The 260,275-nt window shown below is 41.2% G+C and overlaps 5 protein-coding genes across 10 annotated transcripts in view; 3 read left to right on the top strand and 2 right to left on the bottom strand.

The window, feature by feature from the left end:
- The window catches only part of AMACR (alpha-methylacyl-CoA racemase), an 18,518-nt gene extending 16,556 nt beyond the window's left edge, over positions 1-1,962 (top strand). For both annotated transcript variants that reach the window (XM_067316160.1, XM_067316161.1), the window contains exon 5: positions 1,132-1,962. In XM_067316160.1, the coding sequence (XP_067172261.1) occupies positions 1,132-1,541 (410 nt within the window). In that variant the 3' untranslated portion in view covers positions 1,542-1,962. The remainder of the gene's footprint in view (positions 1-1,131) is intronic.
- A 1,734-nt stretch (positions 1,963-3,696) lies between these two features.
- SLC45A2 (solute carrier family 45 member 2) lies at positions 3,697-17,876 on the top strand. Its single transcript, XM_013961026.2, has 7 exons — positions 3,697-4,135; positions 5,239-5,415; positions 7,733-8,055; positions 11,959-12,102; positions 13,227-13,350; positions 14,292-14,497; positions 17,652-17,876. Exons 1-7 carry the CDS (start codon positions 3,697-3,699, stop codon positions 17,874-17,876), a joined length of 1,638 nt encoding a protein of 545 aa, XP_013816480.2.
- Positions 17,877-27,433: 9,557 nt separating this feature from the next.
- On the bottom strand, positions 27,434-30,991 carry RXFP3 (relaxin family peptide receptor 3). Its single transcript, XM_013961093.2, has one exon. The coding sequence runs from the start codon at positions 30,989-30,991 to the stop codon at positions 29,654-29,656; it is 1,338 nt and encodes a 445-aa protein (XP_013816547.2). The 3' UTR covers positions 27,434-29,653.
- Positions 30,992-37,329: 6,338 nt separating this feature from the next.
- On the top strand, positions 37,330-208,300 carry ADAMTS12 (ADAM metallopeptidase with thrombospondin type 1 motif 12). Of its 4 annotated transcripts, none has more exons than XM_067315167.1 (23): positions 37,330-37,456; positions 42,788-43,149; positions 104,517-104,691; positions 134,501-134,697; positions 136,798-136,881; positions 138,596-138,720; positions 140,913-141,062; positions 144,357-144,500; positions 145,449-145,593; positions 149,113-149,205; positions 149,399-149,544; positions 150,421-150,590; positions 158,754-158,887; positions 167,302-167,422; positions 172,896-173,140; positions 174,526-174,667; positions 182,302-182,428; positions 190,013-190,223; positions 193,277-194,431; positions 198,817-198,990; positions 200,669-200,833; positions 202,653-202,806; positions 205,260-208,300. In XM_067315167.1, the coding sequence occupies exons 1-23, from the start codon at positions 37,330-37,332 to the stop codon at positions 205,493-205,495; spliced, it is 4,782 nt and encodes a 1,593-aa protein (XP_067171268.1). In that variant the 3' UTR covers positions 205,496-208,300. The 4 variants fall into 4 exon arrangements, with proteins under 4 accessions (XP_067171268.1, XP_067171269.1, XP_067171270.1 ...); XM_067315168.1 differs by having other exon boundaries at positions 200,669-200,815; XM_067315169.1 differs by lacking the exon at positions 200,669-200,833.
- A 17,695-nt stretch (positions 208,301-225,995) lies between these two features.
- TARS1 (threonyl-tRNA synthetase 1) lies at positions 225,996-242,259 on the bottom strand. 2 transcript variants are annotated; one of them, XM_067315305.1, is made up of 19 exons: positions 242,159-242,259; positions 241,654-241,734; positions 240,179-240,369; positions 239,004-239,127; positions 237,815-237,936; positions 237,469-237,586; positions 236,796-236,860; positions 236,637-236,715; positions 235,854-236,000; positions 234,751-234,849; positions 233,834-234,000; positions 233,264-233,426; positions 233,038-233,175; positions 232,176-232,253; positions 229,375-229,475; positions 229,140-229,244; positions 228,396-228,468; positions 227,484-227,598; positions 225,996-226,470 (listed from the first exon to the last, which is right to left on the bottom strand). In XM_067315305.1, the coding sequence occupies exons 1-19, from the start codon at positions 242,177-242,179 to the stop codon at positions 226,322-226,324; spliced, it is 2,136 nt and encodes a 711-aa protein (XP_067171406.1). In that variant the 5' UTR covers positions 242,180-242,259; the 3' UTR covers positions 225,996-226,321. The 2 variants fall into 2 exon arrangements, with proteins under 2 accessions (XP_067171406.1, XP_067171407.1); XM_067315306.1 differs by lacking the exon at positions 242,159-242,259 and adding an exon at positions 241,878-241,895.
- Positions 242,260-260,275: the final 18,016 nt, after the last annotated feature.

Raw genomic sequence — 260,275 nt, forward strand, 5'->3', positions numbered from 1 at the left:
ACAAGAAATGTTAACAATTCTTGCATCTCCTAGATGTCTGTGTTAGGGTCCAGAATTGTTATCATCTCCTAGATAGCTGGCTGGAGTTGTTGTGGGACCTACAAGATGCCCATTTTCTAAGCCTGCGCTCCCTGAGTAGGCAACTAAGCAAATGTTTGTGCATGGTGGAGGTCCTGGACAGAGTGCTAAAATAGTCCCTGGCAAAGGGAGCTGAAGACTGTAAAAGAGCAGTTCTGTTTGCAAACATAGGAGAAATTAAAGTAGGAGATTGGAGGAGTTCAGAGAACAGAACCCATGAGAAGGGAACAGAAGCAGAACTGGGAAACTGGCCTCACAGGAGCAAGGTAACTCCAGAGGCGGAGAAGAGGTGTACTGTGTACCTGGTGGTCCATAAGACTGATCTGGGAAGCGTGGTTCTTAAGCGGTCAGTGAGTGTAAGGGCTAGGAGTGTCAGTCGTCCCAAAGAGGAGCAGGAGGAGAGTTTGAGCCAGGCAGTGTGCTGCAACATGAGAGCAGCAGTCTCTGGGCAGCGGGACTTAGCCTGCAGGCAGCTGCAGCCACGCTACCTCATTCACATCTGGCCTGAGTATGTCCACGCTGTCTTCTCCTCTCTAGCATGGAAATACCTGATTGCATTGGGCTCCAAATACGGTAGCTTGCTGAATATCCAAGTAGGGCAGATTTACTGACTTCCGTGACTGAAGTATGTTGCAGTAGCCCTGGACCTGTTCAATGGATGGTTGCAGCAGCTGCTGCTGAGTGTGTTGCTACTGCCAGATAGATGACACAATACCTATTATAGAAAATGTTCTCAGGACAAAATGTTCTTTCTAGGCAGCTGCTGCTCTTATAAGACATTTATGCGAACAAGTGTTTATTATATGTACTTAGTTAAAAGGCCATAGCTGATGCAGTTCAGTTTAAGAGCAAATGATAGAACATGGCATTCTTCTTGTCTCTCTCCCTGTCCAATCATAGATATTGTAATGAAGTTTGAAGTGACTCTTAGTGTGTTGTGCAGCACTGGACTGCCTACAAAATACTGGTTTCTTGAGAAACATATTTAGTTATAGGCAGCTATTTAGTTTGTCTAAGCTATGCTATTGTTAAATTTTGCTTTTCTCTTTTCAGGTCTTGGGCTAGATTCAAATAAACTTCCTAGTCAGCTGAGTTTCTCTGACTGGCCCAAAATGAAGAAAATGTTTGCATCCATATTTGCACAGAAGACACAAACTGAATGGTGCAGTATATTTGATAGTACCGATGCCTGTGTGACCCCAGTTTTATCCTTTGATGATGCTGCCTCGCATCAGCATAACAAACAAAGAGGTTCTTTTATCAAAAATGATCAGGAAGAGATAAGTCCTAGACCTGCTCCTCTTCTTTCACGGACCCCTGCCGTTCCGTCTTTTAAAAGAGATCCTTTTATAGGAGAACACACAGAAGAGATACTTCTAGAATATGGATTTACTAAGCAAGAGATTGCTAAGCTTCATTCTGATAAAGTAATAGAATTCAGTAAACCAAAAGCTAATTTATGATCTCTGACTATGCAAATCAGAAGAATTTCAGGCTGATGCAGTAAGATTTTATGCATTAAAATTGAATTATATCACAAATAAATGTTTGTATGGTACTGCTTTTAAATGAATGTTTTAAATGAATGAAGTTTTAAATTTAATTGAAAACAGTGGGAGTTAAGTACCTGCGTACCTGGGTGGCTTGCATGGGAGTACACAAACTGTGTTCCTAGTAAGTCTAGAATGTCACTGAAATTGTGTTCTGAAGATCTACACTGTTTGTTTACTAAGCAGATGTAAATTCTCATAATGTTTCTTTAAATAGCATATCCTGTGAAATGTTTGTTTCTTTTAATTCTTCGTTACACTGTTGCTTTGTAATATATTTTGTAATTACCTGAAGGTAATACTTTTCATAAAATATAGTTATATGCCTCATAAATGGGTGATTGTGTTGTTTACTCATAGATTTGAAAGGATTTTTAACTCTATCATGCTGATTCGTTTGCATTATCATGCTGAAACAATGGTTCATATAATGCTGTTTCCTTACGCTCTGCTATAGAGTTGTTATGACGGTTCTATTTAAGAGCCTGACTACATTTTCTTAATGCAGTCCCATGATTATATTACATTTGGAATTTCAATTTGCCTGGAAATTGGTTCAGGATGAAATTTGTTGTTTTAAAATAGCTGCCAAGAATTAATCCTTTCCTCTCTTTTTGGAAAAATGGTAAGGAAGCTTAGCTGCACAAGTTTTAAACAATGGTTATTCCATGCTGGTTGTCATTTCCTTCAAAATTAAAAGTTATTTGAAATGACCTTTGTTCCTTCAACTCAAAAATAATTACGTTTTTAGAAAGAGTTAACTATATGGCCTTAATACAGTTTTCTTTAGTTAGGCAAGTCAGGAATTATGTTATGAGGGGTTGCTTAATTTTTGTTTTGTAGTGTTTACCTTGCTAAACATTAGTTTGTTACTTACAAAATCTTCCAAAGCTGAGATATGTACATTGACGTATGTCATGCCAAAGTGTCAGCCTTATTACTACAACAAAACCCTTTTACATTTTATTACGTGAATGCGTGCATGGGAGCAAGAATTATCTAGTAGGTCCTGAAAAATTAGATAAACAATTAGCAAAAGGCATTTAAGTTTCCAGCTGAAAACAACTCTAATGAATTACTGAATGTTATACACCCTTGCAATAAGATTTGACATTTTTTTTCTATCCCAGATATATCTGATTACATCAGAGAACAGTAAACATTGTCAAGTGTAATCTACAGTGCATCTAGGTTTTGACCCAACACCACTGAAGCCAATTTAAAACCTTCTGTTAACTTCAGTATAGACTGGATTAGCTGCCTTGCTCGGGTGGCTGACCTGAAAGGTATGGTTTTGATATGTCGCTACAGATTTCTGTTAAAGCCTTCAGTTCTCTTGCCAAAAATACTCCTTTTTATGTGGCAGGTAAGACTGTTTAAAAAAAATTAGGTGATCCCGATACCCTTCGTTTTTTCAGAAACCGAGAAAATAATCAATTGCATTGAGGGTGGCACACAACCAACACAAAAGAAATACTCACCAGTTGCTTTTTGACAGACTTTTGTCAAGCTTTTTTATCTGTCACTAACACTCTAGAGCAATAGGTGGGTTAACTTACTTATCTTCCTAAAGTGCATTGAAATTTTTTGCTGAATATATGATTATAGTCTTGTGGGGGTTTTTTCCCCTCCTTTCTAATCACCAGGCAATCGGCATGCCGTCTGGTGCTCAGGCTGCTTGCTGAACGGAGGGAGGGCTCTAGATTCTGGGTATCATCGTTGTCTTACAGAAACCAGCGGAATAGCTTGTGTCCAGCTAATCCTGCGCCTCACGCACGTGATGTGTAGGTACCCCATATATGCATGTTTCGCACTTTAAGAATTGGTATTGAGTCATGGGTGGCGGGGAGCTGTGCAGACACCCAAGAGGGCACATCTGCGAATGCTAACACATGCTTCCCTGCCCCCTTCCTTTCATAACTTGTGATCGCAGAGCCATGAAAGTATGCGAGTCCCTCCCCCAGCACAGACCAATTTCCCCTGGCGTATGATCTGGGCTCCATGTCAGCCTAGCAGGCAGCGCTGACTTCCCCACCGGCCGCCCGGCGTGCTGGACTTAGCCAGAGCGATGACCTTAACAAAAGAGACTTTCTATGGATCTCTTCCACCCCCTTCTGAGGTGGCCAAGGCCAATGTGGACAACAGCAGGGAGGAGGAGGGGGCTACGCTGCAGTCCGTGGCGAGAACTGGAATAGCGGAGCCAAGCAAGAAAGGGACAGGAAGGCTGATCATGCATAGCATGGCAATGTTTGGCCGGGAGTTCTGCTATGCCGTGGAGGCCGCCTTCGTCACGCCGGTGCTGCTCACTGTAGGGCTGCCCAAGAGCCTCTACAGCCTGGTGTGGCTCATCAGCCCTATCTTGGGCTTTGTGCTGCAGCCCGTGGTAGGTTCAGCCAGTGATCACTGCACCTCTAGCTGGGGCAAGAGGAGACCTTACGTTCTGGGTCTGGGCATCATAATGCTGTTAGGCATGGCTTTGTACCTCAATGGGGACGTGATGACCTCAGGTGAGTGAGGGGCATATGCTGTGCTGACAGACAAAACTCATTCTAGCCTTTTGAATCAGAAAGATTCAGATTTTTTCCTGTTAAAATTGGGTATTGCATTACTCAGCTGCATCAGAGGAGTTGAGGAACAGTACAGTCTTTATACCAGCTCAGTCCTGATACTGCCTGATATGTACTGACTGTTCTGTAATTTGTGCATGTGATTACTGTATACTGTATGTTGGTGTGATTGCCCACCAGTTCGTAAAAGTCAAACACTGCTTGGGCCCAGAGAGGGTTTTAAGAACTAAAATGTGTCATATTAAATTTAACGACAGATGTTGCCAGTACACATCCAAACTGAATGCGTATTAATCCCTATTTGAGATGTGCTGGCATTCAAAATATATACCTATAATTATTGCAGCACCGACTTGACTCGGGAATGTGTTGTGTTCATGAATAATAAAAATCAGCAACTTCCTGGAAACTGTGTTGCAATAGGAATGTGCAAAACCAAATAGGAGTGACATCCCTAGTTGCTGTTGTATTTCAGTTGCAACTTTCTCAAAGTCTTGATGGAAAGTTGTTGTCATTGTGATTTGCCAGTGAGGGGAGGAGTGGGTCTTTATAGGTTGATTTGTCCTCTGTTCCTGGGTATCACTGATGTTGTATATACTGGTGTTCATGTGTTATAGTCAATTTGTGATTATCTAAAACAATGGAAGGATGGGACAAATAGCATAAAATAAAAAAGTGATACAAAAGGTGATTGAGGCTACTAGAGCAAGCAGTGCAAGTGTAAAGGAAAAAAGAAAGTTAGTGGTGCTCTTGACTGTGGAGCTTGGAGCACCCGGAGCTTGTGCTGACCCAAGGCAGTAAGTCAATGTAGCACAGCTCAGCCCTGCACAAACTCAGCTGTGCTGCTTCTTGGATGTCAGCTGGCACTGGTGAAAACAGCTCTTGTGTCACTGCTCTCCCATAGAAAACTGAGAAATGTTTGTATTTGGATGTACCAGGAAAGATAAAATGTGATTTTTGCAGAACATGGCACTGTTGTGTACAGAAAAATGCTTGTGAAGCACGTGAAAGTTGTCAGAGTGAGGGTTTTTTTCTTTTTGTAGCTTTCATCGCTGAGAGAGACAAGCAGCAGACATGGGCAATTGTCACTACCATGCTCGGAGTAGTGCTTTTTGATTTTGCAGCTGACTTTATTGATGGCCCCATCAAAGCGTATTTATTTGATGTCTGCTCTCATCAGGAAAAAGAGAAAGGTCTGCATTACCATGCCCTCCTTACAGGTACTCCGATCCCTTCTTTTGCTTCCTGCCTCTGGAGGGAGGGGAAGGCAGTTGCATGGATTTTATTCTGACTGTGTTTCTAATCTTGAATGAACTGATCATCTGATCCTGTGCTTCGGTCACGAGTCTTTTGTTGCTGGGTTTTCACTACTCCAAAGAACAGCAACTTGTGATTGCTGCTACAGGGGTTCTGCTGCAGAAGGCTGAATATTTACAGCAACTTACCCATGGTTAAATTAAGAGCAATTAATTGTTTTAGAAAGCAAAGTGGTGTTTATTCAGCTTGTTCTGATTTTTTTTAAGCTTTTGGTGAAGCAAAAATTAAGGAATGCAACTTGTTTCCTTGCCATAGAAGGTTAAAAATAAACAACATTTTGGCTCGATATGTGACACAGAGCAAGCGATACAAAAAGCTGTATAGTTGGTTTCCATTTGTCAGCAATGCTTCAATATATGCTAGGCTCTTGTATAGAGATAGAGGCCCTGTGTAAAATTCATAGCTTCATAACTTTCACAAAACAACGTTGAGGAGTTCAGTCCAGGCTCTTGCTTCATTTGATTGCAGTTATACATGTTCTGAAATGTTGCAGTTCTTGGTCTAGCACCTTGTGCTCTCTATAGCAAGATCATCTGCATCTAAACCCTTCCTGATGGTTAATTGCTCTGTTCTTAAAATCCTCCCGTGATAGAGATTCTCTAGCCCCCATAAGGCAGTCTATTCCAGCACTTCACTGGCCTTGTTGTTAAGACAGTTTTCCCTAAAATTTAACTTTCATATCCATTCCCTATAACTTAGATTCATTGCTCCTTGTACTATCCAGAGTAGACACAGAATGTATCCTTCCTTTTGCCTCTCTTTCCTAGCTTCTGTTTTAGATACTGAGTTATTTCGGCTCCCAGCTTAGTTCCTTCTTTTTACACTAAATATCCCCAAGATTTTGCTCTTCAGTTTGTCTTCATCATTTTTAAGGTCCAAACATGAAACCAGATATTTTGCAGTTAAGGACTTATGATGACTGAGGAAGGAGATACTGCCTATATCCAATGTACAACACTCAGACTGTGCCTTCCAGTATCATGATTACTTTTTTTCAAAACAGTATGTAAAGAAGATCTCAAATATAAAACATTTACCACTGTGCAAAAATGTAGTGTTGTTTTTCGTCAAGAAGATATTACCAGCTTAGCTGCTTTTCATTAAAACAAGCAAGGCCATAATCAGACCCAAAAGGGAAAGAAGTACAGAAATCCCAGAATGAAAGTACAATCACATGGTTGTTAGGTCAGGCAAAGGCCGGTCCTGTTACCTTCGTTTCATTTTTGTTAGACAGACTGGTTCTGCCATACCCTGTTCCAGTTCTCCTAGGCAGAAGAGTAGAAATAATTGCCATTTCTTCAAACTCTTCCATGCTAGTCGACTTTCACATCCTGCAGAACCACCTGGTTAACAAGGTGTCGGGACTGTACGAAGCTGCTTCCAGTACCAAAGCTCCATACTGTACATAACAATGCACATCTTCCTGCGCTACTGAAACTGTGCACTAATAACAAAAGAAGAAATTGTATTAAAAAAAAGCTGAATTTTGATTTTATTAACTTCAGGAGACAAGATAGTATTCTCATTTTATCTTTACTCTGATTTTTTTTGTTTGTTTCTTGAGATGATGAAAACCAGTAAAAGGAAATTCACATTTGTATGTGTTCTTTTTTTCTTTTTCTAGAGCTGAGGTACTTGGATTGTGATGATTACAAATAAATGTTTTTGATTTTATTTCCTTCTTGCAAATTTCACATGGAGGCAGTATTTCTGTTTGTATTCAGCTGTATAAAATATGTTTTATAAGGTCTAAAGTACAGATAGCCTTGATATACTACAAAAATTATATTTAGTCTATTCTGTGAAGTCTTTTATATTCATGGCACACTAAAAACAAATTGCTGTAGGGATTTGTTTTGTATTAGGCACTGTTTAAGAGAGAAGAAAGCCTCAGAGAAATGTTTCTGAATCAGGCTCAGAGAATATTTGCTAGAAAAGGGGTGGAGACCCATGTTGCTATATGTTCAGCCATTTCATGGAGAGCTTTGTCCACCATTGCTGGGGAGATTTTTCAGGATATGTTTGGTAACTGTTCACATGTGTGATTAGCTCAGTGTTCTAATTTCTTGTGATTCTTCCCACATATCCTGATATCCGAAGGGCGATTATTCAGTCATTTCTAGAGGAGATCACATGTTGAGCATATTGCGTATTGTTCATCTATTTCATAAAAACCGATAATTTTTTTTCTCTCTTCCCTCCTTTTTTTTTCCCCTGTAGGTCTGGGAGGAGCCCTAGGTTACCTGACAGGTGCTATGGACTGGAGTCAGACCATACTGGGACATCACTTGGTATCGGAATTCCAGGTGATGTTCTTCTTCGCAGCCTTAGTTTTCCTAGTCTGCCTTACTGTACACTTGTGCAGTATCCCTGAAGTCCCTCTCAGATACGACAGTGAAGAGACCAAGTTCTTGTTGGAAGTGGTTGAACCCTGTCAGTATAACTCCATAGAAGACATCAAGAATGGTTACTTAAAATCAGCATATACTGAAATAAAGGCTGCACCTAAACCAGGGAAATCCTCCAGTCCATCACATACAGAGGTAAGTGCAGAGGTGACTTTGTAACCCATATAACTGCAACCTTGGAGACCACCAATTACCCCTTTTTAATTACCTATTGCTGACTATTTGAAATGGAGCCTTTTCTCAGAAAAAAATCCTCCACCAAGTTATAGAGTCAGCCTCTCTTTGCCGTGCTTTCTATTTCATTATTTATACAGCAGTTTCAACAGAAGGGACAGAGACAGACTGGTCTTGCAGGCTTTGAACATTTTGCAGGGATGAGGGAGAACCAGTTTGGAGTTTCAGCTCTGTGTTGACACACAGCAGAAACTCCTCATATCCTCCTCACGTGTGTTTCCTCAAGAGGATATAATTTGTCCTTTAATCTCTATAGAATTCACAACATATTGTGGACAAGAACTAGATACTATTAATCTTTGGTATAAATCTGTAGCTTCCACTGAAGTCAACAACACCTACATATGTAGTATATATGAAGTGTTCCCTGCTCTGATAAATGTTCCAGTTATGCTGCTGCTCAGCGTTTCAGCAAGTACCTGGCAACACTAATTCAGTTAAAATCACTATTCAGTTTTACAACACTGCCTCCCTTCCAAGGCTTTGGTTTTCTTTTAAACTGTTGTTGTAGCTGTGTCTTTGGGATAACTTTCAGGTGGGAGGGAGTAGTGAGTACTTGCAAATATTTCATCACTGGCATTTTATTCATGCTGCATTTTCATGAGATGTTGCTTCAGTCTAAAGCAATTAGGAAAAGGTGAATCTGTCTGAAAAATATCTGGAGATCACATTTCTAGAATAGTCTTAGGAACAGATAATAGTTTTTACTGTTTTGTTGATGATTTGCAGTGCTAGGAATCCTGACTGCACTTTCATGGTATCCTAGGTAAGCAAAGGCTAATAATATACATGTTTGGTTCCTAGTATAACAATAAGTAACAAAACAGTTGCCCTTTGTCTTAAATTCACTTTTGATCTCTTAGCACTATGTATATCTATCCCTGAAATAAGTCTTGGGAAATCAGCTAAAAAAATACTGAGAATGTGCAGATGGTTAAAAGTTAGAAACCTACATTCATGCTTAGGCTACAAGTAAAAGGGATTTATTATCTTTTACTCTTTATCACTTCCATTCTCGTAGCACTTATTATTCCTATCCAAAATGACGATATTATTACACCGGGTACTACACAAAGGTGGAATAAAAGATGAACGCTGCCTGATGAGAATACCAGCCAAACTCAACAGGGAGGAGGCAGCAAAGCAACAGTTTGCCAGCAGAATATCGCTAGCACGCTGCGGCGCGTCCCCCCTTTCCCCAGCCTAGGCCAGCCACAGCAGGCAGCATCCGTTGCCAGCACTGTTCACTCTGAGCATCCTCATGATTGCCAAAGCTTCTGAATGCCATTGCACTGTCTGGCCAACGTAGGCTCTAAGAGAAAGGAAGTTAAACTAGGAAGAGAGAGCAGATCCAGTGAAAACAAGGGAAGCAGACTATGGAACGGGGTAATCTGTTGCTTTGCAAGAACTAATCCCACTGAATCAGTGACATCTGACACCGCTTGTAAAGCTCTGCCGTCCGCTCTGTTCCAGCTTGTCCATTGCCCTCCCTTCTAAGTGGTCAGCAGGACAGTCTGTCAGAGGCTGAGTGCTTTCATCCATCCAATGTTTCTTTGATGTGCCTGGGCTTGTATAAATTCTAGACACTCTCTCACTGCAGAAATGGTCTGTCTCATGTGGCACATGTTTTCTGAGTTTATTCATTACTGTCATTGCTTCCTTGAAAAAATGGTTTGCTTTCCTGCTTTTCTGTGTCTCTTTTTTTGCTGCAGGCATTAGAGTCCTATTTCTTTTGAATTAGTGCTCTTGCTAATGCTCATAGTCCCCATAGTTTTTTAATGAGATTTGACTTGTTACAGTAGGAATAGACATCCAAAATGATTCTACTTTTGTTCTTTAATTTAGTACCAAATTACTCAGGACCTGCTGCCATAAAACATAAGTCATATTGATTCCCATGTATCCCTATGAAGCTTCCTTAGGCCTTAAGTTACAGTGATTTTATAGAGAAAATGGTTGGGTACTCTGGGCTATTGAAGGGTAAGCCACTTAAATAGAGGCCTGAGCCAAACTTCAACTCTTCATTTAAAAATATTAGTGTGGGATTTGTGTGTTGGTATGTACTGAATATATGCATTTCCACTTTTGAAAATATCTGAATAGAAAACAACTATTTCTGGCTGGTTCTCAACTGATCATTTGTCATTACAATAGTGTCCTCTGTAGTTCTCTGACTCTTTGTTAATACCTTGATTGGAAAGGCTGTTTTAAAGAACTATTTGGAAGAGTTGAACAAATTATATATGCTAGATCAAACAGTAGTAATTATCCTTGAAATAATGAGTTAATTAGGTTTGACTAATGAGTCAATGTGTTTAGTTGGGTTGGTTTTTTTTGTATTACTGTAGTATAATAGAAATCTTACCTTATTTAAAATGCAATTAAAAGTGACAGTGATGCCAAGACAAATTCCAAGGGATTTGGACAATATGCAGCTTAAGGTAAAAGTCAGCAACTTGAATTTTGGCATTCCTATGAGGATTAAAAACCTCTCACTGGAGCAAAATATTTTCCAACCTTTTACGTGGTGATTATTTGTAGAGCATCTAGCAGCATAAACTAGTTCAAAGGACAGCAGAACTGTGGAAAGTAACTAGAACATGGAAGATAAGAGAATATTTCATCAGCTTACAGCAAATTTACAATAAAATTCTGCTTTCCAGTAATGAACATAACTTTTATGGTTCTTCCACATCTAATGACCATATAACTCCCCTTACCATCTCTCCCAACACCGTTGCCTCCAAATGTTACTAGAGAAAACTGGAAATGTTCCATCACTCACAGATAAAACAAGAAATTTTTTTTCTTTAAAAGCAAAGAATCATGCAGGAGCTTTAAAGTAGTAAGATCGGTATGTCACAAATGTGTGACAGCACACCTACTGTGTTAAAAAATGCACATCATACTTAACATACAAGTGATATGATGAATGTAACTGGAAAAGAAGAGAGTCTTTGGGTCCAGGACTGAGACTGAGGAGGAGGGAGATAAGATGGGGTTTTGAAGATGGTAAGAAATTTTATTTTTCCTTCAGTAAAAGTTTGTTAACCAATACCTGTAATGTTTTGATTTTGAAGTGAGTCCTTTTTCCCATGGGATGAGTTGTTCAGGTGCTGGGGCTCACATTCTCTGGGCACTAGGATTTTGGGTGGTGCTGCATCTCCTGTGATGTATCAGTCTCTCCCTGCCTGATGGGGGGTAGATGGTGCATAATGGATCTCATGGTAATGTTGCATCAGAAGAGGTGAAGTTTTTTAGAGAGCTTAATACACAAAAGGGAATGGGAGCAAGGTCTCAGAACTGCAGTATTCTTAATTCTCAAGAAGTATTTTGGTTGTCACTTTTTTTTTCTATGGTAGCTTTAAATTTTCGATGGAAAGCTGATAGTCTTCATGAAGAAAATTTTTTTTTTTTAAATCTCCAGTTTTCCACTGAGAATCTGTTTTGGCAGAAAATTTTCACTTCGTTCTACAAGTAAATAATAATCCTACTGATTGCTTGTAACAGCAGGAAATGTTTTTATCCTTAGTGATGTACCCCAGCTCTCCCAATGTTTCTGTGAATCTTTCAGATGACTTTATTAGGCATTGGCTCTGACAAATAGAAAATATATGGAAGGACTTTCAGTACCCAAGCAACCCTTTCTAGCAAAAACAAATAGGAAACTTAGGAAGTCTGGCATTTAAAAGAGGATGAGGCCTTCTCCATTTGCTGTCAGCTATTTTATTTGCTGTCAGGGCAGTAATACAGTATTATTGTTAAATAGTTTATTGTTAACAACTGTTAAATATTTATGTTTAGACTCAGCAGCAGATGACACTTAAATCACTCTTGAAGACACTTTTAAGCATGCCATCCCACTATCGCAATCTGTGTGTGAGCCACCTCTTGGGATGGACGGCTTTCCTGTCCAACATGCTCTTCTTCACAGATTTCATGGGACAGGTAAAAATATAAAATCCTTTTGCTTTTCTTTACTTGTAGCATTTCATCCTCTATAGAGAAAAAAAAAATGAGAATGCATTAGAACCTTGAAGAAATGACAATGGTGTCAGAGCCAGTTATATCTGGAGTGCCCAAACATGAGTTTTGTAAAATAGCTAATTGCTCTCAGGCCCCGTTCTAAGCTGGCCTCTGTTGGGTATCAGGCTGCCTGCGTTTGCAAGGGTATTCGTACCTATTTCACTGCTCAGCATGAAGCTCTCAGAGCGACTCCAAACACATCTGTTCTCCCCTCTGGCTTCAGGGACGGGCAGGTTTCCTGACTGAAGAAGCACAGATGTTTCTCAGTCCCCGCTTTTGGAGCTGCCCCCCGCCCAGCACCGCCTGCCCATGCAAGGCCGTTCGTCCGAAGGTGGAAGCACGGGAGCCTCGCTGGCCTGAGCCCCTGCAGCTCTTTGCACTCACTGAGCTACTTGGATCTGTAGCCCAAGGCTCTTGTCCCCTTGGTCGGTTTGACTGTCCCTGCCATATCTGTTTAAACCCTTCCCTGGATGAGTCTCTTCTGCCAGCGATTTGCCTTCACGATACTCAAGTCCTCCCTCTACCTGGCTGTTCCCAAGCAGTGAGACTGTATGTCTTTTCCCAGTGATGCTCACTTACCTGATCCTGTCTGCTTCCTTCCTTCCAGCATCCTGGCACCAATCCTGTCACTGCCACTTCCTTTTTGCTCTGGTTTCCACCCAGTACCCCATATTTCCTTGCCTTTTTTTTTTCTCTCTAGGTGAGAGGGAGTTTTTGTTTCCTGCAGTATATATAAACAACTTTAAAGAAAAAAAAATTGTTTGCCTGGATGAGGAACTGAATAAGAGAATGACTCTCAGAGAGACTGGGTGGAAAAATGAGTGTGTGTGGGCAAGCCTGAAAGAGAAAACAAAACAAAACAGAAAAGCAATTGTAGATAAAAAAAAAAAAAAGGAGAGAGAGGCTAAGACAAGAAAGTAGGAGTGGAGCAAGAAGAACAGCCCAAGGATGAGACCCTGTGTTGGGGTGCCATGCAGCCCTAGTAAGGAGATATTATATACATGCAGCACGTTCTTGCCTTCTGTGATCTCTGTGGTCTCTTTCAGATTGTATACCAGGGTAGTCCTTATGCGCCTCGTAACTCCACGCTTTACCATGCCTATGAAAGAGGAGTAGAAGTTGGATGTTGGGGGCTGTGCATTAATGCGATTTCTTCGTCACTCTATTCTTGTAAGTACTCAGGAATGTACTCCAACACCGTACTTCAAAACAGTGTTTAAATGTGTTTGCCATTGTTTAAAAAAACAAAATGATCCCCAATTTACTGCTTTTTCACATTAAAACTTAAAGAAATGTTGCATTCTCATTATTGTTAGAAACCTATCTCTTAACATGAACAATTCCTGACCAGACCTCATGATGTGGGATCACTTTGGGACTAAGGTATTGCTCTATATGTGGACTGACCCTGAGCACTGAAAATCATCCTAAAGTTAAATACTAGAGTAAAATGGATGCCGTAAGCGTCATTCTAAGACGCTCTTTACATAGGAGTCACGTAGCTGTAGGTTCTCAGAAGGTCGCTCTAGTGCTTCTCCCTATCTGCCTTCTTCACAAAATAACTTTTTCACAATGCAGTAGAATTTCTTGCCAAAAACATGAACCTTGCTCTGCAGACTTGCATGTAAACATGCTAGCCCAGTTCCCCAGACAGATCTTACCATAGTTCTTACCCAGGATTAAAAAAATTATCTGCTATCCAAAAAATCAAATTAGTAGCATTTCGGGGGATGAATTGAGCATCTAAAAGAGGCTTGATGGAAATCCTTTCCCCTTTGGATCTTAAATACAGGCATTTGTGTAGCACCCCTCTCAGCTCAGTGAGAGGTTATTGCCAAATGCTTGTGTTATAATCAAACAGCAAATTGTCAGGGTTGCCAGCAAGGGCAGTTCTTACAGAATACCGGTTAACTGATTCTTCTCTGCTCTTGCTTAACTCAGAATAAGAGTATTACCAGAGAGAAGAAAGTCAGGAAGAAGTATCTGCTGCAAGTTTATACTCATAATAATTTGAAGTAACTTCCAAAATCTGTAAGATTTTTCCCTTCATTGTATCTTACAAAAAAAAACCTCTTGTAAGTCTCATCACCATTTTCCCTTTCTTTTCACAGACTTGCAGAAAGCCCTTCTGCCATATATAGGATTAAAGGGACTTTATTTCATTGGATACCTACTTTTTGGGTTAGGTACTGGATTAATTGGCTTGTTTCCCAACATCTATTCAACTCTGGCTCTGTGCTCCCTCTTCGGTGTCATGTCCAGCACGCTGTACACAGTGCCGTTCCACCTCATCGCAGAGTATCACAGGGAAGAAGAGGTGAGTTCAAGGCCTAAGGAAGGGTAAATTTATATCTGGCAAGGTCTGTTTAATCTGTTTGGGGAGAAAACTGGGATAGAACTGGAGGAAAGACTTTAGTAATAATTTCACACTATTTGTGGTGACACAGATGCTATGCAAAGAAAGTTTCTGACAGAGAGAGCTTCAGGACTTTAACTAACCATACTAACATTATAAGCTGGGTTGTAGCTATATACTACTTTTTTGCTAAGGTCCCATTCCAAATTCTCCAAATTCAGTCATGCATTGAAACAAACTATTATTTATCATCGCAATTGAAACAAAGGTGATCCCAGTATGTGTTCAGGCAGTACACAGACAACAGGGCTCTAGTTTGGGCTGTAAGTGCTGCCATCCTGGGAATCAAATCTAAATCACTGCTTTGTACACAGTTGTGTGCATGCATGTCTTTGTTTTTAAAAGCAAAAGGGAGAGCTGAGGCTCAGATTGAATAACTGTGCCAAACTTGGGTTCAGGGAGGCTTAACCTGTTCATATTAGTGGAGAACTTGACTTTTGAGTCCCTGGAGTTAATAACCAAACTGTAAAGGATGACAAAAATTTTAATTGACTACAAAGTGTTACAAAAACTATTTGCTAATAAAAGTATGCAATTCAAGTACAAACAATTTTATGTAGTTTAGTATTAAATTAGATGCCTACAAGAATATGTTTCTTATACTAGAACAGCTGTTTTTAAGAAAATTTACTTGCTTGGAACAGAATATTTGTTTGTCTCAGTTCTGTGGTTTGTGCCTGTGCCTCCAGTGACAGATGCTTTAGAGGAAGGTATAAGAACCACCCCAGCCTAGGGCATGAGGGGACCATCAAGGCCTTTTCTCCTAACCAAGCAGAGGGGAGTTTCTTTCCTATGGCCTCATGCCTCAAAACAAATGTTTGCCCCTTTTCAAACATGTTTCTGTTCCCCATTTTGTAACTGTTCCATGTTTTCATTATCTCTCTAATGTCTGGAGTTGGTTTTTGGTCCTCCCCAGCATGAAATCCTGCTTCCAAAGAAAATCTGGAAGAACTTGCATTCCATATGTCATGTTACTGGGCATGGCAGGATCTTCTTGTCATGTAAGGTGTTGAGCTCCTTACTGGAAAAGTTGTCTGAAGTCTCTTAAGTTGGTGAGAGAGCTGGAAAGAAGAAGGATTGAGGAGAATTTGAGGATTTAGGAAAAGTTCTCATTATATCCCGTGATATTTGAAGAAATGAATAAGGGAAATGCTGAACAGTCGAAATATAAATATATATATACATATATATATATATATATATATATATATATATATATAGCTGAGACTAGCACAGGGCTAGATTAAATCCTTGAGAATACATCCTGCTGTTCTGTACAACTTCTAAGCATCATCATCGTAATGGTGAATACAAGAAAACTCTTTAATTATTCTACTGAATTTTAGGAGGATTTTTCAAGGTAATGAAATATTTCATAGAACTGATTCCTAATTCTTCAGTTATTTCTCTGTTCCTTCCAACAGAGAACAACCATGTTGAAGGATTTAAAAAAGATTTAACAAAGCACAGCGACTGAACCCAATTTAGGGTGAGATCACAGTCCCAACCTTGGGCCAGTCATCTTAGCGAGAGGAAGTAAAAGCCAAATCATAGTCTAGCTCTGTTCCAAGAGAGCAGTGAAATAAAATATGCTGAAGTGAAGTGTGCATGGACTTTAATAGGCTAATATCTTCAAATATTACCTGGAAGGGAGCTGATTGTTTCTTCTTTGATGTGTGGTACTTGCTTTGCCAGATGTTAAATGATATATAATTTTATGTTAGATCTGATATTACCAAAATTAGGTTTATCCCAAACCTTCTGTAATGGACAAGATAGAAAAGATAAAGAGGAAACATCAAGTGCAAGATTGCATTCATTTGCACCTTCATATATTTGTGCTCAGAACTACTGGCACATAGGGACACTGGGCAGAGCCCAGCAAAATAGTTTAAAAAAGTACTGTATTTAAAGTTTGAAATACCTCAGATGAAATGACATTGTTAGACCATATTATTCGCGAACAAAAAGTAGACAGAGTATTTTGCACCAATATGCATTCTACCAAAATCACATGCTGGGTTTTAAAATACTGGCCTTTCGATTCCTTTGTGTGCTGCTGTTCCCTAGGATCCCGATTCAGTTTTGTGTACTGGATTTGGAAGAGAATAACTGTTTTTCTCCAATACTTTTGAACTTTGCATGGTAACATCTCAAATGCAATGTAATAAGGTCTTGGGAAAAGCAAAAAGCATCCTGATGACTGAGAGCATTTGGATACCAGGAGACAGCAGCTCACCTACCATACAGCTTGGAAGCTCTGTCTATTACAACACATTCAATAGCCTATGCAACAAGAACTATAAATATGTAAACTATCAAATAATTTCACAACAAAACCAGAATAATTCTTTCCTTGAAGAGATGCTCATATATAATAAATCAAGCCTGTTGCTCTGCTATGTATATCACTTGAATGTCATTAGTTGATAATGGATTTCTGTAATGTAGAATCCTAGTCTGGGCATTGCTTTCAAATCTTTTTATCGGCAATAAAACCATTATGTTAAGATATTAGTATTGAACTGTTTTTTGAGCTTTGAAGCATGACTTCAGAGCACAGTGCTCCATGAGAAGCATTTCTGATCTGTATTTGTGTGGGATGTGTGTGTATGACTCTTCTTATCTTAACATCCCTTGGCGCTCTCCTTTAAGCACGTGAGAGTTGGAGCTAAAGTATCCTTGACGGGGTATTCTGTACTGTGAAACTCTCACCTTGTGTCAGAGCTCGAATAGACCCAAACTTCAAGGAAAAGCCTATTTTTTCTCACCAAGTTTCTTTTCTTCCCCTGAGAGAAAGGATAGAGGGAAACATGGTTGGTGGGAGAAATGGGACAATTTGAGGGGAGCTTGGAAAGCTCGTTGTTGCTCATAAAGGCTCTGAATGTAACCTCTGAGGGACTGGCAGAAAAACGAAGATGGGACACAGAAACCTACTGGCCCGTCTTGCTGCACCTGAGGGTCGTGACAGGAGCGCTGCCTGTAAGCACTGGCTGAGAGCTACCAGTTAGCAGTGTTCACATTTCACTGGGCTTTGTTTTGTGTTTATTTGCAGAACCTGAAGCTGCAGGATGGAGACCAAGCCAGAGAGCACGGGCGAGGGAAGGGTATTGACTGCGCTGCTCTCACCTGCATGGTCCAGCTGGCCCAGATCATTCTCGGCGTGGGCCTCGGGCTCTTGGTTAGTGTTGCTGGCAGTGCGGTCACTGTGATTTCAGCATCTACTGTGGCGCTGATCGGCTGTTGCTTTGTTGCTTTCTGCGTTCGATATGTGGGGTAGAACAGTATGAAGCAACTGGAAGAAATCACCACAGGCGAGCGTTTTCTTTCTGGTTCAGTAGCACTGGTGCTGTTGCCACACTGAGACTGCTGGCACGTCCTCTTCTTTTACCTCCTTGGAATGGTTGCAATTCCAGAGCATTTCTTCTCCGCAAAGTGGAGACTCTTGGTAAAGCTGGCAGCCTAATGCATCAAATTGAAAGCTTCTCTATTTTGTCTGCTTTATTACCTCCTTCATACTAAGCCCAGTGTATTAACACACTATTACACATTAAGGCTTGTATGCCATGGTATCCTGATACCCTACATGAGTAGTCATTAAGATATTCCTCATTATCAATTTGTGGAAGTTAATAAATGAAGTATGTGATAAATTGAAGAAGTAATAAAAATGGACAGAGTTAGGATGAAAGCTGTTGCTTATCTTATTTTTAAAATATCTTTTAAGATGGGACTATTCCTTTCAGTAGACAAAAGCTGCAAGAGGATCAAACAGGTGTCAAAGGCCATAGTGCTGTGATGTTATGGTTAGCAGTATTGTTAAATGAGATCAGTTACCTCCCAGCTAACATCAGAAGCAGATTTGGGTATGAAAGGCGATTGGGATTTGGAAAGGATTGAAGGCTACTGCTTAAAGCATAACCCATTACAATAAAGCAATTCTTTTATACTGTATTCTGCTGCTTATGTATAAATGAAATGAAAATACCAGCCAAGCTTGTCATAAAAGTCTGCCTAAAGCTACTCTGCAAATCCATGTTTAGGCACCTAAATAATCAGTCTACAGGAAGCAGCTACAATTTCTTCATTCTCAAAAAGTCTGGCCATTTGACCTCAATACTTCAGTTAAAAGAACAATCTAGGCCAAAATAAGAATTTTATGAACGGTTGTAAGCCACTCAAATCTTCATGTTGGATATTACAGTATTTACCTTAATTAATGTAGTATCTCTGTTTTCTCTACATTCCTGCATGTGTCTAGCCTGGAGTGAAATATTTTTTGCTCTCTACAGAATATTGTAAATTAATTCAGTTCTGCAAAGCACTATCATGAATTGTTGTACAGGTATACCTCTAACCAATACAGTAAATCCTGAAGTCAAATTATTTGTATTTAAATGAGTATGGAGCTTCATTCTTATTTTTATGATACTGCCAGAGTTTCAAAGGTCTTGTGTTTGTGAAAGTGAAATGCTCTATTTATGCTGTGCATCCTCCACCCTGGAAATTTTCAAATCCATTTACTGTGTTATGTGCTAAGCCGCATGTAGTCATCTGCTAATACAGTATTATTAATGAACAATGACACAGAGAAAGATTGTTGCCAGATATGTTTCCCTAAATGTTGCACGTAATCAAGGCTGTTCAGTCATCCTAACTGCTGAGCTGATCAGCCACTAGAGTAGCCCTGCATGAACAGACAGCTACACATATAAATTGTTAATTTGAGCATGAGAATGTCTCTGCACAGGTGCACCAACTTCATCCTCTTTTTTTTTTTTTTTTTTGAAGAGTATGGTGAGTCATTTATTCTCAGGAAAAAACAGATCTCCCTTAGAGTAAACTCTTATTAATTATTACAAGCCCATGGAAGGCTCATCTACCTTTCCATGTTGATGATTGTGTCTCCCTGTATGCTCAAAACAGGGCTCAATGCACAGCAGACCTTACTTTTATCCACAGCTCCTTCCTCCCTCCCTGTGAAAAAGCCATGCTGTATGGCTTCTTTCATTTTGTGGCTCTTTGTTAGTCCCTCTCTTGTTGCATCCCTGGAAGTAAAAAGCTTGCAAGAGTGAGCCCCTGGGCTATGCTCAAACCACTTTGTACGTGCTGGGATGGCCTCGAGCACAAGGGCCTCAACTGGGACACACAAGAGAAGGCAAAAAAAATTCAGGACCAACATCGTGATTCAAACATTGCCATCATTAACTCATTAACTCACCTTAACTGAGTAATATCTCACAGGAGGAGGAATTTTTAAGGGAACTGTAGGATAACTAAGGCTAAAGCTCTGATGCCAATGTGAGGCCGTGGGTGGAAAGGAACCTTGAAATGTTTACCTATCTCTTTGTCAATACTTTCTTTAAAGTTTAATGCCATCAAAGCATGAAAATTTGGATGGTCTGCACTCTCTCTCTTCTGTTACACACAGAGAAAGCTGACATTGATCCAGACCTGTGGACTGGCTGTAGATCCGTAGCAACATAACAAGAAGCATGAACCTGTGAAGAGAAGGGAGATGTGAGCATCATTTATCAATGGCTCTATTTAGAAATCTGTTCAGAGGCAGCTGTTCAAGGGATCAGGTTATCATCTTTCCCATGATCCTTCCTTTTAAAATTATTTGCACACTGTAGTATAAGGAACAGAATTGATTTCATTTTTCTTTGGAAGTCTCCCTACAAAAGCTAGCTATATTTGTTTCTAAGATGTCAAAATAATATTCAGCTCAATGGGTCTTTCTCAAAAATAGCAAGCAGCCAGAAAACTAAGCACAATTTAAAAAAAGGTTTAAACAGAAGAATTATGATGGTGCTCATTCTGAGGCCAAAAATGTATTTCAGATGCCAGTGAAAGCTACTTAAAATGTTACAGACTCCTGAGAAGGCAGAAAGTAAATATTTCTAATAGCACTAGAGATATGTTACAGGCATTGAGGAACTACACTGTGGTTCTACTAATTTAAAAAGTTCTGTGTTTTCTGTACTAAATTAATGAGTTTAGACCTTGGATCAAGTTACCAATATGATCAGTTATTGCACTTACTATCAGCTTTTATTAAGATGATGTGAGTGTCAAAGTTAGAAGGACACTGAGTCTGATCTTTCTCATCTTCTTTTGCTTTCTTATACATAGAAGATCTGTGGTGCATTTACGCAAATGAATAAATTTAGTTGAAAAAGAGGAGACATTTTGAGATAATCAAGGCTCCCTCCCTCCCATTTCAACAGAGCTAGTAACAGCTGAAGGAAACAAAGCAGGAAACATGTCAGCTGTCTTATCTTCCTGATACTTTCTTTTTCCTTAGGAATACATATCATTTGTTCCCCTTTAACAAACTGGCCTGCCATACAAGTAAAAGATTTAAGGAAATTTTTGGTCTCTTGTTTAAAGTAATTGCAGTATTAGTAATGTCACAGTTGTTTTTTTCCAGTTTTCATTCTGTTTCTCACAGTGATCTCATTAGGTTTCTTTGACTTCCCTGAAAACAAGCAACTCAAATGGTTTGTGGGAGACATTTCAAGATAAAACTACATTAGTCAAGATGAATCATAAATGTTTCTTGCCTTGGCAGAACTCTCAGTTATAGCATTGGTGCCTGCAAATCATTACGAGTCCCTGCAACGTGTCAAAAGATAGGGAGAAAGTGGTGTAATTAAGAGATGTGCCAATGACAGCGTTTGATATTTCTGAACTGTAGATGGGTTGCTCCATGGAGGAAGAGGGTGGAAGTATCTGCTGTAAAATTTCTTCAAATAATTTTTGTCATTATAAAGCTATAAAAAATATACCTATAAAATAAACCATTTCCCTCTAAGTTTCCAGCATTTGCTTCTCATTTCCTAGTTGCTGCTGCTTTGTTTATTTAAGCAGCAAACACTTGGGGCCACTTGTCAAGACTAAACTGTCAAAAACTCTTCTCAATTCTGGTGCCTTCCACAGTGTACTCAGTTTCATACATTGGTGTTTAGTTATGCAAGGTATATTGTATTTCCATTAAGTTCCCATTTGAAAAATGAATTTATTAGTTTCCCATGTATTAATATTTTACCTCTGTATTAATGATAATGTCTTCACATCACGCAGAGACATCAAACCAGAGTATTGCCTTGTGTGTGCTCCATGTAACTACTTGCGAAGAAGGAAAATAAAAGTTCAGTGCTCTCCACTCCTGATTGCCCGAGAAAAACAGATTCTGCCTGTCACTTTTAAGCAGAAATCTGTTGTCTTTCCTAAAAAATGGGCAGCTTTTTGAAGAGATAGTTACCTAAGACTATGACTGTACTCCAAGGGAGAGAGAGACTGGGACTGCTGTGTTAGCAAGGATGGAGTAATTTCTTCCCTAAAGGCCGGGTGCTTGTTTGCCCCCCAGTGTTCAATGACATTATAGCACTTCTCCAGAGCCTCGTAGCTACTTTTTCTTGCATGGCTTTCTAACCTGAATACTGTCCCTCTCATCTTCTTTGAAGTTTCCTTATAACGATGCTGTGTTGCAGTTCAGTTCTCTCTTGTTCTGTATCTAAACAACAAATCCAAGTTTGCTTGCTGCTACCTCTAACCTAGCTGTGTGATGCTGATGGAGACGCTGCTATCGGGATGTACAGCTGTTGGAGTCCACCGAGGACATGTGTAGTGCCTGACCCTGCTGGCATCTGGCCCCCAAGCCTTCGGCACTAGTGGCAGCCGTGCAAAGTGGATCACGGCTAAGACTGAGATACAAACCTGTGGTGCAACTGCCCCTTGTTTGTTCTGTGCAGGAATTTTTGTTGCTTTGGTTCCCAATGGGTAAGGTGCATCGGGAGGCAAGAGCGGCAGTAGTGAGGAGAGGAGGCAGCATCAACTTCTTGAGCACCTCTGTTTTCAGGTCCTTCTGTCCATTAGTGCTGAGTGGGAAAGGGAAAAATAGTAAGAGTGTGGGGTCTGTGTAGTGGCATGAGAGAAAGCAGAAGGTTGTGGCAGTGATGCCTTTTTTTTAAAAGGCTGGGAGCACTAGCCTGGAGTTGCATGATTGGCAGATTGACATATAAGTGCAAACATATCCCAGACAGTTTGCTTTTCATTTCAATGTTCAGATCCGAAACTTTTAAATACAAGAAGTACCGCCTTGCAATATGATTTGCAAGTTATCAGATTCCAGAGATTTTAGGGGCTGAAGATGTACTTGTTTCTTTGATAAATGCTGAGATTCTAGTGTAACACTTGATCCCAATAGCTAGACCTTTAAGAAATATGAAGTTGAAGTTTCCTGTGTTTCAGTTTGTGCCCATTGCCTCCCATCCTGTCACTGGGCACCCCTGAGAAGTGTCTGGCTCTGTCTTCTTTACTCCCCTCATCAGGTATTTATAGACATTGATGAGGTTCCCCCCGAGCCTTCTCTTCTCCAGGCTAAACAGCCCCAGCTCTCTCAGCCTCTCTTTGTCCATCAGATGCTCCAGTCCCTTAATCATCATTGTGGCCCTTTGCTGGACTTGTGCCAGTAGGTCCATATCTGCCAGCACTGGACCCAACACTTCAGATGTGGCCTCACCAGGGATGAGTAGAGGGGAAGGATCACCTCCCTCAGGCTGCTGGGGATGCTCTTTCTAATGCAGCCCAGGATACCATTGGCCTTCCTTGACACAAGGGCACACTGCTGGGTCATGGTCAAGTTCTTGTCCACCAGGACCCCCAGGTCCTTTTCTGCAAAACTGCTTTCCAGCCAGTTGGTCCCCAGCCTGTACTGGTGCATGGTGCAGGACTTTGCATTTCCCTCTGTTGAACTTCATGAGATTCCTGTTGGCCCATTTCTCCACCTTACTGAGGTCCCTCTGAATGGCAGCACAACCCTCTAGTGTATCAACAGCTACTCCCAATTTTGTATCACCTGCAAACTTGCTGAGGGTGGACTCTGTCCCTCTGTCCAGGTCATTAACGAAGATGTTAAACAGTATTGGCCCCAGGATCGACCCCTGGGGCACATGGCTGGTCACTGGCCTCCAGCTGGACTTCATGCTGCTGATCACAACCCTCTGAGACCAGCAGTTCAGCCAGTTTTCAACCCACCTCACTGTCCACTTATCTAGCCCATGCTTTATCAGTTTATTAATGAGGCTATTATGGGAGACAGTGTCAAAAGTCTCACTAAAGTTGAGATGAATAACATCCACTGCTCTCCCCTCAACTACCAAGTTAGTCATCTCATCATAGAGGGCTATCAAGTTAGTCCAACAAGATTTTCTCATCATGTTAACCCTGGGCTAATTATTGATAACTATAAATTGTTAGCAACTTACTTAATTATCTCAGCTTTAGGATTTAGCCTGAAAAGAAAATTGAAGGTATTTGATTTTCAGATTTCAGATTTCTCAGAGCTCATTCATAAATATATGGAGAAGTCATTTTTCTGCCAGATTCCAATTTTATCTAGCATCAGGTTTGATGTGATTTTGGAACAAGAGCATGGTAAGGTTCATTGAACAGTGAAACTAGAAATTAGTGTTGAATAGCTAATTTGATCATTGTGCAATAAATGTATTCATTCAGTGGGCCTGTGCAAGGAATGACACAGGCTCTCATGGAGAAATAGTGCCTCACTGTCACTAGAAATGGATGTGTAAAGAATATTTGAGTGAGCTATCTTTATTTTATTATTTCCCATGGTGAATAACCTGCATTGGGTCACCTTAACTTTCTGTTAGCACTCCCTACACAGTTAGGTTAAGATTCCAAAAAAAACTTGCACAACTAAATAAATGGTTTCTACCTCCAGCTGGTGTTTTGCCCAATTTGCTCTGGCATCCTGTAAGAGTCTGTATTTTATAGTTAAGTTTTTGGGAATGACTCTGAGGCAGCTCATGAATACAGGCTGAGAAACCTGCATAGATGTGAAAATTCATATGGATCAGAAAGAGCCTATTGTAAGGAAAATAGCTCCTTGCAATTAGGGAACATGTTTATGGCATGTTACCAACTACACTTTGGCAAAGGAATGAGTTAACTGACTGCGCAGCCTTTTCCTGGAGACCTTGTCTCAACAGCTACTGCACTGACTGATGCAGAGAAATGTTACTGGAAGAGCCCCTTATAGCTGAATGATCATAATAAAAAGATATTTTCAATAGCCCCCTCTGAACAGATTAATCAGAATTCTCTTCTGAAGCACAAGAGAAATAACCCTTACTAAAAATTGCAGAGCCAAGCTTCCACTCTAGCTTCCTTGAAATGAACTGCACCCATATATATTCCTGTTCAAGCTCATGGACACCTATTAGATCAGAGTTTTCTGTATAGGCACTCACTTGACTAATCCAAGTATAAAGCAGAAAGTAGTGAAAGGGAATGAAGGGTACTGGACTTTTTCCTGCTAAAGTGAGTGCCAAAATAATTCAAAGAGAAAGTGAAGTAATTGTTCCACTGAAGAGATATTTCAAAGGACAACCTGGAAATGTAACTGGAGGTTGTTATCACATTAAGAGTTTGGTTAGTTATTTTGGAGGTGAATATTTAAAAGTCCTCAGGCACCCAAACTGAAGCCGGTGCCTAATCAGAATATCGCGGCTGTAAAGGTTCCTCCAGGTTGTCACTAGAGGTCAGTCTGCACCGCTGGGTTCCTGTCCTTCCTTCGCAGTTAGGACCTCTCTACCAGCACCCTAAGAGGAATTCCTGACAGAACAAGGCAGGGTTTTGAATATCTCCAAGGGTGGAGACTCCACAACCTCTCTGGGCAACTGTTCCAGTGCTCTGTCACCCTCACAGTGAAGAAGTTTTTCCTCATGTTCAGATGGAACTGCCTGTGTTTCAGTTTGTGCCCGTTGCCTCGCGTCCTGTCGCTGGGCACCACTGAAAAGAGTCTGGCCCCATCCTCTTGACACCCTCGCTTTAGACATCTGTATACATTGACAAGATAAGGTCACGAAAATCCCTTAAGAACTCTGTAAATATTGTTTTCAATCCTTCAGTGGTTTTTATTTTAGTTTGTGAAAAGGTGATGGTTACAAATGAAAGCATGAACACTTGGAGGAAACAGGAGTATTTTTGTAGAGTGTTGTATTAATTACTTAGGACTCCCACCCCACCCCACCCATCCCTGATACCCGCTAGGATTTGTTGCTGTTTATGTGTAACCTCAAAGCTGGAGCTGGGAAGACCTTTGCTCTGGCCGCATGCCAGGTAGGTGTGCACCTGCAGGGAGATGGCCCCGAGCAGGAACACACAGGCTGGTCCCACTGCCTCTGCAACACAGGGCCCAGGTTTCACGCACCACGAGCTGGGACTCACTGCACACTTGAAGCAAAAGCCCCACACTTGCATGATACCTGCACATGCACAGCCAGAGTGGTGCTGGACACACACAGACCAGCTGCACAGCCTCAGCTGCGGGTCAGGCATAAACCAGCATTTGACCAGTTGTGGATGGGTTGTGCCTCTTTCAAAGGGCAGATCCATGACCTTGATCTGGTGGATCAGTGGCTTAAGACAGAGTGGCCCTCTAAGTCCAGATTCCAGCCTCTCTCTACACACGCAGGATATTTCCCTGCCCTTTGGGGTGATTTGCCATATGTAAGGTTTTTATATCTTTAGTGATCAGATATCTGGGGCTTCCTTTGGTCATGGTACGTTGCTGGTGTTCTGAGCTAACCATGGGCTGTTCTGAGTATCATCCATTTTATAGTGTTGTGTTTTCGCTTAAAATTATGTGTAGATTGATATCCACAAAAGGACCTAGATTTTGTTATGCTGAACACTGCAGAGAATATCCTTTAGGCAACTTGCTATCCAGTGAGATTCAGGCTGTGATTTAGATACCTGGAAACTTTCCATGAAATGCACAAGACCATTTAAGCATCTGGGGATAGGAATTAAGTATCCAGCAAGCCAAGCAGAAACTTCAATGATTAAGAGCAAACAATAAGAAACAAATCTGGTCTTAAGATCCATCCCTGCTCCTTAATTTAGGTCTGTCTGGGTTCTGGAGATAGGTGTTCATGGTCTCTTGCTCTTACATGACAACCGTGCAGCTGTCATTTATCTGTTAGCACAAGCATTAGGGCTTTCTCCCAGAACGTATAGGACCCAGATGCATCCCTTGCAAATCCTTTGACACATTAGGCTGCTAGATTTATGGGACTGGAAAGCTCTCAGGCTGTGAAACCCATCTCACATTGCACAGTGTGCAGAAATTTTAACTGAACCAGGGCCTGGGAGCAAGAACAAGTCAGGTGTTTTACAGTCCGGTTATACAGTCAGGTGGTTAATCATTGTCCTTGGAAACAGGAAATCTAGAATCCAGACCTGGATCCAGTTTATGTTTCTGTATTTTATAGCAATTTACTTGTACAAGGAAAAACATCCTAGTACTTTCTCTCTAGGGCTCACACCTTAACCACTAGGCTGCAAAGTAATGTTCAATGGTTTTCTTTCCCTTCCTGATCCAGCAACGGTGAGCAATTCATGCAAAAATGAAAGTTTCGAGCCAGAGGATTTGAGCCAGTCTGCAGTCTGAAAACACATGGGATGTGGAAAGGGGAAAGTTTAATCTCCTGGATTGTGAGCAAGAGCTCAGACCACCGGTGCAGCATTTGAAAAGGGAAGAGAGCACAGGCTGCACATGCGTTGAAGGCAGGACAGCAGAAGAGTAGCTAGACACGGCTGCAAGGGGATTGGGGAGGGGGAATTAACTAAGTTTACAGCCCCTCCTAACAGCAGGGCCTGACAGGGGGTGCTCATGTGTGGGGGTGCAAGGCTGCCTCCCTCACTTGGGGTATACCTGCAACCAGCCCTGCCAGAGGGATCACAGGGAAACACACGCAAGGCAGATGCTACAGACTTAAACAGATTTAGGCATGCTCAGGAGCAGACTTCTAGGCACAAGAAATTTTACTGAAAAAACACACTTTTAAGTACCTACAGATCTCAATCAGCAGCTGCTCAGGATTTAGGAACCTAGAGGGGCAGTTGAACAGTGCTTAGGTCCCCAAGCTCTTCTGTGGATACATCTTCACACAATGATTTCCAGAGTCTTTGCATTTGTACAAATATGTCCATCAGCTGCCAGCTCTCTCCTGAGGTTCTTCTCCAGACACCTTGCAAAACTGCAGCATCTTCCCAGGTAGCAAGCGCCCGAGGCTGTAGTAAAAGTCTCTGCTGCCTTGAAAAAGAAACAGTGGCTTCTCGTTGCAAGCAGCAGAGCCGGCTGCTTCCAACCAAAACCTGAATTCAGTAACAGGAGTTACTGATGTGCAGTAAACCTAAAGGAGTCTGCAAAGCATAATTGCCACTAATGGCAATGCAATATTGCCCAGACAGAAATAGCAAGTTTGCTCTGTATCTGTATTTAGAGGTGACAAACAGCCCTCTGCAGAAATGTTTTTTTTAGCAGAGTTGGACAAATGTTGGAATTTGGCTGCCGGGTGTGTGTGTGTGTGTGTGTGTGTGTGTGTGTGGAATAGAGAGAGGTTACAAATATCGTGTTCTATTCATCCCATATGCAGTTTTGAGGTATTAATGAACTTGCATTTTGGCAGGAAAATAAGAACTGTTCAATTTCTGTATCTTTTAACGGAAGTATTTCTGACCTTTCCATTTAAAATTAATGATGTTAATAATTTAACAATTAATGTTAGCGTCTTACTTTTTAAAAAACATTTTAAAAAGAAATATATAGCCTTGCCATAAGAAGTTTCACAGCTTGAAATGATATTTTTTCATGCCCTTAAAAGCTCACTTCAGATCAACCCCAAATTATTTCCCCATTTTTTAATTTGGAACAGTCAAGGGGATAATCCTCTGTCTCTGCCCTTCTCCTGCATATGAGAGCGGTGACCTGCAGGCTCCGAGGCTGCTCACACCAGAAGGTTTGAACTTGCATTAATTGAAACACCGGCAAGTATCAATGCAGACCCTTTACAAGCATTTTTGCAGAACACAAGCCTTCGTGGCTCAGTTTTAGCTGAGCCCAGAAGTATCCTGGGGCAAATAATTTGAAGTGGCTGCTTTCCCCCACCCCCATCTCCCTTTTTTATTTACAATTGTGCTGATTACCTGGAGTGAGTTACCAGTCTGAAGCACAGCGAGAAGAAACCTGCTGCTTCAGCGCCCCGGGAGAGACACCTGCTTTGCCGCACACGGTTTGGGTGGTGGGTTTCCCCTCTGCAGCCAGGGAGGAGGCTGGGGACCATGATGCCGGGGGGGCTCATACCTTCCCCTCCCAACCCAGGCAAAGCAACACCTCTGCACACAGCTGGAAGTCCCATCCTTGGGTTTCTCCTTGGCTGTCTGGTTTGCTCTGTATCCTGCCAGTGGGGATGGGGGAAGCTGGAAAAGCAGATGGGGAGGACAGGGAGCAGAGCACTCCTTGTCCCCTCTCTTGCTCTGCCCAAGGCCGGCAGCACTTTCTTGGCGCCCTAAGAGAGGGGAAAGGGGCCAAACCTGACCAAGCAGGAGACTCAGACCCGCTCATCCCGGCTGTTCCCATCAGGGCAGGTGTGCAGTGGGACATGGACTGCCCCATCCCTGTCCTCGCTGGAGCCCAGGAAGCAGCCACCACAGCCAGGCTGGCACTGCTTGGTGTGCCGCCCTGCGGCAGCAAGAAAGCACCCAGCTCCCTTCCCTCAAAACACACACGCACCCTGGGGGGGCTGCTGGCCCCCTGCTGCCTGCAGCCCCAGGCTGGAGCGCAGATGGGAGACACAGCTGAGGCTTCCCAGTCTCAGCCCCTTTCTTCCCCATGGTGCCCTGCACATCCTGCATCCTTTCTGGAGCCAGCAGCTTGGGCCCCATCACCCTCCCCGTTCCTCTTCCCCAGGACAGGTACAAGTGCTCAAGATCATCTCCTAGAGACACCCCTATCCCCTGGGCACCACAACCATCTCCTACTCTTGTTCTCTAGACACTTGCAAGAGGACAATTTTCATTAACAAGCCTCCAAGAGCAGACATGATCCCTGAAGAGCATCTCCCACCCAGAAGTCCTCCTTACCCGTGACCCTCCCTCCACTTGTCCCTCCAAGGCACTCAGTGTCCCAGGGCCACATCCTTCACAGACCCCCCTCAGTCCCACCCCCAGTGCCTGCTGCTGCTCTCAGCAGCGCTGTTCAGAGGAGCCGGTGGGCAGCATGTCGTAGCGGCCGCTGTACACCACCACCCCGGGTGGGTAGTAGGCCACCTCGGGCTGGACGGCTGCAGCAGGTGAGGAAGCAGTGATGGGGTGGACAGGCACCAAGGCGTGCAGGGCCTGCTCCTCCTGCTCGGGCTTGGTGGTGTCAGTGAAAGGGCGCATGGTGGTGAGGGAGGGCGAGGTGATCCTCCAGAGGAGGCTCTTCAGAGCCTTGCGAAACTCCCGGCGCATGAGGCAGTAGAGGATGGGGTTGAGGCAGCTGTTGGAGTGAGCCAGGCACACGCTGATGGGGAACAGGTACACTTGGGAGAGGAAGTACTCCGTGCTGAAGTGCACCACGTTGAGTTTGATGAGGACACCCCACAGTGTGAGCGCTTGGTTGGGCAGCCAGCACAAGAAGAAAGACAACACCACGATGGACACTGACTTGGTCACCTTGGAGCGGCGCTTGGTGCTGGGGCCGCTGCAGGTGCTGCCGACATGCTTGTCGCTGATGAAACGCACCAGGAGCAAGTAGCACAGGCTGATGATGGCCAGCGGCACCACGAAGCCCAGCAACACCTTCTGGATGTGGTAGAGCCCCAGCCAGAACTGGGCATTGCTGCCACGGCCCTCGGGGAATTTCAAAAGGCAGAGCACGTCATCAAAGACAGTGGCAGTGGTGGAAAAAATGGCATGGGGCAGGGAAGCCAGGATAGCTGACACCCAGATGAGTGCACAAAGCCACTTGGCAGAGCAGCAGCTGCCCAGCGGGTCACCTCGCCGCTGGTTCTTCAAGGCTGAAGCCACAGAGCGGTAGCGAGCCACACTCATGGCAGTGAGGAAGAAGACGCTGGCGTACATGTTCATGGCCGTCACATAGGAGACGATCTTGCACATGGCCTTGCCAAAGAGCCAGTTGAAGTCCAGTGCGTTCTCCACTGCCCAGAAGGGCAAGGTCAGCACAAACTGGAAGTCAGTCACTGCCAGGCTGGTCACAAAGAGGTTGATGGAGGACTTTCTCCAGCCTTGCTTGCTTTTCATCAGGTAGAGCACGAGCAGGTTGCCCACCAGCCCCAGGGCGCACACCACAGAGTACACCAGAGAGATGACGATCCGCACCACGTCAGAGCTGTCCCCCTGCATCCCATCGGCTCGCTCCAGGTTGATGTTCCTGAGGAGCTGCAGGAAGGACACGTTGCTCCGGTTGCCCGTCGGGGCGCCCTCCAGGAAACTCAGCGACATGTCCCAGAGGTCGCCGTCTGCTCCCCCCTTGGCGCCGGCGGCCGGCGAGCAGGGCCCGGGCTCGCAGGGCTTCGCCATCCCGCGCCGGGGCGGGCGGCGGCTCCGCGGCTCCGCGGCTCCGCGGCTCCGGGCGGCGGCGGCGGCGGCGGCGGCGGCGGCGGCGGCGGCGGCTCCGGCTCCGGCTCCGGCTCCGGCACCGCGCGGCTGGCGTCGAGCCCGGCCCCGCTGCGCGGTTATATCCGCCCCCGCGGGCCGGGGGCCGGCGCGGCGGCGGCGGGGCATGCGCGGCGGCGGCGGCAGCAGCGGCGGGGCGCTCCCGGGCGACCCCGCTCCGCCCCGGCGCCCCGCCACAGCAGCCCTGCCGAGCCGAGCCCCGAAAACCCCGAAAACCCCCACTTTTCCTTCTGAATCGCCAACCCTGAGAAAATCCCGATTTTATTCCTACTGCTCGTTTGCACGCTACTTTGCTCTTCTTGGAAATATATATATAGTCATTTATATGCATTTTTAAATTATATATATATGTCTGTATATACATGTGTGCGTGTATATGCATTTATGTGTGTGCGTATTTATGTGTGTGTGTATGCATGTATATGTATGAACCAATCATCAAGTTGACGTGGGCTCGGTCCAAAACCTGCCCGATCCCAGGCACTGCACTCTCCGAAAAATCCTGGCCAGTGATTCGGGTTACAAAGAAGCCCCCGCCGTGCCCCAGCCGTGCCCGACACGGAGAGGTGCCCGTGGCACCGCGTTTTGCTCGGCTGCAGAGCGAGTCCGAAACGACCTGCTCTTCCCTGGCTGAGAACCGAGCGAGGGACCCGCGCGTTAACCCCGGGAACGTTTCTCCATCACCAAAGCGATGCTCAGGACAGAGGCTCACTGACCGCATCTTTTTCTGCCCTGGGGAAGTCAGAAGATGGTGGCTCTAATTTTAAAAGGAATGCTGCGGCAGCGAAGCAGTAACACCAGCTGCCGGGAACGTGCAGTACTTGCCTGAGGACGAAAGAGGGCAAAAATGCGGCGAAAACGGGCGCAGCGCTGGAAACCGCGGCTGGGTGCGCTGAACACGCTTTCCAACAGACTTGCAACAGGAATCTAAAGCAATTGCTGGGAATAGGAAGCGAGGCTTTCATTCTCCTGTTCTAGTTTTAAATCAGAAGAAATGCACATTTCTAAATCTAAGCGGATTCAAATGTATATCTAAATAAACTATTGTCAGTCAAACATGCGGGGAGCTGAAGGACAGATTTAACACACGAAATATTTCTCCATAGTCTTTAAGCTGATTTACCTCACTGAAATCCCTCTTCGTGTGTGCCATTTGGTTCATTCTTCACTCAGTTTGGTATCTACGATGATCCTGTAAAAGTATCAGCAAGCTAATAAGAGTGCTAAAGGTGAAGAAGAGTAATTGGGTGGTTTTATAGATCATTAGTATTGCTTATAATGAGGGAGAAACTTACTGGAATGGAGCAATATAATACTCTGGGAAGGCTGAGCCTCCAGACTAGTTGCTACAGTAAATAAATCGGTATTAGAATGAAATAAAAATTTGAAATAATGGGCTTCCAAAAGGCTGACTGCAGCAGGTCCTGACAAATGCCCCCCTGATATTTCTCCTCCACCTCCTCCAAATCTTTGAAGTAAGCCATCCTTGCTGTAAAACCCAGCAATGTTGCACAGCAAACTGTGAAGGTACAGGCTAGAAAGCCAAGGATCTTTCCACAACCGTGGTGAAACCTCCTTAAGAAATATAACCAAAGTGAAAGTGCAAAGTTTTAATCAGAGCCACACCACTGCAGATGTTCTGAAAAAAAGTAGAGGATGTGAAGTGATCCCCCTTAGCAGTGCTGGCTGCCTTAGCACCTGTGGTACCCTGTTTCAGTGCTTATCCAAATAAAGGTGATTAAAATACCTGCAAGAAACACAGTTCTTGTTCATTTTTTTCCCTCTACTTAGTTCCAGTATTAGCGCACAAGCAGCAATCATCTGTAATTGAGCCATGTAGAGACAACAACAACAACAACATCACTTGGTAAATGATTAGCAAGGTATACAGTGCAAATCGGGTTTTTCCAAATTGTATTTTTCCATATTCCAATCACATCACCACCTGCAAGTCCAGTTTTAAGTATTTTCCTGGAAAAATTGCAAAAATTGTGTCTTGCATGAAATCACTTTTTCTACCACTTCAATGTTTTCCTGCTTGGCATATCTGGCTGCCACACTGGAGGCTGAACAGTGATGAAGATTCACAACAGGGACATGGAGGGAAACCATGTCTGAAGATATATTGCTTTTCTTTGTGTTAACCGCCCAGATAAAGCAACAGGATATGAACTGAGATGCCTTGTGGGAATACTGATAAGGAATTTTGAACTCAGGGCTGAAAGTATGAAATGCTTTCCAAGGTTTTGTGCTTATATTCTGACCTCCTCAGACAGATTTCTGTTCAGTCTCAGACACTTTGTCTTCTTCTTTCATCATTTTTCACCTCAGAGAAGTTCTGCAGGTAGATAAAGGAACTTGCTAGAGCTAGATGAAAAACAGAAGAAATATTCACTGAAGAATTTATTCATCACATCTTCAGAATATTTACATAGCTGACAAAAATACTACAAAACTTATCAGATTTTGGGCAAAAGTATTGCAAAATTCATCAGAACATTGCTTAATGGTTATTTGCACCTTGTAAGTGCAGCAATGCAGCCAAAGATTTGTTGCTAATGCCTAACTTTCCGGAGTCTTCTCTTCATCAAAGTACCAGTGTAACCAGTATTAACTTTCACATATGTAATTCTGTCTAGTTTGTGTTTATCATCCTGGGTGAAGATCAGATTATGTTTCTAACTTCTTTTCAAAGATTACTGTAACCTGCCTATTACAAAAAGACCGTAGTCCTGCAAAGAAACTCAATATTACATATGTCAGTCTAGTTAACTTTAGAAAAATTGTTCTCATGAAAAAATATCAGCAGAATAGGGGCTTTGTCTAAATCATCCTTGTCCGCTGGCACTTTTGCTGCAAAGTATATTATTGACTCAATCTTTTTGAAAACTTCTATCTTGTTCCTACCTAGATTTCTAAAATAGCCTTTAAAAATGTTTCAAATAAATATGCCAAATAAATGTTTGCTGAAAACGATAATTTTCCTACAATTTACCCTGAAGAATCCCTATTATTTTTCACTTCCTTTACAGATCTCTTTCAAAAATGAAAGATTGATTACAACAGTGACTGAACCAGCTGTATGTGGTTCTACTTTTTTTTTTTTTTTTTTTGGCAAGGGAGATGGGGCTCTGTTTTCAATATGAAAGACATTTTTGTAGCTTAAAGCAGATTTTTTAAATATTAAATACATCATTATTTTAAATACAGAAACATTCCAAACAGGGGACTAACTCCAAACGAATTTTTGTAGCAGCAAAGAATTTTTTATCTTTTTTTTCTTTTTTCTATTCAACATTGAAGAAAAGAATAATAGAAAAGGTCTTGAATGGACTTCACTGAAAAGAGTAATTAATATGTGGTAGCTTAGATGGACTTGACATTATTCTCAAATGCTGCATTTTCTCCATAGAATATTGCTTTGTGAATAATTCTTTTTACGGCATTTTCTTGTCATTAAAGTAATTTGGGGTGGGGTGGGGGAATAAGGAAATAGGAAGAAGGACATTTCCTATTTATTTACTTTCTCCATTCTAATTTCGGAAACCTATATGGTCTCCCCCTGTTTTTTTATGAGCTCATGGCTATGACCTCATGCTTTTAACTGTGCTCAGATAGTAACAGTTAAATTTTACCATTGAAATGGATGTTACAACTCCACTTTCTCTACCCTGAGAGTAGAGGTTCAGTGAGACTTAGTGCATATCCACCTTAGGAATATCTTCACTCCAACTCTTCTCTTTAAGGTGTAGAAGGAAATACAAACAGCTCTTCATTACAAAATCTCACTTAGATAACATAGTCAGCCTACCCTGAGAAAAACATCATTGGTAAACTTCATGGAAAACAGATACATTCTCTAGAAAGTATTACTTGAATACAGATTTAAATTTTAATGAAAAATGCAGTTTAGCCATGTTCACGTCCTCTCTTCATTTACCTTCTAAGTACATCACTGAGAACATATTTTTGTGGCACAAATATTGAAAAGTTAATTTCAAAGTGACCTGTTGCTCCAGAAACATGCTTTAGAATTGTTTGTATGAATGATAAGGCTAGATGGGCTTTACAATTAGATAATCAGAGAACAAAATTAACATTTTCTGGATTAGCTGACCAATTACAAATAATGATCCATATTTGAACGCTGATCAGGAATTAGCAGAAATTGAATGTGAGCCTTCCAAAAATTTCATGTAATGAAATCACTGACCCTTTTAGAGTTGGCTTCATTCTGTTGCTACATGAATCTGCTCACGGACATACCGTAAGTGGAATGTGAGCAAATATTTTTTGCATGAGTAACCTGCAAACACCTTTGAAGAACAGAATTGAAATGGAAAGTGAGAGATCCAGCAGTGTCTCTGTTTCAGCTACCAGAAGTTTTTTTCCCTCTTTCTCTCATGTGATACTGTTGGAAAAGAGATAACAGAGATGGAAATAGGCAGGAGTAACATGTTGAGAGGGGTAGTCCAGAAAGAGAACTCTGTATTCTCACAAGAAGGCAGAAGGAAAAACGAGCCATACTTCATGAGAATTACAGGCAACGGGAATCTACTTTTCCTGCTGAGGAAGGAATCAAGATGGAATCCTGCACAAAATATTACTTGCCTCACACCAGACACAATGCACATCTACCCAAAGAGAGGACAGCAAATTGAAGCAAATAGTCACACGCCTCACTGGGAAGGCCTGTGCTGTTGATGGCCTTCGAGAGGTTTGCCAGACCGGTACTTTGTACACATACGCTCATACCTAGCTAGAACTTTCGCTCCTTCTTTCCAATGCTCCTAGCCTTTTCTGCTCATTTTACTGCCCTTTTCCATTTTATACCATTTGTTGTAGATACTTCCTTATTCTCCAATTTAATTAGCTTAAAATATTCATGGCAATTTGTGTAGCTTGCCGTAAGCAACAACTGTCAAATGTTTTTAAAATGTTAAGTACTGTAGATGTTACATTGATTTCAGGTCACACTTGGCTCTCAATTAATTTTAGGGATGTACCAATAAAGAACTACACAGGTTACAATATCCTATGCCCCAAAACAGTCTAGTGCCAAATATGTGACTAGACTATTCAAAGAATAGTCCTGACGGCAGGGATATCAGGATACTTGTCGCTGTAGCATGCGAGATAACATTATTCGTATGCAAAATATGCAGACAGTTATATCAAAATAAATACCTTGCATGAACAAACCTTCACGAGTGTTACTGGATATCAAATGTTACACAAAATCATCCTTTTTTGTGTCTGTGTCATTCCATCAGCTAGGGAAGAGGCCATTATGCCTCACAAATCAAATATCACTATGCTGTTGTTCTGTTTCCAGAGCTCTATCATGTCCCAAGCCCGAGGGAAGTTACATTTCTATCTTACTGGGAAATCCTGAGATTTTCGAACTCTTCCTTGCAGTTTCATTCTCTGGAGTTTGAAATTCATGTTTCTTGTAGTTAGACCGCTCAGCTGTGAGAGCTCTTTACCTTCGGGAAAGGCTGAACAGAAGAGAGAGGTGCAGTCGAGCACAGATTGCCGTACAACGATGTGAGAAGCGCACGGCGCGGTCAGCTTTAGGCGGAGGGTCTCCCCAACGCAGCGCCGCGGGTGAGCGCGCCTGTGACTACCGAGGGAGCCGAGAGGCCGCGGCGCGACCCAGAGGCAGGCGGCGTCCAACGGCCCGCAGGTGAGAGCGCACAGCGCGCGCTAAAAAATACATGAAGAGCGACAAGACGATCACAGATTTCCCTCCAAAGGGCCCAGGAGGTGAAATTCAGAAGCGATCGCAGAAACACGCAGTTGAACACGCGAGGAGCTCCGGCCCTGGGGATCGGCCAGGGCTCCGGGCTGGGCCGCGCCGCCCCCGCGGCCCCGGGGCTCGGCCTCGGCCTCGCCCGCGGGCGCCGCCCCGCCACGGCCAACGGCGCCGAGAGCACGTGAAGCGCCCGGCGCCTCGCGAGCCTCCGCGGCGCCTGGGGGCCCCGCGCGAAACCCCCCGGCCCGGCCCGGCCCGGGCTGCGCGGAGGCGGCGGGGCGGCGCGGCGCGGCCGGCGGCGTTAACCCCGGCGGCGTTAACCCCGGGGCGGGGAGCGGCGCCCTGCCCCCGGCCCTCCTTCCTCGCCGGCAGAAACCAGACACCGCGCAGCCCGCGCGGGGGAGACGCGCCGCGAGGCCGCCCCGCCATGCCGCGGCCCGGCCGAGGCGGCGGCGGCGTCGCCGTGCCGCCGCCCCGCGCCCGCACCATGCCGCGCGCGGCGCGGAGCTGGGCGGCGGGCGTCTCCCTCTGCCTCCACGTCCTGCACGTCCAGGCGCTGTGCGGCGGCGGCGGCCCTCCGCCGGGCCGCCGGGCCTTCCCCGACGAGCGGCAAGGTCAGTGCCCCCCTTCCCCGCTTCCCCCCGCCGGTGCTCGGCGCGGGGAGCCCGCGGGAGCGGAGCGCGGAGCCGCCGCCGCCCGGCCGCGTCCCCCCGGCGCGGCCGGGCCGGGCTGCCCTGCTGGCGGCTGCCACCGCGCCGCTGCCGGCCGGCCGAGCCCGTGCGCGGAGCGGAGCGGCGGAGCGCTGCTTCCCGCGCCCGCCCGCGCTCCTGCAGGCGGTGCAGTTGCGCTGCGCGGGGACCCGCGTTGCTGCATCCGCGGGTGTCCTCACGCAGGCGTTATCTCTTTATCTTTTTTTGCAGCCACTTCTGACTGCAAAACTGAAGGAGTTTAGCGTCCTGAAAAATGTACTTTTTTCCTTGTTTACCAATAACGCCTGTACTGCAGAAACACAAACTGCGGAAGGGTTGGTGTTACCAGGGTGTAAAATTAACTGCGAGTTGCTCACATGCAGCAGGGGGGGCAAATTAGGACGGAGGCTTCATTTGTAGGAAGAGTCTCCTTCCTGCCAGCCGCTCCCAGCGTAGCGGCTGCTTCCGCGGGTGGCTTAACTTTACTCCATCAGCTGAACATCTAGCTGGGGTGGTGTAATACGCGAATTTAGTACTGCTGCTTATTTAAGGAAAATCAGGAGAGGAAAATTGTGATTAGTTGGAAGGCTCTGCCTAGTAATAGAAAACCTCCAAGCATAGGAGGAAATTTTGCTGAAGACCTTCCCAATCTAATCAGCTGTGGTGCTGTCAAGGAGATGGCTTGAGCACGGAAGAAAAAGCTCCTGTGCACCTCTGAGCTCGTGAGAAGGTAAAGTGGTTAAATAAACTGCCTGAAGAGTGAACAGTTATCCTGAAGTTAGTTTCTAGTGGCTTCACTTAAAGTGAGCAAAAGGAATGATTGCATTTCTGTCGCTGTAAGAGGAACAGGACAGGGATAGCTATGTTAGCAAGTATTCACTGTTTATGTGCCAGGCATCCAGAAGCAGATATAGAAAGAATTTCATTTTCTAGGCATCAAATCTAGGGTTTTCCAAAAGTCTGCAGGAAGCTTTGCGTAAAGGGACAGTTCAAAATTTAGCTCTTTTTTTTTTTTTTGTAACAGTAAGAAAGCAAGTTGAATGTATCAATAAGTATGAAGTGTGCAACAGTCAGGACTAAAACTTGTGCCTTGCATAGCTGAAGTGATTTTTAAATGTGGTGTTCACTCAGCATCTGCAATGAGTGTGGCTGATTGGACAGTTAGGGATACTCTTGCTACATGTTCAAGGCCTTTTGAATGACTGTTCTCTAGGATGGATCTTCTCAGCTCGGGGGTGTTGAGGAGCTGGAAGGCTGGGAACGGAGCCTTCCTCTGTCCCAAGGAATCATTTGAAAAGAAGCCAGAGGGTCTGAGAGGCAGATGTAGGAGACTTGAAGATGAAACAATGGCAAATGATGGTGTCACGCTTTAAAGAAACTTTGTCTACAGAGAAAGCACATTTTCTGTCTAAAAGAAATTGTGCATTTCCTAGTACGTGTGACAGACCATGAATATCTTTCTCTTTATTCTAATTTATTCACTTTGTGTACAGCAATTCTTCAAACAGGCAGTACTCTGTCATTTGTTGGAGTCTGAATCCACGCAGGTGCAGAGCAGGCAGCAGTGGTGTTCAATTTTATCAGATGTCTGTCATGATACAGAATTAGCAGCGTCTGCACGGAAAGTTTTTCAAATGACTTAAGCAATTCTTAGATTCCTCAACTAAGCTCTAAGGGCATGCTCTTTGCTCCTGAACCTTGCTGGTCTTGTGTGCCCAGAAGGGCCAGTGCAAACACTCTTGTTCCAAGGCAGAGTACTGCCCTGAACATGCTCTGCTTAATTCATTGCTTTGGTCCCGCTCACAACGTGGATGCAAGCCAGCGTTCAGGCTGCAGTTGTGGAAAGACAAAGCGTTCCCAAAATGGGCTCTACATAAGTCTCCCAGGAAAGTCTTCTCTTTCCTGACCTACACTAGTAAGCAGTGCCCCTGGAAAGCTCTGCTCAGAACCTCCTTGCACTGGAGAGTGCTGTGAATTGCCAAGGAGAAGAACAGTGCTGCTGCTAGGGACACTTGCATGGGGAGGTCTGGAGGAACAGGTCCTAGCTGCCCTCCGCCCTATCTACTGACTTTAGATCTGAACACCATCTCTGAGTAATAATACTGTTCAGAAGAATAGATAGGTGAGCCAGAGTTGTCAGAGGAGTAGGATAAACTTCAGCCACTTCAGCAAAGAAGTTTCATAGCTCCTCATGGTTGTTTCTGCCTTCTACTCCATCGCTTATCTTCACAGTCTTTCCTTCTTGCATGTGGTTAAGGCCCAACTCCAAGGGAATGCCTACACAACACAAAAGTTGGTGGGCCTTTTCAAAAGGGGCATCTATGATGGCGTTTAAAGATTATATTAAAAGTCTATTTGCAATAGTATTATTATCATTGCTATTCTAATGGCATTGTTCTTAATTCATATCTCCTTTCCATTTGCTGTTCTTATTAGTTTAAGTGCTAATCAGACAGCAATTGCTCCTTTCCAAATACTTACCGATACTGAATTGCCTCCTTATATTGCAAGGATGTACAGCAATGCATGTTATGGTAAACGTGACCTGTCAGCCCTGAGGCCTGTCAAGGGCAGCGGGATAGATTCATCGCATTTAATTTTTACTGGCACACAAAGCATTAAGGGGGTGGGACAGGAGAAATGGTAATTTTTATGGGAACCCCTAGTGTTTGAATATGAACTAGTTACTACTTTAGAAAACTTGAAGGAGTCAGTGTTGAAGACTACTACCCTTGTTGCGCATTGTGGATTGCATGTATTAAATTCTTCTTGCTTCTCCCTTTTAAAGGTTTAATGATTGTTTTTCTTTCCTAGAAGAGCAGTAGGATATCATCCAAATCATGCCTCCTGTCTTTTAGTCTCTCTCTTCTGCAGCTGGAAAGATCAAATTGTGTTAGGCTTAACACAGAGCTTAGTAAGTTGTTTTAATATTGATAGGATTGCCTTGTTAAACTCTGTGCAAGAGTCTGGACATCACTGATGCTGATTACTTGCGGAAATATCTTTAGCCTCATCTTGTTAAACTTTGTTGCATTGTTATCTTATTCCCTCTGGTCTTTCGCAGAGTTTTTAATAATTAATTTCTCTAGTTGTATTACAGTCTATTATATTCCAGCATATTTCCCCTCTCCAGTTACTGGCATTCAGAAATGAGTATTTAAAGTGTGGATGGGAGAAGTTAAAATTCTTTCCTTTTGATAATCCTGTTAACAGCAGATGCTTAGGAAGTTTTTTCTTATAACTGATGATGTCTAACTTGCCTTAACCTCTACATAATAATTAGTGTAGTGGTGAAATAAAAAACTTCCTTGAATAGTTTGAAGTCCAAAACCACAAGTCTTGTGTGGAGCTAATCTGTTAAGCCACAAGAAGTTAAGCTCAAGACATAAAGCAGGATCAAATCATACAGTGACAGCAAACAAAGAAGTTGTCCTTCAGGGTTTTAATTTGAGCGTTGCATGAGTTGTGCTGCGAGACAGGGAGATGGAGGGCCTGGTCTTGCGGGGTTCTTTCTAACCCCATCTTTGCTAGCACAATATGGGATATGGAGGAAAATGCCCAAAGTCTTAGAATTTTAACTGCAGCCATGTTTTTGGGGTATTCCTCCTCTCTTCCCCACTGTTTGCTTCTCTCTAGAGTGTGAGGAGGGTGAGGACCACCCTCTGTGTAGCTCCAGGTACTGAATTGCCAGGCAGCTGGCTATCATCAGGGTCTGTAAACAGCAGGCAGGAAGGTGCCAGCTGAGTTTCCAGTGTCTCAGTCCCCACTGTGCTTGTGTGGGAAGAGGCAGGATACAGCTGTGTCTCTGAATTAGCAGTAGGTGTGGAGGTCTGCTGCAGCTGTGGTGGTCTAAAGGCCCACGGCTGTGGCTTATCCTGTGAAGGCACACAGTCACTGTGGACTGACGGGAAGGTTTGCTTGCAAACCTATCGTATGTGGGTGCAACAAGCTTGCTTCTGGGGTAAAGGTGCCACTGACACAAGGCCAAGTTGCTTATGTAATTTTCTATATGTGCTAGGAAATTTTTTGGATTGGGAATATTTCAGTGCACGTGTCTCAAGTGTCCATGGCCTTAGGAAATATGAGCACCTGCGTCTCACACTGCAGCTAATGGGCACAAAGGAGCTGCGCCTCCTCCCAGAGGGGATGAATTGAGACACGTATCTGTTTGGGTGTGATTTAACCCGTGCGGCTTTGAAGGTGTAGTCAGTGAGGAGTGAAACTTCTCCAGAGGAAGGATTGTTTCGCCAGTCCCAGGGAGGGAGAAAGTGTTCTGGAAGTTCCTGGAGCAGGTTAATTGCTTCGTTAGCCAGCTTACTTAATGAATGAGGTGTAATCACTTCATGGATAAGTGGCTGGGACTTCAGGAAGGAAGAACAGCCTTGGGGAAGGACAGACTGGAATGATACATATCCTCACAATTTTCTTTTGATGAAAAATGTTCAGACTGTGATTTCTTGGGCTGAAGTCAAACATGCCAATTGAAGATCTGGTTCGTAGGGAATGAGCTCTAAGGAAGTGTGATTTATGTGGATTTGTCTTATTTGCTTGGGGCTTTTGAGTTTTACACTGACTTAAAAAAAAAAAATTCAGGAACAGGTGGTTTTTGTTTGGTATCTCAGTAAGAGACGATGCCAGTGATGCTTTCTTCCCTTGCTAGATTCTAATTTCTTCTCCTGCTAGATTCTAATAAGTGATAAGGTATCTGATCTTATCCCAATGGGAGCTCCTTATACAAAATGGTACGGTGACTTCACTCTTCTTGTTCAAATCCTTCCTTAAAATCCTCTCCTCGCTACAATGTCTGCTAAAGCTGGGTGCTACCGATTGTCCTATAGCTATTGCCTGCCGTGCCAACCAGTAATGTTTTTTTCTTTGCTCTCCTATGTGTATTTGTAAGGCTGTTTCCTCCTTCAGGTAGTCAGTTTTTTTGGGATCATCTCCTTGATCAGAGCCTAGCCTGGGGTATTGGGGACCAAAGACGGACAGGGTTTGTAGCAGGGATGGGAATGGAGGGAGGTGAGAGTCAACGCTTTATTTGAAATGTGACAAAATATTTGGGAAGAAGAATGTTTATCTCTTAAAGTGAGTGCTATAATCTATTGTACAGTGGTCTGTGTGCTGCCCCACCGTTGTGCCAGTAGGATGGTGTGATGAATTTTCCTCACTCACGAGTTTCCGTTTAAACCATGTGAACTCTGACAAGGCTAGAACTTACCCCAGCTTTGCTTCTTTTTCCCCCCCCCCTCCTCTCAGAGCACTTTATCAAGACATTGCAAGAATACCACGTGGTTGATCCAGCAAGAGTAGATGCGAGTGGGCATTTTCTTTCTTTTAATTTACGCCATCACATCTCAAACGCAAGGAAGAAGAGAGACCTCAGCAAAAAGGAAAATGTGGTATATTATAAAATTAACCATGAGGAGAAGGATCTGTTTTTTAACTTGACTGTCCACATGGGATTTCTTTCCCGTAACTACATAGTAGAAAGGAGACGTGGCAACCACACTAGTGCGAAGATCGCAACTCGCTCAGGAGTTCCTTGCCATTTCATTGGCACAGTATTGCAGCCAGACTCTGGGAGCGGGACTGCCGCAATCAGCACTTGCAATGGCCTGGTAAGTGACTGTGACCTTTTGCTGGGGTTCTGGGCTAATTTTGGTCTCATTAGAACTGAGCTAAAGCATTTGTACGTGAACGTGTGCATTAAGAAACTCAGTGGGCCTATCTGATATCTTACTAATATAACTCTCTGAAAATATCAGGTTAAGTCTATGGATATAATCTGGATTTTTGGAGGAAGGGATTGGCAGGTCAAAGGAGTTGATGCTGAGGCCTCTTGGGGTTTAATTTTGATTAGGTGGGTTTTTTTGTTTGTTTGTTCTGTGTTTCTTTTTGTGTGTGGCTTTTTGTTTTTTTTTCTGGTGACCTGGACTGAACATCTCTATCATTTGGATGGCTTCAAGCCATCACTTTGATCCTACTAGTAGTTGGCGTACATTTGCTATGCGTCTGGATGGGAGCTTCTGTTTTAGTTTCCTCTGTAAGGGATTCAGTTCAGGTGCACCAAAACTAGCTTACAGACCAAACTAGCAGGTGCTAAGTGGGGACAACTGAGGGATTTGCTTCAGAAGCGCACTGCAACTTCAGCGGTAAATGCTAATGGAAGCTTAGAGCTTTAAATTTAAACCGGAACCAGTTTTAGTCTTCTTTCAAAGAAGAATTTCCAAGGCTGGAGCTTAAATTTCTGCATTTCTCAATAACCTGTGTTTCAGACTGGGACAAGGAGGTGGAAACCTTATTTTTGCTGTGCTCTGTTTTTTAGCTCTCCTGTAGCTCAGATGAGCCTGAAATATTGTGAACGCTTGTAAGGATGTTTCTAGTTCTAGAGCATAAGGCTGGACCTACCTTGTGCGGGAGGGAAGAGGAGGTGACAACCCCGGGTGTGGGGACGTTTTTAGGAAGCTGTGTAGCATGACACACAATCTGTAGGAAGCAAAATGCAAGGAGCTTGGATGTGCTAGCAGAGGTGATAAGGTATGCATTTGCTTAGGCACTTTAGAGTGACAAATGCTGGCCTCTGAAAGTGCGTAGATCAGTGCACTGACCCCTTTTGGCCAACATGTCTCAATGCACAGGCTAGAGAAAGAGTTTGCTCTTGAGCCTGAACATAACATCGAGCTGAATATCTGTAAAGTATATCGTTTCCCTTCCAGCCTGTGGATGCATAAAGGGGCTCCTTGCTATGGGGAAGTATAAAGCTTTGGAAAATCTGTGGGTTTCTGAAATATCCTGACAATGTGTGAAAAGTAACATGAAGGCAGGTCTGATGTAGATGAAATGGAAACCTTTGGATTATCGCACATGAGTGCTGAAAACCTTTTTGGCATATTGCCTGGGGAAATAAACCATTACTTGAGATAACTGCTGTGGAATTGATGCTTTGAAGATTAGAGTTTTGCTAACTAATTTTTCTGATAGGGACCAATTTATCAAAGCTTCTCTGAAATGCTCTATAGTCATAGATGGGCAGTAAGAAAAAGGTGGTGTGATGATACAAGCAGTTGCTTGGGTTGATTTGTCATGTGCTTTGCCAGAGCACCTTTGTTAGTATTCATGAAGGGAGAACTTGGAAATGAAATGCTGGATCATCATTATGCCTTCTGAAATAGTCCGCAAGAAGGATTTAAAAAAATAATCCAAATTGTTATAAATTGAGCCTGGTAAAATGCTTCAGAAGTGACACTTTCACTTGGGTCACAAACTCTTTGAAGTTTAGTTTGGTTTGGAGATCTTTGAAACATTGTTTGCTCAAAGACAGAGCTGTATTGTTTTTTGTTTGGTGTTTTTTTTTTTTTGACATAATACTTTTATCAGAAAAATACGGATTTTTTTCCCAAAAGCAAAAGTTTGAAAACAGACTCATGGATTAATTCAGGTTGCAACTGACCTTGGGGGAAAACATGATGATTTTGATGGGATGATTTTTCAAGTCTGAAAGTGGTAGAGAAGAGGTGAAGACAGGCTCTCTGAGTCTCTGCTCTGAAGAGGGCACAGTAGGAGCTAAATTTGAATCTCTTAGTTCCTGCAAGTGCCGCAGGCTGGGGAAGGTGGCTCAGCTTGCCTTTCCTCTGGAAGTTCTCCAAATATTCACTGTGGCATGAAAATATTTATTAATGCCCAATAGGGTTTTGGCAGTGTGGAGAAATGGAATCCAGATTTCAGGATGCTCTGAACCAGTTTGTGGTTGTCTGCTGTGTCCTAAGGTAATGGTTATTTACTGCCATCCTGGAAATGCCCATTTTTTTTGTTCAGCACCATGTATTTTTTTTGTGTCTTTTTCGTGGACTGTATTGTATTTCTCTATAAAAACACATTTCCTGTTTATTCTCATGAGGCAGAGAAGGAGAACTGAGAATAGATAAACACTAGAGGATTAGCAAAAATTATTTGGGATTAAAAAAAACCAAACTATCCCTTGAGGAGAAATTATACTGTAGGAGATGAATTCTAAACTATGTGGTAAAAAAGTTATATGAAATAGTGAATTGCACAGGGTGAGCTGATAAGGATCTTTGGGACTGAGATGGAAGGAAGAGAAAGATGATGGAAAGAAGAGAAAGACGACAAACTGGTGTGCTTGAAAGGTATCAGCTACCCAGAATACAACTGAGCAGCAGTGAACACTGCACAGGGCCTTGCCTGTGAGCGCCTGGGTGAGGACTGGGCTCTTCGTGGGTTTGCTTCGGCAAGTGGGTCCCAGTAAGCTGCAGCTCCCCAGCCAGCCACTGCGAGCTCGCCAAGTGCTGGTGCAGTGCTCAAGCCTCGCGAGCAGATACCTGAGCAGGTAAGAACTTATACCTTAGCATTCAAGTACAGGAAACGGTAATATTAGTGATGCTTCCTTCCTGGCACCATTTTGGCTTGACTGCTCTTGGTACATTATGAAGTGATAAACCTAGTAGGCTCTTTTGTGGAGATGGTCTTTAATAAATGAAGTGAGGCACCAATTTACTGTGGTAATGAGTGACAGGAAAGTGTGTTATCCCTAAACTACTAATTTTTGGCTTTCTTAATGGGCTGGTCAAAAAACTTATAATACTGGAAAATATTGATCTGATTAAATCAGTATGTTTCACTGGAATATCCCTTTTGTTGAAGTTTTAAGTGGAAATGGTTGAAATGTTGTCTTGAAGTTATGTTGAAGTGATATGCTAAAGAATATTTCAACTTGTGCACCAAAAAACCCAAACAAACAAAAAGCCCTCAAAAACCTTTTGGCTGGAATTAGGACAAAATAAAATCCTACAGCTGACTGTAGTAGGGGAATCTTAGTTTTAATCTTCTTCCTGGAATGACTTTCTCTTTTATGAGCTCTATTTAAACTATTGTTCATATTTAAAGGTTCCTGATTTTCCAGGATAATAGCATAGTATAAGAGCAGAACAAAGATGTGTGGTGTAGGTTTGTCCTGTCATAAAGATCAAACGCAGCACCGATGGAAAACATAGAAATGGACTTTCATTTCCCATATATTTTTATTTTAAAATATATTCCTGCTTCCATTGACATTACTGTTACGGGCATCACTTTTTCATGTAACAATGGTATAGCTCTTACTATTCATTTTTATTCATGACATTTTGGGGATTCAGTTTTTCTCCTCTATAAATCAAGTGGACAGAGGTAAAACAGCTGTTTCTGAGGAGATGTAATTTCTAGGGGGCATCTGTTTGACTGACTGATATTTACAGATGACTGAAAAAGAGAAGCAGCACTTGCAAAATGTGGGAAACAACTTTCTGCCTGATGCTGTTAGTGTTTCTCCAGGTCAGCAGTATGCTGCTTTATTAGCTAGAAAGCCATCGTCCTTAAGATTTACAGCATTTCTTTTTAGGTGGCTTGAAAAAAACCAAAACCCTCTGATATTTTACTAACTTCATTTCCTGTGTATTTATATATTCCCCAAATGGCCTGCAAGTGGAAGAAACAGAGAAGTCGTTGTATGAGGTTTTCCTTTTTGATTTAAATATGTCTTTATTTTCAGAAACATGTTTGGAAACAAATGGCTAGGTTCATAAAGGGACTTTGGACAGAACCAGACGAGAAGATAAAGAGGAAAAGCCAGCAGAGATCTGGAGGAACTGAGCTGTATTTTCCAAATGCATTTTTTTCTGTTACTTGTGATATCCTTTTCTCCCTTTCATGCTAAGGAGGTCCTTCTTAACAAGTTGAAGAACATCAGTGTATAAACTGTCTCTTCTTCTCTGGGTCAGTTGTCTAGTTAAGGCCTTTGCACTTGTGGGTCTGGCAGAAGAGACTGCCCCACTCTTCATGAGGCGTAAGACTGTCCCATGCTTCTCACGTCGTTGCAGACCTTGCTGTTTATGTGGGGGGCACAAATGGAGGAGGAAACGCCAAAGAAAAGGTCACCACTGGAACACTAGAAATGAATCGAAAGTGGCACTTGAGAGAAGAGCGGGCATCAAATCTCTTAGGTACAGGAAAGTTTCCAAGTGGAAGTAAATGGAGGAAATGTTTTCATTTTTGTCCCTGTCAATGGAAATATTTGGATTTGTCTCGGCGGTCTGTTTAGGACAAACTTCTAATAATGCTTTACATTTCTACAGTTTCTTTCCGCAGATGGTTGTAGTGAATGTTTACAAACACTAGTGTGTTAATTCTCAGTTGTGTTAGTCCTGAGATCCCTTGTGTAGCAGCAGTAATGTCAGCCATCCCCAAAATAGGGCTGGGAAGGGAACAAAACTCAGGAAAGTTGAATGAATACCCTAAGTTTATGCACTGAGTCCTATAGAGTTGGGGAGTAAATTTTTCTCCAATAATCTGGTCTCTTCATCAGGAACAAGGAGGGCCCTCTTTTGTTCATCAGTAACATGGACATTTTTTATAGTATTTTTAGATGAGAGGACATCATTAGAACTTTGTTTCTCTGACACATGTTTAAAATGCAAAGCTGTCAATGGACAGTTGCCATTGAACTTCTGGTAATCTCTTTATTTTCAGAGAACTTAAACATTAGCATGGAAACAGAAGAGGAAAACTGAGATCAGTCTTTATGCTTGTACCTGGTGGAGCTCTCGGACTCCCTACTTGGCCTTGCACAGTACTGTGAGCAAGTCATGTTTTGGCTGCCTGTAGCTGGTTGCCTCTGTCCTGATCAACATGAGGCTAGCATTTGCTCTATGTGCTGTTGTTTTCTGCTGTCTGGACAACAGCAATGAAGTAGAGAGAATCATGAAGGCATCCGTTTCTTCCCCCCAAATCCAGCTACTGCAGAACACTGCAGCATTTCTTCTCAGCCGTGATGGGCTCATCAAACCTGTTGGCTGCTCCATACCCTGGTGCCCTGTGGGAAAACTGGGTGAGGTCTGCTGCCTGTGCCCAGGCGTTTTAAAAGACGGCCCCCACCTCAGTTCTTCCTTCTGTGCCCAGCCACATTCGGGGCAGCCCCCTCTGACCGCTTTGGTGGGTGCATGATGGTGTTGGTGTTGTATGGCAGCTGGTGGGAGATGCGCTGAGTGGGTCCTCTCTGGGCAGGTCAGTGCCCGCCCTAAGGCATGCGACAAGCTGTCTGTCGCTGAAAAGCAGAGCAGCGCTGAGTTACTCTCTAGTGTAACCATTTGCCTTACTGCAGGGTATCACCATTATATGAAAATGAAGAATGATCTCTGGTACTTATGCAATACTACCTGTATTCTTAATCTTAACAATGTTGTGTAAAATCCATCAGTGTCATTTTATCTTGCAAACTTGCTTCAGTTTTGAGGAATTCAGTATTTTCTCTGCTCCCGTGCTATATGAAGAAACTTTTCTAGTTAGCATGAGATGCCTTTTCCATACTGACCCTCGTTTTATCATCTTACAGTCTGTCCCAGGTGAAACCACTCCATAAAGGTATAAAGTATTGTGCTCTACGAGAGCAATCTAATACTACTATTCTAGACTTTCCCCTCTTACGGGTATGGAAAGCCTGTGTCAGCATGTCAGGCTACTCTAAGTCGGTGTTTTCCTTAGACAAGGTTTAGGGATAAAGAATTGTTTACTTTAAAACAGTTTTATAGTAAGGAAACAAAGTAACGGAAAGATAAAACGCATACCAAGCTTATATATTCAGTAATAGGGATTCTTGTCTGCTTCTGCATCTTCCAGTTTGTGAGGCTGACTTGTTAGTAACAAATAGTTTGTTAACCTGTTGTTAAAGGTAGTGATCAGAGCCCTGCGGAGCTACTGTTCTGCACGCTCCACTGCTATAGCCTGGAGAAATGACCATGTCTCTATTCCCTGCTGGATTACCTGTGTTTTAGTCCTTGTGATGGATTTTAGTTCATGTGATGATGAGGATTTCCTTTGCTTTTCATTCCCAACATTTCCTGAATAACACTGCTGCTGCATATCTAAATTAGCATTTTCAGACTCCAGCTTTAACCTATTTTTTTCCTTGTTTCAAGTCTGGTAAGGCAGAGTATCACATGCCTTAATTATTAGACACATGTTATAATGTTACTGAAATCAGCTTGCTCTATAAACATAATACTCAAATGTAAATAGAAAGTGAAACTGAATAATCGGGTGTCTGGATTGACTGACCTGTAATCTGGTAATTCAAGGGAACCTTTCAGGATTGTTGTTACAGTTTCATGAAGTAAATTGTCTGATGATTTAGTAATGCAGCATTTTAATAGCTCTGAAATTTAATAGTTTCTCTCCTTGTAACTAGGTCTCTATCATAAGCCTAAACTTGGGCATCCTGGTAGTGTTCTTGAAATCTGTGCGGCTAACAAAATTATTTCTCCTCAAATGCGACTGTTTTTCCATTATCACAAGTGGATAAGTATTTGGCAGTGAAGAAATACACTTAAGTAAAGGTTACATTTCCCCTTTTCTTAAGTTGCTCTTATGGCCATCTGAAATTGAATTCAACTCTTTTCCCTGATGTGGAATGTTACAGTCTCAGAATGCATTTGGAGAAGTGTTTTGTTTTGATGGCTCTTATTTTAAGAGATGCTGATGGCAAAGAACTGAAGCATATTGCTATTGCACTACCTGAATAAATGAACTCTATTCTGGGATCAAGTGTACGCAGACACACATGCAAAAGTCTTTCTCCAGAAGTCTCTTCCCTTATCAGTTTTGTTTACTCTAAAAGAGATAAGGAAAAATATTCTGGGCTGCATTTTCCAAATTCTTCTGAAAGCTCCTGTTTGGAACAATTTCATGTGTTAAGGTTTCTTTGTTTGTTTGTTTGTTTTAATCCTGTGTTTTGAAGCTTTGCTTAAAAAATGCATTTTGTTAATAATTGTGAAGATGAGAGTCAGCATCTTCTCTTACTGCAATGTAAGGAGGAAAGTTTTTTCCCTTGACTATTTTGCTGCTTGGAAACAAGTTTTTCCTTTTATGTAAGAGAACTATGCTTTTTTTTTTTTTTAATGGGTAAAAACTTGGAGAAACTAATTTAATTCATCTCTCCCTACTGACTTCAAGTGAGTTTCTCAATTCTTCATTTGCCGTTCCCCTACCTTGTAGTAGTTGGTGGATCCTGCCTGCAGTTGTAAGTACAGCAGACAGCTCTATCTGTTCATGGACCTCTCTGTTTAGATGTCAGTGACATCTGCAGAGCAAAATCTTTTGGTTTGTCCAGCCAGCAATAATCTGTTGGAGCCAAAATGCAAGGCATAAGGAGCCTGTGGAATGGCAGGAGGGAAAGGAGACTGCTTGTTTCCTCCTTGGGGTTGGGAATTTCTCCATGCTTGGCTGTAATAGAGCCTCCAAAGTCTAAATGTTGTGATTTGGCTTTTTCTGCCATATATAAAGGAGGAAAGAACTGTTAGTAACTCTGTTGTGTTACTGCTGTATGTTTCTTCTTCTAGGCAGTAGTAATGCAAAATGCTGTAAGTAGAAAAATTTACACTGAAAGTAAAGTCAATGCACACTGTCCTGTCTGTTTTTTGTCATGTTTTGCCAATATTTTCTGTATGATAATAAATATCTGGATATTCTCCTTGCTTGATTAGTGTGTGGGTTTGTTTTTGTTTTTTTAATTCTCTTGAAGACATCTAAAGTCAGATTTTGCAGATTTATTATTCAAACTCTGATTGGTATTTGATTGGTACTTTACATCAAAATCCATCCCTTTTCTTTGTGTTTGAGCTCCAACTTCATCCATCTGCCAGCTCCCTTCCCCCAGTCTTTTGTCTGCAAAATACTCTAATTGATAGGTCAAATGAATCTCATCAGTGATCTCAGTCCGTGAGAATCTAGCTGTGTCTGTTGTTGGTCAAAGGCGACAAGGCCAAGACCAGCAGTGTGAAGCTGTTAACCCAGAAGCTGGATATCGACACAGTTTTTACTATGGAGTTGGTACATTTCAGTGAAACTGTTATTGTTGGGATAGGTTAAAATAAGGATTAAAGTAGTTACCAATTTGAATGGAGTGTCCAGGATTTGAATGTCTTGCTCTTTCAGGATAACGCTATGATCTTTTGGGGAGATACAGAAGGCAGATGTTTTCATATAGTTTTAAGAAGTGTTATTCTCTTGTTTAAATCTGTCTACTTGTTTGCTAGTTGCTTTGGAATGCTGCTCTGAAACAGAGCTATACAATCATACTTCCAGCTTTTACGAGCCTTTATAATGAATCTTCTAATATGTTTTTTCCTGAAGGATTGCGCTTATGAAAGGTGTGGGTGGTGGTGGTTGTTGTTTTTAATCTCATCTCTTTATTAAAAAAAAAAAAAGCTTCTCACTGGTTGAGGAAAATTATGAAATTGCGGCCCCACTCTAAAGGTTCACAACCCAGAAGTTAAATGAAAAAATATATATAGTATCTTTTTGATTGCATAAGAACGAGGCTTTTAAGACAGTCTGTTTCTGTTCCTTCTAGTATCTTTGGAATTTGTTGACGGAATTCAACCAAATCTGAAAGAAACGGAGATATCAGACATTAAATTTTTACAAATTTTGCAGGTAAAGGAGAGAACTTCTGATCAATCAAATGACCGATCAACATAAGCAAGTTGGTCTGCGAGACAGCACAGCTGTAACTTGGTACTGAGTAGAGTGCTGAGCTGCCCTGGCCCACCTGGGCAGTGAGGAGTCCTGGAGGAGAAAATTCAAGGGATATTGGAGAAAACTGCTTTCAGTGAGGAAATAGAGCATATGTGGGAAGCAAATCTATGGGAAACCAGGCTTTGCTATAGTTCTGCTGTTCTCAGAATTGTTTTCCCTGGTTGGCATATTAACTGTTAACTTCCAAGTTGGACCTTTCCTTTCAACATCATGGAAGTGGATTAAAGACTAAGAGTTCTATCTGCTGTACCTGCTGCCCATTGCAGCACATGCTTTGTATGTAGTCATTAATGATGAGCAAGAGAGGGGAAGAACTGAAGCTTTCTATATACCCAGTCAGTGATGCGTATAATGGGACATTAATAGGGACAAATCTCACTGATTACATGCCTTATTTCCTAGCTGTTAAAAAAAAAAAAAAAAAAAAAGCCTGTCTTTCTCCTGTTCTCAGCAGATGTATGATCACAAGATGTTAGGGGGTGAATAACAGTGGGTGATGTAAACAAAAGACCAAAAGATGCTGGTTTTGCTGCTTGCACTTAGAGGAAGCATGGGCTGATGGCCTCTTCACAGCAGCTCTGTTGGGCAAGGCTTCTGGCCGCAGCTGAAAACCAGCAGCTGGGAAACGAGATCCTGTCTTTTCAATTCTTTGTTGGTCAAAGATGATCAACGTCGGTCCCTGTGCGGGGTAAGCATTGAAGGCTGTAGAAGTAGAGAAACAGCAGTGAGCTAGAACCGAAGTTTTGCTTTGCCTCTCAAGGGTGCCAGTGTCAAGCTCTTTCACTTATTTTGTGTCTGATCCTCTGAAGTCTTGCACTTCTGTAAATAGATAGCTCTCATTACAGACAGGTTAGACTTGTAACAAAGGCAATTTTTTGTGGATTCAGATCTGTGTTGTGTTGAAGACTTCAGTGATGTCATATGTGTTGGGTATTACCACACCATGCCAGATGTATTGGGTTCCTCCAGAAACTGGGGCTTAATAAAGGACTTTCTCTACCCATTTGTTAATTGCAGCAGAATTTAAGTATTTTGTAATTTAGACTGGGATACTTCAGTGAGTTACTTTCACTGTCTCCAGAGCACGTTTTGTGGCATGAGCACCAGTTGCAGAAAGGTAGGCCAGAGTCTAGTAGCTCTGGAGAAAGATCGATATGAAGTTGCAAGCTTTAAAATAAAGCAAGCCGCTCACTTTGACTGAGCAGTGGTGTTTAAACACATCCATTGTGCGTTCCATATAGCTCTGATGGCAAACAGCAAGTCCCTAGTAACACTGCTCGGGCTTGTTGCTACATGGAAATCCAAAGGGTAGATCTAAGTCCATTGCAAGTGTTATAATTCACACTTGAGGCTCATGCAGACGCTGTTTTTGGTTTAATTTCTTTATTCAAAATCTGCTCTTTGTAATTTTTTAATGTATATATTTAAAACAGAACAGATTCTAAATGCTCAGTCAGAATTTGAGTATCTTTATTCATAAGCAATGTTAACTTGATCTGTTTCCTTATCTAGAACAGTGATGGACCAAATCTGTTTAAGACTGTAGGAAAAAGGATGCTGTGCAAGACAGAGCCCATCTCCAGCAATGATGGTAACTAAATATCTAGGGAAGAATAAGAATAGGGTAGGCATGTAGCACCTCTCCCCTGTGTCCTTGCTTGCTTCTGTTTTCAACTCAGATCTGATTTCTTGATACGAGCATGGTTTCTCTTTGAGTATCTATTAATGGATTTGTCTTTCATGTACTTGCTTGGCCTCCCCTGAGTCACTTTGGTGCTAGAAGCATGAATCTTTACTGTGGATTTCAACACTTAAAAGTGGATTTAGACCTTCCTCTGTTTGTTTTTAACTTGCTTCCTATCAGCTTCATTTGCCTCTGTAAATTATTGTCTTGGTGGAGAAAATGAGTAGTCAAACATTGATCGCAGCTTTTGAGGTGGATTATTTAGTGACGTAGTGTATTCTGTGTTATCTCTTTGTTTCCTGATAATTGCTAACACTCAATATGCCTTTTTTTGACAGCTGCTGAGATGGGCTTGTTCTATAGTTTAAATTTTTTTCCATGAAAATGTCAGCTCAAGTTCTTATTTCTGTGCAGTAACAGGTCAGAGCCCATCATTTAATATACAAAGGTCAGGATTATTTCTCTATATCTTCCACCCTTCCCTTGCTGTCATGCATCCATTTTCATGAATCTACACTGAATTGCATCTTCCTGAAGTTCATCAGTCTTCCCTTCTCCTTTACTCTCCTGAATAACTTTATATCACTAACATATTTTCTTGCTTTTGTGCTCAGCCCTCTTAATGAATTGTCACAAATGTGCATTATCTCCCACACAGCTGTATTTGTGACTGGCTGTTTGTGGTTATAGGACTATTTGGAGACTTTAATCTGGGTTGTCTTTTGTATAGACTGTCTCGCTCTGCTCAGTTTGTCTGAGGTTTTAGTATAGATTGTCTCTCATTAGTGTAGCACATTGGAAAGAAGTTCCCTATCACAGGAGACAATGAAATGAAAAGAAAAATGCGATATAGTTATATATCCTGTATAACAGAGACTGCAAACTAATTTTTAATCCAAAATATAAACACAAGGGAAGTTTCCATGAAGAAAATGTCCACTTAAGGTTCATTTGCAGGAGCAGCATGTGGCTGTAGCTCTGGAGCTTAATGGAATTTAATAGTTGAAGCATATATCTTCTTCATTTTTATTACCTTTGGTTTGTACCTTCATTTTCTATTCCCCCAAATTTTCCCCTGAGTTTGAGTTTATTAAATTGCTAAATCAAGATATAATCAGGTCCACTGTCTTTATGATGAAATCAGATCAAGCAAATAGTGTATTGAGTATTGGGGAACAAGATGTGTTTGGTTTTGGCAAGAACGATTGCTAAACAATTTATTTTCCTTTTGCAGAACCTCCTCTGTTGGGAATTAACATGCTTCTGTGTTAGCAAGAGAAATATGAATAATTTTTATTACTGTAAGGATCCACCAAGGGGATTTGTGGAGCTGAAATAACATTGTAGGTAGAATTTCACCCTTGTTGAACTCCATTAGATGAAAGTTCCCAGGCAGCATTTGAGACAAGCGTCTCTGCCAGAAGTACACTATGAATAATTACTTTTAGTGATTTCTTATCAACTACAAGTTCATTTCAGATCAACTACATTTTAATTTCGGGAGTTTTATCACTGAACAGCCCTCCCCCCCCTTTTATTTTTTTTATTCCCCTTCTTTTTCCTACATACCCAGGTTGTGTAATTTTTGTGTGCCTTTTTTTGGTTAGATCCAAAACTAAATTTTAGGTGAGGTTTACCTCCGGATATGTATGTTAAAAGCTTGAAAAAATTTTTATTTTGGAACTGTAAAAATATTGGACTTTTTTTTCCCCCCATTTGTTTATTGAATTGTTTTGGTTGATCTCAATATGCAGTTTGGGGGGGGGGAAGGCAAATTGACAGAAAAAAATCATCAGCTTTATATTCCTGAATGCCAGGTACTTTAACAATAAACCTTGAACAATTAGTCTCTTCTCCAAAATGTTGTTAATTAGTCCCCAATTAGATGCCTGTTATTTTTGGAAGAGAACAGCAAAATTAGTGGAATTTTGCTTTGCGATGTATTCCCATCAATATGGAAGGGTAGAAAAGATATTATATTGCACCCATGCAAATATTTATAATGTCTTTGGTGTTTTCAGGGTGGCAGTCAATTCTTTTAAAAATCATTTTGTCTCCTACAATAGATTAAACTTTTATTTGGATGATTGGCAGAGGTACATTGTTATCTGTGAACACTTAAAGTCAGAAACTTCTGAAATTAAAAGCAAACACACTTGGAATATAGTTTCCTAAATTTATGCTAATAAAGATTTCTTTTCTTGGGTCCTTTATATGAAAGAAAGCTGTTCCTGCGGTTCTCCTTAGAACTGTGAATCAGTGCTAGTAACTTATTTTAGTAAGCCGGAAATCCTCAGTCCCTTAAGAAGTTGTGTGTGCTGTGGTTCCCCCCTCTTCCAGGCAATCTAGTAACATGTTTTAAAAAGCGGCATTTTCATTAGCTGCCCGTACTGCCGGGTGTCGCTTGGAGGGGTTGTGCCTTGAGGGGTAAATTGTAATGGGACCGGAGGAAGTTGCAGACGTGACTGCTTGCAGGTTAAAATTCAGTTTGCTGTTGAGCTGCAGTAATCTCAGTGCTGTGACTGCTCTGACCCCTCGCAGCTCTGCCCACGGGCGAGCAGCTGAACGGAGAAAGAGCGTGACTGAGAGTCCTGGTGAACATGGACGGGGCCTGCCCTTCCCGTACCTTTGCGTGGTGGTCGATGGCGTGGGGCCCTTCCTGCACAGGGCCTGGACACGCTACCAGGCTTAAGTTTGGAATAATAACTGAGAGGCTGGAAACAGCAGGTGAGGAGAGCGTATGAAGACTGGGGGTTGAGCAAGTGGCCGCGGGCAGTGCGTGCTGGGTTCCTGCAGTGCACTGATGTACCTGAGGGTTGTTTAAAGCCACCTTAGTCGCTGGCTCTGTTGGGCAGCAGCGTGGTGCAGCGAGGACCGTAATGCTGCCTGTGCCCTCGCGCTGCTGCCGGCTCTCGCCGCTGCAAACGCAGTGCTGCCACATTTTTGGAATGTGCTTCTGCCAGAAGTGAGGAGGCAAAACATCAAGCCTTGGGTCTCTGCCTCCATCTGGAAGTAACGCAACCCATGCCCCTTGCTCCAGACTGCATGGCAGGTTGGCAGGGTGGCCCTCTGTGGGCAAGCTGCAAATGAGTGTTAGGAAATCTGGCTCTGCAAATATCTTCCAACTTTTAGTCTGTTTTTTACTGTTTCTTATCTCTCCTCTAAAGCAGGTGTTGCTGTTGTAGCTCAATTTGCAAATAAGAAATAAGCTATCGCTATAGTAGACAGCTCACATAGGTAATACAGACACAGCCTTCAGTATGGACTGTTCCGAGTAAAACAGAGCCTGCCTCTGTTGTTTGAAGTTTCATCTCATCTTACGCCTTTCTCCCATGTATTTGGACATGACTCTAGAGCCTTGCTTGCCATTTCCATTTTTCATCTGTCAAAGCATTGCCCAGTTGTTCTTATTAAATGATTTTTCTTGCACTCTAATTTGCAGTCCCTAATTCACTCTTGTCTCTGCTGTCTCTTTTAGTGCTGCATAATTGAATGATGTATGGAATGAAGTTAAGGCTTCCAGGTGTTAGCCTATGTATCATAATTTGTCCTATATTATGAAATTAAAAAGGATATTATTTAGTAGAAATAGGGCTGAGGCTTGCATCTTATGAGTGTGTGTGTGGGGGGGGAAAAGTCTTTTTCTTATAGTGGATTTCTTGTATTATTTTTATTTTTTATTTTTTTTAGCAGAATTGCTGTAAAAATAAGCACTTCTGACAGAGCACAATGTACCAGTAGGTTGCTGACAAATTAACTGGAGTAGGGTGATGCGATATGAAACAATATACAAAATAAAACAAATTGACCTCAGCCAGCCTGCCTCACAGCAGGACCACAGGAGGCAAAAGGCATTTGGTGACCTCTCTGGGGTAGGTGTGTAGGTTTCCAATTTTGCTGTTCCTTCAGAAGCAGGAAAACTTAATGTCTTGGAAGAAAAGACTTCCAAACTTGGTGATTCATGAATAACCAGAGTGAATCCTGCCCGCAACCCTCTGGAGTAGATACCTGATGTGTAGTCCCAGTTCTACCTTGGCAAATACAGCTGCTGTAGTACCTTCACTTCCTAGTCAATGGCTAAATACTCCAGCATCTTGCACGGAGCAGGGAAACATGAATGAAATAAAACTGCTCCTTGCAGCATCACCACCCCTGCTCCCCGCCCTTGCCCACTGTGCAGCGTGACATGATCTACCAGCTGCCTAAGTATAACCACTCTTGTGATTGCTGTAGTTCGCGTACGTTCTCCTCTAGCTAAGTTTCTTTAGCCAGCTCAGCTGTTATGATGATACCTCATAATAATTATGCTGGTAAGTCAAAGCGAGAAATTAAAATAGTGCAGGTTTCTCCTTCCACAAAGAAATACATATTTCTTCTTTTAATGCTAGCTAAGCTACAGGGACAACATGCCACTTGTTTATCCAATTAAGTGTTGTTTTGCCTCAAATGAGGAAATGGATCTCAGTTTTGGAGAAGAATTCAAAAGTCTCAGCATAGTAGCAATTTAGAAGAAAGATGCCAAGGAGACATATAAAAGTAATTGACCATTACAGCTCCCAAAGGAGCCAATGAAGGAAGGATGAAACTGGAGAACATAAGTTAACTATGACTAACTGCAGAGCCCTTACTTGCAGCAATTATCATTGCTTTCCAGGAAAAAGAGGTGGGGATGTATTAAAAGACAGACTGAACACACAGTGCCAGATCTTCAGCTGTGCTGATTTACCCAAATGAGGTTCTAGGCTATCAAACTTGTTTTGTAGTGGTGATGTGAATTGCTTTGCTGGACCTACAAAAAGGAACTGGCTTAGAGATCATGTTGCATTATCGTTTTGGCAATTTTTCTTGCGCTTCAGACATGACATCTTCCAGCAAGATAGCAGAGCAGATTTTGGCTTAGTCTTTTCATGTTATGCCTGCAAATGTTACTTTATATGGTTCTTTTTCAAGCTGAGTTTATTACTGAACACTTCTTACGCTCTCAAGAAATGTGTTCTATAAAGACCTTGAAAGACGGTTAAATATTAAATTATAAACCAACCAAGTTTGTTTGTCTAGCTTCTTTATGGAGACCAAAGTTAGCGAAATTGAGTTGCATTTTTCAATTTTGACAAGTGTGTTCTGTGTTTTCCGATTGTTAAAAATCTTTCTGTTCTTTGAACTATGAAGTCACATCTAACTTTTGGGGGGAAGTTATTCTTTATCCGGGACACTGCAATGTAAAGACCTAAGATGCAGAGCATGGACACAGTGACATACAAAGCCTGTAAATGAATTAGTCTTGAGAGTTAAAAGTCTGAATCAGAAAAATACCTGAGGCATAATAGCTCAGACTCACAAAGAGGATGTATTTCTGAAGTGTAGGAATTTGTGAATTGTCAGTCTGCCTTTGGCATTTCTGATGTAGCCCTCATACAGGCTATTTTTGTGACTGAGCAAATCACTAGGGTCCCATTTCTGTCCAAGTCAGGAGATCTGAGTATAGCATAGCTCCTGCCTGCCTTAAAAACAAAACAAAACAAAACTTTAAGTGAGAGAGAAATGTGCTCAGGACCTATCCTTTCTAATCCTGATTACAAGATGCGGGCTGTTCAGATGTTTAACCTGACCATGACAGTAGACTGAGCAGTGATTTATAGCAGTGCCACAGAGAATTTGGTAGTATTTCTTGCCATCCTTTATATCCCCTATAGAATTAAACTGGGACTCTGGTTCATGTATGCACATGGGACTCTTACAGTTGTGAAGCACTGCTGTCCCATGGAGCAGATATTACTGACTGAGAGGAACTGGGTTAGGCATTTGGGAACTGTATTTCTGCATTTCTACCCACCCAGTTGCGCGCCACTAAGCACACTGACTATATATGCGGCAAGATGTGTGCGTATGTACCTCTATGTAGCATTTACTCTCCAGTATTTGGCACAGATCAAGTTTAAGGATATCTCTGCCTCTCAGAGCACGATCTTATTTGGGATTCGGGGTATAAACGCAGGCCAGTGTAACCTGCCTTTCTCCTGTTTGATGTCAAGACATGAGCCAGGTTCAGTTCTGCTTTTTCAGGCACTGCTACTGCTTCCTCTCCATCACCTAGAGGTGGAGCCCTCTTGGCTGACTCGGGTGGCCCGAGTTGCTTGTTGCTCTCTTGAGTGTAAGATACCTGACTGATAGCTGAGTAGTTGATCAATTGGTCTAATTTGGCAGCAGTAAGTAGGAACCTGAATGCAACTCAAAGGGACTAGGAGTGTAGTTACTGGTGATTGCAGAGGTTTCAAGAGTGTGCCAGGGAGTGTGATGGACTGCAGCACACAACAGGCAGCAGAAAACCGCTGTTGCATTAGAAACCTTCTCGCAGGAGTAGTGGCAGTGTGGGGGGAGAAATGTCCGGGGCTTCTGGACAAGACTGTAATCTCAATTCCAGAGTATTGGAGAAAGAAACCCATAATATTGCAAATACCACAGATTTTTAAAGATTTTTTTAAGATTTTAAATAAGTCTATTGAATTGCATGGCTTCATAAATCCGGAGAATATCAAGCAAGGGGAAAGGGCAATTATTGAGAGAAGTAAGCCTTTCGACATAGTCTGTTAAGGCTCTGTATTGGGCCTGCTTTTATTTAAAACTTTCATTAATGGTCATGGGACAAAAGTAAGGAATGGGTAATGAAATTTGCTGAAGACCCGAAGTTGGAAAGTATCATCTGTGCAGAGATCTGAGATGTTGTATTGCTACAATAGATCATGTCAAGGCTGGAGTAACAGGGGAGAAGAAATTGTGTGTCATAGCTAGGAGCTGCGAAGTCTACTTTTAGAAAGTTATCTGCTGGAAATATAAAATCAAAACTAGACATACTAGTTGATGCCAAGATGGGCTTATTATATGTGAGGTGTTGCCATGAAAAAAATCAAAAATGATCCTAGGACTGAGCAGAGATGAGAAAAATAAAGTGAAGATGCGGCTAAAGGTTTGCTTAAAATACAGTGGATGTTTCTCATCATTCAGCCTGAAAAAGGCAGGAAAAGAATTAGTGGGAAGTATCATGTCCTATTTATACTCTTCTCTAGGAGTCTGTATTTGGCAATTCTTGGCAACGGGATACAGGGTGAGAGACATTGGGCTGAGCCAGTCCCGCTGTTTTGTGATGCTTGGTTTGTGTGATGGAGAACTGGTGACTGGGTTTGCTGATACAGGCAAATGTATCAGTCCTGTTGGTAGCTGCCCGAGTACTGGTCTGGATGCTTAAACCAGTCATTTGTGAGGGCTTGCAGACTCTTCCTGAAACAAATGGGCTGACATTCCTGGGAACACCTGGAAAACTTTACTCTCTCTCTCTCTCTATATATATATATATATACATATATAAAGTAAGCTTTGAAATTGGAGCATAAGAGAATAGGTAAGTGCAGGAGATGATTTATGCATACTTAGCCTATCTGAGGGTAGGATTTCAAGCAGTCAAGAAATTCCCTTTTAGCCCTACTTCTCTGAAATTTGACTGATAAACATCTTATCTCATTCACAAGTGGCCTTAGTTCACATCAACTTTATCTTTCTTGTAAGGATATAAAGGCTAAAGTGACTGCACTTCCTGAGGGCACGGTGAACCTGTATTTTGTATGAGTCCAACGAAAAACAAACAAAACCCTACCACTTCACCCCACCCTGGCCATCAAATATACCCCATAAGTTTCTGACTCAGTGAGACATCTCACAAATGAGCTGAATTAACCCACTAATAACACAGGGAAACAGAGAAGAAGTAAGGCTTCTCTGTCTCCACAGAACTTGAGATAAAAGTTGGAAAGTTGTGTTGCTTATGTAACTGATTGCAGAGAAAAGATCTTGGCAGCGGTAAAGTTCAGTTGTCTGGGATCTGTCGTATACAGAAACTGAGCCACTGCAGTGTGTATACGTCTGGAGGCCAGCGAGCACAGCAGCATTGCTGTAGGGTTTGTAGGAACTGCTTAGCAGTGGTATGCAACGGGAGAATCGACGCGCAAGTGGCTTTATTTGGGAATGCAGCTATTGAGGGAGACTGCAGCAGGATCTTAGAAACTGCTTAAGAGCTTTGGTGAAGGAACCCCAAAACACCTGAAACGTGCCCTGCTTTTCAGGAGTGTTGTGGTATAATTCCCTGGTCCTTTCAGGCACAGGCAGAGAGGGTATGGGTGCCCCAATATTGCAGCTGTGGAGTCTGGAATAGCATTAACCTCTCTCCTGCTGGCCATGGCAGAAAATGTTCTGGTCAAAAAGCATATTTGCAGATTGGCTGCCTGTTTGCTGGGGAGCTTCTGCTTCCTAGTATTAAGTGTTTCTCTACTGATGAATGATAAATAGTAAGGGAAAACGAAATAGACCCTGAAATCAGGGTTTATATGAGGAACTTCTCTGTCAGATCAGCCTGATTAAATCCCATCCTGTCCTCATCAGGCTTCTGCCCACCAGAAAAGGGGGAGAGAGCATCTCGGTACTTCAGCATGCGTATTGGTGATTTGTGCAGAAAAAGGGTAAGAAGCACTATCATGACAAAATGGATATTGGGAAGAGGAGGCAAGCGTGAGTTTGAGACAGAGCTTCAGAAGTGTGTGGTGGTGTTGTGTGTGTTTTTTTTTTTTTTTTAATAACCTCATTCTTTTGTCTCATTTTGAAATGAACCTACAATATGGTCGACTGACCCAAATGCATTTCGCACCTGTCTGCTTTAGACAGTGAACCCCGGGGAGCTGTGATTGCGTGGGCTGCTCTGACCAGGCAACGCCTGCTAAAAGCGATGTCCATGAGTATCCTAGAGTTGCTGAATGGGGCACGCTTCAGAAGCTTTTTTTTTTTTTTCCTTTACAATCACACTTTCCCAATTTTCATTAAAAGAACAGTTTTTGAACAGAGTAGTGAGGGTTGCTGGGTCATTCAGGCAGGATGCAATAAAGAGTACAAATCCACAGTAATTTTAAGAATAACAAGCAAGAAAAAGGTCCTTTTGAAGTTTCCCCTTTATTCTGATCTTACTGTACTTGTTCTTCTGTATCAGTTAGCCAAACCTTAGACAATGTGATGTCTTAAAGAAATGAACAATTCTGTCTTAACGTAACTTTCACATAAAGCCCCTTTTGTCCCTGAATGGATGACGTACTGATGTGGCACTGCGCTGTGAGTGTAATTCTGTACAGCGTCAGTTATAGCAGCACTATTAGATGTGACTGTCACCTGCCATACCTTGGTCTGTGTGGTGCAGCTCAGACTCGTCCTTTGCTTGCTCTGACCTTTGTTATTCCCTCCGAGCACCGCTCGCAACTGGAGCTGACTGCTTGCATGGCCTCTCCAGTCCAAGAGCGAGGAGGGTGATGTGTGTGGAGGCAGGTTATTTATCTCCCTCTCTCCCCACTATGAGTGACATCCTTTTCTCCCTTCAGCAAAGTGCAGTGGTGGAAAAGAGCCTTTGTGTGCTTTCAGAAAGGTTCAGTCCTAGGGGAGGCAGGTTGAGAGCAGAGGTCTCATACACTGGGGATAATGAAGGGATGGCAGGGAAAAAAGAGTTACTCTAATTACAGCCTCTGGCTTTTATTGATATCTCCCATGGACAGATCCTTGCTTCTCAGCAAAAGCAGAGTAACTGGGTACCCTTGGTGCTGCCCAGAATCCCCTCAAACTCACTGACCCTTTGTCCAAAAGGATTAAGGGTACTAAAGTTTTTAGTAATATCAGATGTCTCTTTGGTATTGGTTTCAGGAAGGATTCAAACACACTGCTTCCTGTTGCTGGAACAGGATAATGACTCCTGCATTGCGCCTTTATATGATCACAGTGCATTGGAGTTGCCAATAGGAGAGAAGCCTGGGCATCCTGGACTCGTGTGTGAAATTCTGCAGTGTAAGAGCCTGATTAACTCTTTAGAGAATTATTTTCTGAAGACTCTGCCGGGACTGGGAAGTCTCTCTGTGTTACCTTCCACTTCAAGAAATTACTGGGAAAGTATGTCAGTCAGCAAACTATTTACTTTCTGGCTTGGATTCTTTCTGTATAGACTTGCATTGTTTTTAGTCAGGCAGCACACGATGCTTACGCTGTAGTCTCTGCATGTGTTTTTTTTTTTTTTTTTTTTTGAATCTTTGAAAAGCAGATTCCTGCTCCAGAAACTGTGGTGAGAAGAGAGAGAGGTGAACTTGATGCTGATGACAAGAAATTCTAACCATTTTGCTCCGCATGAGTGTTGGACAACATCGCAGAAAATATTCTTGTAGTGCTTCCAAATGTGTCTTGTACAGAAGGCTGAGACAAAGAACATCTCTGGTTTTCTGTATTACTATAACTGCAAAGAATGAAACGTACTCTCTCTCTTCTGCAGCAGCTTAAACTTAATGGATGACTTGTAACACAGTTCTTCATGTTGTTATGTGTTTTCAGAGCAAAGATTTATCCAGAGGGACAATTTCATGCTCTGGTTACAGTAGCAAAAGAGACAGTACCCCAGGTAACTTACCCAGCTGCTCCTGACTCATTAACTGGACAAAATTATTTTCATCTGTAAGATGTGTAGAATCACTCCTGGCAGTTCTCAGACATCTTAGTTTAATTCCTCCCCTCTCCTCTCTATACATCTCAAGCTTTTTCCCTTGGTTCCCTGCTTGAGAAGCATTTACGCACTGGGGAGTGTTACCCCTAGGGGATGGGGCTGAAGGGAAGGAAGCACATTGCTGGAGACCTGAGAAGATGCCGGGGTCAGGACTAGGAGTGGAGTGGTGATAGCTCCAGCCAGGCAGCAGAGTGAGCAGGAATAGTGGGCGTCCACAGTTGCTGAGATCCTTGCTGCTTTCTCTCAGCCTACCTCCGTGGACAGGAGACGGTGGGGCTGAGGGTGGTAGTTTGAATCTTGACAGTCTTGGGCAGGCTCTCTGGCTCCCAGAATAGACTGGCTCCTTGCTGGGCCACTGCCTGCCCAATCCAATGGCATTGCTCCCTCTGCTCTCAGCACCTTCCAGGGAATGTATGTTCTTTTCCTTATGTCCCCTATTTTGATAATTACTGCCCAGATGATTAGACATGTTGTGAAGCTTGTTTAAAATGGGTACATGTGAAATACAGATTAAAAGTAGTATTTAAATGCAAAGTATTTGGTTTTGTGCATGAATTTACTCTGTGCATGTGCTAGTTAAACAGTAGTACAGCAGCAGCAGTTTGGCGTAGTATCCCCAGGGGGTTTTGGAGTATGAGGGGAGCAGATTTTGTTGTTGTTGTTGTAAGCAAAACAGTTAGCATTTTCTGAGTAACAAAAGCCCACAAGAATATCTGCAAAAGCCATTCACAGCTAAGGGCCAAATTCTGCCAGTGCTGCTCATGAGGCACAGTCCCAGGCTGACTGAACTGGTTGGGAGGTCTTAGAGGAAGTGGATTTTTTTATTTTATTTTTACTTTTTTCCTTCCCCACTGGAGAATACTAGTGTGCTGAGGTTGAAAGGTTTCATAGGATGGGTAGGTACCAGGCTGGTTTCTAGACAACCTACAGCTCAGTCTAAGAGACCAGCTTTCTCCCACAAGTGCTAGGTCAGTCTGTCGGATCAGTCTGACTTCCTGGGGAACAGGGTGCTCTTCGGAGACGGGAAGGGCAGCACAACCTGGCTCTTGCACTTGTGCCGTTGTTTCGTGCATCCTTCACTGCTGAGTGTCTGTTTGGTAGCAGGAGTTCTTAGCAGGCTAAATTCAGACTGGGGTGGCTGAAGTGAAAGATTGATTTCTAATCTGTCTTAGGTGCTTATGTAGTCCCCTTGATTGAAGCAGTTGAGTATCTCACAGCATTTATCTTCTATACCTCACTGAACTGTTAGGAAGTTTTAACTCTGGTTCACAAACTGAGAATGGAGCAGAGCAGCTCGGTGGTTTGCCAAAGGTCAAACAAGAAGCTCCTAACGGTGCACGTGCAAAGAATTAAATAAGGGGTGTCTGGCTGTAACCTTCATTTTCCTCTTCTTTCAAATCACTGGACACATGTGACTGGTACACAACAAAAAATGTATATCTGGAATGAGCATATTGTGCTTGCTGTGCAGTATTGAACTTGTGTAGTATATTTTGGAGAATTACTTCATGGTCGTTGCTGAATGATCTGTAGTGAATAATGTCCAGCCAGTATCTTGCTTTTGAAAATGAGAATTTAACATTTAAATTTGTTTGACATAGTTCTTGGTGTGCTTTCACTGATGGGCCATCTCCTTAGATGCAAAAGGCTATGAATAGAAGTTTATTCTTGACAGCAAAGTGAGACAGGAAAAAACACTTTTCAATTCTGGAATTTTTTCTTTGTTCCTCTTTTGAACTGTGATGACTTGAGGGGAATGATGTATTTCAGAAAGGCACTTTGAATGTGAATATGTAATCTCTGGAAAATAATTTGATAATGAAATATCATCTAAAAAAGATAATGTCAATAACAAACACTTAAATCTTTAGACTCCAAAGGGATTAGCAGAAAGAAATGTTCAGGCTTTGCTGTGTTGTTACCAGTAATTATGTAGCATTCATGCAGTACTGTAAGTAAACACTGACTGATTTCCCCCCCCTTTTCCCTTTTCCCTTTTCCCTTTTCCCTTTTCCCTTTTCCCTTTTCCCTTTTCCCTTTTCCCTTTTCCCTTTTCCCTTTTCCTTTTTCCCTTTTCCCTTTTCCCTTTTTCCTTTTTCCTTTTTCCTTTTTCCTTTTTCCTTTTTCCTTTTCCCTTTTCCCTTTTCCCTTTTCCCTTTTCCCTTTTCCCTTTTCCCTTTTCCCTTTTTCCCTTTTTCCCTTTTTCCCTTTTTCCCTTTTTCCCTTTTTCCCTTTTTCCCTTTTTCCCTTTTTCCCTTTTTCCCTTTTTCCCTTTTTCCTTTTTTCCCTTTTTCCCTTTTTCCCTTTCCTCCTTCTTCTGTCTGGTGGACTTAAACCTGTAGTAAAAATGCTAAAAAGGATCTTGGGAAGTCATTGAATCTGTTCCTTTTCACTTCCCCCTTCCCAGCATTATCGTGTTTCTGGTAAAGGAAGACTGGGAAAGGCTAGTGTTTCTCACTTGAGCTGTGCAATGTGGAGTTACAGAACCTATTCCTCCCCTCTTCTTCACTATCTTTGTGTGTATTTTCCTATTGTCCTGTTGGTTTCAGAGTATACTCTATTCTTGTATTTTTGCATAATAAAACTTCCTTTTAGAACTTTAATAAGAACATTGCCAATAAAAGCACAAGGAAACATCCCCTGACGGGGAAGGTGAGCTTTCATAGAGAAACACAGTTTAAGGGCAGAGACTCAATTTGATGTCTTATGTTTTAAATGAAAGCATTGAAAAGGTGGGGGAAATGCTGAAAAGGTCAGTTGGTGTTTGTTTCATAGGTGGCAAAAAAGATTGGGGGGGAAAGGCCTTGTAAGCGGGAAGGGTGAGGATTAGTGAGATTCTAGTGGTCTGTGAAAGTCCTCTCAAACAAACTGCTTCTGTCTGTCTCATTTTCTACTTCTGTTTTGTTAGTCCTCTATGTATCGATTTTTTGCAAGAGCTACAGTCTTTTGAAGGCTGCATGAAGTAAGCACTCCACAATACTAGTGTAGGGTCTCCAGATCTTTGACTACTGCCTTCTACCGTGCTTTGGAGCTAGCTAGAGATGGCAGAAGCTGCTGAAGGGATGTTAAAATTAATGTGCTCATCCCTTAGTTGGCAGTGCTCAAACTGGTGTCTGTAAGGTGCAAATGAACCCTAGCAGTGGCAAAAGGTATTTCATTTCCTGAGATGATTGCAGACCTTGGCTTTCCAAGAGTTTGATGTACCTTCACATCTAGCTCCGACACGCCAAGAATGACTTCCCACTAAGGATCACTTACTTCTGGCACAAATGATTTTTGACTTACAGTTCTTTAATTGGTTTTATGATACCATGATGGTTTTCATATCAGTATCCAACTTGCACATTGTAAAAACTTTGGTGTTCAAATCAACATTTGAGTCTTGGATGTAGTGAAAAGTTTTTACAAGTTCATTTCTTCACTGTGTACTCTGCTTGGATTTCTGAGAGCAGTGTTTTGTGCTGCTTTTTGCAGATTCATTCTGCCTTTTGAAGACTTTCTATAGAAATCTTCTTTGTTTTGCTTCTTAATTTTTCTATCAATCCCGTCTTGTTTACCCACTTTTACTTCATCATTTCCTTGTTTTCCATCCAAAACTTGCAACCCAATCTCTTTCTGTTCTGTAGCTTCATATAGCTTCATTGCCTTTCTAAAGTTGAAATTGGGAGCAGTTGAAGATGCAATGGTTTCACAAAGCTGAACATCTGTTTTAAAGGTGAAAACGTGTTAGGTTCTACTTCTTATTGAAAAAGTTGATGATGTAAGAAGAGTGGGACCCAGGGTGATAAGGCAAAGGTTAGATAAAGAGAAGGCAGGGCCAACAAAAGCAGAAGTAAAAATAGGAAAAGCTGGTAAAGAAGCAAAGGACGTAATAAGATAAAAACATAGCCAAAAAAAAAAGCAAACACTGGTTGTGATGTTGAATGTTTTTCTAAGAAATTTTAGATCCTTGGCTATATGCTGGTAGAAGTTTTCTTATGTATCCTGAAGCAAGAACATAGTGCTTCTAAATTATTTTTCCATTTTCATAGCATTATTAGTCAATATAGCTGTTACGCATGTAATCTGTAATATAAAAATCAGCATTTCTTACACCTGACATCTCAGGCATGCTAAGGGCAGAGTCTGCAACTTGATTGTTTAAGTATTTTGCAAAAGAGTGCAACTTTGAACATTTTAAATGGAGTTCATGACGTTTGCATGGTCTTGTCAAGAACTGTATGCAGAGAAAGAAATGTTGATATCTAGCTGGCACTATTAAATGTAGTGCAGTACCTTTTGAAATCGGAGCTGGTGCTTAGTAGAAAGCTTGAACCAAACTTCTTGTCCATGTAACTGCTTATGATAGAAGTAAGGCAACTGTAAAGATAGAAGTAAGGCAGCTGTAAAGTTTTACAAACCCCATGAAAGAAATCAGAAGGTGTGTCCAATAAGCCCTGTAAGGAGCCAGAAGAGATGGCAAGGGGAAGCTGGGGATGGGATGGAGCAGAAACAGAGGGACATTCAGGAGCAGTATCCCAAGGCCGTAAGGGGTACTGGGGGAGTGCCGGGTACCAGAGGAGCAGGCACCTGCAAGCACTGGCCGGCTGCTTGCTGCAGTTCAGATAGTCTCATATTGCTGTGGCTCTCGTGGCATGTGCAGCTGTGGAAACTGGATGTTGACTTAAGGATGCAGGGCCAGCACACTCACAACTGCTCTAATCAGATGTTTTGTAATTACTGCATCCTATCCAGAGCAGGGAGTTGCATCCACAAAACAATTTTTGTTTTGTTTAATCTAATATGTATCTTTCAGTCTGCGGTGGAGAACAATAGCTCTTTCTGTACAGAAAAGTACAGAAGGCCACAGCGGATATTTATTGAAATAACAAGCCCAGAAGAAAGACAGTTGGAAAGAATCCCTTGGGTATGTAATTAAAGTTAATTTTCAGATAGTTTCTTTTATGTGTAGACCACTCCTGCAAGCATGGTAATGCTTTGAGCTTACTGGGAAGTACAGCAAGTGCAGGTCCTTGGGCTGTGCTAACTTTGGAGCCTGATGTGAAACTCGGAAGATGTTCTCCTTTGCTTGCGTTTCTCTTATTGTATCCGCTGTTGAACTTGCGCATGTTGCCCTGAAGCGTTGTCCTAAAATGCTCTACATGTGTCACTTCAGAAATGCTTGTTAATGAGCAATAATTGAAGGGTGCTTCTGGGACCAATTTTAAACAGTTTGGATCATTCATTTCCAGGAGATAGTATGTGTCTGTTCAAAGGTACAGCGCAGCTCTGAGGAGATTTTTACCCTGCTCTAAGAAAGATAAATATTACTTTGGATTTGCCAAAATACAAGAATTGGAGAGAAGGGTGAAATTATGGCTGTCATTGTGCCACAGAGAAAGAAGTTTTATTTTTCTTATGCTTCTGAAGAAACGGAAGCTAGCCTGCTGCGTCAGATGTGAGTGAATCGGCACTGGCAGACGAAAGAATAACGAGGTGTGGTGAGTATAGCTCGCACAAGTAAAGGCCTAACTGTGTACAGGCAGCTGAAGAGAAAAAGACCATGGTGAAAAATATGGACTGTCATACTACTTACTATATGATGATAGGTAGTAACATGCAATTTTAAAGTATTTACTTTACCTCATGTAATTTGGTGTGGCAGCTTTGTAAAAAGAAAGCAATAACTAGCCTATTACCTGCTTTCCAGAAAAGCTTTTCTGTGCTGACAGCCTACATATTGATGAAAGTAGAGTAACCGTTACCAGGTAGGCAAAGGACAATTTGCAGAGATGTAAGCAGGCACCTGCAGCAATAGCTGGTAAAACCCCACAGAGCTCCTTGTTCATATCCCCGGATTGCATTAGTCCTTTTGACTGCAGATAGGAGCCAGTGTCCAGCCAAGCTGAGGTGTCCCTAAATTCTTCTCAGAATTGTTGCTTCCCAGACTACAGCCCTGTTTTGTGAGGCGTAGTTTCTGCGTTGTGCAGCTTTTCATTTGACTTTATAGAAATGTGCGCTTTTTCCTGGAGCCCGGATTACAAATGACTGCTGCATGTCTGTCACCTCTTCCCTGCAAACTAAGCATTCCCCACAATCTTTGTATTATCTACAGAGCTCACCAGGAATGTAGTCATGTCTTTTTTTTCAAATCTTTCTAAAGATATTCAGTGACGGAGGGGGAAAAAATTCCTATGGCCAGAGGATTTCAGTAGAAATGCACCTGCTTGATAATGGCTGCTCATTTTCAATTGTATCTTAAGTGCTCTCAATTAGCCAGGTTTTGAATCAATGTAATGTATGTAGCATTGATTTTTAAACCATTCTTCATCAAAATGTGCCAAGATATATACCTTATGAACCCTAAATGTGTCTTACGAATGCTATATCATTAACCAGTCAAACTTGTAATCTCATTAGGAAATGTAATTACAAAATGTAAAATTCTATAAACAACAGATCCTGTCTAATGAGATTAAAGTTGGCTTTAGCCATATTTCCTGCTGTTAATTCCTTACTAGTCTGGTTAATATCAGCTGTCCTTCCCTTCCCTCCCCTGCCCACCCTGAGTCACGTCAAGTTCGTGTGACTCTGATATCCTATGTTGTGCTGTATGTCCTCAATAAATACAATCACAGCCTTGACTCTTGTCAGTTCTTGGAACCATTTCCCTTGTTCCAGTGTTTATGAAGAATGACGTTTCCACACTGAAGGACAAGTTTCCACACAGTTTCTTGATCTGGTCTTTTACAACTCTTGGAGACAAGTTATCAAAACTTCCTGACCCTAAAAAGGTCTAGCTTTAGTAGCTGCTGTTTAACATCATCCTTAGTTACTGTTGAAGTAGGGATGTTATGACTACATTGCATGACTGTCCTCCCAAGTACAAAATAAGAATACTATGCTGAAAAATTCTGTTGTTTGTCTTCTATCTGTCTGTCTATCTATCATTTTCATTTAATAAGGGCTTTCTAATCACTGTCCGAGGAGATTTTGTCTTCCTCAACAGAATTTGCTGATCCTTCCTCTCTGCTGGCTCAGGCATCTGTTTGTTTTGCTTAAGACTAAAGCTGGTTTGAGGGTACTTCTAGAGGAAACTTGTAAATGGCAATCATTGCTTTTGGTTCTGGTAGCATGACTTGCTCATGAATCTAAATGGACGTGTAGTGGATACAGTCTATTAAGATGAGATTGCTATGTTATTTTATTTCATACTGTCCTTGCACTGGTCTTCAGACAGACAAGCAGTTGTGTTTGTGCTCAGTTTCAACATGAGAAAAGTCAAATTCCATTAGACAAATGCAGGGCCATGGTATAGATTTTTTTACCAGCTTTAGGTAGCGGTTTGAGCAGCATTAAGAAATAGATTCTTTAAAAATATCTTTTTCACTAGTATTGTTCAGAGAAAATCGGTATTCAAACTGCACCATCCAGGTAAGGGTGGTCCTTTAAAATAGCTAACTTGCCTTAAATGAGATAGGATGTCTGTGTTAGCTCAGAACAACCCCTTTGCTTTCCATGAAATGTGACTACAACCTTAGCAGATATTAAAAGATGCGCATCAGTCTCGTAAAACACCAGAGAAATTGCAGTTCAGATTGCAATTGGCAGGAGAGGATAGATAAGTTATTTAACTTAAATGTTTCTGAATACGCTAGCAATGCCAAGGAAGCTGATGAAATTAAGACCTGTGTGTCTGTCTCCCAACAGGTTTTATTCTATCAATTTTTCAATTAAAAAAAAAATAGTTGGTTGCTATTCTTCCGGGGTGTGTGTGTGTGTGTTTTTTTTGTTTTTTTTTTTAAACTGTGTGGCTGTTACAAGTTTTAGAATTACATAGTCTATTTTGGCTTTTAATTGCTATTTCTAAAAACTAGTGTGAGACTATAAGAACACAAAATAGAGGAAGTATAAGCATCAAACCATACTAAGAATATTGTTTATAATGAAAACCAGAAGTGCTCTAGAAGTGGCATTATGGTGTACACATCAAATTCACTGCTGTTGATGATAGTTTATGTTCACTTTCTTGGGTCTTTCATAAGTTTTGCTTCATTGTGCAGGCTTGTAAATCCCAATTATACTAATGGGTGTCATGCTTTCCCATTTCGGGGAAGAAGTGCCAAATACAGCCACAGTGGGATGCCCTCATCTAGCTCTTACACTGTAGAGTATTTCTCTTAGCTATCAGAAACATTACACTGGGGGTAAGCACATCAATACAGCTTGATTTCAGGTCCAAGGACAATGATCTGGAAAGCTGTTTGCTGTAATGTTCTGCCAGGCTGTTGCATATTGGAACTAGAGATAAAATGGTTGTCACATGAAAGGAGGAGAAAGTGGCATTTTGCAAAGTTGATGGTCAGTTAATTAATGCTGAAAAATACATAGCAACTTGCTCTTGTACTTTTTAGAAACATTATTTGATATGCTACCCTCATTTACTGAAATGTCTCATAAAATAATTCTTTGCTATGAATTAGAAGGCCAAACATTTGTGCTCCTCCGTTTCCAAGAAACCAGTTGTACAGAAAGATATGAAACATAGGTTGGCACCACCATATGGTATTTTGATGAGGACTGATGTCCTGTCTTTGTTTTGAAAGAAGTCAAGTCACAGATGTTACTCTGCTTTCCTGTGGCCTGTTTAAGTAGGTTGTGTAACTGTTTGGGGGTTTTATATGTCTATTCGTTAGGCAGCATTCTGAAGAGGTTTTGAACAAAAATAGATGCTTTTAGGAGAGTTGTATGGAGCACCAATTCTAGGTTTGTTCGTGCTTTGCCAGTACTCTTAGAGCTGGATTCAAGGATCCAGGGACCTTGAGAGAGGAGCTTGGTTGCTCCAGAGGGCAACTGAGCCTGCTAAGGATCAGCCTTTTCTCTAAAAGGGGCCTACAGTGACTGAGCTCTTAATTCATGTTGTTGGCACTTCATAGTATTGTAAAGGTCTTGTTTAGCACTGTTAATGTTTACTTTTCATTAATGACTGTGATAGGTATTTCATTTGGGTGCCTGAAGTTGGATGGAGTAAATCTGGGATGTTGTCCCTGACTTATTCTGGGATTAAATCAACAGGTTCAAAAGGAATGAAGTTACTACAACCAATATTTTACATACTCTAGTCTAACCTTACTTCAGGTTTCTGTCAGATCCAGAGGCTTTTAAAAGGGTGTTATAAATCCCTGTGCTAATTGACTGGTTTAATGGGACATTTTATCTAGAACAAGGCTCCATAATTTAACATCTTCTCCGAACAAATGGTGGCTTTTGGCCTGCTTCATAATCCTGGCAATTTTTCTTTCTTTTTCTCCACACAGGGCAAAGAAAGTCAACTTCCCAAATATTTGACTACTTGTTTTGAGTATGTCCATGGCACAGTTGACTGCATTTTCAGCTTCGTGGTACTAATAAGTTGATTCTGAAGTGATCAGTACTCTGATTTTTAGCATTTCATTCAAGTCTCCGCTTTGATGCAGCAGTGTTATATTTCCTTACAATTTAAAAACGTGTGTAAGCAAGAGAATGAAAATATTTGTTATACAGAGTAACTGTTTCGTATTATAAGAGCTTATAACTCAGAAGGAAAACCATCTGGTTAAAAGTATGTGCATTATTCTCATTTCAAATATAACCCCAGGGTGGTTTTTTCTTGTTTTATTTCTGACTGTTCTCCATTTCATCTAAGAACTTGTTAATGATCTGTGGCAATCAAATTCAGCAATAGCTAACAGTGAAAATAAATTAATTTTGAAGTGCTGTTGTCCCTCACTCCCTGTTCTCCTATTAATTGTTACATGGATCTGTTGTGCCTCATCTTAAATGAAGTTATTAGATGTAGGTGCTGTGTATTCCTTTGCTGAAAGATCAAAACCACAATCTCCTGAATGTTCTTTTTAAGGGTTCTGAGTTGTAAAGGAGGAGAGAAAACCAAAGTTAAGTGGTATTACCAAAGAAATACCTGGCTGTCTCTGGGTACATCTACGCTTTATAATGCAGCGGAACATGAAGACACACCAGCAAGAATCAAACTAGGTCGGGTACCAGAAAGATCTAGCTCCAATGGACTCCAGATGCTGAAAGTAACCCAAGCAGGTCTCTCTAATCCTGAACAAGCTGTTCAGCCTTGGCTATGTTGTTTCACCCCATAGCTGTCTTGTGCAGTGCCATAACCAAATACAGGCCTCATTAAATGGCTTAAATGAAAAGAAGCTTACTGAACCGTCAAAGCGTATTGAAATATTGGATGTTAAGGTTTGTTCTTGTTACCAACAGCTGCTAAATTATCACCTGGTAATTTTGCGGTTGCTTAAGTGCTACCTCTCCCCTGAATTTTAAAGGTACTGTGGACCTTTAATTCAGTGTGAGGCTGACTTGATTAAGGGTTTCTGTTTAAAAACTTAAATAACAAAGCCCAGAGCCCTTGCATGCATCGCTGTTTACCTGTTTGGCAGCTCTGATGTGTGCAAGGGATAAATGAAATAGGAATGGCCTTTTCAATGTGGCTCTGGGCTACAGGGTTTTTAACAGCAGGAGCTACAGTCCGGAGAGGAAAAAGAGTGTTTGAAAGCATAGCTGCTCTTGTAGAAAAAGCAGAGAGGTGTGTATGACTGACACAGCTAGTCTTCCTGTATAGTTTTCAAAGAAGCCTCTTTTTTATTTTATTTTTCTTGTTGCTAAGGATAAAAAAAGTCAAGTACAAATGAAGTTTGAGAAATCCTAATCCCTCAAACGTTTTTACAGTTTACACCTCATGAAATCAGTTTTTTTTTTTTCTTCTCCTCCCCCCCCCCCCCCCCCAATCACAGTCCTCTTGAGTGAGGTTAGGAGGGCTGTTCAGTGAAGTGCTCTTTAACTTGAATGGAGATGGTATGGAAAGAGTGGATTTTCCAGCTGAAGCATGCTTGAAATTCATTGCAAGAGTGTGTGGGTGTGGTTTTTTTTTAATTGCTATAACCTGTCAGATCTCAACTTTTGAGTACCTTTTCCCTGAAGAATTTGTTTGCAGGAGCAAAGACTACAGTTCCCTGTAATTGCATTTCCCTTTCTTTGGCGCGGCTGCTCCAAACCCAGCCTCTGTGCAAACCCTCTTCCTTTCTCATGTGACAATAAGTATCTGAAAAATGTGTTTTGGGTGGTCATGATCTTAGTCTGTACAATGTCTGTTGCTTTCAAATGACATGTACTTCAGGCTACTGAGTAATGCATGTTTTTAAACAATACTCATTCCTCTGCATTGATAGTACTACGTTAGTGACAATAAACAAAATCTATTTCAGAGGTATCTCTAATGCACAATGAAATGGTTATTAATAATTCAACAGTTTCAAGAGGATTTCTACCTTTCAAAGTAGTGACTGCTTAAAAAGAGGAAGAAAAACCTCCGTAGCATTCTGGTAAAAGTTATTACAATGTGTATTTCCATTCAGCTGTGCTGAAGGGAAAAGAGGGAGACCAGATATCTGAAGACAGAATCTAGTCTGGCTAAATCCTGTCTATTTGTAAGTAAGTTGAGTACCTAAAACCTTACCACAGTCCCCTAAAAGGATTCAGTCTGCTTACTTTCTGGGACTGTCTAACCCTGAAAGCTCCGAAGCTTCTTTGAAGGGGGTCCAACCTGATGTGATCTTGAAAGGACCTGGGAGTTCAGTGGATGCCTGAAATGAGTTGAGTGTGCAGGTGTACCAAAAGTGCTTTGTTTTCCCCCCAAAAGCACTTCTCTCTCATCTAAAGCTCTATGGTAGTACAGACTGCAATTCTCCTGAAGGTGATGTGAAGTTAGTTGTGGTGCTGGCTATGATTTTTGGCGTTCCATCTTTTGCCTTACAGCCTACTAGTGAGAGCATTTCCCTCAGTAAATAGGAGACCCATTTCAAGGCTCAGCTCAAAAAGTTTAAATATCTCCCTGCCGCATCCAGGAAATGCAGGGGCCTTGGATTTCTGCCATCTAGGACTACCTGCCCAGAACTGCGGTGCATCTGTACATAAATGGGTGACTAAATCTGCTGCACGAATCCCACTTGAGGCATTCAGCACTGCAGAGCTGAGAGAAGAACCTCGTTTGTGCAGCCCTTTCCTGGGATAGCCCACACGGCTCTTAACCTTAATCCTGTGTGTGCTTTTCAGAGAAGAAACTCCAAGGTTTCTGAATGTAAACATCATATTAACATCCCTGAGGTAACGAAGTTTTGATGTTTTGGCTTTCAGCTCCATTTTTTTTTTTTTCTGGAGCTTATTAAACCTACAAAATCAAGGAGCTGTTTGGCTGTAATGTAATTGGGAAGCGAGACTTTTTTTTCCTAGTAGTACCTGTAGGTTCCTTAGGACTGCGTTGTGCCTGACCCTTAAGCTTTGCAGAGGTTGGGCAACCAGAGCAGGGGGAGGAACAGGTAGTTCTTGCCTCTGCCTTTATCCACATGGCTTATAGATAAGAGAGAGTTCAGTCCTTGTTCTTTTTCTTTTCTTTTTTTTGGGGGGGGAGGAAGGGGTGGGGGTGAAGGCACCCTCTCCCCCTACAGAAATGAAGGGGAAGGCTTAGCCATTAAAAAAAAAAAAAAAAAAAAGCTGGTGCTGTGCGCTGAGGAAAAGCCGTGTGAGTCAGTACAATAATAAAAACAAAACGCTGGTGGATAATGTGCAACCTGTTGTGTGTTTGATTTGTGTTACTGCATTCAGCATCTAGTTTGCTAAATCTGAGAAGACCTGAGAAAGATTTTCGACATGCATGAACGGCAGTTAGAGATCCAAATCCCATTTGAAAGCAAACACGTGACAACTCTAGCTGGTATTTCTAGAAAATCTGTCCAGTCTGTTCTGGGGACTGAATAGCATTTAATGCCATGCTGCTGAGTCTGGTATAGAATATACATATGGATTTTGCCATTTTCCATTATAGACAAACGTGCTTTTGTACTCTCTAATTCTGAATCAAAGGTGCTTGATTTGTGTCACTGTTGTTAAAGATAACAATGTTGGTATTGGTATCCTACCTAGTAATTTTTGTGTGTGATTGAAACAAATCTTCTTTGTCAGTGTTTTTATTCCCATCTGAAGCTTTTTAAGCAAACTAATATAAATACTAGCTTCCTGTTTTATTTATAATTCAGGTGTTTTATGTTTAAATTATGGGTTGTATTTTAAACCTGTAAAATCTAAGCAATGCTTCTAAATGAATCCTAAAGCTCAAGTGTGTTAAGCAGACAGACTGGACTATTTTGCTGAGTTCTTTTGTTGATTTGAGTAAATCCTCTATTTACAGGAAAACATATCTTGCCTTGTTAGTGATGTGGCTGTGTACTTTATTGGATTTGCCAGCAGGCGTATACGACTGTTTGTACAGTCATGAAAACGCAACAGTCCCTAGTGTGCCTCTTCCGTAAGGCAGCCAGCTCATGTTAATGCAGAAGATGAAACTGAAGTGCTCAGACTGAGTTTAGGTCCTAGATGGATGAATCCAAGCTTCTCGTTCAGTAATTTCAGAATTATTGCTTTCAAGCCTGTGCATGAAACATGCCATAAAATTATTTATTAAAATGATAGTGAAGCTACAATAGTGGAGAAGATTTTTGTCTCCAAGTGACACCAGTTAACTGAAGTGGCCTTAAAAGGTGACACCACAGGCCACCTCTTACCTATTTGAATTGAGACGTCAAACTGCTCACCTTAAATTTAACCCAGTTACCCTTGTTTTGACCACATTTAACATTAGGGAACTAAACTTCAGCATGCTATTAACAAAGCAGAGGGGAAACAAAGGCACCTTAAATGCCTGGAGTCCCATCAGTGGCAGGAAGATGGTTGATATGTCCAGAGGGTTGCGCTGAGCAATTGGTGCCATGCTGCACAAGGTGGTACCGGTTCCTTCTTTGGAGTCCCCAACAGTGGGATTTGAAGAAAAACCATCATTATCCCACAGCTGGGGATTCGTTTAGTTTTCAAGGCTTCAGCCAGACATGTAGAAACAATGTTTACTGGCACAAATTGTATTCATGTTCTTTCATTCTTCACAGAGCTATGTTAGTTCTAAAAAGACATTCAGATCACGATCCCAAATATGCACATATTGCACACTATAAACAGACCTCAGAAGCTCTTGACCACAGAATTATGATAGATGAAAGTTTGGGGGATTACAGTGTATAAGATCTATCATTTCCCCGTTACATCTGGCAAGGCTGGGGTTTCTGTATGTGTGACAGCTGGGTATAATGATCCATTGGGTGATTGTGTGGTAGAGGAAGTCTCTTCTCTTCTTCCCCATGTTCAGGTTTGAGGAGGAATCTCCACTGATGAAAAAGGTAACCGTTTTTTCTCTAGGAAGACCATTAAAAAATGAATAATGTCCTGTATTTTCGAAGGCTTTTGTAACTTGCTCATTGATCTGGGTACAAGGTGGTAGTTTTGCACAGATATTCCTTGTGCTTCTGCAATGTTTAAAGGAGTGACCCAGTTGGGTTTGTATCCCCCTGAGTTTTCCTTTTTCCTCACCAAAGACAAATCTTGATCGAAGGCAGTTTATTTAGGCTTGTTTCAGAGCCATGGGCAACTAAAAATTTTGTTGGACTGTTGCTAAAGGATGTAAACAAAAGCTTTTTTTCCCAGGCCTTAAGCTGGGATTTGTTTGCATCTGACTCATCATCCACAACGTCAGCAAACAGTCAGATGAAGCTGGTTGGTGTTTATTATTTGGTCTGAAATCTGAAGATACTCAGTTTTTTCTTTCACTAAGCACATTTTACCAAGATCCACTGTTTTATTCCTCTTAATTTTCTATTGGTGTGGGGTAGAGAAGTGTCTTTATTTTTATTTTTTATTTTTTTAACAGGTTGTAGATTTGTAAGTGGCTTCTCTGAGCCTCACAGCAAGTCATTAGCAATACTGGGAAAGGAAGACACTGTCTTGGACCTAGGCTTGCATATTACGCATAGTTACGTGGTAGAATATGTATTGAAAGGTGTTAATTACCCTAGAAGAACTTAATAAAAAAGTTCCTCAGGCTGTAGGAATGAATAGACTTCTGATTACATGCAAAAGGAATTCAAGGAAGGACTGATATAAAAAGCAGCAAAAATATTTTTTTTCCCCAAAGGATTACTGTAATCTTGAAGTTTGTTCAAGAACATATATCCCTGGTTACATCTGGATGTTCATTCAAAGTAAGATTCAGTCTCTAGGAAACGGACAGACTTTGTCTCCTGCATCCTTTTAGCTTTCAAAAATGAGATTTTGTTGATTTTTGTGCGGGAATAGCAAATACTTACAAGCCATATGTACAGCCTCACTTTCCTACAGTTCAGTAATTTTATGGAGAATTAAAAACAGTTGCTTTAAAGAATAGTCTCCCGTCTCCGTCATCATCCCATGCCGCCTGATATAGTATAGATGCTGCCATATGCTGGTTTTTATTGATGGCCATTCTGGTGTGTGGTACTTTGGAGCTGTAAACATAGTGCACTTCTCAAATGTACTCATATCACTCCTGCAAAAAGGGGCCAGGCATAGGAAGACCTTCAGCAAAATGAGTTATCGTATATTTTACATTAAAAAAACAAAAAAACAAAACTTCTATAACAGTATTAAGGTTGAGAAATGAGTGTTATAATGTTGCTGTTATAACCTCAAGTCAGGCATCCAGGGTGCGTATGGTGTGAGACCATCTTTAAATGACTCAATCGTATATTCTTTTTCTATTTTTTTTTTTTTTCCTTACAGGTGTTCCTAACAACACTTAGTTGTTGTTGTTTCAGCTTTTTTTATTGTTCACTGTGTGGACCCATGTTTACTTAACTGCGCACAGCTCGATCCCTGCTCTGAGAACAGACGTTAGTTCTTCATGAGTTTTTGTGTGCTCATCAGTGTGGTTTTCACAAACGTAGGTATTTTCACAGAGGTAAAGTGGTAAGGTGCTAGTACTATCCTGTTTTACATATAATGAACTCAGAGTATAGAGAGATTAAAATCAGAAGTGTGTACTGCTTTGAGATATTCACCGCAAAGTATCAGAGGCTTTATTTTTTCCGTGGGAATTAAAATTACACAGTTTTGTTCAGTTCCTACCAGATTTCATTAAGGTTAGATATCCAAAAAAGGATAACACATTATCGGAGTCATTTATGAACATTTATGATGTGCTCAGCATCAAATAAGAATGCTACAACATTTGCAGGGGTAGAATTAATAAAGACTACTTTAAGAATAGGCCTGCCATTCTCTTCCAGCATATACTCACAGAAGTAGATAAACAGGGGTCCATCATGTACCTTTTTCTTTCCCTCCCTAAAATATGGTGAGTTAATATAAGAAGGTAAAGCAACACAAATGGATTGGAGAATATATTACCTATGAATTGTATAATGATGTCTAAAATTATTAGTAAAATATGTGCACAATTGTTGAGGATCTGTTGATTTTGTTTGGGGAAAAAATCAGAGTTATTGCATAAACTGAAGTGGAATGTGCAGCTTCTCATTTGTTGCTTTTAGAACTTGGCTGATTAGGCAGATTTTATTTAGAAATAGCCCGTAGCATACTACCATGGAGCAAAATCTTAAATTCAATGCCATATTAGGTATAACTGCAATTGGTTACAGTTTTATTGGAATGATTACACATGGAGATAGGAATTTGGAATATGACTGTGGTTATAAGCACATAAATGTCATTCTAATGGTTAGTTAACTTTTAATTGTTTGGGCAAACCACACTTCATTATAACTTGGATTTTAATGCTCTCCTAGTATCTTACTGCAGCAGTATGCAAAGTTGTCACACAGACTGAGCAAAGCTGTAATAATTTAGATTAAAACTAATGCTATTCTCAGATGAAGGGTAACTGTTTTAATAGCTAACAGAATTAAGGAGAAGAGTGTAGGTAGCTATCGTAAGTCATCTGTTACATGTAGCCGGTAGCGAAGACAGCCTCACTATGTACGTGCACAGTTTTAGCCACATCACCATTGGAAAAGCAGTTCTGAGATCGCTTTTTAAGGTTTCCTAAATAGCTAACAAGGGTCCCATTTGCCTAATTAGCACCTCAGCTCCTGGAGGAGTTAAACCCAAGGAAAACAAAGTAGTATGCGAGGCACTAGGTTAATGCCAGTGTAGCTGCCGCTTGCTATGTCTAGCTTGCGATTAATGCGAACAAGGTTTAGAGCTGTAGCAAAGGGGAGATAACAGGGTGAGGGAGAGGGCTCCAGTGGGGCCAAGCATTACGCAAATGTAGCCAAGCATTTCTGGCTGCTGTTACTCTCTAGGAAGAGTTTCTGCAGCACAGTAGGGAGCTGAAAGCAAGACTTCAGGAAAATGGTCCGAAATATCTTTTCGTAGCACTACGGAAGTGACTAAGTCAGAAGAGAATGATTTCTAAGTCACATACTATATAACACCATTCTTGGCATTATACTTGGGGGAAGACTCTCCTTGTGTTTTCCACCTGTGTGCAATTAAATTTAGATTGTCCCTTTGCAATGCACCTGTCTTGGGCCCAACTGGTGAGGGCTTTTCTCCTTGCACCCTGTCCTGCACATGGGATTATGCTTGCTTGGAAAGCATTGGTGGAGTTCTTTGTGGCTTAATTCCTCTGCATTTTTATGCACTTTAAGTAAAGACAGATTTAATAAGATTATTCTACTTGGTATCTGAGATAGCATTCTTTGAAAGAATAGGACATATCTCAGAGCTCTTGTTTGAGGCTTTCTGCAAACTCAAGCAAATACTGATTCATGCTTAGACTCTGGTTGCATTTGCATCTATTTCACTTCTGTAACAGCAAGAATCTATCTTTAAAGAAAACTAAATGTTTAGAGAGGTACCAGAGTAAGCCTGTGGTTAAGTTTGCAGTGTTTGCTAACTTGCATATGCTTTATGGGATCCTGCCCCTTGTGGTTTGGGAGTTTATGCAGTAGATGTATAGTCTGTGCTCTAAACAGTTTTTCCCATGACTGTACAATGCAGAGAGCCAAGAGTGAATGTGTAATAAGCATTGTCTATAAAAGTTAATGAAAATAATACTGACTAAATGACATTGTTTCAGGAGTAATGTCTTTTAGTGTTTATGGGGTTTCATTTTTACAAACTGCTTTGTTACTTTTTGATTTGATTATTGCTGCTCTTTGCTAATGATAATTGGCACAGTAATTTAGGTTGGATTGGAATGGAAGAACTGGGTCTCTTCTGTGCCTGCCTTGGGAAGTATTGGAATATCACTAGTGGAGCGGGTAGTGTTTTCTGAGTAATGGCATTTCTAACAGCAGAAATCTGCACAGAACATTAAGAATTCCATAGTGGATCAACTGATTGGTTGAGTATTTTATTTACTGACTTTGTGATTATCACTTTAATTTTATGAAACAATCATCAAAGAGAAGGATAGATTCATAAAAACCTAGATTAAAAAAAAAGGTCAGAAATCTGGGAAACAAATCTTCTGCAGATGGGAATATATTCAGTTATTTGTGAATTAATGAGGATATTTAGGCATATGCTTCTCAATGAAACACTGCATATTTTGCTTCCTGTGCTCTACTGTATTAAATGACTTATTAGTTGGACAGGTGAGGGTTTATTACAAATGATGATAATTCAGAAATTAAAAATACTCCAGAATCTTTATCCTTTCTCTGTGCCCTGATTAGAAATGTGTCCATGCAGTGGCGAATATCCTTAATGCTAGCTACTTTTTCTGGTCTGCAGTACTATTTACACTCTCTGAATTCTACGTGTTACAGATGGAGATGTACTGTCCCAAGTGTCTGAACTTCACAGAAAAATACAGATTTAGAAGCATCCGGTTTTTACAACTGAATATACTTATTCAGTGTTGCCTGTGTTGGAGAGAAAACAGTTAAGTGGAGGCTTTTCTAGCATTATCCCAAGTCACTATAAATGAGATTTATCTAACCAAATATAAATGTCTTTTTTGTAGATGTCCATATCTGAGCTTGTCTAGACCTCCTTCATGATCAATGAAGAGAAGCAGACACTTTCTAGAGCGAAATTTGACTCATCCCGACTGATGCCTCAGATAGGTCAGACAAATTGCCTGTTTTTCTTCCCAGATTAGGAAAGAGATCCTGAGGATACAAGCTCAGAGGTAGAGATTTACATATGGTCAAACAAACGCTGCATCTGGAGTCTGATTTCAGGCTTGGAAAATACTAAATTATGCATAGCATTTACTGGGCTCAGTCCTGCCTAACACTGGGAGGGTAATTTCTCTGTTTCAGCTTGTGGTAAGAAAAAATTAACATCTGGGATTCATTTTGACCAGCTTTGCTTGTTACTTGATGCCAGATGCAAAACACTGGAAAAGGGGGGGGGGGGGAAATCTAAGGGGATAAAAGCAATAATAAAAAGTCTACCTAAAAGTAAGTCAATATGTGGGCTGCCCCCCAATATGTGGTTAAAGTAAACATTGGTTTACATGATTAAAGTAACAAATTTCATTAGTAGTAGTTCTGTTCTGTAAGCAATTAATAAGTATTTGCAAAATATGTAATTGTTCATCGAATCTGCTGAATAGTGTCCTCTGAGTTACTTCTGAGGCACCGTCTAAGACTCTGAAGTCGTCTTGCTGCAGTAATGCGGGGTGGTGGCAGCATGAGGTTCTTTCCTTTCACAGTCAGCAACTGGGTTTCTCTCTTGCTCTTTAAATTTGTGCTTGTCCCTGTGCATTTCAGCTTGGGATCATCGGCCCTCTGAGTCTTTTCAGGAATCTTCTCTGTCACTAGCAGTTAGTTAGAGTTTCCGGTGAGGCGAACTTTTGTACTGAACCATATTTACATTCAACTTTCAGGAAGCAGAGCATGAACAAGATTGTTATTGTGCAATAAACATATAAGTGTGTTTGATCAGGATTTAAACTGGTGGCCAGCTGGAACTGGTAAATATACTTGCTTCTCCTGATATAGTGCTACATATAGTGTCTTTTCATGCTGTACTCGCTTTTTTGACTTCCCTTCTATTTCAGATCATAACTTGAAGCTGGGCAGTGCAGCTTATGGGCAGTTTATTATTCCCTCCTCCCTCTTATTGTTAATCATTACTGCACATATTGCATCAAAGCACAAGTCAGCCCAACTTGTGTCACTCGGAATAAAGAAAGGTCCTTCCAGTATTGCCTTCTGTATACCATCAATTAAAAGGGAATAGCATTTTCCCCCAGACAGAGAACAGATGCTTCTGGTCTTGATGGTAACACATGATAACAGTGAAGAATAAGGCTGGGGAAATGTGGCCATTCAACTAAGTGCCAGGAGATTGCAGATCCTTAAAACCACCCACAGGCAAATTGACCAGGTTGTCATTGTCTGGAGAGGAAAACTGCTCCTTTCTAGTTCAAACAGACAAAGATTGTCCTTTTCTCCAAACTCTGTGCAATTTATCCCCCTATTTAGTGCTCCACATAGGTGCAAGTGACTGGGTAATGGTGCATCAAGCTACAGGCAAAGAGGCTGAAACTATTTTTCCTCCTACCTATTGGCTGAGGCCAGCATTTAAAATAAGCTTAATTTTCACAGAACTTTTTCTAGGGAGCTAGATTATTTTTCTAGCGAGCCAAATAGTTTTTCTGTCTTGAATAATGTACTTCTCAAAATATATGACTGTCCTTAAATCATGTTGTCAAACTCGAAGGCTTGAGAAAGTTAAACTTATGAGGCTCAATTTTGCAAGATTAGAAAAAAAAAAAAAACTTTGCTCCTTACTGTCAAGCTTTCTGCCTGCTTAAATCCCCTGCTTTGGTTACCAGTAGTGCCCCTGCATATTCAACTGCAGGACAGCAGTAGCAACATGGAACTTAACTGCGCATCCTATTGGCCTTGCTGAAAGAGCTCAGCACAGGCTAGTTACAAATACAGAATAAATCAGACAATGCTAACACTTCAGTACCAATGTTGATTCCCATACAATACACGATACAGTCTGGTATCCTATGCACAGAAGTGACTCCAAAAGCATTTGAGGAGTTCACATGGGACAGAAGATGGTCCAGAATATCTGCCTCAGTGGTGAAGTGCCCAGCAGAGCCTCTGTAGAGAAGCGTGTCCCAATAAAGAGTCCAGGTCCCCCCATCAGATCTTTCTTGTCATGAGGTGACCAAATATCACCTGAGCTCACATTGATGTCAGACCCCTTCCTCTTCCTAGATACCAACCTTTGTGGGATGACTGGGACTTATCTGAAGGCTTTCACAGCTCCATCACATCAGACTGTTAGCCCTCCGCTTCTGTTCTTTGTCCATGTCCTTCCAAAATTTGTCCCAGAAATACCTTGGTTGAGAATGAGCCAAGTAGAAGTGTTAAAGTTGATTCTTGCACAGCTGTCACGGAGGTAGAATTTTGCTTCGTAGACCTTTGAGGTTAGCTGAGCAGAATCCCAGACTTTGTTACTTAATTTCTGCCCATACCTGTGGAAACGTGACATGATAGCAATAATGTTGGCTTTGCCCTCATCTTTTCACTTGTTTGATCATTGACAAATGGATGACTGAGATAACCAGTGTCTGTGGAAGGGCTGACAGAAGGGTAATTGAATCGTGAGGATCTGATTTTTATCTAGAAAGGGTGAAAGCAGGACTCATCTGAACAGAAGAATAGAAATATTATGGGCTTTTTTTGCAGCAAACTGTTTGACCAATGTAAAGTTTTCTATGGGCTGCTCCATGCATATCATAAAACATATGATGTACTTTATAAAGTTGTTCACTCACTGAATGGTTATGCTTTTCAAATTGCACATGTTGGCAGGATCATGCTGTGGTCTAAGTGTACAGGTTTGAGTTTGAATAAAGATCTGATAGGAATGCATCCGAATGTACTTCTCACATGCTTATAGATCTGCATCTCATATTTCTGCTTGCAGATTTGTTACCTATTTGGGCTTTCCTGTTAGAAATCATGCTGTGGCAGCAGGGGACTGCAAAGGTCTCCTTATCTTTTCAGTATTTGCAGAGATGCCTGATGCTAATTACCCAGGAAAACATCATGTTCAGCTTACAGTATGGGGATTATGAAGCATTTCAGGGAATGTGAAAATACAGTATTTGAAAAGTGGCAAATGTTGCAAAGTAAAGCAGTATAGGTTATAAACTTAACCTTCCAGGACTTTTTAAAATTTGAAAGAAGAAAAACTAATACACTGCTGGGTTTTTTTGGAGAGCCAGTGGTGGCCTCAGTGAGTGTGCCTGTAGATGCATAGTTATATAGACAAACTGCAGATGTTTGTATCTGTCAGTTATAGATTGGCTTTCTGATATGCTTCTGAGTCCTCTATATTTAGTACATTTAATGGATCCTGGAGTCTGCCTGGCATAGAGAAACTCACTTAACTGGTAGCTGGTTGTAGAGATTGGTAAGAAGTGTGCCTCGGTGATGAACACTGTCTTAGCCACCAAACAGAGGATTTACTGGGGACCTCAAGAGATAAAAGCAGGACCTATGCCATCTTGTAGCTTTGGCTCTAACACAGGCATTTTGTGTGCAGCTAAGACTCAGAGGGAGGCCTATAACACACATGCATGCACCCTGTTACAGCAAATGGGTGTACTTTGTATTTTGTGAGATGTTTTCCAAGATGCCAGTCGTGGTATCTCTATAGGGAGCCCAAGAAGTAAAGAAAGTTTTGCTGTTTTTGAGTATTTTTACTATTGTCATGAGTAATGTTGGGTGTCGGAGTCATAGGTGATGTGCTAGGTTCTGTATAAGCATCACCAAAAATTAAGTCATTGTTTTGAGACCTTAGTATAGAACAAAAGGCAGCAGGATGAATGCATACTACAAGGAGATCATTTTTCTTTGGAAATGGTATGTTCGATGTAGATTTTTGTGTTCTGACTTTTCTTTCAAAAAAAGAAACTTGAGTTTTCTATTTGATTCTGAATTTTTTTCAGGCTTTCAATTCAGAAAGCCAGTGACGAACAGCAGCAATTCTGTGAGTAGCCCTTAAAAAATGCAGGGGGTATGTGTCACCAGTGAAACATGCTTTGCTGTTGGATATTAGTGTCAGCAGTCCAGTATTCTGCCTCCTGTCAACCTTGTTGGCCCTGTTAGTCCTACAGGTAATTCAGAGTTGTGACTTACACTCTGTTGTCTGAAAATCCTTGTGGTTCCCTTAAGCCAGAAGGATCCATGACAGATGATTGATAAAAATGGGCTCATGTGCTCTGTGTTTGTCTCTCTGCCTCTCTCATATAAAGGCGCACATGCTTACTGCAAGCTGGAGCATGACATTTCTGAAGGACTTAAGGCTGTATGGGAAAATATTTAGCTATCTACAGGTTGAAAAAGGCTAAAATCGGATATGTTTTACAACTTGCATTTGGAGGACTGCAAATTTTAGTTAGACTCACTTATTTGTCTTTATGCATTGTCGATAGAATGAGCCAAGCAGAGGTCAGCCGGCTTCTTGAAAGTCAGTGGTTAATTAAAAATTACTGCGCTAAGAGTTCTCTTCTCAGTGCAAGTCTAGCTGTAGTGCCCAACAGCTCAGCTCTTTTTCCCTCTAATTTCGGGTATCCAACTGCAGTCTTTATAATTCCTGTGTTTCACGTGTGCTTGATTTTATGCTGTTTGTGTGACTGCATACTTCACTTCGTTGTTTGCTTTCTGCACTTTACACTGCCGTGGCCGAGAGTTAGGCATCTTTTCAAATGCTGGAGCTAGAGCTAATTTCTTGTTTCTGTGACTGCTTTGCATTCTTCCTGAATCAACAGAATTATTGTTTAAAAACAGCAGACAAGAAAATCCCACCAGCTTCCCCGCAGCTTCACAGCACAATTGGTGAGACTTGAAGCTGCACTATGGAAAGAGCCGTTCTGAAAAGGCTCTCTGACAGCTAAGGAGATTGAAGATAAAATTGGAGTCTGTTCAGTAGCTGCACACAGCTCCCATCTCCAGATAGTCCCAGATGCTTCACAACAAAAGTAGTCAAAGGCAGTGTCAAATCAGGTTAGATGTGGACACTAAATAGAGGTTTTGTGGAGTTTGGGTCATGGCTTCATAACAAAGTCTAATGCCTACGGTGGCGAGCCTTGGTGTCCTGAAGGGGATCAGCAGAATCCAGAAATGTGCTGCCAAATAACGACTGTTTTCTTGGAGGAGCCAGAGTATGGAAGTGGAGGAGAACCTATGCCCTGAGCTAGGAGTAGGTGGCGCGGCTCCTGGAAAACAGCCAGCCGTGGTGGGAGAAAAAGCCTACTGCAGGTGATTTTTAACAGCCAGTTCTTCTAAACTAGCTCTGTGTCTCCAGCTCAGCTCTGGCAGAACCTACCTTGAAAGTATTCTCATCCAAAATGCGTATTAGGGATCTCTAAGTGCAGCCATGTGCCGAGTATTGACCATAAAGTAAAATCAAGCATATTTTAAAATAGCAGAAGGGAGGCGAGCAATACATGTGTTTCCCATATGAGCCTAGAGGGGACTATTCATTGCCTTTGGAAGCTACACCTAGTTTGTTAAGATGTAAGCAGTCAGTTCTGTCCCTGCTGCAAATAAATCAATGAAGTTCAGCCAGGGATGAATTGGGTTCAGTATTCGTTTTCTATTTTTCCTTCTTCAAGGGAAGAAGGAGAAAAGACATGTCTTTGACAGGGATATACATCAGCTTGAGGAAATCTTCATTCCTTTTTTTGAGGAGGAGGGAACAAAACTAGCTTTTCCTTGGCTAGTGCAAAAGCATTGTTTTTCAGTGACAGCATTTCAGTTTGCCTTCGTCATGGTATGGCATCATCCTATAGGAAAATCCCAGTTTTGAAAACGTCATATTCCTCGGTAAGTCACAATGTCATCTCAGCTGTAAAGGTTTCTGCAGTAAAATTCTGGTTCCAAGATTTCTTATTAATAGTGAAAACAGAATGAGTTGCTCATTGTAGACAGTATTTTTGTGAGCTCACCTTTGTGAGGGGGGAATTACAAATTATTTTTGATTCAGTCCTGGCTTCCTTCCCAAAGTATTTTATTTGGAAACAGTCCTGTGACACACAAGTGGCTTTTAGAGTTTAAACTTTAAATCTACCTCTATTTAAAGAATTCTTTAAGTACATTGAAATTGTCTCAGAACTGCATATGATCTATTCTTTATTATCTTTTATTTCTTTCCATTGTTATCAAGCCTTTGATTTATCACTATCCCTAAGCTAGCAAGAATCATTCTGAGTAGGAATTGAAGTTACTTAGTATCTTTTAGGTTTGAGTCCTGTAAATTTTCACTTTTTCAGCAGAACAGCATTTTATTCTACAGGCATACAGCATGTCTTCAGGAAGGTTTTTATCTGTGCATCACATCTGTTCAAAAGAATATGACTTTTTTTCTTTCTTTTTTTTTTTTTTTTACATACTTACATATATCACTGAATCTATTTCTCATAAAAAGTATTACCATCCTAAAGAGACAAAGTGCTGAATTTTTGAAAGTACTGAACATCTATGCTTTTTCTTTACTTAAAAAGAGATTTGCGTCATAATGTATCTTTCAGAGGTTCTAAAATGAGGATTTCAAAACATGCCAGTTCTGCAGACTTAAGATCCTTTGAGGAAAAGAAAAGATGACAACGGAAAGCAAATTAATCCTTTTACTAAAGCAGAATACACTTCCTCACCTGCCTGGTTCCCACGAAAGTTTTACTGGGGAAAAAAAAATAGTTGCAGATAAACAGCCCAATTTTTCTCTAGATTGTCTCTCTCTTTTTAAACACAATGTGCTAAGAGATACCGTGTTCAAACTGAAAAGGCTGGCTGCTGCTTTTAAACAAGACAAAATGAAACACTTATTTCAAAAAATGTTGTATTTCGAAAATAACAGAAGTAATCTCTTTGCAGACTTTTCGTGAAAATCACTTTTGTTTGACTAATTCATCTGTCAGTTTCAAACCAAAATAAAAGCTTTTTCAATGGACAAAACCTAATTTTTTTTTACAGAACTATCCTACAGAAGAAACGTATGTATATCAAAACACTTAAAATGAGTCCCAAGTTCATCATTTTTAGCCCGAAATCTATCCCTTTGATCTCCATGGTTGAGCTGCACAACAAAGATATTTTCTTTATGCCAGAAGACAAAAGCGTGTCCCTGAGAAGGGGTTGCTGCTTGCGTAAAGATGCAAGACATACGGCTATACCAGGTCAGCCCAGAAGTCCAGCCTGCCCCATATTCTGTCTCGGGAAAGAACAGCTAGTCTGAAGAGATAAAGGAGTGCTCGTCCTCTGCTGCAAAGTCCCAGAAGATTAATTCTGGTCATCCTGAGCTGATGTTACGGCTATAAGAAACCGGAAACCAGAACATGAAAGGCACGATAGGGGCCTCTTGGGCTGTGAAAGAAACCAAGAAGGCTAAGCACACAACCAAAAAAGCTGCTTTTTCTACTGAAAAAACTCCTACAAAGGAAGCACCTACGCAGAAGATTGTGGTTTGTGCTTCCCGTGTTGGTGGAAAGTGTTATTTTGCCAGACCCCTGGCTTTGTTGAGTAACAACTGACTTTCAGAAGGAAACAGTGGTCAACACTGGGTGCCCAGGGAGACCTAAGAATAGAGTTAGAACATAGGGACCGTCCTTGGCATGCTCTCTGTCTCTGAGCTGTAGGTGGTATTTTTCTGTTTAACAGCCTTAGATTAATATTCCCTGCCTGGATTTGTCCAGCCACTTCTAGGACCCCTCTAAACGTTTCCCCTTTGCAGCTTTCTGTGGCAAATGCTCCCTCAGCTTAAGTGTTTTGGGTGAAAAAGAATTATCTTTTGTCGCCTGCTAGCTTTCTTTAAAGCTGCCTAGCTTGCGTGCTGGAAGAGACAGCAAAAAATGTTTCCCTCTCCAGTTTCTCTGTGCCACTTGCTGCCTCCCTTCTGTCTCTTTTCCTCAGCCTTTTCAGTTGCTCATTGTACAGAAGCTACTTTGTAGCCTTGTTTAGCCTTATCACCCTTTTGTGTACTTTTTCCAATTCTGTTGCACTATTTTTAGAATCGGGGACCAAAACTTGTATGAAGAGTGCAATGTGTAGGCATGCCATGGATTTATAAAATTGTATTGTCAAATCCTGTTCTGCTCTGATTTCCTGTTCTGCGTGTTCATTTCTTTTTTCTTTTTCTTTTTTTTCCCAAATATATAGTAATTTTACATCATTTTGCTAGTGGTTGATAGAATTGTTCATATAATTTTTAAACAAAAAAGAAAGCCCCGGTCTTGTTGACATGCATTTTTCTTGGGTATTGTTTAGTGAGTATAGCTAACTGTATGCAAATTGTACATTTGCTGGATTTGGACATAGGGGCTTGTTACAGTGCTGTCTATAGTTACAGTAAAAGCTCTGACTGATTTCAATGCAGAGTGACAGATAAAGCCTGAAATAGGAGGCTTATTGCTGCAAATGTAACCTGGATGTCAATGTTGATGGGAAGAGATGGGAGAAGATATTCTTGTATTCCTCCCTAGCCACCATCTCTGATTCTGTCAAGTCCTTGGGTGTTGGGCCAATCTTCTGAGTCAAATCTGCCCTCCAGAAAGTCGAGGCAGTGGTGTGAAAGAGGGGCTGCCCCTTCATTCCCTGTGCCTTACTTGGTATTTCTTGTGCAAGGAGAGGCTTGCCATCTAACCTCCCTGAGGACACTGCGTTAGTGCAACTGGTCATCTGTTTCAATACAGCCGCGCTATCGCATGCTGTGTGACTGCTTGGCCCAGTGACCTACTCAAAGTTCGCTTTCTTGGTGCGTCTCCAGAGCACTGATCTCTTGGGAATTTCACCTCATTTTTACATTACATAAACACTTTTTTTAAATTTATGTGCCACAGATGCTTGGTTAGAAGACTTTTTTAGCTTGGCACTGAGAGAAACTTTCTTGCCACAAATGTTCATGACAGCAGAACTGCACAAAACAGGCTTTTTTTGTGCTTGCCCTATGCCGCTGTCAGCACGCTATCATTTTCTCACCTGGACAGTTCTACATGTTACAGGAAAATCCCCTAATCTGATATTATTATTTTGTGTGTGCCATGAGAACCCTTGTTTAGAAGGGCTACTGGTTGTCCTTCCCCAGGAGGCCGGTGCAGCCACGTGGGCTCATCTCTTCCTGGGCAGGCTGGGCCTGAAGAGGCATAAAATTCTCTCTAAGCCTTTCTCTAGAAAACACTGAACATGCTGAATTCCCCTGGCTTCTGTAGGAGCTGAAAGTATTCAGCACCTCGTGGGAGGTTGTTGGTGTTTCATCAGATCCAGCTCTCCCTTATCAAAAGGGACTTGGAATTAATAGTAGATATTTTATGCTAGTCTACACAAAAGTAGCTTACACAGTTATTGGTTTTGTATCAGCTTCTCATTTGATTTGGTTCTCACTGAATTGAAATCCTGCCAAGTTTTGAGCTGAGGCTTGAGTGTGAGTGGATTGAGGTTTTTTGTTGTTGGTTTTTTTTTTTGTTTTGCTTTGCAGGCTGGTGGTGGTGTGGTTTTTTTGTTTTGTTTTATGACTTGAGAGAGGTGACCTGTGCTTCCAGATTCTACTCCTTCGAGAGACTTAATATTCTGCTGCCTGTCAGCTGTAGTGTTTCACACATGCAGATAACTTTGGTGATATACTGGTGTATACAATGTGCCTGTTGTATCAATAGAAATGGATTTCAATCAGATTTCAAGCTTCAAGGGGAATTTAAATCAAGTTTGGAGCAACTTAAGTGCTCTATACCTTTAAAATGACCTGAATTCAGTGCTGAATCTGACCAGCCTTCTGCTGTGGGTGCATGGGACCTGGAACTTGTACTACATTGAAGGAGGGCCAGGGAGTCATGTTAGGGTGTTGTGCCAGATGCCATCGTAAAATCAACTAGCTCTCCTTTCTCAAGCAGACAGAAATAACAGGGAAAGCCGAATGAGTGACATGTGATTTGGCTCAGGACGGCAGAAATTTAGCCTTTCTGTTGTAATTGCCAGTTATCATTGTGCCAGTTCCCAGACTGCCATTGTCATGCTCACTAGCTTGAAATTAGTTTTAGAACATAAGCGAAGAGGAAGCCAAAACAGTCATGGTACTTTCTATCGCTAGGATTAGAGATTGCATCCGTTCTGTGGATCTTCTTGTTTGCGTTTGCACTGTTACTGGAAAGCAAAGTTGAGGTGAGGAACCTCTTACCTCTCTGGTGTTTAGATCTTTAGATCTTTACTCCTCAGTGTTATGTAGGTTTTAAACATTCAAACTTGATCTGCTTTGCGAATTGTAAAAGTTTACTGTCTTCTGACTCAGAGCTTTGCAAAAGTCTGAAAGGGAATTTCAAAAGCTGGTAAGTACGAACCATTCTTAAAATGCTTATTTCCATGTTCACAAGAGACTGTTCTGAGATTAATGAGGAAAAAAAAAGTATTTGGACAATATGAGCCCCCTGAATACAGTGCTTTCTGAACAAGCTTAATTAGAAAGATATGAATTTGATGTTCCAGGAGTGTTTTTGTAGAATAAAGCAGCTGCTGCTCTTTCCCACCCTTCCAAATTAAAAGTTGTTTTTGGAGGAACTGAGCAATCTTTTTGTCTTCTCTCAGAACAGTGACACCTGCCAAGTTGTTTTTGGATCCCAAATGAAGGCAAAACTTGCAAGAATCTCAACTTCTTGTGACTATAGTCAAAGTAAGGCGCCTGCACCTGGAGAAAAAGCTCATATTTTTTTGTAGCACAAGCTGCCATTAAAACTTCTCAATATTCCAGTACACAAGTGGTTTGCAATAGAGGGGAAGAGGAGGGAGTAGGAAGAAGAGTGAAACACTTTAGTAACACAATTTTTTTTTCTTTTTTATTGGCCAGCATGGGTCCTGCAGGCTGGGGAGCAAAGCTGATTGGGTTTTTAATTTGAATTTAAACTGCTATTAGATTCACCCTGAAGTAGAGCTCGAGGCTGTATCAGCTATTTTTTCATATTCCTTGCCTGATGGAGTGCTCCAGGGTGACCTAGCTGATATTTCCAGGGAGTGACTTCTGCAGGTGGCTTACACTTGAGGATGATCTAACTTGCTGTGTGAACAGGTCGGGGCACAAGCAAGCTGTTGCCCACTCAACCTGTCCTGGTGGGGATGTCGCCTTGCTGACTTTGGGCAGACGAGGCAGCCTCAAGGGCTGCAACATTGCCCTCTCCAAAGACAGAGTGGACTTGTCAGTAATCGAACAACAAGGGAAGTGCTGACGAAAGGTGTCCCAGATCCCAGGAGTGCTCTGGGCTTCAGAGAGCCCTTGGGAGTCCCTCTCTCAGCTGTAGTGTGGAAATCACAATGGCAAATAGAAAAAGGGCTCAAACTGGGATCAAGTTAATGGATTACGAGTCAGCTGTGCCACGCTATCTCTCTGCTGGGTGCTCATAGCCTGTAGCGAACATAGGCTTGTTTCAATTTAAGCAGCGCTGAAAGTTGTATAAGATTTATTAAATGTCATCTTTGCTGTAGTTTAAAACCATAAAAATGGACAGTTACTGTATCTCTGCTAAAGGACAATAAATTTTTTCCCTGTTTGAATTTAATGGTGTGTCTGAGATTTAGATGGAGCAAAGGAGAACAGCTCTGGCTTAAGCAGATCAAACAGGATATATTTCAAAAAGCAGAGGATGAGAATATGGAAGGAAGCAGATGGGAGCTCTGGGAACTGCACAACATGAAGTGACAGCTACTGGGGCTCTGTGATACTGTTAGAGATGTAGAAGCTGTGAAAACACCTATTTTTCATGTTCCTCATGAAATACTGGAGGTCTCAAAGCAGAAGCCTGTACAGAAACTAATGAGATTCTAAGCAACTTCACAGCCAGATAATAATTGTCGTCTTTCATTTAGGGAGCTTCTATCATGAGAGAAAAGACAAAATATTTCTGTGATGCAAATCTAGCAGTGGCCAACAGAGTATCAACAAGGGCATGCATAAACGAGATTACAGACTGACCCTTCCAAATATAACCAGCATAGAGTCAATACAAATGAGGGTAGTAGGATAGGTGATAAAGACTGATAATAGAGGAAGCCATGACTTGAACTGTGAACAAAGATGTCTTTTAAAATTATGTGTTCTGAGTTCTACTCTTTTATGTGAGTATGCTCAACTTCCCAAAGAACATTCCAGTTTTACAAGGAATTTCCTGTAATGTAAATGAACGTAAGAAATACAAAGCTCACAGTGGGTTAGAGATCTACTTTCAAAATCATTCTTGACTATCAGTATTCCTTGGCAAGCCGTTCCTGGGGCACTGCAAAGGAACAGATGAACACAGGATTTGGGCTGTCTGCTTTTCTTGCCCATTTATATAAACGGTGGAATTTTAATGTGGTGTTATCTTAGCTCCTTTAAATGTCTCTTAGATAACTTGAATGAAAGTCCCCATCTCTGCTCAACTGTGGGAAGAGAAAGGGGTTTGTTCTGCTCAAATCCAGTGAAAAGAAGAGATGGGGTGGAGTGTGGTCCCCAGCAAGCTGATGCTGTAACTCCAAGTATTTCTGTCTCCTCCCGTGTTTCCTGTTGAGAACATGCTGGAGGAGATGCCTAACAAGGGGAGGGGACCTTGGTGAAGATAAGTGCTTCCTCATCATCCTCACTTTCTCACAGTGGACTGAAGCGCGCTCGAAATGATTCTCTGCAAAGTCTCTCAGCTGGGTGGTTCATGTCTTGTAAATGGTTGTATGTTAGCTGACAGATATGACCCTATAGACACCCGTGCTGACCTCTCTTTTGCTCAGGTTGTGTCGCCAGCCAGGAAGACTGTTCTCTCTGACGTATCCAGGACTGAGGTGTGACTGTTAAGAACCTAAGAACTGGAGAATATTGGACACTTCTCCCCACTCTGATACCTTATTTTCTGACAGAAAAGTCCATCTTGCAAATGTGCTGTAAAGTTGGTTTTGCACTAATTTTCTTTCGTTTGTTTTCCTCCTTTGGGTCTGATTGAACTTTCCGAGCCTACGTTGTGCAGGGCCTCACTCTGCATATTTCTGCCTAATTTCTGGTTTGCCTCTAAAATGTGCAAGCCAGCAAGCATGACAAAAGAGCGTAAAATGTTTTGATGCGATAGGATCCTTCTCCACTCACCTTGTCATCTTAAAAATAAGCTGTTTTAATTTTGGACCAAACCAATGTTAAACCATAAGGCTGTGTTCCATTGCCTTAGCACCTTCTTCACCAAAGCCTGCTGCAAGCATCCTTGCTTTCTGTAAGACTCTGAGAGCTGGGGTGTTGGCCTTTTCTGTGGACGACATGCACAAAAGACTCGTGCCAAATTTCTTGACATCTAAAAGATAATCAACATTTCAATCTCCTCACTTTCGCCTGAGCAGCCGGGTGGCAGGTGCGTTTTTTTGCAGCTCTAGCCGAACACGAGGAAGTTGGTGAAAATTTAGCCTGGACCCTCGTGTTACTGGGCTTGGGTTCTGGCTGAGATAGCATCAGATCATGACTAAAGTAGAAATATCCTTGGGGGGGGGGAAAAGAAGCCAACACACAGAAAGCAATTAAATCAGAGGCTGAAAAAGGAAAATAAACTCAGCATGTGTAATGTTGTAATGTTTACAGATAATTTATTTCACCAGTTTGATTTTGATTATTTGAGGCTTAAATTCTCTGGTAAAGAATGTGGGAATACATCTGTTTCCTGCAGCACAAACTTTTCCTTTTGATAAGAAAATTCTCTTACTCAACTGAAATTCTCTTAGCATGCCTTACAGTTGCGATAAGCAAACAGGGCAAAGTACTCAAGGGTAAACCCAGCATCTTTTCTTTTCATTTTTGTATCACTTCATTTCTGAAAGCTCTCCATGTTTTCAGAGTCTGTGGCTGCCCTGTTGTCAGAAATATTGCAGTCTGTTTGGGTGAGCAACACACTGTTTTTGCTACAAATCCTGCTCTTTTTTTCTTTTTTCTTTCTTTTTTTTTTGGCATTATTGTCAATATAATCAGTAATATGGATTTAGATTGGAAGTTTGAGTCTTGCTCACAGCGGTTTGGGAGCCTCTACCCTCTGGCCCCATACTCCCACTAATTCCAACCCCTCCTTTCTGGGATAGCGCTGCAAAACTTAGCTGAGGCTACAAGCTGCCTTTTCCCTTGCCACAAGCCTCTGCTTCAGTTTCTTGTGTGGGATTGTTTGAGAAAATTCTGCCAGAAACTATTTTTCTGATTAAAAAATTTTTTTTTAAAAAAATCTTTTCAATTAATCCAAATAAATATTTTGTGAAAAATATCTGCTCTCTGCTGGAAAACTCAAAATTTCTGCTGAAAATCAAAAAAGTTGGCTGAAAATCTTGAGTCAGAAATGTTTTAGTACTGCCTCATGATGAGAACCATGCATGTGGGAGGTGCAGTCTGTCCAGGGAGCCTCTGCGGGGGGGGATGGGGATGGGGGAAGAGGCACTTGAACTAAAAATTTATGGAACAATGAGACAGCTTTTCCAAATACTCTCTGGGAGACACTTCTGGCAAAAATATGTCAGAATTTGTAGGAGGTTTTCTGAAGGAAAAAAGAAAATGACGAGAAAAAAATTCTGTGGTAAATTTTCTGTGGTAGGCAATGAGGAAACCCCCCATTTTCTGGCCATTTTTATTACCATTTTATGCAGTAGTTTTTCATAAAGAAGTTTAAATGATGGAAACTTTGCTTCAAGCATTTTTTTTTTCCTGGTAAAAACTAAACATTGCAATCTGGATTTTGCAATGAGCATAAATAAGGCTCTTTTATTTATGATGAGGCTTTCATAATGAGGCTCATTTATGAGGAGGCTGTGTGAATGCACTCAGAAATAGTGGCATCATCAAACATGGATATCCTAAAAAATGCATATCTTATGTGTATACAGAGCTTGAAATCTGATGGACTTCTAAATGAAAAATGTTTGCTGTTATATTTGCAACTCAGGAAAGAACAAATATAAAGAGCAAATCTAAGGAAACACTTAAAACAGCAAAGAGAATTTTGCCACTTCTGAATGCTATGAAGTAAATTTAATGCTGAGATTGTTGATGTTTTCTTCCATTTGGTCTCATTATTTCCTTTCGCAGTGTGTAGCCTATGAGGAACCAAAGGGCAAGTGCAAAGTGCTAGTTCAGCAAGTAATGAAAGTGGTATGGAAGCTGGTTGAAAGCACATCTGCATGCTGGAAGCAGACTTTTACAGTTGCTTCATCCCAAGCAGCACTGATGAGCGCAATGTTTGCCGCTGTGATATCCTGATTTGGCTTGCCCATAAATTTACACAGGTGTCGTGCTTCTCATTAAGACAGCAGGAAATTAAATTCATAAAAAATATTTCCCTGGGAAGATTAGCATTTGAAATGCAAAGTATTCTTTTTTTTTTTTTTTGTAGTAATAGGCTATTTCTAACACATCCACATTTCTCAGAGTTAAAGGTGTGATAATTCTATTCGTTATTGATAAAATATGGGGTCTTTCTATTTCTAGCTGATATATCATTTAATTGATAAATTTCTTATGTATGACTAAGTGTGTAGCCTGTGTCTGCTGTTCTTTATAATTCTGGGCAGGAATGAAAATCATTGTTTCTCCATGACAGCTAATCGGTCAAGAATAAAATACTTTCAGGATATACAAAACAAAGATTGAGGATCTTGTTTTAGAAGACCTACCGATGCCTATTTGGTGTAGGCAACGCATTTCTTGCTGTGGAAAGCCTTTATGGAAAGAGAACAATTTAAGAAGCCTTGTGACTGAACTGCTTTGTAATTGTTCAGAGCAGTGAACTTCTGACCTTGAGACGGAAGAAATCTTCTCCAGCAACTTGTAAATCGTAAAATAATGCACTGTCATATGTGACAGCTGAGTTAGTGTTGGATAAAGTTCGTTTGTTAATTGCAATAAGTAAACTTTAAATCTGCCCTGTTGGCAAGAAATAAGAGTGATCTCTCTTGCAAGGTTTCCCATACTTCTCTTCCCTTCACTTCTAGGAACAGTTGTGAGAAGAGCTTTTCTCCTGGAGGGTGTCATCTCCTGTTCTTGTTGCAGCTTGAAAGTGGAACTGGCAAACATTTTTAGGCATTTAAGAATTGCGTGGTACTAGAAATAAGGGAAAGTTTTGAGGCAGGTTCCGGAATTGATCTATCCAATGCTCTTTCACATGAACTAATTATTGTATCTTTTCCTTTTCCTGATAAGCTCATGCATGCAATGCAGCCATTTGTAGATGATGAAAGTGGAGCATGTCATAACTTTTTACAGGTTTTTTAGAAGATATGGGGTAATACACATTTTTAGTATTGCTCTTAAGTTACCCCTGCAGTCACAGGCATAATACCAATGGATACGTCTATGCCAAAAGGTTTACCACTCCTGAGCTTGCTTTCTGTCTTGAAGTATGCTAAATTCGTACCTACATAATATTTCTTATTGTCCATGTTTCTACATTGCTGGCAATTTTAAGCCAACAACAATTTTGAATTTAGCTGACATGCAGTGTTATAACCAGCCCAGGCAATCAGTGTTGTGCAAAAAAAGGGAAACAATTTTCTACAGCTTTCTTAAGCCACCTCAAGCTATTTGGACTTAAGACATTTTAAGTGAATGGATATAAAATGCTACCTTCTTTCCTACCAGTTATTGTAGTTACTTGTTGTGCATCTTTAGAGATCACTGGCAGTGCATGGATCCTGGATATCATGTTGCATCTCCAGTAGCTCTCAGAATGCATGGGGTCAGCATGCTCCAAGCTGCTTGGGTATTCTTACCAGAGTGATGTGTCTGGCTAATGAAAATGAAAGACAAGCTGATTCATCCTTCAAGACTTTTTGATCTGTTTACAGAGAGGTTTTAGTAGCAGGTAACCTTTGTGTTTTTAAATTTTATTCTAAGCAGATAGGCAATGAAAAAATAGATGCCAGTAAAGGTAAGACTGGAGATAAGGCAGAATGTGAGCAGAATTACAGAAAACTTCTGAGAACAAAATTTCAACAGCCCATGTTGGAGCTCAGTGAAATGGTTTAAGGTTTGGCTTCTGGACCACTTTCATGTGAATCTAGCGTGGTAGGAAGTCCTGATGAGGGCATGAGTCCTAGCTGCTTTATCATGTCCACACTGAACTAAAGGACATGTCAGAACTCTGCATTGGGCACAAGTTTTAAGTAAGATAGATGTGTAGGGTGCAAGGCATGGTTGCTTTTACATGGTTTCAGGTCTCTTTCTGGGGGATGAGAGAGGGTTAAATCTTTTTTTGTAGATATACTGGTGGGTGGAATCTGTGACCACAGTAAGGCTTGTGCTGTATTTTTTCTTTTTTTTGGGGGGGGGAGGGGGTGGAATATTGTGCTGTCAGTAGGAAAACAAAGGATTGAGGGATTTTTAGGGATTTAGTTGGATCATAACCCTACAGTGACCTCAGGTTTGGTTCCAAATGGCTGGTCCATTTTCCCATCATCCTGTTGAACTGATATTAAGCAAGGACGTACAGTTATGGCAACAACATTATTATATGTAGAAGGTAGTATGATATATTCCAGTGCAATCTGTTGCTGAACTGCAGTTCTGTTTCTGATAATTTGAGTGTGCTTTCACAATGGCATGGAGTTGATGCAAAGAGAGAAGTATTTGAAAGTATATTTAAGGGGTGCTTAGCATCAGTGAATGCTGGAAAGGGAGAGAGCCTCTCTAAATTTGCTTTGGCTTATGGTGCTTGCTGCTGAGCACGCCTGAAACGACTGTGTGGCTGTGCCCAACAGTATTGCCAAGCCAACCATGAAGAGCTGTGTGACACCTAAAAAGGTACTTCGGGTTCTTTCTGGTTTATTCTGAGCTGGTAGCAGTTCTATCTCTAGCTTAGTTTTGCCACTCTAGGAGTGTAAATGTTTTTCAATAGTAGAGGTTTTCTGCTAGTTGCACGGTGTCAGGAGCTGTGCAAGAAATTGCAATTGTGACAAGTCAACTTGTGAGCTGATGACACTCTGCAAAGTCTAGAGTGTCTCCTTGAGCAGATGGACCCTGAGACTTCTCCTTCATGCATCTAAAGAGACTTTCCTATGGACATTGAGTTCATCATCAGTCTTTACCTTCCTAAATTTCAGTAATCTGTAGCCAACAAATACAAAAGTTCCGGCTGTTATCAGCAGCGTCTTTTAAAGAACAAAGTTACCATGTGAAAGTTATTCATGTCTGAGGTGGCTTTCTTTGGGAAAGATCTGACACACAGACATGGCCACTTCTAGGAATTAAGGAGCATCACAAGCTTTCCCTTTTCCTCCAAAAAGTACAGGAGGTGTCTTTTGGACCTTGCCTCACATAACAAAGAGGGGACAAGTAGGAAGGTAGTAATTACAGCACAAAGAAGCACAGTGCTGCTGACTGCGTCGCTGCTTCGCATGTTCAGTTATCCACCCACAGAAGGAACAAAGAGCATGTGATAGAAGTGAGTCGCGGAACCATATGTACTCCTGGAAAGTGCTGTGATGACACTGATAAGAACAGTATAAGCGCTAGTGTAGGTGAACAATTATGGCAGAGGACAGGAGGAACACGCCTAGGTTCATCCCTGATCTAGAGGAAGGCTGGTAGGATTTCTACCTCACGTGGATGGGGTAGTAAGGTCATACTGCTGAACTTAACAAATGATGTCCACAGAGTCCCAGGTGGTTTGGGGTGTTGTGGGTATATTGGAACAGAGATGACTTGGGACAGAGTTGCTATGGCAAAAAAGCCGTAAGACTGAGAAAACAGATGTTCTATACTGAAAAACAATAATGTTTAAAAAAAAAAATTAATGGAGATGTCTGAGGTCATGTTCTGTATTAACTGTTTGGTGGCTTATTGGACAACCTTTATTGCTGTTTTTTTGTATGTGTGCACAATGTGGAATATGATAAATGTCTGTTTATCTTGCCTTGTAAAGTGTGGATAGAGAGCTGAATTTTTACATGCAAGCGTTGATAGGGAGAAGTTTTGGAAATGAGGTCGCTACTTATATAAACCATTTTTATATGATTGCTTTTCTTTTACAGATGCAACTTTGACACAATAACCCAGTGACTAATCAACCTGCCTTACAAAGTTGGGGTCTGCAGTGAAAATAGCTAGTTCCTGCTGATTCTGAGTTAAAAACACAACAGAAAAAGTAGGTCAAAGTGACCCAGACTTTCAGAGTATCAAAGAAGGATTGAGTTCCTGTGGAATGAGAAGAACTGGGCAAGGATTTGTACTGATACTTTGATTCCTTGAGCAGCAGGAAAGCCACATCTACTGAACTTTCTTACTCTATAGATTCGTGCTTGCTTGACATCTTTATCCATTCTGAACATGGGATTTGTTGCTTTTGTAGTGCACCTCAGACTCAAGTAGCCTTGATTTATAATTTAAAAAGCAACCTGAATTTTTTTGGTTTCATGTTTAAGAATTAGAAGGCTTGATTCCTTTTTTTTTTTTATTAAAAAAAAAAAGAGAGACAGCGAGAAAAAGGGGGGGGAAAAAAAAGAAAAAGAAAACAGACCAACAGGAACAGCAAACCTTTGTGACTGAGTCCTGAACCTGTGAAACAGCATGGGTTTAACCAAGGCTTCAAACCAAAGACAACCTCTGACTTTCAAATTTTCACTTGCAAAGGAAACCTGGCAGGAAAGAGTTTCTACTTTTAGGAACTGATAGAGATTCTGTGAAAAGGCAGTCAAAGTTTCATGTTTGGACAAATTTGGTGTGGGACGTATTGTGCTGGTGGCAATCAGAGTGGAGGTAAAAGATATCTGTTGGGAGGGACTTTCAAGCAGGTTATGTGGAGTTCTCACTGAGCTACCTGTGGGCTGCTAATGCATAGCCCATTGTTGCTTATTCTTTAAGAATTGCTTTTCCTCCATTCCCATGATCTCCCAATTCCCCTCACTCATGTACCGGCTTTCCCGGCTATCCAGGGAAACTGTAAGACTTGTGGATTTTCAAAGGGGGGTTCTTGTTTCTATCCTTGTGAGTCTGAATGAGGAAAAAACTTCTTCACTGTGAGGGTGACAGAGCACTGGAACAGGTTGCCCAGAGAGGTTGTGCAGTCTCCTTCTCTGGAGATATTCAAAATCCGCCTGGGTGCGATCCTGTGCAATGTGCTCTAGGTGACCCTGCTTGAGCAGGGGGGTTGGACTAGATGATCTCCAGAGGTCCCTTCCAACCTCCGCCATTCTGTGAATACAACAGCTGCAGAAGCAGTGTCTCTGTTCTGTTTTCCTGCCCCAGAGCAAGTTAAGAAGGTTGTACTGATGAGAGAAGCTGAAGAGGGGAAAAAAAGCCACAAGAGGGAGATGCCTAATCTCCCATCAGGTGCCCTGTGTGGGTCAGGCAGGACTGTGTTGTTAGTAGAGCCTTTGTTTTAGATTTAGCACTGCTCTGTGCTAAATATATATATATATAATATATATATATAATGTATGCCAAAGTGGAAGGGCTATACAATGCTCTTGCAAAGTTAGTAATCCCTGCAAAAAATGCTAACAAGGACACAAGGGACTGAGACCATGTCCAGCTGTCAAATCCATCCCTTAGGTCACAGGGGAGGGAGATGTGAATGAATCCTGTGTAGTCCAGATGGATATCAAAGGCCCTCTTGCTCAGTCAAAGTCAGGAGTTTGGTACAGAACTTGTAGCATGAGAAGTTTACAGCCTTTGCTATGCAGGTCTATTTTATGATCACAAGAGCTTGTTAAAATGTGTGAACAGCTGCTTGCTTGTTCCACTGAAAGCCTGGGGCCAGAAGGTTTTTGCACTCTTGAGACGCGAGTGGACCACACAGCTCATCGAGTCTGAAGTGTTGTATAATCTGACCATGGAGTTTCAGCTAGGAGCAGAATTATACTTTCCATTTATGAAATAGCTTCTATTCAGGGTTTGTTCTCTGGGGAAGAGATACAAAAAGCCAGAAGAACAAGACGCAACTCTTTCTAGTGCATCGTGTGTGACTAATTAACTTTTGACCTTTCAGCAGCTTTGTACAAATATGGAACCTTTGCCTCAATAAACTGGATTCCAAGTTATTAGAGAAAAGATATTTTTTACATTCCCCTTTAGCCTGTTATGCCTTTGTGAGGTACAAAGCAACCTTTATGTATGCAGCAAAATAAATGCTGAAAACCTGTTGTTTTCATATTTTGATGCTGCAGTGTAATGGCTGCCTTAAGAGAAAAGCTCAGAGATAGTGATGTGAACAGAGTCTATGTTCTTTTTGACTTCCAGTACTGGACAATAGAGATTAACTATTTTATGCTTATTTTCAGACTGGATATTTCCATTTGCCCCATGGGGATTACTTCATTGAGCCCATTAAAAAGCATCCACAGAAAGAGGGAGCACCTCATCCCCATGTTATCTATGGGGCGGATATCCTTCAAAATGCTTTAAGGAGAAGACGGGCGATCCCTGTGGAGAAAGAACAAGCATGTGGATTAAATGGTATAAATATTTCTGAATTTCTGGCTATTCGCTTTCTGCATCTTTTCAAGCAGCTTTTATTTTATTTATATGTCTATGCCTTTCCTTCTGCCAGGCTTGTTTAAATTCTGGAAATAGTATAGAAAACAGGAGTATCTCAGTCAAAACACCTCTGTGTTTCTTTCTGAGAATGTGAACCCAAGTCTCCCTTATCACTGCTGGAATATGGTCTTTCATGGTCTTGACACCCCTGATCCTTTCTACTCACTTTTTTCTCCAACCAAAACTATTCAGGGAATTTGACTTGAATAGTTCCAGGATGACAAGAACTGCAGTCATTATTATTTTTAACAAAGTAGTCTCACTCCATACAAATGCCCTCCTCAACATAAAATTGCCCACCTCTAATCTGTGGTTTAATTTTAGGATTTCAACGTTCTCTGTGATTGTTACCAGAATATTTGAAGACTTTCAGCTGGTTGTTCTGAAAGTGGGGTACACTGTCGTATCAAAGGCATAAATAGCAAAGTGTTTTTTTGTAGAAGCATAGGTAAAAATGACTTACATAATGTTGAGTGTTATTGCACCAATGTCATTTGAGAAAAAAAACCTATTAGACCTGGAATGAGGAACACGTCTGGAGGGTAGTTAGCATCTCCTGATTACAAAATGTATTCCTTTAATTCATTAGTTAAATCATGTATTTGATTTCATAACAAAAACTTAGAAATATTGTTTTGATTCTCTGATACCTCAGCCTTCAAACTGAGTCTGCACAAAACATTAGTAAAGGTACTGTATTGGTAGGGAAAATGAATAAATAACATAAGAGATGAATCCCAAGTTACATACAAAAGGAGCTGCAGAATATTAAGGGATGTGTGTCTGTGCGTCTGTTTCACAAGTTAATGGTTAAAGTAAGTTGGTTCTTTTCCAGGGGTAAAAAAAAGGCTATATAGGAAATTTTAATGCTCAGTCATGACTGCTGCTGAATTTTTACTGCTGCGTAATGCTAACTGATGAGTAAAAGAAGCAAACAACAGCTCAGCCCCCACCACATTCTAGTCAAAGGCCTGGATGGCACTTACTGCTTGCTGGCAAAAAGCAGCGTGAACTGATAGTTGGGGGAAACTAGAAGGCTGGTGGTTAGGGGGGAGCTATTAAATCTGTAGCGATGTTGGCTAGGCCATGATAAGGGATGCTGTAAGAATGAATATGAATGTTCTTTGTTATCTTTTATCAGCTACAAAATGTGTCTACTTGCTTGACAACGAAGCCTAAAATTGACAAGCCATCAGCATCTAACATTGGCGCCTGTTTCAACTTAAATCTAAAATAGCTCTCTGATTTATTTTATTTTATTTTATTTTATTTTATTTTTCTCTGATGACTGCTGGGATAAATGAGAGGAATCAGTCTGGATTTGCCTGTGATGAATGAGAAAATGTTCTTGCCTACTGTCTCCCAGGTTTCTTTTTGCATGAATAATATCTGTAAGCAATAATTTTAAGTACAGAGAGGAGATAGAAGATACAAGGGATCAGGCTGTGTGATCACTTTGGGTAGTTTGAGTCACCCTGGTATATTCCTTCAGATTACTGCAGAATAAGACAGAAACAGACTGGCTGTACCTGGATGTCAGAAAAAGTTGAGCATAACTTCCCTAAGTTTTCATCACTTTGACTAGCTAAGTTTGCTGTACTAGGCTTTTGAATTTAAGCTCTGTCTGATGTTATTCATTCTCATGTGACAAAACTACTACTAGCAAAAATATGTTCATGATACTCCAGGCTTACAAGAAAGTATCTTATGAATTAAGAATGTAATACATAATCATTTATGTTTCTATGTTTAATTGACTTGATCAGACTTTACAGGTAATGTCTGCTTTCAGTCAAGCAGTAATCTTCTTGACTTTCACAAAAGTAATAAGTATGAAAAAGTGCGTGGGGGAAAGAAAGCATTTCCTTCATGACGTTCTTGCCCTTTGTGTGACAGGATGTAACAGTCCTTGGTTTCTATAATGGCCTTAACTCTTGGCTTTTTTTTACTTCACTTCTATTGTAGCCGACTCTTCAACAAGTGTACAAAAGGTAAGAAATAAGTCAGCATCATTTGCTGTTTGTATTATGCATTGTTAAAAGAGCAGTTGCTCTTCTTAAAGGTGGAATATGGAACAAAAAAGGAAAGCGAGTTAATTATTGTGTTCTGTACTAAATATCATTGCCACACAGGCTGTGGGGGACCTTTGGTGCATAAATTGGTTTTAAAGGTGGTAAGTTGACTCTTCTCTCTTTTGAAAACTGTAAGCACTTCACACTGTTAAGTTTGATGTCAGAAATCTGATATGCTCACACGATATCGCGGATGGCCCAGATTAATGCCTTTTGGGATCACTTTAAAGCAAAATTAATTTAATTTGAACTTTGCATTTAATTGTAGAAACAAATTCTATTTTATAGCTTTTAATATCATGGTCATTCTTATGTATTCCCAAGTCCCAGCTTGCTTTCATTGGGTTGGGGAGTAATTGCTGAAGAATTGACTGCTGTATCTCTTGTAAGACCTGGTTTTCGGAATCAAATATTTTAACATTGTGGGCTGAGATTTATCATATGGAGCGTCTGCTTTTTTTGTCTGAGCTCTGATTCTGTTTGTTTTTTACACTTAAGCCAAGACAATTGAGCCATTTCTAAGAATTATGACAAGGAAACACTTCTTTTACTTGAGTTAAAATGTAGTGATGATTTGGAAATAGGTTTGTACATGTTTTAAAAGAAAAAAAAAATCTTTCAATTCATAGAGTATCTCCTGATAGCTTAGATGTCCATGGACTGCAGAGTGAGAAATATGCTCTCTTCCACATTCTCTTCCAGAGCCTGAATAGACAACCAAGGGCAGGACTCATCTCAATTAAACGGAATTGTCTGCCGTGTGGAGATCTGTATCTAAGTCAGCTGTCCAATACGGCCTTGGAGTTTAGGATTCAATTCATCTAATGAAATCGGTTGTCTGTTTCGAATTGGATGAATCTTTCCCTAAACTCCATTAACTATATTGACCAGATCTCTGGTGACTTTACAGAAGCCTTAATCAACTATAGAGACCCCTATTTAATCAGAACAGACCCACCCCAAACATTCCCTAATCTTTTGTTGCTTCCAGCAAAAAGCTGGGTGGTGGCTTTCCAGGTTCCAACCCTACTCCTCATTTGCGAGTATGTTAACATGATGTCTTTGATAGCCATTTTTTGCTTTGCTTTTTCAAGGCCTTAGGAAGTCGCACACTATTGTGCAATCGCTAGAAGACTGTATAAAGCTAACAGAACTAAGAAATATCACATAACCTTAACCTGGCCCTTTTTTTGTGAATACAATATAATATGGTTTTAAACTAAATGATTGCATACTCATTTTCCACAGGACCTTTGCCTCCTTTGGTTCCCAGGATGTTCTGGAATTGTGCAGTGAATAACATGTTCATAGACCTCTCCTCTTTGCTGAGGAGAGCAGTGAGCAAAGGAGAAATGTGGAAGAGGACTAAGGAAGATCTTGTTGCTAAGACTTTTATCATTGCTTCAGGCACATGGTGGTTAGGTTGGTCAAGTTATTCAAACCAAGCTTCTTCCAGCGCCTACTAATTGATTTTGCCACTCTTTCTGGATTTCTAGCTTAAGATCTTCAGCTTGATGTCTGAAGAAGCGTTGGGCACCTGCAAGAGCAAACCTTCTGAAAGGGAAGTATGTGCTATGTGAGAAGGGAGCTGAGCGCTATGTGTGAATTTGATGAATAAAGTTTCATCTTACTGGCTGAAATGAAAAATCAGGGTTTTCATCAAGAATGAAGATATTTCTTCCTGTTTGGGTTTAACTGCAGGTCATTAAATATCATTTTGAAAGGGCACATCAAAGCATAAGGTCATTCAGAAAAATCTGATTTTTAAAAATTCTTGCTCTGAGCCTTGTGATTTTGTGTACCAGTTCTTTTGGCATCCTGGTTTGAGGTTAGTGAGACATCTGAGTATGGCACGTTGACCTTCTTGTGTTCTGCAGCCATCTTTTGGCTCGTCTCCCTTCAGCATCGTTTTCCTTACTGAAAATGGCAGTGAAATATTCAGCTGGGTTTCAACCCCAAATTGGCTGTCTCAACCCCTCCACCCTGCATCATGGTCCTCTTTCTCAGCTTTTCTTTATATGGTTACAAAGCCTGTGACTGTTTCTTATAATTCCAGGTTGTAACGCATGAACTGTCACATCTGGCAGTTTTTGTTATCACTATGCTTTCTGCCATCCAGTGCATGAGGTGTGTTGACACAGTACAGGACTATAGCTTTTTGTTCTGTGTGTTTTGCGTATCTGCCTTTTACCTGGTCCGCCTGTCCTGTTTGCCTCTAATGCAATTCTGGTACTAAGTGATCGGTTTAAGATGAAGCTTATGTAACTTCTGTATCTAGTTATTCTTGCAGTCGCATCTGTCTCTTCTTTCATGGCTGTCATTCCTTCCTCTTCTCTTTTCTTACAGAACCCACCCTCCTCTAAATTGCCATGCATGGTCTTTTGGTCCTCTTAGTTTATTCTTCTGGTTAGTGGCCTCTTTGCTTTTAAGGCTTTTTACCTACAACAGCTGTTTTCTGTCCACAGACCCCAGAACGGGGTGCTCTTTGGTCCCCTGTGTGTGGTAGAAACTCAGGACAAAAGGGTCTGTTTCAGAATCAACATTTCAGGCAGTTGCATACAATCATCTGCATTTCCAAAGTATTTAGCGCTGGACAATTTTTAAAATGTGTTCATGTTCGCAGCATGATTGTGGTATCTCCTAAGCTTTCTGTATTCTGTGATATAGATAGTTCCTGCAGAGCAAAAGTCTGTAATACTTGCATAATGTATGTAGAGAGAAGGTGGATTCAAAGGTTTCCTTGTCTCTGATCTACCTACAGTAATACATTGGCATCAATTACATTCCCGTGGTCTTGCAATGATTATATTAATTTGTTTATGATTTGTGGTATCCTCAACAGATTTATATTTTTGGAGAAAAATCATTATGCTGCTAGAAATCAAGGATGTGATAAATGATATAAATTAGAACTTGGGTATGTGCTGTACACTTCCACTGCTGCTTAGGCAATTGCCAGATGACTCACTCGTTAGCTGCATGCAAAATTGAGTGCTAATCTTGAAAATACCATTATGATATTGTACATGGCAAGCTGCTAGCTTACAATATAATTGGAAATCTGTGTGAGAAGTGGCAAAAATGACAAATGAAGAGTGGCCCTGATCTTTACAAATTGCAACTGTTTTACTCATTTGTGCTTGTAGGAGAGGAAAACAGAGGGTTTGAGGGCTTGTTTTGTTTCTTCAAATAGGTTATCTTTAAAACTTTCCAGCAGTCCAAAATATCATGTAATAGATGAGACATTGTCCTCCCTTTTACAGGATTAAAAAAAATACATCCTCCTGTTTTTTTGTGTGTTTTGTTTCAATGCAGTCTGCCAGAAGATAATGGTATGTTTATGAACTGTAAAATAGAGAAGCTTTGTGAAGTCTGTGGATGAAAATGGTGTGATACAATGGAACTCTTCCTGACTCGGCAGTAATACAAGATTACAGCACTTTAACTGATTAGGTGGTCGAGTTGCTGCAGTTCGGAAGTAGGATATTTGGGTTTTATTCAGACTGTCACTTGGTGATTGCTGCAATAGGCAGTAACATAACTAAGGCGACAGAGAATAGATTTAGGGTATTAAAATAGAGGTCCACTTTTATACTTTTCATTGGAGCTTTAGGTTGTACATAGTTGTCATATATTTAGACTTCATTTTGGCATTGAAAGCAGTTGGTAGGTAGGTTTCATGCATATCGGAATTTAGGGTTAGTTTTCATGGTTTTCCATGAACTTCCAACTCCTTGTCTGTATTGGTATTATAAGTCTTATAAATAGAAACTTTTCCATAATATTGAAGGTATTTGTCAGTTCCTGGAAGCTGTGATGAGATAAGTCTGGGGCAGGAGGGAGGAGACCTGGGAGGGAGGACACAGCTGGCTCTAGAGGCCTGGTGCTGTGTGGAGTGAGTGGAGGGATGGGAGGAATTACAGGAGCAGAGCAACACCATCTGTGCAAAAACTGTTTTAAAAGTCTTTTGAATGATGGCTTTGTAGTGTAATTCATTTAATGGGCGACTAGAATGCCACTAAGCTGTTTCAGACAATAATTATCTGTTGTTCTTCCTAAAGGGAGACGTCTGAGTGCAGGATTTTATTGAATAATGGTCTTGCTTTTTGATGATTAATTTGCTACTGCCAGAGGAGTCTCTTCAAATTTTCTGTCTTTAAGTGTACAGCATAAACTGTTGGTCTTGGCTTTTGACAGTGAAGTCCTTTGTTCCTCTATGTGGAAGAGGAGGGGAGGAAAAAAGACTCCGGACACTATTTTACTCTCAAAGGAAAGCCTGTCTTTTGTTGGAGGAACATCATGGCCAATATAAGCAGTCTTGCTGGCTGGCAGAACCCTGGTGCATGCTATATAACTTACATATCTTTTAAAGGAATGATGCTGACATTTTTCCAGTATTTATTTCTTCTGTGTTTAACCACATCAGTAACTATTCAGCTTAATTTGCTTGGTTTCTGCAAAACACAAGGACTATTTTTCTCAGGATTATAAGTTCACATATTGAATTGTAGTATCTGAAATGAATTCAATGTAGAGGATAGAGCAACTTTATCCTGGCATCCCTCTGCTTTCTATTTACTGGGTCTTCTAATCTATTTAAAAGAAATTTGCCATGAAAAAAGAGCAAATGAATACATTCAGTCAGTGACCTCTATTTTAAAGCAGGAACAACAAAACAAACAGCCTCTAGAAGCATGCGGAGTCTCTCTCATTTCTGGAATAGTTTGCACTGAACTGGATATTGTGAATGCCTGCTTGTGCCCGTGGCAGTTCAGGGATGTGGTACCTGGGAACAGAGACGACATAGCTGATTTGTTCTAATAGTGTATGAAACAGTTGCCCCTGACTGTTTAATATCAACAGAAAAAATTTCCCAAAGAGCTTATAAGATAAAGGGGGAAGATTCTAATATTCTTTCAGGTTTCAAGAAGGGGTTGTTTTTTAAAGTTGCTCTTTGGAGTTTGTTAGAAGCTTATCAGAAATAAGATGGATTTTTTTTTTTTTTCCCCCCAGTGTCTTTTACTTTCCTTCCCCAGAAAAAGGAAGAGTCTTCTGTTTGTAAAATTTCTGGATCCTGTACAAGGGAGATAAGATTGGCCTTCAATTTAGAGTTTCTGACATGTCTGACATGAATTTAAGAAGATTTCTGTTCTCTTCACTTTGCTGTCAAAAATTCTGTTGCTAGAAGTGCGCCTTCTAACAAATGAATAGGCACAAACGTTAAGTCTTCTTGCTAAGCAGTAAAAAAGATTCTAGATTTCATGAACATATGTCTGTGTTTGTATGTAGCATAGTTCATGGATATGTTTAAAATATTACTTGAACTTCAGGGATTAAAGACACAGGATAAGATTGATATCCCTTAACTTCAATAGCCTAGAACTTAAACACTGAATTTAAGCTAGTTGTGTTACAAACTAGCTCCTTTCATAGTTCTTGGAGAAAGATGGTTGTTATCAAAGGCGGATTCATCCTATCCTAAGATGTCTTCTCGGAGCTTAGTTGTCCTTGGGAGGTGCCTAGGCTGTAGTTACAGGTAACAGAAATACTAGTAGAGAGGAGAAAGGAATAAAATAGTGTATTTTATGGGTTTCCTCCTCTGCAGTTAAACGAGTACAGAATCAGAATGAAAACCTCCTCCTAATGGATCCCAAAATCTATGTTGAACAGTGGCCAGAGAAGGCTTCAATGCTGGCAGAATTTTCTTGGTTTCCTAGTCCCTGACAGTTTTCTCATCTTCCCTTTTCCTCTGGAACCTACCTTTGGTATTTCATTAGTTTCTACTAACTGTAACAAGCTGCCTTCTCTGAGTACATGTATTGTGTTGGGGGTAAGGGAAAGAAAAGTGGAAACATCAGATCTCTATTATAACTTGATAATAGTCACCTGTTGCTACCAAAAGGCATCAGACACACGATACACTTCCTCCCTCAATGACTGACTAAGGTCAGGTCAAATTTTGAGGTTTTACGACAGACTGATTTCCAAATAAAGCAAGTCAAAGCCATGAGGGGAGAAAATCACCTTCACTAACTTTCAGTAGTGTCCTTCTGTTCAGTCCTGTGCCACTGAAAAGAAATAACGTTTGCTACACAGTGCTTGCTTACTTTGCTTGCTTTCATGTAGTTTACAGGATAGACTGCAATCTCTTCCCATGTCTTCAATGAAACTGTTTGCTTAACTGATCACCAGACTGAGGAGTCTCATCTGGGTCCAGACTGAGCTTGTGTTTGGCATTTCTAACCGTGTTCTGTGGTACAGGAATATATTCTGCTCTTGCTTTGTGCCTGCAGCTTCCCTTGCCATTTTGCTTTTTGAGTATTGAAAGTCATTTGTTGAGCAAGTGCTTTGTTAATGTAAATGTTAAATTGCTGCAGTATTTATTTGGAAAGCAATAGCATGCTTTAAAATTAAGCTATGATGTGTCATATGCCATTCCTTTCTCTTTTGTAGAAGAAAATTAGCCCTGAACAATTTTAAGCCTTATTTCCACTGTTGGAGTAGAAAACCCAGATATCTGCATTTGGGAGATATATTTGTTACAGGAGTTTGAAAATTTGCTCAGAACACCTCCCCTGCCTGTGGGGAGGAATAACTCCATACGCCAGTACAAGCTGGGGGCCAACCAGCTGGAAAGCAGCTTTGCAGAAAAGGACCTGGGGATCCTGGTGGACAAGAACTTGACCATGACCCAGCAGTGTGCCCTTCAGCAAAGAAGGCTGATGGTATCCTGGGCTGCATTAGGCAAAGTGTTGCCAGCAGGTCGAGGGAGGTGATCCCTCCCCTCTACCCAGCACTGGTGCAGCCACATCTGGAGTGCTGGGCGCATCCATTGCTGAGCTCCCCAGTACAAGAGAGATATGGACCAACTGGAAGAAGCCCAACAAAGGGCCACAAGGATGATTAAGGGACTGGAGCATCTGATAGACAAAGAGAGGCTGAGAGAGCTGGGGCTGTTTAGCCTGGAGAAGAGAAGGCTCGGGGGGGCTCATCAATGTCTATAAATACCTGATGAGGGGAGTAAAGAAGAGAGGCAGACACTTCTCAGGGGTGCCCAGTGACAGGATGGGAGGCAATGGGCACAAATTGAAACACAGGAAACTTCATCTGAACATAAGACAACACTTTTTTACTGTGAGGGTGGCTGAAGCCTGGAACAGGTTGTCCAGAGATGTTGTGGAGTCTCCCCCCTTGGAGATATTCAAAAGTCGCCAGGACATGGTCCTGGGCAATGTGCTCTGGCTGACCCTGCTAGAGCAGGGGGTTTGGACTAGATGATCTCTAGAGGTCCCTTCCAATCTCAGCTATTCTGTTTGTCTGTTCATTTGTCCTGTTAACAGAGTATTATTGGCAGAGCTGTTCAGCCTTCAGTTTGGGCAATGCCAGATTTCTCAGTCATACTGAACTCTCTCTGAACTTTATTAAAACAAAAACAAAAACAAAAAACCTACAATTACCTTGTTATTTCAGAGTAGATCACACTGAGAAGTGCTAGACCTGTGCTTTTCACAATTAGTTTCTCCCAAATCTGCATATCCCTAATGAGCCTCTGGCAGCCTCCTGTCATCTGTGACCCACTTAAACTGGGGAAGACTCACAGTGCTCAGACACCTGTTTATCTTGCATGAAACACAATGTCCTTGCAGCTTGTTCACTCCCTGCTTTGGTCTGCAGTTCTTCACTCCATGCTCCCATCATCTACTTGAATTTGAATGCATTTTGTATAATTAAAGCGAGTTCTCTGGATGGTTTATAGTTAAAAGGAGATCATCATCTCCTTACAGAGACATGGTGGGATAGCTCGCATGACTGGAGTGCTGTCATGGATGGCTACGTGCTCTAGGTGACCCTGCTTGATCAGGGGGGTTGGACTAGATGATCTCCAGAGGTCCCTTCCAACCTCAACCATTCTGTGATTCTGTGATAATACTCTTCCCAGGATAGGTGATAACTTTATGGTTCTCTGGGAAGAAGGGGCACTGCATAGCTTGAGAGATTACACGATTTTTCCTTATCCATCGTCTTGTAGAGTTTTCTGTAATTTCTGCCTATTGTAGGGAGAAGTAGGGCCACATCCAGACTTACCCTACTTCTCACCTAATTACTTGGTAGTGTATTCCTGAGTGCACAGATCCTATTCTCCGCTCCTGGTTTTCTGATGAGCGTAGGGTGGAGTTCCCACCTCTACAATGTTGGTGACTTGTGGGGACCATTCTCATCATGGCTCTGGCAGTATTTGAGTAGCTGGAACCATTGCGTTGAACAGCAGCAGTTTCACTAGGCAGTTAGCAGTCTGCAAAGGACATGTGTATCTTCTGGAGTCCAGGGCATCACTTCTAACACAGGTCTTGAGCTCTGGACTGATTATACGTTCAGTTGTTGAGAACAAAGATTTGCCTTAATGCAAGTATAGTGAGCTATTGGATTTTGTTTCTGTAAATGACTTTTCCTAGGGTGAGGTTTGTTCCTCTGTTTCACAGTGCTTATGCAAAATTTACTGGTTGCACTGTATCCTTGCAAATAATATCTCTTTCCTATATTTCTGTGGAAAGGACTGTCCTGACAAAGCTGTGTATGAATAACAAAGAGACTAGAGAAACACTGTTCATTTTAAAGGTCATATAGGATTACACACTGCCTTTTTTCTAGAAAAAGGAATTGTCCAACAGAAGTAGACATCCAAAGAAATGCAGTGAAAAGTGGCTGGAAGATTGCTGTGCTAGAAGGTACAGCAAATATTGTTAGGTGTTGCCCATAAACATTACAGTTGCTGGAAGTCTTGATGGGACCATTTGTTGCATGTCCCGTAAAGGCTTCTGTATGAAAGAACATAGAAGAGAATATTGATTTTTGCCATAACCTCTTCTGTACTTAATTTCTGCTTGCTTTCTCATGCAAATGTTCAACTTAAACTTACTTCAGCAAACAGTACATAATCAAGTGGCTGTACTAAGCTGAATCAAATACATATTTCTATCCTTTTTAAAGAACTAGTGAAGACTCTGTGCATGTAATTTAGACTGTTGAATTAGAGAAAATCTCTTCTAAACTGCTCTTGTCTGTCTCAGGGAGCATTCTGCCGGAAAAATGAATTTAGTACAAAATAGAAAGTGGAAAACCTTGATGTCCTTTACTTGTTTTGTCTGTTTTGTACTCACTTTTGGAAACATACTGTCTAATATTTTGCTCAACTGCAAAACATTTTGTTTGGGTTGAAGCTTCAGAGAAATTGATTTCTGCATTTTAAATAATTTTTAAGGCAATTAAAATATAGCCTTGGTCCGACCCTTACCGCTCTGCCAAAGTTAGAATTAGAAGCATGTTTCTTGTCTGCCTGATCTTTAAAACAAGCTTGATCAAGTTCTTTCTCCTCTGAGCTTTGCTCTTGTCAGTTGAGCCCCACGTCTAGATGCCCCTCAACTCTGTAGAGATTTGGATTTGGATCAAAGTCTTCTGTCAAGTGCTGGAGAAGTTTTAACAGGGGATCATTCTTGGTATTTTCTGTATTATTTGCCTGACATTCACTAGGTAAAATACTTGCTGAACCTCTGTCTGCAATATGGTATTTTCTTTCCAGCCTCCCCAGCTACATCTATTGCTGTTGTGAGATATCTCTGTCAGTCAAGTGTTCCTCAGAGGAGCTGCCTGGCATGAGAGGAATGAAATTTCATCTGCTGGGAGGTAATGGGGAAGAGGAGATGTACAAGAAGAGAATTTCCTGCAAGCCAGTACCAGTAGCATCGACAGGCAGCTGAAAGTTTCCCAAGCAGAGAGAGCTTTAACATTAAGGAGGTGATTACTGAGCAGCCTCTTCTCCTCGGTCCCCAGCTAATAAATGTGTAGCCCATTTCTATCCATCATTATCTCTGCAGTGAGGTATCTCCGCACTCAGATACACTTAGTGAAATGATTTTTTGGGGTATTTTTCTCTCTTTAAACTACAATTAATCGTACTACTTTATGATGTGTTTGAACTAGACGTTTCTTTCAGGCAAAACCACCTGCATTTTTCTCTCTACCTGGTCCCATTCATTACATATCTTTATAATTTCAAGGCTACTGGGAAAGAAGAGCCAGGGACTTTCTGCAAATAAAAGCCAAGATTGTCATTTACAAGGTAATAAAGGCTGAGTCTGTTAACATGGCTTTGCTTGATTTTCTTTGCACTGGAGTGCAGTTTTCACAGCTCAGACCCCTTTCTGAGCAAACACTTTAAAATGCTCTGGCATTTTACTAAGGGAGTCCCAACAACTCCCATCTCTGAAGGATTATGGACTAGTTTTCTATAGCCAGCGAACCCCAGGGAGCCCAGTTAATTTTACTCCTGTTCTGGTGTCACTGGTAAACCTCCATCCCATTCATGACAAAAATGGAAGCAAATTAACCGGATCATGACATCCAACAGGTTATAATGCCTCTGACAACCAAACTGTGATAAGAAACAGGGCTCAAAAGGAAAAGTTGCTTTCAAAACTCTGGCTAATACCAAAAACATCCTTTGCATGTGCAGTGGTATTTGTGAAGAGTTCAGAATGGCAGCAGTCACCTGCATGAGCATCGTATAGTAACAGGGCTGCTCGTGCGAGGTGTCAGGAGGCAGGAGTTCATAATCTCTCACGTGCAGAGGCCCTGTCAGCCGCCTGCCCTGACTCCCTTGGTTTCATGTGCGTTTTTCCCCCTGCTTGGTCCTTCTAGCAGTTTACAAAGGCTTTTAAGTGCTTTCCGTTAGCAGAACTGAGTTTCTGGGTGATGGGCTGTCCCTGTTCTGTTGTTTGAAGCATTCGTTTATGTCTGTGCATGGATGCCTCTACTCCAGGGAGCTTAATCGGGCAAAATGAAAAGTTTGCTTGCTGCACCAGAGCAGGAAAGCCTCCATGGTCGTCTTGAAATGTTCTGAAACTGAAAATTTTTGTTATCGGGACCTGCTTTTAAGAATAGAAAGTATTAAAAGCAGCATGTGCCAGAGATTTTCAAGATGTCATGTTAGCGTAATTGATTTCAGCAACTTGCAGAGTGATACCCAATCTTTTATTAAGCTTAGGCTTAGAGGGGAGTCCTCAGCTGGGACAGCTGGTCTCATGCTGTTGGCATTTGCTGCAGAAACGTAGCAGGGTTGGGGCTGAGGCTTTGAAGACTGTATTACTCTAGTAGCATTATCTAAAATACAAGTTATTGTGCCCCAGCCAAGAGTAAGGAGGCATCTCGAAAGTGCTGGCTTGTGGTTTTTCCTCTGAGCACATTGGTGGGACTGGTAAATGTTACACAGAGTTTTCTCAGAGATGCAGGTTTCACTGAGAACTGGAATGGGAAAAAACAACATCCGGTCCAGAAAAAGGCCAAATGTCCTCGGTTGTATAAACCCAGAGATAGGAAAGTTACAGCATATGCAGCTTTTCTAAAAAGGTATCATATCAATCTATGAAATAATAACTGTTCATTTCAAGATTAATTCCAGATGTTCTTTCTCTTATTCTCCTTTGCAGTCTAACTTAAACCAAACTAATTAAAAGGCATAGTTTAATTACTACTTCAAAGATCTATTCCACGCGTAGCCATTTTTCTTTCACAACAAAGACATCATACATTAATTTAGTTGTGGTAGTTTACATTTCTCAAAGTATCTTTGAAACGTTTAACTATTCAAGTTTCTGGAATTATTTATGTACTGCTGTGGCTATTTTGTATGCATAGCACATTGCTGTGCCAGAAATGTTCACTTACTGATGGATGGTGAATTCATGAGAAGTGGGCTTATGTGTCATGAAGGTCTTTAAGCAGGTGCATGAAGATTGGGAGATGGGAAAAATGAGGTGCAGAAATTAACTGACTTGGTAACTGTCACCCAAGGCTATCCACTCCTCCATTCTGCCTTTAAATCTCACATCCTGCAGTGGTGCCAAAAAGATTCAAAAGGCTATATTATTTTAGAGAAGAATCTATCTATTTGGGGTATTTCTAGAATGGCCAGTGAGCAAAGGAATAGGATCCACTCATTCTCTCCTGCTTTGACCCTTGCTTCCCCATAATAGCTCACTGGTCATCTTGCTCCTCACTGTCCCTTCATGATGGAAATCAGTCATCGTGGCTTTAAGTGATATCTGGAAAAAAATACTGTTTTCCCATAATTTGTGAGACTGGAAAAAGGAAGGAAAAAAGTGGTTGAAAATTAAATCCCCCTGAAGTAACATTAGAAGACAAACAGCAGGATTTGTGTAGTCCATTTCAATGGCTAATTAGTTCTGTTACAAAGTTAATGACATTAGCTATTGTTCTGCTAGTCCAGATAAGTGCCTTCTGGCTATGATTCTCTGTTGGTGTCTTCAGGCTGATCTGTCATTTCTAGGCTCTTATGTAGTAAAACTGAATTGTAGTAAGGGAAACGGTATCACTGTGTTAGAGATGCTTCTGAGTTTTCTGCTAGGGAAACAGCTTTGGTACTGCCCTATTTCTAGGGGATGTGAACCTGTCAGAGAGGAGAGTGGGAAAGGAATAGCGGTGGCACAGGAGAAGTGAAGCTGTCCTTGTCAGCTGAGATGTGTTTGCTGGGAGGGTGTTAGAACACACTTAATTTTGGAAGAGCAAGTCGGCTTTATTTACTCTCTAATCGTGCCATGTGGTCCATCACTGTACCTTTTATACCCCCTGGAGGGGGAAAGGAACCAAGGCAGTAGTTCCCGCCGGGGCTGCAGAACTTCCTGAACTCACAGGTAGTTATTAGCTCGCTGCTCGACACCAGGAGCGAGAGGCAGAGCTGAGCTTCCCTGATTTAGAGGTGGTTGCATGGGGACGCAAAAGCTATGGTGAATGAATGGCTCTGGGCGCACTGCTAAGCTGGCTGTAGCAAAATGTGTAGTGTCTGAGTGTTGTCTCGTTTTCCTTGATTCTTAAGCAGGACTGGCAGCGTGATTTGAGTTTTGCGGCGTCTCAGCCAGTCTGCTGCAGTTAGCAGTTAACACCTATGGCTTGTTGCAAACATTTCTGTTCTGTTCAGTGTAAACTTACTGTAGCTGAATGAGAGAGAGAAAAGTTTGTAGAATGGGAGCACTGAAGAGTTCACAGTAATGGAGATAACATGTAAAATAGCTAATCTAAATACTGAATTGGGGTTTCACCTCTGTTTTGCTAACAGCCAAGGACGCTAGTCAGTCCCTAGCCCAAAGACTGGAACATGGTTACCAGTGCAGAGCTGCTGTTTGTTAACAGGGTTTTGGAGTATTCGGAAAGGACTGCTGTGCTGCTTTGCTTTTTAAGATCTGAAAATGTTTTCCAGTCCTGTTAGCGCATGCTATCCCTTAACTCTGAGAAATTGTTTCTGGGAAGAAAAAAAAAAAAGATGAAAAGGAATGTGTTTACATATGTGGGCTAAATGAAATGTCAAAATGTAGTGCTAAAACCTTACAACAAAACCTGGCGATTTATATAAGGAACACTTAGACCTTCTGTTAAATTCATTGGGTGTTTGGAAAAGTTTTCTATAAAAGTTAGCAGTGATACTCTGAATACTTTATATTGGGTTTTAGAGTATTTTTCAGTGTGTGTGGGGGTTGTTTTTGGTTTTGTTTTTTTTCCTTCCTGGGTGTTTTGCTAAAATTTTGAATGGTGCGTTGTCTTTGATGTAGCTACCAGGTATAGTAGTCTTATTGCTGACATAAAATTTGGGGATACTTTCTGGTAATTTTTGAAAAAATGGGGTTCTGTCTTCTGGTTTAGCAGAGAGTTAAGCTAAGGTGTAGAAAAAAAGGAAATGTAATACAAAATATTTTCTTAGTATTCTTCTGTCCTTTCATATTAAAAGTCAGGATTTCAAGGCAGCTAAGGGTCAATTTTAAAACTATTAGGTATAAAACCAGGAAATCCTTATTGTCAGTGCTCAATGGAATAATCCCATGTGTATTTTATTGGATGCTTTGTTAATTTATATAAGTAAATGCATTCTCATGCATTTTTACTTAACTTGATCCCTGTATCCTAAGTAGCTATTTCCTGAACTGGTCAATTCTGCAAATACTGAGCCAAATATCTGTCTAGGACCAAATTTTTTTTTTTTTAATTCTGACCTGTTTCATGCTTGGACATAAATTCAGTTACCGTCTAATGCTTTGTAATGTGACTGCAATGTTACAGCTGGAGAAGTCTCTCAAATCCAGTCTTGAAAATATATTTCTAACCTAATTCTTGACTGACTTTCACATCTGGAAAAGTTAAGGTAGGTGAATCTGTCTTGTTGCAATCCAGCAAAGGCTTCCATGGAGGCAGTGCCAGAGCACAGAGAGATGCCATCTGGGTTGACTTCAACTAAGTTCCCTAATTCCCATACATATGGGGTATCAAGTAACTTCTCTCTTGGCATCTTGAAGCAGACAATTTGAAGCATGTCCCTGTTTAAGCAAGACGTTTTGAAAGCTGAAATAGAAACTGTTATTTCTTAGAAATGTAAACATAATTGAGTACCTGAATGATAAAATTACACTAAAAATGTTAGGCAGTGCCAAAATGTGTTGCTAAAACCTTACATTTCAAAGGTAGAGGATAGCCACAAAGGCAGACAGTTTATATGAGGAACATGAATTGACTTTCTCTTTAATAACTTTAGTTGAAAAAGGTGTGTGTTTGTGTGTGTGTTTTTTTGTTTTGTTTTGTTTTGTTTTTTAAGATGCCAATGGGATTCCAGACACTTTTTAGTGTGTTTTATGGTATTCCTTTTTATCTGTTGGGTAAGTGCTGAGCTGGCTTTTACTTTTGTACTGTAGCCCCGTAGATAATTGTGCCAACTGCGGTTGTTGCTCAATGAGACCACATTTGTGCTAATAAATGAAATATGTGTGTGTTCTTTGGCTTTGCAGCCCAGTAGCACAGAACGGTCTGTGTCCATACATTCAGTTCTCTTCCAAAGCCTCTTTCTAAAGCCTCCGAAACAGAGTGGCCACATCCTGACTACAGAGAAGGATTCCTGGCCTGTGTCCCCTCCTGTACCAGGCTTGGGAACTGTTTGAGAGAGTGCTCGTCAGCCCCGGCTGAAGCCGTGGCAGGGACCGTCCCTGTTAACAGGGCAGGCAAACAAGTTGCAGTGCCTGGGACTGTTCCCTCCCTCTTTAATTTGCTGGAGTAGACCAAGCTGTACAGTTTACAGTCTGATAGGGCAAGCTCTCATTTTATCTTTTTTGGTGAGAAGGAGTGGACCTAAGAGTATGGAGTGCCATTTTGTGCCATGAAGCTGCAGCAGTGGCTTTATATATCGTTGATACGCAAAGGGCAGGTCGTCTGGAGAGGGACCAGGTCAGTGGTACATGTTCTGTGCTCTGGCAGGATCATCTTGCTTGGGGCCGCGAGGCTGCTGAGCTCTGCCAACAGGGATGGCTTAGAAAGGTAAAGATGCTACTCGCAGAAAGCCAAAGGTGTCAGTGTTTCCTAGGTGAGGTTCAAGTAGGAATAGGGCAGCTGTATCAGCGTAGTGGAGTTCCTCATTATTCCGAAATATGAAAGTCAGGTCGGAGTGAATAAGTATTGCCTTTCCATATGGAAATACGGAAGCAAGCTTTCTGCAGCAATTTCTGCTTGCAGCTACTGAGGTTTGCCCAGGTGATTGTGTGTTGTTTAAAAAAGTTTGGTTCATTGGTCAAACTGGAAAACAAGAGGGATTTGAGTTTAAGGGGGAAATGACAGGTGTGTTGGGATGCACTCTGAAGCATACTTTGTGATGAAAAACAAAAGCAAAATTAGAAAGTTGTTTCAGGTTTAAAAATGTCTTGCGCAGGCTCAAATTAACCATTTGCAATTCTTAGGCTTAAATGAAACATTTATAGTTTTTATGTTCTTCAGGCTGGTTTATGTAAACTGAACTGTATTCAGTCTGATGATGGTTGCATAATTTAAGAAAAATCAAAATGTCTCATTTTGAAAATGTTGAAGTGAAACATTTGACTTTTATGGCATTTCTTTGACTGAATCAATTTTAAGGAATCACCATTAATTTGTGAATAGTTTTAGTTGACATGGATCTGTGTTGGTGGTGACAAAAGTAGCAGACTGAAAAATGTCATGCAGCTCTGGAGGGTATCCGTGAGTGAGTGTAGCATTTTCTTTGTCATTTGGGTCTACAACAGGAGAGACAACCAACTAAACATTGTAATAATATCAGAAATGAACACTGTAATAATATTTCAGTGAATACTCCTCATGCTAATACATAGCAAATCAAGAGTGCTAGCCATTAATAACTGCTGATGGTGTTTTTGAGCCTTTTTTTAGTTGCAGGATCAATTGGTTTGGGTAAGAAAATATGACTGTTTTGTACATACCAAATAAATGATATCCAAATAAAAAGTAGGCTAAGCTTTGAGTGATCACTTACTATTCTTACTTTGTTGGCTTGTTCACGTGTGTAGAAATGTTAGGTTTTTTGAACTGTTTTGTTGCTGCCTCGTGGATCATCAGTGGTCCAAAAACACTGCTGTGGAAGTATGTGTTTGAACTGCAGGGGATCAACTTGAATAGTTAAAACTAGTAAAATAACATCAAATATGAGCTATACTGGATGTCACTGCTGAGTTTAACCTCTTGCCACATTTTTCCCGCTCTGCTAACACACAGATGCCATCAGTGTTTGTTTTCTTCTGTCTGGGAGTGAATGAACCAAGTACTAGAATTATAAAGAGAAGTCAAACGTAATGTCTTTTAAGGTGCTATTGAGAATAATCTGTGTGTATAGAAAACAATGAGATAAGTAGCCATAAAATGGAGGTCCAGTGCTCTGGTAATATTGCCCAAGTGCAAAGAACTCTGCAAAATTACTCTTTCTAGTAATAACAGTGGAGAAGGGAAGACCTGACTTTGACTTCCAGAAGTCAAGGGAAATAATGAGGAAAGGAAGAACAAATTTGCTCAGTGTTTTAAACAGACAATGTGATGTAGAAGCTAGTGAGAGTCAGTTAATACAGAATACTATTTTAATTTCTGTTTCTTTACAGAGCCTCTGTAGACTCTACAGAGGGGTGTCCCCCATGCATTTAGGACAGTTTGGGGAGATAGAGCTCATATACTCAATGGTAACCTAAGCAGTTTTGGCACAACTTAGAGGACCTGTTTGGGTCACTAAATATTCCTGGAGTCTGTTCTATCCTCAGCCCGTCCCTATATATAGAAGTGGGTCCTATTCCATTATGTGCACTGAAGTGATTCATTGTGTGGTTCACCTACGACCTGCTAGGTATCAGCTCAACCTTTTAACTTAGAGTCATAACCTTAAGTCTTGTATTTTGTAATGTTCATGTCACAAATAAAACTGACAAAATCTGCCACCTGTACAGCAAAGAAAATGCTGGCCCTCAGCTGAAAAATCTCTCCATGATTTAACTTTCTGGCTAGGAGAAAGTGGCTAATTAATTTGCAAGGTCAAAGAAGGTCTGAAAGGCACAACTGCCTGTTCTCTGGTTCTGAATGCTCTGAAGATGTGGAGCTTCCTGGGGGATTAGGTGAGCAGCACTTTGAGCTGTCTTCGACCCAGAGCCCGGCAAAGCAGGATGGAGGAGGCGGGAGAGCGTGTGCCAACAGCTGAGAGCAAGAGCAGGCCATAAAAATGGTGTGAAAGGTTTGGGACACTCTTGATCTCACACGGGAGTTGCAGCTGAGCTCGCATCTTGAAGAGTACCCAGTGAAGAGTGTTTGGGGCTACAGGAGGGGAGCTTAGGGGAAGAGGTGCAGAGGGATGCAGAAATTTGGCCAAGCAGGCAGGCAAAGGTGGGTGACGTGGAATAGCTTTGGTTCAACAGCCACGCTTTTCAGACAGTTGCAAACCAAACTGCTGAGATTCAGTAGCTGCTAACTTGGAGATTTCTTTGTGAGGCTGAAAGTATGAGCTGGAGCAGGGTCGCAGCCCGCAGGGAGGTTGCATCCTGTTTTAGGACCACCCAGCAGGCTGGGTAACAGCAGTGGCACCTCGCCGCTGCTGTGCTGCCGGCCTGTGCTTGCCTTTCCCTTCCTATCCCTCTGCCTCCCTGAGGAGGCAGGAGCAGCTGATCCCAGCTGCTTCTGTACCATTTGCAAGCACAGAGGGAAGCAAGTGGTTATTTTTGCTGTATTTACTGAAGGGAAATGATAGTGAGTCAGATAGGAGTTCCTGTGAAGTACGTGTTGAATCTTGGAGTCGTAGAGAAGCAAAAAATGGAGGCTCTCGACCCCACCCCCCACCCCATGCTTATTCTGATTCTCATGTATAGGGGAATATAAATAGGCAAAATGTCAGTGCTGGGCATATTGGTTTTATGGCAATAGCAACAGTACATACAGGATTCTCTAAAAGTATCTTGGTGGGGGGTTGCTTTGGTGTGGAGGGAGTCCTTACTCAGTTGTTGCAAATTTGAAGTAAACAGTGTGGGAATGCTGGATGTGTGGAGAAGCAGGCAGTCCTCTCCAGGGCAGGCAGGGAAGGCTGAAGTTTTTTGCAGAGAGTTGAGCAGGAATTACAAGTGGAAGAGAGGTCTCCTGGTTTCTCTCCAGGGGAATCCCAGACTCTTCCGTTTTGCTCTGCAGCTGTGTGTCCCTGGTCAGACCCCAACAAACTTGCACCTTGGCTAAAGGATGGACCAGTGTGGAGGGAAGCACACGCTTACAGCCCTCAGGAGAGCGTTATGCTAATACGATACCTCTCTTCTTTGCTGTACCTTGGCTCCTGTTTCTATTGGGGAGCAGAGCAAAACACTTGTTCTTTTTAGGACTTTGATAGATATCTGTATCATGCAGAATTCAGTGTCTGAGAAAAGAGGAGTTGCATAACATTTCTGAAATAAAATGTTTACACAGGGTGCACCAGTTTACTTAAAATCCCTGAATGAGCTTTGATTATGTTCAGTGATTCTTTTAAAGAGAGGACTGCAAATGTTCACTAGAGTTTTAGATGTAGTTAATATTGTGCATTTAAATGTATAATATAAATGTGTGTGCATAAGCTGACGAGTGGCTTTTCTTCAAGAAGAGCAACTCTCCTCCATCCCTGTGGCACAGCATACAGGTACACAAGCTCATCAGAGCCCAGGAAGCAGAGTCCCCTCTGAAATGCCTCTTGCACCCTGTAGCAGCTGTCTGCAGTTGGCACAGCTTGCAGGTCTTCTAGCACTCTTCTGCCCATGGGGGCGAGTGGACCTGCTATCTGAATCACTCAGACTGCCCAAATCCTTGGGATACGATCCTCAGCAGACCCTTCTGGTCCTTCGCCTCCTCCAGCATTGTTTGCTTTTCCCTGGCACCTTTATTTTGATAACTGATTGATATTGATAATCCCCTTTCACCGTTCTTAAGTTCTCATCAGATCTTGAAGCGTGGCTTTAGGGCAGCCAGCAGTGGGTGCCTCTGCTGGAAATCACTTGGGTAACTTCAAAGAGCTAATGAGCCCTCCAGTGACCTGTACTGCCAATATCTGGATACAGCTAGTTCATTGCTGCCCTCCTGTCTCTACTTTTAATATATTCCACAAAATATGTATCCTTCCAGAGTTTCAACCCTTTCTTCCCCCACTGAATGCTGCAGTGCCTACACATACTTACCTGCAGCGTACCAGCTTAAGGAATATTGCAAGAATAAGATTCTTCTTGTAGCCTTTTAGCTTTAGTCCCATTCCTGACTTAAGCAGGTATAATGACCCCTAATCACCAACATATAAGCAGTTTGTTTTTCTTCATTCCAATGCATGAAACTTATGGAACATTAATAGAAATTTTTGGAGTCTGATTCAAGAACTTTTGGATGCTGTTTGGTTAACCTCATTGGAAAACAGATCAGCCCTGACAACGTGGAGACATCTACATGAAGATGTCGCTTTTAGTTTTTGCCTTCCTTTCATGCAAGTGAATTTTCCTACAGATACATATAAAGAAGAAAAATATTAATAAAGACCATATGATTAAATTCTCATTTGCATCATATTGGCTCCCAAATCTAAATTTTTCTTTCATTCTTAGGTCAACAGTTCTTAAATTATTTGGTTGCAGACTTTAAGGCATTGACATAATTTACTGGGAATTTTTAGTTTACAAGGCTGCTTTGTATTGAGATATTCTTTTCTAGAAGATACTTGTCTCTCATCATTTGAAAACAGAATTGCACTGCAAATTAAATTGTTTTCAAATGCTGATTTACTAAGTACTAGATTGAATTCATAGAAAAGTCACCTTGTTTTTCTCATCCATCACATTAATATTATCAGCAAAACAAGAGGGACCAACCACTAAAGTTCCTAAGTGAATGAACATGGAAAGTTCAAGCCACATTGAGTAATGTAGTCATAGAAATGCATCTTATACAGCTGTAGTTTTTTGTTGTTCCTGAAGTGTTTTGCTCTTATGTGTAACCTTGACTGAAATGTGGTTGCTAAATGTGAAGGGAATAATTAATCCACCGCTTCTAGATACTTCACTGTCTAGTAAATGTTAATATCTAAGGGAAGCCAGACACAAAACAGGCAGTTTTAGGAGTTCACTAAAATAAACATTAAAAAAAGAAGTGATAACTCTAATCTTACGGAGAAACTCTAATCTTACGGAGACTTAAGTATGTGCAGGACTCTGTGCCTTACGACCGGTTCCATTGGGGTTAGTGAAGTTATGTTGTACTGAGAGATGGCAATCTGATGTTTCATACAATCTTTGTTCACAGATTATTTCTAGCTATAGTTTGTACTTATTGCATAATTATTACAGTGTTACTCTACTGCAGCTCGGAGGGAGTTTCAAAGTCTTTGAATTTTATAGTTGCTGCATATGTCCTGTTAATTAGCGAGTACTTTTTTCTAGTTAGAAGTTTTTTAAAAAGTGTTAATTTCCCTACTTCATATTTTCCTGATAGGAAAGGGTAAGGTTATTTTTCCCTGTAGCTTCTATTCTTTTTCATTTTTAACTATCCTGGCTGTCTTGTATTAATGGGAGCAGTACATATACAGTGTGGTAGGATGGCAACAAAAAGTGCTAGAGTTAAGAAGGAAGGAGCAGGGTTTTCCCATCAAGAAAATTTGAAAAACTTTGGACTTGTTTTGCTTGGGTTCACCCCTGGGGAAAAAATATATTAGAAGCTTCAGACAGAAGGAAAATCTTAGTTGTAAACCATACGCAGGCTGCTCTAGATATAGCTGTTTCCCATGATGTTGTTCTCTGTACGCCTCCTGATGCCAGGGGCTCAGGACGTGTATCGTTCCGTCCTTCCAGCCTGCACGATGATGTGTGCCAGACATACTTAGCAGCAGTATCTGATTCAGTGCATCAGTCATCACAGATCCAATTTTAGCTTCATTCTGTGTAAGTGGTGTGACTCCACTGTTTCATACTTCATATTTTTGACAGCAGGAATGTTGAAGTTAAAGCTTGCAAATTTTCTTCTTGCAGGATGCAAGTTTTCTTTCTCTATGTTTATTTTTGTTGAGTCTTCATGGGGTCATCTTTGCTGGTTTTGGGGCTTGTTAACATAAGTGAATAAATAGCTGTAATAGTTCCTTGTGTGAACACTGTTGTTTGACACTCAGAAAGCAATTGTGTGATTTGGCTTAGTCTGTGCAGAAATGTTCAAAAAGGAGCTGGTTTTGATACCCATTCTGTTTTAAATTCACATTCTTTCTTTCTTCCTTGCTTTACAACAGCTTTTCTGTGTAGTGTGTGAGCCCTTCCTCTTACACTATCAGCATTCAGAACTAGTTTTGTTCTGCCTTATTTCAGCAGACAGAGTTAGAAAAGGGGAAAGAGTTCATATATTGTACTGAATAAGCTGTTGCTTTTCTGAATTTTGTGGATTAATAGGAAGTTCTTACAGTAACTCGGAGTGATGATACTGTGCTGCTCAAGACAACATATATTGCTAGCAACCAGTCTGCTGCATTTTGGAATAGAGCAAGCTAGGAATTTGCTTACCAAACATACCAGTTCACCAGTATTGCAAGTGATCCTAGGAAAGGGTAGGTTTGTATAAATGTTGCTGCTTTCCTGCCTGGAAGGCAAGAGACAGACCTCTGATTCTGGAGCTGCATGTGAAACTTGGATAATTCAACCCAAATCCCATGTTGCGCCTGCTTGCTGAGTGCGGGCAAGAGCCCGGGCAAGAGCCCGGGCAGGCTGCTGGGTTATCTGGATCGCTGTCGGCCGTGGGACGAGGAGAGGCAGCCATGGCCGTGGAGGCTGGCCTCGCTAGGCCTGTCAGGGATGAGATGTGTGGTCCTCCCAGCCCCGGCTGTTGGAACGCCGAGGGGGACCTGGTGTCATCTGCCTGGCACCAGCTCCTGCAGCCCTGTGCTTTCAGGGTGTGTGGTATGGGCCCTGTGGCTCGAGGCCTTAGTGGCATTTTGGTACAGGGCTACCAGACTGGAAGGGCTGGGCAGAAGCCTGTGCTGGCATCTCTCCCTGTGGAGATGGGGAAGGTTACTGTTTATGGGTAGAAACACAAAAAGGCAGCATGCTATTTGGGGAGTTAGCCACTGAAAAATGCTGAGCGGGTGCACGTCTCACCCTCCACCTCTCTCAAAGATACAGGCACCTTGCCTTGGATTGCCCCTGTCGGAAATGGGGATTCAGACCCTAGAACCAAACTTGCTGTCTTTCACAAAACATGAGTGAAGGAGGAAAGAGTGCCGTCCTTCTTTGTCCAGAAGCGTGGTGGCTAGAGCACTTTCCTTGGGCATTCCCAAGTCCTTTATTAGATCTGACTCAAAGGTTGTTGGATAATACTTTTCATAAAACTGTGATTTCTTTTGTCTTAATTTTTATTAGCTGCATCACTCCTCAGCCTTTCCTTTATTTAGTCTACAGTTGGACTTTCTTCTCTGTTCTTTTTAGCACCAGGTTAATCTGTTATTAGTGATGATTTCATATGTTTATTCATGTCCCATTATACAGTGGTTGGGTTTCAATGCTTGATGACTCCTTGAATAACTCACTGCTTTTCCAAAACTACAGTCTGTTTGTTTATACTCAAACTAAAGACATATCTTAGGAAAAAATCCATATAGTGAAGGTTATGAGAACAACCGTGATGTAGAAATTCCTGACAGCATGGGATTTATTATTCTAGCATCCCTAGCATTTTTCATACCTCATGTCTGGAGCCCTAGCATTTTGCCTGTGAATAATAAAGAGTGGTAAAAATGAAAGAGCTCTTGTGCAAAGAGAAAGGAGGTGGAGATAGGAAGTGAAGATATAAATCCGTGCCGTTGTATTATGTCTGACAACCTTCAGACATAGGCTTCACTCTCCTCTCCTGAGAATTTACAGACATTTTCACCTTGCTTCCTGAAAGTGCCCTCTGTATCCCAAGGTGTTAAAGGTTGCTGTGTGCAGTTAGCACCTTGAGGTCTCCTTGCATTGCACTGTATGCTGCTTGCATTTTTCTATGAGCAACACCTGTAGGAAGCAGAGGTGAAAAAGACCTTTGAAAATGGAAAATTCTATAGAATGCCTTTAAGTGAGGTGAGTCATACCTGTTCTTTAAGGGACTTTGGATGAAAAAAATATACCCCAAATGGAACAAAAAACCTCCAATCGAGCAAAATTCTTCAATCTGAACACCACATCTGCTCAAAATTTAAGTGCTTTTTGTAGTGAAACTATCAGTGTTGCTGTTTAAAGGTTAGAAAGCTCTTTTTTTAGAGAGCTAATAAAATAACGATATATTTCTTTTGCCATCTAATGACAAATTAAGTTGATTTACTAAAAGAATGTAACTTTCCTACATAAAAGCCACGCATCGTTAACCTGTGCTGTAGAAGTTGTTATGCTGCTGTTTCTCCACACACAGTTCAGGCTTACAGATAACAAAAGTCTTTCCTTGTAACCGAGAGTTAAGGGTACTAGATGTTGAGTTAGGCAGGTGGCATTTGTATGGATAGTTTCAGGGGACAGTATTTTTCAGTAAAAAATAAATAAATAAATAAATAAATATTGGACTTTGGGTTTTTAAGAAAACAAAACTGTTGGCTGAAAATTTTCAGCCAGTTCTAACTGGAAGTTGATGAAATCTTGTAATCTGCCTCATTTCTGCTGGATATGTAGTGATATGGCTGGATATCACATATGACCTGTGTGACACTGTGTGTGACCTACTTGGCTGAATCAGGTTTTTTAATTAAGAAACCTGATATCTGCAAAGTTTTCTCCCACGATAGATAGAAACATCTGAATACTTCTGCTTGCATTTCATGCAGTTTATTAGCTGAGTCCCTTACCAACCAACTTTTTACTTTTTTTTGGACTATCCTGTGTATCCTTTCAGCGCTACCTTTGTTTCTGTTGCTCATGATTCAAAAACTATACCTATATTATATCTCCTTTTCAAACATTCATGGAAACCCTCAGGGTTCAGGTATCCCCTTTTCTCTCTTCTCCTGCTTGTGGAGTGTTCTCTGGTCAGCATTTATCGTGGAAGGGTGTGGGGAGGAAGTCTTTTGTCTTGGCTTCTCCTGAACTCGTGGGCTCCAGGTTAGGATTTCCTTTGCTGGAGAACAGAGTGCCTCTGACTTATCAGCTAAGCAGAAATCATTTGCAGCACTTCACTAATTTAAGGTAAAAGGAAAGTGAGTTTATTTTGCTTCGGAATGAAAAGCTTGATAAAGCAATCATTTGTGGAGACATAACAGCAGAAATAGAACCATGCTTTATAGCTGCCTATATGCTAGTGTAGCTCCAAGAGGTTCTCTCTCTGCTTCGTCTAACTCAAAAGCTGTCAGGAGACTTAAATGGCTGGGATTCAATCCTTAGGTGAGTCCCTTGATCCCTTCCAGCGCAGGCACTACTCAGAACGTCATTGAGGAGAGAGTTTTGCCTGAGGCACCCTCTTGTTCTCTGGCATTAATTTTCACAACTCAGGTCTCTCTTCTGAGGCTTTGCAGTAATTCATAGCCTCACACTTAACTGGGGTGTTAGTTCTCCACACTTCCCTGAGGGTTGTTCACCGCTGCAGTCTGGCTGGCTTTAAACATTTTTATCTCCCTTGGGCGCAGAGCAATCACCTGTCTAGACAATAAGCAAAACTCCTTGTTGGATGCGAATACAAAGCCTGACAACTGATGTGATGTTTCCTTTGGCCAGAAACAAATCACTTAGCAGCCTGGGCAAAATCTTCTGTTCAGGTAACTGTGGGGAAGGTTTTTCTTAGTATAAAATGCCTTGAAAAGACATAGATACTGAGAACTGCACTTCATTTAAAAAAAAATAAAAAAAAAGTTGAAAACCACACAAATGTGCAAAACAGAGCAATGAATGCAGCTCATTAATAGCCCCTAATAGAGGTAACTATTAAGGTAACTGGACAAAACTTGAGGGTGACAGCAGGAATGATACTGCAGCTTGGCATTGTGGAGTTGCCTTGGCAATTATAGCAGTGGTAGACCATTCTCCTACCCTTGGAAAAACAAAAAACAGAAAAAAATCAGAAAAATATCTTCATTTTCTTATACTGCAAGGTATGTTCTGTGTATAAAAGAAGCTAGTTTTCCATGCAGCTTATTTTTCAAGATTAATGCAAAGATGCATGCCTCTCATTGCGTTCCTTGACTTGGTGGGAAGGGAACTTTCTTTATCGACTAACTATTTTACTAGTTGACATATCTACAGGGTGCAGTCTGTGTTAGTGCATAGGATGTCACTAACCAATGTTTTGGGTTAGAAATTGCAAAGGAAATCAATATAGTTATGCTTTTATTTTTACATTGTATGGATAGTAAAAGATAGAAACTTACAGGTTTATTGAATTCTTTTGCGTTATTCAGACTTCTCTTACATTCAGTCAATTTTTATGCTGTTTGCCTTGCCAAGAAGGTCGAAAATCTTACTGTTTTTTTTCCAACTAGAACATTTATCATCTTTTTAAATGCAAACACCAGTTTACGCAAAAAGAAATGTACTTACAACTATTATTTGTTAATTTATTATATTCTGAATCTGCAATATGGAATACTAGACATCCTGCTTAGTGTATTAATTCAGCTTTGTACAGTATACTTTAAAAAGCTGTCCAAGAAGGTACAGATTTCCATTTAATAGAATGAACCTGGCTGGAGTACTTTGTATGTTTGTATGCTTCAGTGGTACGTGCCTGGTGCTATCTGAAGTCCTTAAATGGTGCTGCAACGCAATGCTAACTGACGGTAATGTGTGTTAACTAATGGAGCTCTTGTGTAATGTACACTTGTGTATGGTAGCTCAGTTCTAAACGTGAGTAGTGTAGCTGCTGTAGTTTTGATGATTAATATGGCATATTCCAATTTTATGAATAATGTATTAACGGTACCAGCATTTCTTTTTCTAGGCAACTTTCAGACTCAAAGCTGCATGTATACCATAAGCCAAGATACCAATCACCTTTCGTCCTAACAGATGTACTGTACACATTGTTAACAGTCAAATGGTGCCACGCTTTGTAGATGTGTAAGCTGCAGTGATACCTTCTGACTGGACTTAGTTAGTTCTTCTAAAGGGCAAACAGTGCATTCATGACACAGGTGTAACAGATCTGCTGGTGTGAACCCAGGGGTTTGAGACCTAGCTGCAAAGTCATTCATACTTCAAGGGAAGAGTGGTCTGGATAACTGTCCTTCAGCACTCGGTGGTGCTGGGAGGTGCAGGTGATGCTGAACGGCACTTTGAGGCAGGAGCCACCCCCTGGACAGCATGTGTGCACAGTCTACAGTAAAGACATCCTATTCTGCAAATGAGATGCCAAAGGACTTCTGCAATATCTATCAAAATAGCAAGCATTCCTCATCCTTCCTAGGACTCGGGAAATCCCGGTACCCACAGAAGCGTTTCTCTGGCTTCTTGGCTAAAAAAATGCCACCAGTTGCTGTCGAACTGACATCTCTCACCTCATTTTCAGGCCTAGATGTATTTACATTCCCATTATTTCCCTGTTAGCACAGACAGCTGGCACTTAAAGCTAGAGTGAAGGGAGAGTGATTAGTCCCACTGAGCACAGCACAAGGTTGCTAGCAACTTTAAAGAGCAAGAGCACTTTCTAAAAAGATTTAGATGCACAGATCCCAAAATTATAGTGGAAGCACTAAGCTTCTCACCCATCAGTCAGACAACATGACATATGCAGCTGAGGAGCCTGCAGTCGTTTGCCTTCTTGGTATTCAGACGACACCTGCTGGTGAAGCATTCTCGCTCTTCGGGGTTCCTGCGGTGATATTTTTCATGCACGAAACAAATGGCATGTACTAAGCTTAATGTACCGTACCATTGAGAATAAGAGCGACATGTGGAGAAAGTGTATCCCTTATCTGAAACTATGAACTGGTGTCATTAGAAAGTTCTGAACCAAACCACAGAGAAGAAACTCCTTCAAAAGGGCATCTCCAACTTTTTTTTTTTTTTTTTAAGCTTGGCTCTGTGTCTAGCATCTTAATCCCTGGGGTTTTGAGTGGGGATAACTTTTGGATACATATTTTAGAGCACTGTTTAGTCCATGCTTGGAGGATAGACCTCAGCCAACTGATGTCACCTTGAAGTTGGTCCTGCTTTGAGCAGGTCAGGTAGGTGGCAGCCAGCAGTCCCTTCCAGCCCATGGCCCAACCAACTCAACTGTCCCATGATTCTGCGTTGCTGCCATTCTATCTACAAGTAGTACAGCCATACACAATCTAATCGGGCTCGAAAATGTTTTGAAGTCAATGTTTCATGTTACCTTTCCAGATACCTTCAGCTTTTTCCAAAACCAAGAGCATCAGAGGGAGAGATGGGAACGAAATCACACGGCTGTCAGAAAGGTTTCTCGGCGCTCTGTCAGCAAGGAACGATGGGTGGAGACGCTTGTGGTTGCAGACAGTAAGATGGTTGAATATCATGGAAGTGACCATGTGGAATCATATATCCTCACTATAATGAATATGGTATGTACAATGTTCTCTTTTAGTTAGACGAACGAAGCTAATTTTAATGATTATGTTACTAATCACCCTGAAACAACTGTAACAGTGGTTTACTGAAAGAAATAGAGTCTCTTTCCTATATTTTAATTAAAAGTATCCTTTTAAGTGTCTTTATTTTTCCTTTTTATTTTGCATAAATGTTATTTTCCTGCGTGGATTTTAAGTGAGAGTAGCTATTACAATTCTTAGTCATGGGGACTGTATTATATAGCTATAAATTCTAGCGCTAATTTTCATTCCACTGAAATTACTGTTTTTGAATCTCCTGCCTCCCTTGCAGCCTGCTGCTCATTGATGATTTAGGGTTAGCAGTTGCAGCAGCAGATTAGTGCTATGGTTTTAAGCATGTGAGTTCTTTTCCATGTCTGTGAATGAGAGGCACCCCAGAGCCCACTGGAAATTGTAGTAATTTTGAGCTCCGTTCTAGCATTATGAAGGTTGTTCAGTTTGGAGAGATATGCTTTTATTAAAGTTCAACCAAGACAGTTGGTATGTAGGTTTGTACCTAACAGAAATGATTTGATTACTTGTATAATTGGTACTTGTTTTTTTTTCCAAATGATTATTTTCTTTCTGCCACTTCCACTGCAGACTTGAAAAATTACTGTTTTTTTCCAGACAAGTAATGCAGTATCCTGCCTCTAATAAAGTCCACATTAAAAGAAAAAAAGTTTAACTTTTAACGTGTCCTTGTGTGGCAAGTTACAAAATATATTGACCCAAGAAAAATAATAGTGTTTTATGGTGCTGTCTACAGCTCATGTTTTATGTTATTTTCTATATCATAGTAGGCATTGGCCTTGCAGAGTCTGTTAAGGTTGTCTTCTCCTATGTCCTTCTCCTCTGACTTGTATGTTATATCTATGAAATAAATCACAATGTAAATTCTGGCATGGTATTTGATCTGTCCCTCATGTTTATACAATATATGCCTGGCTGTGTGCTGAGCTGTCTGACTAGCTAGTGAGGCAATGAGCCTGAGTAAACAAACACCAGGCTCATTTGACTACGTAAGGTTTTGTCCACACAGGGACAATATGTGGAATAAAACCTTATCATTATCAGATTCAGGAACAAACAGGTATTACCATTTTCTCTACGGTGTGTACCTGAAATGTTAAGGTTACCCACAGTGATTCAATTTCCAGTCTAATACCATGAAAAAGATCCATATCTAAGTCAGACCTCAAAAGCAGCATTTCCACTTTGTCTCAATAATGCCTCCTTTAATGGTCTTCTCCAAAACGGTTTTGACACAAACACAATCTATTTATCTATTTGTATTTCTTGTGATATATGAGGTATTTCATACAGAGAGATTCTGGCTATTTCCTGTTCTGGTTCCCTTTCTTCCTGCCTAGTTTGACATTGCTACGATACTACTGTATTTTGTTTGAGCCAAGCTTTTGCTGAGTTCAGTTCTCGTCCTAATGTTTTGGGGTTTTTTGTGTGAATTAATTGTCTTTCCTTTTCCTCTTAGCATCCTCTTCTATGCTTTGAAAACACAACTGTATCTATCATTTAACTGATAACCTTTTGCCTAATACTGGCTTCCTTTTGCTTCATTGTGGCAGAAGCTGCTTCTTATCAAATTAAAACATGAAGATTTGATATGCTGCTCTTTTGCACCCCGAGTGGACCTCTCCGTTAGTATTGAGTGACGGTAGATGTTGCTTTCTTTTCTGCTAACGTTTGTCAAGAACTTTGAAGTGGCTGAAATGACAATGAGGGATACAGGCCCAAAGCTGATGAGTTCTTCTACAAGAGAAGTGGACGTAAAATAATCTTGGGTGTGGAAGTCCATGCTTTTGCTCCTTAAATTAGTAACATCTGCCAAATCCTGTATCTTCACTCATTTGGCAGAGCTGTCCATTGCAGTAGTTTGTAACGGTTGTTGCATTTCCGTAAACTTTCAGTGAAGTGTGTTGAGGATAAAAACAAAGAAAACCCCAAAACTCAAAGGTAAACAGTGTGCTTAAAGTAAATGTCATATTTTCTTTCTGAAGTTCTGTTCTACTCTAGAGGATTCAGTTAATCTCATACCTCCTGGCTCTGGCACAGGTCACAGGGCTGTTCCATGATCCAAGCATTGGCAATGCAATTCACATTGTGCTGGTCCGGCTCATCCTACTTGAGGAAGAGGAGGTAAGGTTTTTATTTTCCTCAAAATGTCAGTTAAGAAACTTGGGATTTCAATGCATAGAGGCATAATTAGGGTGAGGAGGGTTTGTTTGCTTGAAATAATTTGTTCATTTGATTCTTCTATTAATCTGACTTTAGTGTGTCTGTTTTTAGGATAAATGCTGCCTTGGATAGCACAGTATTTAGCTTATGACTTCAGGTATTTCTGCATAAAATCCCCAAGGAAAATGCAATTAAAATAGAATGATTAGGAGCAGGGAAATGGAATCTCCCCACTGTCAAAAGAATATGGGCTGATGAGGAAGAGTAGATGAGAAACAGAAATTAATGTATGCGTCATCACTCACAGTCTGGTCACCCAGCATTGCCTATATTGTATTTATAAAGTATATTGCTAGAGTGTTTACAGGTCTCTGAAGAAGTAAATCTATTTTTCTGCAGCTGCAACACACATTTTCCTCTGCAGATCTTTTTCAAAACTCCGAAACAAGGAATAAGTAGATGCTAATTGCTCTAAACTAACCATGAATTAGTGATTTGCTATGTCTAGCATTCACAAATGTTGTACAACATGCTTAAATACATGCTGATTGTTATCATTTTACTAGTCAGTTTTTAAAACACTGTGCATGATGTAGCCTGCTCTGACTGAAGAAGCACAAGAAGGGGGTTTTCTTAGTGGCTCACAGTTTAAGACCACAAGCCAAATGGATCCAAAGCTCTTGAAGGCAGTGAACCAAGCTATGGAGGCAGGCTATGCCTTGTGGAATACTTAGTAGAACAGAGCCTAATTTACACAGCTAGCCCTCGATGTAAGGATATGCAGGCAAAAAATGTAGTTCACTTTCTGTCAGGACAATTAGGATCTTCAGTCCACAGTGTCCATCAACAAAACATAGTTGCTGAGTTTCTGCGGCAGCTTTGAAAATGAACAATGGATTCCTGATGAGCTGAGCACAGCAGTGTTGGAAGCAACAGTGGTGGTATCTTTAAAAACCTGATTTTAAGATACTTCTGAAAATGAATAGCTGGTATCTATGTTATTTAGATGCTTTGTAAAAATTTTACTTTACTTAAATAAACTGAGGCAAGATATAATGGATGTCAGAGCCAGAAATAAGAAAATATGCTTCTGGATGAATTTATTTTGCATACTTTATATCGCAGAAGAAACTTCTGTAACTTGAATGTATACTATATAATCATAAGATGGGGAAGAAACATCTATGAAGTGCATTGTTTCTTTTTGCAATTGAGCAATATCTGGAAAGAAGTACACCCTTAAACATGTAAATTATTCCCTAACTATGCGATTGTTTGCACAGCATTAAGAGTGACAAACATGAAGTCACACACAATCTTAATCTTTACCTTCTTTACACCAAGAGAAAAACCTGCTTTAAAGAGAAAATAAAATATTTCTGTTGGGAAATTTCAATTCAGTTTTGGGTTTTATGAAGCTCACTTGCCAAAAAAAATGAATTTCTGCCTTTTTTTTTCTTTAGCAACACCAGTTAAAAGATAACAAAATTTTAACTTAATATTCAAGACATTAGATAAATAGATATCATTGTTCCTAGTGACAGCTCTAGCTTTAGGCAAAACTGTAATCAATTGCATTTCAATGACATTACTCAGCTTCACAGCTAGCATCACTGGCGTGTTATTGCAATGCCATGCGGTCTTTACAATAGTATTTTCCTTCATTTCCCATTAGCAAGGCTTGAAGATAGTTCACCATGCTGATAAGACGTTAGCCAGCTTCTGCAAATGGCAAAAGAGTGTCAACCCCAAGAGTGACGTCAACCCTGCACACCACGACGTGGCTGTCCTCCTAACCAGGTACGATAGTAGTTCAGCAGATGAGTGGCAGACTGTTGTTCAGTTGTGTTTCTTTTGCTGATATTTTTTGTTTATAGGCTCATATCATCTTTTAGTTCATCCTGCACTGAATCCTGTAGAGAGACCTGCCTGATGAAGACGTGCTGTTTCTGAAACACAATGTTAATACAAAAATAACCTAACGTGAGTGTGCGTGGCACTCATAGAGGCGGAGTAGGTGAGCTACAATATAAAAGCATGTGGTTAAGGTTAGACCTGCTGTACCTTTTAAAAGGGCTCATTTTCGTTTGTTTTCAAAGTACATATAATGCTTTATGTCTGTATGTGGGTGTTTTATTGGTGATGCATCTTAGTCAGGAAATTGAGATCTGTATATCCCCAGAGATTAGCAATCTCTCAGGGACAAAAGGACCTCAGGTCGTTTTTCCCACTTGATCCTGTCTCATTTAGTGTTCAGTCACTTCTTTATTCTTCATAGAGGGAATATAACAAAGCAAACTAGCATGTAGATGAACATAATAACATAATGACAAACCCTACAATAATAAAGAGGTGCACTTCAGAGTGGAAGTACACTTTGTGAAGGCACTGCAATTTATTTTTAAGCTTTAAATTGTATGATTTTTAGATATGAGTGGTACTTAAAGATATTGCATGATCTTATATTTAAACAGAGGCAAAATATTTTTTTATTAGTGTAAGGAACTGAGGCACAGAAAACTTAAAGTTGTTGACTGAGGTTACACAAGGAGTTTGTGGCAGGGCATGAAACAGAAATTTTACAGGTCCATTAAAAACTGATCCAACCAGCACACAACTGGGAGGAAAGACTGGGTCTGTGGCCTTTAAACAAACAAACGAAAAAAAGAAGCCTTCAGCTAAAAAAGTCTGCCAGGCCAAAAAAAATCCTAAGTGGTACAATAAAGAAGAGGGCCAGCAAATAAGAATGGGAAAAAGAAGTCTCAAAATGATGAGTGATTTATCTCTCCAAATAAACAGGCTTCAAACAATTGATTTGAACGAAGCCGAGGTACGGTCGCGTGAGAGGTGCTGGGTAGATTACACAGCCAGTCCATCGTCCCCTGAGTGGCTGCACATGCATTGCACTTGGCAGTGCCAATATACAGGATATAAATCCTTGCTCTCCTTAATAAATCAGCCATTTACCCTAAGAGAAAGCTCTGTCACGGTAGGCTATTCCCCAGCTGAGGAGCCTGGCATTAGGTTATACTCCCCTCAGCCTGCTCCGACTGAACTGGGAGGAGGAAAACCAACCTAACCCTTGCGGGGGATCTGTCTCATTTCCTCCTTGATAGCTTATGGACTTTGGGGTTGGTATTAGGGCTTTTCCTGTCCAGGGCAAAACACACATTGCTCTTTTTCATTTCTTTTAGCAGACTAGAAGGCATGCGGCTACATTTTTTTTTGACTAAAGAGCCTAGTTTCAGCCTGAGCTCAGTTGCTTAATCCTGGCAGTGAAGCAGCACAGTTCACTGGTTTCCTCAGGGACACAGCCACTGCTGGGGGAAGGAAGCTGTTGGCGTCAGCAGCTTACAGGGATTTGGGCACCACGGTAGCCTGGGGCTGCTTCTGCAGCAGCACATCAGCCGCCGGTTGCCCGTGGGTCCCATGCCCAAGTGAGACCTGCTCAGACGGAGCAAACAAAGGCAGAGTTTTCTTAAAAGCGTTTTCAGAAGACAAACAACAGGAGGCTCGGGGAAATTCTGCTCAGAAAGTTAATGGCAAATTAAAGAGGCTGAGAAGGATTGTTAGAGGTAAAACTATCCTCCTGATTCCCATAAATCCTTGTGCAGAATTAGAAGAAAGGAAATTCTTCATGTCATTCACCATCAGGCAGGCACTAGCAAACTTCAGATGTGCTGTAATCAAAATGCTGTCAGACCTGGAGGTTTTAAAGCTTTTTCTTACGTGAGCTGGGAACAAACATTTATACTGAGGCACTATCACAACATAAATATAGTCCATTAAATGACAGCAGTATAATACTGTAATAGCAGTACCAGTGCATATTGTTACAGATATATTTGTAAAAACGTTAACAAAACTATGCTTTGCCTAAAATGCAAGTTAGAACTGATACATTAGGAGACAGAGACTTACTGTTCAGTGTAAGTGACATTCTACAATTGTTTTTAAGCTCTTTTAATGGCAGGTCTTTGTTGTGATTCTAGAAAGGACATTTGTGCCGGCATGAATCGTCCGTGTGAAACCTTAGGTTTGTCTCATTTATCGGGCATGTGTCAACCTCACAGAAGCTGCAACATTAATGAAGATTCTGGCCTTCCGCTGGCATTCACTATTGCTCATGAACTTGGACACAGGTATAATTGAAAGTGGAGTGACTCAGCTGAGTTTAATTTATTCTTTGTATACCACTATTCAAATCATGTTTTTTTTTTCCCTCAAACCTATGCCATTAGTCCATCTGCACACCCGAGAAAAACAATAGCTTGTAAGTCTTGTTTTAGCCTCCTAATGAAGAGAATTTTTACGTCTCACTTATCCTTGGAGAGGTATTTTTTGTAATAATAACTATTGACTGGTGCATTAGATTGAGATTATTTAGGAACAAATTGAATATTTGTTACTTTACAAATACTGTCCATATGAGCAGCTACTCTGTAATTCTCACTGCAAAATTGCATTTCTGCCAAACAGCAGCAAAACAAGGATTGAGTTACTGTCTCTTTGTTATTAAAATCAAAACTGTGTCTATTTTTTTTAAGCAGAAGAATAAGAAAGACATTCTTCAGCCTTTGAGCTTTGTTTATACTTACAACTATTTAGTTTACCCCTTTTAACAGGGTCTGTCCGGACAGTACCTCAGGATGAAATAATGCCTTAACCTTTCTCACATATTCATTTTTCCAAATGTATATTGAATTATTATTTGAATACATGATATGATCTCCAATCATTCCTTTACTTTTGCATAAAACGTGCATTTCGTTAAATCATTATTAAATGATTTATAGTAAATCATCGTATTTCATTATTGCAGATTAGCTAGAAACCATTTCTAAGTCCAAGCAATCAAACTTTACAGAAGCATCAAGTCTTTTGTCTCTTTTCTAACTAACAAAGTTGCTTTGGGTTTTTCTTAATAATTGGGCAGCTTCTGTATATTAATATTCCCACTGTGGATTCACTTAAGTCAAGTTCCTATGCATTTAGTTTTAGACATGGCTAAATTTTTTTTTGAGTTTGGATTTTTTTGCTAGAAACTTGATTCCTCAATATTTCCAAATTGATGGGGGTGTTTTGGTTGGTTAGTGGGTTTATTAAACACACCTGAAACACTCTGGTTTCAAATCTGTTTCAAAATTGAACTCTTTTTTTCCCAGGTAGCATATTGTCTCATGGGTACTCCAGTTTGGGTGTGATGCCTGCGTTTTTCAGCTGGGCCATGCTCCTTGGCTAGGTGACATGTTCATTGCTATATCTACAGTCACATAACTTTCATTATGCACCCAACCACTAGTCAAAATCAAGACTGGATTTCCTGGTGGGATATAAAATCTGATAAAAAGATTATTCAAATATTGATCCTATCGACCATTAACTGGTCTGTCTTTATTCAGCACCTCAGTTGCCAGAAAGGAAGTAGTGTAATAACACAATGCTGAAATCATTTGCTATCAGATCTAGGTCCTTTGGGATTTAGTCACTTAGTCCCCGCTATGGTGCTGCTGACAGGACAGAATACTGGTGAATTTGCCTTTGCAGGAATGTTTTAGGGCCTTGCTTTTGCAGATTATCTCCACACACAAAAATTGAGTACTGTAGGGTTAGGAGTTAACCTGAAACCATCCTTCACCCAAGCCAGGCTAGGATAAGTGTGTTACAAAGTTCAAATGCAGACAACAAAAGTATGTAGGACTTGTAGCTGAAACAGAAAATGATGGATTCCAAAAGTAACTCTTCCTCCTACTGTCCCTCCGGATGTTCACCTCCCCTGTCAACAGACCCTGTTCATGGAAAAGGGGCTACGTGTCACTAGGGGGACACACTTTTATAGCTCAGACCCATTGCTGGAGTTTATGCATACTGAAGCTGTGCTCTGCTTTTGGATCATTAGGATCATGGTAGAATTTTATTTTCCAGAAACAAAGTCTTAGTGGTTTGAACTCACTAGAAGGTCTTTGTGTAATCCTCAATTAAGAAATGAGCTGAAACTTCAGATGTTAACAGTGCACATGTCAACATCTTTGTAGATATGTTGCCTTTAAAGTAGGTGGTGAGAAGTAGGTGCTTTTAGAATGTGGTTTCCCTGACTTAATTCAGATAATCTCCTTTAGGATGAGATGACCTGGAGACATCTACGTTTAGTCAGGTGAATCCCACACAAAGTTTTTTACATTCCTGACTCTTACAAGCTGTTGAATAGGGAAATCTCTTAAATAAGTCACAGAACTCTGAGAACACCATGTTGGGAAGACCTCCTGTGGAGGACTGTCTCCTTGTCTCTAAGGCACAGTATGAGGAAGTTAAATAGTAGGGAGGAGTGGAGATTGGCAGCTAATTCACTGCACGTTCAGCAATGTGGAAAACAGTGTCTCTGTCCAAATCCAGCAAAAAAGATTAGAGAAGATACAAGCATTAAAGGTGTGATTGTAAGACAGTATAAGACACAGTGTAATAGAGCCTGATCTTGGTTAAAGTGGTATGAGTCTGAGATAACTGTGCTAGTCAATAGAATTGCTTTGTCCTTAGCCGAAGGAACAAAGAGTAAAGTTTAGCTAAGAATTTTAGGAACAAGTTTTGCTTTTGATTTTTGCATCAGCATCTTATCTGGCCTCTGCAAGCATCCCACGACCAGCGTCCCCTGTCTATATGACAATTTCATCAGATATCCCATGCTAGGCAGGTTTTAGCCCAGCCAGGGGTAGGTTAGAGTGCTGGAGGAACTGAGGCCTAATAACTCTAATGGTGACCTTTCCCTCTGAATCGTTACCAAATTTACATTGCAGCAGGGTATTAAAAGATGTTGCCTTGGATATAAAGCTTGAATATCTGATTGTTAAAAATCTGATTGCCAGATTACAGCTACATTCGACCGGTAGAGCAGGTGAAGAAAGGGATCACACACCTAGCTAGAAGGCACTGAAGCTGAGATTCCTCCCCTATGGTGGGCAGTGAAGAAGGAAAAGAAGAGCAGATGGCATGAGATACCAATTTCCTTTGAAATTTGAGAGCTGTTAGAACCAAGAACTAAGAGCTGCTAAGAACTAGCTCTTGGACTGAAAAGCTAAGAAGTGCTCTTAGTTCTAACAACTTTGACATAACCTTGTGGTTTAAACTGCCTGCTTCAATCCAGCCAAATTGCGCAAAAGCATTCTGATTCCCTTAAAAATACTGCAAAGATAGTCTCTGACAGTGTGTTGTTTTCTGCCTGATAATATTGCTTTGCATAACAGATCTGCTTGAAAGCCTGTTGGAATCTAGAATTTTTTGTGGGTTTTGGATCAGGTCTTCTGTGCACTTTTTGGCAAAGAGGTATCTACAGCTAACCAGAAGAGGAAGCAACTCCAGTATCTGTTTACACATACTGTTGAATCTATAGAGGTGATATCACCAAACAGCTGCAATTATTAACTCTTGTTTTCTATCTCTAGTTTTGGTATCCAGCATGATGGAAAAGAGAATGACTGTGAGCCCATTGGAAAGCGTCCATATATTATGTCCCGGCAGTTGCAGTATGATCCCACTCCCCTCACCTGGTCTCAGTGCAGCAAGGAATACATCACGCGTTTCCTGGAGTGAGTGATCAGAGTGTAACACTTCCTTGGAATGAGTACAACTGTATATGAGACATCTAAGTGGAGTTACTTTAGATTTACTTTTTTTGTAGAGTACTTGAGTTAATTCCCATGCAGGGCATACCGCAAGCTTATTGCTCACTTAATAATTGGGGAAAGCTCCATTATATCTTGTGTTTCTAAAAGTGAACTGCAGTCTCGCCTCATGTCATGTCAGCTCAGGTTTGGTGCAACCTGCAGCTTCTTGCAGTTACTAGGAAGAAAGAAGCCTTTCTGTCAAGGACTCTGATGAGACATCAGAGATGTTCACTTTGGCCACAAAAACGTGTGCTTGACTTCAGTGATTTGTCCAAATCCAACCAAATTCAATTCTTTTTAAAAGCATCATTGTGATATAACTTTGAGCAGAGGCTGACGTACGCTTTGAAGTCACTCTGCAAACCGTAATGACTTCATGATATTTCCAATTTGACAGGCTAGATTTTGCCTCTATAAAACCCTGCTGCCAGATGGAGAGTGGTTAGAGGGATTTCATCTGTCAGGTGTAGAAGGAGGTGATAGCAGCTGAGAGCTGCTCGGTATCGGGGCCATCAGCACGTACAAGGACCACATATGTTCCTTTGCTTTTGCAGACTTCAGTGGTTCTTCTCAAAGTGTGGAATTGGAACATTAGTCTAATTGTTACTGATACCTGGGCTGCTCCTGAGCAGGCAGTTTGTTGTGTTTTTTCAATTATTTTGCTATTCTCTAAGGTTCCATGAACTCTGAGAAATGAGTTAGCAGCCTTGTTAGCAGCACTTCAGCATAGCTTAGCTGGAATCTGGAAGCATAGTTACTAAAGGCCATATCAAAAATTATCGCTAACAATTAGATATTGATAGTCAGTATAAGAAAAGGTTTCAAAAAGGTGTGGCTGTGTTTTTTTAATTTGCAATTTTCATCTTTTAGCCGAGGGTGGGGATTCTGTTTGGATGATACACCCCAAAAAAAAGTTCTGAAGTCCCCAGTCATTGCTCCTGGAGTGATTTATGATGTACATCACCAGTGCCAGCTTCAGTATGGTTCCAATGCTACTTTCTGTGAAGATGTGGATGTAAGTGCTGTATGTTTTTCTTCGTTGCACTAATGAGAGCTTAAGCTTCTTGAACGGTGTGGAAGTGCAGCTGGTGAACCTTGGTTGCTAAGTACAAATGCAGCATGTCCAGAGTCTCATAGACTAGATGTGCAATGCAGACATACCCTAACAGAGTGTTTTGATTCCAGTCTGGAGATCCCAGAAGTGAGATGTTGCCCTGTTTGCCCTGTATATTCCTTGTCCTTTATGGGTTCTGGCCTCATACCTATTGTGAGATGCTTGCCCTTCAGTGGTGAAGTAATTTTGGTTTTAAACTTATGATATTGATCTTAAGTAAATTATCAACAGAGATTAAGTCCCATCTTCCAAAATAAGACACTCTTTAATATTATAGCTTTTGACTGACCAATGATTTCATTGGGAACAAATCTTCAGTTCCAGGAAGAGTTGTCTGAAAAAAATCAGGGCATTGCTCTTTTCCTATATATCCTGATTTTCACACTTTTGATAGTCTAACTAATGAAAAGAAATTTCAGTCTATGTACCTCAAAGAACCTTTATGTGGATTAAATATAGATAGATATTTGTAAGAATCTTTATGTAGATAAAATGTATCTAAATATAGATTTATATAGATATTTTTATATCCAGTCTTGGAGAACATAAGACTTTCAGTGGCAGTGGGTAATTTAGGTAGTCCAATATTGGCTCCCTAGGGTTCATCTTTACAGCACAGCAAGACAGTGTTGTGTAGAGATGCATGGGAACAGTACAGTCGCATCAGCACAACTCCCTACAAGACCCAGGCAGCACTGTAGAGTAACAGGTTAAATTAGCTAAGCTGTAGTGCTATGCTATTTTAACTGTACCTACCTTGTTTAGAGCTATTTGGCTCAGTGCAGCATTATTCTACATAGAAGAACACTTCAGAAACTGTGATTTCAAACGCTGATCTGACTAAAAGATCACTAAGTTTTACTGTCTGTTGGGCAACACTGTTCAGCAAATGCTGCAGGCAGCATCCCGGTTTGCTCTCCCTGTTAAATTGGACTGTGGCAGAAGTAGTGCCTTGTGGTTACCAACAATGCTGGAGTGTGTTTTAGGCAAGGTGTTGTGTACAGCTGTGGACTGGGGACTGCAGATCTTGATTGTTTATTCCACTGTGATAATTATGTGCATCCTCATCTACCCTCTTAGAGGAATTATTTAGGACTGATCTCAGCTGTAATGATCAGCAATGTTGAACCGCACCTACTGAATCTGAAGCATGTATTGAAAGATTGCTTTCATTACCTGCTCTTCCAGTTTTCTCAGCTGCTGTAATTTGTCTGTTGGTACAGATAGAAAATTAAAGTGTAATTTTGCAATATTGGTTCATTCTGTCTCTCCTTGAGTGTGAACCTAGTATGCCGTTACATTCAGCATCTCCTGGTTGACCAACTTACAGCTGGACAAATGTCAGTAAATTAATTGGTATCATTTTATTTTAGTTTTTACTGCAAGGCCTGTGTTTTGCAGGTAACTGCACTGGCAAGGAATTGTGATTAGTGTAGTCTGCCTGGTGTATTGGACAATCAGTATAGTCATTTTGTCTAAGAAGTCTGACTGTTCTTTGCCTTGCCATTATTTACTTAACACTCACTTACTGACCAAGCTACATTTGTTATAGCATGTATGGTTGAAGTTTATCCTCAAGTTCTTTTTGAGAGAAGAATCTGCATTTAGCTGAAGGTGCCCAAGGGTTCAGTGATTACATTGAACGAAGATAGAGGTTTAGAATTCATATGGTGATTTCCATTTAGGTAGTTAGTCCTCTAAGCATCACGTGAAATACATAAATATTGTCCTTCTAATAAGGAAAAGAAAAGCAAAATATAAATTCTGGGGGGGGGGGGGGTTGAATATTCCAAGTGGTAGATGGATCCATAGCTCCCTACAGGCTGTAGGAGTTCAGAATCCTTATCTTATTGCCCTTTCCTTATCTCCAAAGCTTTCACTCACTTCAGTTGGACTGGGATTGTTTAGAGTGGTCTCTCTTTAAGGCACAGATCCTGATCTCACAGGTTGGGTGTATACGGTATTGCTGATGATAAAATCACTTGCCTTGCAGTGAATCCATGTTACTCATGAATTCCTGACTACTACCTCCAAAAACTATGCAGTAAACAAAGCTTTTTCTTGCACTGCTAGTATTCCAGTATTCTTAAATATGGAGAAAAGCCCTGATGCTTGGGGATTAAGATGGAAAAAAAATCTTTTAAAGCTAATGAGTTTCCTCCATTAACACTTGATTTTGGAATCTATGTGTTTCCACAGGGTAAACATATAACTGCCTGTGAAAAGCTGCATTCAATTTAAATCCACATCGTGGTACTCACCTGTGCCTTTCTCTGGGCATTTGAAACACGGTGGAGGATGCACTTCATGCACTAAAAAGCACAAACATATTTTGTATACAATAGCTAAAAACAAGCATGAGGTTCCCAATGAAAGCAAATTCATCAGCGAGAACATTTGGGTAGCTCTGCCTTTACATCCTGACAATGGTGGCTCCACAAAGAGTCGCTAAATAGTGCTGCTCTTGAACTATAAATAGGGAACTGCAAAACAAGCTCTAACATGTATACCTCACCAGAAAGCAGCTAAATGTGAGCAGAGATGCTAAGCCCCAGACACTGTGTTCCAATTTGAAACGTAGAGCACTTGGAGACAGCACTCTTTATGCCTGAACTTAGCTATTTTAAATACAAGTAGGTCAGAAACCAGCAGCCAAATTTTGGATTTCAAACTCAGCCAAATGTTGCTGCTAGCTTATCGGGGCTGGATTTTTGCAAATACCCAGGTTGTTTGTAGGCTGTACCAGCTTTCATCAACCATAGCCCTTGCTGCTCTTGGGCTACTAGGCTTTTTTCCCTCTGCCAGATGTTCTGGACTGCTTGTTTTAGATCATTCCCTCCTGTATCTGCTGGGCTGATGTTTTGAGAGCGCTGCATTTTGATCTCTTTCTCCTTATTCGGTTTTGGGAGTTGAAGGACATTAACCTGGTTGTCATACTTGGAGATATGGTATAGTTTTTGCTTAACAGCTGGGTTCTCTAACCTTCTTTGATTTCAGTGTACATGTTTTCAGGCAGACAACAATGAAAAATTGAACATTGTATTCCTTACTAGTCATCTGCCTTCACTATAAACAGTAGTGCACAAACTTTGTAAAGTCATTTTTCCTGTGTGTAGCTGGGAGCTGAGCAGTGAATGAGGGGAGCATTTAAACTTACAAGCATAGTTTGGTTAATCCACTTGATATGAAGTATTTACTGTTTTGTGTTTATTAAATAGTTGTACAGAGTTGTACAATAATGAGGAGTACCTGAATTTGAACCCTTGAAGGGTCCTAACTTGTGGAAAACTGAACATCTCTCTCTGGAAGTACAGTCCTTTGTAAATTGATATACAAAATCATGGGTGACTTTTGAAGATTTTGGCCTTAGGCATTCAGCTCTGCTTGAAACTGCTGCAGTTTTCTTTCTTCCTTTTCCAGAATCTTTGCCAAACACTCTGGTGCTCAGTGAAAGGCTCCTGCCGCTCCAAACTGGATGCTGCTGTGGATGGCACTCGATGTGGAGAAAACAAGGTGACTGTGAGCTTCCATGCTATGAAGGGGCAGCGGGAATACCATGAATGGCTTTGCCATTGGGTAAAAGAGGGAGCATTCTGTGACATCTTCATTTAAAGCTCCACTTAAGTTTTAACCTTCAGGGGAGTTCATTTACGGTAGTGGTTTTCTGTGATGCTAATCTTGAACTGTTTGCCCTTTCTCTTCTAAGTGGTGCTTCTCTGGTGAGTGCATTACAGTGGGCAAGACTCCAGAAGCAGTCCATGGTGGATGGGGTGTTTGGTCATCCTGGTCCCATTGCACAAGGACGTGTGGGGCAGGAGTTCAGAGTGCAGAGAGACCATGCAATAACCCGGAGTAAGTTGAGTGTACAGTCTTTCCATTCCCTTTATTCAAGACCTTGAGATACTTAAGAGGCTGGAGAAGCTTTTTTATGATACAGTTTTATCAGTAGGTGCTAGAACAAGACAGTTATTGAACACCTCTCCTCCCCAGTTGAACATATCTGTGTGAAATTCACTTGGCTGAGTTTTTATAATCTTCATCTCCTTCATTAATCTTTATCTTCCAGGGAGCTTATTTCTACACACAATATAAAAATCCTGATATTTGGCCTGCAAGCTTTGTGTAAATATTAGAAATGCTGCTTTAATAACACTGCCTTGAATAAATACAATGTCCTTGAACACTGGGTGGGAATAGTAGCTAGTGATATGTTCCTGAGGGAAGTCAAGGCCCCACCTTTCATGTTTTATTCTAATCATTGATTTAGTTTGGAGCTTCAGATACATGGGTCGATAGGTACAGAAGAGGAAGGGCAGAATTTTCTAATATGTACCTGAGTGCATAAGGACCCTATATCTCATTTTCAAAAATTGCTGCAGGGGTGCCTAACAGCTGAAATTACTTGGCTCTTCTGGTACGATTGTCAAACATTCTGGAAAAATTTTTTTTTGAGGGGAGGGAGTTTTTTTAATAAGGTAGTTTGTCATTGCCAGGCAATGTGCCAAGCATCTCTGTGAGATGTAAGGTGCTTCTAGATCACTGTGCTCCATACTGTGTTATTTGGATACCTGGACATGTGAAGAGTGTCTCTAACCTGTCAAGGATTCAGATTCACCTTGTTAACCCATTGGAAAGACGTTGTCTAATTGATACTATTGGAAAATGCAAAAGTTAAAACTATATTTTACTGAGAATCTCACATCCCTGATCTCAATGTTTCCTTTCTAGACCACAGTTCGGAGGAGACTACTGCACTGGAGAAAGGAAACGCTATCGCATGTGTAACATTAGCCCCTGTCACAAGAGCATGCCAACCTTTCGTCAGATGCAGTGCAGTGAGTTTGATACAGTTCCCTACCAGAATGAATTCTACCACTGGGTTCCAGTTTATAACACAGGTACAAAGCTATGAATTTTTGAGTATCTTGTCTTAAGAGTCAAATTTACAGACATATGGGAAACCTCTATGAGGAAGAGAAGTCACTGAATTACAAGTCTTAATTAACTAGAGGGAAAAATCAGATGTGACCACACTCTCGTGTGCCTGATGCATATACATGAAGGCACTGGTTTTGCTTTACACATTGACGTTTTCAGAAAGCTCTAATAATAGTGGCTATGAGTTGAACTAGCCCATCACTTGGCAGGATATTATGCTAATAAAAGCTAGTGAGGATACATCTATGCAGGTCTGGATAGATCTGACCTGCCTTTCCCAGTATCACCCCCTGAACAAGAAGTGCAGTAGCATGGTGCAGAGCTGCATGCCTGGGCCTGCAGGCATCACTGCACCTAATAAGCAGGGCTCTTCAGCTGCACAAGTGTAACTTTACTACTTCCAAATTCAGACCCGTATGGGAAGTGTGCCTAGCACAATGCTGGGTAAATAATACCTCAACAGGCTCTGTAATGTACTCCTCTGTATTGTAGAGACAGGACTGATATCTCTGCCTTATAACTTGACTTGTAACAACTAATTACTAAATATAGGGGTAATAGTTATTACCACGAAGTTTAATTCATGGTGAATGCATAAATGTAAGGAGTGGATTATCCAGTAGAAGCTATAGATATAATTTCTTTAAGAAAATATAAACCAGTTAGGGAAGTGAAGCTCAAGATTCTGCTTTCGATTTCATTTGCCAGTAGTATTTTTCAGCCATATTTATTGCATTTTCATAGTTATTGAAGCACTAAGTAGGTCTCCTAAATAACAGCTACTGCCTCGGTGCCATATAATAAATACATCGTTGAAGATCAACCTGGAGCATACAGCATTCCAGGAGAATTTCTGATCAGAGAAAATATGGGTGATAGACTCTTTCAGAAAGCCATTCAGTAAAACAAACCATGGTAAAAGCTAAAAGCCTATGGCTTAATCCAAAGCCACACTCATAAATCGTTTTCTGCAATGCCCTGTCACTGAAATTGGGATTTCACTCCTCTCTGTTACTCGTATAAGTACTTCTGCTGGGTACAGCCTTGATTCAGTTAGTGTCCTCTCCAGGGCAGTGGTAACAGAGCTGGTAATTCTATATGTGCATTTGTTAGTGAAGGTCTGCTTTTAAAAAGTGCTATAGATATGAATCAAATGCTTCCTGCACACTGAAAGGCAGGCCTATGATGATGTCTCTGCCATATTTCAAGCAGACCTGTTTATAGCTTTACTGACAAAACACTTGCATTAAAAATGCTGGTTTGTTGAGCCTGAAATATTTCATTTGGAACATCCTGGGTTTGGTGACCTTTTGCCAAATCCTTCAAATACCAAGCAGATATTTCTTCTGTGGCTTAAAAGGCTTTTCGTCTTACCTGTTTTCTTAACAGCCAGGATTTCAGTCTGGAGTTACCTTGCTCCCTCAGGATTTGTGAGGTCTGTAATGTTTGCAACTTTATTCTTATGTTCCATTAAGAACATCTGAAGTGTTACCTTGCTGCTAAACTCTAACTTAGAAGAATCCTGGCACAGACAGACAGGCTCTCCTGGGAGCACTCATCTGGGCAGAGAGTTGGCGAGGTTCTGTGCTAATCCTCTGTCTGCCAGCATCACTGTATGGGTGTTTATGAGGGTGGATGGCTATCGTGGGCTCACAGCTTCCAGTTTTGTCCAGCCATGGCATTAGCTACTGCTCTGAGGTACAGCTGACAGTTGTCCAACCATCTCTGATTCCAGTTTTCTGTCACCTTCCAGTCAGTTGCTAAAGATGTCTGAGGGAAATGAAATTGTCTCTGTTTTCTCTGCTTACAAATGGCTCGGTGATTTCTGATGGAAGTGTAGGGAAAAATGTGACTGAGAACAAAAATACTTAAAGGTAGCTAGGAAAGTAAAACTTGGAGAAAGATACAGCCATAAGCCATGACTAACAGGAGTACTCAAAAGGAGCTCCTCAGCCCTCCAGTGTTTTGCAGCACGAATCTCTGTTTTCATCTCTGTGTTACCTCTGGGCAGAATAACTTCAAGTAGGCTCTCAGGACAGTGCTCTCTCTGTGTGATAAAGCAGTTTGAGTCTTTCTTGTTTGTCTTGAGCAAACCACAATGTTAAACAAAAGCAAAGCAACAGCCTTATGTAAATCCTGCATGGAAAAGAGCTGACGCTACAGGGCTCTGGAGACTGAATCACCATGTCCACCATATGTCCACCAACCTTCATCAGTGTATATCAGCTTGCCTTGCTTCACCTTGCATGACTAATGCCATCGAATTTCAAAGACTTTTCAGAGCACTCCGTTACTATGTTAACTTGCTGTCAAGATGGTTTTGGCTTATGTTTTATTAGCAGGCATTTTCAAGCCTCCCCCACTGTGTATGTGATATAGGAGAAAAGAAAATGTCCTGAAGCTTTCCCAAATCCTGACTGTGCATCATAGTTTTGTGTGGAAGTGCTTAGTCAGGGAGTTGAAATCCTGAACTAGAAACTTTCTAGATGCTGATAATCTTTTCAGTGTTCCTTCATCCTTCTGGAAAAACAGTAAATGGTAAAAGAAACCTAGATGATCACAATTGTCTCTCCTGGCTTTAATTTCATAGCTTCCATAACCCAGTTCTAATGATTGTCACATAATTAAAGACTGTCATAATGTCCTTTTCTGCTGTGTAAATTGTATATTCATAGGAGGACAAAGACTCTCCTTTAAATAGTTTATGACCTAATATAAGGTGAGATGAAAGAAGTAGCTGTAACAAGCAGCCAAGAAGGAGAGCAGTGAATGATATTTTGCTGTTACCTAGACTAACTACATTTAAGATTCCATATCTTTTGAGTTATTTCCCTCCTATTTCAAATCCTTGTTTTCCTCCTGTTCCCCCTTTCTGAGGAACTTGCACAGCCTTCTGATGCCTCCTTACCTGTCATAGAGTTGCTCTAGAGCGTAGAAACTCCTGGACTCAAGCTGGGGTCTCCTGAGTGTCTCTGGGAGTCTCGACAGAAAGGGAACTTTCAGGTTAAAGGGTAGTTAAAGCATCCAGCAGCTCTGGTGAGTGCATTTTCTGAGTGCATTCTTATGACTTAGGCCCCTACTTTGACACTTTGGTTGGGCACTGGTACAAATCTTCTGTTTTGCCATCAGGCAGACCCCACATTAATTTATTTCATGCCTTTTGGCAGGTAACATTTGTCTGGATCTGATAGCTTCTCAGAACTTAATATCCATGTAGTCAGTGTGAGTTGTACTTCGAATGATGGAAGTAATCATATAAATACCTTTTTTTCCTCAGTCAGTGCCAGGATTACCTATGTATTCATCTCACATACTTGTGGATAGGGGTTGTGTAACTGAAATGCTGTAGATCTCGTATTTCTTCTGAAATGTGTCTGTGTATCAGGTAAGATCTATACTGATACAGCTGCAGGGTCTGAGCTAACGGCACAGGGTAACATTTCTGCTGCCACTGCTTTGAAATTAAACTTTCTGTTAAAGTTCCAAGTATGGTTAATGTGATAAAGTAGCTTTGCCTCAGCTTCTTTTTTTTTCCTTTTTGTCTGTGTTTGGTAGTTGTCTCTTCTGATTTTCTTTGTTTTGGATTTCTTCATCCTATTTTGGGTTCTCACAGATGCACAGAGATGAGGACTTCAGGAAAATAGGCCCACCTCTTTTATTCCTTGTGTAGTAGAGAAAAAGTACTGAGGCCTTATCTTCTGCAGGCAGGCACATTAATCACATCCCTCTCAGCTAGGTTAAGGCAGATCCTTCCTGCATGCAAACTCGTAGGATTCAGCTGTGAAGGAAGAAATTTAAACTCAGTATTTCTGCTCTGAGAAGGGAGTGTGTCCCTTTCTGGTTATCTTCATGTTGTTCTGTTTACACTTGCTGAATCTGAATTCTGTCATAATATACACAGAAAAAAAACCCTACACACCTTAATTTTAGGAACTTTATTCAACTTTGCTTGCTTGCTTCCTTGATCCCATTCTAATTCAAAGTAAATCATTGGGTGTTTATGGAAGCTCTGTTGCTTGGTATTCCAATACATCTGTGGGGTTTTTTTGTTTGTTTGTTTTCGTTTTTTTTCCCCTGTGTATCAAAGGATTGATCTGCTCCTTGTTCAGATCAGCAGTGTAATCTTGGTGCAGGATGAAGGCAGAATACATAAAATGGAGGACTTTTCTGGTTTACTGAGTGCTGGTGGCACTTCAGCTAAAATGTTATGTCCAGCTAGGGGCAATGCACTGCAGGAAGGATGCAGACAAATCATCCCGCTGCCCTAGAGCTTCTGGCTCCAGCGTTGGCTTATGCAGGACAAGCGCAGGACCCCCTTCACTCCTGTAGTAGGGCCTGTCCAAAGGAGCAGGAACCAGAGGTCCCTCATGCCCACAGAAGGTAGGACAAGCAGTGACAGGCAAAATGGTACAGGGAGCCTTTAGGTTACAAATCAGGAATTCTTTATTGCTGTATCCATAGTTAAACAGTCGAGCAGGTGACCTAGGGGGAGTTTGAGGGATGAATATTATCATTGTAGATTTAAAAACAAGCTAGGCAGGAGTAGCCTAAGTGTACTTGATCCTATTTTCGTATGGAGCGATGGACTAAAACTCTGTAGGCTTTACCCAGGCAGAAATCAAGCTCTGTTTAAATTAGAACTCAGAGTGCTGCCTTTTTTTTTTCCTGAACAAGGATTGTGGCCTTTACTATATCTGGCCTTTACTGAGTGCTTACAGATTGGACCTAGTATTTCATGTGTATGCTGGACTGCAAGAGTTTTTGTAATTTTTGGTCTAAAAGTAACTAAGATGGCAGTGTCTTTGGTAAAGTCTCATCATGAATTAATCAAATTTGCTGAAGCAACAAAAACTAAAACAGCTGCTTTAAAGAGTTTCTTCTGAGAAACCCTAATGTTCATATTGATCCTGGTTTAGTCTTTTCAGTTTTTCAGGACTGAAATAAGATTTAGAAAATCTGAATTTAAAGCCAGTCTTTGCTTTTGAGTTTTTTCCATTGTTTCAGGCAGTGTACTTACTTTCTGCATATGTAAATTCTGTATCTGAAAAAAGGGGATAAAAGAACTTTCTACATATTTATATGTCTCATGTTTAAAATGTTAAATTTTTGACCAGTTTTTATCTATAGTCCAAGAGTAATGGAGCCCTCATCTTTGGTCAGGTCCCTGGATTCAGCTGTAAGAAATAGTAATAGATAAATAAACAGTTTTAGAAAATGAATGGCTAATGCAATGCTTGGATAATTTCCTCAGTTGTGCCCTAACCAGTTTTCTCTGCAGATGAAATACCAAAATAGCTTTAAGAATGATGACAAGAGTATAAAATACTAGATAGGATCGAGTCTGTGGGAAGAGAGTGGAGATGCTCTCATTTTCAGTCGGGTTCAGTAGAAAACTGATAGGAAGAGAAGTAACACAAGATCTGTGGAGAGAGGTTAGGATCTCAATTTAGACCAATTACTACAATTAGGAAAACCAGGAAAGCTTTCAGGCCTGGAAAGCCCTTCTTTGAATCATGAGGCTTGTGAGTCTGAAAGTTTTCTTGTTATTTATTTTTACTTTATCAGTTGGCTTAGTAAGGGAGATTATCTTTCCCTACAAACTTTTTCCAAGTTCTATGCCCAGACCATCCTAGTCATGACAGGAATATGTCAGCAGACAGCACTGCCTGTTTCTTCTTGCTCAGTGATTTCTGAAATGAAGTTGGATACCATCTTGCTTTTTATGTCAACACACAGGTAGGGAGAAGGTGCAGATGTCAAACTGCTGCTGTGCATATTTCATTGTGAACTACGTGAAAACTGAAATGGCACTTGGTACAAAGTCTGTGTCAGGCAGCATCGGTTCAGAGCAGGAAACAGGCTAGCAGCGAGTCTGTGCTTCTCCTTTCCGTTGTGCTTCGTGTTTGAAAAACAGCGCAGTGAGAGGGTGAACAAGGTGCAACAAAATAGAGAGCACTGATGTCATGCAATTAGCCACATGGCCAGAAAACATTTGTCCAGATAAAGGTGAAATAAATTTTATCACTTCTCATGACAGTTCTTACCAAAACAGCTGATGGATGTTATGGCTGGCAGTCTTCACAGAGTAGTTGAGGGCTGATAAGGATTACCAATTTTATATTCTTGCTTCAAAGTCTTTTGTTAACTCCATCTTTGTCACTGTTCTTGAATATGACTCACATCACCTTGAATTCCACTAGTTTCATAACCTCAGTCCTCAACCTCTAACCCCTCTGCTGCCCTTTACAAGGGTGGAAAGCACTCCGCTGTTTTATTTGAGAAGCCACAAGTGCTTCATTATTTTCAGTTTCTCATTACCTCTGCCCACGAGAGGGAAAACACAACCCCCCGCCCCTTAAGGTTTAGGATTTCCTTGAGTGTCCCTTTTTTTAATGTTCTTTTAGATTCCAATCCTGCAAAAATAATGTCTATGTGAATGAGTTTATTAATTTTAAAACTTAGTCTGTGTAGGATTCAGTCCTTGAGTTGCAAGGAGTTTGGGGCAGGAGCTGCTGTGACTTAGTGCACTGTACATCTGTTGGTGCTGTACAAACGAAGCAACGAAACTGAATTTCCCCCTTCAAAGGCAGAAGCCCTTTTATGCTAATGCAAAGAAACTAAATCATATCTTAAAAAATGAATTTCTCATTACTAGAAATGCCTCTAATTTTAAATGCAGTTCTTTTTATGATACAAGGAAGAGAAATAAAGGAGAAAAGGGAGGAAGGAGGAGAGAGAAGTTCATTAGCCAGGATACAGAAGATTTATAGTTATCCTCCATCCCCCTGAGACCAATGGAGGGGCGTTTGCTGGCTCAGTCAGGCACAGGGTGAAATTATCACTCAGCAGAGGCACTTCTGCAGCACACTGGAAGACTTTGTTAAAATGGCTTAAAGAGAGTGCCTTGAAGTCCTCCTGGCTGGCTCCTTATGATCACATCTGGAGTAGATTTAAGCTTTGCTGCAGCAAAGCATTTCAGCTGGCTGAGCATGAATGAATTGCTCTAGCAGTTGGCTAAACTGGTGTCTTGGAATAGATCGGAAAGATGAGACAGTTCCTCAGCTATCATCAGCTGTGACTATGACACTGGGTGATTTTTCTTTCAATTAGATGGCTCTGGCTTTGCTGGATGGCTTCTAGGGGAATGGCATAAGGGCATAGATTGTGTCTTTTTTTGCTTTGATCCTGATTTTAATTCTAATGCTGCATTCAATTTATACAACTTGTTTTTCAAACTTGGGCCCTTTGACTCTCCTAAGCCTGAATTTCAAAGCTTCCTGTTCCCACGGGCCAGAATCTGTGGGGCAGAGCAGGTTTGCGTTTGGCTCTTTATAATCCATGTGTGGGCTAGACTAAGAGTGGTCCATCGTAGAGAACCTTGCTGCACTTGCAAGTGCTTCTGCTGTACTTCTGCCTTCCCTGGTGCTTTCACGCACATTTACCCTGGGACAGCTTAGATCTCTCAGACCCACTAATATCATCTCCCATTTCATAAGTTGCCAAGCAGAAAAAGAAATGGCCATGCCTGAAGTGTTTGAAATAACTTATTAAGTGCCATGAAGTAGCTGAAAATTAGCAATTCGGTGATTCTTTACTGACATATGAAAGATCAGAAGCAACTGCTTCACTGCTCACCCAGAGAGGCTGGCAGCACTGATCAGGAGTTATAAATTGTCTCTAAACCCACTCAGTCACAGCCGACTTGTGCTTATCAGTGTCCTTGGCAATCTCATCCTGAAACTCCTCCTTTCCTCTCATGGAGGGCAACCATTTTTGCTGGTTTCCTGTCCCTTCTGCCATCCCAACTGACTGCGTAGCCGCTGCTGTTTCGGCTCCCCCAACTGGATGGTCACATATCGGTGATGGAAGGCAAGGAGGTGCAAGGGTGCCAAATGCCAGCTGCTTCCTAGAAATACCCTAGTGACATTTATCAAGCCTGTGCCGTTCTGTTAGCAGTACTACCGTGGCTTTGTTATCTGCTTCTAATTAGGTCATTTCTGACAGAAAATGCCAGGGAAAGTGAGTGGATGGTGCAGAAAAGCTATATGGTTATTCCCTGCTTGCTACAGTTCAATGACCCTGCTGAAGTATTTTCTGAGAAGGTACCTATGTTTTCCCTTCAGCTAACCCCTGTGAGCTCCACTGTCGCCCAGTGGATGGTCATTTTTCAGAGAAGATGCTTGATGCGGTCACCGATGGTACTCCTTGCTTTGAAGGAAGCCACAGCCGAGATATCTGTATTAATGGCATGTGTAAGGTATTGGGTATGTTTGCATGCTTCTTTCTCTACAGTTTACTTTATAAATTTATGGGAAAATATTTAACACATTTCTTTGGAGGATCCAGCGAAAGGCACTCCTAACTCCATTTTATGGCATTTTTAGTAATCACAGAACAAAGTCACAGAAACGGCTTCTCTAAGTTGGACGTAAGAGCCCCCTTCATTCTTTTTAATGAACCCATCAGCCTGAGCGCTGATTACTTTTGGTACCTTCAGGCTCTCCTTTTCTTCTTCCTTTATTTTAAAACATCAATTTAAGAAAATCTGTTTCTGATGAAGGTGTTTTCACCCAAGATTATGGCTTTGGGTGTCACCACTCTGTGGTTCACCCATTATGTAGCAGTTCTGAACTGGAGCTTGTTGTAAGATCAGACACTTGCACTTAAAGACAATAAAAATTCTTGCAGTTTACAACAGTAAATTGAATAATGCTATACAACGAGGAAACTGGCAATCACAGGATATATATTTCAATAATGTTCTGTTTATTGAGGAATAAATACAAGGTTTTCTGCATGTTAATAGCAGGTTTCCAAAATAATGTACTTAACTGTGACATTTGAAGGTGTGTTCTATAAGTAACTGTAATGCCCACGGTCATAGTGTTGCCTTTATTGAAATATTAATAAAATCAAATGAACATTTTATTTGTAGGGGTTGTATTTTCAAGAAAACAAGCTGTAGCTGTAATTGGGAATTTGGATCCTGTACCCCCTTGAAACCTGATGGTTGTTTGGCTTTTAACATCTTTGGAAACAAAAGCAGGAGTCGGCGTTTTGTAGAAATTATGTTAGCTTACAGTAGGGAGCTTGGTAATCCCATGCCATAAGCCAATGAATCATAGAAAAATGCAGCCAGAAGGGACTTCAGATCAACCACTTCATCTCTTAACAGAATCATGTACACTTTTGTCATTCTTCATAGATATTTGTTTTACTTAGAGACTTCCAGTGATGGAAGTTTTCTTAGGTAATTAGAATGCCCTCTTTGAAGACTTTCTATTCTACTGGAATGCCAGTGCCTCAGAGAGCAGCAGTAAAAGATTTAAGTTTTCCTTGCACGACATGCATTTGTAATAGAGAGTTAAGGAGATCCTGTTCAAATCCACAGTGAAGAGATTCCATTTGACTTTTCTGAGAGCTAGGATGAGTCTTTTGTGATGAGGAAAGAGCTTACCTGAACATCAGCAGTTTAAGCCAGCTAGAAACAAATATCTAGCATATCGGAGTGTGTAGTAAATGTTATATACTGTAACAGTTCTTTTGCCTTCACTCAGAAGAGGCCGTGCTGAACTCAGAAGACGCTATTCATGATGTTTGCTTTAATTTTTTGATTTCCAACCCATATGGATTTGGATCACTATGACTACGTTTTAGCTTTCATATGTTTTCTGTATTTAGCCCTGCTTGTGACAGTTCAAATTTATACCTATTTCAGAAGGTGCAAAACTTAATTTAGCTGAACTGATAGACCAGAGTTGAAAGCAAAAATAGTTTTAATGGAGTTTGTAGATATTAAATATATGTTATCATAAATAGTTCTGGGGACTCAAAACCTTTTTTAAAAAAATTCCTCCGAAGTACAGGTGCTGTCATAAATACAGTTTTGTCAGAAATTTCACGTGTGGAGTGCCACTTCCCATCTAGCAAACAGATTTAGTTGGAGTCAGAATCATGGAGTGAACAATATAACCGTGCAACTGCCACAAACTAGATCAAATGGTGAATAGGTAACCCAGATAGCTGACATTTCTGAAAGACACCATGATTTTATCTGAAATAGGTACACAGCACAACACTTGAGTGGAAGCTTTGTCTCTCTCAATAAAATTCACTAGTATTTTTGTCCAGCTAGTTAAACACAATACGCACATTATGGGTCACAAACTTGGAAATGCATTCAATGTAATTAGTCTGATACATCATTCTTGTACTTTTAACAGCAACATGCACTAATAATGTGAAAAAGGAGTTCACAAAAATTAATGGCAGTGACTAATAAAGCCCTATTCAGGTTTTCAGGACTGTATCTCACAAAAGCACTTCACAGTTGTTCCGAGTACTAAAATAATATTTCACTTTAGCCTGAAATTGAATAAAAAATACAAAATGGTAAGATATTGTATGTTAGACCCACTGTCTGTATTGCTCTCATGTGTTTAGCTTGCAGAGTAGCTCTTGTTTAATGATGAAGTTCAGAGTTTTCTGTGTGGGTATGTAAAAACAAGACATGTAGACCCAGATTCAGTCACAAATTTATTCTCCTAAATTCAACTGATTTTAATCTGATTTTGCAGATTGCCATGATTTTGCATAGAGTAACCAGGGAAATTGCTCTTATCTAGATGTCTAAATGTGGATTGAGATGCTTTATTTTAGCTATATGAGGTCTACTGATTGCTTTCCTAGCCACCTTGGCAAGGCCAAAATGCACATCTTCAAGTGGGAAGTAAGGCCCCCACTCAGGGCTGGAACCAGTGGCTGCACAGAGGAGTCACCGATCCTTGTGCCTGTGATTGCAACCATGTGTTGTTCCAGGTCGTGCTACCCAGGGGGCGAGAGGTGCTCTTAACCCTCTTATATATTTGCACCTAGCTGTTCATCTTCCTTCAGATATCTTCTCAGACCCACTCTTGCCATGACGCCCAACTTAAACAACTTTGTTTGGAGGGAGTCAGGAAGATCCATCAGTAATTTTGTCTAAAATCTTCAAGATATCATGACTAGTTTGCTATTCAGCCATGTTCCCCTGCACTCATCCTTTGGATGTCACTTTTTTTTTTCCTTTATTTATAAGATCTTTAAAGCACATAATCTTTCTTCCTATGTTTTAAATTATATATCACAAGTGGACTCTGATTCTTACTGGAGCCTTTGGTTGTTCCCACAGTGTTAATAAGCAAGGATCTTGCCACGGTGGTATGTATATTGGGCTGCAATGCAGGTATGAGTTTTCGAGGCTGAGGTATTTGGTTAAACATGAACTACAGAATTGTCTAAAAGTGAAAGCTTGTGTGGTATATGCACTGGGGGTGTGTGGACACTGACAGTCACGGACCTGGCCTCCAGCTCCCCATACAGAGTTTGAGGGCTCAAATGACCTTCAGTCATGCAAATCCATGAGCTGTTCTCTGTGGTAATTCTCAATTGTTATGTTGAGAGATTATTAACATTGTATTGGAAATTGAACTGCTGTATGGTACTAGGGAGGAAAGTGGGTTTTTTTTCCTCCTGCTAAAAAGTAGACTACACATTTATTGTAGTAGCACAGCTATCTCTTACTATTGCATCAATCTCTTCCTCCCGCTGCTAGCCCAACAGGACATTGTGTCAAGCCCTTTCTGGATGAGTTATAAGAGAAACAGGCACATCAGGACACATCTCTCCCCATTCAAGGCAGTGTCATAGCCAACACAAAAAGATCATGATTTCTTCATTTGGAGACCAGTGGGACATGGCAGGAAGACCTTAAAAGCATAATGTATCATTCTTGTAATTTGGATATTCAGGCAGTACGTCCTGGCAATACCCTTCAGTGACAGCAAGGACTTTGCGTATCTGCTGCCCAACAGCCAATCTGACACAAAGGTCTCCCCCTGGAAGTGGCAAAAGGATCGTTTCCTTTTAGTCACCAAACAGCAGGAAATAAATTATTTCTCCTTCCTGCAGAAATGCAGGTGGGCAGTTCAGGTCTGCCATGTGATGGGACCAATAATAAAAACTAATCTCATATGTGTCAAAAAGGCTCTTGGTGAAGGGGGCAATGACAAAGGCTGCATGGGGTGATGCTGATTAGCAATGGGCATGCCACGGGCTGCTGTAACGCTGCATGCTTCGCTGGCAGAGGGGGCACAAGGACATAAGTGTGCATTAGAATCAGAGCCTAATTGCTGCTGGTTTTTTCTTGTCTTAATAACCTTCATTTGGTCTCCACGTCCACTTTCACATGCAATTTGCCAGAGATTTTAGGCACATTATTAAAAGCAGTGGTAGAAAACATGGCTGCTTCATATCTGGGATAAAAGAATGAGGAAAACAACTAAAAGGGAGGAGGAAGCATCTAGAAATAAATCTAATGAATGACAAAAATAATGTAATGTTCACTGGAGCAGTGAGGTAAAGCAGGGCCTGGAAATTAAAGTTCATGTAAATGTATTTCTAATGAATGACTGCTGGAGCTGTTTACTCTGACGCATAAAAATACGTCCTACAGTTTGTGATGGTCATTAATGGCCTTATAACATGATGGCCTGTTGCCGGATACAAATGTCTTTGCACCAATGGCAGCAGGGAATAAAATGAAGGCTTTATTTACTGCGATACAGTGAATTACCTGCTCTGCAGCATTTGTCCAGATTGCTTCACTTGTGGGGATCCCCGCATCACACCCTGGTGCACGTGTAGAGAAGAGTGGTGATGTCTGATTGGATATAAAGAGTGTTTCAAATGTCAGAGGAAAACCAAAATACAAGCTTCTATGGTTGTAACTGGAAGGGACAAAGGGATTCCTTTCATGTCCCAGTGATCTCTTATTTTGATGATATGGGTGTGTTGCCAAGGGAAATACAGAACCATGTGAGAAAGTTGTAAGTCGACTCTGAGTGAGCTGATACACAGTGCAGCCCATGTGGAGACACTAACTGACCCCCCATAGAATAGAAAATAAACCTTAACATGCAGGACACCCCAAAACACCAAGAGCCTGGTTCTTGCTCTGGTCTAATTATAAGCCTGGTAACACTGACTTTGCTAACTGTTTATTGACAGTTAACAAATGTGCTGATAGTACAGTAAATATAGTGCAGAATACATCTCTTTTTTAGGAAAATGGCTACATACCTACCTATTTACATTCTCAGGAATTGCTAAGGATGAACTACAGTGCGTCCTTGACTAACAGGTGAAGAGTCAAACCTGAACTCCTGGCAAGATAAGGGATCATCCTGCTCTTATCGCAGTGGTATCCAAGTACTTTGAATACTTCATTAAATCCATCCTTAATAGAATAGCTGCGTGCTTGGAAGCAATAAATGTAGTCATGAAACTACTTAGCATGTGCTTATCTCTGTAACATTCTGTACTGCTCATAAACATAGTCCTTTGGTACTGAGGAATGCCTGTGTGAAAGACATTACAATAACAGTGAGAAAATTATTTTCCCTTTTTTGAAAGTGGCCTTCTGTAAAGAAAGAAAGAAACAGAGAATGCTGCAAAACTTTCTGGCACAAGTTTTGTTTTCCGTAGCAAGTATCAAAGATGTTGTCTGGGTGTTGGCATTAAGCGATATGTTAGTCTTTGGAATAATCTGCAAAATGCAAGTGACGTGGTTTAACACACTTATTAACTTGGGGCCTTCTCTTCCTTCCATTTTTGCATCTTCTCTAGCTGTTCTTTATATCACTGGTACCCCGAGGAAAAGTTTGGGTGTTTCTTGCACTTAAAAGGTCAGAAAAATATTAGAATATAAAGGATGTGTTATGCCTCGATTAATCTAATGGATGCATTTTCCTGTCAGAAGCTTACAGAACATTATGGTAGCTGTTGTGCTGAAGGTAAAATAAGATCAGAATCAAAAGAAGGGATAGCTAGAGTTTCATACTTCAGGAAGGTATTAGAGAAGTTAGCAGGTATCGCATATAAAAGTTCATTTTGAGAAAAATCAGCAGAGAAAAATTGTAAATACCATTCCTGTGGCTGTTCATTTAAATCCCAGTTGTCCACTGCTGAAGGCCTCCAGGTGTCTTAGATACTGTTAACAGCCATTAAGTGCTGGACAGTAGGTTGCATTCTGCAGCTTTAGCCCAAAGTGAGGGTGGCACAGAGCATCTCGAAGCCGTGCTGCTAGAAGCCCCCTTGCTAAAAGCGAAGGTGCAGTCTGTCCGGTGTAGACACGGTTCTGGGACTGCAACGTGGGTAGCAAAGGGGTGCCTCGAGCGCTTGTGCGAGTGGCAGTATTCGTACACTAGCCAGAGAGTCCAGGCAGGACTATGCTGTGAGGCAAACCCTCCTATAAGCACTCCCTTGAGCGCTAACCAGCACTTCCCTTCAGTGGACATGGGTCTGCAGAAGACTTGCCCAGAACTGCCTCTGTCCTCGCTGAGCTAAGCATGATATTATTTTCTTAGCAAATACTCAGTCAAGAAATGTAACATGTATGGAATTGAAACTAATCAGTAATTTATATCAAAATTTGAAAGTAGTTTCAGTCCAAAAAAAAGATTATGGAAAGGAGGGGACAGAGAAGGGAGAGTGTCAGAAAACTTGGCACGTTTTATTGTGCAGTTTTGGAAATAAAGTATTTTGACCCCTCTCCTAAAAACTTACTCTGAATTTTGGGGAAAACAGTTTTAAAAGATTAAATGATTCCCCAAAGGCAATATTCAAGGAGGAGGGAAGCAGACAGCATAATTTGGTTGAATATTCTTATAGTCCTGACTTCACATTCTTCAAGTAGAGAGAAGAAATCAATATATCTTGTTTTTTGCATGAAGAGAAGACTGGAAAATTAAGTTGCAGGAGAATCAAGACAGACTTTGTAGCATGCTCCTTGGATGACCACGTTGCCCTATGTTCATTAACCGCATGAGGACATGCTATGGATGAAGCTAACACATAGCGAAAATGAAACAATGGAAAATTATATCAACTGGAGATTCAGTTAGCTGGAGAGCCCCAGCCAGCTCCTCTGTAATGATGACGGGCTCTGGTACAAACCACTGTTAATATATTTTAAAATTCGTTAATATTTGATTGTGATAACAGTAGTTAAAACACAGATACCATTTAAATAACTTTACAATATCAAGGAGCTCAAATGCACCATTATGTAGTTTAGGTGGCAAGGCTCCCCTCCAAATAGTTGTAAAGCAATTGTCTATAAAAAATAGAAGTGCAAAGTTTAACAGTACAGTACATTTTCGCTTTTGTTTTGTACTATAACCTTTTCTAAGCTTCCAAATACAGCTTTTTTTAAATCAGTTTAAATGAACTGAATATATTTTAGAATCCTTTCCTTGGTATATTTTTATAGTATTATCTTGGCGGGAAGCCTTTAGGGAAGTTTGGGGAATGATTCTCTGCCTGCAGCTGAGCTCTGTGTCAAGAAAGAGACGCTGCGGCGAGCTCTGAACCCGTGCACTGCCTCACACCAGTGGCTTTAGAGGATGAAAGGTTTTTCTACTTTATACACTGACAGGAACCAAACTCTGGTGCACATTTGGCTGAGCGCTGACTCTGCCATCTTATGCCCCCACTTCTCTGTCTAGAGCATGTGCTGTTTGGACTAAGTAGGGCCGACAGGTAGGGTTGTTGTCTGAGTTCCACAAATGGATATAAAATTCAAAGTATCTCAAATCATTTTGATTCCATGTTCTAAAAATGAAACATTTTATTTTTTAACTTCAAAAACCTTGCTAGTTTTTAAATAGAAGCAAAAAAGACCCTAAAACTAAGTGAAGTTTTTGTTCAAGTTTAAAGGAGTTTCAGTGCACGGAATTCTGGGGTTTTGGCAAGGAAAAAGAAGTTTTGTCATGCCTCAAGGTGAATGAATTTCTCTCTATCTCCCTGTAGCAAGCATGAACTGAAAAATAAGTTTTTACCAGAACTTTCTCTGTGGCACGTTTCCCGGTGTTGGTGAGCTGGAGAAGCAGGCCTTGTGGGTATAAAACCTCATGCCCATTTGAGAGTTTCTCTTCGCCAGGGGGATTTCTCTACGGTTCTGGTCCCGCACTGGCTGGTTGGCACAAAAAGTGAACATGGAGATCAGACAGCGATCTGTCATTTCTTGAGTTTTCTGTGGCTTTAGCTGGGTACAGCTGTATAAAGTCAGTGCGTTCAATGACTGAATCCCTGGCATGTGCTCCCTGCCCTAGGTCCCAGTGTCCAAAACATCCATTCCTGTGCAGAGCTTGTGTTTTAGATCTGTTGGAAGATAGCCTGGAACTGTGAAATATTTGCAAGGGTCTGCGGGTAAAATACTGGGGTTTCCCTGAGGCACTGGTGAGAGTCGCTGTTTCTCAGTTGTGTTAGTGCACTGTATTCCTGGGAAGCCACGGTTGCTTCTGCATCATAAGAAAGCAGGGGAAAATCTTGGACGTATTGGCCAGTTTAAGCCATTTGTGAGGCACATTTCTATCTCAGGTAACAGTGTCTGGTCACTACTGCAAGTTTCATGATATGATGTGTTTTTTTACTTCCATACAATACATGGTGAATTTGAGATAGATATGACAATCTCTACTATTAGTTTCTGTATATAGAATATGCACTATTCCATGGAATTGATTCTCCCCCTTCTTGGAAGAGCAGAGTACGCTGAAGGCAGTGAGATGCGAGTTTTGGAGTATATCGATATGGAGGCCACGTTTGTTCTGAAACTATTTTTCCTTCTAGACTGTTGGCTGCGATTATGAGATAAATTCCAATGCAACTGAAGACCAGTGTGGAGTTTGCCTGGGAGACGGCTCTGCTTGTCATACAGTGAAGATGATGTTTAATCAAAGTGAAGGATTTGGTAAAAAGAGTTATTTTTTAAAATTTTTCCATTGCTGAAATCATTTCTCTCCATAAAAAGGCTCGAGAAGCTCTTCTCATTGCAAATTGAGCAACTGTGCAAACTACCAATCTGTATAGCAAATAGCAAATGGATGCTTCACAGTGAATCATGCTTGATCCAGAAAAGATTAGTTCACCTTGTCTAATAAAAATGCTGTTAGAGGCCAACAGGTGCCTACGCAAGTTATGCAGATAATAATAAAAGCCAAAATAGCAAGTGCATTTACAAAATGAATGTAATTAACCACCAAGGAAAAAACTAGACCAAATCTCTAGGCAGTGTAAAGCACCAAGGAAATGCTGGAAGTGACTGGCTTGGGGATTAATTTCGAAGTGTCATATATGTCTGATACGAACGGCTCCAGTGACCGTTTGCAACACGGTCACTTCCCCATGCAGAGCTGTGCCCATCTGATTGCTGTATGAGTTTCTGCGGGACGCCTCTGGGGTGGAAGGCGAGAAAAGTTAACTCCCTGCAGGGTTCATGTGGTCCGAATCAGCACTGGGAGAACTGAGCCTTTCTTCGCTGATGGCAGCAAGCCACTTAGGCTGTACGATGCCTAGTATGGGATGTATCTGAGTAAAGAGTCTAGAACAGAGAGTGGGAAACTAAAACTGAATGAGAGCATGGCAGTGAGTTGGAGATGGAAGAGTTGCTGGATGAGCAGCTCTGAGTGGGGAGCTGGGACAGGAAGGGAGAGGCGAGGTGACGGGGCTCTGGAGAGCCTGCGTGGAGCGAGGTCTGGCTGGAGCCAGAGACTGGCGGGCAGACGAGAAGCCTCCAGAGCAGTGATTGGTACCATGTTAGTGAAGTGGGGGGACTGCTGTGAGGATGTGGCTTTGGCTAGCTTTTGTTTTTCATTGTTTTTTCATAAAAGAATTCTGATTTGCACAAATATGATATGTACTAATAAGTTAGAACTGGTTTGATATCAGATTTGCCAAAGTTTGGAGGGAAAACACTTATAATAGTTCAGTTTTTTTCTGTACTGCAAGCTTAGGTTTGCCTTTTTAATCTTATTCTGTTTTTATTGCACCTGTATCCCACAGGTGAACTTTGAAGGCACCTACAACCATGCAGCAGTGCAGGCTGTAGATGTATGTGGGCCCTACAAAGGAAAATCTACCTCAGAGCTCCCTCTCCCACAATAATCCTCTACCCTCCGATCTTTTGCTCCTGCTAGCCTAAAACTCACTCTGCCTCTGACTGTGTTTGGGTTTTCCAAGGATGCAGATGATCTGAAGTTTCTTTTCAAAGAACAGAACCCTTTCTCAGAGGGTCCGGGCTAACTGAAGCAGTTATACATGGGAGGATAAAGTGGCATCTCTTATATTTTATTTAAATTCATACTGTATTGTATCTTCACTTCATTTTCCTTGCTCCAGGATTCAGTAAGCCTCACTGACAGAAACCACTGAGGGATTTTGAGCGTTAAGTAAAATTAATTCATCGCTGTGTTTAGATTCAATTGGAATGGATTGCTTCTGCAGATTGTTTCACTCCTGAAAAAATTGAATCCATTACAGAAGAAATGAGGAAAAGTGTCAGGAAAGGCGTGGGTCTGTGGGCTGTTTAGCTTTTAAGACGATGTATGGTTTGCACTGATGTTCCACAGGCAGTAAAGTGGGAATAGGAAAAACTTTTTGTTCAAACCGTCTGGTTCCTTTTTGTCTCTAACTGACAAGTATTGTGAAGTTCTGTCTTACAATTCAAATTTATGGCAGAATGGCTACTGTATGGCTACTGTATGGCTACTGTTTACGTAAGCATAAAGACTTCAGGCTCATGAATTTGGGATGGCTAACAAAACTGGACCAGAGCACAAGGTACATGCTGCCAGTCACTGGAAACGAAATTTTGAAGAGGTTTTCCTGTGTTGAATAGCACAGAGAAATACAAAAGCAAAGCTAGTATATTTTGATCTAAAGCTATCTTCAAAACCTAAGCCCAGCAGGGCCTTTCTTGGTTCTGGTGCTGTAGCAGTGTCTATGCTGTCTGCAAATCGACTAGTTATCAGATCAGACTAACAAAACATTAGTAAAGAGCTTTAATAATTCAGCCTTTCATAGCAGGGCAGGGAAATCAGTTTTACCTACGGTTTTACCTGCTCATGTTCAAAAAGAAAAACTTTAAAATATGTGTGGTTACTTGAATTTCCTTTAACATGCTTTGCCTTTCCTGTGGATGCAGAATGGGAATAGTGGTCCAGAGGCTCCCAGCACAGCTGCAGGAGTGAATATTTCATCTGTGTAATGGATTCCATTAGTGTTTTATGGTGGAAATCAAATCAGATTTGCACAGGTGGTCTCAACTATTGACACTAATGCTAACGAGTACCCAGTCCGCACTTCCTTCTCAGAAGTTTTGTTTGAAAATCATTTAAGTCACTTGGCTGCTTATGGCCATCAAGATTGCAACGTGGGCAGGACCATGAAAGGCAGGTTCTAGGCCTGGGCAAAGAAGTCACGGGCTCTTCTGTGAATAAGGTACATGGGATCTGCTTTTATTTTAAGGTAGAATATTTAAAAGAGGGGGAAATCCCTGTTTTTATTCACATTGTTGTGATGGCTGCAGAGGAGTATTATCTGAGTACAGCAAAGCAGTCACAAGGCATACAAGCTACCCTGGAAGGAGAGTGAACTGCCCTGCTGGTTGGGGAGAAGCATGGGAGTAGAAGAAGGACTGAGGCGGAAGGGTCAGCAGTTTGGCACCATGGCAAGTGAGTAAGTTGTGGAGTAAGTGGATAACAAGAAAGGGAAACAAGACAGTGGGGCTCAGACAGAGGAGACTGCCTGGAAAGTGGAAGAGGAATGGCTAGGAAAAGAAGGATCATGGCCAGGAGGGCAGGAAATTGAGAGAGGGTGCTCCATCTCCCTTCTGTGCATGCAACATGCTCTAGGTGACCCTGCTTGAGCAGGGGGGTTGGACTAGATGATCTCTAGAGGTCCCTTCCAACTTTAACCGTTCTGTGATTCTGCGAAGGGGAAATGAATTTTTCAGCTTTAAGTAGCAGGGCAACAATACATTTAAATTTCTGAAAATGAGAAAATGAGGGATTGTACATAGGAGTGCAGATGTAATACTGCAAATCAGAAAGCGAAATTAGGTGCATATCGCTCCTATGAGGCTGAATTTTAGCAAAGTGGTGGAGAAATGAGGAACCATGGCTGCACTCAGCCAAACCTGGAGGTTTATCCTGGGACCATAACTTCCTGACCAACCTGATCAGGACTGAAAGCATGCCATGGTACTCTTTTACCCATGTTTTCCTTTTCATGTAAACCAAAGTGCAGGCAGAGGTCTCTTATGTGCCTGAGACTAGCCCTGAAATGGAGCTTGGACATAGCCATGAAGCAAATATGGATCCAAGAGTCTGGAAGTTCTCCTGGATCCTCACTTTAGAAACTGTCTCTGGGCTGTAATTTTTTCCCATTACCCTCATACCCTTCAGTACTCCATCCGTTCGATGGGAAGGCTGAATGCAACCATGCCTTGACTTGCAAACCCAATATCCCACTGGAAGCCTGTGCTCTTCTCCATGCAATATTCATGCGTAGTGCCCAAAGCCTGCTGATCAAGCCATGTGAAATACAGGGGGAAATCAAGCCTCAGAGAAGTTGCATTTTGTAAGATGTAGAAGCTTGCAGGTATGACAGACTGGAGAGCAGGATGGGAGCTGATGTGATAAGGAGAAACAGCTGGATCTGAATATCATCTGATCTGCAATACTGTGCTAACCACTTCTGTGGAATTACTCCTGTCTCACAGCAATGGGAGAAGAGAAGAAAGCCCTTCAATCACAGTAGAGTTGTAACTACAACAGGGGTTGCATGCATTTATTCTTCATATTGCATTCTCGGTGGTGGTTAGGAGCATATAGAAATTAGTGTGAGATTCTGGGAAATCAAGAGATGATTTAGTTAGTCAAAAAAAAAGGGGAATGTAATACACAGACCAAAATCTATCACCAGACGTTTAAAATACATTTAAAATCAGGTTTATGAGCAACAGTGAGTGATTCAGACAAAAATAATTATGCAAAAACTTGAGAGGACACAGACCTTTGTGTTCTAACAGAAATAAAATTGTATTTTTTTGTTGTTATACTTGTGTTTTGAACAAATGTTATTCTAATTACATCCAAAAAACTACTGGAAAAAGGCACCAAGGTTGCAAAGCCAAGCTCTCAGGAGGTGACACAATTGAAATTTTCTATGCTGGCTTAATTTGACACATTTGTGAGCATGCCTTCTAATCAAGTCTTTAGTTACATTATCACACACTGTGTTTAATACATCTCCACTGCACTGAAAGAGTAGACTATTTGGGAGAATCATTAGACCTTGTCTCTGGTTTCTTATAATAGAAGTTACTCAGTAGCCTTACAGATTTTGTTGGTGCCTTTACTTATGAAAGACTTAAAATGTTGAATCTCCACGGTCAGTCTTGGAAGCTTGCAAAACATGGCAACCAGAAAACTCTCTCTGTTGAACATTATCACAGGAAAAATGTGCGGAATTTAATTACAAGGGGCTGAGGTAGACAGATCCTTTTTTTAACATAAGCAATATATGATGATGGAATCAGTGTTTGTCACCTCACAGAAGAGCTGCAAGAAGAGTTAAAATGTAAAAGGCTATGGGGATACTGCTGTTTACTGCAGTAAATTGTTGTAGTGCATGCAGATATTTCTGATAGGTTACTGAAAATACTGAAGATAACTTAATATGCCCGGTGCAGTTTGTCTCACTCGCATGAGTGTGTCGTCGAAGGTGACAAGCTGATTTACACAAGGCAGGTGAACAGGATGTAATTCTCAGAATTGAATTCATAACCTCAGCCATGTGGGGTAAGGACTGAGGCGCCACATTCACACCCAGTAGCCAGTCTTGAAAAACACCAGTACGAGCTTCAGCTCTCACCCCAGTGCTCCTGCTTGTAGAGCTGTCACCCACCCAACTTCTAAAGCCCAGCCAGGAGCAATAGCAAGAAAGCTATTTTAGTTTCTGGTAAAATTTGTATGTGAGCTTTCTGTTTTTACAGTTTTCATTCAGTAGCAATAGCAGTTCCCTGTAAGGTGAGAAGCACTGAGCTTCATGTCATGCTGCCTGTTGCACACACAAAACTGTGATAAATGCTCTGGTTTCATTCTTAAAACACGTACAAATAATCTCAGCTCCTTTTATAGATAACTTTGTACATGAAGAGCTATTGAACTTCCTTATGAAACTCAGTAGTTTACATAATCTGTTCATCTATTCTTAGTAATATGAGGCATTTGAATGGCTTTTAGTTTGCAATAACAAGTCTATAGATGGCAAACAGGCAGTGAGAAGTTAAATGACTTAAGAGAAGGGATATGAAGTTAGAAATAAGTAACGTGCAGTGACTTTTTTGTTTTTCATTTCCATGAACCTGTATTGTCTCTTAGGATACGTTGATATTGGGCTAATTCCAAAAGGTGCAAGGGGTATCAGAGTCACAGAAGTGGCAGAAGCAGGAAACTTCCTTGCTGTGCGAAGTGAAGACCCAGAAAAATATTACCTGAATGGAGGTTTTATCATCCAGTGGAATGGCGAATACAAAGTGGCAGGAACGGTATTTCAGTATGACAGAACAGGTGATCTGGAAAATCTGACTGCTTCAGGACCCACCAATGAATCAGTATGGATACAGGTAAATAGGAGACCACTAGCACAACTTGCTGAGTTTAGATGGCAGCAGAATGCGCTGGGGTATCTGAAAATTAGGCTGGAAGAGTGTCTATTTTGATATAAGCCATGCTATTAGCACTCTTGCAAAAATCAGTTGAGGTATTTTGTAGAGAAAGAAACCCCTTGCTTGAGAGGGCAATTCACCCTACCTGAAGATCACTGTTAGGTGTCATGGTTTCATGATTATTAAAAACTGGTATAATCCAGCACTGCCCCATGGAGTAGTGATTTTATGCCTCTGGTTGGTCAGTCCTTTGCCCAAGCTTCCCCGTCTCTTGTGCTGGTCTAGACCAACACATGTGGCTGTGATGTGCACTGCACCCAGAGGAAAAGTAACCCTTTATCACACACAAGGAGCCGATGTCAAGCAGCAGTGACAGCTAGGGAAGGGTGACAGTAGTGTCAGCTTATGCTGAGCATGAAATACAGCAAATAGCTTATGGTAAGTGAAATGGATCCACTTAGCATCCACTGACTAACATTGCTCCTTTTTTTTTTTTTTTTTAATGTTGCTTTATCAATTCTAACTTAAACGTGACCAGCTTCTGTAAATTCTTCAAAAATGTTTTGAAATTGCCCTTTTGTTCCCTAAATGTATCTTGCCTGATTTGTGTCCCTGTGTATCCAGTGAGCACTTATAATCAGTATTAAAGGTGTGAGGGGGGCCACTCTCACACCTTGAATGTCTAGAGAGAAGGTGCATGTATGGGTGGGTGCTCCACCTCCACTGTCAGGAACAAAGTCAAGGAAATAATCAGGAGGAAGAGTAGAAGTTCATTACTTCACTGTTTTATCCCTTGAAGATGTTCTCCTTTCCTCCCTCTCATCAGCCAATGGTAAATGTCTTGAGTGGCTCTTAACAACTAGAATTTTCCTTCTGAATGACAGAAACACTGAAAAAATAGTACTAAAGCATATCTGAATAAAGTCTGTTGTTTGCTGACCTACTGGATATTTTGTAACAGCTATTTCATATGGGTAGGAAAATTACCATTTATAATGAGGATAGGTAATAGCCCTTAATCAAGGGCACTTCTGGCAGTCTTGGATGGACTTTGCATTATCTTTTCTTACAGTCAATAGGATACCAATTATGCTGACCCAGTTCCTTCCAGCTGCGCTTGCAGAAGTGCATGGCAAACGACTGTGTTTTAGAGAGATAGGCATTTGCACCGCTGCCAGCACACAAATTAAAGGTTTGCCAATCTTCATTTCTGAACTGGTAGTAGGCTCCAAAACAGGAGAGTTGCTTTACAGATTGCTAATTCTTCGCTTTCACTTTAAGAGCTTTGGGTCAGTAAATTAATATAATCATAAGTAATTACATAAACCATACTTTTTTTCCAGCTGCTTTTTCAAGAGACTAACCCTGGAATTATGTATGAATATACTGTGCGTAAAGAAGAAAGTCATGAGAATGAGATTGGAGAGCCGGAATATTTCTGGCAGTACGGAGATTGGACAGCCTGCAGTGTTACATGTGGAAAAGGTAATTCCTCACTTCTTTTTTCTATTACTCTTTGTCTTCATTACTGGCAAGTTTCATCTTTGCTTTAAATTATCCTGGCAGCATTCTATTTCTCAAAGAGATAAGGTTCTTTAATCTGCATTTGGTGGGAAAGCAGATCAGGTAGTTATAGTAACGTATATTGGCTTTAAAATAAAATAAGCTATTTGGTGGTTTAAGGCAACTACATTTCTATAACACTTGCCCTGAAATTCTCAACTTCGATGAACCAAAATGAAAAGCTAGTTTTCTTTTCTTTATAATTTGTTGCCAGGATTGTTTGCACTATTCCCCTTCCCAGGAACGCTTAATTTACAACCTACTCTTGCTTCTCTACTGAGTTTTTCCGACATGTTAACTACAAAAAATAATCTTCATTTCTGTATCACCTTAAGAAGCAACAGTGCCTTTTGTGCATTTATCAATAAATAGTTGATTTAAGTCTGTCTTGAGCTTTTGTACATCTTTGCCACCCTCGATACAATGTCTTGAGAACAGTTTTACTTGTATCAGAGTTCCATGCCACATGTTAAACCAAAAATGTAGAATGACAACCTGGAAGAGTTCTAAAAACAGGTCTGGACGCTTGCCTTTGGTAACACACAGCAAAAACGTTAGGAGGGCAACTTTTTAACAGAACAGATCAATGAGATGAAGTTAATGCTAGGAGTAAGCCAACATGATAATGATAAAAGGCCTGAAGTTGGTTGGGTTTTGTTTTTTTTTTTGCGTAAGCAAATATTTTTAAGCCATCCTTTGTAGGAGTATTTTTTTTAAAGAAAAGAAGAATGTTGTGTGTGGAAGGAAGACTGCGCGGGGGGCAGGAGATTGCAGCATTCTGCGATTTATCAGATTGGATTCTGACGTTGTTTGTGGTCTGAATTAGTTACTGAGTTTGACTGGACAGGAGAAAAGTCGTGGAGATGAGATGGGAACCTTATTCGTTGAGACATGTATGTGCAAATTACGCAAAGCAGTAGAATATCTGTGTTACAGCCAGGGACAAATGACATGGAATAGGCCTTTTTTCTTTCTAATGCTAGGGTTTTATAAGTGTTTTTTGATAATTACTACTTTTTTTAACTGTTTTCCAGAAGGAAAGAAAAAAACAATCAAACATTGTAACCAATCAAGGTGACAGTGAACTCTAGAATATTATGGTAGTAATGGTTACATGAGTAACAATATTAAAGTCTTTCCTATCAGGAAAGACACTATAAGAATGTATTTTCAGTGGTTTGAACACAGGGCATTGTATGGTCTTAATTTTAAAAGATTAAAAGTATAATTTTAGAAGAACAGTGTAAATTACCCCACTCCAATTACATGTTTCTGTACTTATAAATATATATATATATTTTTTTTTTTTCTGAAGACAAGTCTCAGCACAAAATGCTGTATGCTTCCTGGTTAGCAGAAAAAATCCATCTGAGGAAATTACTTGTTTCAGGAATGTACTTAATGGCACACTGTAAGTTTTGGCTCTGTTTCCCTGTTGTAGATAATGTTTAATTTAACAATTGGCATGATAACAAAAAGAGGAAAAAAGTGTTATTAGACTGCTTATTTTGTTTTCTTTGACATTAGCTGCACTTTTCCCAGAAGTGTTTCTCACTAAGAAAGCGACAAGAGCAGAGAAACCTTCTCAGGTCTCCGTATGCCTTCACGGGAAGGAGGAGGGAATGGACCGACACTTTACTCTCTTTCCCCTTAAATACGTACATTTACAAAAGTAACTGTAGAGGCATTAAGGAGGATGTAATCATCTGCTAATATACACTGAAGGCAGGTTTTTGTTGCTTACTCCCTGCCCAGAAAAAAGGGAAACAGTAGCATAGAGCTTCATGCGTCACTTGACCCAGGGGTGCTCTGATGTTGCACAGTTTTCCGCAGGCACCCGGTGCCGGTTCTGGCAGTGTTCCAGGCTGTCGGAACGCGGGCCAGACCTGCTGTTGCCATGTTAGCTCGGCACTGAATCCAAGCGAGCCGGCCCTACTAAGCCCCGCGCTGGTGCGTAATACAGCTGGCTTACAGCTGGGTGAGCAGAGCACCCAGCTGCATCAGCAGGACACCCTGGAGCTCTGCTGCCTGGAGAGCAGGGAGTTGCAGCGGGAAGGTGTATTTGGGAAACGTCAGCTCTCCATCAGCACAGAAATTTGGAAACTCTAAAGCCTTGCTATGTTTAGCAAGGAACCGGCATCGTAGTAGCTGTTGACCTAGAACTGGGATGTCCCAGGTGGCTGCACATTATTGTGGTTTGATCCCCCCGAGTTTGGTTCAGGACCAGGAGGCAGAATAAAGGCAGAACTTAATGTTCCCAAGCGGCATTAAGCAACAGAGCTCTCCCACTTCCGCACAACTTCCTTCTTGGTTTAAATAGAGATTGATTTTATCTGAACGTACAATCTTCTTTAGATTCAGAATTTAATGCCATTGGCAGTAACAGACCTGGTGTGCCAAATCGCAGGCATTTGAAGGTTTTTGAAAGGTCTCTAAGATAAAGTGTACTGAAGTTGGCAAGAAGATTATCTTCTCCTATCGATGTGCTACACAACAAGTCTTGCTGAAAGCAAGCCCAGACTGGGGGTCAAGGAGATAAGAAAAGTTGCATTTGTTTAGACTAAATGTGGTAGTAAAATAACCTTCAAGGACTTCTGCAGTCACTGTTTAGTAAATAATAAACTAGTAGTTTGTCAGGATAAAAGGGAGGGCTGGAAAGGTGAACTACTGAACCAATTTGAGTGGCATACCCAGTAGTCCTTACCTGCAGAGATTCTTTCCTTGGCAGACCAGGGCCAGTCTGAAGACTCAGCATAGGACCCCTAATCACGATTGATCAATGTGGTAGCAGTAAATCCAAGGGCCCTTCTGCCTTTTGGAGCCAGAGACATCAGGACAGTGCAAACAAGGCTTTCTGGAGCCACAAGAGTGAAACTGAGTTAGGGAGTGATTAGATGGGACTACGGACACAGGATGGGCTGATTCAGGAAAGCCTCATCTATCCTAAGAGGAAAACAGTTTTAGCCACGTGGTACAACTACTTAACCAGGAGAACTGTACCTGGGAAAATGTCTTTATAGAACAAGGCCATCCCTTCTCAGATTCCCCCAAGGCAGCTCCTTCCAGACATTTTTAAAAAGATTCTTGGCCTTAAGGTAACATCACCTACATAGCTGTGCCCTGGCTCATATCCTTCTCTACTGCTTTGCAACCCAGAAAGAGAAGCTGTGGTTTTCATAATACGCTAATGTTTTTCGTTGTCCTCTTCATGTGCCCCTGTCTTGTGTAGTCTCAAAGAGAGAGTGGCTCTGGTCAGTCTGCAATAACATCATTTAAGAGGGAAAAAAATTATCTGAAAAATCAGTGTATTCTTTAGCAGACAATACTGCATTGAAGAAAAGGGAAAACACAGTGCAATGCCTGATATCCATTTGCAGTGTAGAAAATAAGCCAGTAATTACATTGCAATCCGTTTCATGACTCACAAACTCTGAAAGGGATAATTTACAACAAAAATCATGAGTCTTGCTCTGTCCTCATTGCAGGCTAGTTTGAATCTCTGTCTACCATTTGCTTGATGCAGAAAGGGATTGTTTTGCAGTCAGGATATGTGTGCAACAGGAGGTATCCTGCAAACTGCTGCACCATCTAACTGGCTTTGCACATGGCATCCTTCTAGGCAAGAGCCTGTCCCTCCAGAGCCTACTGTCAGGGTTGCATGTAAAGCCCTTAAGTTTTTCTGTGGGAAGATTAATTTAAAGTTTTCACTGAGTTTTCTTTTCTAGACCAACTACCCACTATAATAGTCCATTAGAAATTACAAGTGTAAATCCTTCATTCTTGTCTAAAGGCTGTAATTGTGTTTCTTAGAACTAGATTTGAGTGGCATTGAACATAACAATAAACATAACACAGCACAGCTGCAACTAAGAGAGAATTTTAGGTAGCTTGCAAAAATTTATTTCTCCATAGATAAGACCAGTAACTGGCAAATTTTCAAAGCTTTGCAAAAGGACTTAGCCAGAAGATATGTTTGGGGGTTAATTGGTATGTGCCCTTTAAATCCTTCACAGCACTTATCAGGGGTATTTTGCAAAATTACCTCCAGGTGTTTCCAAACTGAAATTTAGTCCTAAACTTGTAGTTTTCCTTTTAAAAAATAAAGGTCAGTGTGTTTTCCTTCAAGATTATGCGTCTAAGTTTTAAAACAGCAAGCATGTCGAGGCTGGCTCTTGTATTGTGTGTGTAATTTGTGTGTGCAGTGAATATAATTTGTTCATTCAAATACCAAAGCGCTGTTCTTACAGAGTAGCTGATGTGATGCGCAACTGTGACGGTTACATGTTCAAATTAGGTGCACAGTCAAACATGCTCTTTTGCGTACACATTTTGTACATCTGCTTTGGAAGTGCAGGATCTTCAGCTGTTTTGTTCTCAGCTCTAATTTTGCCAAAACAGAGGGCTGTTCTGCCCACAGATTTCTAATCTGTGTCTCAAAAACCCTGCAAACCCAAATGATCTCTAACTGGCACCTTTTTGCAAACTAAGTGAGAAATCAGAAGCTGAGCATGTCAAATTTCTATCTCCCATGTAAAAAGTCTTTCTGCATTAGAGCTGGCACAGAGAGGCAGAAACAGACCTGAGCACATTTAGGGAAATGAAGACCATTCTTTGATCTGACTGTTGTCATACTTGGTTTGTGGATTTTTTTTCTTTTTTTTTTCCCAAAAATATTTGTAGTTTTGTTTTCACAGAGCCTAGATGGTGTATGTCTGTGTGAAGACATGTGTAGGAAGGGCTACCACAGCCAACTTTCTATATTGCACTTGCAAGTGAGAGTCCCGCGGGAAGGGAGGCTGCGATGGCTGGTGGTACCTATGTCGCAGCGAGCGCAGAAGGGAACAGCCGTGTTCCCACGCCCGGAGACAAAGCAAGATGTTTGCAGCGGGCATCGGAGCACAGGACAAGGTCCAGCTGAACACAAGCAGCACCTTCGCGCATGCCCACCACAAACTGTTGTCAATGTGGACTAGTTAACGTGAGGTCAGAGAGAAATAGCAAAGGTGAAGTGAAGAAACCAGCACCTCTTTTAGAGCCCTTTAGGAAGAGTGTTAAAAACTCATTAAAACTGAGATCCTTAAGCATATTTAGAATTTTTAATCTGTGACTTAAATAGGATTGTATGTACTATTGAGTTATGTAAGTGCGTAAATCTTTGATAGAGGAGTGTCAGTGTGGGATGACTAGTTTTCTACTTTTGCAATGTTTTCTAGTTCGACAAACTCGAGATTAGGAACCCAACTGTATTTCATTATTCCTTTATGAACATACTTATATCAGTCTATGCATATATAAATATATATGTGCATACAGGATTCCTTCCAACTTTTGAAATGAAGTGTACGCAGTCACGATGAAAAACTGTGTATTTATCAATTCTTTTAACATTTACACCCATCCCAGAACTTTACTGATCTCGAAATTACAGTGTGAATTCACTTAGTCATACAAATGCTATGGATGTTAAAGGGCTGAATAAATTAGCTTACTGATGTCAGTGATCAGCAAATGTTTTATGAGAATGTACAGCCTCTAAACAAGACTTCTGCAAAGGTTCATAGCAGTTTTAAAGTGAATTACAGCAGCTGAAATGATGTTCAGAAAAGATTTATAGCAGTTTTAAAGTGAATTACAGCTGCTGAAATGATGCTCAGAAAATTTATCAGAGTGAAAGAATTCTTCTCTGGCTTATTTGCATTTGTAACAGCAACATATTATGATTTTGAAAGGGGTGGAAACATATTTCTATGAACTTCCTTGTCTACACCTAGCAGGAAGATTGCTGACTATTCCAGTCAGATTTTCAAAGCGTGAAACAGCGCGCGGCTCTGAGAGAGTCCGGCCCTGAAGCAGGAAGGTGCCGGCTGTGGAGAGCTGGTCGTGCAGCTGCGGCCGCGTCACGCAGCCTGCGGCGGGGAGCTCGCGGCAAGCAGCGTTAATGGGAGCGCAGGGCTGCGGGCCCCTTGATCCCCCCTTCGAAGAGAAACTAGTCCTTGTTCTAGAAAATAAACCTCACGTGTTGTGGGAGGAGACTCAGTGAGCAAATCCCGTGCTGTCATAGGTAGCTGTCTGATATGTCCCAGTCGCAAGTTTGCAAGTGAAATTGCAAAAAAGGTGAGATAGCCATAATTCTAGCATGAAATTTTAGGAAATATGTTTTAATTGCTATATATGGACACACTGTCATATAGGGAAACATATGTATATGTCATACAGAGGAACATTTTCATATTTCCCAAGTATTATTATCTGAGGATTGCTGCTCTTGTTTTCCAGGTAATTTCCCATACTAGTCATTAAAGAAAAGAAAAACTTCATTCCTAAACATACTGCAAAATGTGATAGCACTTATCCCTGAGACCATAGTAATAGTTGCTATTGGGGCCATTTCTTCCCTGGAGAAGGATAAAAGTCACAGAGATACAGTAACCTAACGGCTGCATATTAATTGCTGTGAGTTAATAGCACAGTTGATTTAATTGGGAGTTAATAAACAAGGTTTCTTCTGTCTTTTTAGAGTCCTTGGGATTTGTTTGAGTTTAATGCCAGTGTTGCAGCTGTATCAGCTGCAGCCTTGTAAATTATAATATTGCAATACTTTTTACACTGGATTTGCAGCAGAGGACCTACCTCAAATTATTGCAAAATTCCCTGTGGAAGGCGGGCGCCTGGAGACTGGCTTTCTCTTGCTACACATTGGAGTGATGCAGTATTTTGGTTCATGTTTCTTTCTGTTAGTTGAGTGGGAGTTTTTGTGGGTGGAACTGTTAGTAAATAACCCAGACTGTATGTCTGGGATGTGTCTCTGTCTCTCTGTGTTACCATGGTTTGTCTCATGTAATCAGTGCTACATATCAGTCATATAGAAAACAGAAGATTTTCTCCCTAGTATTATAGCATCATCATTTCAGGTCAAGTTCTGGACCAAAACTTTTTAAAAGTGTAATGCAGCATTAATGGTCACAGGATTCGATTTTTAGTGAAACACTCGTTTTTTGTTTTTTTTTCCCTGCTTATGTGATCTGAGAAGTACAATGTAAAGATCAACAAAAACATCCTTGCTGTGAGTAGCCTCATGCTGCTCTGTGTTGCCTCTTGTCCCCAAGTAATCCAAGAAGCATTCACAGCCCTTTAAACCCCAGGTTTAAACCCTTAGGTTTAAACTTGGGTGTGATTTCAAGGCATACAGGAGCCCTTTATGAGGCTGACAACTTAATTGTGATAAAGCAAAGTGCATCTAATGTGTTAGTTGAGCTAACAGATTCAGAGGAGCTCTGCATAACACTGTTTCAGCTCAATTAAAGGATACTCATGCCTGTCTTAGCTCAGGCGTTCAGTAGAGCTGGCTTTTGCTCCGATGAAGTATGTGCATCCGTGTTTGCCCTGCATACATGCTTAAATTTATATATTACCGTATGGCTGCATCTCTTTGTCCCACAGCTGTTATTGCATTCTCGGATGTAGAGCAGAATCTATGTGCACTCCCCGTGCTAGAGGATTTCTGCAGTTCATCTGCTACCTTCAAGGATTACTCCTCCTTTTTGTCTCTCTTCCAGGGGTGCGGCGCCAGATTGCCCACTGCATGCGGAAGGGAAGCGGAGCAATCAAAAACTCTTTCTGCGACCCAGCAACACAGCCGAATGGGCGGCAAAAGAAATGCTATGAAAAGAACTGTCCACCCAGGTAACAGACACTGGGAGGGCTCTCGTAGTGTTAAGCAGGGGCCTTATTCGAAAGAGGAGGTTGGTTCTAATACCAGATCAGTGTGCTGCCTACAGCCAGCTACAGTGACGACTCCCAAATATTTCAGAGGAAGGTGTCAGAAACCCAGTAATGGACAAATAAGGAGTGAGCTGCCCTAAGAAGTTTCTGATACGAGTTACTGAACAGTCTGTGCTGTGAACGGCAGAGGTTGCTACGTCTCATTTGTGTAGATACTCTATCCTGTCAAGGTTAGCTGCAGATGTGCATGCAAGCCATACAAAATTCTTAATCATTTAAAAAACCCTATTCTCCTCTTAGTAAGTGATAGTGTATTACTTTGTGTTCCAAAAGCTTAGTTGCAGAGAAATCTTTTTTAAGCTTTCGATGCTGTTTTCCATTTCATTTTTATTTTTGGGTACTCTGTCTTTTTGTAGGAGCGAATGGGTGGAAATGCCCTCTTTTTTATAACTAATTGTTATACCTTCTTCATAACTCTTATTATTTGACATCTTTTTATCATGTCCTTCAGTATTTGTTCCCTTCCATGAAGGGCAACTTTCTTCCTTCCCTGTTCATTTTTTTCCGTTTCCATAACATTATTTTAAATTCTGTTTGTCACTGTTTTTGTTCTGTTCTACTACTTTAGGGAGTAGGGTAAGGAAGTCTAATCACTGCAAGCGTTGCAGGTGAGAACAGCCCGTGGGCTTGTAAGATAGGCACTGATTTGTTGGAAGGGATCAGAGGTGCAGGCGAAGTGACATGACATCCCCTATATTTGTTGCTACAGTACAGTATTGTTTTTTATTTCACACTTTAGATACTGGAACATCTAACTTTTTGTCTTTTGTTTTCTTTGGAACCCTTTTGTCATGCTGTTCTGACATGCTGTATCACATAGGGATACACCAGTCTGTCCTTTGTAATTCTAGTTAATTCAGAATCATATCAAAGTCATTATAATTATTTAAGTGTATCTATTACGTTTGCCAGCAGTGAATTTCATGAAGTTTTAATGTAAGAAATACTGCACAGCTGTTTTATTAATTCTTTTCAAGTTTGTTTGCAACAGTATATGATGCCTCCTTTAGGAATTGTCTTTGCTGTTGCAGCTTGTATAAATAACTGTTAAAAGAATAAACCATCAGCTTTTTGTAATTCTGTATCGATTGCCAGGAAACCAATTGACAGTAAATCAAACTTACTAACAAATTGACTTTTAAGAGCTGAAGGCATCCACATGCATAGGGATGCTTATATTTATAGCAAGTATAAACTGTGCTATTTATTCCAAAGTTCCAAATAAGCTTGAGTTATCCCCCTTGGGTCTAAGTGACTGCATTATTTGGGCCTGCTCGTGAAAGTGAGGGAGCTGAATCCATCCCTTATTAGGCAGAGCACAGAATTACATTAAAGGTGAACCAAGCTCGCTCATCCGCAGTCCAGGCAGAAAAGCTCTCAAATGCTGCCAGTCTGAATGATCTTTCTCAAGATCATTTTTCACTGCAGAGGAAAGGACCATTTATCCTGCTGAGGTAGATGAGGGTAACAAAATATTGACAAAATGGAATGCAGCAAACACATACAATATATATTTCAGGAGTCAATTTGTGTATTTATTTTTCTCTTTTTAAAAAATCTGACCATAGAGTTTAATCAAGGGTCCACCTAACCCAGTGTTCTGCTTCCAGCAGAATAAATGCATAGATGCGAGCCTAGGGAAGAATAAGGACAGGGCAAGCATAAATCATGCCTCTTTCTAATACTCTTCCAGGTTCCAGCTGTTTTCAACTCAAGGCATTTCCAGAGCCTTTTATGGCTTGTCTAATCAGTAACCGCCAATGGTGCTGTCAATACTTGTCCAGCCTCCCCCTGCAACCATGTAAGACTTCTTTCAGGTACAACTGCTTGTGCAAGAAGTTCCACAGGTTTATTGCCTAATAGGTGAAGAAACACCTCATTTCATTTGTTTTGAACCTCGCTTTCACTAGCCTCAGTTGGTGGCGCTTAGTTCTTCTTTTGGAAGAGACAGTGAAGAGTGGATTCCTACCCACCCCTTCCCCTGCTATTCATTTTGTAGATCTGGTCTCTCAGGCTGTAATCCTGGCATGAGATTTAGTTGGTATGCCACTTTTCTGTGGCAGGTGTCATCTCTAATCCAGACAGACAGTTACACATCTCTATCTGAAAAGCAAGAAGGAACTTAGAGCACTCGGGATGGTGAAATTTGGTGGTTTGTTGGTTCTAAAGAAAATCTGAGTGTTAGAGAAAGGTACGACTATCCTAATGATCTGGCATAGCTGAGAATTCATGTAAAGCTGCCAAGGAATAAGTGTGCTGCAGAGAGAGGTGACTGAGCTCTGCGCTGGAGGCAAGGACGGTGCCATCAAACACAGCACTGGTGGGGACCTTGGGTCAGTGCTGTAGCCACAGGCCTGGAATTGCTGGATGGCCTCACGCTTCCCAACAGTGAACTAGTTGCTTTGTGGGAACATCCTATCTAAAAGAACAAGGATGATCTCTTGCATAGCCCTCGTATGATCCGCTAAATCCCATTAACGGAAAACAAGCTACCACAGAAGTCTAGTAGTCTAGCTACTAGAGCACTAAATCAAAATGAGATAACATCAGACAGTAGCTATAGGCAAAGAATAACATTACTAAAATGATTGTAACACACAAACCAGATCTTATCTTGCTAATCCATTTCAAGGAGTTAATTATAAACAGGTTAAATGGCAGGTTCCTGAGAACTACCAAGTCTTAACAGTCTTGTTTGTTAGCTGATTTGGGCTAAATTTACTTTTCCCACACTTTCTACTAAAAGAATCTGGAGCAAGACAAATAAAACATTTTAAATGTTGCAATACACACGTGCAACATCTTGGCTTAGAACAAACTAACACTGGCTGGACTGTTTACCTTACTCAGTTGAAAGTTTGAATGTGATACAACAGCTTATATGAAGCTAGAATAATGTTGCTATGCAGGAATGCAATCAGACTCTAGTTACGGAGTACTGTTTCCAATTATATGTTTCTTTTATAAGCAGGTATTTAGCTCCATAGGTGTTCATAATAAAAATCAACAGATATTACTTGAAGAAAGAGAGATGAATTTTAACTGCTTGTACTGTTGTGAATAGAATTTTTGTTCTCCTCTGTAAAGAAAATTGCCTGGAGCCTTTTTAACCTGACTAACCACTTGCACAGAATAACAGTAAATAGATTATTTTAAAAGTACTTGGGATCTGTCATTTCCAAATTTATCTGCTGTTCTACTATAGTCCTGCTTCCAAACTTCTTAGTAAACCCCAACAACATAGTAAGAACACAGAGTGTTATTTCTATTATTGTAATACACACAGCCAAAATCAGAGCCCTGTTGAGATCTGCTGTGCCTGATGCTGTATGAATACATAGAAAGAAGACAGTCTTTCTCTAAGTGTGACACAATACGGTGGGAGGGAGGGAGCATTCAGCCCTTAAGGAATGTGTATGGCAATCTCTGGTTCCAAAATCCCATACCACTATTTTTCCAGCAGGATCCATACCTCATTCAGCAGGCAGCTAAGCATAGATGAGGATTGTATAATGAACAAAGCTAAAATTTTCACAAGTTCTTCTTAGTTGTATGTTCCCCATTTTGTGGGTGCATGGTTGGGCGCTCCTCGCTGGATTGCGGAAAAGCTGAGCGCTCACAGCTGCAGCTTGAATCAGCTGAAGTGATGCTTTCACCCTACAGACTGCTCTTTAGTTCAACAGGCTTAGGAAAACTAGTGCTCAGGCAAATTATTTACCCAAATCAGGTGCTTTGTTTGTTTGTTTATTTGTTACCACAATCTCTCCATGCCATGCCTGCCTATGGAGATAAGACAGTCCTGTAGCTTCACAGGGGCATAGTGATGCAAAAATATTTAAGAACTATTTAAATATTAAGAAATATTTAAGAACAGTTTCTTTAGTTGTAAATGCCGTGGGAAACCAGAGGTAGGAACAAGAAGTTTTGCTGAAGAGTTTCCTTGTGTTCTGCTCTGAGCAGGTGTTGTCTAAAATACCAAAACTGAATACAAACCCTCACAGAGCTCCAGGAAGGATTCTGAGGAGTCCATCCATGCCATGACAACAGATGAGTCTGGTGGTGACTACTTTTTCCAAGACAGGTCCTCCTCCAAGGTCTCAGAGAGCTGGTGTTTGCCTTTCATTACTTTTCAAGCCTCACATCTTGGAGGCTCAAAGGAGCTGTGTGCTGCAGCTGTGGCACCAGTGCCCAGTTCCAGGGAGTCTCTCTCTCTTTAGCACTCAGTGCTAAATTGCTGGGGAGACATCTCTTTCTCCCCGTGAGTCCTAGAGAACATAAACCCAACTCCCTGGCAATGTTTTATCCTGGGTGCTCAGACACCTGCTCTGCTACCAGTGTTCAGTGCACCTCAGTTTCGTGCCACCCCATCCACTGTCACTTTGTGGCTCCCTGCCCTACTGGACAAAGACTCCCATCAGGTTCAGTTTCTACCAAATCATCACAGTCTCTCATCCAATCAGCACAGCTACCTACTAGTTTTCTTCCCCGAATCCTTTTCTTTGTCGTGATCTGAAAAAAGCCGTGTCTTTAACCTGCACAAAGCTAAGCCTATCTGGCAGTGCCCCCACTCTTTAGCAGACACTCGGGAAGTCCAACAGCTGGACCATTTCAACTCAGTAGTTGCACGTTTGGATCTCAGATTGCTGCGTTGCACCTGACTGTCTGCTCAGCAGTCCCCTCCAGTTCCAGCCATGCCTCTGCAGTGGGAGTCATGCCTCTACAGAAGCTCCTAGATAAATAGTGTCTTGCAAAGCAGTCCCTCAGGTGTTGCTCCCTTCTGTGTGGTCCAGGACCTTCTTTGGGACCCCCATAATAGACTGGACAGATGGATGATAAGCATTCTGGTGTCCTCACTTTACCTTTCTTCCCCTTCTGCTGGGATGCTGCAGTTCAGAAGTCCTCACCACAGAGCATGAAGGGAGGCAGAGTGCATGATACTTCCACGTTCAGGTTTCTCATGCTTGGGTATTTAAGGCACACGCATACACACTAGAACACATGCATCAAAAGCTCTAGGCTCTGATAAGAATAAACTTTCAATCAGAACAAGTTTCTGAATAGTGTGTGATAAATAAGGTGCCCGTCAATTAACTACTTGGCTCGTCAGTCCTGTTACATGCATTGAATGAGGAAGGACTCTTTGGAAAAAGTTACAGGACTACGTGTAATTTAAGACTGACCATGAAGCCGCAAAAGGATAAAATCTTAATTCTGAGATGTCCTAACTTTGGAGTACTTAACTTTCCTCATGACTTTTTAAAAATGTTCTGCATGCAATAGCTTATTAATCATGCATCATTACAGCTGGTCAAGGTAAGTCCTTCAGTAAACTTGGATAATTTAGTGCTAAGAATTCATTGCTCAAACCTGCAAACTCCTGAACTCGGAGTAATTTGAAAATGGTGGCAGAGAGAGTGTCAGACTACCACGTCTGTAACTTGAAATATGTGGTCTGGTGCCATTAAAATTAATAGGTCAATTCAGGTTCTTGAAGTTACTTTTGTGATGAAGCGTCAGCAATTTACAAGGTATTAGAGATGGTAAAGAGAATTGGAAAGCAGATGCAAGAGATGAAAACAACCCTGAAATGGCTTGATTCAGGTTGCCAAAATGTGTTTTTTGCTTCTTTATTGCCAGTTTCCAGAGGCTCGCTGGCTTTTCAACTGCTGGTTAGTTTTGCGGAAGCATGAAAGAGCAAGAAACCCTCCAAAGAGAGAGGCAGGAGAGAAATAGTTTGTTCTTTTATTACAGCACTATCCAAAGGCCTCGACAGGGTTGTGGTGGCAATGTGTTAGCCTTCTACAGCCTGTAGCAAACAGTCTGTGCCCCAAAGGGCTTATAGCATAATTTATAATGAAATGTGATAAATATACGTACCTAAAGAGATGAGGGAAGGTGTGTACCTCAGAAGAGACCAGATGGTTGCACAGATGAGCTGTGTGCATAGCTTGATAGCTCTGATGCCTTTCTTTTTAATAATTACAAATAGATATTAGTGTCTTCCACATCAGTGACAGCTCTTTTGCAATTGAGGAATAAATTAATTGGGGAAGAGGGACAGTCAGCAAATTGAAGAAGCTAGAAATGCAATATGATGGGGGGAACAAGCAGGAGATTGTGACAGAGCAGGATATATGCCAAAAACTGGAATAAAACCTAACATTGAATTTTGATGTATTTATCAGAATGGGATTTCCTTGCTCTAAGCTCATTGGCCTAAAAAGGAAAAATGTGATAGAATAGTGTTGGCTGTAAGCCAGAAACATATTCTCATGTTTTTCTGTCTAGAAAGGCATTTTCTGAATTATCCCTCTTTAGTTTTCAACATAAGGCTCTGTCATGATCTGCCTGAAAACCAAGGAACAAATAACATTGTCTAGCAACTTTTGTGGCTTAGAGTTCACAGCTGAGCCAGATTTCTCATTCAGCAGCTTGGGGCTATGTTTTTGCCAGGGGCACTGTAAACTGGAAGGTGGGTTTTTTTGTTTTTTTTTTCCCTTCAAAAATACAAAGATGCATCTTTAGGCAAGTGGCACAATTCGCGGTTGATGTCAGTGCTTCTAAAACAGTAGAAACTTAGAAATCTCTGCCCTCCTTTCTCATCACAGACAACAGGCATGTGGATATTGGGTCCACTCTATTCAGTGTGACAAGAAACAGGTGGGTGAAGCTGGGGAAAGGCTAAGGTAAACTGAATGTAAAGGGGACAGGTCCTGTTGGTAACTGGAGGAAACAGTTATCTTCAGTTCAGTGAACCAGTGCATAGTATGCTGCAGAGGGCTATTTTTAATCAACAGAGAGACACGTAAGGGTCTTATTTTTACTTCATGAAGGAAGGCAGTACAGAAATGCCCACTGTAGTCCTGAGCACCTAGCTAGGTCCAAAGACATAATGCTGCTGTGCAGAGATCCTACTTGGGTGAAAGCAGCATAGCTCTGCTTGTAGCCTGATCTTTTGGGTGTTATTTGCCTGGTTGCTTCCCCTTCTGGAGGTAACACAGGATTCTGCCAGTTTGAGCACTTCTGCAGTATAAGCTGCACAGACACGTGTGAGATGATCTTTTCTACTTCTGTGCTCTAACTACAAACCCTCTTGTGATTCTCATTTGTTAGCTCTTTTTGTACTCAGGAAACAATAAGCAGATAAACAATAGAACAGAGTAAACTAAGCTTCCTAGCTGTTCATCAAATTTAGGTTTGAAAGATTGTCACTAAGTGGGTTCTTATTTATTCTAGAAACATAATTGTCAGTGCCTACTGCTGTTTGGAAATCAGTGTCTGTCAATGACTGACCAGTATCAGAGCATGGAGCAGATGTCCGAACCCAGAACTTTAATTACTGTGCTACAAGAAAAAGCACCAGTATTGAGGTTCTGGATTGGGTTCTCTGACCCTTTTCTCTAAGAAAGGGTTCTCTGACCCTTTCCTTAATGTGTTTGTGATGGATTATTTTCTGCTAATGTTTCTCCCCACTGTGGTTTTCAGATGGTGGGCAGGAGAATGGCAAAAATGTTCAACTACATGTGGCCCAACAGGACAGAAGAAGCGGACCGTACTTTGCATCCAGACGGTGGGGTCTGATGAGCAGGCGTTGGCTGTCACAGAATGCCAGCATCTGCTTAAGCCAAAGACCCATCTTTCATGCAATAGGGATGTCTTGTGCCCTTCTGACTGGACAGTGAGCAACTGGACTGAGGTAAATTCAAGCCAACTGTAGAATTAAGTATTTTTTTCAGAATGGCCTATTATAGTCAATCAGAAGGACCAATGACCTGCATTTTTTTCCTGCTTTTTTTTTTCTTTAACATGTGTTCCTGAGCCCTTTGTGCAGAGGGAAGAAAACCACACTACGTGTTAAAAACCTCAACACGTGTTGCTTGTTAGAAGTTTCTGAGAGTTTTGCTTGTTGAGCTTTTTGTACTGTGGAACACAGTCTGTTTGCATGCTCAAAACTTCTGTGCAATTCTCAGACATTACTACTGCTGTGGACTGGATGGGAGAGGCCGTGTATCATGTATATAGGCATACAAAAAAAACATTTTTATGTTCACATTTTTTACATTCATATCTCTTTTTCATTCATCTCTCTGCTGGGTTTACAGCAGCATGCAAGCTCTTTACTTATAGTATTAGTATGAACCCCTAACAAACACTGCGATATCTGTGCATCCTTAAAGTGTTAAATAAGTATTATGTAGTTATTTCACTGGCAGCTGATGAACTGCAGAATATGAAGCCATCAAAATGGTGATTGCAGTATACTAAGTGTGTTTAGGTATAGTGCAACATACTCTGCTAGGTTTGCTAGTGTTAATAGGGAGTACTCATTTGATGTGCTTTGGTGTGGAAGGACCTCATACTTCTTAGTTTTCTTTAGATGATGGGCCTGATATCAGCAGGTGCTTCACAACTTCACTCTCCATTGAGGCCAAAGAGGGTTCAGGTTCCCCGACACTTTGAACAGTCTTCTTCTCCATGAAATCTAAAGATGCGCTAAGATATTTGTTCTTTTGGGGGAGAGAAGGAGGTCTTGAGTGATGTGCAATTTTAAAACTGTTTTATTATGATTCTGCTAAAGTAAGGCTTGCTCATGGTTCAGTTCGCAAACGGGCAGTTTTGTAGTATATCCTGAGATAAGAAGATGTAACTCTAATATTCATGACAGCAGATGCACAACAAATTCCATTTTCATTTCCATTTTCAGATGTCATGAAAATGAAGTTTACTGAGTTTTTCAAAACTTCCAAGACTTTTCTTTTTTTATGCCTCCTCTCCCTTCTCTCTCCAAATTTCTGCATGCAGTTACTCACTAATGGGCTTAGCAAGTTTGATATAGCAGGTTCAGATAATGAACTAATTGAATTTTGTGACAGTTTTAATTCAGCTTCTGCTGCTTACAAGCCATCATCACTGAATGTTGATTGTTTTGTAAATTGGGTAGCCAACATATTTTAACTACCTGTGAAACAGTTGTCTGGGAGTTCATGGCCAGCAGTATAATTATACAGAAACGGCATGCTGATACTGAATACAGCAAGTGCTTGTGTGTTGTTGAGTTATATTTGCATGTTACTGATAAGAATAAATTTCCACCCGCGCAGAAATTGGGGAGAGAGCATAAGATGGTTTGTTTCTCCAGCACAAATTACAGTGTTGTCAATAGACTTGTAATTGCAGAATATCCTTTGCTGGTGACCATAAGAGGTAGATTTTTTACAGGCAAAGCTTCCCTCTGCTCTGAACTTATCTGGCTGTTAGAAAATCATCCTGTATCTTGTGAAATGAACATACTTAATTAGGCAGATAATGAGGATGCAGTATTATAGCCATTCTGAAATCTCTTTTTAGTACATGGCCATAATCTAAAGCAGAAATTTTTTCAAAGTTAATTCTGTGAGAAAGACAGCCATCTCCCAAAAAAGTTAATGAAGTTGGATGTCACTTGTAATTCACAGGAATGCTAATCTAAATCATCTAAGTGGCAAAGTCTGAGAAAGTTGGCATGTTGTATTTGTCTGGAAACAGCAACGTAATGTCAATAGTTGATGTCCTTCTCAATAAGCAAAATTCTTTGCTGGCAATCTGAATGAATTCAGAAGCTAAATTGCAGCTGATGTAAACTTGCAAAGCTCTGAGTATTTTAATAATGCTATACTGCTGGAAGTACAAAGACGACAAAATACCTGCTGAACTTACCTACTCTGAGGTTACTCTGCTTTTCTCCCCCCTCCTGTTGCTGCAGAGCTGATGTTATTCTACAGGTAGTCACAATACAGAGAGCACCAGCAAGACAAGGTCACTGGTGTTTCTACTACCACGTGACCTAGACTAGCTCTGACAAGGGTGAGATATCCCAGGGGTTTAAAAGTGCTGGCAGTAGGGGTGTTCACTGCTTTAAGTGTTGAGCACCTGACTTAGGCCAGCTGAATTAGCTGGTCAAGCTCCCTAGCATCCTCGGAAGGCTTCCTCCAGTAGGATACATGGAACATCTTCATTAATACCCAGCTAGTCAGCCAGCCTCAGCACCTTAAAACTAAGAGGTGTATGTTGAAATTTCAAAAAATCCTCAGTGGAGCTGCAGCTTCTAAAGGCCTGATGATGCCTGTGGGGCTGAGGAGGCAGAACATCACAGAAAAACTGAGTCTCCTTGGAGTCCAGCACCCTTTAAACACTGCAGGGCTCCCATTTACATAGAAGCCACATAGGTTAATTCCTGCCAGGAGTCTCTGATTTAGGAGAGACATGCAAGCAGCTCTAGCAGCATGTGATGGTTGCCCTAAGGCTGAATGAAAGATCCATTTCATAAATTCAGCAAGAATCTATGAGCTGCACAAAGCATCACAGCAGGTTTGGGGCATTGAGAGCAGTCAGAACTGAGCCGGTCAGATAGGTTTTTGATGGCAGCTTTTTTAGTCCATTTTTTATGACTCTGATGGGAGAGGTATTGGCTAAACAACTTCTGGGATTGTTTCACTGCAGAAATCAAATTCTATCATATTGCATCCATGTTCTGTCTTTATCATGTAGTCTTTTATCACTGCTGTATATTCAATGACACATTTACTCTTCTAAAAGCTCCATGCTAGCAGAAAATCACTAAAACTAAGGGCTTAGTCCTCAGGAAAAGCTTTGTTATTGATTATTTATAAGGATGCTTTTGTTATAAACTTATACCATTTGGTACTTATTTTCATTAATATGTGGAGCAGAGTGAAGAGGGGAGATGTATTAATTTTGTTTCTTTTGCAGTGCACAGTTACTTGTGGTGGTGGAATAAGGACTCGTAATGTCACTTGTGCCAAAAATAATGATGAGCCATGTGATAGTTCCAAGAAACCAAACTCTAAGGCCCTGTGTGGTCTCCAGCAATGTCCTTCTGCTGGAAGATTTCTCATACCCCCACTGGCACCCAGAAGAGGAAGGATTGTAATCAGAAAAACAGCTATTAATCCCAAACGGGCTTCTCCTGGAAGAATACCTGTCCCTGTACCAAGCCCAAGGTTCCACACAACAACAGAAATACCCAAGTCTGAAAGTGTAACTGCCCCTTTGCCTACCTCCTCTGGTTTGGGTAATGTTTCAGAAAAAGAAGGAACAATCAATGAAACATTACAAAATAATTCTGCTGCATCAAGTAATGTTTACAATTATTCTGGTGCTTTTACTGAAACTAGTTCACACCAAAATACTACTTCATGGCCTTTTCATAATAACTCAAGTACTGAAAATACAAGGCGTGCTGAAAATGTTTCTGAGAGTGAGCCAGTTTTTACGGTAAAGAGTGAAGCACCAAGAAGTGAGGACAGCCATGCATCCTCATTTACCAAAAGTCCAGAGATAACTCCTAGCTATGATTACTTAACTGAAGAATCTGGTGACATCGATGTGTCAGTAGGAAGCAGTGAGAAACCGACTGAGCTCCTTTGCAGCACAGAGCTCAATCCCGAAATCAGAACCAGGAGCGTGACACTAGATACCAGGTCTCACGTCCTTCAGCATGACAGCGTGACATCTCAGCTCTCCCCAGCCTCTCATCACCAAGAATCTTCTACGCTGCTTCCTGTTAGTGGAGCACCACAAGGAGTGGCATTTCCAACAACAGCAAACTCTATCAGTCTGCAAGTTGATGTGCCTGTCGTGGAAGTTACCACCCAAGAAGCATCTGTTACAGTAATGCCCACAGTGTTCGGTAATCTCCTGAGAGACCAGACTGACAACAGAGCAGAAATAAAGCTACCTGACAATATCACCAACAGCACGCGATCACCACCTCTCGAGCGTGCTCCCGGGAACCGAAGTGCAACATCTGACGGGGTCCTGCCGAATGTCCCAGGAAACGGCCACCTAATAACATCCAACAATTTGCGTGCTGAGGCCTACTGGGTAGTAGGGAACTGGAGTGAGGTAAGTTATTTTTAACTGGATAAAGTGCATTAATACTTTGGTTACTTAAAAGTATTTTTCAGTTGGCTATTAACAGATTTTTGTGGTGCTTTTCTACCTCATACTACCATGACCATTTGTATCCGCCATGAAGCAAATGCCTCCTAACTGAGAGCAGCATCCTACCTGGTAAAACCCCTTTGAATCTATAGAGTCAAGACAAGGGTATTAATCCAAAGTTAAATTGGTATCTTTGGGGAGCTTAATTTGTTCAATATGTCTGTGAAGAGGTATCATAAAGAGAGAGAGAGAGGTGAGTTCTGTGTCTCTGAAGTGTTTTGGGTGATCAGATACTGGAACTGGATAGTAGCAGTAAACAAAAAGCATTTTTGCCTGACTGGAATAGAAGTTAGAATTGTCAGGCCAGTGGTTGTGGTTATGACAATATCTTTGGATACAGCAGCTGATTGTTACAGTGTAAAAACTACTTGTCTTGTTATTTGAACATAGAAATGAGCAGTTATTTTATCTGCACTGATGGCTGGGCCAAAATGGACGTTTTAATCTCTAACAGTAATGCAAGTGAATCAAAAGAGGTGTTAACATCCTGCAGTATTTACTTACTTCTTATGAAAGTGCTGTCTTGTTTGATTCTTCTGTGATTCATAAAAATGACAAAAGAGATTATATGAAACAAGTTACAGCTCACAGGGAGTTTGAAAGCTCTTTTGAGGTGTTATGTAAGGAATGAACAAGCGTTTGGAAGCTGTCTGGTCTGAAAAGTGATGATTTGTCCCAATTTTCCAGCTTGTCACACAACAGAGGCTTTGAAAAGAATGGTTTTGTTGAACATAGCTGTTACCTTGCAAGGATGCCACGTGCTGAACAGGGCAGGTGGAGAAGCATGCTTCCCTGACCGGATACTCACATTCCCTGATCGTTACTGAATGATTATAACGCTTGCATAATTTCTGCTTTCCGTGCAGGAGCAGTACAGATTGCCAGGTTTTCTGTGGCCTCTGAAATGTGGTTGCAGCATTTGGTATATTGCTGTTGACTTTCCTTTTCCGATCCCCAGAATCCTGCTTTTTGACGAGTAGGTTTCTATGCAGCCATCTTGCTGCGTTCAGGGATGGTAATTACCGTGGGGTCGGGGCTCACTGGGGGCAGCCACCCCCTCCTAACAATGATGGTCAGAGAATATAGTCAGCAAGAGCCATATTAAAATTTTACGAAATTTTATTTAACGTCCTTCCTATTGTAAAGTTTTGTCTGTATGTAAACAGAGTTCTTTGTATCTTAATGGATTTCATGTTTTTAAATTGTGATTCCTAAAGTGAGAGACTTTGGTATCTGAACAAGTTACCTCATCTTCAGAGGGATTGAACAGGCATCTTTCTTGATGGCCATCTTTAAACAATGTAATCAGTAAAGCCTATGGTTCAGAATTGGAAACCTCCTTGCACTGATCTGCCTCTGTGTGCCAATGTCGATGGAGAAGAAAGATCTGTCTCCCCATACCTACTTGCTCTCAGGTCCACCTGGAATGCTGCAAATTCATGAAAATGTAGAAACGCCATGTTAAAAGGGACAGCATGAGATGACTTAGAGTATCCCATGACAGTGGAGTTAAAGCCCAGCTAGACACCACCAAGATGCTGCTGGCGGCCTTCAGTCTGGCTGCAGCCTGTGGGTCAGACCCCTGCTCTGTTGCCACCACCTCCATGGCTGTTCATGAAGCAGACTCCCTCATGCAATCCAAAGTTGCCTCTTTTGCCTCTAGCAGCATATCTGAATTTTAATAAGCAAATGAGAATTTGTCTTGTAACTTACAAATTTCACTTTGCAAAAACTGAAGAAAAATGTAGTAGGGAGAATGCCTGTTGTTGTCTTATTCTGTCCCAGGTACATACACAGGCCAGGTCAAGAGAAGTAAGAGTGTCCAAGGTGATAAGTGTAACCCAAGGAATTGGGTTTGAGTTCTTTTTTGGTACTATAAGACATATGATGAACACCTGGAAGGACTTTGAAAACTTTTTGAAGCTTGTTATGTTTTGTCTTCAGGCTATCCAGAATTAGGGCTTTAAACACTGGGCTATTTTTCAATACTCAGAAGGAAAAAAAATACAAAATTCTAATTGAAATAATACAGATTTAATAAAGAAAAAGAAAGATCTCTCAAACTCTTTCCAAACATACTGTTTTTGCAGACAGTGTTGTTGCCATTGGACTAGAGCATAGATTCATACACAGAAGACTCAGCAGAAAAGGTTATAGTTACAGAACTTGCATTATGTTACTGAGCTCTTTGACATAGAAGTGATTTATACATGAAATACATGCCTGTGTAGAAAGTCCAGGCAAGGCCAAGGCGCCACATAACCACATTTAAGCTTTCAAAATTCATTTTAAATGATGCATGGACATTCTGCAGTCCCTTTGCACTGGGGTGCATTTCACCTTCACTTTCTCTTGATAAATGTTACTGCTCTTGCAACTAGTGAATGATAGTTGTTTCACAGAAAGTAACTAGATGTCAGGTTTAATGCTAAAATACTATAGGCAACAGGTATTTTAGAGTGTCAGTCCAATTCTGAGGCCAATTTGCGGCAAAAGTCCTTCTGTAACAGATTTCTGTTGTGTTAGGCACCCTTATTTTCCAGCAAGTTAGCTATACAAACCTAATTACAAACCTAATTACAATCTCATATATAAAAATGGCTATTTTTTGTTTGCTTTTGCAAGTGGCAATTGTTATTCTCATTACTTGTTTCAAATGTTTGTCATGCACCTTTATCACAGCAATATGGTTATAGTCCACTGCCAGCATAGTGAAGATTTCTGTGTTCCTTTGCTCTGGGCTAAATCTTCTCCTCCCCTAACGAAAGATTCTTCATTGCCCTTAGACTGGAGCCTACATTCTCAGTTTAATGCCAATTATAATTTGAACTCATTTGGGGGTTGTATGTACTGTTTCTTGCACAGTTGCTTCTGTTTGTTGTTTCTATCCACTGGGATAGAAACTTCCGTGAACAGGAACACGGATTCTTCTTCTGTCCATCCTTCAGTGCCCAGAACAAATAATATATTCAGTTTCTGTGCTCAGCTGAAGAATGATTATTTATGTAGAGGACAGCAGCAGCAGTTGCTATCCTGCAACATGGTGATAAAGAGCAAAGGTCGTCTGAGATTATTCGGTTGTGTAGGTGGAACTGGATGAAGACAAAATAATTAATTCAAAGTATATTTGTTCTTATCTTTGGGGTAGCAAATTCAGATCTTCCTCAACAGCAGGATAGGTCCTGGGCTCTGGTATTTAGGGACAGAAGATGGTACTGCTGCTGGATGAGGCACTGGAGCAAACTCTGGGAAGGAACAGGAGCCTGGAAGGTCTCAGTTGGGTGGGTAGGAGCCAGGTAGGAAATGGGGCTGGTAGTGTTCCAAGCGGAGAAATGATTTCACAGGCTGCAAATGAGGCTCAGGGTCTCTCCCCCTCTCTCCTCTGCTGTTCTTTCACCCCAGCCTGCTCTCAGGGTGTGGATCCCTTTTTCCCACCCTGCTTCCGTTTGTCAGGTAGAGGACTGCGACCCCCATCACCATGCCGCGTCCCAGCTCTCTGTGCCCTCCTGGGGAGCTGTTGCTCCTGCTCCTTCCTGCACAGAGACAAGAGACGTGTCTTCCTGCAGCCCCTGGACTGCTGCTGGGTGTCAGATCCCCGTAGCTCCTGCCGTGCCAAGAGAGAGGGAGTGGAAGGGCAAACAGGTGAAAGAGAAGGCAAGATAGGGGCTGAAAAGCCAAATTGCTGCTCCTACTGCTGTGGAGGTATGAGGCAGGTAAGGGTGGCAACTGCTGCTGTGGGATGAGTGCACCATCTCCCGGTGGTATCATCAGTAACTCTACTTCGTACTCAAAGAAGAGAAGCACTTTTGCCAGCCTGAGCAATCTGCTGCCGTGGATTGCCTCTTCCATGGCTGAACTAGAAATCAGTTACTCACACAGCTGTGCCACTTTCCTGCCTGCCTGCCTGCAGCAGGAACAGCTGAAGGGCTGGCTGTTTGCTCACATGCATGAGATTTCTTTTTTTATATTTATTTCATTATGACTTTTTTCTACTATGACATATTTGGAAATAGCTGGCAAGATTTCCTAATTAAGTCTGCATCTGTGTTATTAATGGATGTTCCAGTGAAGAAAGGGAAATACTTATATGGCGTGTTCTGATTTGCGATGATGAAAACCACAATTTTTAAGCCTAATAACAAATTGCTCTTAGGGCAAACTGGAAGTTACATCTGTGAGTCGTGATGCTGAAATCTCATGCCCGTCGTCCTCCTCTGAGACTGAGGAAGGGGCAGCCTGTCAGAGGACCATCATTGAATATGTGTCCCTTTCTGTTTCATGTACAGTGCTCTGCTAACTGCAACGGTGGTTTCAAGACCCGAGATGTTCACTGCGTGGATGTTCGTGAGAAGCGAGTTCTTAGGCCTTTTCATTGCCAATTACTTGGATATAAACCACAACTCAACACTAGCTGTAATGTGGAGCCTTGTTTGCAGTGGCAGGTGGAGCCCTGGAATGAGGTATTGTCCTTTGAAAGAAGCTTTTTGGAATGAGCAATTAGCTGTCAGATAACAGTGACTGTTGCGTCTGATGCTGTCCCTCAAAGGAGGACACACAGCTGTGACTAATCGCAGCCTCTGCGGTCCCTGCCTGTGGTTAGAGCAAAAATTACTATAGATAAAGACCTGCCAGGATTATTCCTAGGATTGCATATGATATACAGCTAGGGCTGTGAATAACCATACCCTGAAACAGAGTAGCAAACAGCCTTGAATAACAAGTGGATTTGTCTCAGGTATCCTGCTGGATCAGTAAATGAGATTCATTCAGACTGATCCCTTTTGCTGCCAGTTTTTACGTTGCTTTCTTGTTATGACCAATTTAGAATTTTCTTAAATTCCTAATTTTCCTTTACACTTTTGGGCTGGAATTTTATGGGGCCAGACATGAGATTAATTTGATTTGTGGGTCACTTTGTGACATATATCAGGACCAGCAGACTTTCATAGGCATCCAGGCACATATTTATTTCAGCTGGAGCACGTGGTATGATGATTCCATTTTAATGTTTGCTCCCACTAAGAAGAACTCTGGAGAAAGTGCCACACTGCTTGCTGCACTGTGGACCTGATGCTTATGGATTTTAATGGAAGGTGATCACATTGCTTCCTTACAGGCCACTGACAAACCACACTTAAAATAAGAAATAGGAGACCTCATCCTGTGTGCAGGATGCAGGTTTCCTGTCAGATCAGTCAGCAAAGGTTGAATGATAAAAGACTGGCCAAATGATTCCACCGTTTGGTCTTTTGCCACTTAAAATATCTTCTAAAAGCTCCTGGCCATCCCTGGCAGTTGTCCTCATGTTGAGGATACTGGATAGAATTGGATTGAAAAGGAACATTTATCAGAAGTCAGCTCTGATCCTGTGTCTGTCCATAGGGTTGCAATTCCACGTAGAACAGCAGCAATGCGTTACCCAAAGTATATCTGGCCCCTTACTGCATATGAGTGCACCAAACCTTTTGTGCATTTCAAGCAGGCTGTACTGCAGACCTGGTGAATAATAGTATTCAGTTGAGCAATGATAATAAAACAGGGACAAAAGAATGCTTAAAAAGAATCTGGGTCACTGTTTTTGTGTGATGCTTTTTTGTGCCGTGCTGTAGATAATATATTGAATGCATTGGGTGAATATTAATGCCCCCAACTGCCTTATAAAAATGAGATGTTGCATCTCATGACTTGTACTGTCTTCTATAAATATTACAGATTGAACCTGCAGACGTGTGACCTGCATATTCATTTTTGTTGGAGAAGCTGTTGCTGCCAGTAGTGTTGCATCAGCTGCTGTGGCCAATCTCTGTGCTGTCCTGTTTTATATTCATTCACACAAGGCAGGAACAGTTTTCTCTGTAGTATTTTGGACTGATAACAGCTTCTTTCTTGCCTTTATTCAAGCAAATGATGAAATAAATGTGTCAGTGCAGAGCTTATCTTCACATCTGGACTGTCAGACCTGGTGTGCAAGCTGGCCTGTACATCTCCTAAATCACATGAATGAATGACACGCTTCCTGTGACCTGTGGTTCCTCATTTCTAAGCAAAGAGCATTTCCTACTGTCTTTACTCTCTGTTTCTGGGTTGTGTTGCTCATTCCAACCTGCCCCCTGATGGTTTGTGCACCTCTTTTGTTAGTGTTCGAGAACATGTGGTGGTGGCCAGCAAAAGCGGCGCGTCTATTGCCCAGAAGAAGGCTACTGTGGCTGGACAGAAAGGCCTAATGCCACTGCATCATGCAACACGCAACCTTGTACACAGTGGATTAACCAGACGTGGGGCTCGGTAGGATTCAATTCTTTGGTTTGGGGATTTTTTTTTATTTTTTTTTTTAATAGGGTGAAAATATACCAGCTCTACTCAGGAAAACCACCTTCTGGCATTCAGCTAGCTTATCTGCAGGCCTCAGAAGCTGTAGATTGCTAAATCCATTCTTACATTAAATCATGAGCTGGTCGTATTAGATCATATTTAAATTGTTGCTGTTAGTTAAAGAGTAAAGGTCAAGTTAAAGTGAGGAGGGATCAAGCAGACAGTTAATTGTGAACCTCAGTGCCTCTGGCAAGTTTAGTTTCTAATGCACAGCTGAAGCTGTGATGGGAGATCCTTTAAAAATATCGACCAGACATTTCAGATAGCTTGTCTCAGTTCCTTCAGGTGGTAGACATGATAGCTTTTACTTTTAGTTGCCTCATTATATAGTGTTGGAGGGAGGGTTTTTTTGTTCTTTTTTTTTTTTTTTTAACTCTTTTAATGGAAAAGGACAAATTATCACTGACATTCTTTCCTTATTCATTTGAAATTTTCCACTGAAAAAGGCTGCCTTGGTAGTAAATTCAGCCACGTTCTGTTAGGCATAGAGCCAGGTAACATTTCAAGAGGATGACAGGACAGAGCATCTTGAGAGAGGGAGGGAAAAAGCCTGAATTTTTAAGCGCAAGCCTGGCTGAGTCTTTCCAAGTACAATCAGGCTTTTTGATTTCTTTGTGCTTTTGAAGCATTTCCAAACAATCAAACATTTTACTATTCTAGACTTTTTTTTTTTTTGGTAGCCCTGAAAGCAAACTTGTGGAATATTGGAGTTGCCCACGCAACCAGACATCCTGAATTTTGACCAGCAGCCCTCTACCTTGGCTTCTGGAAATCTAGTTGAAAAATACAGGATGTGCGTGTGGGGAACCTTCTAGTTCTGCAATACATCTTTAACTATAAAGAAACTGGTTTATCTAATAAATCTTTCCCTCCAGTTTCCTTAATAAACCTACTCATACATACATTTTATTACATATTTTAAACATTAATCTGAAGTTGCAACAATAATACCTAAGATCTTAGCTATACATACTTCACACCAACAGTATTGTGCCTTATGCACAGAGATATACACTAGAGAAAGGATGATTTGAGGAAAAGATAGAGAGGTACCAGTCTTGTCTTTCCTTGCACTTCATTAGCTGATATTCTGTACTTGTTTAAGTGTTTATCTCACTGGCTACTATGTATTTGAAGACAATAAGAATGTAAAAATCACTGGAATTCTCATAAACTCTGTGATGTATGAAGAATTAAGTAAATTTTCAGAATAGTACAGGAACATGCTGTGAAAATCTTTCTTTATGGCCATCTGTGTATGGCCAGAACAAGCAGCTGGCAGTTGTTTCCCTGTCATAAGGAAAGGGTAATCACAGTGTAAATATCATCAAAGAAAAAACATCATCTCACTGGGGTTTTTTTTAAAACTGTTTAAGACAGCCAGTGAAAAAATGCAGGAAATGAAAAATGTCAGCTTGGAATACTGATCTGGATTATTGCTTTCTTACGCTGTAGGATTTGCATTTCAGATCCGCCTTCTCCTCTGGAGAAAGCAGTTCTCCCACCCTGGCTACACATGCCAAAATGCTGTATTTGTACTATTTACCTCTCCACTGTATCCTCTCAAGCCTGGCCACGATGCTCCATGGAGGTGTCCAGCTGGGAATGCAATGCACACCATACTTTTGTGCTATTGGTTGTGAATCATATGGCATTTTTAGCTTCCCATTGTTTTACAGCTCAAATATTGGCATATTAAACAATTCCAGTTTAAAAGACTTATATATATGTTAAAATGACTCTCTTTCAGTGCACTGTTTCTTGTGGAGGAGGCATTCAGCAAAGAACAGTGAAGTGCATGAATACAGAAAGCAATGAAACTGAAGATCACAGTATGTGTGCGGATAAGCCCAAGCCAACGGAGTACCAGAAATGCAATACACAAGAGTGCGGGAAAAGTACAGGTATGACAATACACCTCGGGCAGGCAGTTTCCAAAGAGCTCATCATTTGTGCTGAGGGTCCTGCAAAAGCCTGATGCTGACCTAGCCTGTTGGCTTGCTGGGAACACTACAGGCTCAAAAATTACATGTTAGCATAACCTGCTACAGCTCAGCCTTACTATTGGCAGGGTCATATTGCCATGTTCTCCCTCCCCACCAGCAATGTGTTGTCATGATGGGGAATACAGTTCTCTGAGCGTGCGTCCCTAAATTTCTGATGCTACAAAATGGATGTTTCTGTTTGCATGGACCTATTAGTTAACTCACAGCCTGTTTTGGGCTGTGAAGGAAGGGTTGCGAAAGGACATGCTGTAACTTGGAAGCCCGTTTCTTGGCAGGGCAGAGTGGCTGTGCTTGTATGCAGCTGTATTCTTGAAGCTATGAGTGCACAAGTCAGCAGACTGTGCTTGATTTGACGGAGGCAATGGAGGGCTCAAAGCATGTCTAAAAATATTGCTGTTAGAAGGCAGTAGCAAGTATCTCAGAGGTTGTTTTTCCCTTGGAAGAGGGGAGGCAGCTGTTTTTGAAGTAGAAACCCAACAACCGTAGAATAAGACTGTGCCGTGATGGAGGCCAAGTCCAAGCAGATGCTATTTCTTAAGACAGATCCCCCAATAGGAACTGCAGATTCTGGGCGGAGAGTACAAGCAAGCAAAGTGGAAAATACAATGTAAGTAAAATGTGTCTAGCAGTGAACACAGACACAGTCTGTCTCTTGACACTATGAATTCAAGTGTCCCACAGCGTGAGACTGTCCCCGAAATGAAGAAGTGGAGGGAAGAAAGCTCTTCTTGCAGCTCGGGTGTCCTGCTGCTCTCTTCTTCAAGGGACCAGGGGTGCCGTTAAATAGATGGTAATTTTCCAGAGAAGTTGTTTGCAGATGAGTATTTTTATCCTGTTCATGATGACTATAAAGTGGAGGTAAACCAAAAGTTCTGTAGTCTGTGTACTGCAGTACAACAGGTAGCCTATGGTAAGCACAACACCAGCTCAGAGACTTTCTGGAAGAGCCTTAAAAGGCCTTTTGGAGGAGGATTCTTCCCTCCTAGCTGGTCAACAGTGTGGGTCCAGCAGGGCAATAAGACAAGAGGTTGACTCCTCGGGCAGTGCAGATCTGGCATACACTAGAGAGTGCTATGGGTCACCCATCCTGCTGTTCGAAGATCTTTAGCGCATGTTTTGTCCTAGAGTTGAATTGCTCTGTTTCTCTCCTGTCCCTCTTATGTTCAGGACAGCACATGCTCAGATAAACAGCACCTACACAGATCTGTTAATAGTTACCTCTGTGAATAAAAGCTCAAGGGGCCAATAAAACATAAGAAATGCCCACTGGGCAGACCAATGGTCCATGCAGCCCAGTATTCTGTCTCCAGCAAAGGCATTAGGAGATGCTGCTTAGGGAGGACGCAGGAGCTTAGTTGCTTCCTGTGATTCATTTCCCTTGTGTTCCTCCAGCATCCCCAACTGTCGAGTTAGGGCTGTTAAAAGCACCCCAACCCGGTTCTTTCAGTTTACATTTATGGAACTTTTTCCAAGAATTTGTTGCATCCCTTTTTGACCCTGCAATTGTGTCTGCTTCCGTCACCTCCTCTGGCTGCAAGTTCCAGAAATTCACAGCCTGCTGTGTAAAGAAGTGCTTTTATCTGTTTTTAAACCCCCTTTTTGCTAGCTTCATTGAATTGCTGTATTTCTATTGTTGAAGGATTTGCTGAACAACAGCCCTGCGTTCAGCTAACCCACCACCTTCCTGCTTTTGCAAACCTCGATCATGTCCCTTCTCAACCATCTCTTCTCCCAGCTGAGGACCCCCAATATTTTTACGCCTGACTAAATCTGACGCACTTCACTTTATTAAAGCTACTACAGACCTATCAGCACCATAATACAGATGTTACCAGTCCCTGGCCTGTTCTGGTGCTGCAGTGAAGTGGAGTCAAGCTCAACACGTAGTTGCACATGCCTTGTTTGTGCCCTCCCTGCTTGCCCTGCACTGCTCTGCAGCCCTCAGCCAGCCCCCATGGGCTGGTCTCCAATGCGCTGGTACGAGAACACCAGAGTACCGGACACAGAAATCATTGTTACTGGAATCTTTCTGGCAGTTCTTAAAAGCAGAAACATTAAACTGAAAAACACAGATCAGCTACGTCTGCTGCAAAAGTAAACGCTCACTGAATAATAAAAAGTGCTGTATTTTCCAAGACAGAAGGTCATGTGAAGTTTAATAGGATCTTTTCACTTAGGAGTGCCAAAACTTCAGGGGGATCAAGCTGAAAACTAATACAAAGGAAGAGAAAGCCATCATAAAGATGAGCCTCAACAGACATGACTGTCCAGAATAAAGCAATTGAAATTCTAGAAATACAGAAAATTTTTTAGCAAAATATAGCTAATTCTTCTCATCTTCTCCACCACAGGCCTATCCTGCAGCAAAGACCAGCTGTCAGTTCATTTCTGCCAGAGGCTGAAAAGCATTGGCAAATGCTTGGTGCCGTCAATACAGACTCAGTGCTGCTTCACATGTAGCCATCCCCGAATTCGTAACAAAGCAAGATATTGGAGTCAGCGAGGCCTCAAACAGCAGCATTACTCTAAATCTAGAAGAAAATCACCTCAAAGCCAAGAAACTAACAACCAACCTGTTCAGCACTAGCTGTTTTTTCTATAGTTAATTTAAACAGGGCTTCTGTTTACAGTCTTTATGTTTCTTTTTCTTTTGAACCATCCAATGTAAATGGAATTCTGTGATCCAAACACATCCCTTAGGGTTATCAATCCTAATTTACTCCTCCAAATTTTTCCTTTAATGGTCCAAAATTTGTAACATAACTTGACATGTACCAGCAGTTAGTACTTCTTAGGTATGCATAGAGGCTAGAGACAAGCTTGCAAGAATTGTGTTTTTTTTTTAAATGAATGTTTAATTTGTGCTTTCTTCCATCTCTTTTCTGAAACCCCCTTGAAACGGCAGCACCATGTACCCAAGAGCACTCAGTGAAGGCGGCTGGCTGGGCAGGCCCAGGACTGCCCTGTGTGTGCAGCACTCTGGACCAGCTCCCTCTGTGCTCGCTCACTTTTCTTTTTTTGAAGGAATCAAGGTGAAGTGGCAGTGTTTCTCTAAACTGTTTGCTCACTTCTGTCCTGATAATCTAAATTTACAGGCGGAATTTTATAACTGATCATGATATGTAGGCCAAATCTAAACACTGTGTTTTTTTAAAAGGAAAATTGTTCACTTAATACTTGACTGAACCTCTAAAGGATACCTCAGAAATATCCAGTCCTGGCCAGTTTTCTCCTGCTGTAAATGTCTTGCTCCAACCTAAAGCCCCACCAAATCTGGAATGTTAAGTTCCAAATACGTTTTAAGTAGTCAAGAAGCAGCATTTCATGGTACTGTAAAAGCAAAGCTATTTGCATCTACCCCATTACCAGATAGGTTGTAATTCACACTGATATTCCATGGTGGAGCAATTATTTAATGCAGTATCTACGAGTAGAGTCTAAGCTCACATCTGCAACATTACTCAATCGTTTCACTCCCAGCAAACCTTTCCCCCAGTGCAAATCTTTGACCTTAATGAGGGTGAGGGCACCTGGGATAGGAGTTTGAGACCTGAAGTATCTGCCTAGCTCTGGGCCTCAATCATTAGGAGAATATTAGCCAGACAGTAGATCTGTTTTGCTGTTGAAGAAAATGGCAGAACAACCTTTAAGGAGACCAGACTGGACCCTTTGAAGCGTAGCTGGGCATTTCAAAAGAGCTGGACTGACTCTGACATTCAGATTCCATTGAAACTCAATAGGAGTTGGACACGTTGGTCCTTGTGCTCTTTTGAAAATCTCAGATTTACTCTGTAGCTACCTGACAATTTGAGGTTGTAATACAGGGAGATGACACATTTTACACAACGTAGAGTGAGACACATAGCCATGAACGTGTCACTATGGATACAGAGCTAGATTAGCAGTAGTTTTCTTTCTAGACAGACCTTTATGAAAGTTAATGGAAATGTTTGGGCCTGGCTATAATGTATTAATCTAATGAAGGCCACAAGTCTAACTGTCCTTTTTCATAGACAGGTTTGAGACCTTTGGCTAAGGGTTCACTTCTTCACTTGAAGTCTCTGGGAGTTCAGGATATGCAGCATGGTAAGGTTAGACTTATTAACCTCTGTGATGGCAATGTAACCTCAGTTATAGGTGCTGATAAAACTTAAAATCCACTGTTAAAAATATGGTGCTAGTACAATAGATGTGGAGGGTGGCTTACAGCGGCGCGTGTGCATGCATGTGTGCGCACATAGCCTATATGCACATACAACATAATACATATCTATGGTGTTGCTGGCCAATGCCAGACATACTGCTTTTTAAGTATTACAGTATGCTTACATCCTTCTGAAGTCCTGAATGGTTGGTAACCCTCTGAGCAATAGGAACCAGTTCAGTTTTTCTTCCACTGACCCTAGCAATATTGAATTATGTTATGGGGCAGAGGTGTACGTACCATCTGTGATTCGGGAAGCATTTGGCCAGGGTTTGGCCTCAGGCTCCAATGTGTTGAGCAGAGCCTGTACAGCTAAGTCCGAAGCTGTTCTCTGATGGCCAAACAACCTAAGCTGGTGGACAGTGCAAATGCATCCGATGCGCCCAGAGATGTCTGTTAGGATTTGGGCACGACAATGTTAGATTCACTTTGGAGTGAGCATCTTCTGTGCTCAGAGGTACCTGCAACATTTATCCACAGAGAGCAGTAGAAGTGGGCCATAGGGCATGTAGGCTAATGAGCAAGGAGTTGACTCAGTGAATACAGTGCAGGTGGAAGGAAAAGTGCCTGGGGGGATGTGCCTTCCAGTCTTCCTTACAGCTTGCATGGAGTAAAACCATTTCTGGCTTCATTGTTTTCTTCAGGGAGCTGCAATTTCATTTGAAATTGAGAAAAGTGAATTAAGTGATACCGTGAACATTTATCAAAATGATCTTTCTACCCAGGGAAGTACAGTCATCACTGTTGCTCAGTTTAAAACTTTAGGGAAAAGACTGTGACAATAGTAGGAACTTTTTTAACAAAGCGGTGCTACTGCAGTATTTTACATGGGTTTTTACATTGCATTCATCAGCCTAGTATCTCCTCTATGCCAATGTTATTTGCAGTCATCTCTTCCATCCATTTAGCAAAATTCCTTTCTTATGATATCACTCTTCTCAAGTAAAGGTGGATCTGTGTTCCTAACCCAGATGGTCACTATTTTCAAAAGTGAATAGAGAGTTAAGTCCAGAAGCATAATATCATTATATTATCATATTAGCCTGAGACACATCAGCTTCTTCAAGTGGCTCAGGAAAAATGTTTATTTGGCACATTCACTGCTTGTTCTAACATTTCAAATTTTAAAAAGCAAACTATGACAACTTCTTTGTTAAAGCTTCAATAAATGGCATTGCTTATGTCTGATGTCTCTGGTATTTTATGTTTCTAGCTCAAGAAGATTCATAAGATGGATCAGTGAGGGGAAAAAACTCAGAAAATGTCTTTCTGTGTTTTTTGTATAATTGTTACAGAATTTGTAATGTTAGGAGAAGCCTTGTCATTGAGGTATTTTAATGCTTCATATTCCAACACAAAAGAGATCATTAAAAAGGGACTGGAGAAAACGTAGTGCAATAAAACTTGGTGCTAAGTAAAAATATACAACATTACTAAGATTATTTAGTTATTTCATATGAAATAGATGCTGTCTTACCACTACCAGTCCAATTAGATGTGCCTTACCTCTTTGCCACCAGGTGTATGCATGCTTATTATGGGGAGTATTTGTTTTGCCAGAGAGCTATATAAAACATTCCCTCCCTCCCCCCCTAAAAAAATTATTTTCAATATTCAAGTTTTACGGATATTCTCCACTGCTCATGCTGTCCTGCCTAGCAGTTTAATCAGCTAACTTGGTTCCTTGACATGCAGGCTAGGGACAGAAGCATCACTGTTAGGCTGATCTGCTTGGGTGGAGGGCGTGAACGTTTTGCACTCAGTTACTGAACTCCACGCACACATCTGTGGATTCAGCCTCCTAACACCCCACGCACACCGGGAATTTGCTGCTTCGTGTGTCACAAACCAGGTAGGGATGTCCAGCCCACAGGTGCAGCATCCTGCGCAGGTGGTCCAAGGGAGAGGAATGAATTGAATGAATCGAGGAGTGAGTCGAAGCTCTTCCATCTTGCAGGGTTCATTAAGCATTTGCGGGGCGACATGCTGCACAGCACGCAGCCTTCTGCTGTCTGTTGTAGTGTGCGAGGAGAAGTGGTGATTTGGCTCACGGTGCTCCTTGGTCTGGCCAAGCTCGCAGCACCCAGTAAAGGAACTGCCTTTTGGCTGCCTAGCCTGTAATGAAACCAGCATGTAGGTAAAACCTTGTGCTTATGGTTCCAGTGAATCCCTCTGATTTTAATAGTAATAAGGTCCTGAGAGTGTGGGTGGATTTGGGCGATCAGTTGCCCATTTTTCCCCATGACCTCTGTAGAAAAGTGGTTGTCGGTAGATGCTGCACTGGTAACTGGTGTTTTCTGAAAATACGTGAGGAATGCTTGATATTACCCAGACTAAAATAGCATTAGGTGTACGCAGCAAGAGAGGTAGGCATGCAGGGATAGCTACAGGGGGAATTTGTATGCATTTCATAAATAATCACTAACTGATCATCTGCTAATTGTTACATATGCAGTCTCCATCTGTCCATTGCATCAGTTGTTTTAGGGCTCTTTGAGATCCAAGGCACTGCTCAGGAAGACCCTAACTCTCACACCTAATGACACAACTCTGCATCATACGTGCCTCAAAACGTCAGGTGTCTGACTCGCCACATGCTGGCAGCGGGCTGTGGGGCATTTTCCTTCTCTAAGCCTTTTCTAAGGCTGCTGACTGCAAGGGTGAATGCGGTTTGCAGCACCTAGTGACTATTTACACCTACCAGACCAGCAGCCTTGCTGTCACCCAACTCTGGGTAAGCCAAGGGCCAGATGAGTGTCCTTACCATCAAACTGTGGGGAAAGGAATAATTTCTTCAGTTAAATTTCACATAGGGTCTGATCTAGTGTTCTGCAACCCTAGTGGACCAGAAAGGGGAACACGTAGCTGTGGATCTTATTAGTCCCTAAATGTGAAAATAGTTAGCTTGTGCTATCAAGGCGTAAGCACAACTAGACCTATTCAGGAAGAGATTTCTAGGTTTCTGGGTTTCTAGGTTTTCAGGGTTTCTGCCAGCCGGAGCATACTCGCATGATGTTAGGATGAGGTGAGAGAGAAGCAGGGATTTGAGAACTAGCATTCCAGACAGAGAAGCTTGAAGTAGCAGCTCTGGTGGATGAATTCTGTGGACACAGAAACACAGTTCATTGTAAATAACATGTCAAACTGCTTGCGGATGTTGAGATAGAAAGGCTTCTACATAAGCTCAAATATACAAGCAATCTCAGTCCTAGGGGTTTCAGAAACATGGTAGAAATGCTGGTTCTGGTTCCACAGGCAGCTGAACCTCTCTAACATCTCTCCACTGTGGAAAGAGCTCTCCACCATGAAAAGATCTCTCCACCCTCACCCCATGCCCACTTGGGCCATCCCACCCCTCCCTCAGGTGTCACTTTTGAGCTGGTTCGGCTCGCTAACCCAGCAGAAAAAGAACCATTTTTTGTGGCTGTGTTAGTTTGCTGTCCTTCTAGTGATTTAACGTGTCCTTTTGGAGAGATCAGAGACTTCTCAGGTAGGTGAAGCAGCGAGCAGACATAGCCCAGAAAAGGACCTCTTTTGGGGGAAAAGGAGCTGTGCAGCAGTGTCAAACTCTCCTGGTGGTGCCCAGCTCAGGGGGCCCAGCGATCTCCTAGGGAGAACCCAGCCTGCCCGGCCTCCATCTCTGCCAACACCCTCCATCGCAGGGGTGTTAATGATCCGCCAGGCACAGGGCAAGAGAGAGCTGAGGCTGCAAAGATACCACCTTTCTGGAAAATCCTACATTAAAAGGGAGCACAGAAGAAGTGCTTGGAGAAACTTTGGCTGCAGGTAAGAAATTGCTATTCAGTCCCAATACAAAGCTAGGACAAGGTTTAGAAGTATGGCATTTGATAAGGGTGTTTTTTTAAAGTAAATGTCTGTGTTGCTGCTCTGTTCTTGGGCTCCGGGTTTGATGGTCTATAACACAATAGGCTATACAAAGCAAGGAAAAGTACTGACAAAAGGGTAAGGATGCTGGATGCCTGTAATAAATCCTTAGCTGGAGCGGGAGAATGACACCTCAGCGTTCACCAGCAATTATTAAGTGTTAGGGACTATAAAACTACAACATGAAACATAAATCTAAGCTAGTCCGGGAAACTGAATTGTTGGCATCTTCTGGCTAACAAAGCAAAACTGAACAGTGGGGAGATATACTGGTGTCTAAATAAGCTAATAATTCAGCCTGATAACTATGCTAAAATAGAGCAGCTATAGTGCAAAGTCTGATAATGTTCTTTTTGGAAGTCGTTACTTGTGCTGGAAGGTATATCTAAAACTGTAGAACTATAGCATTTGCAAACTAAGCCTTTTGGCTTAGTCACAATAAAATTACTGATGTACTTTGAAAATCACCCTGGGCTTTGCTGGAAAAGGTGGCAACTGCGAAGGGGGTGTAATTTTCCTCCTCTCAGGACTGTTGCACACTCTTCAAAAACAAATGTACTCATTGTCTCTGAGAAATAACAGTTTCTTTCTTACTCTGTTGTTACCTTGTTAAGCAGCACATCGGTGTTAATGTGCAACAGTGATAGGTGGACTCTGGTGTGGAGTTCTTTGTAGAAGGGCATGTGGTGCACAAACACCCATCCCGCAGCAGCTGACGGTGATGGGCAGAGCTTAGAAGCCCGTTATCACTCCTCTTCACCCCCTGCCCTACCCTTAAAAGTGAACCTGAGCACTGAAGTGATTCTGAAAATCCTACTCAAGCAATATAAAATTAATGTCAGGGTGACTGGACAAGTGGCAGGTTAAATTCTGATGAACAGTGCAAAAACCCTCAAACAGCGACCATGGTCCAAAATGAATTAATGGGAGAGCCCAGCTCATCTGTCTCCTACTACAAGGATTTTGGCAACAAAATACTACTACATAGCTCATCCCAGGAAAGAGGGAGTTTACTATATATGGTCACAGTATGATGCTTTCACATATGGCTATATGGCCTTTAGAAAGGATATGACAGTCACATGTTCCCCAAAAGGACAACTGTCCAGGGCAACCGGTGAGCCATGGAGCCTGGGAGGAACTCCAGTGCATCAACAGGTCATGCAACAGGGTGATGCAGATAGGGCATGGTTAATGTTAAATAAATGCTGGAAGCCCGCTTAAGCCTTTCCTAAGGACTAAGAGATTTTAATGTGCAAATGCACATCCCTGGTTTGTAGAGCCGCCCATTGTGCAAGCTTCTGGGGGAGTTCAGGCTGCCTCACGGTACTGCTGGGTGTGGAGCCTGGAGCAGGAGAGGCTGCAGCGCCATCCAGCCCTGTCCTCCTGTGCCTGAGCCCAGGAGGACACAGAGCACTGAGCGCACATTAATTACGCTCAAGTGTTGGCAAGAGTCAGCTCTTACCATGAAGTAAAGGTGGAACAGAAACCCCAAATTCCTTCTTGTTTAGCATGCTAACAAGAGCCTGCATCAAAGTAACAGTCCTTGAAGGCTCAATAAATGAAGGAGGGGGTGAACTTTGCATTTTAAACCCTTAAGGGTTGTCTTGGATTTGACTAAATACTATCAGGTAGCAAAAGAAGATGGTCTGTGTGTAGAGGCTGGGGAAAGCTGGAAGCAAGAAAAGGCTTTCATTGCAAATGAGAGAGGAGTCCCAAGCAGACCAAGGCACTGGATGTATGAGCATTTCAAGGCAGCTCATGGAATCCGGCTTTCTTTCCGCAATAATCCTTGGGATATGAACAGGAGCCCATGGCTGCCTTCTCGTCATGCCACATCTGTGCTCCTGCTTGCTAGGCCACTTTGGCAGAGGGCACTGCTGTTTCCTGTAGTTTTGGTATTAGGGGAAATTCCCACAGGGCATGCTAGAACGATGGCAAATGTGGCATTAATGGGAAGGAAGGAAAACCTACCAGAAGGAAAACTCCAGCGAGACGGAAGTTGATTATTCTAATCAGCTGGCACAGAGGGAATGCTTTATTACAAGCCCATGATGACCCTCTGTAAATTGGACCACCGTGAATTTTCAAACTCCCCATACAGTTGTTTAACCAGATGGCAGGCATGGAGGGACTATGTTTTCTGGCTATTCTCCTGCATCTGCTATGTTTCATACAATAGCTGAACTAATGAAGCTTGAGATTAAATTATCGCTTATTCACTGTGTTCACTTGGAACAGTATTATTTGGTTGCTTGGCTCTGGAAGTAGAAATATATTGTCATGTTATAATATATGGGGAGCCTGAATCAGACTCATAACAGATAATACAAGATTACTGTCCTTTGCTGCAACTTCTACTATCTGAATGCTAATTGAATGGCTTTCTTCTCCAGAGGAAAACTGCAAATTCATTACCATGCACCCCTGGCCTTAGTCCTCCTAGACTTCATGGGAAGCAGCCCTGGGCCTGCAGTCAAAGCAGGTCACTGGAATAACTAATGCACTGAAAAACCAGCAGGATTCTGCCTGCTGGCGCAGGTGGGAGTTTAAAGATGGGCTGCTTGAAGAGGACACGCTGGTGCCATGCTCCCCAGCACTCCCTGGAAGCGGGTACTTCGCAGTGCGGGTGAGGTGGCTTTGCAGGGGCAGCACCAGCGCCCTGCCGGGGCCGCAAGGAGCCCTTCCCGCAGCCTGCCTGGCGGGGGAGCAGGCAGCACTGGCGTAAAGCTGTAGGGAGATGATGAAGATCCATGTTGAAATTTTCCATCAGCTCCAGTCAGTAGCCATTGTGCTTGGCGCAGAATCTGTGTAAATGTGAAGTTTGCGTTGAACAATGATGGAGACAAACTATGATAGAAAGTTTATTTGAGGAAAAGTGGAGTCCTGGAGTGTTTGAAACTTTTTGCCCATTAAATTAGATTCAGTGAATAAGGCCCTGAAAGAGTGTTTTACTCGCTGACGGCCAAAGCAAGTTGGAGCTGAATTTGAACAGTGAAGAGTAAGCAATTGCCAACAGTCCCCAAACAGATTTATAGAGTGTGTCTCGCTGCCTCCCATTGTTTCCACACGCACAGAGCTATCATGTGCTTGAGTCGCAGGAACTTTTATAGGGGAAATGATAAAATAAGTCTCTGAGGAAAGAACATTGTGTATCCTCTGTAACAGCCCATATCACCTCTCCCATGCAGAAAAGGAGTTGTCTTCTGAGATGAAAATATGCCATATATGGAGCACAAAATCTGCTGTAGACTAGAGCTGCAGGGATGACTGGTTTCCTTCTCTTTCATTATCTTTATTCGTTGGGTTCCTTTACATTTGGTGAATGAGTGTATATATTTACCACCTAGATTAATGAGTTACGGTTGCAAATTAGAGGACTGCTGCATCTTCAACAGTACTTGTTCCAATCAGAGGAAAAGCATGTGCTTAATTTGCACTATGCTGAGGTTGTATCCCAGTGAAATCAAGGCATCTTGTTTTCTTATGAACTGGGCTGCTAGGCTCCTGAAACTCCTAATTAACCTCAAGGTTCATTATCACTCCTGTTCAAGCCTTTTGCTGGCTGAAATTTTTCTACCTTCTACTTCCAAACTCTGGACTGTGCTGATCTCTCTGTGCTAGGAAGCCTCCATTAGAAATCTGTTCCACATAGAAACTAGGTGCTTGCAGACTGTGGTCAGGTCACCTCTCCGCCTTCTCTTGAGTGAAGTAAATATACTGAGTTTCTCCTGTTATTCCAAGGCATATGTCATGGGCTTCAGTTTTTCCTGTTTTGTTTTGGAACCCTCAAATTTTCCACTTTGAAGTATAGACAACTAAATTTGCTACAGTATCTTGTCACTGCATGCAGCATCGGTATTACTTCTACTCCTATTTTTTCAGGATCAAATTTTACTTATTACAGCTGTAGCATTAGATCATAACCATAAACTCAGTTGTTAGTTTGCCATTACTATGCTGCCACTTTCCAATGTCATGGATTTCCAGCATACAGCCCCTGTAATAAATATGACCTGTCACCTTTCCTTTTACCTACTCTTGCTTTATGAAAACAGATCTTTAAATTGCACTGACTTTAGTAAGTAACCCTGTTCACTCTGTCAAACTGATCTCTCATCTACTGTCCCACCAGTTTTTGTGTCATCTGCAAATTTCCTCAGCACTGATCTTCTGTTTTCTTCCAGATCGCTGATAAAGATATTTAATGGCAAGAATATATCTCTAAAGGAATGAAAGTGTTTTGTTGATGTTCCCCTTTTATAGTTATTTTTATTGTCAGTTCTGAATATGTTTATTTTTAACAGAGTGGTAATTTTTACAGTCGAAATATTGTGTGGAAATAGATGAAATATTTCACAGATATCTTGTGTCCAGTCCAACCAAGCTTCTTCTCTCATGGGGGAAGACTAGTCAGGTTGGTTTGACAAGGACCAACCTAGTTGAGAACACAACCCTAAACTCTGTCTCGTTGAAGTTCTAACCTGAAAGCACACTCAAAACATGCCCAGCAGCTTTGAAATCTCTGATCGAGGCTTCCTATTAGCGTAACCAGTGAGACATCTTTGGGTCAGCTGGCTAGTTGCCCTCTTAAACATCCAGGATTAGAAGAAAGCAAAAGAAGAAAGTCGTAGAGTCTTTGTTATTGACCAGTTGAAACATCTGTGACTTCACACTCCAGAGCTCTGAAAACTTCTGCATGACATGCTTCTATATTGCCTTTTGAGACTCCTAATCGTGCATCTGAAATCACAGGAATTAATCTTGGAAACTATGCAGCTGCTGTTCCAAACAGCTACAGATTGGTGCATGGGAACAGTGAAACTGCTGTAATTTGATACAACAGAGGAAAAATTTCATCTGGCTTCTCTTCACGCTAATGACTGATGTGCTGACTGTAAATCTTCAACTCACAGATATTACTGGGGCATTCCCTGAAGCTGTCCGCCAACAACCTGCAGGCCCAACGTTTGCAGCTGGTTAAAGCCTGATGGACTCTGGTCCGGGAGCTGCCTTTGCCTGCAGCTCTTCTGGAGATAGGCAGGAGCACTGTCCCCCTGCAGAGCACAGGCTGAGCAGTCTCTTAGCACATCTGAGAGGGTTACAGTGTGGAATAACCTGGTTTTGAAAGTCCTTCTGAGCCAATACTTTGATGAGCCTGAAGATCTGATCAGCAGGGGAGCCTGCAATGGGAGATGCTTGCTCCAGTTTCATGTTTGAAAAGGAAGGTACCTCCCAACTCCAGGCTCCTACCTTGGGGCACGCATGGTTTAAGCCAGAGCCTTCCTAGGCTTCCCCAGGGACCGTTAGTTGGCTGTGGCTCCTACAGAGTAAGACCAGGTTGAGGGAGGGCGGCTGCAAGGATGCTGGCTATCATGTATGTGATTTTCATTGGAGGAGGAATTTTGATTGATTCAATGAAGGGCTTACCACTTCCCCCTTGCACCAGCCACTGCATAAACTTGTGAACAAGGAGGTATTTGCCTCTGAATTCACAGTTTGGGATTGCTTATCTTGATGATCTGAGCTTACTCTCTGCTTAGCCATTTTATGACAGAAAATGCCACCTTCTGTATGAAGTAATATCAGATATTATTTCAAATGTCAGTGGTTTCTAGCTTATAAAATAATGGCCTGGATTGTGAATCTCTAGACAGTTCAGGACTGGAGCTGCTCAGGAGATTTTGAAAAGACGGAAGAAAGACTTCATTGAAGATGTTTGGTTCAGCTCCTGCGGGAAGCTCAGAATTCATTTTAAAATGACATTATATTTTAGGATAAGTGACATTTTATTATACGAAGTGATTTTTTTTCCCCATGGAAAAAAATGAATATTGTCATAGCTAACATTTTGCTTTAAAGTCTTGATGAAGCTGTGTTTTTTAGTGGAAAGCTGACAAGGAATCAAAAAACTTGACCTGTGTGGATTTGTTTGACCCTTTATGTCTGGTCCTAGCAACTGCAGAAAATAATACTTACTTAGCATTGTTCTGAAATGATGGTGTTAAAACTCTGGTGTCCCATCTAATTTCCCTTTTGTGACTACATTTCCCCCCGTAAAGATTGGAGGAATACTGCATAGTAAGTGATGAGCTATGCTGTCATTCATTATTATTGTTCATTTTTAAATAGCCTTTATATGCTATATGATATATAGCACTGATTATTATTTATTAACATATGCAACTTCTAATCATGATTCATATGAGATTGCTCTCACTGAGATCTAAAGAGAGTCCTAAAATGATGGGTTGAGCATGATTTTTACCTCAGATAGCAAGTACAGCTATTTTGAAGGCAGGGCTGATAAAACCGAACAGGATTGTCATTTACAGTTTACCCTTCTCCCATTTTTGAAACCAGAAGCAAAAACATAATTGCTTTTCAAGTTGTTTTTCCTTGAAATTCAATCTGTGTTCACAAAAAAGTTTTGCAAAGCTTTGGATGAACCTGACTGAAGCTTCAGGTGTTCAGCTGAGTGCCCCTTGGATGAGATTTGCCTGACTGTAAGTTTCTGATCTGAAAACTGCTCTGCTAACAGTGCACCTCTTTTATCTGACAAACATCTGTGTACGCATCCTTTTACAATATCCTTGTCAGGCTCCAGCTCAACCAGCTGAAACTCGTCTAGCCACCTGCTGCCGATTCCTGTCCTATTTCCGTCACATCTAAAGCAATACGTGTGACCTCTCCCTAATCACCTTCTGGGAAATTCAGGTAGGTTAATTCAAAACACTGATTTTCTTGACTGAGGCTAGATCAGCAGGTGTTGCCTGCAGCAGTTTAAGGTGTGCTCACAAAAATCTCTCTGCTGGCAGTGCCCAAGGTTGGGCTCCCAGGGACTCCTCTTGCCATTTGGGCAGCGCTGCTCTTGCCAGAGGTTGCTCTTTCCTGCAGGCTCTGAGAGAGCCATTAGGGACAGGAGGACCTGGTGTCGGTGACAGTCCCCTTCTGACACCTGTCAGTTGTGCAGGGCCGTACTGTGGGCTGACGCATGCGGGACCTCGCGGCAAAGGCCTATTCAGCAAGTGTCGGCCTTGCTCCTTTGCAAGAGGCAAAGGTCCTGCAGCCAGCATTAGTAGCGGTAACTCTACCCCTCCGCAGGGGCCCAGCGCTTGGCCAAATCTGGCCACAAAGAATGAAGGGATCTTGTGAGTATCTGTGAATACTATGCAGCTGCTGGGCCAGACCAGCATTTGAAGGCTGGGGGAAAAAGGCATTAAAAATTTGAGGTGAAGATGGTCACGCTGAGGATGGAGAGCCAGTGTCTCGATCTTCCAACCAAATGCTAACGCAGAGCTTTGATGCAGCCACTCAGAGCAGGGCCTTTCACAGGGGCAGTTTAAACAGCAGGAAGCAGAAATCTTCATCCTTCTCAAGGTAAAAACCTTAAAAGTTTTGACTGTGTTTCTTTTTCTGTTGCTGATGATGTGGTTCACTCATTGCTCTGATGTGAAAGATGTGTCATTGAGTATTGGCAGCTGGTGAAAATCAGTGGTGCCAGAAACAGCAATCCCCTTTTGTCCTGCTTGTCTGCAGTGGTGCAGAAAGACTATGCGCGTGTATGTGTACACACATGCACCGTCTCGCCTTCTTCTAACAAATCCATTCTAATTAAAATTGCTACGTGGCAAAGCCTGCGCAAGAGGCAGCGTGGTTTAGTGAGCAGAGCACACTGTTTTGTAAGCCTGAAGGTCCTGTTCCTTGCTCTTCCCGTAGTTTGCAGGGTGACACTGGGTAAGTCCCCTCAGTGCTCTGCGCTCTTGGTGCCCTCTCTAATTAAATCGCAGGCTCATCAACACGGGCTGCCTGTGTACAGCTTTGAACAATGAGGTTTTGATCTTGTTTGAGGTCCCTCGGCACTGCATTAATACCATTATATTAATCATATTATATGATTTACTGGCACATCACAAAGACAGTTTTGAAGAAGAATGATCCTGTGATGAAGGCAGAGAGCTGAGGATGAGAAGTTAAAAGTTCTAGTCCCATATTTCTGTTATAATTTGGAGCTGATCATTTATTCTTTCAACTGGCATAAAACCCTGGCTTGCACAGGTGAGCCATCAAGATTCCCAGTGAACTAAGATTTGTAGAAATTCTCTTTAGATCACTCCATTGCTGTTATTTCATTTGTCTCTAGTTGTGACATAGATAATCCATTTAAAGTCATGTCAGAATGTTCAAAAAGAGGCTGCATAACAAAGCCAATAAAATGATCGTTCTTAGCAAACGGTATTCTTCCAGAGGTTTGAATCTGTGAATATAGAGTCAGGCTGGCCAGCCTAAGGAAAGAAGAGAAGCGAGTTCCAGCGAGGATCCCTTGGCAGCTCTTTGCGGATATGAGAATAGAGATTTCACTGTCACTACTGGGGGCTGACATGTGCGACCGAACTTCCAATGATCATTTCCTTTGTCAGCTGAGATAGATAACATCGGTGTTAAAAGAATGGGGACAGCAAATACCCAGCCCGTGAGCACTCACGCAGACACCTGTGCTTTCCTAGCAACCCCCTAATACAGCAAACCCAGAAAAACCTGTCTGAACAAGGATGATTAGCTATGGATGTATTCTAATTAAAACATGCTCAGGACATTGGCTCAGGCACTGGTTCATGACTGGCTTTTTAAAGGTTGTTAAAGGACTGTTTAAAGGTTGGCATATTCTTTGGGCCTTCTCAGGTAGTGGCTGAGCATGGTTTAGGGGAAGGCACCCGGAAGACACTGCTATTAAAAGGCAGTTTGGACTTGGTGTCTTTGGTTGGGGTGGGAGCGAAATGGTGTGTCAATGTAAACAGGCAGGTAACATCTCTCCTTTCCCCATTCAAGTTCTGAGGAAAAACACTTTGTCCTTTTCTCCATCCTGTTGTCTTCTCCATTTGTCTGCCTTCTCTTACACATTTCATGCGGCCCTTTTCTCTTCTCATGATCTCAGCTCAAGCCATGAATTAAATACCGCATTTGCCTCCTGTTTATTGTTCTGGAAAACACAGCTAAAATGCTCTTTGGTACAATTACCCAGCAGTGGCCGTGCTTTATTCCACAGTTACAGCGGGATGGGATAAGAATACCAAGTGTCAGTGTTGGGACCTTCAGCAGGCTCTTCATTTACACTTGAACTGCGATGAGACCAGCAGTGTATATGGGATACATGCTGATACCTCTCTCCATCTGAAGTTTTAATGGGTTGTGCAGGATAAATGTTTCTAAGCAATGCAATATTTTTCTTCATTGAAGCACAAGGCAAATTGCATCATTCTGTGTATCTTAACTGATATGAAGATGGACATCTCTATAGATGTCACTCTCTTCCATTCATTTGGAAGCACTGCTAGAAAGAGAGCAGCAGCTTGCCAAAATCACCCCATGCTATCTTCTGTACATAGGGATGACTGAAATGATCCTACCAACATTTTATGATGCCTGTTCTGACGAGGTTGTAATTTGGAAGATGCAGACTATCATCTTGTAACAAATCACTGCTTTGCAAAGTATTCTTCTGCTGAGAACACAAAGTCATACACCACAACACTGTGCCAGCACTATACAGGTGGGGGGACTTGAACATAAATATGAAATTGCCTCTACGATTGAGATACTTCAGGGCCAGGCAGCAGCTGGGTGCAGAATCAGAGTTATGGACTGAGTCTGGGCTCTAGTTTCTGCCTGAGTCCCACTCCAGATGCTGAGATCTTTCTTGAGTTAAGCTCCAAGAGCTAGTTTTTTTAAGCAGCTCATTTTGGCTGCTTTCCAGGTCACTGAGTGGTTGGCATTTCCAGATCAGCTGAGCTAAATACTGGATTCCTCTGAAAGTCTGTACATGAAACCTGAAGGAATTATTGAGCTCTGATTTGAGGGACAGATCTGAACCCTGAAAAAAACAGCTCTGAATTTCTAACAAAAAATTGCTTCTTGTTTCTCCTTAAGTCTGAGTTCCCCATCTGCAAACTCAGGATGTAAAGTGTTCATTTATCATATGAGGAAATTAAATTTGGTTGTTTGATGGTCATCTCTGGTCAGAGCTTGGCAGTCTCAGTCTGTGGATAAAGTCTCATATTAAAAAATGAAACTTACCATTGGAAACTAAAGCTAAATATTTTTAATTATAATTAACAATTAACAATTTCAAAAACCTCTCTGGCAATAAAAGATAATAACAGCTCAGCTACCTGATGCTAAGGAGTGTAGGAACATCTACCTTTTACATGTGAGAAGGGGGAAGCTGGATAGTAAAGTTCTAAGTGGCCACATTAGAGATTTCCTTGTTTGGACTTGCAGTCTGTCCAGGAATGCCCTGCTCAAAGGTTGTGTTACAGTGGTTTAAAAATCCCCAAACAACCTGCTACTAAAGAGAGTCTCCATTTGATGATGTGTATGCAGCTTCCCTTTGTCCTCTTGGTATGATCTAAGGGTATCTGGACTCCACCTGATCCCTCTGCAGACACCATCTAGCTTGATGTGGAAGCCAGGGCTCAAACATAATACATGAATGATTTAATTTTCCATGTCTAGGTGGAGTACTTATGAGTGAATGTCATTGTATGGTTGTTAGCTCTCAGCTGGTAATGGCTTCTTGGAAAGATATGCTTTGTAATTTTGACAATTCAGTGACCACACCGATAAAAGGTGTCTTTCCATTAGCATACATGCATGCATATATATATACATATACATATACATATATATATATATATATGCACGCACACATATATATATATGCTTATGTTTATTCAGTTTATTCATAGCTATTCCAGTGTGCAGCCTGACATCCCTGCAGATACACAAGGGTAGAAATTTCACATCCTTATGGAGCTTCAGTCCGTTAAATAAAAACAAAGATAAATTACCTCTCTATTGCTAGATGTACTGTAGACAGGTTACAGTTTGTCCCTTAAGTGTGCAACTGAGAAATCACATGTTTAACATGATTAGATTAACGTCATTGTGCATTTAAGCTCTTGCAGACTATTAAGTTAACTTGTCCTGATGTTGGCATACACATCCATGTACAAGGGTTAGTTGTGAGTATTCCCAAAATGAAGGATGGTGTTTCAGGAGGGTAACAAATTAATGAATGCCTGTTTTATAAGCCTGCTGGTTCCTGTGATGGTATAGCAAAATGTGCTTTAAATGTCAGCCCCAAATTGGCATGGGATTAATATATTTTCTTTCAAGCTAGTGAGATAAACCCTTCATAGGCCAGGATGCTTGAAACTTGAAGGAGTTTAATTGTACTTTGCACATGGACATCTTTGTTCCAGGCTTTCCTGCCTAATCACTGCTGCCCATCTGCCAGCCCTCTTGTCCCTGTTTCTGCTTCTCTTTCCTTTAGACCTACACTAACTACCTGAAGAGGGTGTTGGCTTTGCACCAGACTGGGATGATCATCTAACCTTAAATCTTTCTCTTCATGTTCTTCTCTGCTATGCCCACTCCCCCACCTAGGGCCGGCTTTTCGAGTCAGAGGGCTTTACTGCAGCAGAGCCAGCGGGGTCTGTGCTGCTTGCTGTGCCGTTTGCGTGGCTCTCCAGGGAGCCCAGTTCAGCGGCAGGTTCTTGGAGCCTCTGGAAGGTTTAACGTGTGGGTGCTGAGAGGGTCTTGCCTGGGGCGCAGCCGGCTCCTCACTACCCCATGGTGGTCTGTGCTGGCCACAGGGGTTGTCATTGTAATGGGGATCCCAAAGAGAGGCAGTTCCAGAGGGTTTAGGAAAGCAAAGGCTGTTTGGTGAAAGGCTGTGGCCTCCATTGCAGTGGTCTGTACTCCTTTAATACAGCTAGGTATATACAGCCGACTTGTGGAAGCTCTGTCATGTTCAATTGGCATGAATGTCTCTGCTTTCCAGCTGCTCAACCCTTTGGCTTTTTTTTTTTTTTTTTTTTTTTTTAATTATTATTATTTTCATGCATGCACTCTGTGCATTTCATGGTTTCAAGAGAACTCTGTGATACAGCTGAAGGGAATTCTTTTGAGTGGGATGCAGAAATCTTATTTATTGATGCTAATTATGTAGCCCAGATGATTTACCTTGAACACTACATTTGAGAACATTATGAAGGGTCTTCGGCTGCCCCTGCTTATCTGGGCACGTGTTTCTTTGGAGCAATGTCTCTTAAGATTATTAATGCATACTCTGCTCCAAAGGTTCTCCTACTCCTGTCTGAAGCCTATACAAAAAATTAACTTTGATATAAAGTCCAAATGTAGCATATTCCATTACAGTGGCTAGCAAGGCATCCAGCATAACCAGACAAGTATGAAGGAATGTTCCTGTCCAAAGCAGCTGGAAAACACTGGCGTGTAAAAAGGTGAAAGTGTTTTGGAAATACTCGTAAATACCAAGCAGCATGTGCTGTCTTTGTTTTTATAAGCATAGCCTCTAGCAATACGTAATTTTCATATTATCAGTTTACCGTTATTTGATTCCAGAGCCAATTGCTTATATCTTTGCCAAAAATTTATTGTGCAGTTAAGAAATTGTAGCGAAAGCTAAGGCAATCATGTACCTACATAAGATGAAGGCCTTAATTTTGGTCTACTCTAACTTGGGAAAAGTCAGACTTGGCAAACTAATACTTTTTTTACTATGAGGATTTTTTTAATTTTCTGGGGGAACTGCAGTGGGCTGGGTCTGGATGCAATGGAAAAAATGTAGTCAGGTCAGGACTGACTTTGTAAAGGTGCCTACAATAATCAAAAATTTATCCTATAGATGGATTCTCCCTAAAGGTGATTCACTGGTTGTGGAGGGAGTTGGCATATTACTGAATCTGAATATTGAAACTTTATCAGTTTGTCCCAATGGTCAAAGACATGAAGTACTATTAGCTATAGCGTGGGAATCTCAAGACTCTTAGTGGAATTACCCTCATTCACTGTAGTGTCCAGATGACTCTGGGAGAGGTGAAACTCTTTCATGGGAGTTTGCACAACTGAGGAATTCACAGAAAACTGAAGGCCTGTGCAGTGACCTATCCAGGTGGGCATTCCTGCCAAACCCTATTTTATATTGTCCAGTTATGTCCCTGGATGAGCTGTCAGGTTAGGTATCATCTTTCTTCTCTGTCATTCTGTCTTCCTCCTTCAGCAGTTTGCACTGAAATTTGCTTTAAGGTATGAGCAAACAAAAATTCCTGTAAAATAGGGTGTGAGCTGTATTTTATCAGCGACTCCACAGGAAATACTCATGGCATGGAGTAGTCTATCGTAAACAAAGGACAAGCAGACCTTCCCCTGAAAAAGTCCCTAGGGATGTACAGGCTAAAAACCAAGCTGCAGAAGTTGTGTTTCTCTTGCTGAGTGGTGGTAATCAGAGCACACTCTGGAGAAGTGGAATGGGAGGCTTTAAGCCCCCTCACACCCTGGTAAGAATTAGTCAATGCCATTTCTTGGCAAGTGGTCCAAACATCAAGCTATTATACAAAAGTTGCATGGCGTCCTCCTGCCCTAAGAGATGGCCATGGTGCTTTGTCAGGAGCTTGGTCCTGCCAGAGATGATCAGCAGTGCCCCAAGCCTGCTCTTCAAGGGACTTCTGGTTGAACTGTGAGCGAGACGGAGAGAGAGGGAGGGAGGGAAGGGGGGGGAGGGGGAGGGGAAGAGAGAGAGAGAGAGAGAGAGAAAAAGAGAGAGAGAGAGAAAGAGAGAGAGAAGAGAGAACATGCTACTCAGGCCAGGCCAATTCTGTTTCTGCATATTTCTACAGTATTAGGTACCCAGAGAACTTCTACAGTCAGAGAAACAGAGACCAATGAATTTAGATGGCACTTCAGTGGATTCAATCATGGTTTAGGTGTAGACACAGTTCTGCCCCCATTCTGCTGAAGTGGCCCATGTATTTTACTGGATTGTACCCTTAGGTGCTGTTTCTAATAATACATGCATTTATATATTTCTACCTACATAATTAGAGTTTTGAAAGCATAATCTATTTAAATGAGGTTTCTGTAGCAGGGTAACCTGTACAAGACCGACATCTACTGATTTATACACAGTAGTGGCTAGCATTTTACAGAACCAGTCTAATTTGAGAGTATCATCTCTTTACAGGAATTTGGCAATTTAATGCTTCTAGAATGAAGTGCACATACAGATATGCCTACAACATGAAATGCAGAGCTTTGTGAAACTCAGCAAATACACCAACCTAGTTAGAAGGTAGTCTAAAGCATGTTTTCTAGAGAGGGAAATGAAGCTAGTGGCTCCTTTTCAGTCTGGGACTGGTATCTATCATCTGCCCTATTTTTGCGTCAGCATCTACATTTGATTAAGTCCTCCTGCCCCAGGGATAGCTGACATATGCTTCTGCTCTGTTTGTTTGCACCAGCAGCAGTCCCATCACAGCAAAATAAAGCAGGTGCAAAAATACTAAAAAATCAGATTGAGGCATTTTAAACCCACTTCACCCTCACTGAAATAATTTTAAAAGCAGCAAGTCAGTGGAAAGTAAATCTCCCCTTTTATCACAGCACTTAGATGGAATGTAATTAGCCTAGATGCGCCAAAGAGGCAGGAAATAGATTTTGCTAAAATTTGCTGGGGGACTTGGTAAGACTAAATTCAAGATGGGTTCAAATCCTGATATAATGTTATCACACCTGAGAAAGGTAGGTGAGAAAAGGCTAGATGAAAAGCTTCTGCTCAGATGGTAAAGGAAATGATGAGACTTGGAGGCTTTTAAAAGACGTGCTGATTGAAACTTGTCCTCAGATTTGTGTGAGAACGGTGATCTTTGCTAAGGCTATAGCAATAACAACTTCATTTTTTTTCCTTTTCTTTCCTCTTTCTAGAGGAACAGTAACCAACAGCCTTTGGAAGCTGTTCAGATTGGTTAAAAATCAACAAAAAACCTCTGATTTTAGTTTTTTGTCAATGCCAGGCATTTGGCATTTGCTGCTTCTCAGCCAGTGTATGTGGGGGAAAAAAAAAACCCGAAGAATTGATGAGGTCCTTCAAATGGCTTCTAATTTGATACGGTCTCTTGTTTAACTTTCATGGAAACCATTTGTTATCAAAATGAATTTTATTCTTAATTCGGTAGTTAGAATGTTATAGGCATCCCTGATGAACACTTCCATTTTCTCTTGCAGCAGAAAGGGTCATTTCACCTAGCTTCATCTGTCATTGATCAGCAGCCAAGAAATTTTACTTCACGGTTTGTGAAAAATTGATTTTACAAAGAGATATGTTTGACTAAGAAAGATCTCTGCTAAAATAAGCATGAGGTCCAATATGAAATATATGTCAAATCTGGATCAGCACAAACAACTCTCTGGTTAACTGCGTAAGAAAAACTAGAATCTTCTTTATGCCAGGTAGACTAGGTGGTGTTAAAATTCTTCTTCTGCTTGTTTGCAGCGGGACCGTTTCAGTTCCAGCAGCCTCTCCACAGTGTCAGCAATTGTACGCTCACCATGCACCTTGTTATCTCTAGTGCGAATATTAACTGTTCCACTTGCCTTCTCCTTTTCACCAACAACTAAAAACAACCAAGATGCAAAGAGATTAAGTTAACATTTCTCAAGCATTTTTTTGATTCCCATAAAACACAAAGATATTAAACAGAAATTCTGAAATGCTTAACAACCAACACAAGCAGCCAATAGCCTTCTTATTTAATCACATCTTATTTAAAAGGTTTTAGTATATTATAAATAACAACTTAATAAAATATGAGCAAGGGGAAAAGTTAACTGAATAAGCTCAGCTTGGCTTATTTCCTATTAAAGAGAGCCACAAGGCTGAAATCAGAAATAAGTCTAGGATCGCTCCGTGGACAAAGGTTAGAAAGACAATTTAATCGTAAATAACCAACAGCTATTTTTTTACTTTATAGAGACAGCAAGATATTTTATTGGAAAAGCTTAGTTATTTGTTTAAATTAAACATTAAGATATAGACACCAAGATAATATCTGTTTGTCTCATTACTAATATAAATTTTGTAGGATATACTTGGAGGTAGCTACAGAAGTAGTCTGTATGACTAAGACAGTACTTCAGATCATATACTTGAAGGTCAGTTTCTAATTGTCCCTGCATCACCCTCTCTTGCAAGACTCTCAGCTCTCAGACATGCATGCATAGCTCAAAAGTGCACTACAGCTGAATGCAGTGAAAATACGGCACTTCTTTTGTCACACTTCAATTAGGAGAGCAAAATACTGAAAAATCACTTAATCTACCTGACAAATGAAGGGAGATTCCACACGCGTCTCCATACTACTGACCAGAAGAGAGCAAAATACTTTTCCTAAAGCAGCAGTAATGCCTTGGGCCACTCAACAATCGCCTCCTTCCACTAACAGCTGCACAAGCAAGGAATGCCCATCATGCGGACAGTGGAGGCTGAGACAGAGATTCTTAGGAGTAAAGCGGGCTAAAACACTGACTACCAGTCTCTGCCTTGCTCACGGAAGAAAGAGCTAGATCAAATCCTACTCTGATTCAAGAAAGTCAGCCAACATAAAATAGCACATGCCCTATACGTTACCCAGAATGAAGTTATACTGTGCAAGCTGAGCATTCCTGATCTTCTTGTTCAGTGTGCACCCAGGATCTACATCAACATCTGCCATTAATCCAGCATCATGGAATTGCTGTCTGACCTAGAAGAAAAAGTATTTAAACTGTCATTGAAAAAGGATATAATATTTCATGATGATGAACTATTTATGACTTGTAGGCTTAACAAGCCAGTCAAACTTGTCTAACTCCTAAACCAAAGACACCATTGTTGGCTCAGGCCTTGGAGATGAGCCTAGTTCAAGAATGTGAAAACATGTCAGCTATCATAAGCTCATACACACTAAATCACTATGCAGTGCTATGAATACCTGACACGTTGGGCCGAATAGCAACTTGAATTTGGCATGGAGAAAGGCAGCAGAATGATGGAGCTTTCTGATTAGAAGATTTTATTTTGCAGACTGTTTTTTTTTTCCTCTCTCTCTCTTTTTTTTTTTTTTTTTAAATGTACCATGGGCTTGAAAGAAATACAGAAGAACGTCAGCTGGATGCCAAAGACGCAAAGACCCAGCTTTATTTTTCTTATTACTCTGCAAGATGCACATGGCCATGGGAGATTGGAACCTGAAGGGTAAGAGTTTTTCCTCTGGCTGAAAAGCTAAGCTTTCCAATAATAAAAGCATCACCAGGATCAGCATTTGTTGCTTGGATACCCAACATCTGTTTCAGGTCCTCTTTAAGAGCCATCTACCATTTCAGCAGCTTAATTTGTTGTCGTCGTAATATACAACTGCTACAACATAAGATGCAAAGACTTATCCTATTTATTTCAAATAAATAGTATTAATCATTAATAACTGAGTAGCCCATCTAAATACAGTATTTCTGGAACTAAAAAAACACACACAAAAAAACCCCGAAACGCATGCTACTTCACCTTTTGAGCATATTCATCACATGTTGGTCCCACTGGTACCACCATTACCTGCTGTGGGGAGAGCCAGAGCGGCCTTCAGAAAACAAAAACAAGTTTTACAGATTTTAGTATTTTTCAGTATGAAATAGTCTATCAACAGATAAGACTAAAATCTACACTACAGAGTCATGAAGCCACTTGCTTAGGTTGGTTTCAGAGGTGATGACAGCCCTAAACTCAAGTCACAGTTTATCTCCCCCAAAACCTGAGTGTCCAAAGGAAAATTTCAGCGTGGGCAAAAGTACTTCTTTACCTGAAGTTTCAAGTTGTGTTTTACAACAGAAAAACTCGTAACTGAGCCGTTATGCTTATTATTAACTAATCATGGAAAAATGTTTACTTTTGAGCCTCCCTCGTAGTCAGAGAGATCATCCCTGTCAGGTATCATACTGCAGCAGGTTAAGGACCTACAAAAATGACCCTCCAAGGCAGCCCAGCTGCAAGACCAAGATCAGAGATGCATGGCTAAGCTGTATGCTGCACCTGCAAGAGTAATACCATGGACTGGCTACCATATTTGGGATTACTTAACATCCAGTGAATGTAGTTTAGGAGGAATTACCTCATGATATACCTAAAGCACAACTCTGTAGCAAGCAAGCAGAAGCAGTCCTTTTGACTCTTGCATACTTGGGGCCAATTTATCTTCTACTACATAGAATGTTTGCTCAAACGGGAATAATAAAATCTACTTTTCAACATTACCATTTGCCTCCATAGTTTTCAGTTAGAATGGCGATCATTCTTTCCACAGATCCCAGGATGGCCCGGTGAATGATAACTGGTCTGGTCTTGTCATTACCGTCATGGCTGTGAATAAAGGGGTTTTTTTTGTTGTTTTTTTTTAAATCTAAGGCTGTTTCTTTTTTTAAACTTATGCCTGTAAGTGCCAGGCAAGCTAGATTATATAGCAATTAAAAATACCAGCTACTTTACTCACCTGACAAAAGTAAGGTTAAATCTGACTGGTAGCTGGAAATCTAGCTGGATTGTAGCACACTGGTGGTAGCGACCAATGGCATCTTTAATCTGAATGTCAATCTTAGAAACAAAAGACACAAACTTTTACTAGAGTTTAAGATACAAACATTTTCCTCTGAAAGCAAACGTGTTTTAAGACAGAAGCTTGCACTCAGAGCTGCACAGAGGAACTATATACGATTTCAGACAACATACTTTCACTTTGGCCTACTTTAGGATTTAAATGATTTGCAGGATTTGATGTGGATACCTGTCAGAATGAAAACTGAGGTGAGCAAGTGGAGTGGCATTACTTCCGAGGGAACCACATTTAATACATCACACTGTGTGAGTTTCAATCTGCTTTGCTCTTCTGGGCATTTTTACTGAGTAAATTCAGCAGCACATCAAGGGAAGAGTGCATGTGCGTTTTGGATCAGAACTGAACACTTCTCACTCAAAATAAGACTTCTTCAACCTGCAACTGGAAAACTTATGCTTGTTTATTATGCTATATTGGAATATTTGGTAGCTTATATCATAAATTCAGGGCCCAGGCACAGGGATGAGAATCCTTGTGTTAGATAATCTCCTTTCTAATAGGGATTGCATTAATTAGCGACACCCATTCTGTCTATGTGATTATCTACAAATCAAGCCTATTCTTTCTGTTGCATCTTATAAGCTTTAATCCTGAGCACACCTGTGATAAAAAGTTGCACAAGTAGACAGCTAGCCAACAGCAGATTTATAGTATCTGGATGTACTTATTTAGCAAATTGCTCTCTTAGTCACTGTTTTACCAGTATGACTATATGTTGGGTCTGTGTTCCTTATTTTAGTTTATATATCAAATAAACAGATCAGTGTTTTATTCACTGAAATGCTAAATGTCTTTCAAAAGTAATTGGGCTAAATATGAACTGTTAAAAAAAATTCATTTAGAAGCTGGACTTCATCACAGGTCAGTTATTCATCAGAAAAGCTTCTATCAAAATAAACTATTTACAACCTTCTATTAATTTCAAATCATCCAGGTACAGAGTAGAAAAAAAAAAAGTCTTAGTTTAAAGGTACCCTAGATGTGTAGCTTCACTTAACATGTAATTTTAACCAGTTTCCATTAAAACCAGTGCAACAGGCTACATGTCTGCTCACTTCACTTTAGCTGGAGTGTACTAGAACTAAGTATAAGGTTAACTAAGGTTAACAAAGGTAAGTGTTCCTGCAGATATTTGCCTCCTCTCAAATCAACTGCGGAAATTACTAAATCTTGTTTGCCTTTCACACTGTGAATGATTAGCTGCTATAACACATTCCACGTACAACCTATAAAATGAAATTGATTCAATTAACATACAAAGACAGAAGTCAGAATCAGTTTACTAAATGAATTAATGTAGACATAAATGTAGGCTAGGTTTATTAGAGAAAGATTTACAAGTAATTTTGTAATGCTCTATGTCCTTATGTTCAGAGATACAAGTAAATTTCTAGAGAGCCCTACTTAATCTGTGCAGGCTGAGGAGACATCTTTTAAAAATACAAAATCAATGCAAGGTTTTTTTTTTTTTTTTTTTTTTTTAAAATACCATAACCCCGTAGCAACTCAACTTAGCTACAAAACTGTGCCAGTAAAAGGATTTTTTCAGAAATCTGTTTAATCAATAAGATGAAGTTAATTTTTTTCTCCTTGCTTGTTTTATATAGGAACATAGGGTTAGGATTTCTCATTGCTTGTTTTATATAGCAATACAGGTTTTATTTATATAGGTTATGATTTGCTGATTGCTGAAAAAAGTATTTCTAATGTAGCTATTGCTCTGGTAACACAGATCTGACAGTGCCACCTTCTGTTCATGTCTCTCACTGAATTATTTGGCTGCTGCTTAAACAGAGCTGATTGATTGATTGATTAGTTTGTACATGTAAATTGGGTTTAATTAATGAAGAGAATGTTAAAGGTATGTGGAAAATAGGATCACAGATTATTTTTCTCTCTCCCATGAAAGTAAAAGCTTATGTAGCTGGTAAAACACATGGTTTCAGTCAGACAGCATCTTGAGACAGATGACTAAAAAAATCCTCCCTCCTTAATTCCAGTCTTTAACAATCTCAACATAGACCAATTTGTCAGTTCAGGAATCAGTTTTGTCCTGTACCCTCTACCCAAAAGTAAACAGCACCAGTGCTTTAATGAAGCGTGTACTAACACTGAAAAAAGTCAGTTATAATGTTACATTGCAAGGGAATGTGCAGGATAAGTGAAAAAAAAGTTGTTTTTTTATTCCTGATTTGGAGTCAAGACAAGAGCATCACCACATTATTTACTCCCCCTTTTCTCACAATAGTATATGAATGAAAAGTGTTATTTATGTATTAACAGCATTTAGTGCCATTTGTACTGGTTTAATTAACTTAAAGCAGAACATTTACTAGATGAAGCCTTTGTCTCGCTCAGGTATCTATTTGAAGACATCTGGCAAACAATCTGCACAGACAGATGCCTAACACTTGTCCTTCTGGGGAATTCATACATTACCAGACTTTATAGAGACTAAAACCAATGTAACATCTAAGCCACATGTGAGGACTGTTTTTTGGTTTTTTTTTTTCTTCTGCTCATTCACTATACTGTGGGAAACTGCACTTGCGCGCTATCTCTATTGTCAAGATTAGAGTAGCAACAATGGAGAACAAGGAACTGTATAGCTTTTTTTCTACTTCAACCAAACAGAATTAAAAGCTTAATCTTCTAGAGGATGATTGTAACAAACTAACCTTAGGTCCATAGAAAGCTCCATCACCAGGGTTTAATTCCCACTTCTCACCAAATTCATCGAGGCTGTTTTCAAGTTGCTAGAGATAAAGGACACATACATTCAGCATTTTTCCCCATCATTTTCATTTACTCTGTTTCCATGTTACAGCATCAGGTCAGCCTGCTGCTGGAGACATCTAAAACTACCAGACTCTCAATGCTTCTCAGTTACTGCTGCAACTTCTTTACACATTCTTACTGATTCATTTCTGTTTGGAAAGGGGAAGTTGTCAGGGAGCCCAAACTAAAATAAAAATTAATTTAGTCCAAATTTAAAAAACAAGCAAACAAACTAATACATACATTTTGGAAGAGGCCAGTCAAGCAGTATTGGCTATAATGTAAGAACTTTTTATGCTAGATTCAATGTTTGTAGATAATATTGAGAGGTAATCCACCCCAGCACATCTAATGTCCCTTCCTGCCCCAACTTCTCCCCGTCAGAGCAGCTGCAAGGGCTTAACCCTGTCCCTTTAATCATGAAAGCAACCTGGCTTTTGGAAGGTGGCTCTAAGACTTATTACAGTGGCTGGCAGGATTGGTTTTCTTTCTCCTCTTAGTGTATTTTTTGGCCAATAAAAGAAAAAGAGAGAGAGAGGTAGTTTGTTTCTGACATGCAGATTGTACTGAGAGTATAATCTCCATACAGAAGGACAACATAAAATAAAAGCCATTTCTAGCAGCCAGACAGAATTAAAGAGTTATTGAGTTATAGTTCTCATGCCCAGCTGTCACTCTTCCTCCCAGAAGACAATTTGTCCTCTCAGGTGTTCCAACTGCAGTCTAGTTTTCATATAAAAAGTCATTAAAGTTACTGTTTACCTTCTCAGCTTGATTCCATACTTCAATATCTCCAAGATACTTCTCAGGACGAGTGGAGAGATTCAGTTTGAAGGAAAATCCAAAAACATCATACACAGTACGCAAGAACTGCAGACAACTCTTTATCTCCTCTTCGATCTTTACGAGGATGGAAATAAAGTGTCAACTATGGGAAACTGAGTTACTTGGATTTTAATACACAATTTCATTTAACTGCAGCCCATACCTGCTCCATAGCACAGAATATGTGAGCATCATCCTGCTGGAACCGGCGTACTCGAGTGAGTCCTGTAAGAGCTCCTGACAGCTCATTACGATGCAGAACACCAAAATCAGCCAACCGTAATGGCAGCTCACGCCAGGATCTTGGACGATGATCAAACATAAGGCTGAAGGAAAAGTTTAGTAATTGAAACTCATCCAGAATCAAAGTTCTGCAAAGAGCAGCCAGTACCTAAGCAGATGTCCATCACTCCAACCATGAGATCTGAACAGTGATCACTCATATCTTTTTTTTTTTCTTTTTTTCAGGAAAACAAATTCAGATACTGTTTATAGCTGATAGGAGCTATTGTACCCTCGGGGGAGGGGGAGGTGGGCCTAAAACTGAACACGAAGACCTGGATGGCTAAATTGCCATAAAATGGACAATGCCCAGGCATCCATTTGGATATTCAAGTTTTGTAGTACCAAGATAAGCTGTTAGTAGGTATCTGTACAATTAAGCAGGGAAAACAAACTGAGCATTTTTTGAAGCAGCAGCATTTTTGATAAACTGGATTTGCTATGTATTTACCAGTGTCCTGGGCAGTTCATAGGTTTCAGAGCAAAGATTTCTTTCTCCACTTCAAAGGAAAACATGTTGTCACTGTAATGCTGCCAGTGCCCTGATGTCATCCATAATTTGCTATTGAAAATATTTGGAGTAACAACCTCCTGGAATCCACGTTTTCGATACTCGCTCTATAACAATAGACCCAGCATATAAAGTAATTTATAAAACAAACAAATACATCTGCAGCCACAGAATATGCAAATGCCGCCCTCCAAAAGTCTATGACTCAATAAAAACAACAACAAAAAAACCCAACAAAATCTGACCTTTCTATTCCCTTCTATCTGTAAGGTAGTAATGATTCAAGCTGGACATGCCAGGCTACCTCCATTCCACCAGCACCACCCTCCCCCCAAACTTTTCATCTGGGCTAAACAAGAAGAACAAGTTTCTTCCTTGCAAGCAAAGCAGCAGTCTCTAATTATTCAATGACACTTCATATTACCCTGCAGCCCAAATATATGACTATAAGACATAGAGATTTTAAATATTACAACAGGAAGGTCAGGATATTTTTCTTACACATCATTTTATAACAGATAGCTCTACAAGGCCAAAAAAGCGCTAATAAACATGCAGCAGTGGAACAGCTGTAGTATAAGCTCAACTGTACTATTAGACCTCAAAGAATCCGTAATATAGAGCATCATTATATGGCTTTAAATGCAGGTAAAGTCTGATAAAAAAAAAACTTAACTTAACAGAGAATTTGACATGACCAGTTCAAAGAAACCAGTTACTTTAGTTCATTGCTTACAGAATTAGTAGATTTTTTAAAACAGCACTTCACTTTAAGTCAATCCCATTTATACTGTTACATATTCTTCTAAAATTGAGAAATTTCTTCTGTAAGAAGATTTCCAAAAGACATTACTTACCCGGATGAATTCAATTAATGTGTTATAAATGTAAGCTCCTTTTGGCAAGAAAAAACAGCTACCGGGGCTGAGCTCATGAAAGAAAAACAGTTCTTGGTCCTGCAGAAAAATAGTATTTGAAAAAAAAATTATTTGTACAGCCAGTACTTTCACTGACATTCATAAACGAGTTACTACTCACTGGGCATCACTACTCAAAGTTAAAAAAAATCTGAAAGTAAAAAAAAAAAAAAAAAAAAAAAAATCAACAGCAATAGGCAGATGCTTTTCCATTGGTATTTTTATCTCCTATTAGTATTGATTGTTGAAGGAGATTGTCCAGTTTCCTATTTCATTACTGATGCTCCAAATTTTGTGTTATTCCTGTGTTTATGTGTAACTACTAACTGTGCCTCCAAAATTCACTTGGTCCGTTAACAAGTAATAGTTAGTTCTGCTGCTGCAGCATACTAGTAGGTTGCACATGTATTAGAAGTGTGAAGTGTACTCAGCTAATTTGGTGGCAAACTGGGCATGTACTTCGGGGTAGCACATACATAGTGAAATTCTGCTCTATGTTTTCCTGATGCCCAAGCAGCAGACTTTGCACCAGTGTGTCCAGGACTATCAATTACCTGACAGGGGTTTCCATCTAAAAAAACCCAGCAAAATAAGCAGAAAGTACTGGAAGAGAAAAAACTAGCAAGAACACTATCAGCACAAAAGGCATGTCAGGACTAGGGAAGAAGAAAAATGTAGAAATGTATTATTGATTCTAATGTCACACAAAAGAAAGAACTGTGAGTGAGCAGGCTGCAGCAGCTTGTATAGCAATGAACTTTTCCTGCAGACTGAAGGGTTCATGTTTTGTTATGTTTAATCTGTGGAATAAGGATACTGTAGTGTTATAAAGACCAAAAGCTCTAAATAGGAGTTCTGTTTGCTTTAGGACTTTTGATGCTCAGTTGTTAGAGAAAAGTGTCCGGCTTTGCAAAACTACTGAAAATACAATTATGTCCATCTTGGTTGTGCCAGCAAGTATCTGCAGTCTTTGAGATGCTTCTAGTTATGAGGTTACATTCACATGGTATTTGTGAAATACATTACCAGAAAAGCTGTCTCACCCGCCCAATCTTTCTGTGATCTCTGTTTTTAGCCTCCTCCTGGAATTTCTCCCATTCCTTCAGCATTTTTGCATCTGGGAATGAAATTCCATAGATCCGCTGAAGGGATTCCATATCAGCCTTGCCTTCCCAATAGGTAGAGGAATTCTGCATGCAAAAATTAAACGATACAATAAGAACAAGGAGGAGACTCCGTATTTTACTATTACTGCCTCCTGTTAAAAGGCATGAAATTATTAACAGTCATTATATTTAATGTAGCACACCATGGCACAAGGAGAGTTTTAATTTTAAAATCAAAACACTGATGAAAACTAAATATATGTCAAAACTTTAAAAAGAACCAAACTGTCTGTAGAGAAAAATGCACAAAGGACAGGTGAACAGGTTCTATAAGAAGGGTTTTGAACTCTCCTTTGTCTTTTTTTAATCCCACTTGCTCTCTCTGTAGCCATCTTCTTCCAACTGTTCTCATTCTCACTCAACTATAACCATCAGATGAGCAAAAATTATAAGCTCCGATTGATACAGTTCAGCCAGGCCCTTTTCTTAGGTCCTGCTCACTTTCTTATCCACTGCTGGCAGTGCAGGCTCTGGCCACCTTATTGGGCTTCATACCACTTAAGATAATAACCACACAACCCTCTCTCAGTTGGTTAAACTGAGTTTATGGCCAGGTTATCCACTTTGCGTTATGCTCCTGGATATCCCAAAAACTTATTGCCCCAAGACAGCAACATGTTTTCAGTGAACACATTTGTCTCATGCAGTTTCAGCGCTTACCTTATGAATTTTTATGGTTTTTATCTTGCCAGTGTGTCTGACATGAGGCCCCCTGCACAAATCTATCAAAGGGCCACACCTAAGAAAAGGAAACATTAATTTAGCATATTTCATCCTAGGAAGTTATATCCAGTAGCATTAATGTGCATGCATTGTTACCTGTACACTGTTGTAGTTGGAGTATTGACCTTCTCATTCAGAATCCGACACTTAAATTTATTATACTAAAAAGAAAAACAGCACACACATTTGTTAACTACTTATTAAGCATGAGATTTGAAGAGCAGTTTAAACTATTTGCAAATCTGACGCTCTGTTTCATCAAAAGAGGATTACACAAACAGGAAAGGGGAGGGGGTTGGACAGCAGAGAGAGGGAGTGGGACAGGAAGATGCTCCAGTCATGTAGTGAAGCAGGTTGCCCAGAGAGCAGGTTGTGCAGTCTCCATCCTTACAGGTTTTCAAGACCTGACTGGACAAAAGCCTGAGAAACCTGGTCCAATTTTAGTGTTGACCCTGCTTTGAGCAGGAGGTTGGATTGGAGACCTCCTGAGGCCCTCTTTAACCTGAAGGATGCTATGATACTCCTGAGAGATACTCCTAGAATTCTTGCAGGTGTAGAACGTCTAATCTGCATTGCTAAAAAAACCAAAAGTTACACCTTTGCTCATTTTTTTACTGTTAATAATGCAAATGAACTCATAAGAACACAACATCTTTAAAAGTGTAAATTGACATCTCTTCCTCTGTTGCTAATCAAACTTGCAACTAAAGCTACATATACTTAAAGCGTAACTGTGTGATGCTAGAAACCACCTTCTAAAACAGCCTACCTTAAACATTTCGAGCAGTGTTTCCTTCTTAACTTCCAGTCTTTCAAAGGCTTGTTTTTCCTTCATGATCTTTTTGCATAAGGTTTCCAAAGCAGAGAAGTCATTACTTGATACACCCCTAAAATAAAGGCACATGAAAAAGTGAATCATTCTTGCTTTCACTTACAATTTCTGCCCTGGTACTGCCTTTGCAATGCACCAGCTTGTGGACAGGACGTACTGCAATGAACAAAGCAATTCGCATCTGTGACAGTACTGATGACTTTGTCCCAGGAGTAAGCAGGTAACAGAAATTTTGCTGGGCCTGCAGTCCCCCCACTCCTAGGAAAAAAAAAAACAAACCTACCCATCCTCAAGAAACATGTCATAATAAAATCCATTTTCTATCGGCGGGCCATAGCACAAACATCCACCATAGATTCGCTCCATAGCTTCACCCATTATGTGAGCGCTTGAGTGCCAATATACCTAATGGAAGTCACAAAAGAGGGGTCAGTCTGAACATGCACAATGCATTTCTGAGTATTTTATTTAAAACCCTTTCTAAAAGCTTGCTTATAAGGATACACGATGCAGATCCCTTATTAAAGCAGCCTGCAGAACAAAAGCAATCTGCTCAGCAACCCCCCCCCCATCCAAAGCATCAATATTTCTGAAAAATAACACTGCAAAATTATTTACAGCGTAGCAATGAATTAGAATAATTTTCAATTACTGTTCAACTACTGTTGACATAATTCAATTATTGTCAAGAATTTGGGAAACTAATTCACCAACTGTTTTTGTGAACTTCAATCAACCAGCTCTGCTGATGTACAGCCTAAAGACCATAAAGTGCACTTACAACATCAGGCTGTGGTCCTACAAGTATTTTATGCATGGAAAATCTTGCACTGATGTAGAACAGTTCATAAAGTTAGGAATTACCCTTCATCTTGTAGTGCACCTTACATTTTGACAAATTAAAACCAAATCTTTAGGACCTCAGTCTGCTTTTATTTGCACATATCAGAAAATATAAATCTCAGAAAATATAAACGCAAATGCAAATTTTTAAAGACTGCATTTAAAAACTTACTGGATATCTACATTTATCTGAATGAGTAGCCAAAATTAAGTATGTACTTTTGTACATATGAAGTACAAGCACAGCTTACTCAGTACTCTCATGTTTGTACGTATTCTGTACTTTTGTACTCAGTATTGCTTTTGCAGTCAGTGCTAAACAGCTTGCTTCAAAAAGAACCCTACCTTACATTAACAAGAAGGCTGCAAATGTAAAATCTTAATGAGAACAGATTTGACATAATCTATAGCAACTGCTAGCAGAGACTCAGCTCTGAATACACAGCAGAATGTGTGTTATCTTCAGTATCACACCTCCTTCCTAAGGAACTAATATAAAACGCAGATGTACCTACATGGCTAACCCATTCTCTCCTCTTCATCTTTTAAACACATTAAAAATGTTAATAACTAATGGAGGCTGAGTTTAATGCAAATCCAAGGACAAACAAGTTTTAGAAGATACTCACTGCTTGAGCTTCTTCATCTTCAAACTTGAGCAGCTCCAGGGTACAATCCTCCTCTAAAGGACGGTCTAGATCCCAAACCACCTTGTTCACTTTAGCAATAACAGTGTTGTCAGCTAAGCCCTGACTACAAAATAAATACATGGTACATAAGCTTTTGAAATCAGCAGGTAAAAGTTCCCCAACTGCCCTCCATGTTGAGTAGGGTTTTCAGCAGTGCTCAGAGTGGGTATAATTCCATAAAAAAATTCCAAATAAAAAAAAGCAGTTTAGCCAGTCCTGAACATTTATGAAAATCATACCCACATCTCCAAGAGATGTAGGAAAAAAAACTGTGTGTCCTGGATGTTCATACAGTCTTTAACATATTTCACTTAGAAGCAGCTATCTCGAAGTACTGACCTGACCTCAAAATCCTACTGCAATGAAAGACATATCTCACATATCAAAAAGACAGATCTCAAATATCAGAAATAAAGATATCAAATACCATTTCTAAGATAATGCATTACCTTAACACTTTCATTTCCACTAGTCAAAAAACCCTTTCCTTGATCCTAAATCACAAAAGCAAAGAAGGTTCCAATGACAAGGCACCTAAGCATCCCAAAAATGGCATTTCATCTCTAAGGATCACCCCTCTTTCATAATTTTAACTCTTAAGGTGACCAGGTGATCAAACCCTCCCCACAGAAAGCTTGAGTCATCCAGAGGGAGGGCACGCTTTTTGATGGGAATCTCACACATAAGTAAAAATGCAGTTAAGTGAAAGATACTCATACTGTTAACACTCCCTGAAATCCATTGAAACATCACCCATCAGTCCTCCCCAAGTCCATGCAAACTAGCATGTGCTAACATTCAATCTGACAGAGTAAATTTGTTAGCAAATTAGTTCTTAAGGCAACTGCGGTACTCACTGAGAAAGATATGCAAGTTACGTGTCTAAAGGATCCCACCTATAGTCTGGAATTAATTTTAGAATCTGTATCTTCATAAGGCAAAACATTAGACTTCAAAATTAGAAAGCTTTTGCTTACTTCCAGTTTGTTAATAGAAGATCCCTTAAAGAAAATTGGGATGAATGACTAAGATCCTAACATTAATGATAGCAGCCACAACCTGCAGATATAGATCTATCTGAAAATTATTGAACAAATCACAGAATAGAATCATACCTAATTCCGCAAGCAATTTGGTAAGGAGTAGTCTTCCAGGACTCAGCATCAACCTGCTTGCCATCAGGCAATGTAACTTTAATGGGTTTACTGTTATTAGCAGCTCTTTCTGCAAGAAGTGCATCATGTTCAGCTTTCAGTTTATTATACATCTCTAAACGCTCATTGATAAATGCAGGCCAGGGATTCAACTACATACAAAGAATAAAGAGAAAAAAGAATTCAACAGATTATTGAAGTAATCTAATATCACATTATGTCAAGAATGCAAATAAAATGGATACACTTTTCACAAGGAGCTAAGTGATTTAGGAATCTCAGTCCTTCCAACTTTGGAAGTTGTATGCAATAATCCTTTCAAAAAGGGAGCATGGGTGCTGCTGATTTTCTTATATAGAGAAGAAAAATGGGAACACTTTAAGCAATGCACAAAAATTTAAGGAGAAGGACCATACCAGGGGCAATTCAAGGTAATGGAAAAAGGGCAATCTGTCACTTTATCACAGTACTGAAAACACTTTTTCAATTACAAACCAAAAAATGTCTTTATGTATTTCCACATATTTCACTGATGCTTGGAATATAGCATCAAATTATTAAAATTAATTTGTACTATGCATGCCAGCTAATCAGCATTTACATAGTCTAACATATCTCCCCTTTCACATTTTCATCTGTCACTTCGTCTCTTTTTAGTCTTTACTCCTTCGATCTCTCTCGGATAGTAAGGCAATTTAAATTATATATCTAACAAGCAACAGTCACCATTACACTTTAATTATATATTAACATTATAAAAGTTTAGCTTAATGAAAATTACTACTTTCAAGTGTACCACCATACACCTTCTTAATAAACTTTGCATAATTCTAGCAAGGGCAAAAATCAATTTGAAAAGACCAAAGTTCAAGATAAAAATATATTTCCATTACTGGGTCAGAAAACTTAGGGAATGAGGAAACTCCACTCTGAGCCACCTGGACAGAAACCAGCTCCAGTCTACATGTCATATAATGACATCAGGGCTATCAGCTTGGGCATAACCAGGGCTATATAGCTATGTGCATGGCTTGGGATTAGTCCTGGCTAGCATCTGGCCATCTCAGTGCACAGTTGAAGGGATCTGTTTACTCATACCCACCACATGAACTAAAAAGACAGAGCATCTTACACATGCCTTCATCATCCCAGAGAACTGCTCCCTATTTCCTGATGCAAATGGGAGGCACTGTAAATAGCATCTATGGAAACCTGAACTGCTCTTCCAGTACACAGATATAACTTGCTGTCAAGAGCAACAAAGTCACTTCAGCACAAACTTTACTAAAATCAGAAGTAACAGGAAAAGGAATGGAATAACCATATTACTAGATAAAATACTTTAGAGGGACAAACTGCAGCAATACCATCAGTACACAATATACCAGCCAAGAGACTCCATCTTTTAATGCCATACGAACCCAAGGGAAGCTCACCTCCGTGCACCCTTCATCGCCGGCCCCTTCCTTCATTTTCTTCTTTCCACAGTCTGCCTTTTTTCCTTCCTCAGCATTTACCTAGGGAGGGCAAACACCCATTTCCTCATTTTCCAGAAGTCACTCTGACGTGCTCATGCTTTTACCCCTGCCCAACCCCACAGCACAAGGGAGAGGAGACTTGGTCGCTTCGGCCCAGGACCCAGCCCCAGGAAACTCCTCACCTTTTTTTAGCTTAGCTTAAAAACACATCGTCCTTCTACCGCCGCTTCCCCGGAGCCAGCTGGGGAAAACCCCGGTGACTTGCTGTGAAGGAGCGGGCAGAGGCCTGGCTTTGCCCGCGGCTCGCTCCCAACGGCCGCCGGCTCCCGGGGCCGCGGCCCCCACGGGCCCGGCGCAGGGAGAAGGGGCCTCCCCGCCCCAGCACACCCCCCGCCCCGCCTCGGGGCCCGAGAGCCCGAGGCCGCCCCGAGCCGAAGCCGGCCGCAGCGGCGCCATCACCCACCTGGCTGCCAGTGCCTGCCATTGCGCCCGCCGAGCCGCCCCGTCTGCGAGGGGAGGGCCGGGCGGCGGAGCGGAGGGGAGCGGCCCCGCGCAGGCGCCCTCCGCCCGCGGCAGCTGATGCAACGAGGGGCGGGTCGGGCCGCGCCATGCGTGGCGGCTTGTGAGGGGCCGACGCCGCCGCCGCCGCCCGCCCAGCGGGCAGGGGCCCCCTCCGGCCGGGGGGCGGCGGCCGAAGACGGCAAAGGCCCCGCTGCGGCCGCCGGGGCACTGCTGCCTTTACCCACCTCGCCTCTGCCGGGAGGGGAAATAAAAGCAGGCTCCCCGTGCGCGGCGCGCTGCGGCCCCGGAGAGCGCCGCCGAGGGCCCTGCCCAAGGGGTGGGCGCTCTGGGGCCGCCTCCCCCCCCCGAAATATAATGCTGCTACGGGCTTCGCCGTGGGACTTTCCAGACAGGAAAGCAGGGACGTTTCCCTGTTTGATGCAATTTTTGTCCTGTGAAAAGCCCTCCTAGCTCCCCTTCCCCAGAGGCAAGGGTTCAATCAGGAATGAATCAACTAACTGGAGTATTCCTTGCAAAGGAGACATGAAGCCAGGCTGACCAAGGTCTGATCTCCCAGCAGGGAAAAAAAAATAGTGGAAGAGATTTGGGGAAGTCCATCTAGTAACTTGGGCAGGAAGATGCTGACTGGAGGGTCGGACTTTGACTGCGGTCATGTAGGCTGCTTTGCTTAGCCCCGTCCTGAGGGGAAATGGGATGAGAGAGTCCTGGTATCTGTAAGAAAAGGCTACAATATTCAGCCACAGCTTTTTGTTGTTGTAACCTTCCTTCCCCTCTCCTCCTGGTGTTGCTTTTATGGAAAAATAAATAATACTTCAATTTAGGAAAATTGCTTTTTGTTTCAGTACGTTTTCATAGCAGTCATGGGCTCCCAGAGGGAAGGCTGTTGCAAGGCCTTAGGTGTGCTCGGTAACCTCATTCAGTAGCCAAGTGGCCTAGTTTAAGAAAGGTGTTTATTACAAAATTTTGCATTTGAAAGGAATAGAGGCATAGAGCCATGGCTTGGAAGGGGCCTTTGAGGAGTCTAAATCAGAGGTCAGGAGTGCAGCTCGTTTTGGACCTCTGCCATTTGCAGAGCGCATGACCCCACTCCTGCCTTGCATGCAAAGTCTCCTGTAATAACTGCGTCCTGTTCATCTGCAACAAAAACGTGGGATTTTGGAGTGTTTCATTTAGTTAAAATGTTCTTAGATGAACATCAGAGCAACTCAGGCTCTACAGACTTAAATGATGCAAGACAAAATTTAGGAAAGATGCGCAATTTAATACAGCTTTCTAATATTGGTTATGTAGAAGTAAAAGGTAGTTAAGAGAACGTTACCACCTCATTTGGTCACAAAAATAGGAGGTTAAAAATAAATGCAAATATTTGTATATTTTAAAAATATTAAAATGGAAAGGTGTAGTAAATATGGATTTAAATACTTTTATACAGAACGGACTTGAAGAATTTATTTGTTGTGTAAAAACAAAATATAAGTAGCATAAATATTGAAAAATACCCTTCTTAAACAGCTACATTTAATAATGTACGATGTTATTTAGTAGCACAGTGTTTAGTAATACAAAGGTTATTTGTTTTAAAATACAAATTTATAGATTAGCAGTATCTTCTAGAATATCTTTTCTGTGTGAAGGAATTACAACTGGCTAAGAGACAGCATGCTGCAAAATTTATAGATAAATTGGCTTGCCCAAAAATGAACAAAAAACTTTACTGATACTGTTAAAGCAAAGACAAAAGATGATTCAATATTTCAAAAGCAATTAGAAGTGTAGCAGAACTGTCTGTTTTGCCAGAAGATGGCAGCAACGATACACGCCGTGTTGGTGAAAAAGTAATTCCACAGGATGTCCTGTTCACAACTTTCCGATTCAGATCGTGGGATTTATGGCATAATCTTGTGTCAGGGCTGTGAGTTGGAGATTCAGAGCTCCTGCATTCCATTTACTATTCTTTGGTTAAGATAAAACAGATATTGTTCTCACATTTAACTGATAATATGTTTCTCCTTCAACCTGTATTAAAGCATTTCCATTCTATGACTGCTTTGTTTTACACGTGCCAATTTGCTGTGGCAGTGGATTTTGTTACCCAACAGTAGAATATTAAATAATTTGAATAGTCCCATATAGAACATGCATAAGGTGTTAAAGAGGAATCATGCTCGTGCATTAAAGAGAGATTAGGAGAAATTCTCCAATGTAAGGAACTTCTAACTTTCACAGTTTTGAGGACAACTCTACGCTCCTGTTACTCGACTATAGTAGACTCCGATTTCTAATCCAGGAAATGGTGTGTTACTCTGGACATCAGAAGAAAATTTATCTTCTTCAAACACGTTTCTGTTTGTTAAAAGTACCCTACTGCGTATGTGTGGCCTGCATGTGTGCATGTGCTCTCTTTATGTGAGAGAGCAACTGGAATGTATTGAGCTGTGCCTAGGGGTGGATGAAGAGCGAGTCGAGAGCTTATGGGTAAGGATCAAAGGGCAGGCTAGCATGGGTGACACTGTTGTGGGTGTTTACTACAGGCCACCTGATCAGGATGAGGAAGTCGATGAGGCCTTCTACAGACAGCTGGAAGTAGCCTCATGATCCCAGGCCCTGGTTCTCATGGGGGACTTCAACCACCCCGATATCTGCTGGAAAGACAACACAGCTAGGCACAAACAGTCCTGGAGGTTCCTGCAGAGCATTGGTGACAACTTCTTGACACAGGTGGTGGAGGAGCCAACAAGGAGAGGTGTGCTGCTGGACCTCGTACTAACAAACAAAGAAGGACTGGTGGAAGATGTGAAGGTTGGGGGCTGCCTTGGCTGCAGTGACCATGAGATGGTGGAGTTCAGGATCCTGCGAGGAGGCAGCAGGGCACCAAGTAGGATCGCAACCCTGGACTTCAGGAGAGCAAACTTTGGCCTCTTCAGGGACCTACTTGGAGTAATCCCATGGGTGAGGGCCCTAGAAGGAAGGAGTGTTCAAGAGAGCTGGTTAATATTCAAACATCACTTCTTCCAGGCTCAAGAGCGGTGCATCCCTATGAGTAGGAAGTCAAGCAAAGGAGGCAGGAGACCTGCACGGATGAGCAAGGAGCTCCTGGCAAAACTCAACCAGAAGAAGGACGTATACAGAAAGTGGAAAGGGGGACAGGCCACTTGGGAGGAATATAGGAATGTTGTCAGAGTATGCAGGGATGCGACGAGGAAGGCTAAGGCCCGTTTGGAATTAAATCTGGCTAGAGATGTCAAGGACAGCAAGAAGGGCTTCTTCAAATACATCAGCAGCAAGAGGAAGACTAGGGAAAATGTGGGCCCTTTGCGGAATGGGGTGGGTGCCCTGGTGACGAAGGATGCAGAGAAGGCAGAGTTACTGAATGCCTTCTTTGCTTCAGTCTTTACTGCTCAGGCCAGCCCTCAGGAACCCCAGATCCTGGAGGCAAGAGAGAAAGTCTGGAGAGAGGAAGACTTTCCCTTGGTGGAGGAGGAGTGGGTTAGAGATCATTTAAGCAAACTTGACACCCACAAATCCATGGGCCCTGATGGGATGCACCCACGAGTGCTGAGGGAGCTGGCGGACATTATTGCTAAGCCACTCTCCATCATCTTTGAAAGGTCATGGAGAACAGGAGAGGTGCCTGAGGACTGGAAGAAAGCCAATGTCACCCCAGTCTTCAAAAAGGGCAAGAAGGAGGACCCAGGGAACTACAGGCCAGTCAGCCTCACCTCCATCCCTGGAAAGGTGATGGAGCAGCTCATCCTGGAAGCCATCTCCAAGCATGTGGAGGACAAGAAGGTGATCAGGAGTAGTCAGCATGGCTTCACCAAGGGGAAATCATGCCTAACCAATCTGATAGCCTTCTATGATGGAATGACTGGCTGGGTAGATGAGGGGAGAGCAGTGGATGTTGTCTACCTAGACTTCAGCAAGGCTTTTGACACTGTCTCCCATAGCATCCTCATAGACAAGCTCAGGAAGTGTGGGCTAGGTGAGTGGACAGTGAGGTGGCTTGAGAACTGGCTGAATGGCAGAGCTCAGAGGGTTGTGATCAGTGGCACAGAGTCTAGTTGGAGGCCTGTAGCTAGCGGTGTCCCCCAGGGGTCAGGACTGGGTCCAGTCTTGTTCAACTTCTTCATCAACGACCTGGAGGAAGGGACAGAGTGCACCCTCAGCACCTTTGCTGACGATACAAAACTGGGAGGAGTGGCCGATACGCCAGAGGGCTGTGCTGCCATTCAAAGAGACTTGGACAGGCTGGAGAGGTGGGCAGAGAGGAACCTCATGAAGTTCAACAAAGGGAAGTGCAGGGTCCTGCACCTGGGGAGGAATAACCCCATGCACCAGTACAGGTTGGGGGTTGACCTGCTGGAGAGCAGCTCTGCGGAGAAGGACTTGGGAGTGCTGGTGGACACCAAGTTAAGCATGAGGCAGCAATGTGCCCTTGTGGCCAAGAAGGCCAATGGTATCCTGGGGTGCATCAGGAAGAGTGTTGCCAGTAGGTCAAGGGAGGTTATTCTCCCCCTCTACTCAGCCCTGGTGAGGCCCCATCTAGAGTACTGTGTCCAGTTCTGGGCTCCCCAGTACAAGAGGGATGTGGCACTACTGGAGCAAGTCCAGCGAAGGGCCACAAAGATGATTAGGGGACTGGAGCATCTCTCTTATGAGGAAAGGCTGAGAGAGCTGGGCCTGTTTAGCCTGGAGAAGAGAAGGCTGAGAGGAGATCTTATCAACGTTGTCAAGTATCTGAAGGGAGGGTGTTGAGAGGATGGGACCAGACTCTTTTCAGTGGTGCCGAGCGACAGGACGCGAGGCAACGGGCACAAACTGAAACACAGACACTTCCATCTGAACATGAGGAAAAACTTTTTCACTGTGAGGGTGACAGAGCACTGGAACAGGTTGCCCAGAGAGGTGGTGGAGTCTCCTTCTCTGGAGATATTCAAAACGCGCCTGGATGCAATCCTGTGCAACGTGCTCTAGGTGACCCTGCTTGAGCAGGGGGGTTGGACTAGATGATCTCCAGAGGTCCCTTCCAAACTCAGCGATTCTGTGATTCTGTGTAATTACTTTGCAGTTGTATAGTTTATGCCTACCACAGAGTAATAACAACAAGACATCCTTCCTGATGCTGTTACCAGAAAAAGCAGTGATTCACATATTATGGACACCAAACTGTTCCTTATCTTCTTCCTGAGCAAGGCCCTCCACATCATGGCTGAGGTTTGATGATATGGCACATGGTGGAATTGCCTACGTAATGCAACAAGAAGCAAGAAATGCTTTCCCAGAGCCATTCATTTGGTACATTCCATAAGCATTGGTTTTCCAAATTCAGTTTCCTTATTATACTTCACAGTACTGGAAATGATCTCCAGATACCAAAGAATTCTTTAGCTTCTCATGCACATGCCCTCTCAGACAGTTTTCAGGGAAAATGGTAGACAAAGCAGGGAAAGCAGATGTTGCAGCCTAGGTTTTTGTTTCCTTTGACCATATTTTTCATTGCAATTAGAACTTGATTTCATACATTTTCAGTGAAATTTATTTTATTTTATTTGCAAAGTGTGTTCTTGGGTTCTCTTTTTAGCCATGGCTCAAATGTTTTGGTGATCTTCTGAAAATCCCTTTTTAATGACGTTTCATGGACACAATCCAGTGACATTACTCAAATAAAGAAACACAGGAAAGCTGAAGTAACACTTCTGTTAATGTAACAGCATCATATTGTTCACTCGCTTCAGTTTTGTGGCTCTTTAGAACAGTCAGATTCTTTTCTGCAGTGCTATTGCTTTTGCATGTATGCTTTCCTGAAGGGCAAAGCACTGCACATTATTATTAAATTGATTGTCTGATTTTAAACTACCTCTCCAATTTGTTAAGATCATTTGCAATTTTTCAAAGTATTTGCCAACCCTCTTTCATCTTGACAAGTTCACAGATTTTAAACATGTATCCTTTCCTCCTTCACACAAGCTAATGAATTTTTGGACCAGAACCAGACAGAGGAGAGGAGCTACTTAAAATATCCTTCCAGTTTAGTTGAGGCTGACTGATAGGCTGTTCTCTAAGTATATTTTTTTCAAACACATATGCCAGTTTCTGCTAATCGTGCAAGCATTCAGTAAGCTAATGCAGACTGTACTGCAGATGTCTTTTAGTTTCAATAAAGTGATCGTTGTCAGGGCTAGCTACACTTCTGATAGCTCTCAGGTCTTGCTGATGTCTCCCTGTTTCTCTGGACTCCAGGTCTGTCCTTACATGACTCTCTCATACCCAAAGCTGTGCCTGGCAAGCAATACATTGTTCATCATACCTAGCACATACCAACCCAGCCCGTGCTGCTAGGATCTTTACTTTAAGCTTTCCTTTCACAAACATTATATACCCTATACAGATAGGGTCAATCACCCCTTTTACACAACAGTACAGTTTAATGTTGGCCCTAGGGGTGAACCACAGTAGAATGAAAGATTTTTTTAAAGATAGTGTCTACCTATATGCTTATTTTATCTTCCAGATCACCTGAGCCGAATATGCCATCTTGGGTGCAGCTGCCTTGGGATAAGAAATTTGTTACTGCAGCTCACCTAGAGCTGCATTCTTCACTATACCAGAAATTATCACCCCCTCCAGTCTCTTGGCATTTCTTTATATGGAGACACTCCCTAGTCTACTTCTGTCAAATGACCTAGTTTAGCAGAAACACCTTTTTAACTCAAATCATACTGACAGAATGAGGGTAAGTAGCAATTACACATGCAGTTGCCCTGGCAGATCTGGTAGAGCAACAAACTAAGGCATTAGGAACAGCCAGCCAGGTAGATGCTGGAGACAAGTCTCCAAAGCCCCTTATTTTGGATCAGCTGCTGCCAGAATGGATGCAACTTTGAGCCATTGATTGTCCTTTTTTTTTTTTTTTGATTCATAGCAGTCCAGTTGATTTAAGCAAGCACAGTCATACACAAAACACCTCAATAATCAAGTCTACCTACTTACTATTTCCGCAGATTAACCCAGAACAGTTCCACTTCAGCTACAAATTACATTATGTTCATTCTGCATCGTTTTCTGATACTACCTGCAATATGGTCAAAAAAGTTTGAGACTTGCCTTCTTAGAGAGTTGGCCTTTCCATAAGTTGCATCTTCTCTGTCATCCACTCAAACACTTCTAGTACCTGCCTGATGTTATCATGTTCCTGAGAGTGTTCAGTGTTTTACAGCACTCCTTGCAGTGAAGAAAGTCCAGTACAGGCTTCTGATCATTTTTTGAGGATCAGCAACAAATAGACTCCATGTTCAGTTTTGGTTCTACATATATGATCTAATCTTGATGCTTCAGATTTGATGCCTAATAAAGATGACAGTTCCTCCTATTTTACTTTCCTCGTTCAGCTTCTGTAGCTCACCATCATTGGCCTGTATTGAGAGGATGCAGTCTAGATTAAAAAAAAATATAGAAATTATTTGGGTTTCTGACTGTGCTTATTCTTTCCTTAGACACCTCTTTCTACTGTTGTGAAAGCCATCTTGTTTTAGATGAATAACAAGGACTGAAATCTTTATTCTCCATCTTCAGTCACATGCCAGGGATTATGGACTATAAGAGAGATTTTTCAGAACTTTCCTACTTGTTTTTATCTGCACTGCCTGGTGTGGTCCTAGTGTCTTTGGAAAAAGAATGAACAACCTCCTGGCAGAATCATGTCTGTGCCTTGGGTTTTGCTCTGCTCTGTCCTACACTGGACTCCTGACTGCCTTTGAGAGAACAAAGCTGGCCAAACTCTTGTTCTTCTTAAACAGTTCTGTTTGGTATTAAAAAAGAACAGTGTAACCGTTAAAGTTGAAAGAAAGAATTAAAAAGCTCATATCTTCTTTCCATGCTTTCCTATCTGAAAAATGCTGGGAAAATTTAAGGGGAGAAAAGAAATATAAAACCCCTTTCTTCTTAGAAAGAGGTCTAACTCCTTCTAACCTTTCCATAATTGCATATGTTTGCTCTTTCTGTCTGCTTTGGCAGCAAAAGACATGAAAGAGTGGTTTTTTTTTAACAAACATAAGGAATGTTTCTGTCCTTTTGACCTTAGTCTGCAAGTGCACACACAGGAGTTAAACTTTTTCAAGCAGTAAATTTTTTGTGTCATAAAAGCACTTATGCTGTCAGCAAAAGCAAAATACATAACTAAAGAAAGGAACAAGCAGGCTCTTAGGGAATACATGGTAAAGTCCATATAAATAAAATGTCACTTTCTAAAGGTGTCTGTATCGTCAGTACACAAATGAAGTCACACTTCCCAAAGGCCTCTCTGTCTTTGCAGGGTGGAGGAGGACACCTCAGTTTCCTCTTCCTCTGCTTCTAGCAGCTTGAACAAGTGATCTGGTCTGCACTTCCAAGTTCCTGCTTCCCAGACTTTTCTGTGGACCTCTGTCTACTTTGTTTATCGACCTCTTGTTCATCTCAGTCCAGTTAAATGACATTCACTGAAATGGCCAGCTCCTAATAAGTGTAAGGTGTTCTCTTGACTTTGCTTTGGTGCGTCCTGATTCATTGATCACTCTGCTCTGAGCTGTTTCCATTACTCTCCCATGTCTTTCTCCATCCACCCATCTATTCCTGGAGCCTTTGTTCTTCTCTTCTGCTCTCTTGGTAATCTCATTTGTTCCCATTCCAGTGATAAGATGATAAATGACAAATGTGTCATTCCACCAAGTCCATACTTTCATCTCCACTCATTCCAATATTATTTATCAATATTTCCAGCAGTTTTCATTTTCTCTCTCAGCTATCTCACCTGCATATTCTTTGCAGACCCTCCCTTTATTCCTCGACCATCCAGAACAACACTGAGATCACCTCCTTCTTCCACTGCTGTGTTCCTCAAGCTGCCATGTCGATTTTCATTTTTTCCTGTATTAACTGGTGACTTATTGACTTTGTGCTTTTCTACACAACACACGGTATTTACTCCTATATCCTCTACTAGCTAGAGCAGCGGACAACTGTGACTGCCTGCAATGTGGACTCCCTCTAGCCTCAGCAAGATGTCTCTGACTTCTCCCTCATTTTTTTCAACCATAAGATGAGGACTGTAATACTTACCTTAATAGTAGAGTCCTTAGAGAGGTACTGATGACAAGTACTATCAAAAATGTAGATTTTATAAATCCCTTGCTCACCTATCTACCCAAGCCTCTTGACTGAAAACAGTCAATTTTGTCACCTGTTGTACCTTTGTTACCTTTTGAATTGTCATCATGAATTGCCATCTCATGAAGCAGACTGAATGTGACAAGCTTCCGTTCTACAAAAGTTCCTGAAGACATACCATTTTTGGGAAGTCTTTGTATTACACTGACCACACCACTTTTGTAATAAGTAAGAATGATAATGCTGCATGCCCATATATTCACATTTCCCTGTGCCTTTGCATGAATGTGGCTTTGCATGATCAGGCATTATGGGCTTTTTCCTGGAAGCTGCTGCTTAGTTTCTGAGTGACCGAGTCACAAACAATAGGATCACAACTAAAATCTTTCACCAGTGTTCATATATGAAACCATATATCAGAATATTATAGTCTGATCTGAATATCATTTATGGTATATTAATAGTTTTGGAACAGAAGCTGACATTTTTCTACATTCATATAGCAAAATCTTATGAATTTACCTTTTTCTAAAACGGGACCAAAGAGCAAAGAAACCTTTGATTTAGATTCCCCAGTGTGTATCTTGCTGATCCATGCACAAGGCTGATGCAACCCTCTTTGCTGCCCAGAGAGAATTAAACAATCTGGTGTTGGTCAACTGCATCAGTTTGATGCTCTTGGTACACATGAAGGAAGAAGTGGCAAACATCTCCTTTGGATGTGGCAGAACCACAGAGCAGTCCAAACCATGTTAACCATGTTAAAATGATTAGCAATTCCACTAAAAAAAGACCACCACTCTCCTGTGAAGTGCATGAACTTCCCTCTGTTTCTTTTTTGCTTTGTATTACCAATCACCACTTTTTTCTTTTACGATATTTTTATTCAAATGAAAATATTATTTATACAAAGTTTTTCAAAGTACATAAAACTAAGAAGTTAACAATAAAAAATCAGAAGAAAAATATTTATTGGTCCAAAGGCATATCTTTGCCTTGAAAGCATTGTAACACTGATTTTCCTGTATTTTTGGTAGTGGATTTGTGTTCTGTTTTCAATTAGCACATCATGATATCGAGGTTCATATGTCTATAAACCTCTATTTTTGTCTTGCAACTGAAATCCTAACTGCTGCAGAAATGGAAACAAATTAAAACTAATAATTAGGACAGTTAAAATTTTAAAACATCTTATAAAAATGGCACTTCTGTCAGGATTTCTCAGGCTGCTGAGAACAAACTGTCTGTTATATACCTCATTCTTTCAAAGTAGGAATTTTTAAGCAATGTTGGGATCATGGTCTTTTAATTTCCAAGCTGATAGCCTGCATGTTCTTCCGACTTATTACTAAGCAAAACAGAACAAAACTAAAGATTTAGATGTTTTCCTGTTGTAGGTCCACTGACATCTTTTGTACTTGCAATTGTGTGCTTTGGATGGATACAGTTCTTCTAAGTTTATGGAAGAATTGTTTCTGAAGGAGTAGTATGTGTGCGTGCATATGTGTTTGTCAAATGATTATTTACTAATTGCTCTAACAATTCTGTCACACTAGCAGTTCCTTTGCAATATCAAACTCTGGGGAAAGAACAGAGTAAAGACTATGGAACTGGGCACCTGTGAAATACTACTGAAATTAGTATGAGATATATTTGAGTATGGAGAGTAAGAAGTAACTGTAGGTTCCTGTTCCTGCACACTTCCATGGAAGTTTTTTTTTTATGACAACCTGGCAGATATAGTTACTGTATTGTGATTGTGTCCTATGGCATGATCTAAAATAATCCTTTTCTGTTTCCTCTTGTGTCTGCTATTTTCAACTGCGTGAAATTGCGACTGCATTTTTCTTTTAATGAGTGTGGTCCTTAGTTATTGCAGTATGGGCAAACTTTTTCATCCAACTTCCCATTCAGGAATATTGAGATGAATAGCTTTACAATAAAGTAGGCTAGTTGCTTTTTGTTTTGTTACATCTTCCTCTGCTGAAGTGAGTTCGCAGCAGAGCTAATGTTGTTCTGTTCCTTCAGTTATGATAGGACCTGTGACTGATTTGGGAATATCAGTAAAGCAGTGAGGCTCTGACCACACGATGGGATTTCCATGAGTGAACAGAATGACTCTGAGTTGTCCAGAGAAGGGACATCCATCCATGCACAAGGCTTGCAGCAGCTTGATGAAAAACTTGGCTGTCTGACACCTCTGGGACAGCAGATATAAATGGGACTCAAACTACAGAGTAATTCTCAGCAGCTGTGGCGGCAGAAAAGGTAGCATTGCTTGAGTGAAAGAGGTGGCCAAAGGAAAACAGAGGAATACCAAGAAGCTTTCTTCAGGAACTGGAGGAATCAGAGGAAATATGAACCTCTGTGAGAGGAAAAAAAGGAAAGAATGCATAGGAGAGATGTTGAAGTAGAGAGAGAAAGGAGCATGGATCTTCCCAAGGGGGATATGGAAAGAAACATAAAGCAATTAATCAGTGACTTAAACTTAGATGATAACTGGTTAGGCATTTGCAAAGGAGAACTATGCTGATCTATAAATACACTTGATGTGTGAAAAGCACAGAAGAGGAGGAATTAATTATGAGTTTTCCTCAGAGACAGGGGTAAGGAATGGTAATTAGCAACAGTAAAACTCAGACCTACTGTAAGAATAATCTTGTTGACTGAGATAAATGAATGAAGCATCTCAAGGAAAGTAATAGCTGACCAGTTGCTAAGGCCTGTTGAAACTATCCTGAATTATAGCAGATAGGGCCTTCTTCAGATCCAGCCTGCACTGTCCAGAAGAGTATCTGGATGCTTTAAATATGCCTGTTCCATTTCTACTTTCTATTTCTGTATGAATTCAGTTTAGATCTTAGCAAAAGTAGTTACACTTCACCTCTTAACTGTAGGTGGCTAACGATGACTTGAAAGAGCCCCCCACTTATAGTCATCTCTGATGTCAATTCTGAGTTGTATGCCTTTTGCAAGAAAGAAGATATATGTAAACATAAATGCAATGTCAATAAGCAGTAAGAAAAAAAGATGAAAAATAAATATATAAACTTCAGTGACTTGAGGTTTTTTACATAATTTAGCCAGGAACTCACCAAATTAAAAATCTTCACAGATTTATATTGTCCGTCATGATGTCTAAGCCTGTAATGAATGTATTCTGCTGCTATAACCTTCAAAATTGAGTTAGTAGTTTGTCTAGGCAATAAATTAAATGGAAGTTAAATTAGAGAAAATCCTTTAAATAGGAAACATGGTTTTTATTGTGTTAGCACTTTAATAAACTGGAAATGACAGAACTCCTAAGCACATATTTTTATTTAATTAAATATTTGGAATCAGTATTTGTTGTTTTAGAAGAAAACTTTACTTCTGACAATGCAAGCTATTTTATTTCATGCTTTCATGCCTAGGTAGTAATAGTATCCAAATCTTGGGTGCAATTTTCTGAATTAGAATTTGGATGCTTTCATGGAGATTTTACAAGCATTTTCCATTCATCGAACTGGGCTCTGACCATACAGTGGACTACTGCATGGCTATCTGTTGGACCCAGATCTTAATACCCTGTAAATCAGTCCTTCATCTGAGTCTTATATCGTAGCTGAGGATCACACAAGAGCAGTCTTATCTGCATAGCTTCAGCTCTTCAAGCTGCCAACCTGGCTAGAAACTAGAATCTGAATGTTTCACTAAGTTGTGCTACTAATAACAGTGGTAGACACTATGAAGCTCTTCTTATCCTGACTCAGTTTGGTGTTTCCACATTAATCTGTTGAAACTTTACATAAAAAAGGCCAAACAACCACTACCTCTTCCCACATAGAGGTATACGAAATGTCTTCTTACTGTATCTGGACTGATATCTGATAAAATATTATACAGCACATTTACCCAAAAATTAAGTAGGTATTTTTCAGCTGTGGGGTGAAAAGTGACCTGGTTCCTTTTTCACTTTTTTATGAACTGAATTTAAGGACCGTTCCTAGCAGTCAGAGTGCTCTACTACAGAACACCCTTCCAAAAGAAGAAAGGGGTGGTCAAGACTGGAACTAGGTTTAAAACAGAGCTGTATCCATCGGTAAACGCATTGATTACATGCATTTTTTCCATGTAAGGGCATATGACTGTTGTTTATATGACTGCTGTATAGCAGAGAAAGATGTGATGAGCTTGGAGACCTATTTCAAATCTGCGTTCCCAAAAAAGCCTCTGATTCACGCACTCACTCATTCACTCTCTCTCTCTCTCCCCCTCTCTCTTTCTCATTTTGGGAAGGGACAACATAAGTAAAGGGTACTTTATAAGGTTATACTTTTAAAAATAATGCAATTTAATGTTTGCTTTCTAAATATTTCTCTCATCTCTGAAAGTACTTGGAAAATCAAAGGAAGTGCAGGGATGCTTTGCCTGAATTGAAAAAATACAAAAAATCTTTATTCTTAGTAATAAAAGGTATATCTGAGGTCCTGCTGTCAACTTGTGACCAGTACTTCCTGCCGTAGAGTTCAGTGGAACCATGCATGTGCTGTAAAAGAAAAATGAGTAATGTAACTAATAGCTGCTGTGTTTAAAGTTGCATTTCGCCCCATGTTATATGTTGTCTGGGATGGCAGGCAGAGGACAAGAAGTATTATTCTTTGTGCTCCTTGAACAGCCATCACAGCAAGTTTAATCTTTATTATTTATGGAAGAGAAAGGAAAGATTGCTTTTGCTCTGTGAAAATCCAGTGCTTCCAAGGAGTAAACTTGTAGAGCTCAAGTAAAGTCAGCGCAGTCTGGCGATCTGAGCTCTTTTACCTATGGAGCTACAGTTTGTTTACTGGAGGCACCTCTTCCAGCTGTTTAGGACATGGGTCCCCTTTTTATAGAAAAACAATATGAGTGCCGTTGTCCACTTGTGTTGTGGGTCACGATCGGCCAGTCCTTCATTACAAATTTCCTCTTGGTCTTTGAGTGAAGCTTGCAAGCATTGAACTGCTTCTAAGAGCTTGTCCACGTTGTCCGGCTGGACGTTGGCACCGGTTCAACACTGTGCAATCTCTTCTGTAGCACAACGTCGATGCACAAGAGCCACACACCAAATTCTGTGGTGAGAATTCAGTGAGTTGCGTCTGAATGGTGTTCTTGCCTTTTATCGGCAGCTAATTGCCTTCAGAGTCGATGCTGACAATCAAAGCTCAGCTGGTTCTTTTTAATAATGCCATGTTAACAAATTAAGTCTATGTTTTCAAGCTGGCCTCTGAACTCTTACACCTTTACTTGCTCTGCTGTGTATAATTTCTGAGCCTATAGTTTGTGGATGTTGGACTGAGATTATCTGACCTCAATAGATATATATATATACCTTATAATAAGACTAAATTCTCCCTAGCACAGTCTTGTAATTTAAATACCATGCAAGTATAGCATACTTTCTTATTATTAATCATAACTTTTTAAAAAATTTGTCCAAATTAAATGTTGTGCAAGCTGAGTATAAAATGTTAGGATTGGGTCCTGTGACCCAGGTTGTTTTTTCTGTGAAGCAAGTGAAATGCTGTTGGAAATCTATGGTCGAGCATGGACAAAAATCCCTATGCCCAGCTGACTCCTGGAGCATGTCTCGGAGAAGTGCCAGTGCCACGACGTCTCAGGAGGAGGCAGAAGAATCCGTCCAGCTTTCCTCTGGCCTATACAGAGAAAACAAAAGGATCAGACCTTCCAATGTTATTTCTGGTGCCTTCACCCAGCACAGTATAGAGCAGCTGGAGTCCCCCAAAGTCCAGGACCGAAGCAAGTACCTTCATCCCTGTGAAGCTGCGTATGTGCAGCTGGGTCACAGCTACGGTAGAGGGTCAGAGTGCAAATACGGCTCGGTCGCTCTGGGTGGACAGTGCAGGTACCAAGTGATAAGCAAGTTGCAAGGGGCTGGCGCATACGCAGGGCAGATGAAATCTTCTCGGATGTAAGCTGTTACCCTTTTGCAGGCCTTTGCTCTGCTTGTAGGAACATCAGTCTTTCAAACCTTAGAATTTGCATCCGGTTAAATGCAAGCACGTTTTCATGTGCCTGCCCTCACACACAGGTGACCCCCCTCCCCCCCCCCCCACCTATTTGAAGGGCTGAATTCAAAACAAAGTTGCCAAGATTTTTTATGTGGGTAAAAACAATGACTGTTTCCTTAATCTCTTGAGAAATGGCCAAGATTTTAGAAGAACAAAAAGCAGCCTAGGGTAGACCCACATCACAGAAACTTGAGCCCAAACAGTTAATATTTGGCTAAAATTACAAGCAACTGAAAACAGTGTCATTTTATGCATAATGATCATACATAATGCCATTACGTAATTGACAATATCAGACAGGCTGATTGACAGGTGGAGCTAACAACACTGTAATAGTATGTTATACTTATTGCTGCATTTGTTGAACATTATGGGCCTTTTTTGTAGTAACGTCTTTTTTAATCTTCCTTCATTTTGGAGATGAAAGGTGTAGGTGTGGCAAAGTTACTGTTGCAGCTGCAGACCTGCCTTGACTGCAGAAGTACGGGACATTATTTTTCTCATGAATATTAGTCATAGGAGGGAAAAGAAAAATGTACTTTGTAATAATCCCTAAAGCAACTATTTCCATTTGGGACTACTAAAGAGAAATTAACTTCAAATAGAAAGAGAATTTTGTGCACATTGTTCTCTCTTATTTCAAAATGCTTGAAAAGATGATTTGGTCTATTCCTCTTTGAATTTACAGTGTTTCTTCCTGCATTTAGTAGACAATAACCTTCCTGAGACGGGTGATGAGTTATTAGAAACTGAAAAATACTACATACAATTCCTGGTGATTTTAGTAGCATCATAGAAATGAAAAACTATTGCCCTGTATTTTAAAACTGACATGAATCTTTCTGAGCTAGGCCTACAGTTCCTTGGCAATGTATCACATATTTAGATGCGTTTAGGCAGACAATTTATTGTCCACACAGACTAGGGTAGTGATTGGAAAGGCAACACAGAATATAATTGATATATGTCTTGATGTCTACTAGAGTAAAATAAAGTTACTCTCGTAACTTCAGCAACTGCAAGGTATTGCATATCTTCAGAATTCTTTTATATGAAATATGGCAGGGCTGATTTATCCCTGCCATAATGTCAGATGGTTTGATGTGAAAAGGAAGGGGAGAAGAAATGAGGCAACTGAAAGTGTTTCATGGAAGTGCTAAGGAGACATCTCTAGTTTAAGGTCGTTAGAGCTGTTCCTGCATGCAGCGAAGGGCAACGCATCAGGGAGTCTCCAAAGTCTTTGGATGTAAATGAAGACACAGATCCAGTTCCTGTGCTGCAGCTGCGCAGGGCACAGAACTGACCCTGTCACAAGACACGCTTGTGGACTGTGATTTATACCCGAGGTCAGTCCCAAGGGATTATTTAGGACCATCCTGAAGCTGCTCTAACTCATACTAGTTGCCAATAATCTAATTTTGATAAATTCGGATACGTCCCTAACATGCATATAGGAAATACATAATCTTGCCTCTGTAATAATTCTTCTAAACCCAGAGTGGAGCCTCCTAAGACAATTCTGAGAGCAGGGTTTTTCCCTAAGCCATGGCAGCTCTCCAGCATTTTGCCTTAAATGTCACATCTCTGCAAAGATTTCCTGATTTATTGTCTTTCACCATATTGCCTCATATTCAGTATTACCCTTTAAGTGTGAGGAAACACAGCAAGTACTAATTTTTGGTTTTAACACCCTAATTTTTATGCCGTAGAAGAGTGTGTACTCTTGAAATATTCCTCAGAAACATAAGAACGATCTGGGAGAACATCAACTAGACTAGTTGGGGGGTTTCCAGCTGTTAAGACAGCAAGCAAAATAAGTTCCGCAAACTTTCTAGAATCTGCATAGTATAACTACTGTATGCTCACATTTTCTGTGTGCAATTTTAATCTGTCATTTTCTAGTTCTTAGAAACATATCTACACAGAAGTTGGTGTCAATTAAAAAACAGAACAAATAAATAGATTTTATATGACCCCTTTCCATTCACTTTTTTAAGGATCAGATCTGCCCATCTTGAGTTTTCATGTTGCTATATTTCCACCTAAAAGCTGTGCAACATTTTAATGGAACATAAGTATAGCAAGTTAAGACCCCAAAATGCAAAAAGAGACACCAAGATGCGTCATGTAGCAGTAAGAACTCCATTATGTGTGCTTCAGAAAAATACAGATTTCTTGAAATAAAATCAGAATACATTTCTAGAAAAACAAGGAAAGATTTTGAAAGTCTGAATGGCAGGATATATTTGCAGTACAGATGATATTAAGATATTTCACCTTTTCAACCTCTAGGGGGGACTATGTTTTCAGCAAACCTGTCTGTGAAGAATTTTCTTAATCTACAGCAGGCAGTTCAGACTGTTAATGCTAGTTGGAGCGAGTCAAGTGATTCTTGATTTGTGCATGTGTTATTTCGGAGGGGAAAACAGCCTATGTCTGAAATGACCTTGGCCCTCAAGGGCCAGTCTGAGATCTTTGCTCTTGCTGCAGTCCACAGGCAGTCTGCCTGCTACTGATTCAAGACTGCAGGATTTGCTCCTATTAAAAAGCATTTATGTAGCTGGAAAAAAAAAAGTCTGTGGAGAAATGTTGGATTTATAGCTATGGAAAATCCTGCAACTGAACCAATGATGAGGTGGATTAAGAGATATTTTGAATTGGGATTAACAAGTCCATTTTCATACATAATTTTTTGGCTCAGAAAAAAATAAATGAATCACAGGCTGGAGTTATTCTTTATAAAATCTCTTTAAGGTGAAGGAGAACAACTGAGAAGTTCGTGATGCTTTGGGGCCTGCAGAGGCATGGTTACTCCCGCAAGGCTGAATGCAATTGCTCATGCAAGTAAGAACCACATACTGTGGGCCAAA

This window comes from Apteryx mantelli, chromosome Z (assembly GCF_036417845.1).
Source record: "Apteryx mantelli isolate bAptMan1 chromosome Z, bAptMan1.hap1, whole genome shotgun sequence".
Taxonomy (NCBI): Eukaryota; Metazoa; Chordata; class Aves; order Apterygiformes; family Apterygidae; genus Apteryx; species Apteryx mantelli.

Excerpts from the sequence above, each read along its gene's own strand:
- SLC45A2 (XM_013961026.2), top strand. The coding sequence starts at position 3,697 with ATGACCTTAACAAAAGAGACTTTCTATGGATCTCTTCCACCCCCTTCT. Across the intron at positions 4,136-5,238 it reads TGGGGACGTGATGACCTCAG|CTTTCATCGCTGAGAGAGAC; the intron begins GTGAGTGAGGGG and ends TTCTTTTTGTAG. Across the intron at positions 8,056-11,958 it reads CCAGTCCATCACATACAGAG|ACTCAGCAGCAGATGACACT; the intron begins GTAAGTGCAGAG and ends ATTTATGTTTAG.
- RXFP3 (XM_013961093.2), bottom strand. The coding sequence starts at position 30,991 with ATGGCGAAGCCCTGCGAGCCCGGGCCCTGCTCGCCGGCCGCCGGCGCC.
- ADAMTS12 (XM_067315167.1), top strand. The coding sequence starts at position 37,330 with ATGCCGCGCGCGGCGCGGAGCTGGGCGGCGGGCGTCTCCCTCTGCCTC. Across the intron at positions 182,429-190,012 it reads GAAAAGAACTGTCCACCCAG|ATGGTGGGCAGGAGAATGGC; the intron begins GTAACAGACACT and ends TGTGGTTTTCAG. Across the intron at positions 200,834-202,652 it reads CGGTAGGATTCAATTCTTTG|TGCACTGTTTCTTGTGGAGG; the intron begins GTTTGGGGATTT and ends ACTCTCTTTCAG.
- TARS1 (XM_067315305.1), bottom strand. The coding sequence starts at position 242,179 with ATGGCAGGCACTGGCAGCCAG. Across the intron at positions 236,001-236,636 it reads AAACCATAAAAATTCATAAG|AATTCCTCTACCTATTGGGA; the intron begins GTAAGCGCTGAA and ends TTTTGCATGCAG. Across the intron at positions 233,176-233,263 it reads TATTCTGTGCTATGGAGCAG|ATCGAAGAGGAGATAAAGAG; the intron begins GTATGGGCTGCA and ends ATCCTCGTAAAG.